The sequence below is a fragment of the Aspergillus costaricaensis genome (assembly GCF_003184835.1).
Source record: "Aspergillus costaricaensis CBS 115574 unplaced genomic scaffold BO79scaffold_19, whole genome shotgun sequence".
Classification (NCBI taxonomy): Eukaryota; Fungi; Ascomycota; class Eurotiomycetes; order Eurotiales; family Aspergillaceae; genus Aspergillus; species Aspergillus costaricensis.
The window spans coordinates 388-265013 of NW_020291819.1; the positions used below are offsets into that span (position 1 = coordinate 388).

Below are 264626 nucleotides of genomic sequence, written 5' to 3' on the forward strand. Positions count from 1 at the left end.
TTATTATTTATTATTCTGAAACAGATAGAGCAACAGAATACTAAATTATAATTATTAAAATCTTTCTATAATATTTTATAAATTAATAATAAATTAATTAGTAAAAATTATTATTCCTAATATAACTAGTTCTAAATAACTGGGACTTTATATTAATAAAAATAAGCCTCTTTTTCTTATAATATAGTTTCTATATAAAGTCCTTAGACTTAAATATTAAAATAAATTTTTTAAAATATAATTAAATCAGGAATCCCTGAGAGCAGGCTAAAGTTATTTTTAATAAATTCTAAAAAATCTAAGATATTATTAGTTTAATAATAGCAGCAGTATAAGAAATATAAAAATAATATATTAATTAATAATAAAATCTTGTTTTTTATTATAAAGAAAATAACAAAATCTGGTTAGATCTGAAAAATATTATAATTAATTAATTTAATAAGAAGTTAGACCAGTAGAATATAAAATTTATAATATTAAAATAGATTAGAATATATATATATAAATTAAATATACTATCTGGAATTTATCTAGTATTTTATATTAATTTATTTTAATCTGTTGCTACAGACCCTTTATCTATTTAAAAAATAATTAATTAATAATTAAATATTATTATTATAGAAAATAGTACTGAGAAATATATTATTAAAAAAATTATAAATAAAAAAATATGTCCCAAGGAAAATACAGTTATAAAAAAATATTTTTAATTAAATAAAAGAAATATATTAAATTTATATAAGAACTAGTAACTAAGCTTTATAATACTGAGATCTATAAATATTAATATAATTTTATTTATTTATTTTATTTAAAAAAAATTTATATCGGCCCAGCTGCATCACAGTAAAGAAAATAATAATTAAAAAGAACTAAATCTTATTAATTATCTAAAATTAAAATATTTATATTTTAATTTATCTGGTTCTGGATCTTAACCTAGAGATATTTATAAAAAAAATAGAAATCTCTAGAATAATAAAGAAATTTACTAAAGTTATAAAGAAAAACTCCTAGAAGAATTATTTATAAAAAAGATTAATCTGTCTATAGATTAGATAATTTTTTTTTTAATAAATTTAATTTTTTTATTAATTACTGTACCTTACATAGTCCTCCCGGCTTCTTAGCCCGTCATATTTCCCTACTAGAGTCCCTGCTGTATGAGGGCTCCCTGTAATACAGTAGCTATCACCCGCTCTATTATCCAGTGGGCAGTGACTCAACAGGATCACAGAGATTAAAATATAATAATAAATAGATTATCTTTCTTTTCTTTTATTTCTCTGATAATCTCTTTTTCTTTGTACCTCACTAGCTGCACAAAAGATAAGAGAGCTAGATATACTAAGAAAAATAGTATTACAGATAAATATAGTACTAGCTTATATAATATATATTAATTTCTATATTTTTTCTAGAAAGAATATTACCTGAGTGCAAGAGCTATAAGAAGATTATTAATTATTATATTATTCTTCTCTATTATTTACTAATTTAGCAGGATCGCGTAGATTTAGCTAAATTAATATAATATTATTTTTTAAACTTTTATTTTATTTTTATAATATTATTATCTTTACAGTCTGCAGGCTAGAATATAATCTTTACTTTCTTATAATTAGCTATAAGCATGTATATAAACTACTATATATTAATATTATAAAAAGAGATATCTTTTAAAAGTATATAACTAAAATATAGTAAATATTATTAAATAATAAGTATATTTGATTTAATCTTTCCACAGTTTCCAGGTAGATTAGGATTCTTAGAATTTATAGATATATTAATATATTAATTTATGTAATGCTTATTAGAGTAATACCTATTACTATAATATTTATTTTTATAATATTTAATAAATTTAATTAGACTTAGTATGTATGAAAAAGTGTACTAATCTAATTTAAATTTTTGTTATATATATTAACCTGATTAAATTTCTGCTACATATACTAATTAAATTCAGAAGTATATACTATTATTTTTAAATACTTATAACTTTACAGAATAATTAAATAAAGAAGTAGAAGTTATAATATTATATTTCTTATAGAAAGCCCTATTAAATAATATTATTTAGAAATTTATCAGATATCATTTGACCGTTATCCTGTTGTAATGATTTTCCTACTAGAATTACTGCAGGAGTACTGCCACCCGCTCCATGATCTGTTCTCTGCAGAAATCACAGAGATTAAAGATGATTATTATAATGCAAGCTCAGCAGCTGCATAGAGAGATAAGCTGATAAAGTATATTAAGAAGACAGAGGATTCCTGTTATATAAGGATGTTTTATAATACAGCAGCTATTATCTGCTTTATTATCTAGTAACTTAACAGGATTACAGAAATTAAAATATAATAATAAATAAATTATTTTTTTTTATTTCTTTAATAATTTTTTTTTATATCTTACCAGCTGTAGGAGGAACAAGAAGACTAGATATATTAAAAAAAATAGTATTATAGATAAATATAATATTAGTTTATATATTAATTTTTATATTTTCTTTAGAAAGAACACTATTTGAGTATAAGAGCTGTAAGAAGATTATTAATTATTATATTATTTTTCTTTACTATTTACTGGCTCAGCAGGATTGCGCAGATTTAATTATATTAATATAATATTATTTCTTAAATTTTTATTGTATTTTTATAGTATTATTATCTTTATAATCTACAGATTAGAATATAATCTCTGCTTTCTTATAACTGGCTGTAAATATATATATAGACTATTATATATTAATATTATAAAAAAAGATATCTCTTAAAAATGTGACAGTAAGTGACATCTCAGGGTCACATGACTTTTGTTTTATTTGTTTTATTTGTCTGCTTTACATGGCTTGCTTATCTTTATATAATTATATATTCTTTCTGAGCTTCTTTCTTTCTTTTCTCATACTAGAAATTCTTATTAAATAATACTAAATTTAACTATTTAATCAGCTTCTATATAATTTCTAATATTACTTTATTTTTTATTCTCTAAATTAATATTATATATTATTAGTTATCTAGCTCAGCAGCCAGTATCATTTTTTATATATACTTAATAATATTAAACACAGCCAAGACAGAATAATCTAACTAAGACCTGAACTAGAATAATTAGTAAAAATATTTATAATAATTAAAAAAAGTTATACCAAATCAGTATCAAGTATTATAAACTTTTAATAATATCTAATAACTCTGCTAGAAGAAAAATCTAATAATAAAAAAAATATTATTTATAACTAGTTTTATAAACTGTATACAAAGAATTCTAATAAAATCTTTAATATAATTCTCTATATTATAAAAAAAATAAAAATAAAAATATATAAGATTATCCACCAGCGGGATAAGCTTAATAATAATTATAATAAAATAATATATAAATATAATCTATATATTATCTAGTTTTTTTAATTTAATAACCAGAGTAGCTGAGCAGCTAAAATTTCTAAATTTAAAAAATTAATAAAGATTTCTGATTTATCTTTATTCAGTAATAATAAGATTATTAACTTTAAAAATTAGTTTTTTATAATATAATAAAAGTTAAAAATTAATATAGATTATCTGAGTATAATTACTATCTAATAAGCTTATATAACTAGCTGCTATAAAAATAATACTAAAAAATATCTAGTTTTTTAATTTTATTCTAATATTTTAAATCCTTATATAGACACAACTAATATACTTAAATATTTAAAAATTATTTATATTAATTTAAATAAGTCTTATAACACGCGCTGATAGTATCAGAAGCTTAAAATAATAATTAATAATAAATTTTATAATTTTATATTTATATTTTATTATCTCGCTGTAGAAGCAGGTATTATTAAAATTTATTAAAAAAAAATTTTTTATTAATATCTTTTATTTAAGTTATAGGAGCTGACAATATCCCACTTTAATAATAATAATATAATATTTAAGTAGTATATTAAAGAATATATCTAATTATTAAATTTAATTAATAATATAATAAAATATTATAATAAAATAAGTATTTTAAGTTACTAATTATCTATATTAATTATTATTATTACTATAACTATAACCTTCTTTATTTTAACTAAAATCTTTTATAATACCAGTTATGTTACCAGTATAAAGCCAGAAAAATATATTTATATAATAACTAAAAAATATTACTTTATTTACTAGGAACAGAAATACTTAGTCTAGAATTATTTAAAAAAGAAAATAGATTAAGTTAAGCTATTAAAAATAATAAAAAATAATAATTTAATAAAAAATAATATCTAGAAGAAGTCTTTTTTCTAAATAAAATAAATATTAATATTAATTTATTAGATTTACAAGATCTGCTAGACCAAGAGAATAAAAACTTTATTATTAAAATTTTAATATTAAATAATAAACTAATAATATCTATACATACTCTTACTAATACTAGAACTAATATTTATACTTATATAAATACTATCTTTATTATTCAGATAATCTACTAATTCTAAATTAATATTATTTTCTTTAAAATTAACTATACTATTATAAACTTTAATAATAAAATTATAATATCTTTAATTTATATTATCTAATTTATACTTACAGTCAACGGACGCTAGTTCTATAATATATTATTTCTAATATTTAAATTAGACTGCTATAATATTATTCTAGAATAAATATAATTTATAAAATAAGAAATCTTACTAGATTACTAGTAAGATAAATTAATATAATTTAACTATTTTTTTCTATAAAATAAAATTAAGATTAGATTATTATAATAAATTTCCTGGAATATTCTATTACAGTATTTAATTAATTAGAGTTACTAGTAAGATATTACCTAATAAAACTATAATTTTTAAAAAATAATTAATATTTTATTATAGATATTTTTTTTTAAAGTAAAGTTTAAAATACCCCATATTTACTAGAGTACTTTATAGAAAACTTTAATTAAAATATACTAGAATCTAATAAATTAGAATTTCTAATATTAAATTTCTAGAGCCTCCTGGAGCCTCCAGAAAAGAAATATTTTTAAAAAAATTAAAATAATTTTTATCAGAACTGCCGCCTTCTATAAATACTTTTAAAATTCTAAATCAGAAATATTTATTATATCTTTAAGTATAATTAAAAAGGCTATTACAGAGAAAACAGATTCTAATAATAAAATATTTAAATTAATTAAAAAAAAAAAGATAAAGCAGACTCTTTTTAAATATTATTATAATTTAATAAATATCTTTTTTAAAAAAAAGTTAAATATTTTGTCTGTCTTCTAATCCTATAATTATTATATTTAATTAAAAAAAAATAATTTATTAAGAACAGCTTTTCTTTATAAAATAATTCTAAAAAAACTTAAAGCTATCTATAATTATATTATTAAAAATTTAAAAAAAAAATTTATTATATTTAGTACAGCCCTGTTCATCTCTTTTATTCTAATAATAAAGAAATCTAGAGAAAAATTATATTTATATATTAATTACTAGAAATTTAATATTCTAATCTACAAGAATCTCTATTTTATTTTTTTAATTAATAAGATAATAGACTATTTTTAGAATATAAAAATATTTATAAAATTTAATATTTATTAAAATTTTTACTGCATTCGCATGGACCCCAAATCTGAAAACTTAATTATTTTCTAAATTTATTATAAAATCTTTAAATATTAAATATTATTATTTAAATTTATAAACAGACCAGCAGTCTTCTAATATCTTATTAATAAGATTTTTATAGATTTCCTGGATAAGTTTGTTACAGTATATATAAATAATATATTAATTTTTAATAAAAATAAAATAGAATATAAATTTTATATTTATCAGATCCTTGAGTGCCTTCAGATAGTTAAATTCTAAATAATAATTTATAAATATAAATTTCATATAATAAAAACTAGATTTCTAAAATTTATTATTACTACTACTAATATTTAAATTAATTTTATAAAAATTATTATAATTACAGAATAGCAGTATCTAATTATTATTAAAAAAATCTAATTATTTTTTAAATTCTATAATTTCTACTAGTATTTTATAAGAAACTATAGCTAGATTATTAAATTTATAAATTAGCTTATCTAGAAAAATATTTTATTTATCTAGAACTAGTTCTGTAAAACAGTCTTCCAAATTTTAAAATAAGTTTTAATATTAGCTTCTATATTAATCTACTATAATTTATCTAGATTTATATATATTAAAACTAATACAGTTAATAGAGTAATCACAGAAATCCTTTATTAATAGATTAAGAATATATAATACTTTATAATTTATTATTTAAAGATTATGTCTCCACCTGAGTATAATTATAATATTTATAATAAGAAAATACTGGTTATTATATATATTCTTATAAAATAAAAAGTAAAACTAGAGAGTCTATAATAATTAAAAAAATTTATAATTCTTACAGATTACTAAGTCTTAGAATATTTTATAATTATTAAAAAACTTAATATCCAGCAGGCCTACTAGATAAAGATATTATTTTAATATTATTTTATTATTAAATATTAATTAGAAAAAAATAATATACTAGCTGACTGCTTTATACAGAAAAAAATTAATTTAAAAATAATTAATAATTATTATTACCAAGTACTGCTAAAACCTAAGTCCCTAAAATCTAGTATAGTTTTTAATTTAATACTAGTAATTTCTATAAAATAAAATCTTTATATTATAAATTATATTCTAGAAATAAACTATATCTATCTCTTTTTAGAAAATCTCTAAAAATAAATTTATTAATAAAAAACTAACTACTTCCTGCAAGATAGACTGCTTTTATATTAAAATAAATTAGTAATTTTTAATAAAAATAATTTATAAATTTAATTATTAAATAAGATTTATTAATAGCTATTACTAGCTTATCTTAAATAAATAAAGATAATAATATTAATTAAATAATAATATTTCTAGAGCACTTAGAACAGAGATATCTAATATTATATAAATAATTATTTAATTTATAAAAGAAAGAATATATATCAAAACTTATTATTTAAATTATTTTAACTTTTTCTAATCCCTGATTAGCTATAATAATATATATTTATAAATTTCTATTTCTTTCTAAAAAATTATTACAGATTTAATATTATCTTTATAATAATAAATTATCTTAATAAATATATAATATCTATCTTCTGTACAAAACAGATCTCTATATAAAATATAATTTATTTATTTATTAATTAAATTTATATCTAGACAGGGCTTTTTAATATTATTATCTTTAATTAAGAAAATTAATTCATAACTAATTTTTAAAATAAATTATGCTAAATTCTATAGATTAAATTAAAATTTTTAATAATATATTATCCACAGATTAATAAATAAATAAAAATTATTAATTAATATATAATCTAATAATTTATTTTATTTATTAATTACTTCCAGAATAACTAATCAGAACTATTATTATTTATTAATTTTATTATTACAGCTCTACTTTATAAATCTACTAGATTATCTTTATTTATAATTAAGAAAAAATATAAATTTTAAATATTATTTAATTAGATTTTTCTAGTAGATTTATTATTTTATACTATTATCTGAGACTAAGCCTGTGAATTTACTTATTATATAAAATAAATCTAGATCTTTATATAAAATAAAATCTAGAAAATATAGAGCCAGTAAATATAATAAACTAATTAATTTTATTATTCTATTAATTTTAATATTAGTAATAAAATTTTTATTAATATTTATAATTAGAAATAAAACCAGCCCTTATAAAAGCTATTAGAAAACTAGTATAATTCTATATTTATTATTAATAAAATTAATAATATTTATAAGATTTACCTTCCTGAGAATATATATATATACTTTATTTTCTATTCTAAAAAACTCTACTTATATAATATATTTAATTTATTACTAAAACAGATTTAAGACGCTGCTATATTTATTAAAATTAATAATTAAATAAAATAAAAAATTAAAAATATTCTAACCAGCTGTTTATAATATAATTATCTTTAATATAAAATTAAATAACTAGTATTTAATACAGCTAATTATATTTAATATCTAGTAGGAAATTTCAAGAATATCTTCTTTTATCTTTAAAATTATTATATAAAATATTCTATTTATTCCGGATCTTCTAAGTATCTTTTATAATAGTTAATAATTATAAAGGCCAATAAATTTATACTAGATTATAAAGAAAATAATTTATCTCTGGCTGAGAATAGCCAGACTTAAATAAAAGAATAATATAATAGTAAGTAATATCTCAGAATTATATAACTTTTATTTTATTTATTTTATTTATCTGTCTTATATAACTTATTTATCTTTATATAATTATATATTCTTCCTGAGCTTCTTCCTTTCTTTCCTCATGCTAGAAATTCTCGTTAAATAGCACTAAATTTGACTATTTGATTAGCTTCCACAAAAAATATATAACTTAAGCATAATAAATATTATTAAATAATAAGTATATTTAATTTAATCTTTCCAGGTAGATTAGGATTCTTAAGATCTATAAATATATTAATATATTAATTTATATAATACTTATTAAAGTAATATTTATAATTATAATACTTATTAGAGTAACACTTATTATTATAATATTTATTTTTATAATATTTAATAAACTCAATTAGGCTTAGTACCTGTGAAAAAGTATATTAACCTGATTTAAATTTTTATTATATATACTAATCTAATTAAATTTCTATTATATATATTAAATAAATTCAGAAGTATATATTATTATTTTTAAATACTTATAACTCCACAGAGTAATTAAATAAAGAAATAAAAGTTATAATATTATATTTCTTATAGAAAGTCCTATTAAATAATATTATTTAAAAATTTATCAGATATCATTTAACTGTTGTCCCGTTGTGACGATTTCCCTACTAGAATTGATTATTTATAATACTTAATCTTATAATATTTAATAGTTCTAATATAATATAACTGAGCTGCTTAGTAGAGTTAACTATTTATAATATTTAATCATATAATACTTAATAGTTCTAATATAGTAGATCCAGCCTGCTCAGTAAGGGTGATTATCTATAATATACTAATTCTATATTAATATATTAATTAATAATAGACAGGTAAATCAGGTAAGTAATAAATCTAAATTAAAAAATATAGTTTAATACTTAATTAATATTATCTACAATACTATGACTTCTCTAAAACTAGAATAAATTATTTTAAATCTATTATACACAGTATGGTACAGATAATTATAAAATATAGAATTTTATTTATTATTTTTTTATTAAGATATATTTTTTATTTCTGCTTTAATCCTGGTCCCTTCTAGCTTTATAAATATTAAATATTTAAATATATTATTTTTTTTTATTTTATTTTATATTTATCTATTCTTTATTTTCTAATTTCTATCTTTCTTTTTTTAATCTTATCTATTTATCTCTTTTTCTCTGTTTTATAAAGCTCTCTTAATTATTATAAGGACACAAATCCTTATAACTGTCGCGATAACTTAATCGCGAGGAATATCCATACTGATAGCAGTCCTATCATGAGGCTCGGCTAGTGTTTATCACATGACCCACAAGCTACCCGCGAATACACTACTATTCGCGGATAGAGAAAGAAGGTAGTTAGCAATAATACTTTAAAAAAATCGACCCTACGTTTTGTGTTCACGAATAAGACATATTCTTCACACTATTTCATTATATTCACCCTTATAATTATAATATAATTATATATTGTTTATTATCTTTATACTTAATCTATTTTTTATTGCTTTTTTTTAATTTTTTATAGCCTTTTGGCCCTTTTCTCTTTTTTACCTTGCTAGCTGTATGGAGAGAAAAAAGAATAAAATAAATTAAAAAAATAGAAAATATATGTAATATATAATATAAGAATTTCTAATATTATAAGAATATTTTTATCTGCTTTATTATTTATATTATAAAAGTATTTTTATTTAATATACTATTTATTCCCTGCAAGAAATTACAGAGATTTAAGTAATAATAGAATTATTATTTTTTTCTTTTTTTATAATCTCTGTTTGTATAGAGAGACAAGCTGATAAAGTATATTAAGAAAATAAAAAGTTTTTGTAATAAAAGAAAGAACTTCTATTATTATAAAGATATTATTATCTGCTTTAAAATCTGTTTTTTACAGAATTATAAAGATAGAAAGAGATTTTTTAATATTATAAAAGTACTGCGACCTGCTTTATAATCTATTTCCTACAGAAATTATAAAAATTTAAATAATAATAAGATTATATTTTTTTTTATAATTTCTGCCCGCATGAAGAGACAAGCTGATAAAATATATTAAAAAAATAGAAAGTCTTTATAATAAAAGAAAGGATTTTTATTATTATAAAAATGCTGCTACCCGCTCTATAATTTATTTTTTATAGAAATTATTAAGATTAAGAATAATTATTATAATATAAACTCAGCAGTTGTATAGAAAGATAAACTAATAAAATATATTAAAAAAATAAAAAATCTTTATATAATAAAGATTTTTTATAATATAGCAGTTATTACCTGTTTTATTATCTAGTAATTTGACAAGATTATAAAAATTAAAATATAATAATAGATAAATTATCTTTCTTTTTTTTTATTTTTTTAATAATTTCTTTTTAACTTATTAGTTACAGGAAAGATAAGAGAGCTAGATATATTAAGAAAAACAGTATTATAAATAAATATAGTATTAGTTTATATACTAATCTTTATATTTTCTCTAAAAAAAATATTACCCGAGTGCAAGAACTGTAAAAAAATTATTAATAATTATATTATTTTTTTTATTATCTATTAGTTCAGCAGGATCATATAAATTTAATTATATTAATATAATATTATTTTTTAAATTTTTATTTTATTTTTATATTATTATTATCTTTATAGTCTGCAGGCTAGAATATAATCTTTATTTTTTTATAACTAGCTATAAGTATATATATAAATTATTATATATTAATATTATAAAAAGAAATATCTCTTAAAAATATATAACTTAGATATAATAATTATTATTAAATAATAAATATATTTAATTTAATCTTTCCAGGTGGGTTAAGGTTCTTAAAATTTATAAGTATATTAATATATTAATTTATATAATACTTATTAAAGTAATACTTATAATTATAATATTTATTAGAGTAATACTTATTATTGTCATATTTAATTTTATAATATTTAATAAATTTAATTAGACTTAGTACCTGTGGAAAAGTATACTAATCTAATCTAAATTTTTATTATATATATTAATCTAATTAAATTTCTATTATATATATTAACTGAATTTAGAAATATAAATTACTATTTTTAAATATTTATAATTCCACAGAATAATTAAATAAAGAAATAAAAATTATAGTACTATATTTCTTATAGAAAGCTTTATTAAATAATATTATTTAAAAACTTATCAGATATCATTTGACCATTGTCCCGTTGTGACGATTTCTCTACTAGAAAATCTATATCTTCATGAACTTCAATGTTTGTATTTGATCCATACCATCGCTTCATATCGTCGCGCGTTGATACAAGCCGAATGACTGGCTGGAAAAATTTGGGCTCGGTGAAGGCGATCTTTGCTCCACCATTCCAGCAGTGATGTTTCAAACTATTCGAATCCCAGTAAGCCATCTCAAATTTCGGACCGTGGAAGAACCTGAAGCTGCGGAGGAGTCAAAACTCAGGTAGTCTCTTCTGTTAAAGTTCGCACAGGGGGTTTTCCAGCCTAATCTTCTCATTAAACTCAACTTGGGTGCATGTATGCAGCTTGTGTTCATCTTGGAGGTGGTACGGGGATATAGTGCTTGCGACACATAGAATACTCAGGCTGGGATTATGGTTCACCAAGTAGATTGTAAAGAAAGACCTAATAAATATCGCAACCTCATATTATAGTCGAGAAATCAACTAAAGATATGCATTGTGAAAGTGTTTTGGGACTGTTTCAAATATATCAACATGAACGGACTGGAAAGGTCTCCCCTAATCGCTTCCACCTCGATAGCTAACTCACTTTTGAAGGAACCTGGCAGCTAAAGCAAACCAGAAAGCATGAATGTGAACCTTGGTACATTGCCTCCAATGGCTGGCAAAATCACGTTCAAGCGACTGACCTCCATAGCTAGACTCCGCTCGCCTAGAATTCAGTTCGCTGGGCAACGTCTTTCTGCGGCATAAGCCACGGCGCCCTCGTTGAAGTATAAAATTCTACATCGACCCCCTCATTCAATTTCGATGCGTCGGCCAACGTGCCCGCCTGCACCACTTTCAGCCCCTTGAAATTTTCGGCCGTAGCCTCCTTCCACAGCGTGCTTCCGCAATTGGGACAGAAGAATACTGTAAGTGTCATCCCAGACTCGTGGGTCGTAGAGAACGATTTTGGACTTCCTTTCGTAACGCTGAATGCCTTTTCTGGCACTGTATAGTTGAGTGTGTTACTACTGCCGGATATTTTGTGACAAGAGGCGCAGTGACATATAGCCTAAAGAATCAGCTAGCGACTCTAGATGGAGAAGAAGAACGCACTTTGAGCGTCGGCTCGCCCGTGTAGGAATAGGTACATGCGTTGCATAGGCAGCTTCCGGTAGTCGTAGTCATCTTTAAAGTACCTCAAGTGTAGTCTGAATTGAGACTTCTAAACCTGATAACATGAAATGTTGAATGGGGATTGATTTCGGTTCAGCCAGCTATTTATAAGACCTCATCATTAAAATAACGTTTTTGATACTGGGGAGCATGAGGGTGCCTCCACTTTGTTGGTCCTGGGCACTCGTCACTTTGTTGTCAATTTAGGCTAGCTTTCCGAGTTCGTTACATGGATCCTCAAAGCACCCACCAATCTACATCCTTAGCCAATATCGTTCAAGACTATGTCCAGTCACGAATACGAGTTTACCAGTGATTTGCTATACGAAGCCGTTCCGTCTCCAATTTTCTCACTCACACTGATTGTCACCCATGTTATCCTTCCTATTACTTTAACTATTTCACATGCTCTAAGATATCGTCTGCATGCTGCAATGTCACCTGATCTTTATAAGCCAAGTATGTCGGACTATACTACAAGATACTCCATCTCATAGCCAGGGTCACAGGCGAATTCGGTCAACGCCTCCCCAGCGAGGCGTTAGCTCGTGGAATGTTTTTTTGAGGATTAGAAAGCCGATACCCCGAATTCGGAGGCGCTTGAAACATTTCTCAAAGCACATCATATAATGACACCTCTGCACTACGTACTGCGGTCGTAAGGGTGCGATGCGATTGCATGCGCTTACACAAGCGATCCTGAGCTCTACCTCGAGGGTGGTCTCCGTTCAATTTTGCACAGCCGAGGCTGCGAAGGTCAAGGATTTTCTTGCTGCGTCTTGGACTCAGGACTGGACAAATATCTCTTACGGCGACTTTCAGCTTTACGACCCCAATATTGCGTTTGTGGACCAGGCGGCGATGACCAGCACGATAAGACCTCTGCATTTCATCAATGGCACGTTCGCGGAATGGACTATGCCTCTCGACGAGGGCAGACAGATTCGATGTTAGATTTGAGGTGGTATAGATGGTAGATAGATTTACTGGACTACAATGGCTGACGCTGCCGCATATACTGTTCAAACTTATGCAAGAATAAAGGTGTCCAGGCAGGTAATGGCGGCATCTTCCGCGTCCGGTCCGGCGAGCTTACGCTGCTGTGAGATGGCGGCCATTCATAAGAAGGTGACAAGATCCAAGGCGGAGATTGTTCGCAAATGTAGTTTGGAAGATGGAGAAAAGAAGTTTACTGCAGAAAGGAAGAAGGGGCGCCGGACGTTTTGGGAACATCTTCATCTGTCACCGCATGTAGCCGCAGCTCGAGGTTTATGGGAGCTTACCAAGCCGATCACAAACCTTTATTATGCCAAGATACCGACATTCTACGAGGAATACCTCAGTGGGCGATTGGGCATTCCTGAGGTAGTAGAAACAGAGTAGAAGAACACGAGCAGCGTTGTACGTCGGTGAAAATGGTGGTTTAGTTCCCGTGGTGCAAGCAAACAAATTGTCTCGGACTGATAGCTCGATATAATTAGTAACAGTCATAAATGGTCGATTAATGTTGAGAACTCGTCTATAAATCAGGAGCAAGTGACACTGGGGGCCAGAAGAATTGCTTCAATGGTCGGCCTTGAAACCAAGCTAGACCGGTAGGCAGAAAAAGAGATTTCTCTTTAGTCTACAGTACTGGTCATGATATCCAATGTCATTAGGTCAAACAAAGCCGTGCCGTTCATAAAGAATCGCAACTAGTTATCTTCAATGCCTTTCTCGGTGTCTACTTCAGTATCAGCTTACCAATGGGGTACATGTAACTGCCGCTTGAACAGGGATTACCAACTGAAACATGGAACGGCCAGCAGTAGGGGAATATACCAGGCTCGCTCATTAGTGGTTGCGCACTAGGCCGGGAAATGGAGAGTGGTACCCGTCACGATGTTTATAATTGCACTCACTCGATGATTATCATGCAATAAAGCAGTCCAAGGGTGAGGCGTTCAATACCTTGAGTTTTCCTGCTGCAAATGGCTTGCTTGCCACATTACCAACTATTCTATATCTGCTGTTACAATAGACACCACAATATGTGCGCATGTCCAGAAACCCTCACTCTCCTGATCTGCAGAGTCTCAGAAATGCTATTGGCTCCGTTACACCTCTTTGCTAGCTTACACATACTTCTTAGAACAGGTCAGATCAGATTATCAGGTTAAATTAGGATTTTAATCTAATAAACCTGATCCAAATCTGAATAAATCAGATTAAAAAATCTTAACCTGTTCTATGGATTAGATCAGCTAATTAGAATCCAATTTAAGTTCTTAATAGATCAGGTTAGCTAAATTAAAACCCAGCCCGTAGATCAGGTCAAAAACTTTCTTGAACACCTACCCAAGAACCTGACCCGACCCGACAACCCGACCCAACAACCCGACCTGAATCCAACACTACTACCTGCTCTACTACTTATTTCCTGCAGAAATCGCGGAGATTTAGAGAAAATAATAGGATCATTTTTTCTCTTTTTTCTTTCTTTTATAATCTCTGCTATACAGAGAGGCGAGAGGACAAAATATATTAAAAAACTAGAGAACTCCTGCAGTGTAAGGACTTCCAGTACTATAAAGATATTTCTACCTACTTTATTATCTGTACTGTGGGAGTGCTTCTATCTGCTATATTATTTATTTTCTATAGAAATTGTGGAGGTTCAAATATAATAATAAGATGATTTTTTCTTCTTTTATACATTATTTTCTTTTATATTCTACCTTACCAGCTGCACGGAGAGATAAGATGATAAAATATATTAAGAATTTAGAGAATCTTTGTCGTATGAAAGCTTTCTGTATTATGATGATTATTATCCATTTTATTATCTATTAACTCAGCAGAATGATATAAGTTAAAATATAATAATAAATCATTTTTTCTTCTTATTTTTTGTAATCTTTTCTTTTCTTTATTTTACTAGCTGTATAGAAAGGCGAGAGGACTAAATATATTAAAAAAATTAATTTAGATAAACATAGTATTAGCTTATATATTAGTCTTTATATTTTCTTATAGAAAAAATACCACCTGAGTAATAATCAAAGTCTAGAACCAGATATCGTGGTGTAACCAATACCTGCATTTTCCCTAATAGATTCCAATTTCAACTATTCTGGCTTGCCCTCCTCCACTTCTGCCCATAGATTAATATCACCCACACAATGGGGCTCAATATAGTTAGGAGGCCAGCTATCACTGTATAAGCCCACCCAACTCCAATCCTCTGTATTAGGGGTAGAATAAAAGCAGCACTTCCAGCCCCAAGTAAGCATCTCGTAAGGTTGTTTGCTGCGCCTGCTGCTCCGGGCTTGTCAGACAAAAGATCAATGAGAAGAGTACTGAGCACACTAAACGTCGCTGTCGCCGTGAAGCTCAGAAAGAAGAGGAACGTCAAAGTCGCTCCCAGGCTGTGGGCTTTCTGCAAGATCCACCCATAACAAACTAGCAAAGTACAATTAAGATATAGAACAGGCAATGCGACTTGCAATCTTGCAGCTTCTATTGGAAACCCATGCAGGTCAGTGTCGTTATGGCTGTCTGTGACGATTCCTTTCAGGCGCGCATGCCAATGGTAGTTAAAGTTGACCAGCTTTCCCATAACCGCCGCAGCGCCGCAGCTTCCGACTCCCATAGGAATACAGCAAAGGCCGATTTGAAGTTCATTCAATTTGAACTGCGCGGATAGTTGGGAGGGTAGAGCTGCGGCCACAGCTGCCAGGCTCGCAAAAATAAGTCCGCTGTAAAGAAGGATTGCTCCTTCCTCCTTTAATAAACAAATCTTCAGAGAAAGGAGCAGATTAGAGAAGTTGGCACCCCATCCTTTTCTGGTACCGTCTCTGGGGGTAAGTGGAGCGGAGCTGGTCCTAGAGGAAGAGAACACGGGCTGTGGGAAGATCCTTGATCGAGGCGGAGCGAACGACCCGTTTCCCACAATCTTCCTACATGTCTCAGGAATGAACAAAACAAAAACGATGAAGAGGAGGCCCGAAAAAAAGCTAAGAACCAGAATATCCACCGCCAGCTGACAGTGTATACCAGAATTCCTCCAAGGACAGGGCCGACCGATTGGCCGACAAATGCACCTACAAATGAACTTAGAGAGGAAACTAAGAGAAGACTTAAGTTTGTCGCTTACCGGAAAATGTATATCCAATATAGCTACCTCTTTCGGCCGAAGTTACAGTGTCTGCAATCACCGCGTTTGCTAATGCCCCTGTTGCTGAACTACCTGCGCTCTGGAGGCAACGGAGGAGTAAAAGCGCAACGTAATTGCTTTGCAGCGCGAGGCCAATATTGGCTGCTATGAATACTATAAAGCAAATAAAGTATGCAGGCCGTCGGCCAGTGACGTCAGAGAACGTTGCGATAATCGTGGGTGAGATAGCCTGAACAATCTAGATAATTCTAGTTTTGAGTTGCACTAATCGGTATTGCAATATACAGTTTCTCTTGTGTGGAGCTTACCTACCATATACGAGGTAAGGGTCAGATTCATCAACGACAAAGATGTATGGAGATCAGTTGCCAGGGTATTCAAAGCAGGATAATAAATATTGCTGGCGAGCGGAGAAAAGCACGCAATCACAGTAACTGCGGCAATGATCCATTTTTTCGTTCGCAAATTAAAGATGGTATAGGGCTGTTCAGCTATCTGAATCTCTTCGTGTGCCTCATCCATCTTGGGTAGGTGCGGTGATTCCTTATTGTCACTGTGGACTGACATGTCGGAGGAGTTTTTGTATATCTGTCTCTAATGATCGTACTGCATTCGTCGCAAACAGGACGGAAAGCTGGACCGTAAGGTAGGGATGACTCAGGTATTCGGTATAACTATTGGGAAGAACTCTTCCTGACTCATTCGAAGGTACTAATAGGACGCTGTCGGAACAAAGCTGTTCCGATCAGCATGAGACACGCGCCGTATTATTCGGAGGAAGGGTTGATACAGCGCAGTCGGTAGACAGGAGCAGGACTCGAGAGTGGGCGGTCTAGTGTATCGTTTGATGTAGTTGTCCCGGATACCATACAGATCTCTGCCGGCAAATCCAAATTGGGCCTACCGCCTGACATATCCATGATTGACACAAGCGTACTCTGTAACTAATAATTCAGGTTATTTTATCTATGCACTAGTCTTCCAGCTCTCTGGAAGTGCTTATGGGGTGCTAACAATTCCAAAAGTGAGGTACCCAAAGTTAGTATTTTGTTCATTTTTCAAGTATCCTTAGGACTCTTGGATATAGCGGCAAAGCATCAAAATTACCAGTGACATGGTCTGTACTGTAGGGCTTTAAGCACTCGACTATGCCGTTGCTCATTGGCCTCTCTGACAGCCCTGATATCGGGGTGGCTTGCAACTTTGAGGGAATTATATCCTTGTCAGGATAACACGTCAGCTCATTGGCCTCTCTGACAGCCCTGATATCGGGGTGGCTTGAAACTTTGAGGGAATTATATCCTTGTCAAGATAACACGTTAGCTCATGTGAGCTAAGAAAGCGGCACCACCACAAGGGAAGAGCTGACGTGCTATCTTGACAAGTGTCGTGCTATCTTGTCCAATTTTAAGTCCGTTCCGGGGAGCAACTGCTGGTTAGCCTTGTTTGTTTGGATGCTTCGCAGGTTCCGAAATGGGAAGATGCTTGTGGCTGGATGCCCACAAAAGGCCCAACTCGCATCCTTGTAGTTTTCCTCCTTTCTCTTCTCTCTCAAGACTTGATTCTTTCATTGGATAGCAGCGAGACATCTATCCTTATCTCAATTGGCTTGTAACAACAAGGATATAATCCCCTCAAAATTTGAAGCGTGCGGGGTAATGTCACCCCTGATAACGGGGCTGTCAGAGAGGCCAGTGAGCAACGGCATAGTTGGGTGTGTAAAGCCCCAAAGTACAGATCCTTGTGTCGCTGGTAATGTTAATACTATGCCGCGATATCCGAGAGTCCGAAGGGATACTGGGAAGTGAAGGGATAAATTTGTTCAACATCTCACTATTTTGGTGAGGGACTATAATCAAAGAAATTCAATCTAATCTATTGGATAATTTATCTATATTTTTCAGATCATAAACTATTTCTTCTTCCTGAACTATTCTAAAATTAATATGATGGAGTTTGACAAGTCTATATTTAATAAAGTCAAGCACAACACCAAGGTTATTATCAATGATGTCGAATACCAAGGTTTTGGAGTTGGAAAAGCTAATAATAGTCTTCTGATTTCTCAGCTCAACCATAATCTTAACTTTGACCCGGAAATATTAGCTGTATACCTTATCATGAATTATTTATTATACTCTAAGTATAAAGAGAGAGCCACAGACTTGTTTAAACTTTCTACTCTACTTAGTAAATTATCTGTATTCCAGACCTGTTCAGCTGCTATAAAAAAATTTAAAAAGAATATTAGCTGATAAAATGATAATAGATAGTTATAAATACCAACACAAATATCACTTCAGTAATGGTGCAACCTTTTCCAGTTTTTATAATATCAGCTTTAACAAGAAGAAAGGATTAAGTGGCTGCTTTATTACTTATAACTTTTCCATTGAAGCATTTGCTGGATAGAACTGGGATATACAGGATTTAGTTAAGACTTTTATTCTATCTGGACCAGGCTTGATCAAGTCTGTTATAGCAGTTAAGTGGAAGGGAGACCAGCACAACTTTTTTATTATTATTAAAAGTGAATATTATCTTAATCATAATCTTGAACTTCTAGAATTATATTAATATTATATTACTTTTCATACTGACAAGGCTGTTAAGGGTATTTATATTTAAAGTAAGAAGATTACTGTTTATCGTGACTTAAAGAAGGTTGGAGGTGAACTTGAAAATCTTCTTACAAGACAGCTATCTGTCGAGACCAAAGGTAGAGAAAAATCTTGCGAAGAAGCTGAAGTAATACAGTTAAATACTATTGTTGCTGTCTTTATATTTTAAGAATGATAATGGGAGGAAGTCTCTGAATTATTTTTCTTCTATGTTTTCTGCTAGTGATAGAGAATATCTTTGTCTGTATCTAACTCTTATACACTTACTCCGTAAATATATATGGAATCTTGTCGGATAATTAAAGATAGAGTGTTAATATATATTTTCTAAACATAAATTTACTACTAGTCAAGGAGATAATTAGGGACAATTAAGTTTATTTACTTAGAAATTAGTATAATAGTACTCAATCCTTAAGCCACTAATATATATTTTAAAATAGCTATTCTCGAAGATTTTCAACATAGGATGGAGAAGAGAAATAAGATAAAAAAAGAATTATTAAAAAATCTAAAGTGAATAGTTCATTATATCTTATTTTAATCTATACATGAGGTTTACCACTGTCATTATACCAGTTAAACAGCATCTTCTTAAGAATATCTTATTTTAACTAGTAAGTAGAAGTATGTTTAATTATCTTCCTGTAAATTAATTATCAGCCTGATTAGATTCCAAACCATAGGATGTCATGATGAGAAAATAATGAAATGGCCCGGATATAGAAATTAAATAAGAGCCGAGGCGCTTGGTCTACAGACTTCCAGATAATTATTATATAATTTAAAAATATATTACACCAGTGAGAGGTAGAGGCAAATAAAATAATTACTTATTAATATAGAGTAGCACAGAATAGACAGAAAATAATATAAAAAGATAACTTCTCTACTTAATCTGAATTATTAAACTATATATACAGAATAAAAAATACAGGATTCCAAGGTCTAATTTTTCCTGGAAAACCTAACTGTTAAGTCACAAGATCTATTTATAAAAGTAAAACTATAGTAAGTTAATAGAGCAGCTGAATTAGACCAAACTTTATAATTTATTTCTTAAAAAGACAACTGATAATAGCGACCTGAAGCTATATATCTATATTATGAATATCAGACTGGAGACAATCTTGTACCGCTATAATATAAATAGCATATATTATAATTTAATATATATTTCTAGATGTAGTTTTAGCAGCCATGATGTATAAAGATTGTATAATATATAAAAACTGTAAATAGTAAGATAATATTATTAATATTTTTCATATAGTTTCAGCCCTAATTAATCTGCTCGAAGAAATGCTAACTATCTTAATTAGATAAAATAGTAATGATTCATTACTAACCATTGAAACCTTTGTTCATCCACATCGTAAGGTACTACCAGTAATACTAGCTAAATTATTAAAGTGGGACTGATATTAGTACAGATATTTCTTGTGATTCGCTTATTGTAAGGGCTATAGGGATTTATATCTTGACAGTATTATATTTAGAATATAGAATTTAGTTTTTTTTACTTTGTTTACGTTAGTTACCTTATTTACTTTACCTTATTTATCTTTAATATTCATATATATCTTTCTATAATTCTTCCTTGCTCTTCATATAATTAGACTTTTAATATCGATGCACCAAATGAGATACATTTGATTAGCTCCCACCAAAGAAATAAGATTAAAAATTAAACTAAAGAAAAAAAATATATATATTAAAGCAAGTATTTAAAAGAATAGAAACAAAGATTGAAATAGAGGTAGAAGAGGCACACAAAAGCAAGTATTTCACTACCACCACTATAGGAATTAAGAATATTTTCTATATATAATACATATCTGTATCGTCTTTTTCAGAAGTGGGGTCTGGGCCTGATAAGTTGACTCAGTCCCAAAATGAGCTGCGTCCTCATTAGTGATGAGGAGATCACGTGAGAAGAGAGGGAAAGAGAGGCAGATAGCAGCAATAGGGATAATAGTAGGGCATTTCTAAATTCATATTAATCATCGACACCAACGGCGTGATGCGGTGTTTACACTCCAATTCCAGCTCTAGCAGCTCAGAATACATATTACTTATGGGCCTTCCTTCTATTGGCTACTGCACTTATTTTATCTGGAAATGCAAGTCTTAATACTCTTCATGTTATGATATAAATAGATTTAGGCTACGTGAGGAACCATACAGCAGGGCAGAAGGTGCCGAGATCTAATATATTTCTCCTTTCTTTCTTTGAGTCTCATTATGTTCCGGGGATCATCTTACCGGTGCATAAGCAATAAGAGAGTTAACAAGCGGTGACAGCCAGCCACAGGTATGGCCAGCCAGCCACAACGTGGATCTTGGTATATGCAGGATATTGGGTTTTTCATCTGCTTACATCAACTGCTATTCGCAATACTACCCCCCCACAGTTTTGAGAGGCCCCTTGCATGCTTACCCGTCATCAGCAGGTGTCCACTCAAAATGTGGGAACCACTGGGAGGCCATCATACTGAGCTTCTCTGTTGGGAGGTGAAGGTGAGCTGCAAGGAAACCTCAGCTCATGAAGTTCAAAGCAGGTAAATATCGGTCAGAGCGTCTTGCGCAATGGCTCCTCTCAAGATCAGCAATCCGTTATAATGGGACGTTGCGATGCAATAGTAGCTCACCGTGATTACCCGCAACGATGGAGTCCTCCGGAAGTGCCTCGGTTTGTTCTCCCATTTGTACCGGGTCAACTGACCACCACACTCACACCTCTCTTCATCTAGAGTCCCGCGTCGCTACAATTCTCAACTCATGATCCGGCTTGCGATCACTGTCGGTGGAAAAAAATTCGATGTGACCGGGCGCGGCCGCGTTGCGGAGCCTGCCGCCGGGCGTGCGTCGCCTGCGAATACACCTCCAGAGACCGAAAGGTCTTTGCCACTAGTTCGAGCAACTCTAGTGATGAAGGGACCATCAGCCCTTTTGGTAACCGACTGGCCCAGCTAGAGAGTTCCGTGGAACGCTTGACGCAGATAATCGAGCACCGGCTGGTCAACGAGCCACACTGCCACCAGCCAGACCGACCGGTGCCCCGTCGTACGTCGACGCCCCCCTTGATAGAAAACGATCCCCAAGGTCGCGTTCTCTTCACACTCGAAGATGGTCAACGGTTTCTCTACGGACCCTACTCAAATATGGCCAATTGCTTGGGGATTCTACGAATTTTGAGGTCCAGACGACATGACCGGAACGGTGATGTTGACCCCCTGTTGAAGCAGGTATCGGAGTTGTGCAACCTGCTTGGGCCCCAAACATTCAAGGTCTCGTCCTCCGCGGAACCGACCCGGCTCCTGCAGCTGTCACAGCAGGCCGTGATGCAAGCAACCGACAGGTACCTTTCCCAGGGAAGCTATATACAACACCTGTTTCACCCCAGTATCATGCGTTCCCGAATCCAAATGTATTACCTTCGTACCTTGGGGGTGTCTGAAAATGGTATGAAACTGTGCCTGCAGTACCTCATGCTACAAAGCCACCCGCAAAGTAAGGAAAATGGCTCCGATAGCCGTGATCACGGCCTAGTGCAGGCGAATTGCGACGAGTTCTGTGCCACCGCCAGGGCGGCGTTGGTGCAGGGTCAGCTGCAAGCAACCACGCTCGTCAATGTTCAAGCTTTGGCATGCATTGTGAGTGAAATCCGTCGGGGGAACGTAGCCTGAAGCCTGAACGACACGTCGTCGGGGCTGGTCGTGGAAGTTCGTAACAAACTAACTGGAGCGGACAGACAATCATCGCTTTACAGGCAGAAGATCTTCTACTGGCCGATGAAGCCTTTCATGGATGTTGTGCCATGGCGCAAAGAATGGGTTTGCACCGAGAGCGCCAGTCAAGCGATGAGCATGTTGAAGAAGCAGAAGAACGGAGACTGCTTTTCTGGACCATCTTCATATTGGACAAAGCCATCGCTTTCACCCTTGGCCGGGCCTACATGCTCCCAAGCTTTGATTGCAGCACCCCAACCCCAGATATGTCGCTCCACAGTGTCCCTGTGGAAGGGCTATCGGCGAGGATTGGCGTGGCGCTCATCCAAGAACGCGCGTATCAAATCCTGTTAGCCTCGGGGAACACCCACAATAATCGGACTCGTCAGGAAGCCATTACTGACGTGGTAGACCGATTAGAGTGTTGGATGGAAACCCATTTTTCCTCGTCCGAATTTTCTGGTAACGTCGTCCTGGGGGCATGGGACACTATGACCAAGCAGGCGCTACTATATGAATACTACACAACGCGTGCCGTCGTTCTCGCCCACGGCATGTTTCCCGATGCGCCCAACGAAGTCCTGGCCAGCGCGCGAAATGCCCTGTCCCAACTGTGCCCTCCCTCGCCCCAGGGGAGATCAATATTCTCCGATTCTCGGCGCTGTTGGTAAGTACCACCCTGTCCTCATTCATATCTTTGGTAGGTTAGTGACACGTTTAGGCCGAAGGGGAGTTATACTCTATTTCCTTTCTTTATCATCACCAAGCACATCCTGCTGGCGGCACAAGATGCGCCGGACCGCAGGGACTGGATCAGGTTTCTCTACGACACCATCTCCTGCTGGGAATCCAGTCACAGCCTTCGCATTAGTATCGCACTAATAAAACTCGTTTTGCCCCCGTCTAATCTGATCGGGTATCGCAGGGATCAGCTCTCAGGTGAAAATGTGTTCTGGAACGGTGCTGGGAAGTCACCCAGATTGGACTCTGGTCAACATTGGGCTTCTTCACTACCTTTGTCCTGTGTCGGACAAGAGCAGAGGGACCAGGACCAGTCAGTCATGGATCTATCTCTCGACACCATTCTATCTGTGACAGGTGCTCCGTTATGTCCCGAAATCATGGGTCAGGCTGGTGGCGACCCTTTTTCCTTCGTTGGCCTTGTGAGCCATCCCGAGACTATCGATTCCAACCTGGATGCAATAGACTCATGTTTAGTGGCGTCCTCCCCACATGATACATTGCGGCTACCGGGACTGACACGGTGATTAATGTACCTATGTTCTATCAGAACTGTTAAAGAGTTCAGTTGTTGTCATATTTCCTGGACCCAGATATGTGGAATAAAGGGCTAGAAGGCATGAATGTTCACCTTGTCTATTATATCATATCTAAATAAAGGAATTGAGAAACGAGAATCGTAATTATTGCATCGTAATTATTGCGTGCCATGCTGACCATATATGCCCGTGGTGTGCGCCGTACTACAAAGAGGCATCGTTTGCTGCAAGAAGAGCGTTTGAAAAGGCCGTATAAAGGGACCCGACGTGGGCTGCAGGTGCCCTGTAGACATGGTTGTGACGCGACGCGGGCCCGGTTCCGGATCTCAGCAGGGTGAAGGAATGAAATCCCTCAGCACCAGCTTCAAATGATGAACTGGCTAGCTGATTTGCTTCAACAGTCCATTGAGGACATTTTCAGCGCCGGGATTGAGGCGGTAGCACACCTCATATTCGTTGGGCTCTTTCATTATGCCTACCGGAACTTGTTGCCCGCCCGCCGGCGCCTGGAACTTCTGTTCTCGGGCCACCATGCCAGTGACCAGTTCATACGCCAGATTTGCCGCCTGCAAAGTGATAAACTCAGTTAGCAATGGCAGTTCATGTCTGGGGTCATTAAAGAATGACTGCTGCTTTCATTGGGAAAGTGACGTACCAAATATGCGGTTTCACCTCCTGGAGTGTCGTAGGCTGGGGCTACCTCGACGATATCAGCTCCGACAATGTTGAGATCCATGACACCCCGCAAGATTTTGATCATCTCGCGCGTGGTCCAACCACCCGGTTCAGGGGCTCCCGTTCCTATCGATATCGCGCAAATTAACAATCAACGACTCGGCATCGTCGGGATGGAAGGAGAGGGGGCCAGCTAAGGTAAACCTACCCGGAGCAAACGCGGGATCTAGTACATCGATGTCAATACTCATGTAGACTGGCTGATCTTTGGGGATATGCTGATGAATGCGATCGACGATGCCGGCCGCGCCAATGGTGTCCACCTCGTCGGCGGCAATGCGCAGAAAACCCTGCTTGTCGTCGTCCTCTAGGTCCTGGAAGGAATTCCCACTTAGACGGGTGTTGATACCGGCGTGTAGTGATGAGGAGTTTGAGATTAGGCCCTCCTTCATGGCATTCCAGAAGACAGAGCCGTGGTTGAATTGAGATTGCATGGAAGTCCAAGCCGAGGGGTACCGATCGGGATGCAGCGAGTCAAGGTGAGAATCGAAATGCAAGAGAGCCACGGGCTCACCGTACTGTTCACGAAGCGCTCGGAGGGCGGGAAGCGCCACGAGATGATCTCCACCGAGGGTGATGAGCTTGGGCTTGCCCGTCCCAGTGGTTGTCCTCCGAGAGCCCAGCTCCCGGTAGGCCTCGGTCATTTGATGGACGGCGACGGCGTTGTCAAATGGAGTGACGGGGATATCTCCACAGTCTAGCACACGTGCCCATGACTGATACGGATTGATTTGGGCTGCGGCATGAAAAGCGCGCGATGGGATATGGCGAGCAGAGGCGGTGCGAATGGCACGCGGGCCCATACGCGCACCTAACAAGGTAGGGAAAAAATCAATATCAGACGGTGTTCATCAATAATAGTGAATGCTACAACAAGGGCAAAATTTACCAGGTCGATAGCTCACGGCCGTGTCGAATGGCGTGCCAATGATCCCTATGTCAAATGGCGTGTCGGGATTGGTGAGACAATGGACATGCTCCAAGTGCCCGAAAGTAGTAATGCCAGAAAATGCCCACTAAACAAAGGTTTTATTAATAAACAAAATTAAGCTCATCTCCGTCGATCACAATTTTGCTTGGAATTGTGCCTCGATGGCCTTTAACTTACATCCTCACCCCAACGTTCCTTGAGCTCCTGCACGTGAGCCGGAGATGCTTGGGTGGCGGAGGCGCCTCCAACAAGACCCCCAAAAATGGAGCACCACAGAGAGTAACGCATTATTGGGACCAAAGTATTTTGGTGGGTGACAACAACAACAATGTGTAGGGTGGTAATTGGAGAACAGGTGGGGAGGGAGGGACGCGTAGGGTTTGGGTGGTTTGGCCAATCGATTTATAGCGACATACCTCGCCCTCCCCGAATGCGTCTCCAGCCTCGAGGGCCTCCATACCCGGCCCGCCCGATGACGCCCTTGCATGCACGGGGCCGTCATAGATCGCCCACCGACCAATTAATGGTCGGAGGCCCCCGGGGTGTGCATCTGCCTCCTGCACCTTTCGGAGACACTAGGAGGGTCCCGTTTACAAATCGACTCCGGGCACCCTCCCTTGCTTGCTAGCCTTCGTGAATGCGCTCTCCTCCTCCCGCCTCTTGCCCGTTCTCCATCCTTCCTCCATCTCCGGTTTGCTTTGGTTCTTTGGCTTTCTTCGATGCTTCGCAACTAGTCTTTCAAAAGTCCTTTTCGTCACGGTGGCTGTACAACCCGCCCTTTTCCCTATTGTTACGTCTTCACGGGATACCTCCCGTACCACCTAGCTAGGATGGGCGACATATACTCGGAAGCCGAGTTGGAGCGACTCGGTCGCATGAGGCCGACCATCTTTCCCAATTTCCTATCAGAACTTGGGTTTTGCTTTTCCCTCGTGCTCTCGCAAATTATGGCGGTAAGCTTCATTACAATATCCCCTGTTTAGTCGGTGTAGACAGCCGTCTTGGGCGGACCTCTGGGCTAACCTTCATCAGGAATACTTTATCTCCGGTTTCAATGTTCTGTTGCCCTCTTTGGCCGAGGGACTGGACATTCCGGAAGCCTCATCTAGCTGGCCGTCGAGTGCTTTTGCCCTGACGGCGGGTGGCTCGTTGCTCTTCTTCGGCCGTCTGGCCGATCGCTATGGAGGGTTTGTGGTCTTCGCAGGAGGCTTGGCCTGGCATCTGGTCTGGTCGCTTGTGGCCGGTTTTGCGAAGAACGCCCTTATGATGTATTTCTGTCGAGCGCTACAGGGCTTTGGCCCTGCTGCTTTTCTCTCAGCAGGGATCATGCTCTTGGGCACTACCTATCGACCGGGATGGCGGAAAAACTTAGTATTCAGCATCTACGGCGCCTGCGCTCCCATCGGCTTTGTTGCTGGGATTTTCGTGTCCGGAATGACCGGGCAATTTCTTGACTGGCGCTGGTACTTCTGGATCGGGACTATGCTGCTCTTCCTTGCCCTGATTGCAGCTGTCCTCTCTGTCCCAGCCAGCATCCGCCGCAAGCCTCCGCATCCTGACATGCCTATCGATTGGGCTGGCGCCGGTCTTTTCTTCTGCAGTCTTGTGCTGATCTTTTTTGCTATTAACGATTGCGGTCATGCACCCGACGGCTGGCGCACTCCCTACGTGTATGTCACGTTGATTGTGGGCTTTTTTCTGCTGCTGGCTGCACTGTATGTCGAAGGTTGGGTGGCCAAGGAGCCGCTGCTTCCTCTTAGCCTCTTCCGCATCCCCCAGTTATCGTCCCTCCTCCTCGGCCTGTTCTGTTTCTACGGCGTGTTTGGAATCTGGCTGCTGTACTGTGTGGAGTACATGGAGAACATCATGCATGCCTCGCCGCTGCTCGTGGTGGCGTACTTTGTACCTTTCGCGCTGGGTGGCATCTTCTTCAGTCTGATTGGGGGCTTATTCTTGCATGTTCTTCCGGGTACGGTTCTTCTGGTAATCTCCGGGATTGGATGGCTAATGGCACCACTGCTGTTCGCCATCATGCCGCTCGGGGCTAGCTACTGGCCGTATGTGTTCCCGGCTATGATCTGCGGCACCTTGGGCATGGATGTCACCTACAATGTCACCAATATCTTCGTGACCACCTCTCTTCCCGAGCGACAGCAAGGGCTGGCCGCCGCCGTCGCCAACAGCGTTCTATTCCTGGGCATCAGTTTCTGGCTGGGGTGGGGTGACTTTACCTCAGCGCAGGTCCATGGAGACTTGCGCGCGAGATACCAGGCCGCACTCTGGATGGCAGTGGGGCTGGCTGGGTTGGGACTGATAATCATGGTGCTCTTTGTGAAGATCAAGCCCGCCAAGAGTGAAGTGACTGTGGATGAGAAGGAAGGGGGCTCGGCAGGCTCGGGAGGCTCGGGGGACACGGAGTTAATGCCGAAGCAGGAAACAGACATTGGAGTAAATGGACGGGATGGGAATGACCTGCAATAACTGTGACAGGACTCATCCATTCTGACTATCAGCTGTGGTTGACTTGAATACGTCAATCATTATTTCACCATCAGAATATTTATTCCGGATATTAGGCCCCGATGGAAAGGTCTTGTATTGGAAGAGATATAGAACCCTCTTGGGATATTTACATAGATATTATCTACCTCCCACTCTTTGGAAGGTTTTACCGAACTTTAATACACCTTGGCATGTATTCTTGTACACTGCGTATGGGAATCTGGAAACATAAAACCATATACCACAGAAGGCTGTGTATTGATTAGATGAGCATTTGAGAAACTGAACAACAAGAAAGTATCTGTGATACGGATACATATATATTGTAGGAAAATACAAATCTAACTAAATGGCATTATCATCCATGTGAATTGATTAGGATGGTATTAATGTATCTATGGACACTCATCATTCTATATAATTCCACTACTGACATATGCTGACAGCAAATGTTTCCATGAATCATATTTAGATAACTACTCATTTGACAGAGCCTTAGAATTCATTATGCTCTGGGCAACTTATAAAGTTTGCATAGATCACTGCAGCCAGTCGGCATGCTTCTCTCAGTCATATGGAGTTCATGATATATATACGGGCAGGGTATTGGGAGCCTGCAGTAGCAATATCTGCTCGGTAGCGCCAACACTTCGTATCTTAGCCCCTTTAGATTCTCAAGGAGGTTTGGGGAATGATAATTCGACTAGGCATTCCAGGGATACATACAAGCTTATAATTCTTCTTTTTGAAGAAAAGCATAACCGCTAACATCATAAAAGCCTCGGCCACAATTTATATTCGATAGTTGAGATAATAAACTACTACATCGAAACTCAGGAAAAAAGTCTTCGGAATACAACAGTTTTACGTACTACAAGGAACTAGATATAAGCTGAGGTGAAATATGTTTTGGTCGCTCTCTAGGTGCGCTTTGAGAGATGGAGCGCTTGCCTTTCAGCCCATTCGGCAAGAAACCACATATACACTTAACTTGTACGCTTGCTCCTAGGGCCCTTTCCACCAGATGCTTAGGGCCCGTCAAGAAGTAGGGTAGATACATATACAGTTAGGGTTTTGTAATAACTGATATCTTGCAGCTCCACGAGTATGTCCACTCTATGGTACCTACTTACTACTCGGATGGGCGACCGGGCGGCTGAGTGGGCAATCGAGTCAGGCGGAACTACGTGGCGTTGCATTAGACGCGATTGCCGGCAGATATAAAAGACCATAACATTATGATATATTAAATCACAAGCGTCTATTTTATTGCCACTTGCTATTATTCCTATTACTAAAGAATACTACGAGTGCTGCTGCCAACATACCAGGGTCCGCAAGGGATTTCCCTGACTAAGAGACACGGTGAAGAATGCTGTGTCCGTGCTGCACATCTCGGTCTGACACGGATGGCGAAGATCATCCCCCCCACAATGAATTGCTTAGCATCTGCAGGGCTCGGAGTGGGGCCGGATTTGAACACAGTGCTCATCCTCTCATTAACCACTGCAAGGGAGTAAGAGAAAGGAGTTCGGTCTTTTCCGTAGGAGGGGAAGGTAGACCGCGGACGTACCGAATAACCAACACATAAAGTATTGTTTGAAATGTGGCAGGCATCATCTCAACACAATTCCCTCCCAAACAAACACTTCCATCTATCCATCCCTTGCAAACCCACCACCACCATGACCAACACTCAGTTCGGCGAAGAATGCGACATTGTCGCCGTCCTTACCCCTAAGCCGGGCAAGTTGGACCGAGTGCGTTACCCCTCATGGTGTCGGCAGGCATTTGGTCTGGTACCCTATGTCTTCTCAATTTACTGACCTAATCTTGAACGTAGGTGGCTGAGCTCCTTACCAAGCTCACCGCATGTGTCAAGAAGAATGAACCCGGGGTTTTGAGCTTCCACTTGTACAAGGACTTTGACCGGGAGACCGGTCAAGAGGAGCTGGTTTTGGTCGAGAAGTAGGATTCTCTCCATCTCTTCGCATTGAGTGACCCGGTCGCACCCATGCTGACTCTGCTAGATACGTCAACAAAGAGGCGTATGATCTCCACGCTGAACTACCCGACTTCCAAGCCATGCATGCTACCTTTCGCGCTGAGGAGCTCATGGCCAAACCCATCTTGATTAAGAGTGTGAAACCATTGGTGGGGTTTGAGCGGAGCTAGATAAATGGCTGCCGCTTATGCATAGTTCGGAGGGGGTCTCCGGCAGTAGTATGGAGGTAGATAGATATAAATACTATCACCCACTTCCCATAGATTTTGAATATCGTGTAGAAAAAGCTCCGGACACTAGCTACCCTCAATCCTCGTTCTGCATTTCTACATCATATTCCAATTTCAATACCGAATAGTGGACTTTCTGTGAAAAGCAGAGTCACAACCATGAACATCCGCACAGTCGTTGAAGCATTCTGCGCCGACTTCGCTAATGGAACCCACCCTACCACCATCCTCGACACGCGCTTCACTAGCAATCCTGAAATCTACGAGTACGGTCCCGACTGGGCGCGATCCCGACTTCCCTACCTGGGACGGTCATGGACTGGAAGACGATCTTCATCTACACCGTCGTCCGAGGAAGACACCACCTGTGACGCCTACTTCGACGTTCTTGGACAGACGCTCTTCTTCGAGCCAGACAACCGAGAGCCTACGTCGCCGCCCGATCAGTTCTTGGTCTCAGCATCAAATGGAAATGACGACGCTGTCATGGTCAAACTGACTTCCACGGTGGGAAGCGTCGCAACTGGGAAGAAGTGGGTGGAGACATTTGTATTCTTGTTTGGGAGGTTCGATGCGCAGGGTAAAATCGGCAAGTTGGAGATCTGGTCGGATTCGTTGAGCGCTTGGGTCAATTCTGAGTAAATGCCTTCCTTGTGCACTTCTTTGAGATATGTCACTATGGCTTCAATGGGCTTAATTTATGCAGTTCATAGGCACCGTCATCAACTCTAGAAACACATCATATTTTGAGATATTTACTCCAACTAGGGTCAGCTGATTCCTCGCCTCTTCTTACTGAGTGGTCTCCGACCACCAGCTCTTCCAACCACCAACGATCTTTATTGAGACCAGGTAGTTCGAATGCACATACGTTTTTCTCTACGTCTTGACATCATACTGGATCCGAACAGTTTGAGGCATCATGTTTGATAGAGGGTACAGGGTCACACTGCTCAGTTGAATTTTACGCCCTCGAACGCAACCGTTAACTGATTCCCCCTTGGTCCCGAAATGAAGCCGTCCTCCTGCTCAATTCCCTCGTCATTTACAATATGTGTGCGGAAGTTGGCGTAGATAGCTGCCACCACATATTTCAACACTGAAGCAGAAGAGTTAGCCAAGGGAACAGCGGTAGCGGCAGCGGTAACACTTACAGTACAATGCCAAATTACTGCCAATACACATGCGCGACCCACTGGAGAATGCCCAGAACCAGCGCTCCTTCTTATCAGCGCCTTCCAGAGTTTCTGACAGCCAACGCTCTGGATGCCATTCATCTGGGCGTGGGAATACTGCGGGATTGCGATGCAGGCTCCACGCAGCCGCACTTACGCGTACTCCTCCGGGTATGTTTTCATACGGACCCAGCGTGGTTTGGTTATTCGCCGGCGTAATCCGTGGCTGGCTGCCGGCCACCGGGGCGTGTAGTCGCAGGGTCTCCATAATAACTGCATTCAAGTAAGGCAGCTCGTCCACATCCTTTGCCTTGGGCAGCGTGTCATCCCCCGCCTTCGAGGCGGACCATGCAAATGCTTCGGGACCCAGCTTGCTGCGCAACTCGTCCTGAAGACGCGCCAGTGCCACTGAGTTCTGCGACAGCTGCCACGTCACATACAGCAGCGTCGTTGCCACGGTGCCATTGTTAGCAATAAGTTGATCTAGCAACTCGCTGGTAACCTGCAATTGCTGCGGGGACCGCGGTGTCCGGAGAGTCTGTGCTGCATTTACCTTCATGCCGGCAGAGACATCGTCACCGATCATGGGATTCTGGGTGATACTGGGTGTGGTAGACACGCCCTCTTTCTCGGTGCTCTGACGGAGTCTCTCGTATACTACCGGAAGGTGGCCCGGCTCCAAGGAGGACCCGCCTGCCTTTTTGGCTAGCATGATTTCTGCGCCATCACTCATGTTGAGACACCAAGCAGCGATCTGATCATGTGCAAGATGTCGTGCCTGGGGAACAGGGGAGATTCCAAGTTTCTCCAGCCATGCAGTGAGACCGGGCAACTCCTGCAGCCAGAATAGCGACACCGGGTGTTGGTCGTCCAAATACAGGTTTTGCCAACGGGCGGCAGCTGTCAGGTCAGCTACAAACTGGGTGCCGGCCGACAGACCGAAGAAGTATGAAGTAGTCAGATCCATGGCGGTTGCTTTGTAAATGGGATAAATATCCATTGGCTTCTTGGCGTTGGCATGGTTGGCGAACTGCGGGAGAAGTCGACGTTGCACTACCTCCTGGATTATGGCCGTCGCGTCGGGTGAGGCTTGTAAGAACGATTTGGAATAGATGTTCGAAATACGCTTCTTCCGCATCGCATGTTCAGGGGAGTGTAAGGAGGAGAACATATTCAGCGCTCTGCGGAGAAGAATAAGTTAGCAGCGCAACGATACTAGGACAGCAAATCAACGTACCCATAGTTGACGAAGACGGTATAGAATGGCGGCTTCTCGAAACCCTTCCCGTACACTGTCTTGATGCCATCGTTCACACAATTAATGCTGACCTCGTTCGGCGCCAAACGGACGACCTCGCCATGCTGCTGATGTGCTTTGAGAACCGTGTTATTTTCACGAATCCGATATCTCGCCCACAAGATCCACAGGGACGTGTAAGGAGCCAATGGGTGAGCGTTAGGGATCTTCGCCAGTGGAGAAAGAAAGCTAGGGTAGATAATGAAATGGTACAGGAACAAGGCCACCAGGGCGATGCCTGCACACGCAGGGACGCTGGGCAAGATACTGGCTTCCATCGGTATAATTGTGCGAACAGGTGTAGGATGTAGGGGAGAACTAGCTAGTTATGGTGAAACTGTACTGCCATATGCTGTGATCAGAATTAAGAAGTAAGTTGGCAAATGAATATGCAGACGACATCACGCAAGCTGCCGGACATCGATATTATAGCGGCAGCACCTCTCGGAGGCCTCCGAGAGGTGCAGATTCATACCAAGATCGTCGTACAACGTACTGTCGGCTATATGCCGCCCCCGAGCATTTTGCGGCTAGCTGAAGTAATGCTAATGCTTTGCTGATCATTTGGTACCCCCAGCGTATTGGGGGAGGAGGTGGCTGTGCCTTGACATATGCTTCTGGTCAGGAGGAGGTGCTTTGATCAGCCCTAGGGCATTAAGCAAGAACAACCAGCCCTGGTGAAGTCAGTGTTGCGCGTTCAAAACACCAGGAAAGGAAAGCCAAATGCCTATCCTGACTTCTTACATTCCATTGAGAAAAACAACGCATCTTCAGCCAGAGGATGACTGTCGGAAGCTTCCGCGGTATGCAGTTCCACTACGAAAGCCACGCACCCTACGTCGCTGAGTGTGTGGAGATCTAGGATGTCAGTTCAGCTCCCATAGTCAATGTGATTGTTGCGTTACACAGTCGATGCTTAAAATGCCCCGTGTTGTGGACCAAGTTCCAGTCTTCGAGGACATGTCCAACTCAACTTCCCACGATTTCTCCGAGACCATCAACATCAACCCATAACCGGACTAAATCATGGCTGCTGGAACTGTTGCTACGCTGGACATGGCAAAGTTCTTCCTCGGGAGTGAGGAAGAACGAGTCCAGTTTTCTCGCGACTTATTGCAATGCTTTGCGAGCCAGGGGTTTGTTAAGCTGATCAATCATGGCGTCCCTAATGCTGCCATCGACAAGGCATTCGAATGGGTAAGAAATCCCTTTGATAAATTTGGGTTACTCACTACTGGAGAAGGTGGACTGATAGAACCGTGAGCAAAAAAGAACCGTTCCTTTTTCGAACTGCCCCAGGACATCAAGAAGAAGTATCCTCATCCACCCTGTGCCAACCCCAACCGCGGATGGGTCAGCCTCGGTCAAGAAAAGAGCTCGGCGATCAAAGACTTTGAGAAAGGGGTCTGTAAGGAGCACAAGGAGGTCTTTGATGTTAAGGTAGGTAGTATTTGATCTCCATCAACAATTTCCATCCGTCTTGGTTTGCTGACCCGCCGATTCGGTAAAAGGAGTCGTTTGACATCGGAAATCCCGAAGACCCGATGTACGACAACATATGGCCGGATGAGAGTGAGGCACCAGGCTTCCGCTCTTTCTTCGAGATCTTCTACGAACTTCTTCACGTGGCGCATTTGAACATTCTGAAGGCGCTGGAGATGGCCCTGAGCACCAAAGACCAGCCATTCGAGGTTATCAAGCACTGTATGCCCAATGTCAGCGAAATGCGCTTGAATTATTATCCCGCGGTTGATATCCGTGATCTGCGATCCGGCCACATGAGTCGCATTTCTGAGCACACGGACTTTGGGACCGTCACCCTACTCTTCCAAGACTCCGTCGGAGGACTGGAAGTTGAGGACCAGTCCAACTTGGGCACCTACTTCCCCGTGGAGTGCGAAAACAAACATGTCATGCTCGTCAATATTGGGGATAGTCTGCAGCGGCTAACGAATGATTACCTCACGTCGGTCAGCCATCGCGTGACCCTGCCCATCTCCGCGCGGGAGCGAGAGGAAGGACAGCTGAAGGAACGCATGTCCGTTACATACTTTGCCAAGGTGGCTCGCGATAACTCCATCTACCCCTTCGGGCAGTTTGTGTCCGAGACCAATCCGGCCAAGTATCCCCACATGACGGCGTATGAGTGGAACCAGATCAAGTTGGAAAAGATCTACGGAGCCTGTTAGATGGAAATGCCCTTCTTGTGGCAAGAGAAAGAGCCAACAGACAGAGACCCCGAATGAAAGGGAGCGTGGCCCTAAACCGGAAAGGATAGATTGTGCAGGTCATTTGCATGTTTCAATTTTTTGCCATGTTTGTTTCAAGATGCGGGCGAACGTTTAAAAGTCGTAGGGCCAGAGTGTATAGTTTATTATCAAGTACCCAGTCCTAGCAGCATCTTCATCAACGATTTCGGTCATACTATGACAATCTCAACAACCATGTACTCATAAGGCTATCTTCCTTACTGTGCTGAACTATGGGATGTTCTTAGGAAGCCAACGCAACATAACTGATTTGGCGATGTAATTTTCATTAGTCTGCGCCCGCTTCGCTCACATGTAGAAAACGATGTGAAGATAAAAATATTACATCAACGTCTAAGTATTGGATGTTCTATACTGGGATTTATTTTCTAATCGAATGACCATGTGGCAGGCATGTACATACTAGTGGAAATTTCGTGTAGCGAAGCCAAAGATCCCACTTTACTTCTAGTCTTGATTAGCAGACTTTGTTCACGGATCCTTTCAGTTTGATAATGTAATTCTCTTCTGTATACTATTAGAACTCTAAGCACTGTTTCTATTTTCTTCTGTTCCAGGTAGAAAAAGTGACGCTACCAATTAAAAGTCATTTGCGTACATACATGATGTGCAGGATATATGTATAACTGAAAAAGTCAAACCTACACTACATTCTAAACTTTTTTTTCTCTGTTTCTATTTCTTCTTCCTAAATTTAAATCGAGTTCTCATTGAATTATATTCCTGGATATTAATGCTACAAACATCTAGGGAGGACTTCCCCTTCTTCTTACTGTTACCAATGGGTAAGAGTCATACTGAAGGAAAATATCAACAGTCAATCATGGGTGGTCTTTGGTCGGGGCGGGAACTATGCTAGTTATGCAGATGAATATTAGTAATAGATTATGCACTTGTTAGTACCTACCACTCCTTCGCCCACCGTCTAAGAAAGTCCAGTTGGGCATCAGGCTTGGCAATAACTCCTGGATCAAAGGAAGGCCTTTATCAACTGCAACGTCATTGGCGCCTCCAATGTCCACACCTCGACGTGCGAGCATTTCTGCAGATAAAGGTGCGTATGCATACCCCAACAAACCCTCCGTTTCTTCTCGGCCAATTCTTCAGGAAATTTAACCAGAACCAAGACTGTCCCAAGTGCCGTACCCGTCGCATCAAATGCGACAGATCGGTCCCAGCATGCCGGAAATGCACCACACGAGGATTTCCATGTCCGGGATACGGTCTCATCCTCCGATGGGGCCAAGGAGTGGCTAGCAGAGGTAGACTGGCGGGCAGGCAGCTACCTCTACCATGCTCCCCGACTATTGCCCACTACCCTGATGCTGTAACTTCCGAACTTATGTATCACTACCATCAGATTGTGTCTGCCAAGCTGGCTTGGGTGGATGGCCCGACGAACCCCTGGAGACAGGTCATCATTCCACTGGCGGGGGCATCATCGACTGTCCTTCATGCCATGCTTGCACTTTCGTCGGAAGATCTTGCTGCGCGTTACCCGAACGACCATCCGCGTCGCCAGCAGCTGCAGGTCGTCTCTGTATGCCGCCGGGATCAGGCCTTGGCTTCGGTGGCTCAGCTTCTTTGCCACATGAGGCAGGAAGGCTCTTCCTCCAATCAGGCCCAGTGCGCACTGGCCGCCACGCTCATCCTCTATAACGTCGAACTCCTCGGCGCTGCATCGGCTAAGTGGCGGATGCACTTGGAGGCCGCACGTGTAATCCGCCGATGGAAAGAACACACACTGATGGACGCCGGAGGCACGGACGAAATCGATGCCTTTTTAGTCTACGAGCAGTACTACGCCAGTGTTTTTGCTAGCCTCACCACTTTCGATGCCCTTGGGGAGTACGAGGCAATTCCGCTGACTGATTCGAATGCTATATTTAGCGACTTTGTCGACATAATCAGTCGAACGACACATGTGGAGTGCTTGCAATCTAGTGATGACTATGGGATGGATTTTTCATTGCTTGACACGATGATAGGAGATTTGGAAGCCGCCAAGGCCCGCATGCTGGAGTTCAGCCTTATACTTTGCTGGCAAACCGACCAGGCCTGTCTCAGTTTCCAGCACCTGGTGGGGATCTTTTACTACGCCGGTCTAATTTATGTCCACCACGTCCTCGCTAGGAATGGTTCTCTGTATATGATATGTCAGTCTTGGAGACATTCCATCTTTATCCATCTCGCCCTTCTCGTTGACAAGCACTCATTCGCTCATGACCTTGTGTGGCCGCTTTTCATTGCAAGCACTGAGTGCCGTGGGTGCCCGCGCAGAAACAGGAAGTGGTTGCACACGAGATTGAACTGGTTATGGAGGTCAGCGGCACATTGGACCGACGAAATGTCTTTTCCTTCTTGAAGTGGTTCTGGGCCTTGCCAGAAAGTGACCTCACGTGGATCCAGTTCATGAGGCTGGCACCGGAGCGACGTATGCTTATTCTTTAAGGTCGCCTACTACGCCGGGCTAGACATTCGGAGAACGTCCTCCACATTTCCCCCCGAAAGCTTGGCTTCCTTTCGGGCCTCACGGAACCGAATGCGCCAAATGATGTGGCTGAGGTAAATTCCCAGCTCGAGTACCACACTGGTCACTGGTCAGATACTCTGAGCATATACCGCGAGGCAAGCAACGGACTCACACGACGATATACATAACCCCGCCAAGGATATCGAATGACCCTTGTGCCACTGTTGGACTCCGTTAGCATGTCGCACAATGTAAGGTATAGTGGCCATACCAAGGGCGAAAATTGAAAAAAGCCCTCCCAGCGTGTCGATGCATAAGAAGACCCAATCTATGTCGATCAGAATTCGCGCCTTCGCCCCCGGGGAACATGAGTACCACGTACTTATTCCGATCACCCGTCCTTGCCTTTTCCCCAATTCAAAGTATATTGGTAGCATTCCGCCAGCGAGAAGTACCGTGGCTATCGCACCCACCAGGAGATCCGGCCAGGTGATGCCCTTGTTGTATGGGATCTGCGACCACGATCGAATTAGTTATCCAATATTTTCATGAGTAGGTAGACCAGCCATCATGCCCTTAGTGTCAAAATGAGTAGGGCTTCGACCCCACCCATGATCGCTAGGAGGCCAACACACGCGAATGTGGCTTTTTGGGAGGTGTAACTGCTGTTCTTCATGTCAGCATACAAACATAGATACCGCTTAAGCTTAAATATTTTGGGTCCTAGGGCCCAAGCATGGTTAGGTCTCACTGGTCATAATGTAGAATCTGGGCCCAAATAATGGCCGAAAAAGTCCCGAAAACCTGAGGCTGGATTTGCATCGGGAGATTGACTTCCTGGCGGTTATTGTTGTGAGCATCTCGTCTCAAGCCATTACCTGTACCTGAACGGCAAATTGAGGGATATTATTTACCTGTAGGATCAGATACACGCCCATGGGCACAGCACCTGACAGAGATCCAGTCAGTATTACTAAAATTGGCAGTCCCGTCTTCAACTGACGCTCCTAATGGCGGATATTACTACTACACTGATATGTATATATAAATAATCAGCACGGGGGAGGGGGAATTGATCCGTACAAATAGCCCACAAGAACCCCATTGCGGGAGGCAGCCCTTCTGTTTTCTTCCGTCGCCAGTTATACCATATCTGGGGGACGAGCTGGATACACCAGAAAACGGTGCCGATAGTGCCAAGAACATTGGATGCCGGGGTGGCGTCGGTTGATGCGGACATGAGCAGAGTGATGGGTGACCAACTTGGTTATAGGAGGCAGGCGACCTTGGGATGGCTGAACGGTCATTCGAAAGCTGAAATCAGCGTTGACCACCCTTTTCTACCCATCGCACGCAGAAACTCCATGTCCCTAAGGTAGATATCTAGTTTGTGTCTCCAAACTCTGGAGATCCGAATGAGTGGGGCACGGTAACCAAAGTAGGCAAGTCGGGTGAGAAAAAGTTCTAGAACCATATAACATATCAGAGATTGAGAGATAGCCCATAAGCCTTCCAGGAAACAGGAAAAGGGAACTGTAACATGAGATAACCCGCACCTGATCACATCAAACTCTATAGACGTATGCATTCTCTTGCAATCTGCATTATCCGGGCATTGCAGACCGTGTGCTGTCATTGATGGTGCGTGGGTCTGCGTCCCTGAACGATCCACGTGACCCCCCAAGTCCCTAGAAACAGGCCATTTACCAGCTGTACCGGGTTTGAGCATCTTATATTGTTAATTTATCTATAGTTAACATCATGCATTAAGAGGTTGAGAATACCAATGATGTAAACCGAATGTACTGCAAACGGCTCTATTGTCGCAATTCTGTTGTGGGGCCGTGCTCTGTTTCCTGCTACCATCAACCGACTTGGAGTGCTCTCCTGAGACACGAGATAGCGATTCCGAGACAGTATTTCCTATTCGAGTGTTGAATAGAACTGGAACACCCTCTACTAGTCATACAATCAATCTTCTATTAACATCAAAGGCTACGTAGGAAGGACCGCGCGAAGGTGGTACTACTGAATCGTGCACAGGCATGGTCCAGGTCGATGTTAGCTTAGGAAGGCGGACTAATAATTCAGCGTATTTGGGACCAGTCACATTTCTACCTGTAAAACAGTCAAGACCTTAGTTCCCTTATTGAGTATCAGTTATGGGGTGCTATTGTGACAGCATTTGAACCGTGTCTTCTGTCCCCATGTGATAAGTTATCAATGGTTAGATTTGTGGTCGTAACATCGTTGTACCTATACATTAGTGTTTGCCCTATAAAAAATCCCAACCGTTATCGACTGATGGCAAGTCCTTTCAGTGTAGTAAAATTCCTCGCTCGCTGAGTGTGGAGGCCGTGGTCGCTGTGGTTAGACGTGGAAAATGCAAAGACCGGCTTTCAACTGCTCAGTTGCGATACCCATATGTTACCGAACTTATTCTGGACTATATATGGGGCCTGGAGAAGCACAGTTGAGGAGATATAAAGCTTACAATTATGCACATATGCTGGAAATAGCTTATTGTTTTGTCACCTTCACACCTGCAACAGCACGATCCCTCGCCCCTCCCAAGTTAAGCCGAGATGTGTGCCTTCTTTACTTTCTCACCATCTACCCCCGGAACCACGCTTCACAATGAAGAAGGGGGTTCAGTTTCTTTCTTGGACTCTTCTGACCGATCATTTTGTCTGGAAGCTCGGTAGGGCTGTCAAGGCGGTTGTACTTTATTACGCCAGCGCTACGCTGCTTCTTTCTTGCGCTCCCCGGTCACATTCTGACGTTTCCATCGTCAGGGTCAAAACTCTGCTGTATCATGGTGCTCAAGAGTAGTCCCTTCCATACCCTCTAGATATTCCTATAAGCCTCTTAAACCTTGAATTGTACTCAAGGTGGGAATCCGGAGCTTTTGCCCCGGTGTTCGAAGCCCGCATCGTACACATTCGATCAACTCCCCTACCCAATACCTGGCTCCGGGGCTGGAAGGGGTTGGCTCATATGAATAATTAGATTGCATATGAGAAGCGACTCAACAATGGGCGGGTCACTGGATGATCTACAATCGGTCCCAATCGGTTTCCAAATCTTGACATGAACCATGGATACCGGAGTCCCAGTCGGAATATCCGGTGAATACCACGCAGTAGTGTAAATAGCGGCATCTTGTTCGGTGTAATAAGCCCCGGAATTCAGACGCGCACACTGCTCCAAACCGCCGAAAGCACTGGGAACTAGCAGCTTGCCATGCACAAAGTCGGCTCAAGCCGATCGCTGATCCCCAAGCATATCGCCAGTAAGCAACAGGCATCGGAGGTACGTAATGGGTGCTGAGCAAAGTAGCTGACAAATAGAATGTCGAGCTACGTTACTAGAATGCCGTAGGGACTTGCTCCGATCTGCACAGGTTCAGCCGCACGCCGGCCACAGTAGTCGGGCCCTAGCTCGCCAGCACTAGCCACACTATCTATCGCTGGTGTGGCCATTAGTTCCGACCCATGACCAGCCTAAAGCTCAAAATTGATCGATCGCGCTTTCGACTCGTGACTGAAGAGAGGCAAATGCAAGGATCTGCATGTCAATTCCCGATTTCCCAAGTTTAGTGGTATTCGAGGCTTGGAGATGGGCGCATTGCATCGCAAGAGGCGGTTGCGTTGGAGTCTCAAATTTGCGGTGCTCCCAAATTTGCACAGTATGATGCTGAACATCGAATCAATGTGGTCATCACAATGTGCGAGATTGCATGGCCGACCCGAGATCTATTCAGCTGCTCCCAAAGTGTAGAATCCACACTTGTTCAGAGCTCCGCCATGGTTCATGGCGCTAGTTGGCAGGAGAATGAAGCATGAGACCCCCGACTATATATAGTTGGAAAGGTATCCTTGCTGGCATCTTTCCTCTCAATCTTCACATATCTTTGATATCGCATAACAACAGCACGACTGCAGACCTTCCTCACCCAACAGCTCTTCAATATTACCACCAGTGCCCATCATGCATTTTCTGCTCCTCTTGTTCTTGGGGCTGCTGCAATTAGTCTCTGCAGCCAGATCCGGCACCTATTATGCCGGCTGGCCCGTCGGTGATAGCACATGGAAGACAACCGATACCGTCTTTCAGCGAGAGACGGGCATCTCCAGGTACCGCCTGTTCCAGGCTGACGGACTGATTTATAAGTATCAGCTCGACTTTGAAGTCACCGAAAGACAAGGCGAATACGCAAGTACCTACGTGTTTTTTGACTCAGAAGGGGACGAGTATTACAAGGTGGTCTTTGTCACCGGCACTCATACCCTCAACTTTAATAGTGGGGACCCTTATATTCAGCAGGTCAAGGTTATCGAGGATTAGTGAGTGCATGCTACCATATATACCCCAGTGATACCATGGCTGATATGGATCAGAATGACCTCCCCGTTCGTGCAGGATTGAATAAGCTGATTTCTTGCCTTATTGGGTACCCTCCAATTCTGGCACATATCACCAGACAGTGTGCTTTAGTTTGATACTAGTGGAACGAGAGGAATTTCTTTGGTATGTTCGAATGCCGAATGGTGGCCACAGTGGAAGATAGTCCAAGAGGAAGCGAGATCGAAGTTGTGGAGAGGGGTTGGGGGAATGGGTAGTGATTTACATTAAAAAATAGCGCAAGGTCATTGGGTCTCAGAATGTGGCGCTCGCAAAGACAGTCGTGATTCCATTGGCATTTTCAGTGACACTACGTACTAGACAGCCTTTCTCGTAGAACCTTGATCTTGCAGCAAACATCCCGCACGGGAATACTGGAAACAGCCTAGGTATCTCGCATTAGGAGGCTCTATATTGTAAAACAATGGCCCAATGGCAGAACATACAGGGAGCGCCCATAAATGCTTTCTCTTCAAGGCCACTGAGCGCCAATCCTGCGGCACCTACGTAAGCAACCAGCTTACGAACACTTTAGACTTGGTGCCTAAGCTTCGAGACCGGCCGTGTTGGCCATTCAATTAAGTACTCTTCTCAGCTCGACAACACACTCGCCATTTGGTGGGTAGGCCTCGAAAGTTATTTGCAACCCTGCAAAGGCTGAAAGATCCCTCCACTCCGCGCGGGTCCGTTCTCGGCCAGCATGCATCAAGATCATCGCGGCATGGGTGGTCGAACTAGCTGCATTCTTTGTAAACTCCTGAATGAGCAGACGTGAAGACGGGGCCATGACCCTGGCGACCTTGGCCAACAGCTTGATGGACTCAATATCCGACAAATTGTGGAGGACGTGAGCCATGGAATACAGCAAAGCTCCCTTGACAGGCTGCTCGCTGCCATCCTCTTTGTAATTCCAGGCCATCTCTGTGACCTCAGGAACCACACCAATGTCTGCATTGTACTCCTGCAGAATGAGGTTTTCCTTCTTTAGTAGGTGCGGGTATGCCGCTTGCATCTCCAAGAGCAGCTCACCCCGGCCACCACCGATGTCAACTACCTGGAGTTTCTTGGGAGCCGTTGATTGAAGCAAGCCATCCAGATCATACCCGAGCTTGCGGACGCGATCGGGCATGGTGCCCCAGCGGCCAAATTTGCCCGTCATGAAAGTGTTAAAGCTATCAAGACGGCCCGTGTGATGCATCACTGAATACACATGTTCCCGAGCAAGGAAGTCATTGCCCATGAGTTTGTGTGCATACTGGAACGGAGTGTCGCACTCCTGGAACGGATACTCAAACTTGGTATCCATCAGGCGCCGCATGAGAAATGCCGATGCCAAAAGTCCCTCAGATGTGCTGGATAGTGAGAGAGCCTTGCTGTCAGCTACCGACATCACAGCTTAAGGTATGTCGCAAGGGGTTCCTACAAATGCATGGCTCCATGCTGGGCAGAGGGCGTTTCCACCAAGAATCGGGTGACGTCGTTGGCCCGGTACACATCGTCTGGAAGAAGGTCTAAGAAGCCCAACCCTCCCATGAGGAAAAGAGTATCATCTGCGGCGTAGTCAAGCGTTGTGAGTATTGTTCGGTCATGGGGAGGTCTGCAAGAAACAACATACTGGCCAGAGGCACCGCTGCATTAGGATTGGTTCACATGGTTAGCTACACGAACATTCCACGAAAGAAACCATTGGATGACATACACAGGTCGGTGTCACCATATTTAGTGTGATGCAAACTGCAGACCTCCTCCGCGGTGGCTGGTTTACCGATGTCTTGCAGGCAGCCGAAGAGGTCGAAATGAACAGCGATGGGCACGAACCCCAGAGAAGGGGCCTAGCAGAGGGAGAATGTGAGCATGACCATGGAATAAAACCACCAAGGAAAATATAACCCTGAGTAAGAGGCAGGGAACCGACACACCATAGTGACAGTGCTCAGGACCTTCTTCCCAGCTTCGGGGATGGGGGCATTCTGCGGAGCGGCCATGCCGGTGGAGACCTTGGATTCCGATGTTTTGCTCAAAATACAGAATTGTGGAAGAACAACGTTCTAGGATATACCCTCTAGATATAGGGAAGCCCAGGTCATCTGCTTATCATTTGTGGTTCCACGGCTAGCCATCGTTCCCCCGCAGAATTTGATTTATCTCACGCCCTTGACGATCATCTTCCAGTGATACCCAGAGCGGTGCATGGGGGCTGCAAATCTAGCGCGAGGCTTATCGGACCCTAGCCACCACCAATAAATATAGGCAGGATACCTAGCGCATGCACAACCAAACTGCCCATACCAAGCCACGAAGATGTCCTGAGCCCCTGACAGGGGCGGTGGATAATGTTTACCTAGGGCCAGAACCGGTGTGCGGGAATATCGATGGCGGTCTACTGCTTACGCTGGCGATAAGAAACTCTGAACCTCCATTCCACATCATATGGAGAATTGCAAGCCATCATCATTGGCGGCACGTTCGGTGATACCCGGCCATACTACGGTCTATGTCGTGCAGTCAGTAGTCAGCTTACGCTTAATACAGCAAAGTCTCCATCGTGCAAACACTAGGTAGGAACATGATGGCTGATGACAGCGATGATAGGTTCTATAGAACTAGAACGTGGTGACACACCATGTTATGCGCAATCCGTAGATTGCCCCACTGGGCTGTGCGACGCAAGGGGCAATGACCGGCCAGTACACTTATCAGTCCAGAACGAATGTACTTTCTCCCCTTGGGACGCCTCTTTCTAAGGAGAATAGCATGCCCTGTGACCACCCCTTCCGCATTACCAAATGTTCGACCAAAATTCTATTCTCTATTGCCCTATTTTCAAACGGTTTTTAAGACTATAAGGGACAGGATACTACCGGGATCTCTATACACGTGTTGAATTCGTAGCCTGTCACTCACTTGACGGACGATGGCCAGCCAATCCTTCAGCGTTCTCTCCAGCGTGTTGGTAAATTGGTGAAGCAGTAGATCATTGCAGCGCATCACCCGTTCCTGAGTAGCCGGGATAGAGCCCGTTTCTGGCAGAACTATGTCAGCGATGAAGATCCTGCTCTTTGGTTCCAGAGCAGGCAAAATGTTGCGAAGAATCTGAACAGCTTCCTGATCCGGCCAGTCATGGAGAATTTGGCGCAGCAGATATACGGCAGCACCCTTAACTGGCTGCAAGTGGAAGAGGGAATGGCCCTGAAACCGGATGCGAGTAGTCACTGAGAGGGGCAGCTCGCGCTCTTCCAGTCGCTGGATGCTGTTAAGAACAACCTCTGGGCGGTCTTGCACCACAAAGCGTAGGCTCGGAAAGCTCTCTGCTAGGCTTACACTGACATGACCAGTAGAGCCGCCTATCTAGAGGTATTTGTTAAGTAGTGCATGGAAGGGAATCTGAGATATAGAGGCTCACATCGACTACGACCCCGTCATCGAGCGATGACCAGTCGAAACTTTTGCATAAATGCGAAGTGTCAAACAGATTGGTAGTGGACACCGCCATCATGGAATTGGCGAATTCAACCGTGCGGGCAGGATCCTGCGATATGTAGTCGAAGAAGGAGCCATGGTGGTCGAAGGCAAGATTATGCGCCGTTTCATTCAATTTATTGCTATCTGGCCAAGTAGCAGTCGCATCCACATTTTTGGCCGCAGTTGGGAAAACGGTCTTAGCAAAGTACTGGCCCCAATAGTCCAAGGTCGGGTCACCGGCTAGCTTGCGCGATACAGGGCTGTGGCCAACCTTTCCCGTTGTTCCGTACTCTTGGAACAAGTGACCGGTCATGACGAGTCGTAGGTAGCTGCGCAAGAGTTTCTCTGGAACGTTTGCCATGTGAGACAGCTCTTGGTATGAGATCGTGGCATCCTGTGGCACAAAAGTGTGAATCTTGAAGTGGAGTAACCATCGCACGGCACAGATAAATTGGAGCTGGAAAATGAAACCACACATTTACTGTATTATCAGCTAGCCGTCCATATGCATTTGCACAGTTTCAGAGAAAGGGGGCCAAAGTAGGAAAGGATATGCGAACATCAACCGTTAAATTTGTCAGCACATCACCTGGGTCCCGGATTAGATGGAGCAGCTGAATTGCGGCTTCCTCCAACTCAAGTTTGGCTGCGCCAATTGTTGTTGGTAGTGTGGTCTGGTTAGGCAGCATCGACGGGTTGTCTTTGAGTGACCTAAGGTGTTCGGCGATGAGGCCGGCACTAGAAGCTACCTGGCTGGCATAGCGTTCCAGTTGGGAAGAGAGACGTTCATCCATCACGGAGTGTAATCCAGCTGTTATGTCTTGCTTGTTCGAGGGCAGTGAGCGGTAACCATGCAAGTCTGTATCGAGCGGGAGCGATGAGGACACATAGAAACCCTTCCAAACGCTCTGAAAGTGACGGACAGTGTAACCGAAAGAAGATGGCATTGGTGAGCCATAGCTAGATTTAAAGGGTAGGCAAGGGACGAGTGAAGGCGGAGGGCCTAGACACTGACACGATACATCAACGCCTCGAATCTCTGAATCAACGACACTCGGCTTGCGGTCGTTGCGTACAGCCTAGAACTGGCCGAGCCGTGTCTGGCCCCAGATAGAGTCAGCTGCCAACATTCTCGGCCCTGGGTGAAACCATCAGGACAACATTCTACATTTGCAATCCCACGAAGCAGTCCCGTGGAACATGCACAACCGATCATATTTGCGCTGTCATAGGATAGTCTTGGTTTTGGCTTGCATTGCAGGCATGTCAGTCACCCCTGCTGATTCAGTTGGCTGTGACAGCTGACTGCTTTTCTCAGACACTAGTATCCGCGTTCTGGCTACCCAGCCGCCGGCTACGCTTACAGGTTTTCTGTCCCGGTGTTAGACGCTGCACATAGTTCAAGCGGAGCCACCGCATCTTTGTCACTGGGCGGAAGTGTGGAGTTAGACAACTGTCAAAAGGTCTCCCAGACGGACTTGGGATCCCCAACTGTGAGTGAGAGCAAAGACGGACCAGCAGATCACCGAGAACACCCTGAGCGGGAAGAGGACGCGGTTCTTGTGAATGGGTACAAACTGGTATTGATCACCATCGGGCTCTTCTTCTCCACGTCTTCTACATCACTCGAATAAACCATCATGTCCTCCACGCTGCCAAAAATCACCCGGCAGTTTCACTGGCCGGATGATGTGGGTGGTATGCAAGAGCCTACCTGCTCACTACCCACGCCGTGACACTCCCTTTCAGCCGTCTAAAAACCTTCTTCCCCATGAATTATATCAATATGGGTGACCTCTTGGTGTTGACCTCTTGGTGTTTGAACTTCGCTTTTCCCTCTGCGGCATCACCCCGTCTTTGTCGGGCCTCTTCCCGTCCCGCGCAGTGGCCGGCCTAGGGGGAGGGGGGCCATTCTTCGGTTCCCTTATCGTCATTACTCACAGTGGGCCACTTCGCCAACGGACAGCCTTCTCAGGGTACCTAGTGAGCGTACTTTCAGTGGCGAACTTAATCGTACCTCTGCAACCTTATAGGCCAGTAGGTCCTCCCGTCGCAAGTTCAAATGATTGGGAGTGCGAGGTCGCCTCATGACGCCGGTTCGTAGGATGGGCCGGGCCTTCAAAAACCACATCTCGTGCCGCTGGTGTTTCGATATCTATCTCCCATTTGGCTATTGGGTCCCGTCGTTATGTTATTTATCTTCCAAAAGACCGAACCTGTCGCACCGATAAGCCTAAGGGAAAACGTGGTTCGTCTTGATCCTTTGGGGACGGCCATCTTCCTACCAGCTATGGTGTGCCTGCTGCTAGGACTCCAGTGGGGAGGTACACAATGCCCCTGGCTCAATGCTCGCATGGTTACCCTGTTATCTCTTCTTTGTGGTCCTACTTGCTTGCTTTGTAGGGCCCACGAGCCACTGTTCCACCGCGCCTGCACCGCGACCGAAACATCCGGGTCTCAGCACTGTACGGCGTCTGTCGAATTGGTGTCATGTTCATCTTTTTCTACTATCTCCCCACCTTGCTCCAGGTGGTTCAGGGGGTCCCAGCCACCAAGCCCGGTTTTCAGAACCTGCCGCTCATCATATCCAACCTTATATTGGCTATCATTTGCGTCGTCCTGGTGAGGGTTACATAAAGCTTCGGGCCCCTTTATGCTCCTTGGGGTGGCCATGACTAGTATCGTCGCTGGGCGGCTCTCGACACCGCAGTGAGATTTCGGGGCAGGTCAGTGGATTGTATACCAGGTGGTTCTGAGGATGGCATCGGCATGGGCTTCCAGCTGCTTGTTTTCGTCGTGCAGACCATCCTATCATCCACGGATATCTCCACCCCCACGGCCCTGATGACTTGACTTTCATTCAGCTCCTTCACGGTTGCACCTTCGTTTTCGTTGCGCAAGATATCTTTCGCAATAGGTTATCGGCAGGCATCCACACAGCCTTGCCGATGCTGGACCCTCGCGCGGTAAATAATGTCGGTCCTACCAGTCTCCAGAGAGTGTATTCGAGTGATACTCCCTCGAGTGTAGATATTATGAATAATTATGTCGTGGTGCACACTTTCCATCCAGCCATTGGCTTATCTGATGCTTCATTCTTCGCTGCAACTGTCGTTTAGTGGCGATCCATCGAGCAAATCAATCAGCCAGTCGTATCGGGTCCACCTCATCAGGCGGGAGCCCCTGGATCCTTACGTGACCAAGGGGTTAACATTCATCCCTTGCCGCATGACGTTCTCGGATCGACCATGTCCCTACGGTCCCCGTGGTTTTCTATGTATCTGCCATCCTATGCTAGCCGTGCTCTTTGAGCAATTGGGTAGGTCTTCGTTGCCTTCCCCGCACAATATACTGCGTTGCTCATATGGATCCTAATACTTGCCCGCCAGAAAAGAAGTTGCAGCGTCTCCATGTAAGAACAGCATTCATGTATAACTCCATTGAAACTATCGTCAATTGTGATCTCCAAGTAGCTGGAATTATATATTATACACACTGAAATTTCCCCCCCCCCCCCCATATGGCATACGGAGGAGCCATCTCGCAGTATTCTAAGATGACATTCGGTCATTCGGCGAGGCCGGATGAGAAGGTGGGGGGGGGGTGTGTGACAACAATGGCGCCATGATGCGCCCGGAGTCAGCTTTTCCGTCAGTAGTGAGGACAGACAGTCAGCTATTGCACCACCTTTTTATAGTGGTAAACAGGTCGCTCGGCCTTCCTGGTGCTTGAGCAACATCCTCGTTTGCCGTCTTTAATCGGACTTTCTGGGCCTCGAAAGTGAATGATGGCTCGGCGCATACGCCAAAAATTTGTTTTCTGTAATAATCATGCATTAATTATTGTCTTACGTAGGTTACGGGCCAAGGTTTCGGGCTATAATATTATAAGATTCCGATCAGTTGTATTCTACTTCAATGGGGTGCATAAAGACTGTTGGTTAGATTTACTAGATCCTTTGTGGCAAATATGTTATAGGCACTACCGCCTCCTCATAGAGTAATCATATGAATTGTTCAGAAACTGAAACCCAATAGATATTAGTAACCTGCGATATTAGTGCACCGGTATCCAGAGGTTCACTGGTAATACTAATGGCCCCTCGCAGTCTGACAAAGTAGACAAATCCCGCGCTTCGTGATCTGTTCACGGCTGCCTCAACAAAGCAAGGGGCAACCCCCCCTTTCATGTCACTCAGCGAAGGAGGCTTACTGTTTCGACATATGAATGGTCTAGACCAACCCTTGCTACAGCCGATAGTAGTAATGGAAAGACACTACCACATGAATGAACAGCAGAGCTGGGACCAGAACTGGTGTCACCTCACCCCCGTCTCCTCCCTGCATCGAGGTCGTCACCACAAAAAATGTATTGAAAATGAAATTTCGAGTGCCTGAGGACCAATATCTGAAGAGGGGCCACTGGAAAATGGTGGACCGACGAGCATTGTATTTGAGCAACACCGAGGCCTAAGGCTATGATCTCACGGCCCTAGGGAGCATTCACTTCCCATCAACCACCATTTCCGCCGATGAGCCTAAGAGTACACGATGCTGATCCTCTATCTAGTGCGTGCCATACAGCACATAGTTCCCCGATCTTCATGTAGCTTGCACCCACAACTAACCGACAGTATTCGACATACAGCTAGCAGCGGTCATTGTGGGTTGGCTGATATACCGCCTCCATCTAGACCCTCTGTCGCGTATTCCAGGTCCCCTGTTGGCCAGATTTGTTCCGGTCGGGCAATCATTCTCGCCGCCACCCCGTACTCTTGCTCAGCTAGCTAATTGATTGTACCAGATCTGTAACATTCAAATGGTCCTGACCGGCCGACTGATGTTCACCTTCAAGAAGCTGCATGACACTTACGGTGGGCTTTCACCTCGTCTCTCCCCAATCTCCAGAAAGCTCACCCGATTTTCCTTCAGGCCCAGTAGTTCGCATCGGACCAAGTGAGCTATCATTCGCAACAAATAGCGCATTCGATACCATCTATGGACCCCATGGGGACAATAACTTCTCGCTCTACGGCAGTCGGAAAGGCCTGTTGGGAAGCCTGGGCGGCATGGCAGATTCGTTAGGCAACTCAACAGAAAAGGATAATCGCCGAAAGCTACGTCCCCTGGTTGCTACCTCGTTGAATGAGCTGCTGGCCGCCAAAGGCGAGGAGTATTGTCACTTAGCAATGGCCGAGCAATTAGCATTCCATCATGTAGGCCAGACGGAGGCCGCACCCGTCTCCCTATCCACGTTGAACAATCGGTACTTGTGGCAGTTCGCGAGCATGGCGGCCTTTGGAAACCGCGGCGACGAAGCGGAGCGAGGTAGGTTCCACAATTTACTAATGGGTCGAGCTTCTCGGCACTAATCGAAGTAATAGTAAGCTTTAATCCTCATGTTGACTGGCTGGACCCCTTCATGTGCTTCCTTGAGACACTCTTAGTCGTCTTCTCACGAGCTACCATTCACCGTCACATTTCAATTGCTCTAAGAGTGTGGCAGGCCATTTGCTTCATCTTCCGATGGCCCATCCATCCAGGCGAAGTCAACTACGACATGGATGAATCTGCATTCCCGGATAACCTTCACAGTCGGCTCCGGCAAGCAGCTTCGAGGACCATGCTCCAAGTTCCTGATTCCTTATTGCAGGTCAATTGTTTTGTTCTCCGGTGAGCATCGGTCCCAGGCCGGTAGGGAATAATGGCGCCCCTAGACTCTAGACTAAACCATCGGCGTAGATTCAGCATATACGGGACAGCAGACAACATGTTAAACGCTTTGTTTTATTTTCTGCTGAAGGACCCACAATGCTTAAGGAGACTGGAAGCAGAGGTCTTGTCTGTGGGGGCCGCTGTGGATGAGCTATCGGACGACTGTCTAGCCAGGTTGCCCTATCTCAACGCCTGCATCAACGAAACCTTCCGTATCACACCTGCCTTCAACGGGGGCATACTACAACGGGTGTCTTGCGGTGCCACAGTTGATGGGATCTACGTCCCACCGGGGGTAAGGTCTAACTTTTCTCTTCCTTTTAGTATGGATTTATGGACATACTTCGCTGATATCAATCTCCTGGCCAGATTGCGGTGTCGGTAGACCATTATACGCTGGGCCATGCCCCTCAGTATTGGGAGAAGCCTGATATCTTCAACCCGGACCGGTGGATCGATCAAAATTGCAAGGATAATTTCAAAGCCTCGCGGCCGTTTCTTATCGGCGCACGCCAGTGTCCAGGGCGACAGATGGCGTACCAGATGTTCCGGGTGTGTGTCGCCAAACTCGTATATCTCTACTCTTTGGAGTTGGTCAACAATGACTTTGATATTGAGCGGGACACCTTCTCATCATATCACTGGACCGGTGTCAAGCTTGATGTGACCATGAAGCCACGCACCCCGGGTGTTTTCGGCTACTAATTCGCATGGTCTTCTGCTTTGGCTGTGAAGCTTTATGGTCAACCTTCCTCCCCTCAGACTGATTATCGTTAATCATGTTAATTACTATTGCCTGTTCAGACCTTCGCAAACTCTATGCTCAATGTATTGTGATGTGATCCCGTGCTAGTAGCACATCGAATGACTCTAAATGTAGTAGATCGCAATAATAATAGATGTCTTATATTCTGTGTCCCCATCCCAAACCCACATTGCTACCTCAGTTGCTCTCTAGGCAATATAAGTGAAGTGTCGAGACTCCCATCATATAACGTCAGATAGCAATTTAGCCCAATACTATAATATTCCTCCAGTTATCTCCAAGGAAATTCACCCTTAAGGTCCGGGCAGCAGGGTATGAGGATGTCGGGAATCAGCTTAGAATAAGTAGGAGAGGTAAAGCTATAGCACGGGATTTCACATCTCACCTTAGCCTACTCCACACGTAGACCCCAAGGCCAGTTCAGGTGATGTTCTCGGCAGGCCAGAATATAATAGTAATGACCCTCGTGGCAAGCTAAGGAATCTGCAAACTGATACATCCAATGAAATCTCCAGATTGGCATGCCACGGCTGTTGTGGATGCAATTGAAGGTTCCTCATGATTGCTCAATCCGTTCTCATGATTGGCCTCTCTGCATACCAACCGGCATTCTTAGGTGTATGCCTGGTCTTGGCTCCACCTGACATTTTTTACCAGTCAATATTTAAATGCTCTTCCAGTGCAGAGGTTCAGGCAAGCTATTCTTGACTACTCGAAATTTCAGCAAAATCTGTATTCTACTCAGCATGCGTCTCTTGCTGGCTACTATATCAGCCGGGGTGTTGTGGCTTCCCCAGGTGTTGGGGAGGGCCAACACGACTGCGCCGAATTATACGGTCGATGAGCTGTGGAAGTTGGAAACTACCTTCTGGGACAACTTTCTATATCCTGCCAATGTTGAGCAGATGGAGGCCATTAATTCCACCTTGTTTACTCCGGATGTATGTGGAGGGTAGTTGCCCTTCTACATAGTCGCTGACATCTCCCTGCAGGTACAAGGTCGAGTAGACATCACCCGCGTGTTCAACGGCAGCGAATTGAACACGGAGTACATTTTCGGACTGTTTTCGGACCCTGACCATGTTAGTCTAGTTGGGGTTCCCGTTGACTACAGTATTACGCAGTTCATCGCCCAGGGGAATATCGCATCTGCGACCACTGTCGTCACCTTTAATGCCACCTCGTTCGGTAATCTGCTGGTACCGGTCACCATCGACACGTGGATCATGTGGGATTCCAACGGACGCATTGTGCAATATGATGCCACCTTTCGTTGGTTCGGGTTTCTGCTGGATACTCTGGTGGAGGCTTTGGCGGAGTCCATCAACGGCACGACCAGCCAGGCTACGGCATCACTGACGCAGATCCTCGCCACGACCATCTGCGCAACGCATGATCAGTACTGCACCGGGGCAAACCAACAATACGATAACAATACGGCTTGCCTCAACTTCCTGACCACGGCGATCCCGCTCGGCAAGGACTACGAGCTAGGTCGGAACACCCTGTTATGTCGGGAGGTTCATGAGCACATGGTGCAGTATGATCCGGCGCTTCACTGTCCACATATCGGGCCAACAGGGGGAGATTATTGTGTCAATGATCAGACCTATGCACAAAAGGTCCTTCAGAAGTACTTCAACCAGTCATGGATTGTGGGCGTGCCCTCAACCGGGGATATCTGGCTTGGGGACTGATGGTGACTGGGAAACCGCTTGCTGGGCCGATGTTTATTTAGGGATATAGAATACCCGAGAGAAGGATAGATAGGGGGAGAATTCATTTCACGAGCCATGAACCAGAGCACTATGGACTTTATAAATAATGGTATTAACTGTAAGAGTAAGGCTGTCTTAGTTTTTGCAAATTCGCTGAACGGTCCCACCTTCTCCCAGCCTGTCTCTCTAGAACTGCCGCGTCAGAGGCTGCTCTGGCCAGAGAGACTCGTACAGATTACGGGCCAACTTCCATTCCATCTCATCCCAGGACCCATCAGATCTAGCGCATATCAGAACCGAGACTCGTACTAGCCAGGGAAGTGCATCTCTTTACCTTAAATGAAAATGTTTCGGGGCCAAGACGTGTGCCCGCAGCAGGATGCAGCCCACCACCGCATCATACGGCCTGCCGGCCGTTTTCACGGATTCGAAACTACGAATATTCTTAGGATGGATTATTAGAGGCTCAAGCGACATCTTTGCAACACCGTTGATGTCAATGCCTTCGATCTCATCGACCAGGGGTACCGTGACATGGTCGTCCCGGGGGTCGTCGGTTGGACCGGACAAGGGAACATCAGTCGCGTCGACCACACGCTGAGCATCCCGCACCAGCTGGGGCCATGCGGTGACCCATTCTGTGCTGTGAGTGTCACGGACGCCGTAGTAGTGGGTGTATCTGTCCAATGTCAGACTCCGGCTGGGATCTATCGACACAGTGGACTTACCCCATCGTGAATCCGCTTTATATTATTATTGGCGAAAGGCTGTTTGGTTCAAGGTGATGACCATAAAGTCATTAGTAGTGCTATGTGTTGGTAATGGCAGGCATTTATTACAAGGGAAGACATGAGGCAGGCAATCATGATGGAGGCGTCTTAGGCAGCAGCCCCGACAATTACAGTGTATTCAACCGGTCTAGGTTCCTCCCAAAGTTCACTACCATGGATTCTGCGCCTTGGTCCTTAGAATGATTTGGCTTCGCGCATCTTAAACTCTGGCAAGGGGCTGCGTCCCCCACGATACCACAACCCTGTGTTCTTCGCGTCCTTGTTGTTTAACGTCTCCACTGCCCGTAAACCAAAGGCTACGTCCTTTCCAGGGTCCTCTTCCACCCACTGGCACCGACTGAAGGCCGTCTGCAGCTCCTGGTAATTGAATGCACCCCGTCCGTGGTAGTGCTGCCCCAGTAGCGGGATAATTGCCTTGCTAGCTACAGGGCTATAATAGTGCGGGATGCGTGAGAATAAGTGATGAGTGACGTGGTCGGTTGAGATATGATGGAAGAAATGCGTCCCAATGATGCCAAAGTCGCGGTCCATGGTCGCGGTTGCGCCACGCAGGAAGCTCCACGATTCAGGGGTGTATTTGGGCACCGATGGGTGGGTATGATGCAGATACGTGATCATCACTAAACACTCAGACAGATTTCGTCAGATATTCTCAAATTTGTCAGGGAAAGGGGAGGCTTGCACATACCGACCCAGTGGTTCACCCATGTCCACGGCACAATATAAACCCAAAACAGCGTCTCGAATGAACCAAACTGCTGATAAAGCTGATAAAGGCCGGCGATCACAGTGAAGCAGCCCAAATCCGACAGCACAATGGACAGCCACTCGGAGGGATAGAACAATGCCCCTTGGGGATCGAAATGGCTGTGACGCCACATCGACATACCTTTCTTGGGAACAGCTGTAGGAGGGCAGGTGATGTTGGTTAGGATATACCAGTTCCAGCCGATGGTCTGCTGCAGCAAAATGCGAAGGAAAAGGACGAAGGGCGCATCCTGTCCTATATTCTCGAGCACCTCGACCGCCTGGCCGATCTTGTCGGCGTAGGACTGGCGCAGAGGCGGCACATAGTTTAGGTCCTTTTCAATATGATTAGCATAGATATGGTGTCGCCGATGAGTTGATTTCCAGGAGAAGTAGGGGGCGAGGAGAAAGGAGTGCAGGACGAATCCGACGCTGTCATTCACCACACTCCAGCGTGAGAAGCCGCTGTGGCCACAGTCGTGTGCAATCACCCAGAGTCCCGTCCAAACAATGCCTTGACATACTCCATACACACTGACCGTGAGGTAGTAGAGCAGTGACGAATTTTGCACTGCGCTGGTTTGTAGCAGCTGGTACAGTGCGGTCAGTAGGATTCCTGCGTATGCCAGGTCTCGCAACAGGTAGAAGCAAGACCAGAACAGGGACGGCGTGAAGCAGTAGTCGGGCACTGCGCGACGAAGGTCATCCACAGTCACCTTCTTATTTAGATTCTGCAGTTCCACAATAATAGATCAGTCACTCTGGATTTGCACAATAGATGGATAGATAGACATACCCCTCCCTCGACTAGATGTGTTGGATGCGGTTCTGCGACCGTGCGAAACCCGGTCTTTCCTGGCTCCATGGTGCAGTGGCAGAATCTTCGAAGGACAATTATCGACGATGGGCTTCAGTTGATACCCAAATAGATCTAATTGACAGACCTGTGTAATGATCGAACAAGGATAATTCTGCGTTCTTTATATAGTTTGCCCTATATCATCATCAGCGGCCTCTATCATCAGGCTACGATTAGTACTTGACGAGACCTGGTGCCACAATCAAACAGCCCACCCCGAGCTAAGGGGTTTACAAATTAGCCTATAGAATCTATGGCAAGTAAGGAAAGAATGGGAGTGTCAGAGAGCTAAGGTGCAAGAGAGCCCTTCGGAATCTCACTTGCATAAACGAGGCTGAGAGGATCCGATCCCGCATTATCTAAAACCGTGAAGACCCCGAGAGTTTCGCGAATCATACCGATCAACTAAGGGTCTTCGCCCCCTCCAGGTCCGCGGACGATCATCGCGCTTTATATTCTGTCACGCCTGATCGTCTATTCTCTGTACTCCCCAGTGATTTGCCTCGCATGGGTTGTAAGCAGAACAACACACTAGTTGCCCAAATACCACCTAACCCCTCTATCTACACCCAAAGTAAGATCCCAGCTTACTACATTTCTAAGGCTTGGCGTATACCACTTATGCTTCATGCTTATTCCCTGGAACAAGATTACGGTCTAGATCAACAAATAAGAAATCTCTGGATAGTCTTCGCGTGGTGCATGTGATGAAGATGGAAGTAAATAGTAAAGATCCAAGCCAATCCCTTCTGTGGTTGGTAAAATGATGACATGAGACCCTCTCGTCGGTAGGTGGGCTACCATCTGTTTGTCCCACGGGATACCACAAGGCCGGGCCCTACCTGACCCCTTGCTCGACTCGAACAACCACCGGCAATGAACGTGAGATGCCCTACCGTATGCAAGGATCAGCCTTTGGCTCGTGTCACTTCGTCTTCGGATCCTTCGAACGCAATGCACCCTGCATGCCCGACGCCCTGAATACGAGGGGGCGAAGAGATAAGAGATCAAGTGTCGTCTTCGGTAAGATAGAGTTGTTTACGAGCTCTGGGGAAAATGCTTGGTGTCCTTTGCAAATATACATACAGTCACTTTCTATTGCAATCTATCATGACCATTACATGTGTTCATCATTATGTACAACATCCCCATTGATTCCTACGCATTCGTGCCCAAAGCAAAGACATCCGCAATCTCGGTGATATTCTTTCCCTGAGATAGCAGCAATCCCAGCAGAATGCGCGACTTCTGCGGGTTCAGATATCCACTGGCGATGTGGGTAGCCGTGTCGCTGCTCACGTCCGACAGTGGCACTTCCCCGTTGACAGTGCGCATACTCTGCACGACGGGGATATCCAGACGGTTGATGACGTCCTCGATGGCCTCGTTGAAGGGGGTCGTGACGCCTCCAGCACCGGCACCAGCAACCTAGTCTCATCAGCATCTAGTTCAAGCTACAAAGACAGATCGAAGCAAAATCACTTACCACAATACCCTGGGCACCACTGGAAATGGCATTGTACAGGGTGTCGTTGTGCATGTCCTCATAGGAGAACAGGATGTCCACGCGGGGGATCTCAGTCACGTTGGCAATATCAAAGGTCACCTTGCCGGTTGGCTTGACGGGCGGATAGAAGAAGAAAGGGGTGTTCGAGATCATCTCGCCGAGATAGCCCATCTCCATGGCCTTGAAGGTGTCCATGGTGTTAGCATTTGTCTTTGTCACGTAGTAGGCCGAGGCAATGCGATCGTTCATGACGACCATGGCACCGCGATCGCGCGCCGAAGCAGAGGCAGCCACCGTCACAGCTTCGAGGAGGTTGAAGGGTCCGTCCGCCGAAATGGCCGTGGACGGGCGCATAGCACCCACAATGACAATCGGCTTGCCGCAGTTGACGGTGGCGTCCAGAAAGAAGGCAGTTTCCTCGAGGGTGTCGGTGCCGTGGGTGATGACGGCGCCGGCCATGGTCGGGTCCTCACACACGACGCGGTTCAGCTTCTTGGACATGGAAATCAAGATGTCGGAGGTAATATCCTCGCTTCCTACGTTGGCCACCTGCACGCCGGCGACATTGGCCACATCCAGCATGGACGGAACTGCATCGATGAGGGACAGGACACCGACTGCTCCGGAGGTGTAGCCGGTCGTGGCTGTTGAGCTGGAGTCAGAGCCGGCAATGGTACCACCTGTGAGCTGAGGTTAGCTATCGGTCACAATCCCTGAATCGAACTCAGTGCACCTACCCGTTGCGAAAATGGTCACATTGGGCAGGGTGGTGTTCATCTGGGTGAAGTTGAGGCCATTGGCATTGGTGAAGACGAAAGTCTCATTGGTCGTCCGTGTATAGAGCAGCGGAGAGGCCGAGGCGAGAGTGGCCAGAGCGGAAAAGAGAAAGGGCTTGAGAGGCATGATGCAGACTGATGAGATGATGGTTTCTGGCTTCTTCTACAGTTCATCTTGCCTGGCTGCAGCATTTTATACCCCATCATGTTTGTGCTGGGACGCGGGTCTAATCGGATTCCAGCCGTGATTGCAGTTGAAGATGGTCTTGTTCTGTGGAGGCATGCTATCTCCTCCACATGGTCTTATCAAAGTTTCTCCACATGGAGTTGACATGGGAAGATTACTAGTCTATCCAGTTAGAAGGAATTCAGGGTCCATAGACTAGTGGACGGAAACTGATAGAATGATGATTGATAAAAGGCTTGGCCCCCGATATCGGTGTTGACTCCTCCCGATAAGCCCAACTGCCGGAGAAGGTCCACCCGAGGGTAGCATTCACCTTTGCGATAAGGCAGAGAATCCTTCTCGAAGCCGCTATCTGCATGACACCGAGGCAATATGTCATCTTATCTTGTTGTCTGTCATCAGAGACCTCTTTGCCGCACTCGGATTGACATTTGTTGCAATTTAATGGCAGTAGCATCGCATTTGACTAGTATTATCCGAAATCCCCAAACCAAAATATATATCGATGTCAGCGTGAAGGTGATACGTACATTATTTACTACTCGTAGTAGTAGTTTCTACTAGTAATATGTTTCTTCTATGTAGTACCTTCCAAGGCAATAGTAGGTATCCTTTTCCACGCTTTGAGGCTTTGTAGGTGGCCTTCCTTGACAGATCAATCCCTCATCGTCTGTACTAAAAGATGATTCCATGATATGCAACTTCCCTCCTACTAGTAACTATACCGAGCTGATCTGAAACTGGTGCGAGGTGTGCCCCGTCATCACGCCGGCAGTGTTTCGGATCTCGGGTTGATGAAATGCCTCCAGCGATTGCAGCTGCGCGGGAGTGCCGATCTGGAGTTGGTGCAAGATCTCGACCACGGCGGCATAAAGTATCCCACGGTTGCCATCCTCAATCTTAACCGCGATCCCCAGAGCCCCGCCAATCCCCAGTTGCCGCGTGTAGTCTGAAGCACGCACTCCAATAGCATAACAACCGTCCGCTCCCACCTTGCCAATCAACATCCCTTCAAAGGTCTGCATCAGCGCGGTGCAGAACCGACCATCACCCCCGACGAGTTCTGGATGGCCTGCCATCGCTCGAAAGATGCGAGCTAGCGCCTGTGTCCGTGGAGACGGGTAATCCGTAGAGGCTACGTCGGCTGAATTGGCGATGCGAGCGTAGATGCCGGCTAGATGCTGCAAGGGTAGCGCGGGGGCCGGCAGGTTACAGCCATCAATGGCCCATTGGACATGATCCGAGGGCAAGCCCGCCAACTCCTCGACAGCGTGCGTGACTTGCTGCTGGAGAGGATGAGTAATGCAGTGGTACTCTGTAGGAGAAGCTCCCAGGGCTTTCGCACCGGCGAGCATGCCGGCGTGTTTGCCTGAGCAGTTGTTGGCGATAGCCGTCGGGGTCCAGTCCCGCTTGATCCAGGCTCGATTGACAGACTCCGACAGGGCCGCATGACCTCCACAACGCAAGTCCTCTTCCGTCAGGTTGGCTTTGGCCAGCATGGCGCGGGCACGGGCAAGATGGCGATCTTCACTGCTATGGGAGGCGCACATCAACGCTAGATCTGCTTCATCGAAGTCAAACTGTTCGAGGGCGCCGGTTTCCAGAACTGCCAGGGCTTGGGCAGGTTTCGCAGCCGAGCGGGCCAGAGTGACACGCATGGGATTGCCCACAGCATAGATGATGCGGCCCGTGGCATCGGTGACGGCGGCATGAACTTGGTGTCGGTTTTCCACGACGCTGCCGCGATGGGTCACTACATAACCGGGAACGGGGTCGCGAGGGGATGGGTTGGGAGACACAGTCATGGTGGATGATACCAAATGAAGTGTTCACTTGCCAACTGCTGAAATGGTACCGTCGCCATGTCTGCGACTGCGCAATAATTTTATAAGGGCCCTCCTGTTGTCTGCGATATCAGGTGGATGGACAATCCGGGTGAGGGCACTATTCCCAATGCGGTGCGCGGATGCGATGAGGAAGGGACCAATTAAGGTAGAACGGGACAGAAAATGTTCATTTCGTGATGGAGGAGGGGGGTAAATGTGGATGACTAAATTGATGTGTGTTACTGAGGCAGCTGGAACGAGATTATCACATCACCATCACCATCAAAGAATCCGCATACAGTGAAAAGATGCCATCGAATTAAGATATCCCGAGGCAGTCAGGCAGTCAGGCATCATGTTATTTATGCCTTATCGCCTTATCGCCTTGCTGCCTTATGGCCTTGTGGCCTTGCCCCCTGGGGTGTCAATGCGAGGACCATCTCATCATCCGATATTATGTCATGGCTGTTCACTGTGACTTGACACTCAACTGGGAAATATATTGTTCTATAACCCTTACCATACTTCCTGTTTCTGTTCCTGTTCCTGTTCTGCTCTTTGTGTGTGTTGTATCGGAGCGGCCCGGAAGCTACCGATCGCCGGATTCCTCCTGCCTTTTTCTCATTCCACGGCTGTGCCCTTACTCTCTAAGCACCTTTCTGCTTTTCCAATCGATAGATTCCAGATACAAAGTAATCCCTTCTGGCATGATTGCTTGACATGTTGTCATTCAACACCACCACATCGTACGAAGTACTAGTACTAAGCCAACTAATTGTCCCGGCTGGCCGGTAGCAGCCAATCATGCGAAAGTGACCACGCACGGGGGCTGTCGATCCCCGATGATCGTGCATCGGCAAGCAATGAAGAAGGGACGGTAGGACAAGCCTCGGGCACACTCAACAGTCAGGTAGTACTTGGCTGTAGATAAACTGGGTTGTATTCCCGGATGTGCAGATGTGGGGAGACCCTTTCGAAATACCCTCCGACCCCGTGCCTCGTGCCCCTGCAGATCGATGCCATTGGAGATGCACCCGTGCTTCGTGTTCCTGCCGATGGGGAAGAGGGGTGGTGAATAATGGATAATGGAGTCCATGCAAATGGCTCGCTTAACTCATGAGATGGAGTCTTTTAATCAAAATAGATGGTTTCTCGACCACTTGACACCACCACGTGCAGACCCTGCAGGGGGAAGAGATGAGGAGAAAAGCTGTCCGAGTGACAGCTCCATATCCACCCTGACGATGATATAAGAAGGGCTCCCTTTCGGCCACCTTGCCAATAGCTTGTGTTATCACCAGGGTATTGCATTCTGCCTCTCCCTTCTGTACCTTCATCTCCAACTAGCTCACCATGCATCCCAGTGCGCTGGTCGGTCTGCTGGCCTTTGCTGCCGCTGCCTCGGCCATCCCAGCAAACCCCAGCCATCAGGCTCACTCCGACTCCGCCATCCAGAATCTCAAGTCCAAGATCAAGAACGTTGTCGTTCTGGTCATGGAAAACCGCTCCGTGGACAACCTGCTGGGAGGTCAGACCATCAAGGGCTTGGAGAACCCTATCAACAACGGCCCCTTCTGCAACCCCTACAACATCACCGATCTCTCCCAGGGCACCGTCTGCAGTGCAGCCAGAGACTATGACTCGGTCACAGATGATCCCGACCATGCGGTCTATGGCAACAACATCGAGTTCTATGGCACCTTCACTCCCGACAATGCGGCCATCGCCCAGGGCAAACTGACCCCCTCCCAGCAGGGGTTCGTCACCGAACAGCTGCGCCTGTACAGCGCCGATGCCAACCGCACCGAGCTGTCCGTGCAGGTCATGAACTATTACACTGAGCAGCAGGTGCCTGTGCTCACCGAGCTCGTCCAGAACTTTGTTGTCTTCAACCACTGGCACTCAGATGTCCCTGGCGTACGTATCTCCTGTTCATTTGTGAGCTGTAAATGGCAAGTTGCTAACCCCGATCCAGCCGACCAACCCCAACCGGGCTGCTCTCACCTCGGGTACCTCGTATGGTCATGGAACCAACGACGAGGCCTTTGATAACCACGCCTTTCCCCAGCGTTCCATCTTCCAGCAGCTGACTGAGACCGGCCACTCCTGGATCAACTACTGGGACACGGCTGGTGGCACGGGTCCCGATGCTGAGTTCTACAACTGGACCTACACCTCCAACAACACCAACAAGGTCAAGGCCCTGGAGAAGTTCTACACAGATGCCGCCGCTGGTGCCCTGCCGGAATTCAGCTACGTTAACCCCTCGTGCTGCGGTGTCGGCACCAACTCTATGCACCCCAGTGGTCTGATCTCCGACGGCGAGAAGCTGATCAAGAACGTCTACGACGCCCTGCGCGCCGGTCCCCAGTGGAACGAGACCCTCTTCATCCTGAGCTTCGACGAGACCGGTGGCTTCCATGATCATGTGCCTCCGCCCCTGGCTCCCCGGCCGGACAACCTCACCTACACGGCTACCACCCCGAATGGCAAGGACTATACCTTCAACTTCAACCGTCTGGGTGGTCGTATCCCCACTCTCCTGATCTCCCCCTGGGTGGGTAAGGGATATGTCGAGCAAAAGGGCACTAGCATCACCGGCGACTCCGTGTCCTACTCCGCCTCGTCAATCCTGCGCACCCTCGGCTACCTCTGGGACTTTGACCCATTCACCCCGCGGGTCGAGTATGCGCCATCTTTTGAGCATCTGGTGCAGACGCGATCCCGCGACAACACCCCGACTGCCCTGCCTAGTCCGGTTCCTTTTCGGAAGTAGACGGCAGACTGTTCTGCAGTGGTGGGGTGCAAGGAGATAATGTTCTGAGGAAAAGTAAATCTGAAAAGCTGAGCCTCGTCGGAGATGTGTACATTCTCGGATCTCTCCAGGCTTAGCATGGTACAGAATGAAGATAGATCCTGTATGATTGATGATAAAGACAATACATATATTCGTTATATACCCGTCTTCATGAGTGTCGTAGAACATTCCTTCGAATCTCTTCCAAGAGTTTTACTACTTGTAGTCCAAGGATGAGTTGTTGGCGAGTGATTTCAATTCACTGACATATCCTGCGATCGAAGATAGGAGTTGAATAAAATCCAGGCATTTCATTCCATCCTCTACATACAGAAGGTCTATATGACTCTTCAAGCGTCATTCATACTGGTCCACATCAACCCATCTTGATTGGATCCACTAGCCTCGGTCGCATCCTGGCTCTCGGAAACACGCTCACGCAGGAGCAGCTTGCACTCTAAATCCTACTTTATTTTCAGTTCATTCATGACCATCGTGTAAAAGGCAAAAAACTTACCATTGGCTGTGCTCATTACCTTGTCGAAGAAAGTCTGACTCGGTCGTTTCTTCAGCCCACCGACGCCTCCTGGCACCTCCAAGGTCGACTGACCTGCTGTCGAGGAAGATCTGCTGCCCTGGGTCGTCGACGAGGATCCAGCAAGAGAAGTAGTCCCTGCTGGAGGTTGAATAATAGGCGTGAGAACTGGACGAACCGCCGAAACCACCACAGGTGCATATTTCATCACCGCAGGCCCGATCTTCTGCACGATAAATTGGATCCGGGTGAAGAAGTCCTCTGTCTCGAGCTGCTCCGATGGCGTATTGCGGAGCACTTGCAGAGTCGCCCCGGCGAGCAGGGCACGACGGCCCAAGACCTTCAGGTACGGGTTCATTGGCTGTTCTTCAAAGGCAGTCCCAGTCGTCGGTACCATCTTACTAATGACAGATAGTCCAGTTTGAACGGCATTCGCCCCCTTGGAGGCAGCCGACAGCACTGAACCCAACATGCCCCAGAAGATCTCATCCTCCGTCTCGCGCTCCACCGACTTGAGCAGGTAGTGCGTGAACGAGTCATCTCGAAAATCCCTTGGGAGGCGGATTGGCTCCCGCCGACCGTACGATGTCGGATGGAATGTTTCCCTATCTGCCTCTGCACCCATTTGGGTGTAGATATCTTGCGAGAGATGCAACGCCGCCGGCAAAATGGCCGGCAAGATCGTAGGCGCCACGATATCAACATCTGCAGCTGCCTTCTTGTACTCCTCCATAATCCGCGTGCTGATACCGAGCTGTTTCATACGGTCGGCATCCGCCCGCAAGAAGGCCTGCAGCGCAGCCTCGGACAGAATGGCTTCTTCGGCCGTGCGAGACTGAGCGGATTCACCCGGATAGGCATCAGTAAACCCACTCTCGACACTCCGTTTGGCGGCCACGGAGATGGCAGTGCCAGCTAGAGCGGCAATCGGTCCTCCGATGGGACCCAAGAATGAACTGACCGTCTGCAGGGCGCCCGAGACCATTGGCGCGCCGACTTTGAGCACATCCTTCAGTTCGTCCCAGAAGTCGTCCTCCGCATCAGACTTCCTGTCCATGCTGTCCCCGCCCACACGGACGTACTTGACGCCGGCTTTAGTCGTCTGCACAGGATACTGTCTCTGGAGAACGGAGATGTATTCATGGTATGGATTCCCATACTCCCCTCCAATGGGGCTGGCCGAGTTGTTTCCAGCTCCCCCGTAGACATGAGCGCCGATGGAGGTCAGAGGCCGGTTCTGCACAAGGACTGGAGACCCTGATTGACCTAAGATGAGAGTTAGCAGGTAGAATGGATAAAATCCGCTTTGCATTGCACCTTTGTATGTATCGATGCGATACTCCAGCATCTGGTTCGCTGCCTTGCGCCGATCCCATTCGACAGTCTTGAATTCTTCATACATCTGTGCGCCAAACTCTCCATCCACCTGCATGTCACCGGGATATCCCACTACGCCAATGATATCCTTGCTGACCAAGGGGGTCTCAGTCGGCTTGAAAAGGGTGGTGACATTGGTGAACGGCCGATCGAGCTGGATAAAAGCGACGTCATGATGGCGGTTCACCCCAGATTGAAGCCATCCTTCGGTAGTCACGACCTGGACGCCGTGCCGGAACTGGACTTTGGGGCCTTTGATGGACCTTTTGCCATTGTAGCCAATGTACGCTTTAACCTCGATCACCCGACCGAATCCTTTGCCATTGTTCAGGCTCCAGTCAAAGGCACAATGACCAGCAGTCACAAGGGTGTCATCGCGAACAAGCCATCCCGTGCCCATGGCATGACGCTGGTCGTCGGGCTCTTGGCCTTCGTATCGCATGAATAGCTTAACGATGGCTAGTGTCTGTCAGTGGGATGAGAATCGTGTGCAGGGGTTTGGGATACTTACAGTGATACTTCCCCCCTGGGGCGAAGTGCTTGCGGTCCACCAGCTCACGGTAGTCTTCGAAGACGGCTTCATTACCTTCTTCATGTAGTCCGAAGAAGGACTGGACCGCTTCGCTGGTGGTTCTTGAGAGCGTCCACGTTCCAGCAGTGACAGACATGGCTGAAGATGTACGGCAGGGTGATGAATGTCAACAGATATTGTGTTGCCAATGTAGAAGGTAAGCTCTGCTGAGAACCAAAGACTTCATGGGATACAAGCTGCTATTTATATGCATGAATCCCTAGCGAGATGTATCTCGCTCATTTGTCAATGAAGACGGTAACCCCGAAGCACTGAGATATGAAAACGAGCGAGGCTGGCTGAATCCCACCTTTTGATGTGATTTCTGATGGAACTAGTGTTCTAAATATGCCATCGCGACCGAAATACAGGATACGAGTGGTTAGAGAGCTGCGCGAGGCAGTTACTGCCGAGGGTCATGTTGCCTTCGCTGTTAGCATCATTACTATCACATTGGTACTGTCATCGCGATTGGGAGACGATCCTTGCCCCGCGTCGTAATGGTCGTCCCTCGTGGCTCTGTCGTTCTCGATCAGGGCCGGATTGCCGAGGGAGTTTCCACCATCGATCACCAGCTGTGAGGATGTTCAGAAAAGGGATTGTGTTGAATTTTGCGGACGATATCAATAGTCTGAAGTATAATATTTTCTGTTATGTGCCTGCTAGAACACATCTGATTCAAGGCGTACACGTCCCTCGTCCTGTGGTCTTTTGAATGCGATGGAGTGTCCTGAGATGCTGGCGCACCGTCGGCTACTTTTACCGCACCCAATGACCCATATGGCCTGACCTGACCCAGTCAGTTCCTGCATGATGCTAAGTTCGAGTCTCTGGGTCTAGGACGGCCACACATGCCCTCGCGATTAAGGGCAGGCTTGTGGCACCCAATCGCACTCCCTTTAGACTGGATTTGAAATGTTTAAGCGACGGCAATGCCCTCCTTGGAGCTGAAGAATACGAGATTTCCCCGGATGCTTAAGACGCTAGAGAGTATACAATCATAATGGGCTACTTTCGAGTACTGCTCGGCAGCATACCGGCCAACCAATAACACTATAGTGGCGACAGAGTCGCCGAGACTACGTCTGCACTGCCTTCGGTTCTGGCTCATGCGCTGAGTTACTTGCAATGCCCCACTGCACATCCCCATAGCCATTAGCAGCGAGATAGTCCTTCCAAGCCTGGTCCTCATTGTCCAGTGCGTGATCCACATCCTGGAAAACAAACCAGGCCAAGAGCCCCCCAAGGACGGCGAACCCGGAGCCAATGAGAAACACGGCCTGCGTGCCGCGAAACTCATCGTCTCCCCAGCTAGCCAGGATAGGCTTGAAAACCGCCGTCCCAATGGCCGCCCCCGCCTTGCTCCATGCCGCTGCAAATCCCACGGCATGCCCGCGTATCGCGGTCGGGAAACTTTCACTGGCTGTCACAACAATCGTCGATCCGGGACCCACCTCTCCGAGCGTGAGGAAAACGCCATAGAGCACAATAAAGAGTGGCAGCGACTTTTCGATGGGTCCCAGCGCGCCACCTAGGATAAAGCCCAGGGCAGCCTGGAGAAAGTACCCGAGCGCCATGGTCCGCCGCCGCCCAATCCGGTCGGACAGAAAGCCCCCGATGAATGCCCCGGGGATGTAAAAACAGTTGATGAGCGTGCCCCAGGCCATTGTCAGTGCGAGAGAGGAGGTCGGGTTCACGCGACCGACAATTGTTGATGAAAATAGCCCAAACGGGTACGAGATGTAGTTATAACTGGCGATAGGATTAGAATCACAACGGACAATAGCGTATACTGCATTACTTACATGAACCAAGAGCCGCACGTGCCTAACAACGGACGCCAATAACGCTTTAGTGCCAGCCAGTAGGGCACTGTTTGCTTCTGCATCGCGCTCTTGCGATAAGCCGAGCTGACAGCCATTCGGTATCGAAACCAAAAGATGGAGAGCGGAGGAATTACCCCCAGCGCGAGTGAAATCCGCCAGACAGCTTCATAATGACGGACCTCCTGGTGAAAGCACAGAAGCAACAGCAGAGGGACTAGGGCACCAAAGGCGAACCCAAGGGAAGCCGACAGGTCAGCAATCATAGCAAAGATGAAGCCTCGTTTGTTTCGGACACCCAGATCTTCATCGGTGGCTTCTGCAGCACCCGCCCCGGCAACCGGATACTCCCTGGGGAACAAGTGAGTAACAGACCCATGATCGCTTGAGGTGATGATGGTCGAACTCACCCACCCGCGCCCACACCAGCGATTCCTCTTGTAATTATCAGCATCCAAAACATTCCATCTCGGTCAGTTCCGCTAGCACCAGCGCTCAAAGCGATCCCTAGGACGAGGATGACGGTGGTCAAGACCGCGCCGGTCTTGCGGCCCAATTTATCGGACAAGTATCCGAAGGACAACATGCCAATGATCATACCTACCATAAAGGCGTTGGACAAACGAGATGCGACAGCCGTGGTGAGAGCTTTTGGATAGATAACCTCCATGACCAATTCGAGGTTGCCGATGATGGATGCGTTGAAACCGTCAGAGCCAATGGCCAGACCGGAGAACACAATCATCAGTAAGACCGAGAGCTTGGAGGTCTTTGGACGGCCTTGATCTGGAGCGACATCTTCGGCGGCGTCCGGTGATATCTGCACCTGTGTCTGTTTGGCAGGCTGAGCTGCTTCCGTCGTCTGTACCGAGTCTTGATCCTCTTTGCGAGCCATCTCAGCGGTCAACCCTGCGTCTGCCTCAATGGCCTGGCAGTTTCCTAATCTCAACCCAATCGAACCATGACGAGGTGCGTGTATTTATCTCTGCTGGACCTTGCCTATCTGTCCCGTCTGTCGGCCGATCCGAGCCTCGTTTGTCCCGCAAGAGACTGGACTAACATTTCTGATAAGCCCAATGAAGAACAGCCTGGATGGCGGCGGACCAACCGCGACATTCGGCGATAAGCTGCGAGTCTCCAAGGAGATGCTAGAGAATCCAATCAAGGGAAATCCAACCGGGCGGGGATTCTCAGCGCATCTTCCCCTCTTTTTCAGACCTGCAGGCGCTCGGATCTCCCCCGACTCCTGCAGACGCATGGCGATAAATCCATTGTCTGGATTCCTTGAAACAATTTTCGTTATTCTTCCCCCTCTCGGCAGAATCATGCTGGACAAGCAGACCGAGTCTCTCCCACTGGCGGAGGAAAGACCGCTACTCCGTCAACCACCGCATCAATACCGGAGGTCTATTCTGCACCTTTTTACCAGCGCTGGTCTACTGTTGCTTAGCATCTACGCGCTCTTCCCAGTAAGTACGCGTCACCATTAGAATCGACGGCCGGGGTCTGACTCAAAGGCAGAGGCTGTCGCTCTTCAGCCCCTTCCAGCAACCGTCGTCGGTTACACCATATGAATCTTTCGAGCGATGTTCAATTGAGAATCTTCGAGAAACAGAGTACTATTTTCTGGATACCGCTGCGCCCATCTCAGTTGAGGAGTTCGATGAGCGCCGGAACCGCCTCGCGAGGGCTCTGATCGCCGATGGGGCAGACGCCTTTGTCGTGGAGCCGGGGTATACGTTCAAATACTATGCCAACGTGAGCCAGCCGGAATGGGAGGTCTGGGAGGTGGGCGCTCTTTCTCCCCAAGAACTCTTGTGTCTACTAATATCGCTCAGCCGGAGGAACGCCCTTTTCTTATGGTGGTGCAGCCTTATCGTCACTCGTCGGGCCTTGTTACCGCAAAGACAACATTCCTAGCCCCATCATTTGAGGCGGAGCGAGCCCGACTGCTAAACATGCCGTTTCTCGAGCCGATCGACATCATTCCTTGGGAGGAACACTGGAACCCATACGATACCTTGAAGGATTCTGTCATCTTCTCGGCACATGATCGAGCACCGCGACTCATGGTGGACGAGGAAATGAGGGACTTTATCCAACGGGGTCTCGGTCACTCAGGGTTCGAAATCGTCGGGCTGATGGGAGAAGTGGAGCGCGTCCGGCAGATCAAATCCAACACTGAGGTGGGGATTCTCCGCGCCGTGAATACCGGGACCGTGGAAGCCGTACGGCAGATGCGCAAATGTTCGTGATCCCCCACTCGGTCGCACTGTGGACGGACTGACACTAAGTAGGCCTCTACCCCGGTCTAACCGAGAGTGAGATCGCAAGGACCCTGGACAATACCCTTCGCTCGGCTGGGTTGGAGCCATTCTTTGATATTGTCTTGTTTGGTACGTGTCCGACCGCTGCAAAGGTGCAAGACTGACCGTGGAGGGTAGACGAGAATGCCGCCAACCCACATGGAGGCACCAACGGTTCGAAGGTGCTTGAGCCGGAAACTTTTGTTTTGATTGATGTAGGGTAAGTCGATACACAGGACAGTTGCCTGTCTCACTGTAGCTACTGCTGACCTCGGTCAGCGCCCATCTCCTTGGGTACTCATCGGATATCTGTCGAACCTTTTTCCCGCCGTTCCTTGAGCCACCGACACCGGATATGCCCGCCCCGACGCGTTTGAGAGACAAGCTGGAGGTATACCTGGATCCTCACCTGTACAAGCGAGATCAATTGGCTGACTGCTGTAGGTGTGGGACATTGTCTTTGAAGCTCAAACGCAATCCATCAGGCAGTTCCGGGTCGACGCCAGTGCTGCCAGCGTCGATATTGCTGCCCGGGAGGTGATCACGGATGCCGGGTACGGGGAGGCCTTCACCCATCGTGTTGGACACGGAATTGGAATCAAAGGTGAGTCGCCAGGGTCTGTGTGGAGGACCTGGAGGTTTGTCTGTGATATCGGGCTCATGCTGATGTTGCGAGATAGCCCACGAAAGCCCCTATCTGAACAAGGGCAACCATGCGACCCTCCTTCAAGCCGGCATGACGTTCACCTCGGAACCTGGGGTGTATCTGGTGGATCGATTCGGGGTACGGCACGAAGACATCTTTCTGGTGCGGGAGGGTGGGGAGGCAGAGCTGTTGACCGGTCGTCGAGCATCTGGGCCTTGGGACCCATAGGCATTCAGTGTATGTTGGTATATGCAATATATGAGCTCGCGGGTGGATTTTGATAAAGTAGATAGTAGGAAAAGGTTGTTGCCATTGGAGGAGAGGTAGTGGTGGTGGTGGTGATATTGCTGTGTTGGGGGTGTTGTGCTTCTCCAAAAGTGGAGGAGGCGGAGACCAATTGAGATCCAGGAAAGCCTCAGGCACCAGAGCACGGGACCCACGGCTTTCCCGGTCGGCATCTTCCCTTTCCCTCATCTACTACTGCTTTGCTTTCCTTCTGCTCTGCAGCACTTGAAAGATGAACCATTGTAAATATCCTGTTATTCGATACGCTACGAATGATATCTTCATAAAGCTCATTACTGTCCATCATTTGGATACTAGTCCGGATATTAAGACCGTCAGCCACTAGTACTACTTACTAACAGTACTATCATTACCACATCAGTTCTGGCCCCGCTGGACCTGAAATATATACAACAACCGCCTGAGTTCATGGAAGGCTAGTATTGAACCACTAGTACTCGACAGCACTACTTGCATTGAAAATACACATTGCTCGTGCTACTACAGAAGTCTTAACCCTTCAGTCACTTAATCCTCCTACTCCCAAGAATACTAATGCTATGGGCTGTTCATAGACACCGTTTCCTCAAATAACTACCACCATTTGGCTTGCATTACTCGGGATGAGTCAGCTGCCAGTCAGCTGAGAGCGGAAAATGGCGGCGGAAAAAGGAAACCAGCGACGGATTTGATCGGAAAACCGGGTTTTCCTCCCAGTAATAGCCGGTCAGTCTACCTGGACCATCCTGGACCATCCTACAGGCTAAGCAGATGAGCTGCAGCATCCGACTATCCGATTCGAAGGAGCATATGCGCGGGTTCTGAGATTGACTATCTACTTATATCCGCCCGTTAAAGCTGTGTGCGGAGCTTCCCCAACAGCAAGCGGAAATGACGGCCAGCGAGGAGGCATCCTCCCCCGCCACGCGCGCGAGAAAGATCCGAAAGGTGACCCGCGCCTGCGATGCCTGCAAGACCAAAAAGAAGGCTTGTACGGGCAATATCCCCTGTGGTCCCTGCTCCCGCCGTCACTTGGCGTGCACCTACGACTCCGCCTACAATCGGGGTGTGGCGCTCAGCCCTCCTCCCTCATCATCGCGTCCCAAGAACCATCGCCCTCTGCGGGAGCACGGCAGCTCACGCAGCAATCCAGATCCGGCTCCAGGTGTGATCCAGCCCCTGCAGTCTCCCTCTGTCCTTCGCTCAGTTACCGAGCATTCCCAGCCAGGCCTGCAGAGCAGCCCTGCATCGGGGCCAGGTACACTCCTCGAGTCTTCTATCCTCGATGCATCTGTTCGACGAGGCTCAGTAGACGGGACCGGTCAGTACTGGGGTCCGAGCTCAGCACACTCATTTCTGGGCAGGGTCGTGGAGGACTTGCATGCCAGTCCCTCCAAGCCTATTGCCCCGGCACAGGATCCCGATGCCTCAGCAACCGTTTCCATCTTCTCCTACGGTGATCGTGTAGTTCCCGAGGTTCAGTTATCAGATTTTGTCTGGCCAAGCCAGGCCAAAGCCAAAAGCTTGATCCGCCGATATTTCGAGTTTGCAGCACCGACATATCGCGTGCTTCATCAACCTACGCTTCGCACCCTGGTCCAGCGCTTGTACCAGGAGAATTCAGAGGGCAACCGGATCGGCAGCCAGCTCGATGTAGCATCCCAAGCCGTCTTGCTCTTACTCCTTAGTACTGCAGCCATGTTCCGCGTTGATGAGGACGGGCGAATGAGAGATGCCGACGAGGATGGCTGGCGCAGCAGCGAGCTTTACTACACGCAGGCAGAGCATCTGCTGTCGCTCGAGACGGGTGCCCCTACTCTGGCCTCTGTGCAAGCTCGTTTTTTGATGGTGCTTTATCTGCTGAGCTCCTCTCGAGCCCAGAAGGCGTGGTTCGTGTTTGGCACAACAGTCCAGCTGATGATGGCCCTTGGTTTGCACAATCGATGGGCGAGGAGGCACCATGAAGAAGAGGAGGATCTGGTGAAGCAGGAGTGTCAACGGCGCCTTGTATGGTGCTCTTACACTCTGGACAAGTATCTCAGTGTGATCCTTGGTCGACCGCGACTGTGGCATGATGAAGACTTGGACGAAGATCTTCCTACGCGCGTCAATGACGAAGACCTAACGACGCGGGAAAGGCGTTTGTCGAGACGTGACTGTGTGATGGATGCGCCAGTCTTTCATGCGACTTTGGCACAGATTCTCACCCAGGCGGCCAAGGAACCTTACGTTCTATCAGGCCTCTCCGATCGGACAGAGATTGAGACCATTCGAGGCCTGTGTGGCAAGGTCGCGGAATGGCAAGCGGAACTGCCTCCTTTTCTCTCAGGGGTCATCCAACCCAGTAGTTTGGTTCCGGTGTTTCGGCGCCAGTTGACAGTTCTGCAGCTGGCTCGTCATCATGCATTGATGTTCATCACGCGGCCTCTCCTATTATTGGATTATGGGCAAATGTGGCCTGAACACCGAAGCAGTTACCGATACCATCTGCATCTTTGTCTTACCGCAGCGCGAGAAGCCATAGAATTGATACTTAGCTTTGTGCGTGAGGATGAATTGTTCCCAGCATTTTGGTACTCACAGTACATTGCATTCAATGCTTTATCAATCATCTATCTATACCTGATCCAGGTCAGACGCAACCGTCTGCCTTCTGCTGGTCTCGACTTTGTCCGGAGCCCGGAACACACCTTGCATGCAGATTTGGATGAACCCACGCTCTACAGACTGTCCGAGACGGCAGTGACACACCTCGCCGACGCAACAGCTCGCAACGCCCCTTCTTGGAAATACAGTGTCATCTTGCAGGGTTTGCGACACGAGCTGGCCCGCCTCGTCTCCCCGATGGACACTGGCGACGCTCAAGCCACCGAGCCGAATGAGCTATCTCATCCAGTTTCCGAACGGAGCCCTCGTCCGACCGAACATAGAGCTGAGATGGGTCGCCGTGAGCAGCAGGCAGAAGGCACCGCGGTGAGGGATTATGACCCTGACCCTAATATGTTGCCGACCATATTCTCTGGACTGGACCCCGCTATTGATCCAGGGCTACTCGATCCCAGGACACAGTCCCTCTTGGACACTTTCATCATGGGCGAAAACGTGGTGCTTGATTTCTGGCCACAGCTAGAAAGCCTGCCTATCTGTAAGCATTCTTCTCGTAGTCGACAAGAACGCCTAGTAGGTGCTAATTAACCCAGCATACCCCGGCTGATGCGGAATTCGAATGTGACTGGGACGCGAGGACCTCAATTAGTAGATCTATTCACATATTTACTGGTAATCCGACCGGATTGTTGCTCTTGCACCATATATCCAGGTAGGGTGTCTACGACAGAGCTACAGCAGGACCGGCTTGCCCAGTCAGTAATCTTGGGAAGTCTCGCAAGTTGGTAAGTTTCCATTTATTCCACCCCGGCACTCAGCACCTGCTCAGCGCCCAATTACCAGATATACTTATAACGAATCTGCCCGTCCTCCTCCTCTGCCTTTTGTGCCTTCACATTGAGCGTATGGAGATACAATGCCAACAACCCAGTCAAGACGATTCCGGCAGCAGCAAACGCTGAAAGGGTGATACCACCAGGCCGGTACTGTGGCGAGTCGGATGTGGGAAAGAAGTACGAGCCGTATATATTGGACGAGTTACCGAAGAGGTTTACCAACGCGTACACAATGGCCCGCTTGGTGCGTGTCCGCGGGATCGTACTGGCAATCCAGGCTTGAACGACGTTGAAAGCGGAATATGAACCAGCGCACATTAAGAACATGCCGATGTACCTGACTGCAGTGGCTCGAGACGATATGACCATGACGTTTCCCACGATGTCTATGATTAGAGGCCACGCGATAAGAACTGCGCGCTGGCTCGTTCGGTTCGCAATGAAGGAATTACCAAGAGCGGTGATGAAGCCAAAGACGTACACCGGGGCCGTGATCAGCAGCGTGATGATGTTGCTAAATCCCAGTGTTTTGACGATGGTCTAATAGCACATGAGTCAGAACCAAAGTAGCGGAAAACATGATAATTGGTACTCACAGGGAAGAAGTAGGTCCAGCTTTGAGATGTGAGCTGGCAAACCTGGATCAGGATCAACATCCACGCCTTGGGATCTAATAATGCATCCCGCAAGCCCTCGCGGATGGAACCATTCTCATCGACCTCATCATTTGCGGCGCGGGCAAGACGCCATTCGGAAAAGCGCTGCTCCTGTTCCGATAGCCACTTCCGCTGCCCGGAACGAGGAAAGTCTGGGAGAAGCGCGACAGCGAGAAGGCCGGCCACCATTGTGCCAGCTCCTTCAATGATAAATAGCCATCTGTTCGCGCACTGGTTAGCTATACAATCCCAGAGTATGCCAGGATATCACCCACCTCCAGCCTTCCAGCCCGCCTTTGCCGTTTAATCCACTCATGACGCCCGCGGCAAACATGCTGCCAAACCCGTTGGCGATGGTGTTACCACAATACACCACGGCTACTCGCACCGCAATTTCGGACGGTTTGTACCAGGAACTTATCAGCAACCTGACGGTATCGCTCGTTAGAGTTCGTTCACAGACAAGATCATTCGGATTTGATAGTAGGTACTTACAAAGCCCCGGGAAAGAAAGGTGACTCGGCGAACCCGAGGAATATGCGCACGCATATAATGCCAGCGTAACCATGTACCGCAGCCATGCAGATCGAAATTCCTCCCCAGATGAATATGGCTGCTGGGATGTAGCGGGAGGGTTTCAAACGGGTCAACAGAATGTTACTCGGCACCTGGCCTACCAGGTAGCCGACAAACTGTGCACCAACATCGATCAGCACTGTTTCAGGTCTCAGGATAGGGCACTTTGCATACCATGATGGCTACCGCAGTTTGATATTGTGTGTCAGAAAGGCCCAGGTCTTCCTGTAGCCCTCCCAGACGGGCATTGGCGATGTTGGACCGGTCCAGGATATTGAAAATAAATAGTAGGAACAGCGAAGAAATCAGATGCAGATCGATCTTGCGCACCACTGCCGGCAGTCAGCATCACACGATTGCCCCAGTAGTATGGAACCACTGTGTAGTCTTACGGCGCTTTTCCAGGGCCCGTTCTTCCTCCGGAGTCAACCCCTCGAACGATTCATCCACCAAGTCCAATGGCTTCCCAGTGGACTCGACATGGCGAGATGATGCTTTGTTGTCAATCTCCGCCATGCTGTCAGATGATGTTGGTATGTACTGCCGGGGCTACAACAGCCGATATCGGAACAGTATCAAGGGCCAAGGCCACAAGGGGTGGCTAAGAACGAAGTTTGATTTGGGGGTAAAGATGGGCAGATTTCTACAAGAAGAAGACGAGAAGGAAAGAGGATTCAACGTCCTTCGAACATCAGAACATCATTGGTTTTATAATGCTCCCCGGCTGCATGTCGGGTTGCTGTACCCCAGATGCCATGACACTATCTCCCATCTGTCAGTGCGGGGTCCCCACGAGCGGGAAAGGAGCGGATATCCCCCAGTCTGGGGTTGGGGACTGGCACTGGCCAGACCGGACTTGTTCCGGGTTTCTCGTATTGGCATCAGCATCAGACCAGCGCTGGATCCACCCCGGAATTGTGTGGGTTGCCTGTCAACTTCCCCAGATCTGTTTCATATGCTTCGATCATGCTTAAACACTGTGCCGGTGCTTAGACAGATGATGTCCAGAATGTATCAGCTTTTGCATCTCCATCTCATCATCTCTCCATCCAGCACAGCACTTTATATGCATCCAAGTACCAGAGCTTTTTATCAATGGCCCAGTCGGACATTGTACTGTTGTATCATTGTAAACTCGGGCTGTTCATTTTCGCGCATCCGTTTTCACCCTAGCGGTCGCTAACCTAACTCGACTCGCCACCCGACTCGACGGCCACATGGAATCCAAAACTCTCCATGATATTGACACTGCTCGATCTCCATGTCTTTCCGACATTTCCGATATATATCCGCTTCCCGAAGCTGCGAGATCACCTTGGGGACATAAAACCCTTTCCCGACAAAGTCAGGTGGAGGGTACGTTTCTATGTCAGTAGCCTATCCCATACCCTCCACTTATGTCATGTGTGAGGACATTATTGACAAAGTTAAGTTTTAAGTATCATGACCCAAATCACTCACTCCATAATAGAGCTTGGGTTGATCTAGCGTCGTATAGCATGGTACCGTTTTCAAACCTCTAGTTGTGGGTAAGGTTTTGCAGATTCCCATGTAGAACAACATGCAGGTATAATCATCTTTACAAATTTGAATTTGAATATCTCCTAGTGGGATATTCTGTCTACTGGAGGCCATTCAACGTACCGTTGCTTGATTCGTCAGCTTCCAGGGCTGTCTTCCCCAACAATTCTTCATGCCCATCTACTTCCAACCTCCCGTCCCTGTGTGACATCGTGCAGGGCTACCATGAAAACCTGGGTGACGAGTAGTCTAGGTTGCAGTGTATTACGCCAGGCCAGCTGGCCACATATACATCTTTCAGCACTACAAAATGGCAACTCCATTGGGCGGGCTAGCCACTCCTCCGGGAACCTAGTCGAGGAGGCGGATTATCAATAAATTGGGAAACAACGGATCACAGTCGGCAGTATAACTCACCTTTAATGGAACGCTGGTGAAGAAAAATGACCAGCGCTGCCTCTTTCGACACTCCTCGCTCAGCTGCTCTAAATCGAACATTTCCCCGATCGGAAGTCCCCAACCGGCCAGCAGCCACTCATGTAGCCAGTACTTGAAGTCCTGGCACGGCCAGGCCTCGAAGCTCGGGGTGTCACTAGCGACAGCAGCGAATTCCTTCTCCCTGAGCCACCGGAGTGTGGCCTCTGACGACTCGATCCCGATCGCTGGGGGCGTGGAGATGATGGCCATCGCAGGGATTTCATCTTGAGATAGTTGGGCATAACCCCGTCCCCAGCCTGCCCGGATGAACAAGATATCACCCGGCTTCAACTCTGTGCCCTGGGCCTGGGCCACTTCCTCCAGGACGGCGACTGTGATTGACTGGCTTGTGAAAGGCTTCACAGGGACATGGTTTGCCTCCGCCCAAGCGACATAATCTAACAAGACTCCCCGTCCGATGATGCCTCCAGTTTCCACCCAAGCTGCAAGAACAATTAGAACAAACTCATCTAGGATGACGATCTTCCCGCTGTAATACGCACCATGAATACCGTTAACTTTGGTGGTTAGGATGTCGTCAAGGGTACGGCCGTTAAAGTATAGTCGCTGTTCCTGGTAGCCAAAATGCCGTAGGCCGTCCCACTGCGAGCTGGACTGGGTGTTGAAATGCAGGATGTCATCGTTGACAGATGTGGGGGCGATATTTGAGATGGTCTGGGCAAATGGGACCCGATTGAATGCGGGCGTGGTGATACGATCCAGTGGCCAGTCGGTGGAAATGCGAATTCCATCGCGGATTTCGCTGGCGGCGGCACGCGTTCGATCGGGGGTGAGAAGATTCAACATACCACACTGGTCGTCGGGTCCAAATAATCCCCATGCATTGCCGGGCGGACCCGACTTGTCCAGCGGCAAGTCATCGAAGGCGGGCTTCTTGCTGAACGGCATTGCGTTGCGGCTATTCTTTCGCCTAGGAGAGAGTTTGGCGGGGTAGTAAATGAAGAGTGGATCATGGGAATGGAGTCAAATTGTCATCTTGTTGGCCCTAGTGATCATCTTCTCCGAAGTCTTGATTTATCCGCCGTTTGGCTGTCGGATTTCCGACCCACTTGTGTTGTGCTGCTTGACTATATGAATCACCAGCACCATCCTAGGTCAATTTCTGTCTCTCTGTTAAAGACATAGAGAAATAGAAGTGGTGCCTAATATGTCCCTACCCTCGCACTTTACCCTCAACTCCGGCGCCAAAATCCCTGCCGTGGGATTTGGTACCTGGCAAGCCAAGCCCCTTGAGGTGGAAAACGCCGTCGAAGTGGCCCTCAAGGAGGGTTACCGCCACATTGATTGCGCCGCCATCTATCGCAACGAGACCGAAGTCGGCAATGGCATTCGCAAGTCCGGGGTGTCCCGTGAAGAGATCTTCGTTACTGGCAAGCTGTGGAACACCAAGCACGCCCCGGAGGACGTGGAGCCAGCCCTCGACAAGACCCTGCAAGATCTAGGCCTCGATTACTTGGATCTCTATCTCATGCACTGGCCCTGGTAAGTGACTGTCTACTTGATCGTCCAGGATCGTCCGGTGGAGACTAAGCATTAACCCCTTATACAGCGCCTTCAAGGGTGGCGACAAATGGTTTCCCCTCAACGACGATGGAGTGTTCGACTTGGCCGCCATTGACTACATCACCACCTACCGCGCCATGGAGAAATTGCTAGCGACGGGCAAGGTACGCGCCATTGGCGTGTCCAATTTCAATATCCGTCGTTTGGAGGAGCTGCTTGGCCAAGTCTCCGTCGTGCCCGCCGTCAACCAGATCGAAGCCCATCCGTACTTGCAACAGCCGGACCTGCTGCAATACTGCCAGAGCAAAGGTATTCTCATCGAAGCCTACTCTCCGCTGGGCAACAACCAGACTGGGGAGCCACGCACAGTTGACGACCCGTTGGTGCACCGCGTGGCGGGCGATCTTGGCTTGGACCGCGGACCACTGCTGGCCAGCTGGGGCGTGCAGCGTGGCACCGTCGTGCTATCCAAGAGTGTCACCCCGGCTCGCATTGCAGCTAACTTGCGAGTCCGGGCGTTGCCGGAGGGGGCCTTTGCACAGTTGAACTCGCTGGAACGCCACAAACGCTTCAATTTTCCGGGCCATTGGGGATACGACATTTTTGAGGAGGTCGGTGAGGAGGCGGTACGCCAGACTGCGCTGGCTGCGGGTCCTAGTAACAAGGTTAAGTTTACTCTATAGCCGATCGCAATGTATTTTAGAACAATAGAATTGAGTGGTTTTGGCAAGTTTGAAAAGCCAGATGCAATCCGGCCACTCACGCGTCAGCACCTTAAACAGACGGCCAGATCTCTGGAAGTGGTTGGCCTAAGCGTGCCCATCTAAAGTGACTGGCTAACGGTGCCAACCCCAGGTTTTAGTCCTGCGTTGAATTGGACTGGTTGGCCGCTCAGGCGAATGATCCGGGGTTCAACTTCAGACGATCCATGGATCGTAAGTCAGACGAGGTCAAGGTAGCCGAGCGCCGGAACATCCTCCACCCCCCGACTTCGTTCCTATGTCGATCAGCACATGGCATATATCCTTCAGGGGGAATCGCTTTTCAGCATGTGCCTGGATAATGGTGTTGCTCCCCAGGGAAGATGGCCAATTACTCGGCCCCTGTTGAGGGCATCGCCGGGGGTTATACGGGCAACAGCCTGGCTGTTCAGGCGGTGTTAGCCAGCTTACTAGCATGTGCGCTGTACAGCTCCATCGAACTCATTATCCTGGTTTTTCTCACTTTTCACGTCTATGGGGGACTGTACTTCTGGAGTCTACTTGTTTCAACCGGGCTCGGCATCATCCCGCAAGCGATCGGACTGCTGCTGAAGTACTTCCAGCTGGCGCCGCTATGGATTCCAGTAACTCTATCAACATTCGGCTGGGCTGTTATGGTGACAGGACAGTCTGTGGTGCTATATTCGCGACTTCATCTCATCTTGTCGAATCAAAAGATCCTCCGCTTCGTCCTCTACATGATCATCATCGACGCCATCATCCTGCAGATTCCGCAGATCACCCTGTCCTATGGTGCCGTCTACGGCGGGGCGCGATTCGCATATGTCTATAACATTTGGGCCAAGGTGCAGCTCACGGGGTTCTTCGTACAGGAGGTGATCATCTCGACGATCTTCATCGTGCAGACGTTTCGGCTGCTCTATCTCTACCCGCATCGGAGCAAGCGGAGGACCAATATCATGGAGCAGCTACTGGCTATCAACACGGCGATTATCTTGATGGATATCTCGCTGTTAACACTAGAATATCTGGACTTGTTTATCTTGCAGACCTCGTTGAAGACCTTCTTCTATACCGTCAAGTTGAAGCTGGAGTTTGCGGTGTTGTCGCGGCTAGTTTCGTTTGTACATTATGATCCGGAGCTAGAATCTTCGACGTTTACTGGCAGTAATTAGAGAACAAATTTTCTCATTACATGGGTGTCTACTGGTGTGACCGTTATTACTGAGCCTTCTACCTTGGCGTTGGTTATTGCTAGTAGGAATGACTCGAGTCACAGCCGGTGATGTAACTGTCACATGGAGTCTGTAGGTACCCTTCCATTAAAATGGGCATTTCCGCCAAACATAATCCGATGCATCGCATAATCGATGAAGAAAGCGTATCTATAGCGCAAATGATAAGAAGAGCAGGGCTTCCGGTGCCTCTAATTCTTTCCTTCCCCGCACGAGGCTTTTCCGCCGGTGGAGAAAACCATGGCGGAAAAGGGCGGGGATGCAGGCGGAAATGCGGCATGGAGGGCATCTGCATCATCTCCAGTCCATCTTCCAATGAGAAATCGAGTCAATACCCGTAGACTAATCCGTAGATGCGGAGTCCAGACACACGAGCAGGTTGCGATAAGACTTGCCTGTGAATGGCATTTCATAAACTTCAAGAAATCCCCCATGCCACTTGGGATTCTCAACATCCATCATCTCACTCTTCCTCCCTCTCCTACGCCACTGTGTGTTCAAGATGGCATCCGTGGCAGTCTCTCCCATTCCTTCGTCGCTCTCCTCCCCAAATAGACTGAGTGCTTCGTCACCCGCAACGTCGGTAGATGAGATTGAAGCGGAACCTGCGGAGGAAACCATTCACACAATCAACCACCTCATACAGGCTCGAGCCAAAGGGCTTCATGGAAACGAGCCTATTGTCGCTTACCCATCGTCGGGTACCGAGTACACATACTACACTCCCAAGCAGGTGAACATGCATTCGCATCTACTTTTGGAGTCACAAGGGATACTGACTACTTCTGCCACCAGTTGAACACCTTCGTCGAAGCCGCGTCGGCCCACTATGCAAAGGTCATCCCACAGCGACGGTCTTCAGACGATCCTGTACAGGTTGTAGGATTGCTGGGTCCCTCCGACTTTGAGTACATGATCACATTGCTGGCTATTTCCCGTCTCGGTCACACAGTCCTCTTGCTATCGACGCGCATTGCCGAAGATGCCTATGTCAGTCTGATCGAAAGCACCAAGACTGCCTTCCTCATCACATATCCCAGCTTCCAGGCGGTTGGGGAGAGGGTGGCTTCGCGGACGGCCATCGTACAGCAGCCGGTATTGACGAGTGAGAACTACAATTTCCCCGGCGCAGACACCGTATCCTTGTCGCCAGCGCAGTTGGATGGCAGCATAGAGGCAAAACATATCTGCTGGATCATCCACTCAAGTGGCTCCACTGGTCATCCGAAGCCCATCTATCAGACGCACTCCGGAGCCTTGAAGAACTACGCCAACAACTTCGGCCTCCGGGGATTCATTACCCTGCCGCTATTTCACGCGCACGGTATCAGCTGTCTCTTCCGAGCCATACACTCGCAGAAATTGATCTACCTCTACAATGCGAATCTGCCGCTGACAGCCCCACATCTACTGGCAACTCTCAAGGACCACCAAGAAATCGAGATCCTGTATGCAGTACCTTATGCACTGAAGCTATTGTCCGAATCCGACGAGGGCCTTCACATGATGGCCCATTTGGAGCTGGTCATGTTTGGGGGCTCGTCGTGTCCGAAGCCCATTGGAGATAAGCTGGTGCAAAACGGAGTGCGTCTGGTTTCCCACTACGGGACCACCGAGACCGGTCAACTGATGACTTCTTTCCGCGAGAGGGATGATCTGGACTGGGACTATGTTCGCCCGGGCCCATCTCTGCTGCCCTACCTCCGCTGGGAGGAACAGATGTCTGGCATTTACGAACTGTGCATCTTGGAAGGCTGGCCCTCCAAGGTCGCCAGCAACCGGCCCGACAACTCATATGCAACCAAGGATCTCTTCGAGAAGCACGCGACTAAGCCCAACGCGTGGCGCTACTATGCCCGCTTGGATGACACCCTGGTTCTGGAGAACGGCGAGAAGGCAAATCCACTCATCATTGAGGGCGTGGCGCGTAACGACCCCAACGTTGCCGAAGCGATCGCCTTTGGGGCCAACAAGCCGCGTCTCGGATTGTTTCTTATTCCAGCAACAAGTAGCAAGTGCCAGACAGATGACCAGCTAATTGAGGCAGTATTCCCAGCCATCGAGCGCTGCAATGCGGAATTGCCCGCTTATGCCTACCTCTCCCGCGATATGATCCATGTGCTGCCCGCGGATGCGCCCTATCGCAAAACGGACAAGGGCACTGTCATTCGCGCCGCCTTTTATCGCGATTATCAGGAACAAATTGACCAGATCTACGACGCCGAGGATGCCAACGGTGACCAAGTGCTTCACGGGGGCGAGCTGGAAGCATTCCTCCGTGAGCAGCTACTAGAGGTCGCACCAGGTATTGATCCTTCTACCTTGGGTGCGACAACCGACATCTTCAGTCTAGGCGTGGATAGTCTGCAGTCAATCCGTCTGCGTACGACACTACTCCGGACTCTAGACATAGGAGGTCATAAACTCTCCCAGAACTTTGTTTTCGAGCACCCTTCGGTGCAGGCCATGGCGGACGAGTTAACACGCCTGCGGCTGGGACAGGCGCCGAAAGAGCAGCGACCAGTCGAAGAGCGGATGGCGGATCTCATTGAAAAGTATGGCAACCAATTCAAGCGTCATATTGCAGTGCCTCGCGAAGAGTCTGGTGAGCATGTCGTCGTGACAGGTGCTACTGGATCTCTGGGTGCCCATATCGTTGCCCAGTTGGCCCAGATGGATCATGTCAAGACCATTTACTGCCTGGTCCGGGCAGAGTCCCGCGAAGCAGCCTTCCGTCGTGTTCGTCAATCACTGCGTGCTCGTGGCCTGTCGTCTGTTCTGTCACCAGCTACTGAGCACAAGATTATCTCTCTTCCCGCTGACCTCGCCAGTCCAGCACGCTTAGGCTTGGACGAAAGCGTGTATAACAGATTGTTGCAGTCCATTACAGCAGTGATGCATTGCGCCTGGTCAGTCAACTTCAACTGGGCACTGGAGAGCTTCGAGTCCAGCTGCATCGCTGGTACCCGCCATCTTCTCGACCTCTGCTTGGACGTTCATGGACCTCAACCAGCACGGTTTGCCTTCTGCTCGTCGGTAAGTACCGTCGCCCGGACGCCAGGCAATTGGGTCCCGGAGGCGCTGCCAGATAGTCTAGCCTGCGCCCAGGGCATGGGATACGCGCAATCCAAGCTGGTGACAGAGCACATTGTGAACCGCGCCGCTCATGAAGCAGGAATCACCGCTCGGGTGTTGCGTGTGGGCCAGATTATCGCCGACAGCGTCCATGGGATCTGGAACGCTACTGAGGCCATTCCTATGATGTTTCAGACAGCTGAAACCATCCACGCCCTGCCGCAGCTCGATGATCTCCTCTCCTGGACGCCTGTGGATGTCGTGGCGACCAGTGTGATTGACCTGACCATGGCATCCAGGGCAGGCGAAGTGGTCAATCTGACCAACCCACTGTTGAGCCACTGGACAAGAGACTTGCTTCCTCTACTCCGACAAGCTGGGCTAGAGTTTGAGGAGCTCCCTCGACGTGAATGGCTACAGCGGTTGCGCGAGTCTAACCAGGATCCCAATGTCAACCCGCCCATCAAGCTGCTCGAATTCTTCACCAGCAAGTACGACCATGACAAGCCTAGTCGTGTGCTGCTGTACGATACCAAGCAGGCCGTAGCTGCTGCGCCTGCTCTACGCGAGGCTGGCGGACTCACCCCCGAGTTGGTCAGCCGGTTCGTCCAATACTTCCGCACTCACTGCTGGTCCACGTCTACGGGCGCAACCACCACCGCAGCACCAGCACGCGAAGTCATCTTCCTCACCGGACCATGCGGATGCGGCAAAAGCACCGCTGCGCAAGCACTGGCACAGCGATTCGAGATCCCGGTGATCGAAGGCGACAACCTGCATTCGCCGGCCGCGCGGGAGAAGATGGCTAATGGGATTCCGCTGGAGGATCGCGACCGGTGGGACTGGTTGGCGCATATCCGAGGGGCAGTGATGGATCGACTACAGCAGACCACTGCACCGGCTGTTGCTGTTACCTGCTCCGCACTGCGTACTGTCTACCGTGATGAGCTGCGACGGCTGTCTCAGCTGTTGGACTTTCCTGTTACAGTCACCTTTCTGCTCCTGTCTGTTGACGACCGGGAGACATTGAAGGAGCGTATGGTTGCACGGCTGGCTAAGGAAGATCATTATATGCGCTCAACAATGGTGGATTCCCAGCTGGATATTCTAGAGCAGCCAACGCTGTCGGAGGGCGATGTGCTTACGGTAGACGCGAGTCAGGATAAGGCACAGATGCTGCAGCAGGTGGAGGAAACTGTAAGGGGATTGTTGAAGGCGTAGATTTGATTATACTTCTATATTGACTCTAGAGTTTGGGCAACATCAGTCGGCGTATTGGTCGGTTTCATTCCAGGTTGTTTTTGGTTTTTCGTTTTTTTTTTTTTTATTGTTGTGATTTTGTACGCTTCTACACCGATCATCGCTAGAGAGTTACAGAATAAGATCCTAGCATGCACTTCAACGTTGAAATTCCTTCACACACTCGTCCATCAATCGAACCGTCTCCCCAATCCGATCAATAAATGGAGCACAGTGACTGCTGTCAATTTCCCTGACGATCCACTGTTGCTGAGTCGCAGCCATCATGCCATACTGTGCTTCTTTCGGAACGGCAGGATCGCCCGTGGTGACAATGAAAGCCAAGCTTCCTTGGAATGCTTCCTCCGCCCATGCAGGAGCCGGCTGGGGCGAGGTAAATGCCAGAGTTGCATGCGGTTTGACCTTCGCATTGAGGTCCTTGAGAAGGGCCGGATCAACATCTCCCGCAAAGTTGGCGATAGCGTCAGCGGGTACGTTAAGGTTGGCAGTGGGCTGTATTAACGTCAGTCGTTGTGTATCTTCCGTGAGAAGATGTTCTTTGGAAGAGCTCACCTTGTCCAATAGAATCCACGGGGGAAGATTCCCTCCCTGTAATCCTGCACAGCTGACTCCCTCCGGCACCAGGAAGGCCGCGATGAACACCATTCCAATCACGCCGCCACGCTTGCCTTGTTGCACTCGCTGCGACTTGGCCAAACCGAGGGCGGCAGCTGCACCAGGCATTCCAGCATACGAGTGCATCATCAGGAAGATATCTTTACCCTCCTCTTCGACCAATTTGTGCAGTGTATCCCTGATCACATCCGTGTCTGTCTTGCAGTCTGCAACAGTGGGATCGGCCGGATCAATGGATGGATAAGCCGCATAGTGAACGGGGTACCCAGCATCAGAACAGGCATCGAGGAAGGGCTGGTACAGCTGGCGGGTGATCCATGCGCCGGGGATGAAGACAAGGGTTGCCATTAGGGAACGGAATGGGATACTCTGGCAGGAGGCGAGAAGTGAACGATGGACTATGAAGGAGGGAGAAACTGGCTTTGAATGTAATTTATATATGGCACAGTTACCTAGACCTGGACCCCTGGTGATTGTCATCCGAGAAGCTTGTCACCCAGCCTTGCGATAGGCAAGAAAGTGGTTAGTGCTGACATGTCCCCAAACCTTTCCCATTCCAGCTAGGCTTACTGAACTGGACAGCTGGCGATCTCACCATCCGCCAACTTTCTTTGTTTCCTTTCAGCTAGCTGGGTTGAGACCCTGTATTTCATGAGATTGAAAGATTTTCTTATTGAGTGTTTGGCGGGTACCAGCATCTCTACTTAGTAGCGCACTGTCAGACCCATGAGTCCCGTGCATTGGTGAATTCCAACCAACGCAAATAAGACGCTGATAAGGTCCAAGGCAACCAACAATCAGATATATGGCTGCATTATCGGGCAATAGTGAAGGTATCACTGGTAGATATGGTCATGTCCTGACATCTATTTCCTGCCACGCCTTCTTACTAGTACTTGGGAAGAACGATTCTATACATATTCTGCCCCTTGGTTTTAACGCCGAGTACTGAACTAAAGCTTTTAATTGCAGTTGAGTGATAGTAACTTAGTTAATGAATACCAACTGACATCATTGTCTACGCTGATCATGTAGATCATGCTGCAGCTACCCGACCTGTCGTAACTAGACAGATCTAAAGTTGTAGACAAGCGTTGCTGCGAAAGGGTTTGGCTACTGCCGGCGACGTGTTGTGGGTTGCTGCCTCACTCAACTCACCAATGCAGTTTCAAGACAGATGCTCCAGGCGAATGCTCCACGTCCCTCGCACTACCTTGTTCAATAGGCCGATATAAAGATCAATTGCTCTTCATATGCAAAATTAATTGTATAAGTATCATTCATTGTCTCTCGTACTCTATGAGATGGTCCGTAGCCCCTCTAGGCGGTCATTATCGCAACGGTCAAGGAGTCTTCCTTATTATACACACAACACCTATCGTTCATCATAAGAATGCTGGCGCTCTATGCCTGCTGCTGTTGGCGACCAGCCGTCGAAGCCGACCACGTCTTCTGAGCCGGGTTCATCATGTTCATAGCGACTTCATGTTCGCGCTGCACCCTCTTCTGCCAGTACCGACCGAGGAAAAATGCGGCTGCACCTATCAGCGCAGCGCCAGCCACTGTTCCTACCACGATTCCTGCAATGTCGCCTCCAGACAGTCCGCTCGAGTCTCCCGAGCTGCTGCTGCTGGAGCTGCTAGCCGATGTGGTTGACGAGGACGACGACGACGACGACGACGAAGACGAGCTGCTCGTGTCGGCCTCTGAGACATTGAAGCATGGGATGTCGGTGGTGAATGAGCTATACGGTACGTAGGTAATATCAGCACATGCATAGTAGGTCTCGTTACCGTCATTGTCGAAGTCGGAGATGTATTTCAACTGAAGAGTAGCGTTGGAGCCGGAAGTGATGTTGGATGGTGGGTTGGGCACTGAATAACATTCGTGACCAGGCTCGACGTCAGGAAAGCGGCTGCCAGCCACAACAGTGGTGAAATCGGCATTCTTGGTGGGGTCTACTGTATGTTAAGGATGTTTTAAACTAGGCGAACCCGGGAAACTTACCATTGTCAAAGGAGATAGCGAGGTTAACGGAGTATGATTCATCCTGAAGGACTATAGAAACTGCACCATTTGCTGAGGAAGAAGAACGACATCAGTCAATGTGTAAAGCGAACATACCCAGACAGTTCACAACTTACTGAGAGGAAACTCGGTTCGGTTTGTAACTCCCGCCGATGAACCGCAAGGGGCTGTGGTGTCCCAGGTGGCTCCCCAAGCTCTGTCTGGTGGCCACAAGAATGCCGCAGCACCCATATCGGTGGCTTCAGCAGCATACACGCCGGAAGCCATCAGGCTAGCCGCTGCTAGCAAGCTAGTGAACATATTCTTGGAAGGCATTTTGTTCCCGAGAAGACAGGCAGGTTCCAATAAAGGGGTTTTCCAGGCACTGATGGCTTTCTCATGAGTTTGAAGATGGATCGGCGTGGTTGAAAAGAGAAATTCGAAGGATGATCCGTTCGTTGCATCCCTTATATAACAGACATCACGCCCGAAAGCTCGCTATTTCGCCGGTTCGATCACCATGCAATTGCACCAATCCATTACTGATCCGGGTCATGGAGGTAGCCATCTCCAATGGAAAAAGTCCGGGAACGCCAATGGCATGTGATGGGCATCCACTCTCTTCTGCAGCGTGTCACCATGCATTCGGTTCCAAGTTCCGCCGTTAGGCGAGCTGGTCCGACAGGGTCGGGCTTCCAATGGTGGCAATCCACTAACGGTAAGTTAGGTTATCAATCAGTAAGAACTAGCCTGGATCTGGAAAGGAAGGAATGGCACTAATCGCAAATTCCCCTCCTTTGCGGTCACGATGCATCTGAATCACCAGTGAATTGACAGTCGGAAAGGGCAGCTCCCGGCATCGGATCATATCAGATCGATAAGGGCTCCACCGCGGCCCAATTGGACTTTCCGTCAGCTTGCTCCAGGTTGGAAGAGCAAACCTCTAGGAGCCCGTTACTTCTCGCTATTTTCTCCTGACAAAACAGTTTAACTACGTCGTACGTATTCCAGCAGACCCCAAGAGTCAACGATGGATATTAGGTAAAAAGGGCACAGTGGACCGTAGGTCCCGCTCCCTGGAAAGGGTACCCGGTGGGCCCCGAGCACTGGAGGGTCCCGAATCGCGCAAATATGCCTGTCTGCATCCTGAAAGCAGAATCTGTCTAGACGCCGTTTTCTTTCCTGCCAAGACGTCGGCCTGTTCGCCATGACACATGGAATAGTGGACCGAGTTCCTCCCTTTGTATAATACCTCCGAGCACCCATGCCAGCTAACGACGGATCCTTGGCGTTCCAAAAATTCCTTCCCCGAATGGGTATCCTGGGACCGGGATGACGGAAAGCATGTGGTTTAGCTCAATTCAAGGTCATTGCCTTCGGATCAGATAAGTATTTCATCGGGGTCCACACTCATTATATTGACAAGCTTTGACCAGGGGCGTACTCGAATAATTTACACGGGCTGACCAGCTCCACCAGAAATTCCCTACCTTGACTGGCATACCGAGCCGAAGGAGATGAACGTCCGAAAATCGGACCCTCGAATGTCCTGCTTGTAGACCCTATGATGTAACCTCGCGACATACTACTAAAAGCCCTGCACCGTTCAGACAGCTGACTGGTCCATGATTCAGTGTACTCTTGCGGGATTAATCTATTAGAGTCCAGGCGAGCGCCACCCTTAGCTCCTCCTTATTGTACTGCAGACTCCGTCTGCACTGCACTCAAGGCAGTCGCCAGCCCGGGAACTCGCATGAACCCGAGAAAAATCTACTAGTCTATAGACATTTTGAAAAGGAATACCATGGGTCACAAAAGCATATGGCGGGACATGGTCCGGTGGCCTGACAACTTTCTCAAGGTTACCGGCGTCGGCGCAATAATCGAGCGAATTATGACTCGATCTACTGCCTTACAGAATAGATGTCAGTGCAGCACACGGACTCTTGGGAGCATATAACCGTGCTGATCCCACTGAGCACACTTATTCCACGTCACAAGCTCATTGGACGCGAAGCATCTCTTCTCTCTATCACGTTACCCGATACAGACACGGCTGCAGATCTAGAGATGCAGTCACTTCTTTTCGTTCTCGCTGCTGTTGCAGCTCTTGTCACTCCCGGCTTTTCATGGAGCTTTCCTGGCACTTTCCCTATAGTGAGGAGGGAATCGATCGAACCCGGCAGTCCCTTGTATGAGTGTCACGCGAATTGCGGTATGTATGATGCAGCACCGATTGATGTGTTCTTTCATGGAATGACTCGATTACCCTCATGATGACTTTGCTCCTTTACTATGACCGTCCCCAGTCCAACCGCTTCATGCAGCTAACCCGAGAAATGTCACAGGTGGCGTCATTCTTATCTCCCAAGACAGCGATGATTACTGCTCCAATTCAACCTACAAGTCCGAGCTCAGTGCTTGCCTGAAGTGTGCTTTGACATACAACATCTGGCAGTACTACGGCGACGACGTAAAGTCTGCAGCCGAGGCTTGCGGAGACAGTGCCACTCCTAGTGCCTCTTCCGCTACCGGCGCTGCAGCCACTGCGACAGCTGCCTCCAATAGTGTATGTTAATTATCAAGTGTCTGGTAGCACACCCAGATCTGACTGACGTGGCCTTCTTCTAAGTCCGCTACAAACACTGCGAACATGGCAACCATCACTTCGACAGCTACTCGAAGTAACTCTGCTTCGTCGGCAACGTCTACTTCCGGTGCTAATACTTTGCTCGGTTCCAACGCATTGGTCTTGGTGTTAGCTGCTGCGGCCGGAGTAGGGGCTTTGATGTAGAAATCCTGTTGCAGGATACAAGATTCTAGTCGTTGGGGGTGGGGGTGGGGGTGGGGGTGGGGGCTCGTTACAAAGGGGCTGGAGTCCGAGTAATGTATATGGATCACCATAGAAATCTCTCTGTGTAGTATGACATCCTGAGAATGATACCTCAAAGCAAATAGATGTACATTCCCTCGTGATGACGGTGCGATTCTCCATGGCTCAAGGTTGGTAGGAAGGGGACTATAGCTAGTAATAAGGCAATAATGAATTTATCATCAATTAGTCTTCAGATGAACTATGTGCTTCACGAGGCTCTTTATGGCCGAAAATATGTTTTGTCTCCTGATCAGTGTTACTTGATTTACATGAAGATCCACAGATGCAAATAGAGGCACGCTAGTGGTAGCAAGTGATACGCTCAACGAATGTGATGCTATCGCAAATGGCCCATGGAGGCCGGCGTTGTAGATCCTAGGTATACACATAATAAAATGACACTAAGCTAATATACATGAATCGATATTATGCTTCAATAATGCGATGCGCAGCCTTATTTGGCTGTTTAGTAAAGGGGCACCTTGTAGGCGTCGAAGGTGTAGTCCCAGGTGTCAAGAGAGGCCTGGTCGTAGACACAGTTGAACTCGGTGCCGTTCTTGGTCCAGAGAGGACGAAGGGGCCAAGAGCAAAGCTGGGCGTTTTGGCCCTCCCACTCACCCGCCAGGTGGGTGGCGTTGAGGGTGTGAGGAACGATACCCTTCTCAACCCAGTTGATCATGACAGCCAGGTTGGTCTGGGGGAAGGGGCCGTTGGCCTGGACATCATTGGTTGCGCAGTGAGAGGCACCCGGGACCAGGAACAGGCGGTACCAGTCACCCATAGCCGCGACACTGGTGTTGTAGGACATGCCCGGGTACATGATATTGCGGACGGAGTTGTAAAAGTAGACCGAAGAGCCGGTAGGAATAGACTGATCAGATTCACCGTGGAAAGTGATGATCTTACCACCCGCCTTCTCAAACTCAGTCAGATCGGGCCAGGTAGTCTGCATGACATCCTCGTAGCGCTTCCAGCCCAACTCCATCCAGTCACGGAGGGTGTCGTAGGTGACATTGTCAAGGGTAGACAGGTTGTCGGCATCGCGGAGCTCTAGGAACTTTGCAACCCACTCACCACCGGTAGAGGCAATGCTCAGTTCATACTCGCCAGTCTCGGAGTTATAAGAGGTCTCGGCGTCACTGAAGGAGGCAGTAGGCTGGTAGGAGATGTAGGCACGGCGGCCCTTGGAGTCATGCAAACCCTTCAGGATTTCAGCAGCCACTGCGACACCCTCGGCAGAGACGGTGCCGTTGATGGCGGGGTCAGTGCCACGCTTGCCAAAGCCAAGACCGATTCCGCTACTGGAGCTGGCAGCGCAATGGTAGGGAAGGCCAATGGTGGAGTTGATGTTGAATTGGAGCTGGCAGAGATCGGTACGGGCAACAACACCGTCGACCTTGCCATCGAGAGAATCGCAAGCGTCGATGGTGGCATTGACGATCTTCTCCAGTTCACATGGAGGGGGGTAGTATCCGAGGGTCTTCTCAACAACGTTAGAGTAAAGATGGTTGGCCTGCTGCTGGCCGTAGCGAATGGCAGGGGCACCAGGGATGACACCGTCATAGACGCCAGGGTACTTCTGAACCTGACTCCAGCCTTCACGACCACCCTCGGAGCAACCCTGGTAGTAGGTGTACAGCTTCTCGTCTCCCATGCTATAGAAATTTTTGGTGAACTCCTTGCCGACGATGGTCAGCTCACCGATACCGTGATATCCCATGGAGTAGAGGGCCTCGTAGTTGATCGTGCCATTGGCCAGGAGGAAAGCAGTGTCCAATTCGCCGCCAAAACCACCGTCGGTGGTACCGGCAACAGCACCATACATGACACCACCGGGAAGATAGCTAGAGCCGCCGCTGATCATGTACGCCATGCCACCTGTGGCCAGGAAGCGGTTCTCGAAGCTCTCGGGGGCGGGGAGCCAGTACTGCAATTTCACGGTGTCGCCGCGACCATTGTGGGTGTAGTTGAAGGTGACGCCGCAGTAATCGTAGGTGGCATCGGGGAAGAAAACCTGGCCGCTGGTAGAGGCGTTGTAGACAGGGGAGGCGGTTACAGAGGAGGGAATCATGGTGAGCCCGTACACAGAGCTGGGCAGGGCAGCCTTGACGTTGGCAGTGGTACAGACATCAGCCAGAGAAGCTGCATGGGCAGCAGTGGCGGTCAAACCCGCCATCATCGCACCACGACGCATGATGGGCTTGCGACAAATGAGAGATGGAATTATGGTGTAAACGATGTCCAGGCCGATATATAATTAAGTAACCTCGTTAAAGCGGGTAGGAGGAAGAGTGGATGAACGAGTGATGTCTTCTGGGCAATAGATGTGGTCGGAGGGAGCCCTGGTCTTATATAACCAGCATCTAACCATGACAAGCTCTCTTTTGGTCTGCCGTGTAAAAGAGATCATCATTGTGGCGGAACAAGGCGAGAAGCTGGTCAGGAGACGCTCCCAGTGGATGCCGTTGACTATGGAATTCAAACGCCTCCCTCTCCCTGCCCCGAGTAGTGGTTGAGCCAAGAACGCGTGTCCTACGGGCCACAGAACAAATTAAGATGGTAGCCTAATAGATAGTGCCTACAATATAGACAGATCGGTTGAAAGCTCCGATTTGGAACAGGCTAGAACGCATCTTGGCAGATTCGTCACACCTGGAAGCTGGGTGGGCCCAGGGCGCCATTATCTGCAGATGCATCTGGAATGATGCTCGGAGCATTCCGAAAACGAGTTGATGATGCCTTGTAGCTTATTTTCACATTGATGCCGTCATTACACCCGTTCAAACGTCCCATAGAGAATTTAAGAGATTCTACGTTGTGGATCGAAGCCTTTATCTCGGGTAGATTTCCCCAGCGTTAGCAGTTTCTTATTCCCGACCAATGTAGGTGTACCTGCACTTGGGCCAGGCGAAGGCCATGTAGGAAGATGAAGCATCCTAGTCATATGACAGAGCAGCAGACCTGCGGCCGAGACATTGATAGTGAAGTATTGATGCTTCTTCTTGAGCAGGTTCTGAGATGCGGTCAATTTTTGCAGCGGCCGATATTGGGCAGGGTCTTACGGCTAGTCGCGGCATTGAGCTTAAAACCTAAAAGGTAAAAGGTTTATGTAAAGTAGGTCTACTGCAGGGTCTTCTCGGCTCCCTTTCCACGAGCATGATTCACTAGGCCTTCTCATTCACAAAGCGCAGCTTCCTTTGCACAAGGAACGTCTTCATTGTTTTTTTACATACTCCGTCATGGCATTGCTTTGTTACTCATGACGGCAGTCGGAGATCAGACACTATTTTTCAGGGTCTGAATTAGGCAGGGTTTGTTGTCGCCCCGTGCCATTAAAAACTTTATCCGCCCTGTACGTAAAAGCCTGTCGATTATGAAATCATTCATCACGCTTCCTTATATCTCGGGATAGTGAGAAGATCATTCTACCTTCTTTGGCCGCGTCATGTATCGTGCATACAAAATTTCTGTTCACGTCTAGGCACCAGCTTATGAGCCTCAGAGGCAGACATCGCTCCTGGCTAATGGGTCGGCTCTCGAATGAGCTGGATTATGCTTGATTGAAGAGTGGGACTTCTTTGTCGGCGAATATTCGGGGATTTATTCGTCAAAATTGGTCTTCATCAGTTTTTCGGTACGAAATCTTACGTGGCAACCCCGTATCTTGGTGGGACCCGGGGTAAGTTTTTATGCGGACCAGGAGAGAAGGCTAAACGGGTATAGAAAACTTTATCGTAAAATCCATCTTTGCAGAGCAATATAGAGGTGGTGATATCTATAGGACGTAGTAATCTGCCCCACTGGTCAACTAATGCAGGTACGCAATGCTTGAAGATCGCCCTAGACGTTACGGCACAAATTTAGTAGTCAATACACAGGTCTCGATCATTTACCCTAGCACTCTGAATTGTGGCTTTGCTGGTTTAAACCTTGGTTGGTATCTAACGCATGGGTATGTTTTAGTTGCTACGTGGGTAGAAGGATATCGAATGAACTAATTTTAGAGGCACTCCGGTCTTTGAAGAATCACGGAGTGTAGCAGAGCATCTTAGCAGGGGTCATTGTGCCGATATACATATCCGAGAATATTTCATGGCAGTTCAGGTGACCTGTGACAAATAAAAGCCTACTTGGTACACCCAAAATGCCCATATGCTCGCAGTTCCCACCTGAATGCCGGCTCTCTATCGCAAAATCATACTTCTTCTGCGTGCTGGGTAGAGACTTCCAATCTTAGTTAAACTTCTGTAGTAAACGTCTCTGCCCCGCTGCCAAAGTATTATCCCTTTTCTCCATGTGGGTTGGTTAGCTACAGTCTAGCTGTATATTACCAGCGCTTAACATAATCCGTGAGGAACCCCTGATTTGGAGCGGTTACCCTGGTCCCATCATACATCTTTTCTTCCACGGAGTCACATATCATGTTCAATCAGTATCCGTGAATCAAGTGTACGTCAGCGTAGCAATTCCCTCATGGGGTTGACGGCAGGAGAGATATTGATGGGTTCAGACAGCAGGATTTCTACTAACAAAAAGAACTCAACAGAACGCAGTGGGACTCCATGAAAGAGGGCCCTGTATTTCTTCGCAGTGATAAGGTCTTCATGGCTCCATTTGGCGTTAACTTTGACGATCACGTTGTAAGGGGTCAATAGGCAGGCAATAGGCATACCTGGTAAACAGGATAATATAGCTGTGGGCTCAGAGATGAAGTTGATATCTGATTGAATACCAGTGCGATGCGAACTTCTCTAGCAAGGCGGGGTGGTCCACCAGAGCGGACTCCAGGCCGCACGATGGGGTGGAATTTTACGTCAGACAAGCCACTGATATGGAACCAATGGAATATCTCTGGTGATGATAATCCTCAAGCTGGAGCTTGTTGAGCCTGCACACTAGGCGGCCATTACAAGAAATTTTCTGACTGGGAGAAACATTCTAGTTGAAACGCATGGTTATCACGCCGGTCCCCGACGCAATCCGCCCACACGGCAGATTACGGCCATCCTTTCACCCGTGGAAGGGGCTAGTACTATGTTCAGCCCTTCAAGATATGATGAGGCAGTCTTCCACTTCTTTCTTCAGCTACTTTCTTCATTTCATTTTCTTCTACCGCTTAGTATCACTTTCTACCCTCCCTTTCAAATGGATATGCCGGTCTACAAACTTCCATCCACCCCTTCAGAGACCTTTACTCATTACAATGATTTGATTTTATTGATTATAGACATGTAGCGCTGTTTGATATGTAGTGGACGGCGCGTTGGTATACCCAGCTTTGTTACGAATAATAAATTCCCTATTGTGTGAAATGCCCGCCATGTAGTTGTACGCGGGACAGACGGGTGTATGGCAGGTCATACACTATCAGAACGGGCCGGAGACGCGCACAAGACGTGGTTACATAGGAAACTATGATCACTGTGCTGTGAGTACATGATTGACAGATTTAGCCTCGTTTTAGTTATTTCGCCTCCTGGAACTATGCTAAAGATCAACTCCAATTCCCCATGCTTGTGGAATCAATCATGAGCCTGTTCATTGCTAGGCCAGTTTGTACTACATACATTCACCTTTTCTCAATCAGACCTGTTCAGAGATGTTCCTCCATTTGGCTAGGGTTCATCTTCTTCTAGCAGTGAGACATGCGGTTACTCCAGCAACGAATAAGGGTGGGTGCAGTCTAATCAGGATGCCCCGCACATCTTTTAGGTTTCCCCGCGGTTCCCGGAGCCCCAAGCGTCCATTAACATGAACTTTCTTCCACACAATCATCGCCATATACCCATCAGCCTCCTTCTACTTCTCTTCCTCTAGTACACCCCTACAATGTCTGTTGCTGCAACAGAGAAGCGACCGGAGATTATTGAGATTGCCCGGGGTCTGAATCATGTTCCCATTTGCGAGGAATACGAGCGCATGATCTCCGGCATGCTGTAGGAGACCTCATTCCATGTGCAATGCATGCACAACCTAACAGTCTCTCAGGTATAATCCCATCGTTCCCCGGTTGATGGAAGCTCGTCATCGGGCCCGCGGAGTCACTCAGGACTACAACAACCTGGATGCGAAGTCCGTGTCCTACGAGAAGATCGCAGACGTGCGATTTGAGCTGCTGCAACAGGTGGTAGGGAGAGTCGGCTCGGGAACCTTTGTGGAACCCCCATTCAATCCAGACTATGGCTGTAACATTGTCATTGGCCGTGATTGCTTCATCAACTTCAAGTGAGTTCACCCGTACATGCGGCAAGCTTTTGTCGCTAACAGTAAACAAGCTTCACTGCCCTCGACACCAGCTTGATCATCATCGGCGACCGCGTGCAGTTTGGCCCCAACGTCAACCTCTTCACGGCCGGACATGACGTTAGTGTACTTTCGCGCCGCAAGTTTGTCGAATTTGGCCATCCCATTCGTATCGGCGATGACTGCTGGATCGGCGGCAACGTTGTCATCTTGCCTGGGGTGACCATTGGCGAGGGCTCAACTATCGGCGCGGGTTCCGTCGTCACCAAGGATATTCCTCCTTTCTCTGTGGCCGTGGGAAATCCCTGTCGCGTGCGCAAGACCATCCCGTCTGCAGAGGAGGAGGAGCAGGACCCGAACAACCCTTACCGCAATATGGTGCGCGAAGATAGACGATAGACTGATACAGATTAGGTGATTGGGCTTCCATAACTGACCAGTCAACCCCATTTTTGAGATTCTGTTCATGTAGACCAACTATAGCAATGATTTTTTATTGTACACATAACATCTCATTTATTTACCGTCCACCATAACCCTGTGCTCAGCTCAAAATTCAATGCAAACCTTGCCAACATGCTGCCCACTGGCCAGGTAGTTATAGGCCTCGACCACCTGGTCACGACTGAACTTGAACGTCTTCTCAACCGGCACGGGAAGATCCCGGTTTCCAATGAAACGCGCCGCTTCTTCCAGCAGCTGCTTGGATCCCGTCATAATACCACGAACCACGGCGCCCTTGCCAAGAGCCAATGCAGCAACGTCCGGCATTTCCTCCTGGGCAGCCTGAGCCAGGAAACCAATCACTGCAATATTGCCACCGTACGCGACGGCGTCGAGGGACTGCTTGATGGTTCCCGCTCCTCCGTTCTCAAAAATGTAATCTGCACCCTGGCCGTTCGTAACCTTCTGCACCTCAGCAGCCCAGTCGGGCGTTTTCTTGTAGTTGATAGTATGGTCAACGCCATACTTCTCCTTGACATGCTGGAGTTTCTCGTCGGAGGATGAGGTGATGATAGTAGTCGCGCCGGCCGCCTTGGCCAGGACAAGACCTGTGATAGACACTCCACCGGTTCCTAAACAGATCAGATACTGCAATCCCCAACAAGAGGAATTATGCATGACAACATACCCAAGAAAAGCACCGATTGGCCCGGGCGCAGAGGTAGATTTCCGTACAAAGCATTCCACGCCGTAACTCCGGTGCACACGACACCCGCCCACTGGGCATAGCTCAACTTGGAAGACTCGGGGATCTTAACCACAGCGTGTGCAGGCACAGAGAAGTATTCCCGCATGACACCGTCAACAGGACCACCCAAGCCCCAATGCCAGCTCTTCAAGGGGCCGTACGTGGTAGCGAGGTCAAAATTGACGATAACCTTGTCTCCTTGCTGCAGTCCGGAGACGCCCTCACCGACCTCGACGATGTCACCGGCAGCATCAGAGCCCGGCACGACCTGATCCTTGACAGGAAAGGGATATTTGCCGGTGGAGATGGCAATGTCACGGAAGTTCAGGGCAACACTGCGGACTTTGATGAGAACTTCATGCTTGCCGGCGGAGGGGATGGCTTCTTGGTGTTGGGCCAGCTTGTCCCAGGAATCGCGGGCGGAGAGACGAAGAACTGTTTGGGACATGTTGAGATATGTTTCTAGGGTGTAGCAAGAGTTGAGTGTAGTCCTGAGTAACGGTACTATTGATGTGATAGCACGATTTTTCAGTATTATTTGTTTGTTTAGTTCGATTGTGATGTCTAGTTACTACTTGCAGGCGGCCAGTATATATAGTTATGCTGTCGCCGTATTTCTGCCCCAACTGGTATCGTCATAATGGTCGCGATGCGAGATAACGTTATTATAAATCAAGAATGAGTACTGAACACCATCATATAAAGCTTAATAATAATCTAGTGTGTACCCCTCTCTAAGACGTGGTTTTCAGGAGGGTTCTCGTTGGGGTCAAAATGATACCTTCAAAAGGCGGCGATTGGGGCAGAAATATAGGTCCCAGTTAGATTATAGGTTGGGAAAGTCATGATCTCATTGAGAACCAGTAGCCAATAAGCATCCGAATCAACCAAATAACTGGGGCCATCTGGCATGCTGACTCACCTCGTACACTGTCCTCCTTTTCTGCCCCGATTCTGCTCCAATTTCTGCCCCAATATGTGCCCCGAATAACCATCCCCAACCCTTCCCCATCATCAGTACCCGAGCATAATTTCCATACCACTCTGAATGGCGCCAGGAAGACCCAAACTTCATATCCCCCCGTGTACCTTCTGTGGCAAGACCTTCAATCGGTCGCACCACCTGCGGCGACATGAGCGGATTCGTAAGTGGCCCTTCACCGCATCACCCTCCAATCCGGTACGACACTGACCTTTTCGTAGATACCCAGGAAAAGCCGTTTCAATGTCACTGCGGCCATGCATTTGCCAGACAGTAAGCCATTATCATGTAACAGCACCTTTAATAATGTCCTGCCAACATATTGAAGGGACCTTCTGAGGCGCCATAACCGGGTATCCCACTCTTCCACGGGACTCCAGTCGCCCCCAGAGAAATCTCCCAATACTGGGTCTTCGAGCGCTGGTCCGGATCAATTCGATTCAAACAATTCGTCCCTAGCACGCACTGCATGCTTGGAAAATGTCGTCTCGGCGTCGAATCTGTCTGCTTCGACAGCCCCATTTCCGAGTATAACCACTCCGACCGCATGGGACGAGCCATCCCAGACACTTCCTGCTCTTTTTCAATGCTCCCTGGAAAGCTTCCCCGAAATGGAGTTGGGGCAGGACCCAATCTCCGATAACTTTGCCTTTGCATTTCCCAACTTTGTCCCCTCTCAGTTCCTCAACACTGAGATCTCTCTCTCAGATCTTCTCGAGCAGTTTCCCGCACAGGGGCAGGAGTCTCAGGGACCACGGCCGTCTTCAACGCCAGCTGGTCCGCCCGCTGCCTCTCCCGACGACACAACAGACTACTCTGGTGACCTGCCTGATCCTAAGTACCGGTTACAGCGACGATTGCCAACGCTAGATGACCAGCCGCACAAAAGTGGCCTGGAGGCGCAGCTCGACGCTGCAGGATGTCCGTGGGCAATCTCCGCTGTCGCTTACAAGATCATCATGGACAAATTGACCGCGAGGCGGACCACCTTGAGTGAATTGTCATTACCATCCAGGTGCGCTCTCGTACGGTATCTGGAAGGCTACTTCCGAGGATTTCATGATCACCTTCCGTTCCTGCATGTGCCGACCTTCCGCGCAGAGACTGTTGAACCGGAGCTCCTCCTTGCGATGGCGGCTGTCGGCGCTTTGCATCGCTTTGAGCATCACAAGGGTCACCAGTTGTACGTTGCAGCGCGGTCTCTGATCGACCAGAACACACAGGATCATCGTCGCAGACTGATTAGCCAGTTAGTCGGCCGTTCGCCAGGGTCTGCAGCATATGCTAGTCCTTTTTCGAACAGTCGCCGCAATTCGAGAAACCCAACCAGTGCAGATGAGATGGCTGAAGACAACACCAGTGAACTACAGCGAGCACAAGCCTTGATCGTTCTTACAGCCATGAGCTCTTGGGGTGAGGAAGTACTTGCGCAGGATAGCCTAGCGATGAGCAGCCAGTTGGCAGTGCTCGTGCGGAAACTGGGAATTCAAGAAACAGACAACTGTGCAGATGCGGAAATGAGCTGGCCGGCGTGGGTGGCACACCAACAGCGGCGACGCACCTTCTTGATCGCATACATCGTCTTTAACCTGCAGAGCATCATCTTCAACATTCCACCGCAGATTCTTACCAGCGAGGTGGCCGTGTGTCTGCCATCCTGCGAATCAGAATGGAGGGCCTCATCACCCGCTGCGTGGGAGCGACATCGCGCCGTGTCCCGGCTACATGAACGCGCATTCACCTCGACACTGAACGACCTTCTCAACGGAAATGATATTACCGACCATAGTCTCATATCTCCATTCTCCAATTATATCCTCATTCACGGCCTGGTGCAGCGCATCTACTTTGAGCGACAAGCCGCCGGTGGCAGTTTACGCGGCCCGCTCATAGAATCCCTCGAATCTGCACTGAAGCACTGGCAAGCCAGCTGGGAGAGCACCTGGGAGTCCAGTCTGGACCCATATTCTCCCAAGGGACCTTTGGGTTTCAACGCGACCGCACTGCTCCGACTGGCTTACATCCGCTTGAATTGCCGAACAGGGCTCTGCCATGAACTCCTCTCTAGCGATACGACTCGGCTTAAATCACTCATTTCTTCAACACCACCACCGAACCATATCAGTCGTTCTCCTTCCCTCGATCGCGCTATTCTCCAGTGCATTCACGCGCTGAGCATCCCTGTGCGGGTGGGAATTCCCTACGTCGCGCGTACACAGACCTTGGACTGGAGCGTGCAACACTCCATTTGTCACCTTGAGTGTGCGGTGCTATTGATACGGTGGATGCAGATACTGTCTATTGCGGTGACAGCAAGCGGGATGGGCAGTCTGCGGGAGGATGAACGGAAGCTGCTCCGCATGGTGGAGTACTTGATTCAGGAGACACATTACGTGGAGGAGGACGCCAAGGAGGGAGAGAGCGAAGCGCAGAAGATCCAGCGGCTGGCGAGGATGACCGCGCAGGTATGGGCGGAGATATCAAGCGGGATTCATGTCTTTGATCTGGTTCGGAGGATTGGGGAGGCGTTGGGGGGTATTGCGGACGTGCTAACGGGGGAAGGGGGTAGTGAGACATATTGTCTCTCCTCTAGCTCTGGAAATGTAAGCCGGTAAGGGAAAAGTATTGATCAACATCGGCTCATACTATTAGAATTATCATAGCACCACATGAGTTACTTCAACGCCGGCAGCGCCAACGCAAAGACATTTTCCGGGTCAAACCTCTCCTTCAGCTCGCGTACCACCTCCGCATTGGTACCAAACGCCTTTTTGACCGCCTCATCTGGCTTCATGCTCGCCAATCTCATCAAAGACACATACGCCGTGGACAAAACATTCCCCTCGTCGACCTGCGCAACCTCCTTTGCCGTCTTAACCGCCCACTCCTCAGACGTGCCCGCATTTTGCTCATCCGTAGCACATCCGAGAATCTCAAGCATATAATGAGGCTCCCTCGTTGCAAACACGGAATGCTCAAGCTTGCTTGCATCTTCACTAGCAGACTGTCCCCGCAGCTGATGGATTGAGAGCATCGTGCCTGGATCTGACGGCATCGATGCCACGTTCCGCCCAATCACCCCTGCAACAGCGGGGTTGATGCGCCGGATGTTATGCGTCTGGAGGGAGCCATATACAGCTTCAGGGACGAGGGCACCATTGCCTTTGAACCAGTCTGGAACGGTCGTGGGGGCGACGGTGTTTATAAGAAGAGGGGCGAGGGAGGAGATTTTCTCGACCCATCGTTGGCCCTCTTCCAGGTCGGGGTGGCTCCATGTGAAGAGCACAGCGAAAACGCGACCGTGAGGACTGTTGAGGGCGGCCTGCTGCAGGGTCACTGGGGGAGGAAGGCCCTCTGTGTTGAGGAGGTCCTCGTAGGCGGCATTGAAAGTGATGATGGTTTGGGCTATATCAGAGGAGTCGAAGATAATAGCGCCGGCGAGGAGCTATACTTCCAGTTTAGATTATGTATCATACGGGGAAAGAAGAGAAGATACCTTTGTAAGCGGATAGACCCTGATAGTAACATCGACAATGATGCCGTAGATGCCCCCTGCACCACGAATGCCACGTAGGAGGGACTCATCAGCGACAATAATCTCCCCGTTAGCATTCACCACTGTGGCCCCCAGTATATGATCAACACCTAGTCCCCAATGAGACGAAAATGGCCCATAGCCGCCATACATGGCCCAGCCGACATATCCGACGCTGGGTATAGAACCGGTCGGAGTGCCCAGCCCCTCCTCCCAGAGGATACTAGCAAGTTCACCCTGAAGTATTCCTCCCTGGACCGTAGCGGACTGACGATCCGGGCCGACTGTAACGGCCGTCAAGGCGCGTAGGTCGATGAGGAGAGCGCCGTCAACGACGGAGCGGCCCTCAAGATTGTGGCCGCCCGAGCGAACGCTGAATGGTACGGCTTGAGACTTGGCGAATTTGACGAGCGCTGCGACATCAGCGGGGGACTGGGGCTGCACGATGGCCAGCGGACGGGCGTTGATGCCGGCGATCCACCCCCGGCTGGCTGTGGGCACATACTCGGCGGAGGTGGGCGGGATGTAGCCAATGCTGGGGTGTGAGAGGAGAAAGGCCTCCAGGGCTGCAAGTGAGGTGGAACCGGTCATGACGCCAGCCTGTATGTTATAAAAGGGATGGATGAGGATTGAACGAGCGAGGAGTTCATGATCGATTTATAACAAGTAAAAGAGGGGTCGCATAAGGCTGTTCAGCATGCTGACAGCCATGCAGTCATCAATAAGTTTGTAAATTGTTTAAGGTTGGCTGGGACAGGCGGACCGTTGTTCCATATCTCACCTCATCATCCCCAACATCGTAGATGCTCGATTGTGTATTCACCCATATGAAAGTCATTGTGGTACCACCCTGAGGTCGCGGACAGCTGTTCCAAGTCCAAACCCAATCCCGCCGTCCAATAGCATGAGCCTTGAACGTTTCCTGATGCAGTTAATACTGGGTTGGCATCAGCACTACTGGGTAGTAGATTGCTCGGACCTCGTCCCTGTTGTCTATAATTGGTCGATCCGTCTGGCCCGAGGAACTTTGGTAGGGGTTTTGTGGGTCACTGAATTCGTTGAATCTTATGGGGCTGTTGCAGCCTTGTGAGTCGGTATGTAAATGGATGCCTGTCGGTATATTAGTGCATGATATACATTGATTTATTAATACCCTGATTTGTAATATACCTAGTTATTCAAGAACTATTTTTCAGCTGCTCGTGCTTTTAGAACCGCTATACGCGGAAATTTTCTGTTCTACCAAATGAGGTTCTCTGACTCCGCCCTTACCAATTTCGCCTTAGAAATTCACAGGATAGCTGGCGTGAAGCCGGCTATAATAAAACCTGTTGCACTATAAATGCGACAAACCCGAACCTAGGTGAATGATAACTTTGGACGCGGTACTTGGCAAATCCCGCGGGATGCGTTTCCGTTTATTGCGCATGACCTGAAGAATAGCTCATTAATGCTAATGACACATATCGCTCGGCTCTACATCTTGTGTTACTATCTTGCAATAGAGGACAAAACGTGTAAAGGAAGTGAAAACTGCATATACATGGACACTAAGCCATCCGCGTCAGCGTGAAGAAACATATCCGTCCAAAGAATAATCCTTTTGTCTGGAGAACGAAGCTCGGCTGGAGCTGGCTACTCTGACACGGTTGATCAACTGATATATGCTAATTAAAGGTTCTGGCATTCAACCACATATGTGCAAGTGGGCATATAACAGTCCCTGAAGCGGATTCAGGGCCGGTTGCCCTGAAATTGAGCATGGCCAAGACTTACCACGCAAATTAAAGGCAAATTCGGACCTGCACTACATACACTAGCTGTGATTGATGTCTCACCTTAGTTCCAACGACATGGGCGTATACTAATCTGCGGTGCAGGGATTTGTCGCCCTCCGTCGTAGAAGCTGCAGTTTTACGTTTTGGTCTACTAAGAAATCATACCTACTCTGCGAGATAGCCCTGCAATGTCGAGAGCATAAGAGCACAGGGAACCGACACTGCCCTACATGGTGTCACTTATTGTCGCAGCTTCCCCTTGTGCGGGACCGCGGCAGCCGAGCTAACCCTAGGCGCGAGCAATTGACTCGACAACTTACTCGGCTGGAGGATAGTCGCCTGTTCAGGACCGGGAAATGCCACGAGCCAAGGGCACTTAGTTCTTGATCCAGAGGCACGCTTTGCCTACTTTGAAGTACTTTAGTGGCATCGATTGTGGAGCAAAATGTAGTCAGCGGAAGTTCGGAAAATGACTAAACTGATAGGAGTAACTTGTAACGCCCCAAAACATGGATAAGCTCACAACCGTCATCAAGCCTGCATCGTACCTACGTCAGTAGCGTAGTCATTGCCGCTTTTATCATTCATTTTGCTCTGTGGACCCTCGTTGCCGGAGTGATACCGTGGAGGGTTAACTGGTGCGCAGATCTGTCAGTCTCAACCCTCGAGCCGAAGATGATCGGCAGGAGGCCACGCCAGCTTTCCCCATCAACAGTCAGAAGTGTATCGCTACCACAGCCGCCACCCCGACCTCCCAGAACAAGCTCCAATGAGGGCTCCTTGACCTCATGTGGCTGGGACCCTTTGACTTTGCATCATTCTGCGTTTCAGGGCAGGGCTGACTGCCTGGTCCTTAATTGCAACACCCTGGAGAGCGACAGGGTCCAGGCGCTTTGGGTAGGCACCACGGAGTCATGAGTTATTTTCGAATAATTGATCTGCTATTCAGAGTCATCAAAGCACATGGTATCTGCGTCGAAATTGAGTTAACAGGAGGCTTGCATTCGGGGAAAATCCATCGCGCAGCATCGCTACCACGCTGGCGACATGGTGAATGACAGTTCTCCTACTACTTTTGTACCGGCATTACCTAAACACAATAGAAATTCACGATTCCAGCCTTGCAGGTCGTCCGGTGGAATCAAAATTGTGGACACTGTTGAGTCAATGTGGCCAACACGGCCGAACAGTTAGCTTCAGCCCACGTCTGGCCCAGGCACAGGCGAAGAGCAGCAGCGTTTCGCTTCCATTGTCGACAGGATTGTCCCGAGATGTCTCTCTGATTGGACATAGATTATCGATCTGATATCCCACGACCAGTTTTCTCCAGGGATGGCTGGAGGGATGATCGACACAGCCTGTTCTGGTCCCACCTTCAAGTGCCGATCAGTCACAGACAACTCACCAGGGACCCAGATACAGCGGAAAACGTGCAGTGTGGCTGGTACAATGATACAACAAGACATCCTCTCAGGCAATACTGAAACTGTTGTGACTTCACTGAGATTTCCTGTTTCTCTGGATTGCCGCATTATCACCTCCACGTCACAACATGCTCTCAAACGCTGCCAGTGCCCCTTGCACTGGCTGCAAAGCTTAGACTATGGGCATTCAGCAACAATGTATTCCAATTGGTTTGGTCATGAGCCGTCCTCGCTGATCGCTCCACTCGGCAACTGAGGACCTGGAGTGGCCTAACCTCGCAAGCAAACCCCCATGGTACCTCGACGGTGCCGAACTCGGAGAGAACCATTCCAGGTGCTCTGTAACCTACTAACCTCCCACGTTGAACGATGATCCTTCCTCAGGAAGGTGTATGGCTAGGCGTTTCAGGGCAGCTGGGCACATTATTAAAGACTGTCTCTGTCCGCTCCTTGTGATAACATCCTCACAGCCCAATCACTCTGGAATCAACACTCAAAAGTCATTCTCTCTTCCATATCTTAATTTCAAAATGAAGCTTACCGGAGCTGTCTTGGCCAGCCTTGTCGGCTGCGTCGCTGCCCTGCCCCCGGCGCCTTTCTTCAACGGCCCTCCTCCTCCCTCTGGCTCCGTGGCTCCTGCTCCTGAGGAATCTTCTTTCCCTCCTCCGCCTCCTCCCAGCTCCGTCTCCGGTGCTCCTCCCTCCGCGACCCCCGAGCCCTACGAGAAGCGCCAGTTTGGTGGCCCCCAGCCTTCCGGTCCCCCCGCTGGTCCCTCCGGTTCTTTCGGCCCCGCCCCCTCCGGCTCTCCTGAAGGATTTGGTAGACGTCAGTTCGATGGCTTTGGCGGCTTCGGTGGTCCCTTCGACTCTGCTCCTTCCGCTACTCCCTCCGCCTTCCCCGGATCCAGCTTCGGCTTCGAGGAGCGTCAGTTCCCCGGTCCCGTTGAGTCCGCCCCCGCTGGGCCCCCTCCCTCCGGCACTCCTTCTCCCGTCCCATTCGGTGACTTCGGTGGCTTCGACAAGCGTCAGTTCGGTGGTGTCGTCCAGTCTGCCCCCGCGGGTGTTCCCTCTGGTGCCCCCGGCCCTGCCCCCTCTGAGGGCCCCGGAGGATTCGGTGGCTTCGGAGGCTTCAAGCGCCAGTTCGGATCTCCTGCAGAGGGACATGAACAGGGCCCTGATGGCCAGGCTCCCCCCTTCCCCAGTGGCGTCCCTTCCTTCGCTCCTTCCCCGGTGCCTACCCCGTCGGGTGCCATTGAGGAGCGCCAGTTCGGTGGATTCCCTACCCCGACTCCTGTCCCCAGCGGCCCCGCTGGTGGCTGGTAAGCAGCTCATATCATCGATATGGGACACGGTGATCCACGTGCAGCATAGCGCTTAGGTGTGCTGCAGGTATGGAACTATGTAGTCACAATGTCGAGAAATAGGCTCGCTGTGCTGCGAAATGTATATGGTGGACTTGAAGGCTTGAATATATGTGTTATGTGAATTAATTCTGCTTTATGTGTTGATGTCTTTCATTCATGGTACTTTTGGCCAAAAATGGTCCGTGCATGTTCCTAAAGATTCAACAATGTAGAACATATCTTTTTGCAAATATATAATGCGGCTACTGCAGTCACTCACACCAGAGACTGTAACGGAGATTGTAATGATCTTCTTGGCTGGGATTGGGGCACATGAACCAACCAATTCAAGTTAGAGTTTCCGAGCTTTTAAGATCCGTAGCTAAAATGTGTAAATCGGACTAACCTAGTGCTCATTGGTGCGGTCCTCTTTTGGGCCAGGAGCTGCTGCGCGAATGCCCAATGTTATCACCGAAAACCCCACATCCTAGATGATCATTTCAGCTTTCTGACCGAGACAAGCTTTCAGCAATCGATTACGAGAATTATTCTCCGCGGAGGTTGACTGTTTGACACGACAGACATTCATCTCCGCAAATGTTCGTCGCCGACGACACCAATTGAAGGTTGAAGATGGCAGTTGAGTGCGCCCGGGCGTTCCCAACACGAAACAGATGGTTTCCTTTGCCACGACTGTTTCAAATTGTCCATGGACGATCCGCTCTTGTATGTAGAGCGTAGTAGCGTTTTTCGCGAAGTGTTTGATGGAACATATGTCGGTAGTCGTGGTTCTATAACAGTTGCCTAAAATTGCACATTGTCGCAATACTAGCGGATGCCATTCGAGGCCGAACATATCTGGTCGAAAGCCGAGATTTAAATCTATCTTTCCAACCTTCGTGTTCTGCGCGTATCTAGTCCACCCTGAGAAACATCGGCTTAACCGATCCATATCAACGAATTTTGACTTACCCGACCGATATTCTGGACGCGTTTTCGGGTATTTCGTCCGTCATATCCCTTGAGTATGAGATGAACGGATATGGAGAACTCCTCGCCAGAGAAAGAACACTTTCCAAGCTGATCCTATGCGGGCTGATGCGGGCTGGATGTGTCCTATACATTATATGTCCATTGATACATCTGCCCTTGCACCACCTTGGCCGAAGGAGATGTTTACACCATTCAAAATAACATTCTTGGAGTCGAATGACAATGGAGTGACTGTCTATCAGCCTCTGAATCCTTTTCCTGTCGATTATTTCCGATGGGAGATACCTACTTTCTGACAGGGGCACATTCCTTCAAACTTGCCATGCGAAAAGAATGCTATGCTAATAGGGCGTAGCATTCTGCATTTTTATGCTCTGTATTTTCCGGCCACTAGATTTTCCTACGGACACCGCCCCGATAATCTAGACCATGGTGATTCAAGTCGTACGCCATTCTTTAACGCCCATGGCGTGCCGTGTGGTACCATTGTTAAATGCAGGTACGTGTTTTTGTGCTCTGCAAAGGTTTTACGCCGAAGCTCTGGGGTGGGAAACGATATAGTCGATTGGATCAAATTCGAGTTTGACGAGTTCACTCGCGTCCCCTTCTTCCTTCTTTTACATCCCCGTAATGGGCTCTGGGAAAGAGTTGCTCTGAGTATCATCACATGGGAAGCATTTGAGAGCGCGCGGCAAGAGTGGGAGTACATCCTCCTAGCGTAAGCTGATACTTATATGTTCAGAAGGAAGGAAAGCAACCTTAGGCTTTTCAGGCGGTCATATTCATCTGATTAATGAAGTCTCTATGGATCCATGTGACGAATAATGCTATCGAATTTGTATGGGCTCATGTGTGCGAATTATGTGATAGTAACTGCAATAAGCGAACGTCTATTCATGTAATCCTGTCTATGTAATCTATCCATTCTAGCCATTCTATCATAACCCCCTACCATCCGAAAAGGACTTCTAACATCCTCAGTTTAAGTATGTCCTCTGCCATCCCCATAATACCCCTCACTGCATAGAGGCGTAATCCGCCAAGACGGCATCCGCAATCTTCAAGGCCATGGCATAAAAGACCGTCATAACATGGGACGACATTTGCGTAGGGGGAATAGAACCATCGATGACTCGCAGCCCCTGCACACCATACACACGGGCAGCATTGTCGACAACACCGCCCATCTCCTTCGGCATCATGGAGCAAGTGCCCACACCATGGTAGTTAGGGCGGAAGTTGTACGGGATATACTCAACCCAGGCGCTCAAGTCGGCATCATACGCGAGGTTGTCACCGGGAATAGTCTCTCCAGCGAAATAAGTTTGCATGGCACCAGAGTTGGAGATGTTGCGAGCCAGCTGAGTGGCGGCAGCCTGGCCGAGCAGGTCAAGCTCGTTGAGGAAGTACTGAGGGTCGTAGGCGAAATGGCGGAGGTAGGGGTCCTTGTCGAGGATGTGGACGTATCCTCTAGTGAAAGGCAGAAGATCCCACACATCGAAACTGGCCACTCCGGCCGTGTCGAGGAAGAGTTCCGAGTATGCGACATTGTCCTTGACGATCCAGTCGCGGTAGTTCTCGTACTGGATGAGCAAAGCGGTGGTGTTGTGGAATCCGCCACGGGCGACGGCCTCTTCGGCCCACTGCTCTAGCTTGGTGTTGAGCAGCTCGTGGGCCTTTTCGGCGTAGTCGCCAAAGGTCTCGTTGAAGGTAGCGAACCAAGCGGCCTGTCCCTGTCCGGCACCGGCGGAGGTAATGCGTGAGCGGACGGTAGAGGTGGTCTGGTCCTGAAGGTTGAGACCAACGGGCAGGTCAACGACGGTGTCAATTCCAAGAGGCTCTAGAATGGACTTCATTCCGATACCGGAATATTCGAGGATGGTGGGAGAGACAGCGGACCCAGCGGCCAGGAGGACCTCGTGCTTAGCGTAGACGTTGTGGGTGTTGCCCTTGTGGGTGCCGAATTCCACGCCAACGGCACGAGGTGTGGTAGCGTTCTGGCTGAGCAGGACCTTTCCAACATACTGTCCAGTGAGGACTTGCAGGTTGGGACGCTGGTAGTTGGGGAGGAGCCATTCGCGAGCGGCATCAGAGCGCACTTGGTCTTCGTGCAAGGTGTTGGGGAACATGGACACACCATGGGGGTCACCGCATCCCAAGTCCTTCTTGGTGGGAACGCCCCTGTCTTCGACAGCGCTCATGAGAGCCTTGACGATGGGGGAGTAGTCATCACCGGTATCGCGGGGTCCGGCGTGGACAGTACCATTGATACCATGGCAGGATGCATTAAAGTAGTGGCCAGCAGCAATCTGTTTGGCATTTGGTGCGCGAGCACGCTCAGCCTGGAGGGAGTAGGCGGCCACGCTGTCCCAGTTCCAGCCCTCATTTCCGAAGACGGTCTCCCATGAGTCAACTTGTGCCTTGTGGGGGCGAGTCCAGGTGCCACCGTTGACGAGGGTAGAGCCACCGAGACCATTTCCGGAGCGGATCAGCGCAGTCTGATTGTTGGTGGCGAGCTCGACAGTCTCGTAGGCGTGGTCCACACTGCTGCCAAAAATGTCACCGTAAGCGTTCAGGTCCTCAATGATAGGACCTCTGTCAGACTCGTAGGAGCCACTTTCGATGACAAGCACAGTGATATTGGGGTTCTCCGTCAGACGGGCAGCAGTGGTGAGTCCAGTCAGACCTCCACCAGCGATGATGTAGTCGACAGTGCGGCCGGTAACATCCTTGGGGTCAGTCAGGAGGCTGGCTTCAATGCCATTGCTCCTGATGTAGTGTGGGAGGGCTGCAGCGAGGGAGACCACAAGCGAGCTCACAAAAAGAGTTTGCATGATGGGCAGATGAGGGGAGAATGAGAGAGGAAAGGCTGGTTGCTGCTCAGAAGGTGACAGGAGGACCGAACCAGGTTACTTATACGCTCGAGGCAACGGTCCAGAACCAAGTTGTTCGATAATCCGATTCCTCTGCTTTCCAACAAGCCATCCTCATATTGCATATTGATAGGGGCTGTGAGCTGAATCTCATCCTCCGTGTGCTCAGCCGTCGGCATCCCGAACACATTAATCCGAAGCCATTATCCTGGATAGTAAAGGAGCGAATCCTTAGGCAGGTGGGGCGCAGAATTGGCGTCCTGATCCTTTGCCTCTCTCATTCTATAGAGGCTGTGTCCTGCTCGTAGTGCCCAGTTGGCCCCATAATAGCTCACGGCCTAATGCTGACGATAGGCAGCCTCGTGGATGAGGAACTATACGAATCCTAGACGCAAATCATCGTGGCGCCAAGGGCTACCGACTTTCGGCATGCCGAGAACACCGAATTCTAAGTTCTGCCCTTCCCGATTCGTTCTCCGGTCAACCCTCGCCAAGTGCACAAACCATAGGGTCCTCGTCATGCTTTCAATGGAAAGCCTATAGTGTTTGGCATGTTCTCCACGGGGAGAGGGGCAATTGGAGAGTTTATTTGGACAGCCTGCCCACGTGCCAACTCACCACCAAGGTCAAGAAAGGCAGTATCGGTTTCAGGGTGATCAAACTAACCAGTCTTCAGGTACCTGCAGTGTCCCGTGCACAGTATGATCTACGGACCGTCAGCGGGAACCATGGATCGTACTCATAATGCCGGTAGGTGGGCCAAGATGATGTACACGAGAGCATAGCATCCGCGCCCAGAAACGCCGTCGGAAACTAGTAGCCAGCCGAGCGCCAATTAGAGGGTCAGTTGGGGCCATGAAGGAAGGGACTGTCTCAGCGTGGAGACTCTGCTATCCCTGCTTGGCGATAGTGCAAATATTCTTCACGAGGTCTGCAGCCAAGACATAGGCAGCCAGTTCTAGTTAAAACCGGCGCTTATCACTCAGACACTCCCTCGGGTTCTGGAACTCACCTGCTTGCAAATCACCTCGTTTACCAATCCCGCCGTGTCCAGACTCTCTCCTTCAACAAGGTCGTTGACAAATTCCACCACCCAATTCTTCAGCCAGATCAAGTGAACTCCGATCACTTATCAGTGGGCATTGTTCTTGCTGTAGAGATACGAGCTGAATATCCCTGTCACCATGAAATTCAGTGTTGTGCCCCTCCTTTTCGGAGCAACCTCCGCCGTTGCCTCCAGACTTTATGCTGCCTCGTATGCAGGCACCGTGACCACCTTGTCCTTGTCCCAATCATCCAAAGGACAGTATGAGTTGGAAACAGTGGCCCAGTCCACTGACTGTGGTACCAACCCGTCTTGGCTGATGCTGGACCACGACAACCGTGTCCTGTACTGCCTGGACGAAGCTGTTGACTTGGCCAACGGTACCCTGACCTCCTTTGCCATCCGACCTAATGGCACCCTATCCAAGGTGGTACAGCTGGAGACCATCGCCGGCCCGGTCATGTCGCAGTTCTATTCGGCACCGGGAGTGCCACACCGCAAGTTCTTCGCCGTGGCTCATTAGTAGGTCGATCCTCCCATCTCTACCACTACACTATTAACCTCTCATCACAGTGAGGGATCCGCTGTCACCAGCTACTCCCTTGACCCCGTCAGCGGTGTCTTCAACCGCTCCCAAACCTTCACCTACACCTTGCCCGCTCCCGGTCCCGTCGCAGACAGACAGGATGCACCCCACTCCCACGGCGTTGTCGTCGACCCGACAGGACGGTTCGTCCTCGTTCCGGATCTCGGTGCTGACCTGATTCGCATCTTCCTCATCAACCCTTCTACAGGCCTCCTTGAACCCCAAGCTCCCCTCGTAGCAGCACCTGGCTCCGGTCCTCGTCATGGTGTCTTCTGGACACCTGCGGGAACTACCGCCAAGCAGGCCAAGCACGAAGATGTCGTGTTCTACCTGACATCAGAACTGAACAACCACGTCACCGGCTACAAAGTGACGTATCCATCCAACGGAACCATCTCCTTCACGGAACTTTATACCGCCAACTCCTACGGCGGTGCTGTCCCCCCTAATGGGTCCAAGGTCGCTGAAATTGCCATCTCCGTAAGTCCAAACCACACCTACCCCTTACTTGGTTGCAAGGAGCAACTAGCTAACGACTGTCTTCCACATATAGCCCCAAAACAACCGCCTCGTCATCAGCAACCGCGACGACAACACCTTCGGCACCAACAACGATTCCATCGCCGTTTTCAACTGCGCTGACGAGACCGGCAGCCGTCCTACCAACGTCACCTTTGGTGGTCTGTACCCCGCTTACGGGTCGTCGCCGCGCCAGTTTGAGATGTCGGCGCGCAACGAGATGATTGCCGAGGCGTTGCAAAACTCCCATGCGGTGGGTGTGACGAGGTGGAATGGAAAGACTGGAAAGCCGGTGCCGCTTGTTGCCTATAAGTCTCTGGTTGGTGAGGTTGTCTCTGTTGTTTGGGATGAGTAGGCTATGCCATAGGTGGTTAGTAGTTTCGTGCCTGTGGGATAGCTCTTAGTCGGATGTAGTGTTTTGGGGGGTGCTGCGAAGGATCTACTCCTGTCGTTGATTGAATTTCTTTTTTGGTGAATGGGCCAGCAGTGGTCCTGTCGGACTGATTCGAGTAGTAGGAATAAACGACAAGTTAAAGTCATTAAGAGGTATTGTAGCAAAAGAAAGCTCGTTGGCAATCATAACCCATTTCGCGTAATCCTAATGAAATATCTGAACTTGGGGAGGCTGAATTGGAGCTGGTTAGATTATAAGGCAGGGGTATATACAGTAAGGGCATTCTGCCCACGGTCGCCACGAGGTGCGACCTTTATAAGCTTTATAATTTTTCTTCGCACACATTCCATGCGGTCATCGCCAGAATCCACCGGCCACAGCGCGAAATCTTTCTTCTCAAAAGTGTTGCTAGCAAGTCCGACTCCCTATTAATCACCTCAAAGGTGGATGCCACCGAGAATACCACGCTCACTCATCACTCTCCAAAATATCAGCATATCTGTTAAGAGAACTTCCAATCAGATTCACCAATTGCCAGATATAATCAGCCGTAAAAAGCCTGGCCCATAGCCTGGTGACAGTAGCACTGAGACGAGTATTATTCGCAAGTAGCCATTCCCGAGACACTCCATGCTGGGCTTCCATGACCATTTCCAGGACGAACTCAAGTAGTTTGTTTTCTTGTTCTGTCAAACTGGGCTCTGGATTCGGGATCGTGGCCACCTCAAGCCACTTGGCGAGTAGCACAGCACATTCCAGGGAGCATAATGCGTACTGGTTTGACCATGATACGACGAGGGTACGCGCGACGTAGTTGATGCCCAATTTAATGGGCGTACTGAGTGCATGGGCGCAGTGTAACGCAGCTCGAGTGAGACGGTCGCTCCTCTGTACGGATAGGTTATTCTTGAGAGATCGGGCAACCTCATCCGGGTTCCACGTTTCCAGTCGACGGGCGGAGCTGAAATCGGCGTTTAATCGGATATACGCCAGACGGAGGAGGGCAGTAGACGTGAAGGACACAGGACCGTGAGGGTTGAAAGGGTCGATTGAGGATTCTTGGTTGTGCTCCCAGCATTGACACCAGAGTTCCAGAGCTTGCTCTAAGGAAGTAATCACAGACGGGGACAGAAAGCTTCCGTTTGAGACAGGAAGCCTGCTAGCTTTTTGAATTAACCAGATATTCTGGATCATCGCATGGATGAGCACGTATCCCCCTAGGGAAGAGAAACTCTCCAAGTTGGTCTTGGCTGCCCCAGTGTGAGTGAACAACGAATTCATCGCATCTTGTAATTTCGGCTCCCCACGACTCTGACTGCGCTCTTCCAGCCACTGGCTCGCGCTTGTTGCTGTCCATTCTCGCTCAGTGCAGGGTAAGTCCAGCGTCAGCTCCTCGGTTAGTATCAGCGGCGGAATATCAAACACGATCGTGTGAACACTGAAGAAACAAAACACAATAAGCTTTGTCCGTTTGACCATCTCATAGCGGATCCAGCTTTCCCATGACCCATCTTGAGCCGGTAAATCATTGAGTCCTCCTTGTCGAAGAAGAGTCTCCATGAAACTTCGAATATACAACGCTTCGTGATGAGGCGGGTCACGCTCAAACCAACACGAAACAGATATAAGCAGCAATAGCGCCTGTACCGTCTCAATGATATCCTGGCCCCTGGACACCGGGTCCACCGGACCCTCGGTCTGCGGACTTAGACATCCCCATTGCAGGTCCCTTCGGACATGTTCGAGGGTCACAGCCTTGGCCACTTTATAAAGGCTCATGCTGGTTTCGGGTTCCCGGCAGTATTGGGCACCCACGGAAGCCATACCGAAAATTAAATGCAGAGGCAAGGAATCAACGTCGAGGGTGGGTGGATGCATGAATGGATAATGGCAGTGAAAGTTGGTCATATAAGCGCTGATGCATCTGGAAAGGGCATGTCGAGATGGTGTGTAGGGATCCGGGACCACATTTGAGTAACTTGATAATTCGGCGACGATGCGATCACGGCATTGCGCGGTAACAGAAATAGGTGCACTCGGGTCTCGGGTCTTGTAAGGCGTGTGAGCTCCTTCAGGCTGAAGCGACGGTAGTTGTGTTCCATGTCTAGGAAGGATGGAGCTGGAGGGGGTCGTAACCTCGTTACTTGTCTTCGCAACAGGTTGGCTATACTCTGATGCGGAGTCGAAGTGGAACGCGGGGAATAGTGGAAGGGGCTGATAGGTAGGTGAGAATGGATGGCTGGGAAGCGGGATACTGTCGAGGAAGGTCGTGAAATCATCACCGTCGTAAGAGGTTGCCGGTCCGTAACCGACGAACGGCTCACTGAAGCCAGCGGACCCTGGAGGTCCTTGTCCGGATGGATTAGCAGTGGCTATCGGATGGCCCTGCACTGAGGCAGCCAGGCCGGGAGTAAACTGCTCGTGAGGACCTGGGAGTATGGCCTGTGGGCCTGGTATGGTGGCAGGAGTAGGATGGTCAGTCACTGCTGAGGCTAGGACATTAAGGCCATCAAAGACTTGGGGAGATGCCACGGAAGGCGATGATGTTGTTCCTTGGCCAGGAGTGGCGTCACTGTGGGCCAGACGTTCATGGCGGGCCAGGAGGTCTCTGTGGGAGAGATTACTCAGTAAATGCGGGTGGAGAAGTTCAATAGGGGAAATTTGCCGTACTTTCGCGTGAACGACTTGGGGCATTGGGTGCAGAGATACGGCTTTTCCTTGGTGTCTGGGGGAATTGGGGTCAATAGGAATCTCCAAATATGGGCGGGGATCATACGCGACCGATCATGGCGTTGGAGATGTTCCAACCGAGCAAAGGTTCGGGAACATCGCTGGCATTGATATTGCTTGGAAGGCTTCACCATCACTGGGCCGGTGATTAGCCCGCTGAATAGTTGCACAACAGGCAGGTCAACTAGCTCGAGGTGATGGTGGTGATGATGCATTGCAGCTGAGAATCGCAAAGCAACCCAACCGAGTGCCAAGCCTCGGCAAGAATGCCGACACCCGGAGGCAGACTTGCCGTTTTGGGTTACTCGGGCGGCCTCGGGGAGGACGGGCGCCACTCCGGGTGGGTTTGATCTTATCGCATCTACTACAAGATAGGACTATAACAAACATCTATAGTGTAACCTGGTATATGTGTAACATTTATGGGCGTATAGGGTATCTGCTGCTTAATGTACAAAGCCTGTTCAGGAAAGCAAGTATATAACAGTGTAGTAATCATTATTTTTGTCGAGGGTGGTGTGCTACTGCCGAGATATATTCTTCCCGTTCCCATACATAGTGTTCGATCGTTCTCCTGCGCTTCCGAGTCATTGTTATGAAAGGTTGGCACGGACAATGATCTGAGAGCTCCCGATTCGAAATTGTATTTGAGATATGTGGCTCATCACAGGCACGTTAGGTACGCTCTTCTTTGTCTTGAGCAGGGTTTCGGGACCTGCTTGGTCTTTCTAGGAGCGCTCTCTTAGCGCCCTTGTGTCTGCATAAATCAAGACGAACACATCTGGACGTCATGAGGTATCTGATTTGTAAGTGGCACCTGCACGACTGTTACAATTTCGTGGAACAGTCCCCTGTCGGAGTGAGACTAAACACCAGAATCAACCGGAACCCCCCAAGAAATCATTCGATATTCCTAGCGCTTTTTGTTCCAAGATAGCTGTCTGAATGCCGTTTTGAAACTGTCCAGAGACAGTTCCTTATGTTGGACGCACTGAACCCTGATCTTGTGGGGATCCGCTGGAATCCGATTGCTTCCTGGTATATTGTATGATCTTGGACATTTTCTTCTCAGCGGAGATAGTGAAGTCGCGTCTCACTCTGCTGGCCACGCTAGCCCAAGCGCAATGCCTAGGATGAAGATGGCGGGCAGAAGTAGTATTGGGCTCAGTTTGTTGGTTCATATCCCAAAGATTCCTCGACGAACTGTCTACATCCAAGTTGCCCGAATTCGATGTGTGAGAGTGGTACACGAATGTGACCAGTTGGTTTAGGATGTCGAACTCGAGCTTCAGCTTGACACTGTAAATGAACCCCTTGACTGCCGTTTGCGCTGCATACCGACCAGCCCATTCAAGGACCAGAATCGCGATGTCCAAAAATATGACAATGATATTCATGAGAATCAGGTGTAGCATCAGCCTCCGCGCAGCCTCTCGGTGTGACCCTTCTAAGACCTCATCTTCCGAGCGAAGCAATCTGAACGTCTCGTATACGTAGACGCCGGATATGATGGATTCCTGAATGAAGAACACCGTCACTTGGATTCGTTCGTATATGGCGTATGGTAGTACGAATCTGTCAGAGGTCGAGGAATTCGCGCCGTAGCATAGAATAACAGTTGGTAGTTGTAATAAGATGACATCGCAGATGATCATTCCGAGGATGAACCGGAGCATGATATGATGCCGCACGACAAGATGAAGACGAGAGTACAACACCATCGACTGGCCGGTGACCATCGCACACCAGCCGACCACGATCAGCGTGACATAGAAGTAGGAGATGGCATTGTCGACAAGGTTAAAGTCTTTGAGGATAAATCCGATGGAGTAGATGGCGATGCCCCAAGTAGCCACAACGAAGCTCCAGAAGTAGAGCCCTTTGCGGCGCTTGAACGTCAGCAAGAGGATGAAGGTTAGCTCCACGACATTGTAGAGAGCGATGGAGAGGAAGGAGGTGATGACGTAGGTAACGGGACGTGACAGCTGGGAGCCCACTCTGCTCCCTATGTCATCAAGCCACATGTTGTTTGCAGAGAGCAACAAGCTGTTAGCTCTCTCGATTGCAAGATCTCTCCATCTGTGCCCGGTAGAAGGTTATCACGAAGAAATGTCTGCCATAGTATTTCCTGTATATCTAGGATGGACGGATCATAGATTTATTGCTTCTTGTCCTGTTCAAACCTGTCAGAAAATTTCAGAGGGCCTGATAGGCCATTTTGTGTCGTTGTTCCTTGGCTTCAGCGAAGCTTTGATATGGTTCCAGCCCAGGAAGGTTGAGCAGCAGTGCAGGAGTGGCAGAAGATCGGTGACAACTAGATTTACCAAAGTAACGTAGGCCCATTTCACAATGGGTTTTCTCGGTTTACCCAGGTCACTTAGAACTGGAAATCTCAATTACCATAGGTCTTTCAGTGCAGAGACATTTGTGTGATGGACAGCGCTTGGTTTGTGCATAATGCATACACTCAATCTACCTTCTCCTTTCTACCAGTCTCATCTACAATTCTCAAACATTCTTTTGGCACATATTCTCATGCAGAAAGAAACGCATAATGTATCCGTCAATTAATGCATCGCAATCTTCATCGTCACATACGATCTAAATCGCAGAATGACACTGCCACATTGCCTCAGGTGGGGGATGTCTCGTACCCATGGTGAGACTTTCGGAACCACAGGATTAACTTCTTAGCATGTCCTCATTTCGACCCCCCCAGATACTTTAATTCGCCCCATATTGAAAGGGGAGGTTTTCGGTCGGCCTTGAGGCCTACCAAAGACTTCATGACGGTAGAAAATGCATAATGGCTGTCGACTATTAACAATATTCCACATTCCAGATGAAGTTCTCGTTTATCGATTATCAAATCTGACTTGGCCAGGACGTGGAATTGGTGCTCGATATTGTCTACAGCATCCCGCGTGGGATCATGACAGCGCGGGATAGAATTCGCCACCATGAAGTCTATTCGTGATGTCAGTGAACCATAACATTTCACACCTAGTGAGAATTAGCCAATTATGTAGGTTGCTTTCTGTGTGCTGGCGACTCAGTACTCAAGTAGCTTTTCACTTAGTATGCTAATATTATACAGAACCATGGGCAGCCTGAGCAACGACCGATTTCCATTTGAGTAACATATAGGCAAAGCTGCTGCCAAGCAAGGCCGTAGCTAGTCGTCTTGCGGGGTTTTGTGCGAAGCATATATAGTGCAACATAATTTATAGCGTACGAACTGTTTAAGAAATACAAGGAATCGCCGTGTTGAAGCTATTGGTTGTCCTTACAGGCTATGGGTATGGATCACTCACCTGAGCACTCAGTTTGTCTTCGGATATTATGCGGGCATATTTACATGTCCATATTGCTTTTACAAAAGTTGAGCCAACCAAGAAGTGTAACGGGCTGGTACAGCCTGATTTACACTGACAGCAGAATATATTCACTAGTACTGCGTATGCTACTGTCCCTGAAGCATCACCAGGACAGACGCTTGAGTGAGTTACTTCACAAATGAATAATATATTACCGAACAAAATCTTAGAGTACCTCATGGCTGCGTTTGGGTGTCAGTAAATGATTGCTTTCCATGCTTCGCTCTTCTGATGGGTTGACTCTTGAGCAAGACGCAGTATGAGATAGCATCTGGTTCACGGAGATACTACAGGTCATGGAGTATGAAGACATCAACCGCAGCGGTTACTTTTTGTAACTTTCCAGTAGTTTCAGAAAAAGCATGTTGCACAGACAATTCGGACTTGGGATGCATTTCCGACAGCCTTTCCACATACCAAGGTCAGACACAATACAGCCAAGAATGTCCCGTCCCTTTTAGAGAGGTAGACACCCGCGAAAAGCGCCCTCCAAGTCAGATGCTCTGGACTCCTCTGGGCGCAAACAGTCGGTGGGAGGAGCTGCAGGATGTAAGCTAATTGACGCATCCACCGCATCCCCTCGGAGGTGAAGGGATGCACCATTGTCCTTGGCATTTCTCACAGCCAGGATGCAATGCATAGCTCATTCGTGCCCAAGGAAACGCAGACAGCTCTCGGTAGACCTGGCCAGTGAGCCGTAGAGGCTAGGAAGATATCATGTGTCGACACTTTACCCCGCAGTTGAATAGCAGGTGTGTACTGAGTAGACTTGTCTTATCCGAGGGGGTTAAGCGCTGGAGTGGTCGAACCGGTTATCCGAGACACTGCGGAGAACCTTCTGCGTAGTTGTTTCGAATCCTTATCAGCCACGAGACACGAAGTTCAAAATCGATCTATCAGTTGCAGGCTGCAGCTTTTAGAGCGAATGGTCCGGAGTTGTAACGCATCTCCCCGAACGGCACATGGCCCAAGATGGACCCATGAGCTAATAGAATCGGATCTCCATCAAGAAATCGGAGGAACATGTGGCCCTGTGCAGGGATGCGTCAACAATAGTAAACAAGACGAAGACCAGGGTAGGGCTCAGTTAAGATACGTAGAAATAGAACTGTCTCGGCCGATTCCCCAAACTTCCCCAACTTTCTGCATCGGCAAACGGCATATCGATGAGTCAGGAAAGGGAATGTTTATGTGATTTGGTCTCCAAATTGGAGAAGCGGAAGTGGGGAACGCCGGGTTTTTCACGCCAAAAGTTCAGGGCCCCGGTCGCAGTGCGTCAGCTTGCAGCCACTAAACGACTAGTTTCTGATTTCTCTGGCGTGGAAAAACACCAATAATTCAGAAAACTCCATGTCGATTCCTTGAAGCATAGTGCTCTGTCCTGCATGTAAACTCAACTTTAGCCTCGGGAGCCATTGCCGAGGGAATACTTTCAAGTGCGGTTATAGGGCGTGGCGACCCGTCGATCGCAGCGGTCTTAACAGCCTACCATCTTTCTAGTGGAATCAAAGTAATCAATCCTTCGACGTTGATAATCAACTTTCTCCAAATTGGTCCCATCGGCACTAAACTCCCGCGCTGGCTGGAACGCTGGATCGTCATCGTTTAAAAAGGGCCCTGTCCCGGCGCCAGTAATGGCACACACAATATTTGTATCGAGCAATAATAGCCTCACAGCCAGAGCAGCCTGTCGCGGGAATGCATACTCACGAGACCCCTTCTCCGAGTGAGTCGGGCTCCGCAGATACCGTCTACTCTCCCGAGTTGGATCGCCCTATCGACCCCATCTTCAGTCAGGAAAAAGATGCCGCCGCACAGGAGATCGAATACCTCTACCTCGAGCTGGAAACACCCTTACCGACACCGTTAATCACTGCACCCCCGGGTCCCGGTCAATCGCCCCCTCCCGAACCCCCGAGTCTCGAGAAATATACCTCCCCGTTCCTCTGGCCGAAATGGCGCAAGTGGATGATGACTTGGATTGCGTGCGCAGTGACCGCACTGGCTGGTTATTCGGCAGGCGAGGTCAACCCAGCATCGACGGAGCTGACGGCCGAGTGGGGGATTAGTGCGGTGGTATACAATTTGAGCATCACGATTTTCTGTGTCGGTTTTGCCCTGGCCCCGATGGTTCTGGCGCCCTTTTCGGAAATTAATGGTCGGCGACCCATTTTTGTCGCAAGTGGTGTGCTTTTTACTGGTATGCGATTCGCGCCCGTGGATCAACGATGGAGGCTGACAGGAATAGCGTGCATTATTGCTTGCGGAGGCACGCATGTTTTCGCAGGACTTATTATTGCGCGACTGTTTCAGGGTGTGGGTGCATGTATGTACAGACGGGGAAGATCATACCGTGGATGCGTAGCTAACTGGCGACAGCGACCTTTTCGACCATGGTTGGTGGTGTGATTAGCGACATTTTCCATGCCGAGGAACGCAATACCCCTATGGCTTTGTTCTCCGGTGCCGCGCTCTTTGGAACCGGACTGGCGCCCTTATGCTCCAGTGCGATCGTAGCGCACACTTCCTGGCGCTGGATTTACTGGTCGCATGCCATCGTGTCAGCTTTCTTCGTGGTGGTCATCTATTTCTTTTTTAAAGAGACACGCGGAAGTGTTCTCTTGAGCCGCAAAGCAAAGGCTGTGAACAACTACTATGAGCAGCTCGAGGCTGCTGGGCACTTCGGAGTCATCATGGGCGAGAAGAACGAGGCCAAACGGATCAGATGGAAAGTGAAGAGTGACGAGCAGCGCGAGTCTCTCTTGCAGATGATAAGCATTTCCTGCTATCGTCCATTTCGTAAGTACCATGTTCCACAGCTTAGGGATCAGGACTGATGTAAGTTTCAGACATGCTTTTCACAGAACCTGTGGTCTTCTTTTTCTCCCTCTGGGTGTCGTTCAGCTGGGCTGTTCTGTACCTGCAGTTCGGTTCCATTCCATTGGTTTTCAAGACCAATCACCATTTCACTACCGAGCAGACCGGAGCTGTCTTTGCCTGTATGATTGCCCTTCCTATCTTTAACCTACCAGTTGCTAACGTCACCAGCGATGTGTGTTGGTGCCATTATTATCACGATCGTCAGTATCCTGCAAGACAAGATCGCCAACAAGTACGGATTTCTCCCCAAGAAACCCGAGGCTCGACTGTACTTTGTCTGCATTGAATCCATCCTGATGCCCATCGGACTGTTTTGGTTTGGCTGGACTTCATACTCGTCTGTTCCATGGATTGTCCCGACTCTGGCAATTGCCTGCGCTACCATGGGAATCTTCGCGGTCTACCTGGCCGTGTTCAACTACCTGGCGGATACCTACCACCGGTATGCCAGTTCTGCGATTGCAGCTCAGTCGTGCTGTAAGTCTTACTCCTAATACAAGACCCCCGGATCAAAGGCAACATGCTGACTCGAACAGGCCGAAACCTGCTGGGTGGTGTTTTCCCTCTTGTCACCAATGCCATGTTCACCAACCTTGGATATCCTGGAGCATCGAGTCTCCTTGGTGGAATTGTAAGTTGTGTCTGAGATCCAGTAGTGTCCGTGTGTGATTCTAATTAGTATAGGGCCTTCTTCTGACCCTAGTACCGTGGGTCCTTGTCTTCTACGGCGGTCGGATCCGCGCGAAGAGCAAGCTCGCAAGTGTAAGTTCACATCCCTGGTAGGCTATTTACCAAGCTAACAATAATAGGAACTTGCGCGCTAGAAAAAAAAAGGATGGATGGATGAGCGATGATAGATGATAGACGATAGACGATGGATGTGCATAAAAGTAAAAGTGAACATACCTAATAGTAATTAGACAGGCAGTTATATACCCAATGCATGTATACCTTCACAACAGGTCTCTTTCGTGTTCTTCTCGATGGGTGGATCGATAACCGGAATACATGGGATGAGCTACTTGGTGGCAGGCGCGTTGAAGGACATTCGCCGTCGTATACCTGCCCAAAGAGAGCAACACCAAACCACCACCACAAGCATACGTATCAATTTCGAGAGTCATGAGATTAATATCATTGATTTATTTAAGTCTATTGATCATGCCTCGTACGCCTGTGGCGCCTCTCCCGCCGCCAGGTTGCATTGCCGGAACAGTCGCACTTCATCCTTGCCAAACGCTCCAACCACCGAATGGATGACTCCCCGATTGTTGAACAGCACCAGATCGCCCTCCTCCCAGTCATGCGGATACACATGAGGAGGGCTGATCGCTGGGCGCTGCAGTTTGTACACAATCTCTCGCACGCGAGTCAGATCATCAATCACGGTGCCATCCTTGCGGTGGATTTTGCGCACCGCAGACGGGTGGATTTGAAGGGCAGGCTTGCCCGTCAAGGGGTTCTTCCATACCATGGGCAAGACTTGGATTTTGGATTCATCGATAGGAGGTAGGTCAGACAAAGGCAGTTCCTTGTCCTCGGAGTAGAGACCGAGACCAGTGGGAAGAGCACGAGCGGAGCTCATCCAGATGTAACTGTTCATGTCAGTGGACTTCACAATCATGGCAGGACTAGCTAAACATACGGGTGGGGCGCATATTCCACGCGACTCGTAAGCGCAAACTGCTTGTCCTCGTCCGAGAGCATCTCAAACATTCTTTCGCCGCTGACAAATGCCGTCGTTCCCAAAGGCACGTCCAGCGTCTCGTTTGAACCGTCGTCATACCGCAATGTCTGTCTCCGGCCCTTGGGGACGCGCACTGCCAACAAAGTCGTGACATTAGGTGGGTAAAAATCATACAGGGCTGCATCGATGTGCCAGCGGTAGAAGCGGGTGAAATCATAGTCCTCCTCGTCGGGAATAGCGTCGCGGTGGAATGTGCGATGGTGGGGGTGTTTCAGCTGGATATTGGTGAGGCCCTCGTAAGCCTCCACGAAACCATGGCCGATCACCTGGACCTGAGGCTGATGAGGAACGGTCTTAAGGTCGGGATGCAGAATGCTCCGTTTCGCATCAAGGGTCTTTCCGTGGCCGTACTGCGAGGCGGCCGGGTCGAATCGACGGGTAAGCTCGTATTGTGCTTTCGGGGAGAGGTGGTGTTGGTTTTTCACCACCACCACGAGGTTCTCGTACAGCGCTCTGCGAATGACGCTGAAGTCGTCATCTAACAAGTATCAGCAGCGGTTCCAATGGCATCGCAATTAGCTGATCCTACCGGTCAAGTTCTCGAGGTCGATATTCTCGACAATAGCTCCGAAATCAATATCGGAGCCCGGAGGCGGAGGTAGTGAGTGAACTGTAGCAGCCATCGTGCAAATCTCTCAGAAGCGATCCGGATTCTAGCACAATTGCGAGCCATGGACAATGGTTAAATAGCTGTCGCATTCCCCACGCCTCCATCGGCATCGGGCAGTCCCGGTCGCGGAAGAGGCCGATCGTTCTATCTTATCGCTGTCTTATCGCGCCTTATCAATCAGTCTCTCTTGGGCCATCAGCAAGGGGGAATCAATCATTGATTGATTAACTGATTGATCGACGGAATGAGAATAGCTTGTTTTAGTCATGGCTCCATATGATGTCAGGAAACAGGCCAGGGAGGTCATGTGCTGTTAACGGGGCAACATTCGACAGTGATGGCCAACTAGGTCTGAAATTGCCATACGCGTCTGCTAAGGCGTGGTAATCATGAAGGAGTCAGATAATGTCTGTGAAACCCCTTTTTCTGAGACCAAATCACCATACAGGTCTTCATGTGTCCAGTATCTGAGGTTATATGGGATGTCTGGCTACCCCTGTGGTGTCTGTTCATCACGACCAGTGTTCTCCAAGATTGGATTGCCAAACACCATCTGCCTCTGGTCTAACTGCACCCCCATGGTCGCCTCCATAACAGGGAGATGTCAGCCATGTCACACATAGGCCCAGTCAGCCAATAATGCAGTTTGATACGGTCACAATTATGCTCCAAAGCTAAAATATGGCCAGTCTTGTATGAGACCGTGTGATGACACCCTTGGGCGCTACTCTTTCTGCAACAAGCCTACCACGATCATCATCGATTCTTCAGAGATAATCCCGGCGTCCGCCTGCCGACCCCATCGGAAAATAGACCCCTCACAAGCACTATGCTGCCATGATGGCTGCCTCAGGTACAGTGACCGATCAGAATTTCCCACCACTCATCGCTGCACGCCCCGGGTAACCGGATGAGGTTCACTGCAGGAATTGCGCGTCAGGCACGGGAAATATAGTGTGGCGCTCCGTGGGGAGAAGAAGCGTGCAGAAGTGCTGCAGGAACTATCACACTGTCCCGCGCGCTACGGCAGTTCTTCCGTCGGAGGTGCGAAGTGCCGTCCACAGGAACCAGGGAGATATTCCACCACAGAGATAGCAGAGATGCCCCGATGACAGATGCAAGGAGTATAAAATGAGCACCTAGTGCCAGCCAAGAAACTCCAAGAGGAACCAAGACATTAACTAAAAGCTTGTCTTAAACTTTGATCTGCGGCGTCTTCAGTATGGTGACTTCTAGTTCGGTGATCATCCTAACGCTCTGGGCGGCACTGGTCAGTGCGAGCCCCGTTGCCGATCCCCTGGTGACTCCCGCCCCTAAGCTCGAGGATCTGGAGAAGCGCGCAACCTCGTGCACATTCTCCGGGTCCGAGGGGGCCTCGTCGGCCAGCAAGTCGAAGACCTCATGCTCCACCATTGTGCTCTCCGATGTGGCAGTGCCCTCAGGTACCACTTTGGATTTGACCGATCTGAGTGATGGGACTCACGTAAGTTACTGTTCCTCGACGCGCGATTCTCACAATTAACGTGGACAGGTCATCTTCGAAGGCGAAACCACGTTTGGTTACGAGGAATGGAGTGGACCCCTTGTCTCCGTCTCCGGAACTGACATCACTGTCACCGGAGCCGACGGCGCCTATCTCAACGGTGACGGCAGTCGCTGGTGGGACGGCGAGGGCAGTAATGGTGGCAAGACGAAGCCCAAGTTCTTCTACGCCCACGATCTGACCTCGTCCACGATCAGCGGGATCTACATCCAGAACTCGCCCGTGCAGGTGTTCAGCATCGACGGGTCGACGTATCTCACGATGGAGGACATCACCATTGACAACTCGGATGGCGATGATGGCGAGGCAGCAAACACTGATGGGTTCGACATTGGCGACAGCACGTATATTACCATCACTGGCGCAAATGTATACAACCAAGACGACTGTGTGGCGGTGAACTCGGGCGAGGTGGGTATACTCTCCTTCAATCTATGGATGTGGCACTGATGGAACAGAACATTTACTTCTCGGGCGGCGTCTGCTCCGGTGGCCACGGGCTGTCGATCGGTTCCGTTGGTGGTCGCAGTGACAACACCGTGAAGAACGTGACCTTCTACGACTCGGAGATCAAGAGCTCTCAGAACGGTAGGTTTTGTATTAAGGTTGTTGTTCGGTGCGATCACATGCTAAGCAGGGTATAGGAGTGCGCATCAAGACCATCTACGGCGACACTGGGTCGGTAAGCGAGGTTACTTACAAGGAGATAACCCTGTCCGATATCACCGACTACGGTATTGTGGTGGAGCAGAACTATGACGATACGAGCGAATCCCCGACTGATGGCATTACCATTGAGGACTTTGTCCTTGACAATGTGCAGGGGAGTGTAGAGAGCTCGGGTACGAATATCTATATTGTATGCGGATCGGACAGCTGCACAGACTGGACTTGGACGGATGTAGATGTCAGTGGAGGGAAGACCAGCTCTGATTGTGAGAATGTGCCGGACGATATTAGCTGTTAGATGTCGATGGCCATTGAGCAGCGAAGCTGAACTGCTTGGGAGTATTAGCAGATTGTGATGTCACATACGACGATGCTGGACTTGAGCTGCAAACATAAACCCACGTTCGGGTCAATGGATGTTAGTCGATCATTGATAGATGCTGCTGTGACCCACACAGTTAGATCTTCTCATCTGCAATCCCTCTATCTACTTCTGACCACGGATTACCCACGCAGCCCCTCGTAGGCAGGGAACCATTTTCATTGTTTTCATTCTGATATAAGCTTCATTGATTGGTGGGAATATAAGCCTCGGAAGTTCCAGGCAGCGCCGCATGTCACTCTCAACGCAAGCTCCTTAACGATGCAACACAAAATACAGGATATCACAGCTTCAGTCTCTCATATGTTTCCTTCCACTCATAGCAGGTCCCTCATGTTCCCGAGACAGGCTGAAGTGCATAGTACTGATACCCGTCATACTCTCACGTTGCTTGATCCGAACAACCCAATTAGGCTTTACACTCCCAGATCTGCAAACCCTGTCTGGGCGGACTCTGACCAGGTTAAAATTCTCCAATTCCCTGTCATAGGATAGTGCTGCCAACAGCTGTTCAAAAGGCCAGCCACCACATGGAACCATATCCCCGATCCGAACTCTCACCTCCAATCTATATCCCAATCAGGCATCACCTTAGAGGATCACTGACCATGATGTCATGTGGGATATTCCTCATCAAGGAACAATTCATCCCCTCTACGTTGCCTCTGCATAATACTGACAATGAACCCCGACGGTGTTCATATATCATATCTTCCCGGGGATTAGATCCTGCTTTCGCCCCAGTTAGAAACCGGTCGTGGCTCGGGGTACGGCTTCATATATAGACAACTATACTAGCTAACCCCCCCCCTAAATATAGTATCTCTCCTCATTACATTGGAATATACATTAATATCTTCACATAATGTCCCTCACAAACCTAGACACAACCAACCCAGCCACGCCACCCACCGACCCCAACACCACAACTCTAACCCTACCAACCGACCACATCGACGACCTGCCAACCATCCCCTACTCCCCACCCACAATCTATACCCGCCCCCTAGCCATCCTCGGCGCCGGCAACCTGGGCCGCCGCATCGCCTGCATCTTCTCCGCAGCGGGTCACACCGTCCACCTCCACGACCCAAGCCAAGGAGCCCTGCACTCCGCCCAACACTACATAACCGAGAACCTCGCACACTACACGACTTTTCCCTTGATCTCCCGCCCAGCAGGCCAAATCCACCCCTTCTCCTCCTCCGACATAACTCCCGCAGTCAGCGATGCGTGGCTCGTGATCGAATGCGTACCGGAACACCTCCCGCTCAAGATCGACATCATGGGCGAGTTGGACGCCAAAACACCCCGCGATTGCATTTTGGTCTCGAACTCATCGGCGTTTCGGACGAGCTTCATGGTGGAGAAGGTGTGTTGGGAGAGACGGAAGTTGATGTGTAATATGTGCTTTGGGGCGTCGCCGTGGATTCGGGCGGTGGAGTTAGGGGTGAATGAGGGGGTTACGGAGGGGGAGGTGGTAAAGGTGTTGACGTGGGTGTTGGATGATTGTGGGATGATGCCGGTGCAGACTAGTAGGGTTGGAAGGGATGGGGAGGGAGGGTTGGTGCGGAGTCAGTGTTTGAACACGGTTAATTGAATTTGCTTTGGGGGTTAGAGGAGGAGGGTTGGGTGGTAATGTGGTGATAGATGTGATGGAAGCTTTTCTATAAGAGTGGTGTGATTAGCATAGAGGGAAAGTGTCTATGTTAGGGGTGGTTGATTGATTGAATTTCACTTCGTTATCATACTAATGTATATAATGTAATCTATGCTATATGGATTAAGCACTCCTCCACTTGCTGCCCCGCCACTGCAAGATCACTGTAGGGATAAAGCTCACGCCCATCAGCAACGCCGTCACCACCCCCGAACTCTTTGCTATGCCCACAGTATCGAACATATCGGGGAACCTAATAACTGTTAGTAGATAGTCACTTGCAATATATGTGGACGACATACCAGAATGGTCCAATGAACCCCCATGTTGACCGGATAAAGTTGATGAATACACCCACGCTCCCTGAATCAGCCGGGTACGAATCGACCGCGTATGTGATCAACACCGTAGTGACAACCTGGTTGCCGAACGCACCAATCCCTGTGCCGATAATCGGGCTGACACTCCATTTCCCGGTCTGTGCGTTCTCCGTGCAGACTAGGAACACCACCACACCCGCAATTGTAAGCAAGTATCCGATATAGCTGAGCCACAGACGGTACTCGGGATCGGGCTTGTGACCGGTCCGCTTTGCGCGGAGATTCATCCATGTGTCCGACAGAACACCACCGAGCTGTTCACCTAGGAGCGAACCGATAATGAGACCCAGGAATTGCAACCCAAGTTGTTCCGCGTTGAGCTCGAACTTCGACTGTAGCAGTTGGGGCACCTCGACGGAATTCATAACGGACGCGAAGAGGAAGACCATGGCGTAGGCGGCAGAGGCGATCAGGACGGGAATGTTGGTGATGAGGGTGAGGGGATGGTAGAACTCGGCAAGTTGGAAGGGAGTAGGGTCGATGCGTCGAATGGAGAGGTATTGGTGCTTGAAGGCCGAGGAGGCGTGCATGTCGGTGCCGATGTATCGTGTTTCGGGGCCGAAGAATATGTAAAGGATGAATTGGACGGCGTTGGTCTAGAAAATCCATTGTTAGTTGCAAACCCCCCACAGGTTGCGACATCGGTGCTTACAATAGCCAGAGTCCAATAAATCCATTGATATCCCACGCGTTGGGCGACAAATCCGAAAATCAGAGGGCCCACAGGCACTCCCAGAGTGACCATTACCGCCCAGATGCCCATATATTGTGCTCTCTCACGCTTGAAGAACGTCTCCGTCACAACAGCACTGCCAATCGCCATAGCCGGAGAGATGAAAAAGGCCACCAGGGCACGACATGCCGCCATAGACGCATAATCCGGGCTCTTAGCACAGCCAATGTTGCAGACGCAGCTGAGGATCAACGAGAGGAGGAATATAGGACGGCGTCCGTAGCGCTGGGAAAGTGGTTTCCAGAAAAGAGGAGCACCACCGAGAATGGCGATTTGGAGAGAGGTCAGATAGCTTGTTCGCTGCAAAGAGACACCCACGTCTTCGGCAATTTCTTCGTAGGCTGGGATGACGGCTGCGGCGGTAAAAGTGCCCATACAGGCGTGGAAAGCGACTAGAAGGAGGTTGATGGTTTTCTGATTCGTTAGTTGCCATTGTCGCTATCGACGGAAAAGGATCTCCTCACCTTCAGAAGGGGCCAATTGTACGGATCCGCAGGGTCCATACTAGGGACCGGATCCAGATCTAACGTGCCATGTCGCTGTAGCAGGTATGCCTTGTGCGGCTCCGAAAGGGAACTTCCAGGGAGTTCCGTGGTCAGATCGCCCAGTTCGGTCTTTTCAATGTAATCCGACCGGGACTTGGACGAGTTATCGAGCGACATTCTGGACATTGGATGGCTAGATGGGGTGCTGCAGGGTGTGGCACGATGCGTTCGAGAGAGGGTTCACGATCGTACGATAGCCACGAGGAGCAGCAGGCAACTGGGGATTTAACCCACCCCACCAGGGGGGCCCAAGTTGATCGGGGATGACTTGTCCGGTAGCACAAGTGGATTCATGGCCGCGTGTTTGCTGGCTGGCGAATTTGATGAGGATTAATGATAAGGGACCAGCCAAAGGCAGACTAGTCCGGGGAGAATGTTGGGGTAGCGCGGGGTCCCCGGAGTGTCAACCAATGTGAGGGCTCCATCTGGTGGATCGGCGGTAGTTGACTGCCATCCATTACTGCCGGTCTCCTGCGTCTGGCCCGTCTGTCAGGGTCGCTCCTGTCTATTATATAAGGGTCCAGCTGCTGCTATTGCTGCTACTCCTGCATCCTGAACCGAGGCCCCCAGCTGCCAATTGCCGATGCTCGTTCCGTGATTCGCTTGACCTGGGAGCTATCCTCTTTGCCAACGTCATGGCACCCAGCTTGACCAACGAGCTTCTCGGTATGAATTGAGAAGGATTGCCATGTGAAATTGATCTCCCCGCAGTAGTTATGGTCAGGCAGAAGAGTGACTCAGATACTGCAAATTGACTATCCCCTCACACAGAGTGCATCTCGCACTCACTCCGATGGCAACAATCCTCATCTTCACAACACACCCCACTATCTCCACTACAGTTGTTGTGCGTGGCACTGAGAAACTACAGTGTACCATAATTCGGATCTTTCTCTCTGTTTTACCGTATGCTCACCATGAATTTGGATACGACTGCTAGGAGTTGTCTACATGACATATTTGACAATTCTTGTCAAATTGGGGCTAAAAAAGTTAGGCTTTCACCGTTCTGGAACCCTAGTAATTGCCACGTGTTTTGTCCAGCCATAACGAAACTCATGTCTCCCCATAGCATTATTAGTGCACGTATAATGTGAAGCGAACGTGGCATCACTTGTCCATGGTAACATGGATTTGGGCTCGTCGATAAGGCATGTGCCTTCCGCCTGTGTGTGTACATCCGGGGCCATGCGTGCGCTATCTTAAATTTGTATTAGTCTGGTTCATAATAAAGTACCATAATAGGATAAAGCGACGAAGCTCAGCGAAAGTGCTCAAGCCTATAGTGTTCCTGTCTCAGGTATATCCGTTCGGTTTACGCCATCGCGTCCACATTTAATTGGTATGAGTCAACTCATTGACAATAAACCTTCTTTTCATTCAGATCCTGCAGGACCTTGCCCTTTGAAGACATTCGAAGATAGTCTCGACATGAACCAGTCAGATGATATGAATATCGACATACTTTAAAGATGTCATGACGAGCTTAAGCTGCTAATGCTGGAATCATGACTCAATGTCGACAAAACGATTTTTCTGGGCCATCGGGCATCTCCTTTGAAAGGTTGTGGCATTTACGACAGGCGTTGAAAAGCGTACGATGGGCGGGAAGGATGACTGTTGCAGGGTACAAAGAGTTCGAGTAATTCCCAGCGAGGTCTGGGTCGGACCCTCTATATTGGTCGGCGAGACCGGTACCTGCCACGTCTGGGAGAATGTTGAGTATAGAACTCACAAAGCATCACGGCCATGATGCATACCCCAAGAGAAAGCACAACTTGAAGAGGCATATCCCTATGACTTGACCATATTCTGCTCACAAACTAACGCTCCTTTCTTTCTTTGACACATTCTTTTCCTATACAGTAGTCGACCCTATTCAAGCAAGTGAAGTCTGAATATAATGATAATTCCTATGCCACCCGTTTCATTGTTCTTAAATAGTGCCTTAACAGCAACTCCAGGAACTCTGGCCATCCTACTCATCACACTCATCGCAGTCATTATAAACATAATCGGCCTACTTCACTAACTCACAGTCGACAAAAATTGCTCGCTATGGCCGGATCTACCTTCCCACCTTCACCCCCCTCATCTGCTACGGGCTTATCCAGGCTCGATGCTCGCGCCAGAGAACTGGTGGAGAAGACATTTGGTATCACCGTTGACGCAGTTGAGCGCGCTCCCATTCTTGACTACAACGCAAATACCATTTCGTATGAAGTCTATTTCCTCCATACTATGTGGAACATACGCGATACTCCTAGACAGCCTGGAGTGGCACGCATGCCATCAGGAACGAAACAAGTGATCATACAGTTCAAAATCCCTGAACAGAATATGGACAAGAGGCGCTGGGCGGAGAACAAAGTCGCTGCTATGTACACGGCGCGAACAATTCTTTACAACACCGTCTTTCTCCGCACTGTGCCAGAGGTATATGCATGGAGCGATGGAAGCGATGATGAACATAACAAGGCATGGATTATCCATAGCTCTCATCCACCCGGGGATGCCCCACTCAGTGAGTCGTTTTATCAAATGTCTTCGGAACACCAGGGCGAGATTTTGGGACAGATTGCCACATTACACAAGCTATTTCAGGACTATGATCACATGGCTATATGTCAGGGATATGGGGGTCTCAGGTTCTCAGACGAAGGATATGTTCGCTCTGGCGAGGCCCTTATGAACGGCGTCGGAGGTCCGTTTGGCAACTTAGGGAGTTATCTCACCGAGCTACTGCGGCGAGATTTGAGAAGGGCGGAAACGCGACCAGATATCGACGGCTGGAGAAAGAGCCCAGAATTGAGAAGGAAGCTTGAGGAGTTCGTCGAGAAGTCTGTTACTGATGTAGTGGCTGAGATACCCGAGTATCGCCCAACATTCACCCTGAACAGGATCGGTAAGCATCCCCTGAGCCATCATTTATCTGTGAACAATTAGCTAACCCAAAGCTCTAGAACTTGGGAATTTTCTAGTCTCAGAAAGACCAGATCAAACACCGATCATATCCTACATCCTCAACTGGAACTATGCTTCCCTCGGCCATCCCCTGGAGGAGTTCATCTACTCGTACAATAGCTTACACGGCGCGCTATTATTTCCCATGGATAAGGACAGCCGTGTTATGTCCCGATGCATCCTAGAAGGGTTTCCAGATGGAGACGTGGACGTCGACCTGAGAGATCTAGACAACTATGCATACTACAACGACGGCATGGGTGCACAATGCCACTATAACATAGCGAAGAATTTATACGAGGCCTTGCACATGGCAGAGGTAGACAGGCCTCAAGATATGGAGGGAGCAGAGACGTTGGTTGCATTTTTTGGCTTCTGTGCAGCTGTCGGCGGGCGAGGATTGTACCGTGATGATCCAGCAGCCGATGCCAAGCCGGAGGAGGTGTATAAGAGCAAAGCTAAGCTAGTCAAGGACTACTTGAAGCTCTTTGGTTACTGGTAGTTATATATCTTGGATGGCGTCAGCAATGTGGTATTACAAGACATATGAGTCGTGGCATTGGAGTGTCATGAGTCCGACACTTACAACCACTGAATAGTATAATCTAGTATCCTTTACGACAATTTCGTCCATTGTTTGATTTCCTCATTTATGTTGCGCTGAGCTGATCACGATCGTAAATCCATACACGAAGTCCATCAAAGACACACAACTCCTAGAACTAGTACATCGCACACCCAAGAAGCTCACCTTACGCAACATAATCACCCTCCAAATCCCGAAACCCACGAAAGAACGGCAAACTGGAAAACAGCGTCTCATCATAAAAATCGGAATCCCAAGAGCGGCCCAGATCCAGCGGTAAAGAACCCGAAAACACATCCATCAAATCAGTATCCACACTGGCTGGCTGAAGAAAACCGTCAGAATCCGCAGGTGCAGACGATGTATACTGCTGCAGCGTGGTATACTCGTCCTCTTGGATAGCACTACCCTGGTGCAACTCGGGAGTAACCTTCCCATGACACCATAGATGGCTTAGTAATTTTGCGTAACGATGGGCGATATGTGTTTGGCTTGTAGCAGCAGCTTTGAGCATGGAAATGAATTGTCGGGTTAAGTTAAAGTATGTTTGGGATTCTTCGGGAGGGATGGCTCCAACGGAGTAAGCTTTGAAGAGGAAGACGGAGGCATAGATTTCGTAGCTAGATTGTTAGTGGATTGTCATCTGGAGGAGTAAGGGGGAAGACTCACAGGTAATACCGGACAGGGAGGAACTTCACAATGTCGGATGGGGTTATCTCTTCCACGAATGTTTGAAGTAAATCTCTGGCTGCGTTGATGGCTGCGTAGATGTGGCGAGCATCGGCACTAGCCATGACGCCGTCTGGGAATAAAGTTGCGTTGTCTTCATGGCTCATGTTTGTGGTTTTAGAAGAGCGATATAGAACCGCCTGGAATGCGAATGCGTTGACGTATAGTTGTAAGTACTGGAATTGTAGGGTTAGGAGACAGCGCAGAGACGGGGGAATGTCGACATTTGACCAGGTTCCCTTCCACATCTCCATTGCTTTGGCGGAATCGTCGAGGTACTTGGGGTAGTCGCCAACGAGCATTATCTGTAGTGTGCGCGACTTTAATGCGTACAGAATGTCGTGGGTGTTTCCGAAGATAGTTGTTAGGTCTACTTGGGCCTGGACAAAGGAGGCGTAATCCGTTCCGCCAGTAATTTCCGGTTGGAGTGATGGGTAATCTTGGCTGCTGAATCGGGTCGACAGACTAGGTCCGCGGGACCAGAATGCTTGGCCCATTTGGATTGATATTTGCCGGTCGGCGAGATAGGTAACTAAAACAGTTAGTCGTGATGTTGAGTCGTGATACCTGAGGTCGGGATCGCATACATATCCACGCCAGTCGTCTCCGGCAGCGCATACTAAGTGGCTCGGATTCCACCTCAAAAGGAAAGGATTGTGTATCTAAATGTAATAGGTATGCCTGTCTGACTGCAAGTCCTATCAGATTCCATGCTACGCAGTCTTCATCATATGCATTGCTCTGCTCAGAGTTATTGCTGTAGGGCTGATCCTGGGAAAGCATTAGATGAGGCATCCACTCAGCTAAGAGTAGCAAGCCTTCAACAGTTCCAACATGTCGCACGCTCCGAGCCCCAAGGGTGACACGGAGGATTAGCTTATCAATATACCCCCTGATCCGGGTGTGAAGATGTTTCTGATCCGGCCTGTTCTGAGTGGCTATTGTAAGGACGGAGGCAAGGAGAAACGTCTCGGTAGCCCATTGATGCTCGGGGTCTTCTGTGTATAATAGACTGCTGGACACGATAGGAAAATAAGGATGGTAATTTATGCCATAGCTTGTTGTATCCTATGTGTTAGTGCAGGCACTATAGCCATGGAAGCGGGACATACTAGTGTACCAGGGGTTCAATGTCGAGTGCGTCGATTACTCCCTCCTTGACGATCTCTGTGGCCATTATAGATGCCCTGGGTTGATTGTGAATTTTACGAGGCACAGACTTCACCACCTCATGCCCTGTGTCATGGGATCTTGGAGAGGGCCTCTCGGGCGAAGGTACGCTGTCATCTCCCCCCGCAGTGGCGGCTGTCTGAGCAAGGATTTGAAGAGCTTCTAAGGGATTCCGGACACCCCCACTGAAAAGGGGGTTACTGTCCACGCCCACCGTTTCTGCCTGCAAGGTAATCGGCTGTAGTTCTGTCTTGGTTTCACCCTGCTCAGTGGACCTCGGGGTCTGCGTCTCAGTGTTTTCCCGACGACGACCCCGAAACTGAGAGTAGTCACCTCCTCTTCGGGAAGTGGCTGGTAGGCATTGATGGCCTTTCAGGTTGCACTTTGAGCATGGCGCATGGGTTCCTCCTCCCGTGTATTTTCTGGGATGGTGGATGTGAGACGCAATGAAAGGTGTGGGATATGGGCAGTACCTACAAATCACATTTTGTTTTCCGTTGCCGACAACGAAGACATGCCCGGTAGAGCCTTGCGCCTGTACTTCGAGTCATGACCGCTGGACAGATTGATTGAATTCAGATCAGAGACAAAATGGGGATGAGAGAGACGTCGGCTGTAGAAGTGCGGGACAGATGCGGGGTTCCCCAGGGTCGGCAATAGACGGCTGTAGGTCTGTTGGTCTGCCCTATATCAAGGAGAAGCCATCCACGCCATCGAGCCTGACATATTCTCTGATTCAATCTCCTCAGTTAATTTGTTCTGCCTGTTTGTAACGAAGTGCAACCATCATCAGTTATCCTTTTATCCCTACTACAAAATGTCAACAACGACTCTGTGTGAATCCGAGGTCTTTACCTCCGCTCGTCTCGTAGCAAGCAATTGCAAACTACCTCCAGATGATAAATACGGAGAATACTATCCCACAGATCCCAAAAACGTCAAGCTCGAATCCAACTTTGGGCCCATGTTGCCGGAGAAGATCGGATACCTCCAACCCACATCGAAAGACACACCGATTGAGGTCATGCGGGAGAGACTTATCCGTGATGGGTATCTATTCGTAAGTCCCTCCTTGTCATCGTTTGGCTCCCATACCAATCCAAATCAAGGTCAAGAATCTGCTCCCACGGGACCAAGTGCTGGAATGCCGCAGGAGCTATTTCTCCTACATGGCGCCCTCTGGTCTTCTCAGAGAAGGAACAGACCCCGTCGACGGAATCTTCAGTGACAAAGATAGTCGCAAGTACTTGCCCCCGGGAAACCTGCGGCGACTTTTCGGCCTGAAGAATGACTATGAGTCGGACAAGTATGTGGAGCTGATGATCAAGGCGCATGAAGAGAGATTTTATCTTCAATTGTGCGAGAGTACCGAGCTACGGGACTTCATCCGCAAACTCACGGAGTGGAAAGACATCACGATGCTTCAGCGGACAATGCTACGTGCCTTTGTGCCCGACAGTGAGCTGACTCCTGTTCACTTCGATCAAATGTACCTTCGCGCCGGTCCGCCCACCAGCCTTACAGCGTGGGTCCCGATAGGAGATGTTTCGCTTGAGGGTAGCGGGCTGATGTACCTTGAGAAATCGGTCGATATCGGTCGACAGACCGAAGAAGAATTCGCGCGGAATGCAGCAAATCTGACTGATGAGGAGCGTGTCTCGGCGTTCAATAAGAACATGAATGATGGGGGTTTTCTCAGTCGTGATACAGTCGCGTATGGTGAAAACGCCAAGCGTAAGTGGTTGATTACCGAATATGAAGCTGGGGATGTGATCTTCCACGACCCCTTCCTGGTGCATGCTAGCTGCAAGAACAAGGACCCTGGAAGGAGGATTCGGCTGGCTACTGATCTCAGATTCGTGAATTCCAATGAGCCGTATGACAAGGTATGATTCCCAAGCATAATTGCCACGGAATAAAGACTGATAGGACTGCAGCGCTGGATGAAGGTCTGGCGTCCGCTCGACGGGCTGTGATGGTTATCGGAAGCATTACGCTCGAGTAGTGAAGGCATGAGCCTTCCTGTACTTGGTGTGCCATAGTTATTGTTTTAAGACTAGCCGTAGCATCTGCATATCTCAGGATATTTACTTGCATCACCATTTCATTATAGAGACGGCATATCGTCGCGTAATCAAGTCCCGCCATAAGACGATTACTCGTACTCCCTCATCAGCGTATTCACCTCAATCTCCTTATCAAAGTCCACCAAATGGGTCGAATGACACCAAGGCTTGATCGCCTCTTCCTTCCTAATCACCCCTGAGAAAAATTCACACCACTTCAATCGCGGATACGCCTCATTGATCTGTCTGCGAGTTGTCCGATGAACCAAGCCCTCAAAACCCTCCACATGCGGATGAACTCCGGTATTATCATATGTAGTAGCCAACTGAATAAGCTGACCGAAATACGTAATAGTTCCATCGACGCCCATATCCTGATGTCGAATGATCGCCTCAGCAACGGCCTCGGCCTGGTCCGCAGTGGCACCAAACTCCTTCAGCACATGGACGGCCTTGATACCGCCGTAAATATCGAATGACATGCGCGTTGCAGTTAGGTTCTCCTCCGCAGTGCCGATGTCGTGGAGGAGGCAGGTTAGCGCCCAGGTGGCTGGGTTGACGGATGCTGCTTTTTCGGGGAATTGCTGGGTGGTGATTACCATTCCTGCGGTTATATGACGTAATGAGTATAGACACTTTGATGTGTTGACTATAGACGCACCGTAGAAGTAGACTCTCATGGAATGGTTCAATGTCTGGGGGTGAAGGACAGCCCTGGCGTATGCCAACGTCTTTGAAACGACAGGATCGTCGAAGGGGAATTTGATCGTATCGAGCTGCATGGCTTCTGCCCTTTCGATGAAGGATTGGTCCGCAAATATGGCACCGGCATTGGCGGGCATGCTGGACCAGCCGTTGGCCTTTATTTCGTCGTTGCACATTCGTTTAGTTATAGGAGATGATGATGGTTTAGTGATGGGTTGAGTAGAAGAGGAGTGGCTGTCCTGCTTGAAGGGCTGTTCATTTCAATGCCGGAATGTCGAAACAGCCCTTTATATATCCTACAGCGCGGGGCTGGATTATTGCATCTTGCTCAGACCCCGCTGATATTTTCGTCATCTTGTCGTCGCAATTTAAAACTCCTTTGGGTAGTATTTTGACGTGGCGTCCTGTTGGTTTATCTGGTTCACAATGTCGCAGGCCTGGGGCAGCGGAATCGGCGCGCCCTACTGATTTGGATTACTCGATTAGGCAGTCTTTTGGAGTGGGGCTTGCATAAAGTAACCAATGGCAAGATAAATACCCGTCAGCGGGTCATGTCGCGCTGATGTCCGATTATCTTTCCGTTATCACCATCACTGTGATCATCTTCTCGAAGGCACAAGGCGTTTTCTTTCAGCTTTTGTTGACCACCAATGGCCAAAATGGCACGTCTCATATTGTAAAACTGTAGTGCAGCTCGCGCATTTAGATTAGTAGCCAATCGCCTTCTACCTGGCCCATTCGAAAAATCCAGCTGCATGAGGCGTCTTCCACCTCCGATGGGTCAACCCAAAACCTCTCTAGGATTGTTACCGCATTTATCACATTGATGCATTTGGTTTCGAACCAAAAGCTGTCCAGAAATTCTCTGACTTGACTCCTTTGGGCTTGATCTTCAGACTCCAACCCTGCAATGAAAAGGGGCCATAGTATGCACTTAAAAATCGCTTCATCCTTCCTCAATATGTGAACCTCGTGGACCAGGCCTGTTACCAAGTCACTCAATGGAGTGTTGTTTCCAGTTAGCGCATCACAGATGCGCCACCCGTATATCAGTGTTGCAGATTTATAAGCCTGGGCTAAATGTTCCAGCGACTGTACATTCTGTGTTTTTGGAGTGAGGGATGAGACTCGTAGAGTCTGGTTCGCCCAACCGTAGCAATCGAAGAGGTTGGTAGAGTTAAGCACACTTGTGACTGACTGTAGCAAAGAGTATGTCTCAGGCGTATCTAGGTGTCTTGGGTCAGTTAAGCGATCCCTGGCTGCTGAGAAGAATCGAACAGCAGATAGCAGATACTCAGGGCAACCGATATAGGCCCTGTCGATACTCATTTGTAGCGGTGCAGCGAGGGACATATCCGCCCCGGACAATACTTTGCGACCGGAAAATGTAGCGCCAAGCGTTTCAATACTGGAACGGACAACATGTCAAAACGGCACATTCCATCCTATGGTTTGATACTGGAGCCTTACAGGTAGATTTGCCCCAGGATAAATTCCCGCATGCCTTCAATGGTTGCTTCTAGGTTCTGCGAAGTTCCCGCAGTATGCATGTCATGAACAAGTTGCTTGATGCCACCAAGATGGGATTTCCACTGGTCGCGCCCCGATTCCAAGAGATCGAGGAAGATCAATACGAACGCACTCAGAACCAGAACGTCTCGCGAGTTCGGTACTGGATCGTTGAGCGCCTGGATTAACCCGCGTATGGCCTTTTGTTTGTACATCAAACCATCAGGATGCGCCTGAAAGCGTGTCGCGTGGTCTCCATCTTGCCTTTCACAATATAGCTGCTGACCGTTTGCCATGTGGCGCGCTGATATAGCCATGACCGAAGCAGTCAAGACTGGATTAGCCAACGCTGCCGGAATGAGTTGCCTCAAAGGGTTTCGCTGACTGTCGAACATGACAAACAACTTGCACACACATCTGCTATCTGACTCTGTCATTAGGTGTGAATCACATCGCATTTGCTTGAGCATACTGACAGTAATTCAAGTAATACATGGAAGCTTCATCCAGGCTGTCAAAGGCGGGATCCTTCAAGCTGGGTGGAATGCTTAAGTGGATGCTGCTGTGACCTCTATTGTGCGAAACGGTTGACTGTCCGTTCCTTTCGCCAGGGGCTATGGCTTCGAAAGTTGGTGCTGCCAAGCCAGAATCACAAATAGAAGATACCTCGTCAGTAGCTTTGTTGAATGTGCTGGGTTGATATAAGCGATGGGTTTGTGAAGTTCGCAATTTATTCCGAAAAGCCGGCCCGTCGACCCAACGGAGGGGTCTTTTTTGAAGGCACTCTAGACCTGCCTTTATGCACTTCTTACACGGTGGTAGGGTCATTTGGCATTCGACATGCCTACGCCGGCAAGTATAACATGATGTGAGCATTATGGACGCCAACGAAGCTTACTTCAATGTATGTGGGTTGGAATGGGAAGATGTCCCGAGAGTTGGACATCGATTGCCTCTCAGCGGGCCAATATGTTACAAAGATAGGTCATGTGATAGCGCCAGAATAGTTTCTCCTTCCACTCCAACACATCCTCTTCCTTGAACACATCAACAGTGTTCCACTTTCAGCTATTCTTAGCTATAGTGTGCGCATTGGCGGGCAAGCAAGGTCATTTATCCAGGCGTATGTTGGACTTGACTCGTTGAGACCCATGTCTGCATTTATTGCGAAGTAGAAGTAGACGCAGGCTTGCACAGCTACTGAGTAGACAATTACTAGTCTCCTTGCAATTAGATCTGTTTTGACAAAATTAGTCACCTTCTGACATCAGTTCCAGATGCGCAAGTAGTACTCAGACGATGTCAGGCTCGAATCCTATCCTTTGTTGTCAACTAAAATATCTTCCACTTTCTTTGCTATTCTTCCCAGAGACCATAATACCATTGGTAACTATTTACAACTGTTAGGAACTTATCCCACGATGGCCTATCCATCCGTTGTGCTATCTATTGAGCAAAGACTATTCATCCATGGCACCATCTGTTTGTACAAAGCTATTTCAATCCCTTTGTTTTATTGGACTTCAGACTAAAAGATATATAGACCAGCTGTAACCCTTGCTGTTATGTCTTCACATGCAATCAAAGCCACATTATATACTCACTGTACTGTGTTCTATATACCATAACGCTCCATATTACTCGCCAAAATGAAGCTCTATATTATTTCCACTATCATGACTATCATGCTCGCAGCACGGGCTGCCCCTACCAGCGATGGCCAAGACACGCCAATAACTGGCCTCGGGACTCGTAGCGTTGCCAGCGGTTGCTATCCCTTGTATGATACTATCTCAAGGCCATGATGAGTGTCTGTTGCATTTTTGAGATACATTCGCTGACTGATAACATAGTGCTTCCCCTCGTTGCGGTCTCTCTGAAACATACTGCCAATGCGCTGACGGTATGTAAAAGCACCAGTACTCTAGCATTTCAGGTCTATCACTAATTCAGTATGTAGGGCGATTTTACGAATACAACGATAAAAAGGGATGTAACCCTCCCGGTGGAATTATCTCGGAGTCAGTGACTGGTATTCCGGGATACACCTGCACCTAGCCGGGAACCTTCCATCGTTTATGTTGAACATAAACCAATCAAATTATTTCTTTTTACTCTGGTATGCTTTGTTTCATCGTCTTGACTTTGTATCCTGAAATAAGGCCGTTCATTACAGTACTCTGTGCACCTTTTGTTCTATCTGAAGTGCTTTGTTCCTAATCAGGTCATTCCTTTCTCTCTCAATGTTTGGTTTGCAGTCCGGGTCTTTGTCTTTTTGTGGTTGTTCCGTAGTTTATGAGCCATTGTCCAAATCATCATAATATATCGTGAGCCTACCTAATCTTCGAATACTTGTTGTTCAAGTGCTTGGAGGGTCATCTCCAAGTACGTATGATGATCAAACTCTGCACAGCAACCTTGTTCATTACGAAAATTGCTTTCCTGTCTGAACAATCCTTGCTCCAATCAATAAAGCACATGTGGAGTTTCCTATATATCAAAATTTGCCTTGCTTCACATCTCGCTTGTCTGTGGCTTACAACATCATAAGAATCCATGCTCTTGCTTGGAACCGGTTAGGAACCCCGCTGGGCTGTGATGGGGTCGGAAAGTATAGTGAATCAAATTGGACATTGAAGTATAATCATACAAGCTAGGTATGAAGACACCTGTGAAGTAGAGAACAAAATCTGCCAATATAGATAGGAAATTAGCGCCCAGCTGTAAACTTCGTACATAAACCACCTTGTCTCCCCACTCCACCCCAGGTCACCTTTCACGTGACGCATTCATTAAACGCCCAGGCTGCCAACAAAGACAACGCAACTACTTAGGCAACCAGTATCTCAACTTCGTCCATCACAGACCCATACAGTCAACATCTACCACTCTATAACCTTATCTAAGACCAAAAATGAACCCCCCAAAACAACCACCCACCCACGCCATCTCTATCAACATCTACGGGCGCGGCGATGCCACCCTCGGCGACAGCCCTTCCCACATGGGCATAGCGGTATACGAGATCGGCGCGTCAAGCTGCCAAATGCACCACATCCGTAACCCCACCGACGAATATTTCATCTACGATCCACGTGTCCAACCTTTGCAAGATGACCCTGTCCTGAGAGGACGTTGTGAATTGATCACCTTCCGCCAGGAAGAAAGTGAACATGTGAACAACTTACTCTCCTCTTTTGGAAAGGACGCATCAAATATTCCCGAATTTGGTGTGGGTAATTGTCAGGATTGGGTAGCTGGTGCGGTGGCGATGCTTGAGGATGCTGGTGTGTTAGGGACTGGGGAGGGGGCATTCTGGAAGAGTATGATCAATGAGGGCGCAGAGAGTATTAAGCGTGCGTGTGGGGATTCGGGGAGGAAGTGGATTGATGGGCCGGAGGTGGTGTTTGAGGGGGAGCCGGATGCGAGGTTTAAGGATGAGGGGGGTAAGAAGGAAGTAGGGAAGTTGAAGGATAATGAGGCTTTTCGGGAGAGGATGCAGGCGTTGATGGGAAAGAGTGGGGGTAGTGGTAATGGGGAAGGAGGAAAGGGAGATGTCGCTGAGAGACCGTTTTATGTGTCGAGTCCATTTTTTAGTCAGACGAATAGACGTGGGTAGACTGATGTTGTTCGTTATTGTCATCGTCGTCCTTACGACTTTCGCTGATCGATCAGGAGGTAGGACATGTCTATTATATCCGAATCGCTGGTTGATAAAGCTTTGATATTTTTACCTTCCTGCGTGACCTGTGAAAGAGCTCTGGTGTACACCAAATTTGCACTCAACTCACTGCCTGCAAATAATCATAGCGATAGTTCACGTTGTATTTGTATCACTGCAACATTTATTCAGCAGAGAAATGCTATTCCGAACAACGTCCAATGCACGGCATCGGACAATATCATTCACTCTATATACATGCCACTCCAGTTTTTATAGTATGCACATTTACTCCTTCTTCTCCTCCATCTCCTCGAAGCGTCTGAGGTCCATGGGCTTCTCCAAGAGAGGGATGACGTAGGGGTCAAAGGTCTTCCAGTAGGGGTTCTCGAGGTGGTACTTCTGGGAGCCCTCGTTGAGGTAGCGCTCAACGATGCAGAAGTCCTGCTTGTCGTGGACACTCTGCATGACGAACCAGGACAGGGTCTCCTTGTCCTTGGAGTAGACGGCCGAGGCTTCGATGAGCTTGGCGTGGAGCTTGGAGATGCTCTCCTCGTCGGGCTTAGCGCGGAGGTCTATTGCATTGCTATGTCAGTATAATCGTGCCAATGGTGGATTCAGTAGAATAGAGTTAGGGGCTTGGAAAACGTACGGACGACGATAGTGTAAACCATTTTGACGGTGTGATGGGAGGATCAAATGGGGATGTTGTGGGCGAGAAGGAGGGGATGGAGGGGTAACGGGGTTCTTAAACGTGGGCGGGCAAGATTGAGTTATTTTTAAGAGTTGGGGTGGGGCGGATGAGTTACTGGTTAAGGTGTTCTCGGTGAGGATCCGAGGATGAAGCTTATGGGTTCCAGTTCCGCGAGATAAGCTTAAGCTTGGGTGTGATGGGTTGGGGTTGCACTTGGGTTCTAGCCCGGGCATAGGATTTGCGTACATTCGCTATAACACTCTCTGTAGCTTTACAGAAGAGTGACAACTTTGGAAATCTCATAGTCCCAATTGTTAACACATGGCATGGTGATGCTCGGGGATACTTCGGCGAGTCTGCATCGACCCATATATGACCCCACATTTCACTTTGTAGATGTGCAGCATGCGTCCCTTGCATAACTGATGATCAATGTAATGGAGAGCATTGGGTTCACTATCCTAGCGACATAAACTGAGTTGTTGAAGACTTCATCACCAGTACTTACTAAATACATACATTTGTCCAGCTGGTCGGGGCGCAGTGATTATGATGAGGGATATGGTCGACGTGTGTAAAATGTATGATTAATCCAGGGTCCCTTCCACTCTCATATGAGCTCCTCGTGCATCCGAAAGCACCATTTGGCTGAAAGACTTGGACATTAAGGCGCAAATTGTCCAAAGTCGAGTTCAGTGTTGAATCGGTCTGCCGAGCAATTTCGGCAGCTTAAGATCGGGTTCGGATGTGGTGACGTCATAGCAGACTGGCGGAGGACTTATGATAATTTCAACAGGTAATCTGTGCATAAGTTCATTGATAAAAGTATGCATGGTCGACTTTATAATCACTCTGAAATCTAGATGCTTCTTTCACTCAGCACTACACACGTAGATGGCCTATGCTAGGTTACTGGGGCCTGTCTTTCTTTCACGGCCGACTGTTCACTACTACTATCCAGGGAACATTGCTGTAACAGAATTATAAATGTCAGTTGTATCTACCTTGCATATCTATAATACTTGTGAGAAACATTTCTATTTGATTAACAGGCTTTTCAGTAATCTCTTCAAGTGGGGTACTATTCTGCAGAATAATAGGGTTTTACTTGTAAGTCAAAGTCACGTCAGCCATGATATATATAAGCGGGAGTGTGACCATCAACGCAACCCTTAGCAGACACTACTTTGATTACTACTTAGTAGTAGTATGAACAGAAGTTTTGCTCCCCATTCCTGCATATTCCAGTTCCGAAGTGAAGTACCGCGTCCTATAGGCAATTCACAACCCTCTACATTCAATGCGCCTTCATTGATCCTCTAAAGCGCTAGTCTCTGGGCCCCCCCGCAACCACCACGCTGAGTGCGGGACAGTCAAAAGCTCGTATTCACACAAAAATAAATCTCACGATGAGATATATCAGGTCGCCAACTCTACGGTGTTCCCGACATTATGACCTCTTTAGGAAAATCATGTTGAGACAGTACGCGGGAAGACCTGGGATCTCCGATGCCAAGGAGCCACCGCGACCATTTATAGCTTAGGCGAGGCAAATGTTTCAAACCCGTCGGTTCCCTCCGCTCTTCATTCGCGATGTCTCACCTCTACCAGCTGATGTGCATGGAGAGGACCCTGATTCCTCAAATCGAACAGCTCTCTTCGTTCATCTCTCTTCAAGATACGAGGTGGATAAAATTCTGTCGATGCCAGGGTGAAGAGATATAAAAGCCCCCTGGAGGGACAAGAAAAGCCCACTCTTTCCGGTCAGACTCATCAGCTTGCTTTTTTGAGAGCTACATTCTGGAATTCCCAACATGTTGGTCTTCCCCACAATTGCCACTCTCGTGGCTCTTGCAGCCTCGTCCACCGCCATTCTGCACCCCCGCTCTATCACTCCCCCAGAGGGATGTCCTATCCCCACCTGGGAAGTTACCACCTTCCGTTGGTATAACGGGTCAAAGAGCCTAGACTGCGTCCATAACCAGGCAGACATCAACTTCAAAGATTGTCTATGCGGCAATGGCTGGTGTGCCCCCGACCCTGCCACCTGCAACGGCAGCATGGTCAATGTTTGCTGGACCGGAATGCCCAATTACCAACCCTGGGGATATGGTCCGCCTGAAACCCTTGACATCGACTTTGCCGATGGGTTGACCTGCCACGACGAGTACATCGGGTATCGAGTTCATGACATCGGAAACGGAGCATCTAATTGTGGATACGCGGATCGGGGCGAGGGAAGGATCGTCTCTTTCTATGGCAGCTCCAATTATGCGACTTCCACGGGGCATATGGACTATGTCTTGGGAGATGGGCATGCGCTGGAATGTGCAAATGGTAGCTTGATTACCTATTCTGGCAGTACGGATTTTACTTTGACATGCACGCATGATCAGTATTTCAATGCGACATGTACGGCGCCAGATTTTGTTATTCCAGTGTTGAGTTATGAGTGGGTGTCCTAGCTTGGGCGTGATCAAGGGGGGGCTGGAAAAGTTGGTAGTGGCTCAGCTGAGTGTCAAGTCGATTAAACACGATACATGCATGAAGTATTGGATAGTCAAATATATGGGCAGGTTCGGACCCATCCCTCTGGCTTTGGGTCCGAGTACGGAAATTCTCACCAATGTGCGCTGTATTCAGTATGCTTTTGCACCGCTGTTAGATGGCCATGTTCCATGTTCTTTTTAACTAGTCACAGTAGCCCATTTTACCCAAACTCGAATATTTGGGAGCAACACAATGCCTTTGTTGTTGCTCAGGTACACAATAAACAATTACCGTATATGGAACATAAAAGCAATGTGCAGAATGAAACTTTTATCCAAGCCAGTCCCCTAAGAAAGCCTTATATTACCAGAAAATTCATATTCTGAGCATCGGCTGGGCAGTTATTTGATGCCCAACCCTCCGACAATATGCTGTGTATCCCAAGGGACGTGATACTTATGCGCTGGGTTCAAATCGTTCATCCCAGAAAACTTGACACATAATATCAGTATGGTTTCCAACTGTAGAAAGGCGCAAACTTAGGAAAGTCGGGCTTTAGTGTTGTGGCTCCCGGTAAGGCGCGGGGAAGTCCACTCGGAAGCAGCCGGGGTGTCGATCATGGCCTGGCAAAAGCAATCGGGACCTTCGTATCTGCAGCCATCCGATAGTTGTCTGCTTGTAGATGTCATGTCACTTTTCTATGAGCATTTGATCAAAACATATCCAATGGAATTCTATATTCCATGCAATTATTCTACACCTAGAGGACCTCCGGGGTTTCCGGATATTCTTGGCTCTGCAGGGTAGAATCAGCTGGATGGTAGGCCTAATGTCTTCTCCTCGGTAATGAAATCTATAACTCCGTTCAAGACTATATAATGGCTGAGATATCCCACCAGAAACAAAGTATCATCCATTGCAATCAACCTCACAATCACATACAACAAAGTCCTCAAAGACAACTACATATCCACAATGCAGTTCTCCAAGTCTATCGTGGCTACCGCCCTTGCTCTCTTCGCTTCCAGCGCTGTTGCAAGCACAGTCGATGTATGTGGAGAAACCAATCATTTTACACCTGCTCATTCGGCATCCATGTCTCGAGATCTCTTCTTTGTCCATCTGCTAACCAATATGGATTTAGATCGCCTACACCTCCAATGGCGCTTACTACAACCAGCAGGTCGAGCCTTACCAACGTACTCCGTTGACTCAGCCGTACGTTCCTCATCTCGTTAAAGACCTTCTACAAGTACGACGCTAACAACTCCACAGTGGATCCATTAGCACCTTCCAGAACACTGCCAACTGCTATCTCTTCAAGTAAATATCATCTTTCCCAATGGAGTGGTTATAACTGGACTTGTCACTAACATCCACCGCTATAGCTACTATGGCCAGGAGGTCTACTATGTTGCAGCGGGTGCGACGAACATCGACCCTCCAGTCAACGCTGCATCCGTCCAGTGCCAAGACCCCTCTTCCAACTAGATAAGTGCCGGCTTGACGTGATATGATTAATGCATTGGTTTCTTTGACGGTGCATTGTATCCACGCATCCGGGTACAGAATTCTGTACGCCATGTTGAAAGACTGCTGGGTATGCAAGGGTATGTGGGAAATTTGATGGAAGGCCAGATTGAAAGTCCTGTGAAGTAATGGTGGCCAGCTACAGAGAATGCCATAGTTTTAATCATAACATGCTTCAATGACACATGTATGGGCAACATATTCCGTATCTGTCTCTCGATTGGTGATAAGGAGAGAAGGTTCTTGGCAACTAGATGTATCCATTTCGATAAATTGTTCACTAAAACTTGGTCCAGATAAAGTAAGATAGATTCCAATTTTGCTGCATTTTCGGTGTTTTTGGAGTGCTACCGGCTAGCTTTGCGTGCGAGCTGAGGGTGCGTAGTAGGGATCAACTGCCTACGGAAAATCTTTGCTCATGTATAAAGTAGACAGACGGTTGCTAAGGTTTAATGACTTTTCTTCAAACCATTGCAAAACTCGACAATGTAAATCTGCATTCCGTGGGATCTATCAACATTGTAACTTTGACTGCAAAGCCACGATATGACATTGATCAAGCAACTCATACGAACGGATTTTCCAGTGAAGCAGCAAAGCATAGCACCATAATTGCTCACCTCTGGGTTTTATTGGGGCTGTCGGCCTTGATCACCAGTCATTTCCAGCTTGAAGGGATATACACATGTCGGGAATCACTTTAGATGTTCGCGTAGTTATGCTATATCTAATTGAGAAAATAAAAATCGTTCTGACGCAAAAAATTGTACCTCATTGCATTTAAATTTAATTCAGCCTTCTCATAATGTCCGCGAACGAATTAGACATGACATTGTTATGTATTGCACAGCCATCCTCAACTATGCTGTGTAGCCCTACAACATCCTTCTAAAGGTGCAATATAGATTACTTGATATAATAAAAAAGCGTGTGATAGACCCTTTTGCATATTGCGCTTTGATGTAACAATACGCTGCAGCAACTACACATGGTTTAATTGACTTGAGCCGGTTTAGATCCCTCTCAAGTAGGGGAATACTAACGGCCGGCGCGCTCTCAGTCACTAGTTTACATCAGATCTGCCGGCTACCCCCGTCGCAGCAGACCCGAGAAATACATCCGAATTCATTGACATTACGATGTCAGCGACTGATGCATGTGTTGCATTGTTTCTTATTTGAATGCGCTAGTACTATTCCCTGATCACTACTCCAGAAGGGGATATTAATTGCAATGTACCATTCCCTCCAGTGTCTACCATGCTCCGGTTGTCTCGTGCAACCCTTCCCGCGGAGAATGCAACTTGGGCATGTGAAGGGGTCCGGCTAATCCACAATATTCAGGGCATCAACATAAAACGTTAAACATGTTCGAAGTGTAGCCGAACTCTTTGATTATCAATTCATCTCAAATCAGGCGATCCACCTCACACCTACGCAATCACGACACGAACATTCACAATGCAACTCACCACATATATCCTAGCCACTGCAATGGCGCTCTCATCTGGCGTCTTTAGTGAGCCCCTAGACGTATGTCCACAGCGTACCATTCCTATGAACATGATACAGTCAAAGTTTATTCTTCCATTTATCTCTAGAATGTGTATATGAACATGTATAGATTGTCTATACCTCGGACGGCGTTGACCACACCCAAGAGGTACCGTGTGGTGAACTTGTTGACCTTGACTACCCATATGCGTTCTTCATTCAGGAATATACAATATGATATGTTGAGGAGCGCTCTACGGAAGCAACGAAATAAATAAAATGAACAAACAGAAGTAAAAGAGTAAGTTGAATTAAGCTATCTAGGAGAATGAAATAAAGTAATATATAAAAATACTTTGTATAGGAGATCTGAGTACAGTATATAACTAGTTTATATAAATATCTTAACACGGTCCTCTAGATAAAGAAGTATATAAAAAAATATTAAATAAAGTTATAGATATTTTTTAAATAAATAATCTTTTATATATTAAATATTATTTTCTGGATACTATATAAGTATAATTAATAAAATTATCTCTAGAAGAATCTGAAAATTATAGAATTTCTTTTAATTTAATATTTTAGTAAAACTGTATGCAGGGTTATAAATACCTATAATATATTAAATTAATATAATATTACCTATAATATATTAAATTAATATAATATTTATTTTAATAAAATCTATTATAAATAAATAATAATTATCTAGCTACTTAATAGACCGCGTATAAATACTATAATTAAGAATTTATAATAAATTAATAATATTATTAAATAAAGATATCTTACTGTCATCTAATATTTTAAGATTAAATATTTATATTAATTTTTTAATATATAAAATATTTTTAATAGTAGTATTATACACGCAGTATTCTATAATAATAAAAAAAAATATAATAATATTTTATTTATTAAATAATTAAATAATAGAACCATCTGTATAAAATATAATTTATTTTTTTATTAATTTATTATTCTTATAGTTAGTATAAGTAATATTTATATAAATTTTAATTTTTTTAATATAATCAGCTGCTAGAATAATTCTATAAGAAATAATATTATATAAATATTTATATATGTTTTTTAATATTTTTATATTTATTATAATAGAAACGTGCATGCACCTCTATAAGTAAAATATAATAAAATATAAATTAAGTTTTATTTTAATAATTAGCTAGTTTAATCTATCTATAAAACTTTAATATTTATTAATATTAATTTTTTTAATTAATATCTTAATATAATCTATTTTTATATAAATAAATATTATAAGAATAATAATACCTGAGTAGAATTATATTCTAATAATAATAAAATATTTTTTTATATAAATAAATTATTTAAGTAAGATACTATTTATTTTATAATTATAAAAAATATTATAATTAAGCAGAATTTTTAATTTATCTAATTCTTTGAATTTAAATATTTTATTTAAATAATATTTTATTAAAATTAGATTTATTTACTCAGGGCCAGTAATAATAGAATTATTTATATAAATAATAAATTATATATTATTATTTCTGTATATACACAGATTTTTTAACAGGGATTTAAAGCTGACTTTCTATAATTTTTTATTAAAAATATAATATTAAAAATATATTATTTATTATAATTTATAAAGTATTATTTTAAGTAAATATACATATTCAGAAGAATTCTTATAGAATCTAATTAATTATTTTATATAAATTTACTTATTTTTTATTTGCGCATGTAAATAAATAAAGATTTTTTAATATTATATTAATTATAAATATTTTAAAAACAATCTCACTTATTACTAAAATAAAGGATTTAGTATAATTAATATTAGATATTTAATAATTATTATAAACTATCTAATAAATATAAAATTATATAATAATATTTTCTATATTAATTTTTAAATTAAATATTTATTTATTTAAAATTACACAGGTGCCGGCAGGTTAGTTAATTATTTTATAAATATTTATTAATTTAATTTTATTAATCTATATAACTATGGCTTTCTTCTAGTATAAAATAAATAAAAATAAAATAACTTTTATATAAATATTTAATATATTAATTTTATATTATTTAAAAATAGATAGAAGAGGCAGATCAGATTTTTACTCTAATATAATTATTTATTTATTTTCTAGCTATAAAGAACTTTTTTTTAATAATTTATTAAAATTATTTTAATATAATAATTATAATAATAAAAGATTCAGATTTAATAAATTAAAAATCTTATTTTATATATTTAATAGATAATATCTTATAATTATAGAGATTTTTTATTAAATAAATCAGATTAATAGGCGCAGACAGGATAGAAAAAATAGATTTAATAAATTTAATTAATATAAATATAATCTTTATTTTTTTATATATAGAATCAGTATTATTATTCTATATAAAAAAAACCTGTATATTGTTAGTTATATACTTTATATTTTATAAAATTATTTTATTAAATATGATTAAGATATTCCTTGTAAATATAATTAAATTTTTAAAAATAAATATAATTATTTTACTAGAATCTTTATAATTATTCTTATATATATATTCTTTATAAAATATTATATTTCTTAATTTTTTGATTTTGTTTAAAGCAGGATATTAAATAAAATATATATAATTATAATCTTTATTAAATTTAATAAAATAATTAATATTAATATAAGAATTTATTTTCCTGGAGATAATATAATCTTTTAAAAATATATATTAATAATAATAATATTTAAATATATATAAGAATTTAAGCAAGATATCAGGATTCAGAAAATTATAAAATAATTTATATAAATAAATAAATATTTTTTTAATCTTATTTCCTGCAGGGACTAGATAATTAAAAATTTATATAATAAATCTTATAATAAATAATCAGAAAATTATAAGTAAATCTGAATTAAATATCATGATTTTATTTATTTAATTAAATAAATTATTATAATACTTAATAAGTTTATTAGCTTCAGATATTTTAGATACTAATATTATAATATAAATTTCTTAATTTTTATAGTATATTTATTATTTAAATCTATTAAACTTATGGTTTTTATTAAGATATTATAAAGTAATATATTTATTAATTATATTTTTATATTTATTATTTATCTGAATCAGTTCTATAGAGATATTATTTTTCTATTTTAATATAATTATTTTAATTAATTAAATAATATTATTTACTATTATTAAAAATAATTTAAATTTTTTATAATTAATTAAAATTATCTGCTGCATGTCCACGTGCTAGAATTATATAAAATTAAAGATTTTTAAAATAAGATTTTTTAATATTAAGTACTTTACTTTTTCTAGTAAATATATATTATAATAAAAATTCTTATAATATTTAAATTTAATTTATTAATTTTTTATAGCGGAGATAATCTTGTACAATTTTATATATTTATATTATTTATATAATAATAAAAAATTAATTATAATAAGAATTAATTTTATATTCTGAATATATATAAAAATATATTTTTATTTATTTATAAATATTTTATTATTTTATTATTCTTTTTCCTGTATAGGGTCAGATTCTTAATATTTATATATATTTTAAAATTCTTTTATAAAAGATCTGCAGAGAGAAGACTATAAATAAGATTTAATTAATAAAATATTTTAATCTGAATCTTAAGATATTTATTATTTATAGATAAAAATAGAATCTAGTAGCTAGCTGATTTAATAATATTAATTTTTTTATTAAAAATACTATATTTATAGAAATTAAAAATATCTAGATTATAATAATAATTTAGTAAGATATAATCAAGTATAAGATATTAAAAATTATTTATATTATAAATCTAATATAATAAATAATTAATAATACTTCTAACTATTATTCCAGAGAAATTCAAAATATTTAAATTTTTATTATCTGATTTTATATTATATAAAGTAATATATTAAATAAATATTTTTATAATTTATTTTATTAGTACTGCTGCTTCTTTAGAATTATTAATATTTAAATTTAAATTTAATTTTTTTTTATATTAATTATACTTTCTCCTGAAGAATTAAATATTTAAAATATATAATTTTTATTATCTTAGATATAAGATTATATTAATATATTAATATTTTATTTAATTATAATTAGTATATCTGTAGTAGCTATAAACTTTATTAATATATTTAAAAATTATTTTTTTTATTTTAATAATATATTTTTTATAAAATATATTTCTTATAAAATATATAGCCTTCTTCTACTCTTTCTTAGTAGTAGATAATTTATTAAATAAATCTTAATTTTTTTTTATAATAATTATTATTTCTATTTTATTAGATTAATTATACTGTTTCTTTGTATTTCTATAAATAATATAAAAATTATTATTATTATAAATTATATTTGAGTTCTCTGGTATCCTGCTCTTTATTAAAATAATTTATATAAATATATTAATTTATATTTTTTATAAAAATATAAATATTATTATAAAAATTAATATTTTATATTACAGGGTTCTACCAAGAATAAAATTAAATTAAAAGTTTTTAATAAATTCAACTGCTGTAATATATAAAGATTATTTTATATTAAAAAAAATTATATATAATATTCTAATATAGTATAATACTGTATTTAAAAATAATTTTCTAGAGTATTTAATATATATTATTAATATATTCTTTTATATTAATAAAATTTATAAATAAATTAAATATTTTATTTAATAGATTCTGAGTTAATCATAATTAGATAATCTTTAAATAAATTTATTATATTTTATATTTTATATACTTATTATTAGATTTAAATAGATTTTTATTAATTAAATTTAGTAATTTAATATTTTTAAGTATCTGCTTGACTTAGAAGTCTTATTTTAAAAAATTTTTATATTTTTTTAATAAAAGTAATAATTCTGGAATCTTATTAAATATTTATTTAAATAATTTATTTATTTATGATTTAGATATTATTACCTTTTTTTTTTAGAGAAAGATTTTTAAATAATATTTTATATTTAATTTTTTATATTATTCTGTCTGTTTAACATGCTTAATATAAGTAAATAAATAAATTATATAATATATTTTCTTAATATATATAAGTAATCTAATTAGATCTGTTAGACTTGCTAAGACTAATATTTTATAATATTAAAATATTTTATCTAGTAATAAATGGCTGGCTGTAGCAAGTCCTGAATAGTTTTATAATATAAAGACTGGGCTTATAACCTGTTAAGAAGTATTTTATAAAAGTAATAAAATAAATAAAATAAATGAATAAAAGTAAAAGAATAAGTTAAATTAAACTATCTAGGAGAATAAAATAAAGTAATGTGTAGAGATGCTTTGTGTGGGAGGTCTGAGTACAGCACGTGACTAGTCTACATGGATGCCTCAACATGATATATAAACCATGTTTGAAAAGCCGAGCTAATAACAATCACACGAGAGGCCTCATCACCACGTTCCAGAATATTGGCACCTGCGAGATCAACCCGTAAGTCTTGGCCGCGCCGTGGAAGTATGATTTCGGGTTCCATTTAACAGACTTCGTATAGTAAAAGCTCCATCGAACTGTATGCCCCTCCTGGTGCTCATTCGTATGATCCTGCATAACCGGCTCCAAAGGTTTTCTGTCTTGACGCAGGTGACTGGTGTGATGAGAAAGGTGCCACCATGCAATAACTCCTCACGAAAGCCACACTGTCACTGCTATAATTAGTTGGTCCCGGAGCTTCAGGATAATATGCATTTAAGGGTCTTGTGATATGACTTGTTCTTTGAGGCAAAAGCACAACTAGATTACTTTGAAGATAATGAAATCCAAGGCACCTTTTAGTAGCACATTCTGATCGCTATTCAATTACTCTGATATAAATCCTAACTAGATTGTTCTCCATCTTGGTGTAATTTGCCTTGAATTATGCGTTATTCACTATTTTCATTACGCGCAATAGCCATGGCTACGCCTGCCAACCCGCTCTATGGAGCCCAGGATCGGATCTATAGCCGATCAGCATATAGTCCCCTTAGAATAAACCAAGCTTCCCGTCCGTCCAGCCACCTTGGCTAGCTAGTAACCTTAACTTCAAGATAACAACAAGCTATTGTACACACCTCTCCATCCATCCTGCCGGTAAATGATGACAATAACTGCCGACCTTAGACAGGCAACGAGCCAGATATTCTCCGATCCTGGAATTGAATTAGCTGACCGACTCTTCTCATGCACGGACTGCCAAATGTCTGCCATCGCGAGGGACACAAACACGAGTATCTCAAATTGTTGGCAGCGCTGATCGTCGCGATGGACATATAGTGGCTGGCGAGATCGGCTACTATCGCACTAGTGCGGCGGATGCCTCTGGATGGCCCGCGTGCACGCGTCCACCGATTGTCCCCAGCGATGGCAGAAACTCCTGTTCACTGCGAATATGATACCATTGCAGTGAAATACTGTTGAGTAATGATATAATTGAATTTGTGTTAAGCTATGGCATCACAATTGACATGGTTACATGTCTTCAGAAATCCCCGATAGCATCATACCAAGCCTCCCAAACACTCGATCTAAATCTCAGCCCAGCTGTCGATCACCAACCTAAGCTAACCAAGAGCTACAAATATCAAGCTTCCGGCATCGAGTTCCCCCGACGGCTCCGAGCAATTATCCGGATCGACGAAACAGACAAGAAGAACCATCCGAAAAAGGCACTTCAGCTGACGAGACTATTGAAGCGTTATCATAGAGGGATACTAAACGTGCCGCCTCTTCAATAGTACTTAAACCCCCTCCATGTACACTCACCGAATGCAATAAACCATTCAATCAAAAAACAAACCATCTCTACCAATTCAAACCCCGACTCTTGTCTAACCCCCTACACAACCACAACAAAAACAAAATGTTCTTCAACAAGTCTGTCTTGGCCGCTACTCTGGCCGTTTTTGCCTCCGGCGTTGTCGGCCAGTTGATTAACGTACGTTATTGCTACCTCTGCATCTTGAAGTGACGGAGACAAAGACTAATATAATCCTAATGCATACAGATCGAATACGGCACCAGCGAATACGACGCCTACACGCAGGAGGTGCAATTGCAAGACTTTGAGAAGCTCGACTATCCGTACGACTTTCTCCCCATCCCATCCCCACTTCCAAATATCTCAACCGTCCAGACATATACTAATTATATTCATGCAGTGGTACTTACTCCTACTTTTCTACCCCCGATATCTGCGATCTATACAGCAACAGCGAGGACGATGCCACCCTCTCAAAGATCAGTGGCAGCAGCGAGATTCCTTCGACATACATTGAAGCTGTGTACTGCTACACCTATGAGCAGGAGGAAGAGCTGCTGTAAATGAGTTATGTCATGGGTTTGGATATATGATTGAGCATGTTGATCAATGAGTGTGTACGCTATATGCAGGGGATGGATTAATATAATAATATATATGCTTAGACGTGTTTATGTATATTCCTAAAGTGACTAACAAGATCGCCCACTATTATTCCTCTCTCCAAGAATTCCTCGAATTGCTAATTCATACAGAGAAAACTTCTCAAAAGTCACCCAGCTTAATCTCACCCTGACTGCTGATCACCGTCACCTTTTCAATACTATAGATTCCCCCTTTCCCTCCCCCCGCGCCCCCACCTTCTCCCAAGTCCACTCACCGGATGCAATAAACCCCTCGACTGAAAAAGCAGACTATTGTATTACCTCAAAACCCACTGCCGTTCTCTTATTCCCCAAAAAGAAACACAATCAAAAGCAATATGTTCTTCAACAAGTCCTCCATCCTGACCGTTACTCTGGCTTTTTTTCGCCTCCGGCGTGGTCAGCCAGATTATCGTGGTATGCCGATACCCCTTCTTCTTCACAAGATGAAAACCACAATGAAAAACCTACGTAGTTTAATAGCTAACATGAGATAACAAATACAAAATCAAACAGATCGAGTACGGATCCAGTGCATCCGAGACCAACCAACAGAGGGTTGAATTGAGGCAGCTTACTGGATTGGATCGCCCGTATGCACCCGCCCCCCCCTTTCAAATCATGTATCCCGAAATGTGCTAACATATCTGTGATCTGTGAAAGTGGCGATTACTCCTACGTCTCCTCTACTGCTACCTGTGATCTGTACGACAGTCCCGAAGACGACCCGGTTCTCAGGGGAGTTAGTGGTAGTCGTGAGATTCCTACGACGTATATCGATGGTGTGTATTGTTATACTGGACAGGAGCAGGAGCAGTAGCTGTTGCGAATGAGAATTGTTATGTGTGATGTGTACATGGTTGGTTTGGTCAATGATAGTCTAGATTATGCATGTATGTACGTATATTATAGATTGTTCCCGTCTGGATTGTTCTGGCTTTGCAGGAAAGGAACCAGATAGGAAAGTGCTGTTTCTAAATGATTTATAGACAGACGAGAGCAATGTTAAATGAATCGTTAGTAGTCTTTATAATTATAAGGAAGTTATTCCCTTTGATAATTCTGTAGCATATGATAAATTTTCATCATGCCAATGGTAAATCTTCATTATGTTCATATAAACCGTGAAAAATAAAAAGGAAATCTACTCCCTCTCCTCTGTTGCCCGCCCAACATCGATCCCAAATCTCGGGTCGTCTCCAGCCCACCAACCTAACCCGAATACCAAGCCGGAGAAATACCCCCTTCGAAGCATTTCTCTATCATTACACCATTCTGACCCAGCAGGTAAGGTATCACTCTTCAGCACGTCCGATCCAGCGATCAGTGCCCCCGCGCCAGCAATACTGCACGGGTTGAAAGGAAGGACTTCTTTGGTTTGCATGAAGTAGGATGCGACTAGGGTGGACACGACCATAGCAGCGAGAAAAGCTTCAAGGATGCGGGTAGATATGGCGCTTTGTGTAAGACGGGTACGATTCGGGTCTACGATTGTGCCAGGGAAGGTAGTTCGGTTGTCACTGGATGGGATTCGTGCGTTGCCATTCATAGACTGGGCCATCAGGGTGCGGTAGAGATGTTGTGTTGCGTTGATGACAGTGGAATAATGGGATGGGTCAGTGATGTCGGATAAGGAGAGGGATTTTTGGTCATTGAGCATGGCGGAGAAAAAGGCGTCAAACGCTTGGTCTTGCTTGTTGACAGGCTGGGAAAGGAAGCTTTCGAATTTGAGGGTGGTGGAGATGTTTGTTGAAAAGACTCGGCTGGTGGAGTCGTCCGCGGTCGCAGACTGGATGTCCAGACCGGGGAGTGACAACGAGGTTGTCGCATCGACTTCGTCGATTTGCGGGTTGCAGGTGAAGCCGCGGATCTGTGCTGTGGAATTGCCATCTATTACACCGTAGAATCCCATCAGTGCCGGGCAGTCGCCAAAATCGATTGCATCTTTGAGGTATTTGAAGGCACCGAATGTAGTGCGTGTTGCGTTGGGATAGTCGGTTGATATGGTGAAGTCTGTGGAGGTGTCGACACCTTGGCATTTCTTGTCGAGCTGCATGCGCAGATCGAACATGGAAAAGGAATCCTCGGCAGACCTGATGTAATAAACAATGTCTTGGGGGAGTGCTTCGCAGGTGAGGTTGGCACGGAGAGCTGGGAGGGTGACGTTAAGGAGGATCGGACTGTCGGAGGTGCTATTAAAAGAGGAGGAATTGGTTTGAACCACCCCGTCTTTATCGGTGAGGGATGCCTCGCTGAGCGTAGGGAGGACGAGCTCGTCATACGTCCAAGCGGGGTATGATAAATTAGCTCCCACTACAAGGGCTCCTGTGAGGCCGAGACCGGGGTCAGTGGTGGTGGAAGAAAGAGGGCTGATGGTGGTGTTGAAGGTGTCAGTTCGTGCAATTGAAGCAGAACGCGTGTATACAATGTCCTGTGTTGAATACAGCCCACTGACCGCCACTGTGAGCGCAGGAGCTAGAAGGACGGTAAATCCTGTTGCGCACACGGCCCACTGTCTGCGCTTGATTGCGGTAAAGAATGAGAACAAGGTCAGCTTAGACAGGTGGTTTTCCATAAGACTGCCCGGTGCGGTCACGCCACCCTGTCGGAGCTCCAGGTACGGCTGGAATACCATGGCAGAGAAGTGGATGCAGTCGAAGAAGATGCGGACGATAAGGAATATCAGTGCCGGCAAATAGGCCCAGACATAGTGGATGTAGCCACCAGAGGTGACAGTTCCGAGTCCATCCTGACGGGCGGAAACCTGATAGGATGCTTCTAACCCCGCAATAATGAGAAGGGGGAGTACTATAGATATGATCCACCACCAGACATTCACTGAAATTGGCCGCCACCAGGTCAGAGGGCCAGAGCTGGCTCCAGGACGAGTCGCTTCGGTTGCCTTCTGGTCTTCCTCGATGCCAAATGTTTTCCAGCCATCGCTGTCTGTGACACGGGTGTAGAACCTCCCATCTGATAGGCTTGTGGTGAGATCTTGGGCGTTTGTGCAGCCTGTGAGCCGTTCGGACACTTTCGGGCTGCGGCTCATCATGCTTGCTAGCCCAGCAATTGTGCCAGGATCACGCGACGTGCAGCGAACCGGTCTCCAGATCCATAGCGCTGCGGTCAGGATAATCAAGACTCCTAGGGTAGCTTCCATTATTCGGACTGAGAGTTCCCTGACAACAACTCTCTGGGTATGGGCGGAGTATGTCCCTGCAAGGTTCTCGTCTGCAGAAGACAGTAAATATTGCTTTGCTATCTGGGCAGCCATAGCACTGAATGTCGGACGGGAAACCTTTTCCAAGATTGAAGCATCAAGCAAGTCTTTCATCGTATGGGGAGAGGTCAAATTAGCGACCAAGTAAAATGCACTCGGATAGGTGCTGTTTGGGTCCGAAAGGTTGTATTGATAGGTTGTAAGGGCATGCGTTGACGTATCCACGTAGTTCAGCGTATCCAAGGTGTTCTCAGCCAACGATAGGGAGGAAATAAGTCCTGTTCCCAACTCCATACCCTCGAACCCTGTGATTGTTTTGTTGCTAGAATCATTATTGTATGGTTGGATGCTAATCACACTCTGATTGCCGTAGAGCAGCGAGACGGATCCTTGCGATATTGTGTAGGTAGGACTGCAAACGAGCGCTTGAACTCTGGTGATGTTCTCAGACCAGTGGGCGGCAGCGAAGATTAGGCGTTCGCCATTCCGACTATCCGCCGTATCCGTACATGTGGCGCTGAATACGTCGGCATAGTATCCCCCAACCGAAGAGGAGCTTCTTTCAAAGCTTGTGAACGGGTACTTCGAGCAGGAAGGGGTGCTGAGCGTCATATTGAGTTCATCGTACTCGCACATTTGTGTGCTACAACCCGAAGTCCAATTCGCGACCGTAGCTACGTCGCATTGAAGATCAGCAGAGAACATGTCGACTGTTCCTGAAATGACAGCATCGGCACCTGGAAAGAAGTCAGTGACTCGTCTAACTGGTAGTGGAGCAATTAGTCCCACCGAGTTTCTTGCCAGAGGTTGTGAACGGTTGAAAGGCGTATTTATCGGTTGATCCCAACGGGTATGACAGGTTAAGCCACCAAGCCCCAGCTACAACCATTGCAGCCGTTCCATCGACCTTGGAACCATTATACCCAGCACCGTTAAAGCTCGCTTGCGTCGTGAGTGTTGTTGGAACATCCTTCATGTAGACATTTTGTAACATGAACAGACCAGTCGAGACCACGGTGATTAGCTTGATGAGCAGTGTTCCGAGAACGGCAAGGACAACAGCCCAGGAGGATTGCTTCAGGGCGCGAAATAGGATGACCACGTTCCAGTCAGACACATAGTCCAGCAGCAAGGATCGTGTTGCAGGTTCTGGCTCGTGACTCATGAGCTTCCAAGGCATAAGCTGCTTCGTTCGATATTCGACCTGGCCCCAGAACCCCGCGACAATTGTAAGAACTACAGGATCAGCATGTTCCATCAGAAGGACAATAAGCAAAGAATGTCTTACCTGCGGTCGGGCCATAGGTCCACAGATAATGATATCTTTCCTCGCTCGTGCTCAAGCCTTCCTTCCGAGTAGATACCGAATACAACACCTCGATAACAATAATAAAGCATATGAATAGCACCACAAACACAGCCAGAGGCACGGAGCGTAATATCACAGGCGACCACATATGTTGCTGCCGTGCATACCAAGGTAGCGAGTCGCCATCATTCTCACTAGACGCGCTCCTCACATCTGTAGATGGCCGTTTCCCGGGTAGGCGCGCAAAGGCTTTTCCTTTCGGCAAGATATTGCCCAACATTTTGGACGAATATAGGCCGTGAACACCAGCAGCACCACCGTCTGTTAGTTGTTCCCTCAACGGTTCTTCACATCGTCAAAAATATCTGACGTGGGGGCGGTTCGAGCCTCAGGTATAAGTAAGGACATTTTGGGCAAGGGATTGGCGCAGCGGCACAGCCCACCGTCAATCCCTGCATAGCCTGATCCTTTGCGTGCTTGAGACGCTGACGGCAAGGTTGTATGACCGTGGTTGTTGATGGTGCCCTGGGTGGGTTATCCAATACGGTAAATTGACTTGTCCAAGGTTATCGGGGTGGCTGTAGCATGATTCAGGTGATTTAGAGTATTGTAAACACTCATGCCGTGAAAGCGATTCAAGCATTCCTACCATGGGTCTCTTGTGGATAAGTGTTGATACGAGGCTGATCCCTGCCGCCAACTCCACTTGGGCGCCACTTCATTTCAAGTAAGGGACTGCTGGTCCAACCAGCTGTTGACTTGGTGCGGAGATAATACGGGACGGGGCTTGGCGAAGCACGAGGCTGGAACTGTGAAGTACATAGATGATTGGATGGTGAGCCCGCCAAATTGTACGTACGCAGTATTCAAATACATACTTTAAATTTTTAACTCCTGGTAAGAATCTTAGTAACCATTATTATAAATTAGAAAGCCTAGGAAATAGCTGGAGTCACCCACCCTGTGGAATAATAAAACTGGGGAAGTAAAGTAAAGAACATAGAGCTACAAAACCCAGGCCAGAGTATCAAATTACAAGATACAACTGAGTTAAAAAATATTTTAATGAAGAAATAGCACAACTGCTGGTAGTACTTAATAAATAGAAAAAGCCGGTTATATAATAGATTATTTGTAATATCCAGCAGCTCTTAGACATTTGACTCCTGTTCTGAAAACTGTATAGAAATTTATAATAATTATATTATATCTTAATCTATAAAATCTACTAGCTAAGAAAATGGAATATATTATTTAGTAGCTATAATATAATAAGTCTTTATTTTATTAGATATTAAATATTTTATATTAAAATTCTTATTAAAAGATTTTTTATTTTTATGATTTCAATCTTGGTCCCTGTTAGAAAGAAAAGTTAATAATAATATATATAGAAGAATAAAATAAGAATACTTAATTTAATCTAAAAAAGATAGTATTATTGAATGATATTATAGAACAACTGATTAAAAATAATAATGCTGCCTTGTCTAGATTTCAAAGATCTGTAAATTAAAGTATGATAATGCTAATTATTAAGATAAGCTTTATTGAATTGTCAATACTCTGTACTTATTTATATTTAAATATTCTAGTAGCCTCAGAAATCTTACATTTCCAAGATATTTAAGAAGAAAGAAGATCATACCACAAATTAAAAAGCATGAAAATGTTTATATATAATATTAAAGGATGATGCCCAGGCTACTAAAAAATAAATGCTTTATATAAAGAATGAGGATATTGTTTTTGGAATAATCTTAAGAAAAGTCTAGATACAGTATTGGCTGCTGCTGCTAGAATGCTTGTTGATGGTGCCTAAATACCATGGTTCTTTCTGGTATTAATAGAATTGTTCTGTAGACTATCGGCTGATTATATTTATTGTGGAAGCCAATCAAATAGTCAAATTTAGTGCTATCTAACAAGAATTTCTAGCATGAGGAAAGAAAGGAAGAAGCTCAGAAAGAATATATAATTATATAAAGATAAATAAGCCACGCAAGGCAAGTAAACAAAGTAAATAAACAGAAATCATATAATTTTAAGATATTACTTGCTATTATATTACTTTTTTATTTAGATCTAGCTGCCCTCAGCCAGGGATAAATTATTATTTTTATAATTCAAAATAAATTTATCAGTCTCTGCAGCTGTTAACTATTATAAAAGATATTTAAAAAATCTAGAATAAATAAAATATTTTATATAATAATTCTAAAAGCAGAAAAAGATATTCTTAAAATTCTTTATTAAATACTAAATATAATTAGCTATATCAGATATCAGCTATTTAATTCTATACTAGAAATAATTATATTATAAATAATTAGCTAAAATATTCTTAATCTTTTATTTAATTTAATTATTAATTTTAATAAATATAACAGTGTCTTGGATCTGCTCTGGTAATAAATTAAATATATTATATAAATAAAACTTCTTAAAGTAGAAGACAGGGTATATATATATATTTTTAAAAAAATAAATCTTATATATATTATTAATTTTATTAATAATAGATACAGAATTATACTAGTTTTTTAATAACTTTTATAAGGGCTGGCTTTATCTCCAGTTATAAATATTAATAAAAACTTTATTATTAATATTAAAATTAATAAGACAGTAAAATTAATTAATTTATTATATTTACTAATCCTGTATTTTCTAGATTTTATTTTATATAAAAATCCAGATTTATTTTATACAGTAAATAAACTCTCGGGCTTAGTCTTAGATAATAATATATAATAATAATTTTATTAGAAAAATCTAGTTAAATAATATTTAAGATTTATATTTTTTTTTAATTATAAATAAAAATAATCTAGTAGATTTATAGGGCAGAGCTATAATAATAAAATTAATAAATAATAATAATTTTAATTAATTATTCTAGAAGTAATTAATAAATAAAATAAATTACTGGACTGTATATTAATTAATAATTTCTATTTATTTATTAGTCTGTAGATAATATACTGTTAAAAACTTTAATTTAATTTATAAAATTTAATATAATTTATTTTAAAAGTCAGCTATAAATTAATCTTCTTAATTAAAGATAATAATATTAGAAAATTCTATTTAAATATAAACTTAGTTAATAAACAGATTGTTAGGGATCGCCCCTTGGTTCCAAGAGTACATTGCCTGTTGGACAAGAAGGAATAGCTGCTGTTTAGAACAGGACCTTGAAGCTTCTGAGATTTTATATATTATATTTAATTAGTAAGCAGTAATAAGACTAATTAACTAAGTTTTTTAATAAAGATTTATTCTATAATATTACTCTTCTTCTTTAGTAAGATAATAATATAAAGACTAATATACTTATAAATTAAAGTATTCTAAATTTAGATTTTCTACTAATTTATTCTGCTGCAGTCTTATATTTTATCTTAATTTTTAATTTTTTTATCTGTACTTCTGTTTTTAATACTTAGTTTCTAAATTTTATATTATTTTTATTTTCTTTATTTCTAAGTCTTTCTTTTTTATACTCTGATCTTAATTATTTATTTAATATAATTTTTATTATTATTTTAAGCAGGAATTTCCTCTTTAATATAAACTTACTTAATTAGTTTATTAGTTAAATAATTAATTTAGATTTTTATAAAAGAAAGTCCTTTTCTTCTTTTTTCTTTTTTTTTTTTTTTTTTATTTATAAGTAAAAGCAGTCCATGCCTCCAGCTGGGTATTAGACTAGTCTAGATTAAAAATTAATATATATAAGAATATAGACTTACTATTTCCTGTATTTAATAAAAATAAAAAAATTTATTTTATTTATTTTTAGTTTTATATTATTATTTTCTTTATTCTAGTTTTATCTTGCTTTTTATTCCAGCTGTATTACTTATAAATTTCTTTATTTAGTTTTAGTAAATAAAAAATATATTTTCAATATTCTACTTAAAGCTGTAATCTTATTTTATTTTAAATCTGATAATAAAAAATAAATTTTTATTATTTTTCTTTTATTTTTTTTATTTTTTTTTCAGATTATATTCACTCTCTTTTATATTTTTTTTTTATATAAAATATATAAGAGTAATCTTTTTTTTTTTTCTTTTTTCTTTTTTTATATTTTTTCTTCTTATTTTTTTTTTTTTTATTTCTGGCTTTGTTCTGCTAGCTTTTATTTATATTTTAATTTTATTTTATTTATTCTTATTTATTTTTTATTTTATTCTATTTATTTTTATTTATATTCTAGTTTTATTTGCTATATCTATTATCAGGTTAAAAACTTTTTTTATTAATATTTATTATATTCTTTAATCTGCTAGCCTGTTCAGATATTTTTTATAAAATAAAATAAACTTACTTATATTTTAAGATTTTATTAAGCTCTGGGATAATTTATAATTTAAATATAATATTTAATAAATTTATATAACTCTCTATCCTTTGTTATCATAATTTAAAAAATTATTTTATTATTTTTTTAAGATAATTAAGATTATATTAAAAGATAATAATAGATAAATATACTTATAATTCTTATAATATTTATTATTTATATTATTTATTTTAATTATAGTCTAACTAATCCTGCTCCTGCTTTAGTACTTAATAATTATACTAGTAATTTATAAATTATCTTTAATAATAAATATTCTTAACTTTAGATTTACTGGACTATACTGATTTCTAATTATATAAATAATTAAGACTATTATTATTACTCTTTAAAGTATTAGTAATTAATTCTTTAAAATATTAATAATTAATTTTTCAGAATATTAATAACTGGTTAAATAATTTTTTTTTTTTTTTTTTATTATTTAATTTAATAAAACCTTCTCTGGCCCTGGTAGGGGTGTATTAAATTTAATTATAATTTCTTTTAAAAATTTTTTTATATATAAATAACAGTAGTATCTTAGAAAATCTTAATTAATTTCTATATATTTTATATATAATCTATTTATTTAATCTAATAATAAAATTTTTAATTTTATTTTCTTGATTACCAGGCCTTTTCTAAGATAATTTTTATTAAATATTTTTCTTTTTTATTAATATAAATAGCTGGGAGCTATTAATTATTTCTTTATTAAAATAATAATTAATTTATAATTACTGGATATAATAAATCTATATAAAATATATTATAAACTCCAGTAGATATATTTAAATAAATAAAATAAATATTTAATATCTTAATAACTTAATATTTAGTATTTTTCTAGTCTAGTTTCTTACTTAGCTGGTTAATATTAATATTTTTTAGATTTAATTAGACTATATCTCTAATTTAATATATTAAAATAAATAATTATATCCAGTTTACTTATTATTTTATTTTTTATTAAATATATACTAGTAATACTCTAGCCCAATTACTAGTTTCTTTAATAATATAAATAATATACTTTTCTACTTATACTAGATTTTAAAAGATTTTATTATATAAGATAAGTTAATTTTCAGTAAAATTAAAAAGAGACAGCTTATATCTATAATTTAAAAAAAATAAAAATATATTAATAGATATTAAAGTTCAGATATTAATAACTAGTTTAATAAGAAGAAAAAGCTGGCTCTAATTATTTTAATTATATTAAATATAAATTTAAAAATAGATTTTTATAATATTATTTACTTATTTAGTAGTTTTATCTATTTAAAAATAATATATTATAAACAGCTGTCTTTTAATATCTATTAATAAATATAATTATTTTCAGATCTTATTTATAAATTGTATCTTATAATTAAAGATAATTATTTATAATAAATTATATTAATATATATAACTATTTAAAACTATTTAAATTAAATTTTTAGTTATTATCTTTTTCATAGCTACTAATACTATTTCTTTTATAAATTAATTTATAATAACTAGAATATTTATATAGCTGCTGCTTTCTAATAATCTAATAATAAAATTTATATTAATATTTTATTATAGATACTCAAAAACTGGAAAAAATTTTAATAATTTATATTTTTTTTATATTAAGCTTTTATCCTCCTGCAGGTATTATAGTTTTATATAAATATTTATATATTTTATATTATATTAAACTAGAAATATTTTTAATTTATTATTAAATATATCTACTTCTGGCCTGGATATCCAGTTATTAATAAATTATAGATTTTTTATATTAATTCTATCTGTAAAAGTTTATAATTAAAAATTTATTTTTATTTTTTAAAGATTAGATTTTTTTATAAATTAATTATATATTTTAAAATAGAAACTTTTAGTTCTAGACTAGATAAGAATCTCTAGATATTTTTTTAGACTATTTATTTAATTTCTTAATATTAATTATCTTATTTTTTAGTTTTTTTTTACAGAGATATTATACTAGCAGGTATAAAGATTATTTTTAAAAATTTAATTTAAATAATTTTATAATATTTTTCTGGCTAGAGAAATTAGAAGATTTATATAATAATTTATTTATTTTAATAATTAAATATATTTTAATTTTTTTAGAAGAGTATATCAGCTCAGTTATTCTCTATATTTTTTTAATAAGTAAAAAAGAAATTAAATTTACTAAGAAAAAAACTTTATTAAATATATTTTTTAAATAATTTTTTTAAAGTATAAAAGTACTCTAGGTTCTTATAATTTATAATTATTTTAAATTTAAAAATAAAGTATAATTTAATATTCTAAGCTTTTATATATCTAATAACAGCTAGTAATTTCTTATTATAAATCTTATAATTATATTTTATAAATATTAATTATTTTAAGAAGTAAGTACATGGATATAATTTCTTTTTTTTATTATATTAAAATAAGTATTTTTCTAGATTATAATCTAAAAAATCAGTTTTAAGAATAGTCTGTTTATCAGAATTAAAAAAAATAAATATTAATTCTATATAAAATATTCTTTTTAAATATAAAAAGTTTTTTTAATATTTCTGAGTTTACTAGAACTATATATTCTTTTTAATAAAATTATAAAGAAACTTGAGTAATCCTAAGAAATTTAATATAAATTAATAATAAAAGTTAATAAATCTAATAAATCTATATACTTTTTTAATTGTTGTGGGTGGTTTTTATTCTTAAATTATATAAATTTTTTTTAGATCTATATTTACTTCTTATCTAATTTTAATAATAAATTTAAAATATCTTATTTTCTTCTGCTTAAATTTATATTTATTAATATTTAAATATAATTTAATATTTTATAATTTAGTCAGGACTTTTCAGATCTATTTTTAATATTATTATAAAATTTTAATTAAAAAAATAAATATATTATCTAGATAAGCAGAGTAGAATTTATTTAAATATTTTTATAAAATCTAATTAATATATTTTTAAAAGATACTGGAAATATTTATAAGCTTAAATAAAATAATTAATTATTTATAAAATTTATACTAGATATAGAAAACTGTTATCTATTCTTATTCTTTAATAATATATATTTTATAAAATACTATAGAAATATTAAGCTTAATAAATTATTATATTTTCTTAATCTAATTTAATATTTTATAAATTAAGAATAATAGATATCAGTTCTTTTTTATAATAATATTTAATTTATAATAATTAATACAGAAATAGAGATCTTTTCTTAATTTTTAAATAAAAAATACAGGAGCTGCAGCTGATAAGCTACTTATTTAAATAAATTTTTTATTTAGTAATTTTATAAATTCTTTTTTAAATATAATAAATTTCTCCTGAGATATATTATATAAAAGATTTTATAAAAACTAAAATATTTTTTTATTTTTTTTTTTTAATTTAATAAAGTAATTAATATCAGGTTTATAATATAGAAGTAAGATTCTTATATTTCTTAATTTAAATAAATTTAAGAATTATTAGTATTATTTTAATAGCTTATCCTTTAAATTTAATTTAGATTTAATATATAAAATCTTTTTTATATTTTTTAAAGATATAGTAAATATCTTTATTCTTAATTATAGTATTCTTTTCTTTTTTTTAATTTATATTTAGAAGGTAGTAGCTAATACTTAAATAAAAATATATATAAATTAAGATATTTATATAGTTTTAATCTGAGTCTAGATTATTTAAAGATAAACTTAGTTTTAATTTAATTTAATTTTTTTATTATAATACTCCAGCTAAGGAAGACCTAGGATAATATTATATTTTAAATTATAATTAAATATATATATATAAAATCTAGATTCAGTATATATCCTGATGTCTAGATATATTTAAATAATATAATTAATAATTTTTTTTTCTTTAATCTCAGATACTAAAATTAGAGTAATAGAAACTAGATCCAGTTTATTCTTTTTTATATATTTTAAATTAATAATATTATAAATAAGATATCTAATATTAATTATAATATAAATATTTATTACTTGATTAATAATAGTCTCTAAAAATAATAATTTAAAATTTATATACTTCTTTTTAAAAGTCTTTTATTAAAAGTAATTTTTTTTATTTAAAAGCTTCTGTTTATAACTTTATACAGAAATTATTTTTTTCTTTAATTTTTATTTTATTTATTATTTATAGCTTTTTCTTTTAAATATTTTCTATACTTTGTAGCTGCTGCTCAGACTAGAAATTAAAATATAAATTTTTAATAATAGTCTTTAATTAAATACTTATTCTTTTTATACTGGAGATAGAAGCTTATTTTTTTTTATTATAATTTTCTAGTTAAGATTTATTTAATAAAATAAAAATTATATTAATTTAAGCTTTTAGACTAGACTGTATACTTCTATCTTCTATTATCTATTATTAAAATAATATATTTTTAATTTATAATATTTCTTATATTATTTATTAAGATTATATAGAGACTATAGACTTATATATATTATTAATAATTTTAATATTTTTTTTTAAATGCTATTTATTTTATATTATAATTATATTATTAAAACTGATTATAATATTCTTTATAAAAAGAACTTTTTTCCAGGCTAATAATAGCTTATAATAATATATAATTAATTAAGTTTTCTAATATTATAATTTTAAAAATATTTTTTTATATTGTGCTATCTATCTAGATTAAAATAATATTAAAATTTTCTAGAAAATCTTCAAAGTTTTTATTATTTTATTAGAAAAAGTATAACTTCTTTAAAATTCTTATTTTTTAATTCTTATTTTTATAGACTTTATTTAGTTTTTTTATTATTTTTTTATAAATAGCTGTGCTGTCTATACTTTAATATTATAATAAAATTCTTTTTTTTATATTTTTTTCTAATTATTTAAATATATAAACCACCCGGGATATATTATCTAGATATATAACTAAATTTATAAGAAATTTAAATTACAGATATATTTTAAATTTAAAATAATTCTTTTTATCTTGTTTATTAAAAAGTTTAATTTTTAAATATATAAATCTTAATTACTGGGCTATATACTAAAAAAAAAGAATAATAATATTATAAGATATATTATTTATAACTTAAATATTAATAATATTTTATAATTTAATAATATATTAGTTTAATTATTTACATTTATTTTGTTAAGCTTATTAGTAGTAATTTTATTAATTTATTATTTATTATTTAATTTTCTCTAGTCTATTGATAAGGTCGGTAAAGAATTATAATTATATTATATTATTTATTATTTTTTTATTCTGTTTTATTCTATTCTATTATATTCTATTAGTTATACAGTTAGATTCTGTACTGTGGGATTATCTAAAAAACTATTTCTAATATTAGAAGTTATCTCTTAATTCTAAGAATATATTATCTATTAGATAAAAAGAAATAGCTGCTATTCAGAACAGGGCCTCAGAGCTCCTAAGATTTTATATATTATATTTAGTCAGCAGGCGGTAACTGTGACGGGCTAAGAAGCTGGAAGGACTATGTAAGGTACAGTAGTTGGTAAAGAAGTTAAATTTATTAGAAAAAGAATTATCTAATTTATAAATAGATTAGTCTTTCTTATAAATAATTCTTCTAGAAGTTTTTCTTTATAACTCTAGTAAACTTTTTTATTTATTCTAGAGATTTCTATTTTTTTTATAAATATCTCCGGGTTAAGGTCCAGAACTAGATAAATTAGAATATAAATATTCTGATTCTAGATAACTGATAGAATCTAATTTTTTTTAATTATTATTTTTCCTACCGTGATATAACTAAGTTGATATAAATTTTTTTAAATAAGATAAATAAATAAAATTATACTAATATTTATAAATCTTAGTATTATAAAGCTTAGTTACTGGTTTTTATATAAATTTAATATATTTCTTTTATTTAACTAGAAATATTTTTTTATAACTGTATTTTTCTTGAAATATATTTTTCTTATTTATAATTTTTTTAATAATATATTTCTCAGTACTGTCTCCTGTAATAATAATATTTAATTACTAATTAATTATCTTTTAGATAGATAGAGAGTCTGTAATAATAAATTAAAATAAATTAATATAAAATATTAGATAGATTCTAGATAGTATATTTAATCTATATATATATATTCTAATTTATTTTAATATTATAAATTTTGTATTTTACTAGTCTAACTTTTTATTAAATTAATTAATTATAATATTTTTCAGATTTAATTAAATCTTATCATTTTCTTTATAACAGAAAGTAGGATTTTATTATTAATTAATATATTATTTCTATATTTCTTATGCTGTTATTATTATTAAATTAATAATATTTTAAATTTCTTAAAATTTATTAAGAATAGCTTTAGTCTATTTTTAGAAATTTCTAGTCTGATTATATTCTGGAAAGTCTACTTTAATATTTAAATTTAAAAATTTTATATAGAAGCTGTGCTGTAAGAAGAAGAGATTTATTTTTATTAATATAAAATTCTAATTATTTAAAACTAGTTATATTAAAAGCAGTAATTCTTACTAGTTAATTTATTATTAATTTATAAAATATTATAGAAAAGTCTTAATAATTATAATTTAATATTTTATTATTTTATTTATTTTAAAATAATAAATAATAAAAAAATATTATTTAATATCCAGGACCTTATACAGAGTTATTTATAATTTATTTATAAATTAAAAATTATAGTCTAAAACCACTAACTGAAATATTCTATAATAATTATAAAATATTTAAATAAATATATCTATAAAGTTCTTTGTATCTATGCTTAAAATAATTTTAATAATAATATTTTTAATTAATTAATTAGTAATAACTATAATATTTTTATAATTTTAAAACTCCGGGAAGTTTACCAGAAAATTAATAATAATATTTTATTAAAATTAATTAAAAATTAATAATAATTTTAAAAGATCTTACTTACAGTCTCTCCAGATATGATTAATTTTATAATTATTATAATTATAATAGAACTAGTAGATATTTTCACTTATATCTGGCTAATAATAATAATAAATAATTATTTTATAAGTCTAGTCCTGTCCGGGATATCCAGTAATTATATTATTATAAATTTCTTAAATAATTTAAGTTTATAAAGACTCTAAATTAAAGATCTAAACTTACTTTTAAAAAAATAAATATTAGTTTATATTTAGTTAATACTTTATAATAGAAATTTTTAATTTTAATTATTTAAAAAGTTTAGGCCTGCTTTCAGCTACTATTTTATAATATTTTTTTAGATTTTTATTAGTTTATTCTGCTTACTTCTACAGGTTATTTAATATTAATTTTTTAGATTTTAAACTGGTAGAGATTTTTTTATTAAAAGTTTTATTAATAAATATTATATAAATAAACTCTTCCTCAGATACAGGATAAAATAATTAAATTTTTTAATTTATAATATATTTATTTTTCTTCTTAGGCATGTTCTAGAATCTTTAAAATAAGATATTTAATTAAGTATTTATTATTTCTAGATAATAATTAATTATAAAATTAAAATAGTTTAAAAACTGGGCCTAATATATTTATTACTTAGTAAACTACTATTAAATTATAAAGTATTCTAGATTCTGATAATTACTGAGAATTTTAAAATAAAAAAATATAATAAATTCTAGTTTTTATTTTTATAAGACTTAAATAATTGTCAGCAGTTTCTTATTATAAATCTGGTAATTATATTTTATAGACAGATTTTTTTTAAAAAGTATATTATTAAATAGAGAATTTTTTAATTATTTTATTAAAATAATATCTTTTCTATATACTATTTAAAAAAGTTGATTTCTACTAGTATTTCTTATTTAAAATCTTAATATGTAAGAATAGAAATAATAATAAAGATTTTTTTAAGAATTTTAAATATTTTTTAGGTCTCTGGTATCCAGCTGAATTTAATATTTTTTTTAATAAATTATATTAAAGATTTTAAGTAGATTCTTCAGTTCTTGAAAAACTACTAATAAAAATTAATAAATTCTAGAAAGATCTTAATATTATAAATAGTTTTTAGTATTTTCCAGTTCTATATAATTTAAATTTTAATAAGATTTATATAAATTTCTTTCTTTATCTTAATAATAAATTCCAGGTATTTTATAATAATTATCTTAAATTTATATTTATTAATATTTATTTAGAGGCCTGTATTTTATAAATATTCTAATATTTATTATATCTAGATATAATATATAGCCAGACTTTTATTTATAAAAATAAAAATATTATTAATATAAATAGAGTAGAATTTATCAAGAAATTCTTATAAGATTTAGTTAATATATTACTAAAATATATTTAAATAATTAATAAGCCCGAACAGGGCTATCAGCTATTTAAATAATTTAAAATAAATATAAAATATAGTTTTTTATTTATTTTTTTTTTAATTTAAATATAGTAAAAAGTCTGGATAATATCCAGTTTAATATAATAATAAATCTTTAAAATATATTAAAAGATTTTTTAAATAAGTAGTAAGAGATACTGTTTTTTATAATTATTTAATTAAATATTTAATAATCTGTATAGAAATATAGATTATTACTAGATTTTAAAATAAATAATATAGATATAGTTACCAGAGAATTACTAATTTTTATAAATCTTTTTTCTAGAAGATTAATCAAGATTTTCTATAATATTAAAAGTTCTAGTTAATTTATTTAATAGAAAAAATTCTAAGAAATCTTCTTTTTTTTTTTTTAATATTTCTAATTATTTTAATAGCATGGTTTATTTCTGGATAATAAAATAATAAAATATCTATTATTATTTTACTAAAAATATTTAAATACTTATAATAGAGATCTGGTAGCTTGTTTTCTATTTTTATAAAATTTTTTAACTAGTTAAATTTATAAAAGATTTTATTAATATCTGCTAGACTTACTATAAATAATTTTATTAAATCTTTTTTTTTTTAATTCTTTTAAGTATATCATGTGTTAACAGAGATTATAAATAATATTAAAAAATAATTTTATTTTTATTTATATTATATTTTTATTTTTATACTCTGGATATAGAGTATAAAGTCCTTAATTTAAAATATTATATTTTAATATTTTATTTATAGAAGTCTTAATATAATATTATATTTATATATATATAGTAAAATATAAAGATATATATACTTTTATAAATTTTTATTTATATTTAATAATATTTTTATTAATTTAGTTATACAGGCTTCCTCTTTCTTAAATTCTTTAATATTTTGGAATTTGATAGAGATATACTCTAATTTATTTTTATTTATAAAATTTTAATTAATTATTCTGTAAGATATATAGCTGGTATTAATTAAGATATTTATAAAATAAATTTTATTAATTAATTCTAATATAAAGAAGATGTGGTAGCCTTTAAATTCTTAAATTTTTTTTTTAAATTTTTTATAATTATAATTAATTAATATATATTTTTTTAGATAATAATCCAGGGAAGCTAAGCTTTTTCTAGAATTAAAAATTATTAAATAACTAGATTTTTTAATATCTGATTAACTTTATTAGCTAGGTTATTTTTAAGTAAAGCTTAATAGATTTTATTTTTTAAATTTTAAAAATACTGTAGTGGCAGATAAAAATATTTAATAATATAATATTTTAAAAATCTGTAATATAAGTAGAGTTTTATTTTATAATATTTAATTAATATTTTTTTTAATATTTATTAGATTTATTAAGCAGGTTTTATACTTACTACTATAAATTTTTAATTTATAATATTATTTATAATTATTTTTTTAAAGATACTATTTATCCAGATATTTAAATATTCTGATTATTTTTCTGAAAGTTAATTTATTTTTATAAATTTATTAGTTATTTATTTAATTTGTCAGCAAAAGTTTTTAAAATCTAATTTTTATTTAATATTTATTATTTATTAATAAATATTATTATTTAAAGCTTAGTACAGAAGATTCTTTTTATTTAAGTTTTTTTAATTATATTTTCTAGTCTTGATTAACAGGCTATTAATTTTTATTAAAAAATTATTAATTATTTAATTTTTCTGCTTGAGAATAGACAGCTTATTAATAATTTTTTTTTATTAAACTAGATTTTTATAGATTAGTTTAAGATAATTAATTAAAATTATAACTAAAAAGAATAGAGTCTTATAGTTAATTTTTATTTATAAATTAATCTTTATTTTAATTTTTTTATCTAGAAGCATGAATATATACCAGATTTATTTAATTAATATATTAATAAATTATTAATTAATCCTGATCTTTACCTGTATATTATTAAATTAATTTAAAAATTTACTTTTATTCTTTTTATTAAAATTTATAAATATTAATAACTTTAATTTCTTTATATCAGCCAGATCTTAAGCTGGTATTAATATTAATATTAATATTAATATAAACAGAAGTACTGTAGTAAATATCTAAAAAAATAAAAATTAAATATTAATAAATTATTTAATTTATTTAAGACTGGCCTTAATCTTATTATTTATTATTATATTTTATTAAAAAATAATATATTATATTTCTATACTCTGAATTATTAATTCTTTAATATATTTAATTAACTAGTTAATAATATTAATTTAAATAATATTTTTATAATAGCTGGAGATATTTATTAATTTATTATAATTATTATATATTACTAGTCTGTTATCTGATAGATACTTTAAAAGAAAATAAATTTAAAATTATAATAGACTAAGAAACTGGAAGAACTATATAAGATATAATAATTAATAAAAAAATTAAATTTATTAAAAAAAGAATTATCTAATCTATAGATAGATTAATTCTTCTTATAAATAACTCTTCTGGAAGTTTTTTTTTATAACTCTAGTAAATTTCTTTATTTATTTTAGAGATTTCTATTTTTTTTATAGGTATTTCCAGGTTAAGATCCAGAACCAGACAGGTCAGAACATAGATGTTCCGATTCCAGATGGCTGACAGGGCCTAGCCCTTTTCAGTAACAAGGCTGGTTAGCCAAGTCCTCTAGTAGGGGCTTGTCCCATAACACAGATAAATTATATCTTATATAAAAATCTACTTTATACAAGAGATAAATACTGTATATTTACTAAAATAATTTATTATTATAAAAATAATATTAAATCTGTAATAATCCTTCAGAAAAAAATAAAAATTTATAAATATATATTATTACAGCTGATCAGGGATTAGAAGAGATTAAAATAATTTAAATAATAAATCTTAATATATATATTTTTTTTTATAAATTAAATAATTATTTATATAATATCAGATATCTCTGTTCCAAGTGCTTTAGAAATATTAATATTTAATTAATATTATTATTTTTATTTATCTAGAATAAGCTAGTAATAATTATTAATAAATCTTATTTAATAGCTAAACTTATAAATTATTTTTATTAAAAATAATTAATTTATTTTAATATAAGAGCAGCTTATCTTACAGAAAATAATTAATTTTTTATTAATAAGCTTACTTCTAGAGATTTTCTAAGAAAAAATAAATATAATTTATTTTTAAAATATAATTTATAATATAAAGATTTTATTTTACAGGAACTACTAGTACTAGATTAAAAATTATATTAAATTTTAAAGACTTAGGCTTTAGCAGTATTTAATAATAATAATTATTAATTATTTCTAAGTCAGTTTTCTTCTGTATAAAATAATCTGCTAGTATATTATTTTTTTCTAATTAATATTTAATAATAAAATAATATTAAAATAATATTTCTGCCCAGTGGGCCTGCTGAATATTAAATTTTTTAATAATTATAAAATATTCTAGAATTTAGTAGTTTATAAAAATTATAAATTTTTTAAATTATTATAGATTCTCCAGTTCTGCTTTCTATTCTGTAAGAATATATATAATAATTAATATTTTCTTATTATAAATATTATAATTATACTTAGATAAAAATATAATCTTTAAATAATAAATTATAAGATATTATATATTCTTAATCTATTAATAAAAAACTTTTATAATTACTCTGTTAGCTGTATCAGTTTTAATATATATAAATCTAAATAAATTATAATAAACTAATATAGAAGCTGATATCAGGATTTATTTTAAAATTTAAAAAATTATTTTATAAAACTAGTTCTAGATAAATAAGATATTCTTTTAAATAAACTAATTTATAAACTTAGTAATCTAGCTATAATTTTTTATAAAATATTAATAAAAATTATAAAATCTGAAAAATGATTAGATTTCTTTAATAATAATTAAATATTATTATTTTATAATTATAATAATTTTTACAGAATCAACTTGAATATCTATAATAATAATAATAAATTCTAGAAATCTAGTTTTTATTATATAGAACTTATATTTATAGATTACTACTTAAAATCTAACTATCTGAAGATATTCAAGAATCTAATAGATATAAAGCTTATACTTTATCTTATTTTTACTAAAGATTAATATATTATCTATATATATTATAATAAACTTATCCAGAAAATCTATAAAGACCTTATTAATGAGATACTAGAAAATTATTAATTTATTTATAAATTTAAATAATAATATTTAATATTTAAAGATATTATAATAAATTCAGAAAATAATTAAATCTTTAGATTTAAAATTTATATAAATACAGTAGAAGTCTTAACAAATATTAAATTTTATAAATATTTTTATATTCCAGAGATAATTTATTATCTTATTAATTAAAGAAATAAAATAAGGATTCTTATGAATTAAAATATTAAATTTTTAATAATTAATATAAAAGTATAATTCTTCTTTAAATTTTTTTATTATTAAAATAAAAGAAGCAAACAAGACTATATTAAATATAATAAATTCTTTTTTTAAATTCTTAATAATATAATCACGGGTAGCTTTAAATTCTTTTAAAATTATTTTATAAAAGAGGACTGTTTTTAACAGATTACTTTTTTCTAATTAAATATAATAATTATAGGATTAGAAAGTAGATAAAATATTTAACTTCTTTTTAAAAAAGATATTTATTAAATTATAATAATATTTAAAAAAAATCTATTTTATCTTCTCTTTGTCAGTTAGTTTAAATATTTTATTATTAAAATTTATTTTTTTTATAATAATCTTCTTAATCATACTCAGGGATGTGATAAATATTTTTAATTTAAAATTTTAAAAATATTTATAGAAAATAATAATTTTAATAAAAATTATTTTAATTTTTTTAAGAATATTTCTTTTTTAGAGACTTCAAAGAGTCCTAGAAATTTAATATTAAAAATTCTAATTTATTAAATTTTAATATATCTTAGTTAAGACCTCCTGTAGAGTACTCTAATAGATTTAAAATATTTTAAATTTTATTTTAAAAGAGAATATTTATAATAAAATATTAATTATTCTCTAGAAGTTATAATCTTATTAAGTAATATCTTATTAATAACTCTGATTAATTAAATACTGTAATAAAATATTTTAAAAGATTTATTATAAAAATTTAATCTTAATTTTATTTTATAAAAAAGACTATTAAATTATATTAATTTATTTTATTAATAATTTAATAAGATTTTTTATTTTATAAATTATATTTATTCCAGAATAATATTATAGCAGCTTAATTTAAATATTAAAAATAATATATTACAGAACTAGCGTCCATTAACTATAAGTATAAATTAAATAATATAAGTTAAAAATACTATGGTCTTACTATTAAAATCTATAATAATATAATTAATTTTAAAAAAAATAATATTAATTTGAAATTAGTAGATTATTTAAATAATAAAAATAATATTTATATAAATATAAGTATTAGCTCTAATATTAGTAAAAATATATATAAATATTACTAGTCTATTATTTAATATTAAAGTTTTAATAATAAAATTTTTATTTTTTTAGCCTAGCAGATCTCATAAATCTAATAAATTAATATTAATATTTATTTTATTTAGAAAGAAGACTTTTTTTAAATATTATTTTTTATTAAATTATTATCTTTTATTATTTTTAATAACTTAACTTAATCTATTTTCTTCTTTAAATAATTTTAAATTAAATATTTTTATTTCTAGTAGATAAAGCAGTATCCTTTAATTATTATATAAATATATTTTTTTAGCTTTATACTAGTAGTGTAACTAATATTATAAAAAATTTTAACTAAAATAAAAAAAATTATAATTATAATAATAATAATAATTAATATAAATAGCTAATAACTTAAAATACTTATCTTACTATAATACTTTATTATATTATTAATTAAATCTAATAATTAGATATACTTCTTAATATATTACTTAAATATTATATTATTATTATTAAAATAAGACATGGTCAGTTCCTGTAATTTAAATAGAAAATATTAATAAAAATCTTTTTTTTAATAAATTTTAATAATATTTACCTCTACAGCGAGATAGCAGAATATAAATATAAAATTATAAAATTTATTATTAATTATTATCTTAAATTTTTAATATTATCAGTATATATTATAAGACTTATTTAAATTAATATAAATAACTTTTAAATATTTAAATATATTGGTTGTGTCTGCATAGAAATTTAAAATATTAAAATAAAATTAAAAAATTAAATATTTTCTAGTATTATCTTTACAGCAGCTGATTATATAAGTTTATTAAATAATAATTATATTTAAATAATTTATATTAACTTCCAGCTTTTATTATATTATAAAAAGCTAATCTTTAAAACTAATAATCTTACTATTACTAAATAAAAATAAATTAAAGATTTTTATTAATTTTTTAGATTTAGAGATCTCAGCTACTCGGCTACTCTAATTATTAAATTAAAAAAACTAAATAATATATAAATTATATTTATATATTAATTTATTATAATTATTATTAAGCTTATTTTATTAATAAATAATTTTATATATCTTTATTTCTATTTCTTTTATAATACAGAGGATTATATTAAAGATTTTATTAGAATTCTTTATATATAATTTATAAAATTAATTATAAATAATATTTTTTTTATTATCAGGCTCTCTTCTTAGTAAAGTTATTAGATATTATCAAGAATTTACAGTACTTAATATTAATTTAATATAATTTTTTTTAGTTATTATAAATATTCTTACTAATTATTTTAGTTTAAGTTTTAATTAGATTATTCTATCTTAACTATATTTAATATTACTAAATATATATAAAAAATAATACTAGCTGTTAAATTAAATAGCTAGTAATATATAATATTAATTTAAAGAATAAATAATAAAATAATACTAGAAATTATATAAAAGCTGATTAAATAATTAAATTTAGTATTATTTAACAAGAATTTCTAGTATAAAGAAAGAAAGGAAGAAGCTCAGGAAGAATATATAATTATATAAAGATAAGCAAGCCATGTAAGGCAGGCAAACAAAGCAAACAAACAGAAGTCACGTGACCCTGAGACGCCACTCGCCGTCACATTTATAATATCTTGAAAGACCTTCCCTTTCTGATGGATATTCCTTTTTTTATCTTCCAATTCCTCTCCATGCTCTCAAACTTAACCTCAGGCAGATCTCTGAACCTTTACCGTCTCCGTCTGAATCGAACTTCAGTAACCCCGACCACCCTCTCACTCCAAACTTCCATCCTTTGTTCCTTAATTTACATGCTTCCTTGCTTGACTTACTACCATCCCCTTTGCTATGAGGGATTAATTTCTTTACATATGCCAAAGCCATTGGACGTTCCATTTGGTGTGGAACACCTACCGAAAGCTAACGCTTAGCGCTGTACCGTTTTGGCTGAGTACTGCCCTCGCCAATAGCTATACTCCATTGACCCGTGAGACATCAGCCCTTGATGGGCTCTGCGGTAATATGAGATGGTTTGCCAGAACATGCCCGAGGGGATTAGATCCAGACCTTCGTGCATCCAATTATCAGGCCGGATCCTGGGAATAGGCGCCATTATATCCTCATTACGTACATTGGCGAAGGGACTAGTCGAGAGGCGCCCACAGGATCTGAATCCTCCAGGAGCTGCGGCTACAGCCAAGAGGATATTGGCCATTCATCCAAAATTCTCCAGTGTTGACGTTTCATTTGACCTCATTTACGTGATAATGCATGCTAGTCACCCTCTCCTGGGGCTTCACACGAAACACCACTACGCGCCAGGAATACTGCGGACGCCAAAATTATGCAATTCCAATTTCTCCTAGAGACAGGAAGGACATAAATATGACCATCGCCCGCGAGGAGTCTACATCCAAATCCCAAACACCAGTATTTTCATTCTTTGAGACTTTTCCTCACTTGCTAAAAACTCTGACCAGCTAGCACCTTCTATCACTATCCAAAGCCCAGCCTTTTCCATACTTATTACTATCATCCGATATATCCCAGATTTTCAACCAGTTCTGCCCTTGATGTCTCGCACTGTTTAGTTGGCGGTATTCTCGAATACAGGCAAGCCAGCTCACTATGCTGTCTTCATCCCCACCGGTGAAACAAGCGAAAAGGGAAAGCTTATCCATGTGACCGGAACTACCGCCACAGGATTCTTCCTTGAGTTCAAGCGGAATTACAACGTCGGTGCCACTAAGCGGAGTCACCAAATCATTCCGCTGGCCAAAGTCAATGCCAAATATATCACCGATACTGTTGGCAACGGACACGAGTCTGCTGATACAACGGCTCGTGATCGACTGGAGTCAGTCGCGACAATTGTGCCGCCTCCGGGGCGAAGCCCTAATCCCTTTGATCCATCGGTAAGCGAGCGTCACCATTGTAAAGGCCTTGCATACTGATAAACAGCTATAGGCACCCAATTGCCAGAATTGGATAGCAAACTATGTCGAGAGACTCATTGCCGAAGGCTTGCTTGAGAGCAGCGCCGCTTCCGTTCTTCAAAGCGCCCCGCGACGGCTGTGATCACAGCCTCGCATTGAGCTTCCGTGTTACTTGGATCGTTTGAGTGGTGCTGATGACAACTGTTGACAGAAGGACTTGGTGGGGCGTACCTGTTCCGTATGCGGGAGATTACTTTATGTTATGTAACAGATCAATTTGACTTGACTTCTTCGGATGTTATCGAATAATCTTCCATTTTCTAGCGGCAGACTAAAAGCCTCTCAAGTAGCCATCAGAGACGACCAGCCGAAGGAACATCCGAGTATCAGTGTAACGACTCAACAGCCCATTGCGGAAGTGTAGTAGTCCCATGTCTCCCAAGTACTAGCAAACTGGTCCAAAATCATGGGCAGGTAGGTGGTGGACCACGGTTCAGCCCTATCAGCGGTATATTGTGCTTTGCGAGCCTCCCAGTACTCAGGAAGCCAACCAGACTGCTCCCAGTCGACGATCGCCAGAAGACGGTATGGAGGCGTGGATGTAATAATAATATTACTGCGATGGAGATCACCATGAGTAAATTTGATTGCACAGTCGTCTGGGAGGTCATGGCGGAATGGTTCAACAGGAACCGAGTATGGATCTGGCATGGGCCTTCGGTAGAGAAATGTGAACCAGTCATGAAAGTCGCGAACTGTAGCGAAAGGGCCTGCTTCATGCATATAATTCACGTGAAATGCCCTGTCGTAAAGCGGACCTTTGGTAATGTTGCCTATGGAAGAATTAGCCAACACGAATCAGTTAGCCAGAGTGTACATGGTATGTCCATACATACCTACGAAGGAGTCATCTGGATCCTGTTCAACCTGTCGCAAGGCGTGAAGACTTCTCCTGATCTCGCAACATATGCCAGATTTGTCCTCGTCTCCCATCATCGGCCAGGCTTTCTCAAGGGATAGTCCATTTACATACTCCATATAAATGTATTTCAGATCCCCTTCGGTGAGCCAACCATACACTTCAGGGACAGGAAGATCGTCCCCGGGTAGCTGACGGATAGCATATAGGCACCGAGCTTCGGATAGTTGGACAGAGCTTCCCCATTTAACGTATAGGCCCATCTCTTCGAAAATTACGGATGGCGGTCGCGCATAAGGGGCCTCTATCGAATGGGTTTCCTTAGCGCGTGCCTGCACTTCGTCTGGTGAAGGTAATCGATCCCATTTTCGGAAAAACGATGATTCTTTGTCAACAAAGCTAGGAGAGGTAGGAATCTTTGATTGCATGAGCCGCACCCGTTCTCCTTGACTGGTCATGATGGCTTCAAAACTCGACAGATGAAGACCCCTGAGCTTCTGCGGGTGTGCCGTTTATTGATCGTGGAGTCAGCTGATCACATGACCATTTTTCTTGGGTACCCATGGGTTTACCCGCCCCCCCCCCCGCCACCAAGCACCCCGAGCTTCGCATTCTCCGGTAATATCCAGAGAAGATGGGGCATCCTAACACGTGCAGGTGTGCTATGCTTTGTTCCTGAGGCATTAACTGAATGTAACCAGACACCACGAAGATTCCCCGCTACCTGAGTTGTCTATGTGACCTTCCCTTATTTTCCTACATACTATCACATCGTCTCTGTCCCTGTTCCTCCGGTTTTTGGAGGCTTTTACCCTTACTACTTACTAGATCTTTTGGTGGATTTTCCAATCCCGAATAACAGCCGGCCTATTTTACATCCCATTTTGTGACATTAACGATTTTCTCCCACCATTTCAGAAGTACATGCCACGGGAAGTTGTGAATACGCTGGCCCAGGTACCTCAAACTTTGTGAAAAGAGCGTGGTTTTCAAGGTATGTAACTATTTCACCGAAAATAGCTCATGAATTTCCGCCAGTGTGGCTTTTGGTTCAGGATGTATTAGGCAACTCACCTGCCCATGTTCGAATGGGTGTTGGCCACTGACTAACTAGAGTACTATAACTACTACCGTACTAGAGGGCCGTCACTTATTCGAGGCCTGGGCCAAATTAAAATTAGCCACCTGCTGATAATAAGTACTAGTCATCAATCATATCCTCCAATCAACCCTCACAAAGACCTTCCTTTCCAACAACCCCCTTGTCTTGTGAAAAACCGTTGTGAATCTCAGTGCCCCCTGTATATTGAATGTCGCTCCAACCAGCAGATTCCCGCTCACATGTCCCAGTGTAATCCCCACCTCATCCATGCGCTTTTCGCTCACAACCTGCTAAGCTGCACCGCCCATGGCGGAATCGAGATGGGTGAATAAGTTAAAAGTGCTCTGATGGGGTCGTCCGATAGAACCGATCCCCTTGTTTGGGGTCCGCTGCTATAAAATTGAGAAAGCAGATGCATCCCTATCTCAGTATATAGGATATATTGCTCGGTTTTATTCAGGGATCGGAGAACGATAGTCATCACTGCAACATGTACGATCGGGTTGAGCCAGATTATGAAACTTATCGGAGTGGATGTTAGCGTGTACATTCTCACTATCGAATGAAATTTTTACGAACTATTGATTATCTGATAGCATAACATGTTCCCTGAGGGGCATTATTGAAAAGGAGCTAATATCAATCGCCGTACAACCGGATTTGTTTAAAGCGCCTCTAAATTCTTTTCTCTAACGATTCCAGTGCGAACCCGCCACCCGCCTCACTTTTGAGAAAGGGAAATGGACATGCATCGCAAGCTACCAAGCTGGGTAACCTTGACAAATACCAAGATTCTGCCCTTGAAACAGTGTGAATAAACATAATGGGACGCTTCTGCCAATACGCCGCTTGCTCTGTCGCGCGATGAGCAGTCATATATGATCGCAATTACTCTTACTTGACTTACCACATCGAAATCCACTAATGGTAAGTCAATGGTTATGTACTGACACTGCACAACTAGCAAGGGTGGAGATACAGTCCAGTCCCTTCAAGACGCTTAGACCACAAAAGGGCTTCTATGACCAGCATATGTTACATATTTGGTAGGGCTGAATTATACTTTCTTCTTCTTCCACTGCTTTCCAGGTGCAGGTCTCATCACACGTCGGACAAAGTACAACTAGTGGATCGTATAGTATGCAGCTGCGATGCACTATTAAGAACGCATCCTCCCGCGAGATCCGTGCCGACTCCGCAGTTCAAAGTGTACCCTGCTTTCCCAGCCGAGCGAGAACGCAGTCCATTGTTGCACAGAGGCGCCAACTATTAGAAATCAGTAGACACGATCAGCGAATCATCTTCTGTGGGGCGTCCACGGCCTGATCAAAGCGATAGCTACTACAGTCCCTTGATCCTTCAACTTCGTAGTAGGTAGTTTACAATATCTTAAGCAATTTCCTCTCGCTTCCCATCCAGCCCAGGCATTACCCTTCAGTAACCAACGATTAGATTTAATTAATCTTCGCAGCAAACACCACCAACCAAAACAATCTACCCCAACGGACTCCCCCCACCCATCCAAACCACGACCTTCTCAATCCTCCCCTCATCGTCCACATCAAAGAAATTACAATTAAGCATATCTCTCTGCATCCCATCCTCCGGAATCCCAATATACCGCTGCTGCGTGGCGACTTTCCCCGCCTTCTCATCAACAATCATGCTCATCACCCGGTGCTCCATTGAGGTAGACTGGGTGATGAAGTCATCCAGCATGGCCTGGATAGCATCCCGGCCTGTGAAGGTTACGTTGCCTGCCGTGACCACGGTGAAGGTTGCGGTGGGGGAGAAGAGCGACATGGTGGTCGGGAGGTCGCCGGCGTCGATGGAGGTGAAGTAGGTTGTTATTGTTTCTGATAGGGTGGTATATCCGTCTGTGGTCATTTTGGTGGTTTTTCTTGAGACTAAGAGGTTGCTTTGAGGTGATGGATGTAGTTGGTTGGAAGAGGGATGTGATGTGGTGATGATGGTGTGTGGTGAGGGGAATGAGGGGGGTGGGGATGAAGAAAGGAGAATATTCCCGAGGAATATTGGCTCTTAGTGGGGTACGGTTAGTAGGTTGCTTACTTTACTATATCGGGTGTGCGGGGCAGGAATCGACGGGTTTGGTATTGCGAAGCTTTGCATAGTTGAATTAAAGTATATGGCTATATGGCTATGTCTATGTACTATCCAGTGATTATCATAAGGTGTAGGCGAGCCTATGTGTGGGCCTCAACCTGGTTAATCATCGCATGCATACGCGCCGCTCCATCCTCCGCAAACATCATATCCTCGACCTCTATCGAGTCCACAATATGCGCTCGTCCGCGGGCACGCATGTCCGCTTCGTAGGTAGCAATAGCGCGTTCTATAGCTTCTGCGTCTTCATGTTCCTGTTGAGCATTGCTCTTTTTCTTCTTCAGCTCAGCCACGAGGGCGTCGAACAATACCAACGCATCATACATGGCAATATTGACCCCGTCGCCATTCGGCGTCGCCAGGTGCGCTGCGTCTCCGAGCAGCGTGACTCCAGGGACTCGCGTCCAGTTCGGACTTCCGTCGAGGAGAATGTCCGGGTCAACTCGGTGCAGTGGCCACGGACGCCAGGGACCCTCTGCTGCTTCGGCGAAGGCACGGAGGTGCGGCGCCCAGTCAGCGTAATACTTCAGTACTGCGGCGCGCGCTTTCTCGGGGTTGGTTATGTCGGCTTCGCCTCCAGGTTTAGTAAATGTAGACGGGACTTCAAGACCCATGTAGACGCGGTAGGAGCGGTCGGACATCTGTTGTATGCACAGGGTGCAACTCCGGGTCATGGAGAGAGAGTTGCCAGCGCCTACCATTTCATGTGCTGCTGCGTACTGTGGGTTGCCTGGTGATATGCGACCTTCGATGAACATCCTTCCAGTGTATTGTGGTTGTGCGGGAGTTATCTAGTATGATATGTCAGTTGATGTGATGAAGACAGGGGATGGAAGGCTACATACCAGTGGACGGACCCTACTCCACGCACCGTCAGCGCCAACAACTAGTCTGAAGCCACTTTCCGTTGAACCGTCGGCAAATTGCAGTGTGCAGTCTGCGCCATGCCCATGACCGATCTTACCGGTCCGTTCCACCCCCTGGAGTGCACTGGCCCAGCGGATGCGATGCGCCGGTAACGATTTCAGCAGCAACTGTCGCAGCTGCAAGCGGTCAATTTCAGGGGCATCGCGACCTTCACCAAATCTCTTGCGCAAATTGCCACGGAAATCTTGCACTATCACAGTCGTTGCATCTCGACGGGCCAGCTTCTCGAACTCTTCAATTAGGCCTGCGCGCCGCAGTGCTTCTTGGCCTGTGTCCCCGTGGAGGTCGAGTGTGCCACCCTGGAATTGCAGGGCGTTTTCTGGCGAGGTATCGCGTTCGAATACGACGTAGTCGATACCAGCTGTCTCGAGGAGGCGTGCGAATGTTAGTCCGCATGGGCCACCGCCGACTATTGCTATCGGGGCGGGCTTTCTTATGGTGGAGATAGTGCGGGATGAAGGGGAGTGGCGTGGTTTGAGGAAAGTGAGTGGGGAGAAGGGTTTTCGTATGCTTGTAGCATGTACGAGTAATCGGGACATGGTGAGAAGTATAGTCTGTACTGACTTTGACCATGAGTCGATATACGGCAGAGCTGAGACTGTATATAAGAACCTTCGGGTTGTAGTAAAACCCGAGATTGACCAACAGCGGGTGCCAGATCTCGGACATTACAAAGTCCCGAGGCCAGAACAATACCCTTCCAAGTTGTAACCACTTTCAAAGGCTGGAACCACGGGCGATTAGAAACTCTATATTACATGCAAATAGAATGTATAGCTCCACCAGAACTTTTGTTTTTTCTCAAGGACCTGCGATCGTTAATAGCACAAGAGCTGTTTCGCCGAAGCTGCACCACAGAGTTGACAAATATCACCCTCAAGATAGTAGGGTTCTGTAGGAGATTTATACTCACATTAAGTAATTGACAGAGCCTGCATATGCCTGCAAACGTTGTTTCGATAACAGGGGTGATCCAAATTCGACGTCTACGAGAAACGGAGATTCTTTCGAGATCGTTGTTAGGTATCAGGGAATCTACTAGGATGCAGGGTCCAATCTGTAGAACCACGAGGAATATATTAGTCTGATGCTTGAGCAGGAGTACGCTAAGGACAGAGGATAGTGGTAGACAGCCGACACATGGCTTTCCCCTGGTTGACTAGGCCATGGTACGCTAATGAATAACTAAAGATCCAGCCCAGGAACAGCTTTCTAGTCTCTTCCTGAGACTAACTAGCGGCGGCAACAGCCTACCTCTATTTATACAATCGACATCTGCTCGTCGGCCGAGATAGCATCAAGCCTATCGCCGATCGCGTGCTAGCGGGGTAACCTGCCTTTAGTCGAATCCTTTCCCCAGCATAGCATAGACAACCTCCCCTCGTTAACCAACAGTTACTTAACAAGGATGTTTTCTGATGAGTCACATCAAGGTCTAGCTGCCGATAAGGCACTCGGACTGATGCTGCCTGATAAGCTCGGCTTATCTGTTCCATTTCTTTACTTCTTCTCATCCCACTTCAATTGTTCGTCTGGTCTACGTCCAATTCACTGTTGACATTTATGGCTTCTGATGAGACTACTCGGTTACTTCCACGTCCCGAAGACGGGAATTTATCCGATCGGGAGAATAATGAGACAACTGGGAGCATTTCTCGGGGTACCGGACTGGCCATCTTCATCGCATACCTAGGTATTCCTGCCCACTGCCTGGATTAAGCAATCGCTGACACAAATAGGTGCCTTCCTGGCCAGCACAGATGAATCTCTCGTCATTGCGACTTACGATATCATTGCGTCCGAGTTCCATGAGCTATCGAAAGCATCATGGCTGGTGACGGGATACAATTTGGGCTATTGCATTGCCTTGCCGGTGGTAAGTACGATAAGTCGGCAATGAAAGTGTCCGGTTCTGACGGATGCAGTACGGCACCCTCGCAGATACCTTGGGGCGCCAGAGATCGATGCTTCTCGGATACCTTGTCTTCGCTCTTGGCTGCCTGATCAGGTCGGTGGACTCTAACTGACTCGATCGTTATGTCGCTGACTCGAGCAGCTCTCTCAGCAATTCAATGAACCAATTGATAGCTGGACGGATTATCAGCGGTGTGGGATCGTCTGGCATGGTGGTCATGATTTCCATCATTATAACTGGTGCGACGCTGTGCCGCCATCATTTCACGAGGAAGCTAATGTGTATAGATCTGGCGGCGCCCAGTGAGGTCGCATTACTGCGCAGCTACACCAACGTCGTGAACATGCTCGGGAGGGGTGTCGGAGCTCCGCTGGGGCGTGTTATAGTGAACTCACTAGGTTGGAGATGGTAAGGAAATCCGTCAAATTCATTGGATACGGCTAATAGCACAGGGCTTTCACCGGTCGGCTACCTCTTATTGTTCTGTGTCTGTTTCTATCGCGGGTGCAGTTCCCTACAAAGTCTCGGGCAGCCACTCCCGCCGCGGAGACATCCAAGATGGAAAAGCTGAGAAGTCTGGATTATTTTGGCATTTTCAGTTTCGCAGCCGCGGTTTTTACCCTACTATTAGCTTTGACGACAGCTGGAACACTTGACGGAAAGCTCTCCACAGTGTACGCTCTGCTTGGGGTGTGCGCATTAGCTACCGTGGCTTTTGTCTGCCATGAATGTCTATGGGCAACAAAGCCCCTGGTACCGTTGCGACTGGTCACCAAGGGCGTCGGACAGTATTGGTTGGTGCAAGTAGTGTTGTTTAGCGGACGATGCGGAGTAGGTTGCAACAATGCTGTTGCTGCACAATATACTGACAAGCCAAGGTCACTACCACCATCACGCAATACCTGACACAAGTGAGGCAAATGCAGGAGGAAGGGGCAACCTTCTTCCTCGTTCTGAGCACCATGGCTCTGGCGATGGGCTCGATCATTTCAGGGTTCTCCATCAAACGGTCAGTCACAGTATACTTCTCCGGGTGCTTATGCTGATTCTTTAGAACGAAACGGTATAAGAATATGAGCCTCGGTTCCGCCGCGATCAGCTTAGTTGCATCCACGCTGCTATTCTTCTCGTGGCATTTCGACCGCCCCGTTTGGGAAACGCTCCTTGTAATTCCGATGAGTACACCCATCGGCATAATAATATCAGGCGAATTTATTGGCATGACCGGCCGTGCTCCAGCGGAAGACATGGCCTCGTGTGTAGGGGCATACTATCTCAGCCAACAGTTGGGGGTAATTCTTGGCGGATCCATCGCACCGTTGCTGGTGCGGATGGGATTTATGCGGGATATTGCCGGAAAGTTTGGGCAGAGGACTCCGGAAGTATGTTGTGCAGTGTAGTGATTTGTCGCAGTCTAACAGAAGTAGATTGCCCGCCAGGTTCTGAGTGACGCACGCTATGTCGATACGCTGCCGGAGGGTATGCAGGCGGTTGTCCGATCGAGTCTGCAGTACGGATATCAGTTCATTCCAGGTGAGTATATCTCTCCCTGTGCGGACATTCGCTAATGATCTAGTTTTTGCCACGGTGACTGCGGCTTTGTGTTTGCCTAGCTGGATCCTTACGCCGGAGGAGAGGCTGGATTAGAGATATCCATATCGGCAATGCTGGCGGCGACGCGACGGTCGGAAAATCGAACAGATTCAGGACACCCCTAAAAGTTGATTTCTTCGCTTGCTGAATCATATGTACATTCAAGTATTCGTCTCTATTCTTGCGTATTCATACCGGTTTAGTATATTTGAGGGCTTCATGTCCGCGGAAGGGTTAGAAGACCCCTTCAGTGAAGTCGACCACCTGGGACTTTTCGATCAGACCGTCCAGGGTCTTGATGAAGCCTAGATGCGCAGGGTCTTTGGTGAGATAATACTCTCTGTCCTGATCGGACTCAAACTCCATGACGAAGACATGGGTGATTCCATTCTACTCCGTTTATTAGGGTCGATCTCATGCAATGCAACGACTTCGGCAGAGATGACCTACATGGTTACCCTCCGGCGAATCCTGCTTTCCCGCCTTGAATGACTTGATGTATGGCTGCTCAGTGGTAGGATGTAGACACTTGTCTTTCAGGGAAACGAGATGAGCGCATGTCTAGCCAGAAACCAGTCAGTCCATTGGTGACGGTGATGTGGATTGAAGATGACGTAAGGGATGCTGACTCACCTCCTGGACCTTTTCGGGGGCGAGAGAGGCTTTGAACTGAAATTGGACGATGTGAGTGATCATATTGGAGTACGAAGGGTGTGACCAACAATAGTGAGGCGGACTTCGGGGAAGACGTTCCTTGTTGGGATAGGAAGGTGGTGGTGATGCAGTGAAGCTGCAGTAGTGCTGCGGAGGAGGAAAGGACTGAGCAGCAACCCTGACTGACACACCAAGACGTCAGTGCCAGTGGAGATGGGATCAGTCAGCAAGAGGGTCAGTCAGGTCACAGGGATTCATCATTATTCTTCACCCTAATACTATACAAACTATACAGTAAACACATATTGAATGCCGAGTGTACTCCATACAATGTACTTCAATCCCAGCCAGACGGGGATCCCGGGCGGGCTCTTCCGATGATGAAGCTGCGACCGGCGACTGGGATCACATTTCCACATTTCCATTCCCCGCCAGTCAGCCACCCCCTCGTACTAATGATGATTAGATTGCAGAGGACTACTGCAGATACTTCCGGGCATCAAGGCATTGCGCTGTGACCGTGACATTGTCACACCAGTCATGATTGGCAACGGCCACGCGGCGTCGGGGACCATTTCAATGCCAGTCGGGGATTGTCCAGGGACCCGGATTCGGGATCCTCATTTAAACAGACGGGGACCCGGAGCCACTCCCCCACATGATTCCAAGGGGGGAGAAGAAGGAGTCTAGAATAGACGCCGTCGATAGTCGCCGACCGGGTAGGAAGTTAATTTGCTTGTGTCACTGTGGCACCGGACCACCTCGCCGACAATTAATTGTGGAGGAAATGCATTGATTAGATGTGCCTGTCGAGGGTTAGTCAAGTGAAGCCCGAGAACATGCATATCGGGAACCACCCAGCGAACATCTCCGCCAGTGCCTGCAGCCAACCAACACCCCAAACACTATGTCGATCGACAAGGTGATGGTGTGATGAGTGACATCCCAACACACCGGGTTTAGGCGGCTGATCCGGTTTCTCGGGTCCTTTCCTTCAGTCGGGGAACACCTGCATCAAATAAATACACCTCTGTTCCACTAAACGTACACCGGCGACCCGCCGTATCTTGCAGCGGCCTCTCCACACTAGGCCTTGCTCGGGCGAACCCCTCGAGTTCTGTATGGTTTGTCCCTGGCAGTGGCTAGCTGGTACGATGTAGCCGTGTTCACATCATGCAGATTCACTGGGGATTATCGAATAATATCACTGACTACATGCTGAGTCGATCGAAATGTCACTGCCAGCATACATACTCCTAGGCGAAGTCTGCAAATGATCAGGGCTGGTGATGGTCCCCGAACCTCGGGGATCTCGGCATGCAGGCCTGATTCCAGAACTCGGGAATCAGCCTCGATGGAGTCCGATCATTCCATGCCACCAATCCTCCATACATTGTAAATAGTATATCCTTCAATGGCCTCCCTTTACCCTGCACTTGGCTCGTGCATACACAATCACCATCATGGCCGACCACCGACCCTCTCCCCTCGCTTGTATACCTTGTCGTCGTCGCCATGTCAAATGCGACGCTCGCATGCCCATCTGCACTCGCTGCCACAATAGTAACAGTGACTGTCGCTATGTTCGTTCACGGCGCGGCTTGCGGAATAGATCTAGTCCTGATCCACCCCCGGGCGATGTCGATCTCCTACCAGACTTTACCACTTGGCTCAACAACACCATTGACCTAGATGTATGCCTCTCAATCCACTAACACGAACGTCATACTAACCAACCCAGCCAGAGTTCCTCAGCCTGGACCCCAACATCGACCTCAACGATGTACACTCCGATCCTATCCAGGACCTGCCTCCATCGCCACCAGCATACACACCCGCAGTGGCCGAGTCTGAACCTCTCGCCCACGATGCCATGATCCAGCTCTACTACCACCACTTTCATCGCTCGCATCCCATCCTCCTGCCGAGGCGCAGTCTTGCTTCGTCACTCTGCCAGCACATCCCAGCATACATCACGCATATCATGCGCTACATCGGCAGCCACTACTATCCCCAGCCTGGATTCAGCGACGCCTTCCGAGCACCCGCCTACACGGCCCTTTCCGCCCCAAACGACGGATTCAGAGTCCAGGGACTACTCCTCCTCGCCATCCTCGAGCACTCTTACGGACATGAAGAGACCGCCCGGAAACTCCTCAAAGAGGCGATCCAATTAGCATGCCACCTCGACATGACCAGTCCCTCGTTCGCACGTAGCCACTCCCGCGGCAGTCCCATCCTCGAAGAAAGCTGGCGACGCACCTACTGGGAACTCGTCGTCGTGGAAGGGCTCATATCCGCATTTGGCGGCGGGCCCATCCTGCCCAGCTACAAATGGATCAACGACGAAATGCAGCTACCTTGCGACGAGAAGGCGTACAATTTCGAGGTAAAGCCATCCCCACATAACCAGTGAACCAACCAACGATTGTATTCAAACTAACATTCCACCAGCAACTCAAACCCCCCAAACCATCCGCCACCCTCACCACTCTCCCCAATTTTGACCTCCACCACATCTCCCCCTTCACCCACCGCATCCTCGCAACGCAAGACCTCCGCGCCGTCCTGCAAGTCACACAATCCCTCGACCCAGACACCGAACTCCAAACGGAGACATTAGACGCCCGTCTCGCCACCTCCCTAATGCGCCTCCCCTCATCCCTCCCAGAACATGACACCGCCACCGTCGACGAAATGGTCTTTCAAACACTAATGATAACATACCTGTATGTCATCCCCATCTCCCCACCCAATCCAACACACTAAAAGACGAGGCTAAACAGCAAAAATAGAAGCCTAATCTACCTCCACCACCCACACTCCACCATCCGCCTCTCCTCCTACCACCCAACAACCACTACCAGCACCCTCGCCTCCTCCTCATCCTCAACGACAACATCATCATCCTGCACCCGTCTCCGCACCCTACAATCCCTCCCCCTATCCACAACAACAGCCCACATCCCCCACCACGACTCCCCCGCCTCCAACACCCACTCCCAGAAACTTCTCCGCGCCGCAGACCTCCTCTCGAACCTAGCCACACTGCCTAGTACCGTCCTCTCCCGAACGCCGTTCTTCACCTGTGGTCTCGCCATCGCGGCCGTGGTCCATGTCGCTGCGTTAGCGGGTGGACCTCCCTCATCGCTAGCGATAAAGCATGAGGATGAGACGGGGGTAGGGAGGGAACAGTCGCTCAAAGCGAGGATTGAGTTGGGTGTTGGGGCGTTGCAGGTGTTGGGTAGGGCGTGGCCATTGGCGAGGAGGGTGAGGGGGGAGATGGTGGATGTTTATCGGGGGAGGTGTTGATCTTATCCCATTACTACATACTACTTACAACTTGTGTATTTTTGGTTGAGGGGGCAAGTTGGGTGGTGAAGATTCTATATAGAAAGTATGATTGGTAGCTATGATGATCGAGTACACGATAGGTATATACATAGATGAACCATTGAAATATTCTGTTATTTCCTTTATTCCAAATATGTGTGAGTGCGATGAATGTACGTCAGGATAAGATGGATTACAGCTGTCATGATCCGTCCCTGTAAGGGGAATAGATATGGTCATAATAAGCCAGACCGCCACTGAAGTGCAGTGAGTATCCCTGATCGATAGTTCAACCCATCGCACCGACCATCTTATTCACAACCAAGTCCATAGTCTCTTCTAACACCGTACTCCCAGACCAATAATAAAGTGACCACATAGTCCGAAAGATATCTCCTCAATCCCATCCTCGCCACAGCCAGAAATTTAATGCAAACGAGTCGCTAGCCCAAAATCTCAGCGATGTAAGTAGCCATGGCTACAAATGAAATATCCCTCCGGCTCATTACCCCAGCGAGCCGACCAGGATGCAGCAGACTGACCTTTATCTGGGTATAGCAAAGGTAACATTAACCTGCCCGATCCATCTCTTTCTTCGGCACAGGTCAAGGACCTTGTAGCCTGGTACTCGAGCATCTGACCCTATCCAATGAATCACATTTAGGTACACCTGAATGTCGATTCCGCAAGGATACCAGATTGAGGACACATTAACAACAGAGAGGATAGACTCGCGCGTGTGGAGGACATCACTGCTGTGAATGGGACCGTGACGTTGTGATCGGTGTAAATAGACGTTTCCGGCTGCTGATTCGCACTGCCGCAGGCTTTCTGCCGAATCTCTCGGATCTCGTACGCTGGTACTTTTCCCTTACCGATAGCGCGGAACTGAGCGTTCAGCGCCGCCCGTACTTCGTTGTCCGTGACCTTACCTATCGCTCCTCCGTCGAAGGCATAGTTGTGGGGGTCTTTGCCGCCCGTGTCTCCGACTTTGTCCACGGTCCCTGGGAGGATGTTTGTATTTTCGATTGGGGCCCAGTGTCACGAACAGGACAGTCTTACTTGCTGTATGCGCCTGTTGATAGACCGATACTTGCAAAATGTCTAAAGTCGTAGGCCCAGATGAGAAATTTGTTTGCAGTAAAGCCATATTCACCACGATTCAAGAGAGGAGAATCCAGAGCATCTGCTGGTCATCGTCATGATGCTAGGTATCATCTCTTCTTTTTGCTGGTTGGAGTATAAGTTGATGGTTGAGGCTGGTGTCCCTTTCGCAGTTTCTTCTGAAGACCCTTATTTTGCAGACCGTGAAGGGCTGTTTCTTCTCCTCATGACTGTTGTCACTCTCTCATTGTTGCCAATCTTGAAGCTGATCTCGCTTGGCTTTCGCAACATTCCTCATCCACATTCTTCATTCCTTTAATCCTCCTTTCCATCAGTATCGATTTCGCCTACCATGGAGAAAAAGTAGGCACGCAGTCTATGTTGCTTCCTGACTCTCGCATTCCCCATTCTGTGGGGCATTATCAAGCAGGGAAGACAAACATCGCCATCATCTCATAATCCTTTAGAAAGAACCCATGTTCGGTGTGGAAGACATGTCTGGGATGAGATGTTATGTGTATCAGAAACACCTGTCACTTTCTCCCCATTTGAATTCCTGTCATGACTGTGTCGGTGCTTTTCATCTCCATCCCCCCTCCATCCTAAAGATGTTTTCCCAGCACCTTTTAATGCAGGCGCTCCCATTCTCGATGTCCTTGATGATCTTTATCCCATGGAGTTGAAATTGAACCGACATATCAGGATAGCAGTGTGTCGGAGGCCGATCGGCAGTTTGAATCACATGGCCGACATGGTTCGATTGATGGCAGTTATGAGTCGAAGATGTCCACTAGGGAGTTTTGGTCGTCAGGTTCAACCTCCCTTGGCGGTCTTTCTCCTATATTTAGCCTTTTTCAACAACCATCACCTGACGAATGACCCCAATCAACCGCAGTGATTCGAAACAAATTAATGAGCGTCTGGATATCTATCTGGGGTTGTCGCCTGTTATGAATGAAGGATAGACCACCACATGATTTTTGGTCAACGGGTTGCACCTCCCTTTGCTGATTTTTCTCTTTTCATTCAGTGCCGTCCATATCAGTCTCATCTTGTAATCAACCTTGAGACGTCCCACTGTGTGCAGTTTCTTCCGATTTGATATCAATCAATCAGTCTCCAATAAATCTCTCGGTTTCGATTGGGTGTCTGACTGAAGACACTGTTCATTTTCTTCTCATCACGTTCTCTATCAAGTTCTGGAAAGAGATGGAACATCTGTCAAATTCCACGGCTTTTCTGTCAACCTTTCGCCTCTCCACTCGGCATCTTCCATGTCGCTGTCCATTTGGGACAAAGCCGAGACCATTATGGTCGGCTGCAATTTCTTTTTCCTCTTTTTGAGATTATCCAATGAGTCCTCATGGAAGATCGTGACTGACCGACCGAGTTGATGCTTAGATCATATTTTCTGTTCCTTCTCCGTCGCTTCGTTTTTCAAGGCTCCCGAGAGAGACGAATATTTCTAAGCCTGTGAGCTCCAGCATCCCTTGGCTGGTCTTTCTCCTTCTGTTCAGCTTCGTTATATATTCGAATAGGTGTAAATTTATCGCACCACCGATATTTTCCCAGCATCGCCGAGTCTGAGGGCATTTGTAATATCGGTCTCATTATGGGAGATGAAACTGAAAGCCCTTCAAACTTCTCTTCACGTCTGAGGCGAGGTAAATGAAGAGTAAATTCACACTGCATTCCACACTAGCAGCTTGTCCACTGACAAGAGGTGATTCGATGATATCCGGATATGTGCGAACAATCATGGTCGCCTTCTGCTTTTTAGGACCCGTCAATCGCGAATAGAGAACCCGATTGATTGGAGTAATCCTTTGTGGATCTTCGTCCCAGTCCTTTGTCGTCAAGTCCGGCTTCGGTTCCTGGAGAGGGGCAGAAAATGAACTGTCTGTATGCTTCATCCAGTGCAACGTGCAAGCAAAGCTATCTGCAGTAGGTTTGCAACCGTCATATTGGGTAGCGCAGCCCAACAGATCAACCATACCGGAAGGCATAGCGAGTTTGCATCTTCCTAATAAGTTATGTCTTCTGCATATGTAACACAATTTGGAGATGGTGAAAATAGGGACCGTGTCTCTTGCTTCTTTCAGGGTTATCAGTTATGCTTTTGAAATCGTCACATAGTTCCAACGGCAATCAGCCGGCGCAGCCGACGCAAAAGCCACCACAAATTTGATGCTTGTGACTAGCGAATTTCAGAGATTCGAAGTACCCTTCGGACTTGTCACGATCATTTGGAGAAATAGAGGTGCTGTACCACTCGAGTATATTCTCTATTCGCGAGCGTTTCCGGACATACCCACGTGAGTCTGGCGTTTAGCATTGATGACACAAAGCAGATGCTCCGCCATCCATGGAGCCATCTATATGACACTTGAACTATTTCAGGTCATCGTTCGCTCATTCCGCTCAGTAGACGCCGAGATTAAGCGGGACGAGCAATGGAACGAGGTGGGAAGTACCCTTCCCAGAGCATCTTGCTCATCTTGCTCTATCGGTGAGAACAACACTATGGCAAGAATGATCACGTAGTTCGATTCATCTCATCTGTTGGTGTTTCATGTTGTCCCGCGTGGATGTTGATGAATACCAGAAACAGAGATCGCCACTCCACGGATATGTTCTCTGAGAGTCAAAGGACAGAACGGGAGGAACGACAACACGACAGTAAGCGCCTGGTATTGTGCTCGACGCTTCCGACGGCTGAGTGACGTTGATTAGGATCAACGTAACCAAGCGATGAATTTCCCAGCGAGCTCTCGGTTAATTGGCAGCTGCATGAACACGATTCAACTCCTTGGTGTGCCCGTATATATGCCCACTGGCTATCATTGCCTTCGGTCGCTGCGTCGATTGAAGGAAGAACAATAGCAAGGATACTGCCGCGATTACTTCCGTGCTCCATTGGTAAAAGTCCAAGTAGGAAGCAGTTAAGCGAAACAGCTAACTCGTACTTCTCCTCTTCGTTTCCCGGTTCCCACCCGGTATGGATCTGACCAGGGGGTTTTCTTGGGCGGTATATTCAAGGAGCAAAACTGAAGCATAGAAAAATGCGCCATTTCGTTGCATCTCGGAGAAGCTCTCCTAATATCGTTATTGTGTAATGTTCCTCGTTAGTTCTTCGTTCTTTCTCTGTTCGTAACCCGGCATTACAGCCCTCTTCGAGATGCACTGTGCACACCATGCCTCTTGTGTTCTGTTCACTGCTCGGGCTGACAGGACGTCGAACATCTTCCACATCGGTAAATGCCGTTGAAGCTTCAGGCACAGTGATATAACCACGACGTCCACATGGCTCTTGCGAAAATAGCCACCGCCACTTCTATTTGTGTCACGAGGGAAAACCCGAGAGTCACGGCCAGGTTCACCCGCCGTAGCATCAGCGCGGCCCGCATCGTGCAAGGGTCAACTTTTGATCGGTTGTCTTCACCCAAATGCCGCTAATGACTCCTAATACCACCCTTCAGTAGGCAGCAAAGACGTCATATGATGTCTAGCTGACACCCAGATCTATCCTGAGCTTTTTGAGTTCCTTCCCGTTGAATTAGGTCTTTTGACACCTTTGGTCTTCCACCATATCCAAGGAAACCACACTGAAGTTGTCATTGTTCTCCTCTCAACCATGCATGTTTCGGGGTATAGATCCAGTACCTGTTCAGGGCCCGTTGCATTGTTATTGATTTGGTGTTACCATTCCACCGCATCAATGGTTTCATGGCTTGAGCTTTCGGTATCAGTTCTGAGACTAACATAGCGGACATAAAAGGACCCACAACCAGACCACACTGAGTAGCTTTCATATTGCTCTTGTGCGACAGATGGTGGCTTCTGCTGGACGGAGCAATTCTTCCCGTCGAGTAGCATCTCCCTCTGAACACGACGAGTCTCTTCTTCTCGGCTTTCTGGTGTCTCTCCATGTAGAGTTTCTTTCTCGAGTGCGCTGTGCCGGTGTTAGCTTGCTGGCGCCGCAGCACACCCAGTATCATGCTGGGTGACTTCTTGTTGGCCTTCGGTCCCCGTCAACGGCATTTTGTAGACATATTATTCATTTATAGTGGATTTCCGCATTTCTCTTCCCACGATTGAATACACTGCATGCGGTGTCATTTCCATACTCTCACATACGGCAGCGCAATAGTCGCCAAGATTATAATATGGCCTCATCATCAACAGGCACGGCCTGCGCCATCTCCCCTCCGAGGAAAACAGCCCGACACAGCAACCCATTCGTTGGTGATGGAAGAGTAGACTACCCAATCAGGCAGCTTCATGTCCGGAATCTCAGAGCAGAACACAGGAGCTTAGGATGATAATTTGTTACCATGCCTCTCGCAGCAGCCAAACAGCTCAATTGAGTAGACGGTTGCTTACATGCGGGCGGCTGTTGAAGAAGATCTGAGTATAGAGACCATTTTGCTGTGCACATACATCGTCTGTTTGTGTTAAGAGCCATTTGGTCGCGATGGTGCTATGCCACACATCGTCTTGTGCTTGAATCGTGTGGTTGAATGTCTCTGGAGCCACAGTAACTCCCTGGCTATTCTCTCTGCGACTCGGACATGGAGTCAGTATATAGTATCGTTCTAGCCAAGTATAGCCCTGATTCGGCGTGCATTTCTGGCATAGCGTTCTGGGCCCATGATCATATATTCAGACGAACAGTGCCAGACCGGACCAGGCTCGGGCAGACCATTCCTCGTATGATGGGCGCTCTGGAGACGGAGATGTTCCATTCCTGTGATGTCCTGCTGGGCACGATCTCACTAATAGCCGTAACATTATGAATATAAGTGGGATCCCTTTTCTGGCACAGACACTGATTCAGGTATCACACGATAAGGGGCCACCATGGTGTCAACCTGTTCTCCAGAGCATAATGTTTTGAATATAGACAATTTCAACGCAAACATAATATGACAAGTATCTCAGATTCGACGGCGTATTCACACACAAACCCGTTAGATATGCGGATGATAAGGCTTCATAAGGACGAAGTATTAGGGATAGGCATCGTAATCAGTTGAATACCACTGCTTTTCCGCCCTTTGAGTGCTAGAACGTCCATTTGTAGTGAGTTGGGACCTCGGACTCCGGCCCTGGCCCATCGGCAGATGTTGCTGAATGTGTCAATGAACCGAGAATGTCGTACAATTGTAGATGTCTCTTTCATTATCATCCGTGAGTCTTTTGCAGAGCCCCAAAGCCGGGAGCCTGCGGTAAGACGACGATCAGATGGTTGAAAGCCAAGCTGTCCAGTCCGAACCGGAAACTGTGCTGAGCTTTAGCGCCAGCTCCGCATTTTCTGGAGGCGGTATTCTTTCCGTCTCAACGCTAGGTCTCACGGGTGGTAGGATTGGTTCTGTTCAGTCTACGGTAGTTGTCAATAATCTTCGTCTTGGAAATGGAGTTAAGTGAGTTCATACCTGGCAGTGATGTTCCCTGGACTGTAGCGTCTGAATCATCCTGATCTCCTCGCTTGGAGTTGAGGATCCGGCATATTGCGAAACAATGATGACCAAGCAGGTTTCTGTTGCGGTGCAACTGGACGTTTTGTTGTCATCGTCGTTGTACTGCAAGGAGCTGGACACATATCGATTTAACTGAAATCTCGTCCGACGAGATATACTCAATGGAGGATGAATCCAGCGAGTGCAGAATGCACTCTCCATCGTACTTTCTGTTGACCGGGTAGTCTGACTGTAAATATGACGTGTTGAGTGTAATTGGAACAAATGTTGTGAAGATGCTGCAAGGCAATTTTCAGACAGCGGCCTTATTTTCCGCTGCTTCGGTCCGAGCAGACTGGAGAACGCTCTGGAGCTCAAATAAGCTGAGGCCGAAGTGCGCAGGCGACTATCACATAAGCCCCGTCGCGATCTTCCTTCTGCTGACCTGATCGTGCCTGTATGAGTTCAAGGGCAGGACATGATTATAAAGCGCGTCATCTATATTGAGGTCGCGTGAAACAGTCTTAATCTCCTCATTCCTCGCCGTAAATTGATGTATAGTGAGTTTGAGGTGTACTGATGATCGGGCCAGGTAAACGGTAGCACCATGGCCGTCCGCGTCGACGTTCGGGAGCGCGATCGAATGGCAGCAGATGCTTTGTCGAATCATTCTGCCCGGAGAATCAGCGTCGACAAGTTCTCGCGCGCGTCACGTAACTCCTCACAATCAATTGTTATAGCGACCCGATGAGCCAAATTAACAGGAAATCCAGCCATGCAGCTAGCAACTCCGTCCTCGCCAGTACGGTAGCGGTGGAATAGTGAAATGCGCGTTGCAAGATATCCGCGATGCCTGTCCTTGTCCATATCCATGACGGATGCAATAGCATCCCATCTCATCCATCCTGCCTGCCCCGTACCTCCCAGCCCTCTGAGGCGGATCGATCTATCGCTGTGCCACGGGATAATGGTTCTTGTGACTGGACATGCACGTTTCAAAGGCCACAGAATCCATGGCTTCTTCGCACACAAGGTGGTGTCAGCACATCTTCAGGTCAGAGAATGCCTCCTTAGTTGTTGTGTGAGAGCTGAAGACATAGTTTTCTCCTGGAAGATTCACCTTCTTGCGCGCCCTTGCTTCGAAGCTTCCGGTACCATACTGACGCATCCTTCCCACACCTTACGGGAATTTTCTCTGCATCTGGATGATCCCTTGAACTTACTGAAGACCGAGCACCACAATGCCTTGAACTGGTACACCAGACTCTGCTTCTTCAATTTGAATCGTAACCATTCCTTGAACTGCTGACAATTTTAAACGAGAGTCTAAGAGGGGAGTCTTCAATCACTCCACGCATTGCATCCGTTGGTAGGTATTGCCTAAAAGCGTATGACAAAACCAAGCACCGGTGGACACTTCGACATGCTCGTGATAATTGAGGGAGTCAACGGCAATATGCCGTGTATGGCAGATTCGAAATTCAGTCACTTTCTGCGCCCCCTCCGTAGCACTTTCGGCGACTGTCTGCGAAATAGCAGGGACTCCCAACAACCCGACGGATCCGCCCACAATTTTCCGGTTGCAATGATCTTGCACACATGTTCAGCATTACTCGTAGTTGTGTCACGACCTCATTCGTCACCTGGTGCTTTCAAGAACATTCAGAGCGAGACCTTGACGAACGCAGTAGTGCAGCTTCATACTACTGAACAGCAAGCCGGACTAGTATAAATACACAATTGATCTCTCGCTGAGGTGTAGTCCGTTACATCCTTCAGACTGTATTGGAAACTTCAGCGGCACTGGAAAGGCCGATTGATCGGATTGGGCTTGGAGACATTTCTTCCTGCTTCCAATTCCCTTTGACATCCGGACCATTGTTGGTACTTGCTTCTCCATCCGAGGTCTTGGCTTTGGATAGTGCTTGTCATTTTGGAGATGCACGTCATCGGACCTACTTCCATATTCTTGCGTTTCCGCGGGACTAAATTGTGTTTGGCTCTCAAATCGCTGGGCTGGGCTTTTAGTTCCATGTTCTACAAGCCCCTGTATATAGATCTTCATAGATCCCAGCAGCCAACGCAATTCCAATTCGGTTTCAACTCTGGAATTTGGAAATAGAGCTAGGACGGCCCCGTTGGCTCTGTTGCTCGACCAGCTACCCCTGAATAGCCAGCTGGTAGATCATCATCTATTCCTGTCGATAGAAAGTACAGCAATCGGGCAGAGCTTGTTGATCCAACCCTCCCCCCTTGCTTTGAGAGAGGAGTTCAACCAGAATTCCAAGTGTGCAAGTAGATGGGTTCGCAAGCTGAACTGCAACATGTACAGCCTCTCTACTCATGGCCAGAGTGAAGACGTCGATTTTGAGACACATATATGAAGATCGTGTGTGTGCGTTTCAATGTTAGATGCCATGGCGCTCTTCAGGGCCGATGTATTTGGGATTCGTCGTTAGGTGCGATAAACGAGACCGAAGTAGACTGCTAGCCCAAGTTAGCAGAGACAGTCTTCTTGTGTGCGCTACATTCGGCGTTGAAGTGGAACTGCTCCATCTGGCCGGGTTTGTTCGTACATCTTGGCTGCAGTGATACTGGGCAATAGAGTGTGGCGCGGGCCGAATGCTGGAGAACTTCTATGACCCTGGACGGCTGGGCAAAGTATTGGTCCTGATCATTGGTATCTTGCAATCATGCTTCTTCAGTTGTAGTCATGGGCGCATTCCGCAGACACTTCTCCATTTTGGCCAAAGACTTAGCAAAACGGTCTATCTGACCATCTTCGTTGACTGAAGTGTCATAAAGGTTACCTTTCCTCGAAGCGGCTTCAAAACACACAACCCTTTTAGAGATTATTTTGTTTGAACCGGGATTTAGAAGATTTGGGTCAAGTACCTCAGTCTTTGCTGTCGTACAAAAGCCCATATTGAGAGATGAGCTATGAGTTCACGCTTTCTTGTCCTTCCTTAAAAGATACTTCGTCGGTGATTTCCCGACGCATATCAGCCGTTTGATTGATTGACAGTAAAGACCGCAGATCCTCAAAAGTCAACAGCACAGTAGATCCAGACACCATCCCGGCAGCGAGGGGTTCCCTCAGGCGCGGAGTGCTCTTGTCGTCAAGACAATATGCAGATAATTTCGTGCGGGCGCATGAGAGAGTTGAACTCTAGTGACCGGCAGTCCTTACAGCCACCGACCACCCCGCAAAAGCCCGCAGGGGCCATTGCCATGGCGCTGATATTTCCCCCAATACCTGGATGGGAATAGTGTGATCCCATTCAGAGAAGATAGGGTAAATGTAACTCCACAGTGGACTTCTGCTTCGCCGTGTGCATGTCTATTGTACTTTTCTTGGAACGCCAAAGATCTTCTGGCTTACCAGTCTTTTCTTCGATTGGAACTCAACTCCACTCAGTCGAAGGCGTAGCTTTCATTCTCCCATCTGGAAATAATCGTACCAAGTGATTCGGCCAGCGCGGTCGGTCGATTGGCAACTTGTACACCTTGGCTTGCTACCAGCTTCTCGAGGCGATGCCACGTTTCGTGGAATCATCAAGGAAATCAAAGTCCTGAAACTGGCAGCTCGGTCGTATCGTTCTCCGTATTATCATCTTATATATCTTGGTCATTGGGTAGACATTTGTCCAGAGAAATGAGCTGTCAGTGGTAATAGTAAGAACCCACTTCCATTGCCATTGCGTTCTTCTCAGCCTCCGTCTTCGGGTTTGTAAGTCCTGCGACATTTGGCTTTTTTGGGATTGACGGCTTTTGACTGTATCCAAGTCTCCCTGAATTATGGGATTTCAGCTGGAGTTTTTGGTCATTCTGTGCAGGTGAAGATTGACTGCGGATGCAATTATACATCAGTGGGTTCAGTTTGAGTTAGTGGAACGAACGATCCGTTCATTCAACGTAAGGTCATGATGTCCAGAAAGCAAATTCCCGGGTTGTCCAGCAGCAGCCAAACCAGTCAACGAATGGCCACATGAAGTGGCCAACCCCATGGCTTTGAATGATTGCATAGGATTTTATCTCATGGAGATACCAAAGGGAGCCAACAACATGAGGTGAACGGATTTCAGGAGCAGACACCTCTGGACGATCACAGTACGGAGCCCAGTGCCTTGGGAGCATGTCGGTTCAGGAGACAGTTCTGTGATCAGAGACATGTGACTTGGCTTGAAGCAAGCAGCCCTGCATTTGACCAATATCACTTTCGTCCCACACACACCGTGAAGCCGGTGATGTCTACACTTCATCATCTAGTGCAGTCGGATATCATTAGAAGCCCATGGTGTGCCTCACGCCGGCTGTTATGGGATGCTTTCTTTCCATTGAGACAACCTGGAGATCCTCTTACCCAGGTTGTGGAGGCGTGTTGAAATTAACGCGACGTTGGAATCACTCCACCAGGTTTCTGTTTCAGTGAGGGTCATGAGCTCTGCATTTTTGTCTTGGAAGGCGGGGTAGGGCGTGGCCGACATGAACCAGACCGCGTAGTTGCTGTTGTGTCCAGACAGACAATCACTCCTTGCGATCGTTCCCAGCTGTTCAGGTTATCGGAACGCACTGGTGCCATGAAGGCTTGGGTCGTCTAATGGGTTTGCGAAAGAGGAAGAGCCCAAAGAGATACCGTGATCACGAGCAAGTATACTAGTTGGATCAAGTAGCTTTCTCCGCGATCTGGAGCTTCGTAACATGTTTCCTGAGCGATCGGGAAAGTATCGTATGGCTTGTTTCAGCACTGGATAAGTCCGATATGAAGAGACATGTGGCATGGTGCCTCTTCTCGATAGTTATCCTGTCTGTTTCTTCAACCTTCCTGCTCTCATAGGATAATCATCGGCCAACTGACAATCGTCCATAACCGGGACAAGCTGCTTGGCAAGATCGGAAAGGTATTACTGACGACGAAGTGCTGCTATATAACTAGTCAGCCAGATCCACTGTGTCCATGGGGCTTCTGTGTACTCACCTGAGACTGTTCTACGTCTTGAACTGTGTAGGCCATTCCCTTCGTTTCTGATGTGGAAGTGTTCATCATGTGCCACACGGTAACATCAAAGGTTACCAATCTAAAAAAGATATATACTTAGTGCTGCGCTTCCTCATCCGAGTCAAGTATGGCGTGCACATCATCGCTATTGTAGTCTGTGGATAGACAGCTTCGTCAATGTAACCAAAGAACGCATGTATAAGTCCAGGTTGCCTTCTGTTTTGTCTTCCTTCTTGTCTTGTGGCTTGCCTTAAGGGTCGACGCGTCACGCAAGAGTAAAAGCATGTCCGCCAACATGCTGGAGACAGTGATACCATAGGACCTGCTGGGACTGCAAGGCTAGAAATAATATATGGCACGTTCGGTCATGGGTCAAACGATGAGCTCAACGACAGAGACTCCAAGAACATAAGACATAATAGCGGTAAGTTGTTATAACGTTCGGAACCATTGGTGGCTCGGTCCATAGAAAGAAAGCCATCACTGGTATATGAGGCACTAATCAGCACCTCAACCACGCGTCGGTCCGCTGAGCAATATATTAGAGAGCATGTAGGATATAATGTTTTACCGTAACGATTCTAGGGGATCATCAGATCCGCCCTTTTATCTCGGAAGGAAAACCAGCGTGCTTTAAGCTGGTTATCTCGCCAGTCTGCGCTCTTCTCTAATAAAAAGAGGTTATTAGCTGTCACCGAAAACCATATCAGAAGGCATACGTGAGGCGACATGTCCATTACAGTGAAGTTCTGACTGGGCTATAGCGTCGCATGCGATATTTATCCTGCATGCACTGTCAAGCCCTTATGTACGGCTTGCTCAGGTCACGAGAGGAAGGACACGGTTCCACCAAGTACAGTGCAGCTAGAGGAGCGCGACTGACAATCTTCCGTCGAGAAGCAGACAATCGTCCTCGAGTATGAGATCTCTGTATCATGCAGTGATAGTATGACACGTTTGGAACTGCTCAGGTCGACATCTCGAAATGCTCGACGAAAGGCCTCTCTATCAATTTTATTATGAGTCCCAAAGTCCCAAGGGTATGTGTCATTAGATCTTGTTACCTTTTCTCAGTAATGAGCGCAAGCTTAGCAGTAAGCTGTAGGCTCTATGGCCCCATTTGACGAGTCTCCGTATGAGAATGCCACTGTGCCCATACGTTCGACTATGTTGCTTTACTTTTCAGTCCCCGGTGAGCGTATATATCACCACTGAGGACTCTGGGATGACTCGTGCAATGACAGGTCCTCATGCTATGTCAGAAAAGTTTCGCCTTTCGACATGAAGAAGAGAGTACCGCAAGGAAGAGATAAAGTCGATTAATAGCAAAGTATGCTTGAGGCATGTTAGCCATCTTATGTTTAAGACGAATACATATATAAGGTAGGAATGAGCTTGACTGATGATGTACTGAGAGAGAAGAGAAGTGATGCAGAGAAGAGGTAGAGGAGATAAGGAACCCGGCTAGGAATTTATAGCCAATTCTAAAATCAGTTTCCGTGGGAGTCACCGTTTGGATGACACGCCGTGTGAATTTTTTCATTCCTTAGAGACGGGAAGTTCCCATTACACGAGTCAGCGTGAATTGTAGAATGCTGTGTGCGTCACTTAGGAGGTCTCTATCACGGGTGGTTTTAGCGCCGTATGGATACCAATTCACGAATCCTAGCCGCCTAGATGCACCACAGAGAATGCTGTCAGTGAAAACATTGTTAAAAGACTCAGAAGACTTCCCAGAACTGAACATTGTCAGGACTTTTGGTATCAAATTCTAACAGTACGCTAATGCTTCTTGTATGATAGTAGTTGGGTATGCGCATAGATTTAGGCACTTCACTGCATCGATGCAGCGCCATCACAGGATCCCAGGATCCCTGAGATTGAAGAAATCCATATAAACAGGACTTCAGTATATCTGTGTGAATCCATACCATGCACTCAACAATAACCATCTGCAATAACCCGAGGACGTGAAGTGATGGCTTTCACATAAGACATCAATCTTGTCAAGGCTTGCTGAATTCACGTTCTATTGCTTCCACCATCTCGTCTACTAGGGTCAGCTTCACTCAATCACACGGTGGAGTACGCATACGTACCTCGCATTCCTTGGATTGCCTCAAAGGCAATTGCATGATTCGCCAGGAACTTCGCTACTACTCGCAGGCTCTGTTCCAACTCATTCCTCAGTCCTGCCAAGGGAAAATCACCTGCGTTCGAATCCGGCACCTTTGTAACGAAAGGCCTTGTTTTGCAACTCAGAGTCAGCATCGTATAGCCCGCCTGCATGGCGCAACTGATCAAAGTGGGCATGGCCCGGGGAACCTCATAGTTCTGGAATATGTACGGTAAATTGGTCGGAGAATCATCATTGGTTGGGTTAGGAAATGGAAGACTGTCCATTAAAGTTACAACGTTTATGGCTGCATGGACACAGATCACTGAGGATGTGTGCGATGAGAAGGGGAACTGGATGCCAAATTGTTGCATCGAAGCAGGACGCTGCAGGAAGGTCGTATCACTGGATGCTCGACCTCCATTGATGCTTTCGTTGGCACACGAGACTGGATGCAGACCAGGCTGTTCAGAGAACATGGGCACATCTTGAAAGGCACAGTAGCGGTGCAATTTGATCCGAGCGCTACACAGTCAGTCCGCCAGTGCAGACAATAACAAACCTGGATACTCACCTGTGCAATTTAATCTCAGCATACGATCTCAAAGCGCTTGCGGCCACCGATTCGACACAGTTTGGCTGGGGGCCCTGGGATGCCGACAGTTTATCTCGGCACTCGAATAGCAGTGAGGTAATCTGAGTATCAAGCTCGGACATCCGCTTTGGAATCCATGACACATCCTCTCGGCGCCGTATAGTCTCGTCAAGCTCAATGGCAAAAATACCAGCTTCATATAAAGCTTGTTGGGCTTCAACACGGAGCCTCCAGTCCTAAAAGGCATAAGCGTGGGTTCCTCGAATTAGGGGGGAACACACCTTTGGATATGGAGTCACAAATGAAGGATCGTATACGTCAAACGAAGCCGGCTGTACAAGATTAGTCAGATATCCTCCTTGCTGCCAGATGTAGCACTCACCATGCCAGTCACCGTTGCCATATGACTTGCGGCCATATACTACGAAATTAGCACTGTGTGGTTGAAACAGGGCTAACAAAACCAACCACAAACCACCATGACCTGCGCCGGGCCAAGGCATATTCATTCTCCTCCAGGGACTCATGCAGTCCTAGCATGAAGGCCATTTCCAAAGCCTCATTCGCTAACCTTGCCGTGTTATCCAGATTCCCTTGCTGGCCATACTCATAGAAGCACAGGATAGATAGTGCAATAACTCCTTCCAGGCACACAGGGAGTTTGGAGTGAAACGGTGGCCGACCGATGGAATCCCGCAAAGAGCCTTCAAACCCACCGGGGGCCCGTAGCGGCTGGTAATCCCGAGCAATCACCGCATATGCAGCTTCGGCAAATCGCAGCGAAACCTCTCTTCGGAGGGTGACATATTCTGGTCTGGCAGGATATTTCACATCTTTATGGGGGACCAGCGCCACCATCGCTGAGATGGCTAGAGCGAGTGGACTTGCCGGCTTGAACCCATCGGGGTGGTCCACCTTGGCTGGATTGTGGGTGACGGGTAAACGATCAGGCGGGGGCAGGATGGGATAGTATGGATGTATGAAAATGTAGTATGCATCCAATCTGCAACGTGTCAGCGGGATTCGATGCCGTATTATTATGGCCTCCCCGCTTACATGTCCTCATTGCTGCCGTATAGCTGGACCGTGTTGACGGACTGGGCGGACTGCAAATCCCGAATGGTTTCGACTGGGTTTCGCGGGAAAACAGAGTCAAACATGGACTCTATTTCAGCCATTGGAGTTCCAACATTGCGCAGGGTAGCGCTGGGGCCACACAGTTTAGCCAGTTTCTGCATCCATTCTAGACTCGGCAGTTAGCAACCGTTGATCAGCAGGACTCGTGAGTAAGGGGGGGGGAAGAGGTGAAAGGCGGCAGGAAGTAAGTATACCATTCCCATCGAGAGTTGATGCTGTCCCGGCAGAGGGGGATCCTTTGGTTGAGGGCCCATCCTGAGCCGAGTGCGGATCTGACATGGCCTTGGCATCTAGTATGCGCGGGCCGGGAGTGACTGGGGTTGATGCTGTCGTCTTAGCACGGAATATATAGATACTGGAGGGATTCCTGACGAAGGGGCCAAAACACCGTTTGAGACCCGAGCCATAGGAACGGAAGCGCCCCCCACGGCTGTCAAAGCAAAGATCAGTCAGGTTTTCCGTCCGAACTACTGCAGCACCTCCCCGGATAATCCATGAACCCGATCGGTCCGTCCAGTCGTTGGACAGGGGGGGGGGAGGGTGAGCAGTAGCACCAAGAGTTACTGACAGGACGACTAGTATTCCCTAGTCTCTCCATCCATCTTCCAGCACCTACCCAGCATTGTGGCCCGATTGGGTCGAGGTTTCCATCAGATCCCGTTCCAGACGCCGTCGTCGCCCGGCTTCTGCTGGTTTTGTCGTGACTGTCATCGCTCCCCCATTGTCAAGATAGTATTCCACGGAATAATTAGGAGATGCGGAAAGGAAAGAAGACACATGCCCCGGCCAGCAGTTCGAAAAATCTTTATATGGTGGTCATCAGGCGGTTCAAATCCCGACAAAGTGGGCTAACGCCGCGGAGAAGGGCAAGATTCGGGGATAGACAGTTGGGAGGTGGGATTTGCTTTGCTTCATGACACGAACGAGAGCTGCGCCCTTGCAACAATCATCTTGGCAATAACCGGTACAGCCAGACCCGTGGTTGCTTACTGGGTAACCGGGAATGGCTCACACTCCGTTGACGCTACAAGTAATAGTAGTAATACTTAGTACTGGCAGTAGATACAAACAGCTGATAGATGGAAGGACATTCCAGAGTTCTCGGGGGGGGGAAAGAGTGGAGGGAACGGAGACAGCAGCCGGTGATTGAACCAAAGGTTGTACCTGATCAGGCCTGGCGGTGGGGAACAAACAGCCCGGCCAGACCCCGGGCGGCTGGCTCATTCTGCCTTCTTCTGCCTCTTCTTTGGGGGTTTTTCCATGTCGCTTCGGCCGAAGCTGCAGGTTGGGACCCACAATTATGGAACACGGACAGCCCCTCTCTTACTATCTCTTCCCTCTCTTCTGCCACTACGAAGCCCTACTAGATTATTCTAGTCTCTAATCTCATCACCATTCGGGTCAATTTCCTCCATTCTCCTGCATCCTTTGACTTCCTCACTCCTTCGGCTCTGCAATACATAATCCTTCTGCACGTCCATTCGGCATTGAATCCATCCCCCTGTCCTATCCTGTCCTGTCCTATCCACCTTCTCGAACTGGATCGTCATCCATCTCGATCACACACCACCTTGTCCTTCCCCACACACGCGCTTGCTGCCGCTAGACGAGCCGCCTGCAGACCATTCTTCCAAGCGAGCGACACCTCATGCAGCTGAATGGAGATCATTCGTCTATTGACGTTGAATGTCACAGCGATGTCCAGACGGAGCGATCAGAAAATAGTTTTCCGGCTTCATACTTTCCCGCGTCGTGCCCGACGCCAGTCGCACCCCTCGACACTCACGGAACAACTCGGTTGCTGCTAAGCGAAGTTCCATCCAGGCTAGATGCACCCCCAGGCAGATTCGCGTGCCGTACCCAAAGGGGGAGAGACCCTGCCTGGCTGCATCGGATCCATGTCCATCCCCTCCTAACCAGCGACTGACATTAAAGGTTTCGGGATCTGGGTAAAGTTCCTCATCACGGTGCATGGTGTAACTCTGCGTGCTGACCGTCGTTCCTTGAGGAATCTGGTATCCGCAAAAGGTCGCTCCGCCATTCGGCACGCCCCGCGGCAAGGAGCCTGGGGCTGCTCCATAGAGCCTTAGGGTCTCCGTGATGACGGCATTGAGGAGCGGCAGTTCCTCCAACGCAGCTTCGTTATAATTCGGATCCAGCGCACTGACCTCTTCTTCCAGATCGTGCTGGAGCTTCGGCTGCGACAGCACAGCCCATACCAGGTAAGTCAGCGTGACAGCAGTAGTATCGGAGCCAGCCACGATCAGATTACCCGCTTCAATCACCACGTCCTCCTCAGAAAGCGTGCTGCTCGTCTTCTCCGATTCATTGACTATTCCGGTGAAAATATTCCGCGTGGAGTTGCTATTCGCTCGACTATTTGACACCGCTCGCCTTCCATATTCAGTAAGATAGTCGCTGGGGCGAAACATCGCCTGGAAGGATGCAAGTGGGACATATCGGCCAATGAGTGCCACAAGGGGAAGCTCAACGTTGATTCCCGAACCCATCATGGTGGACTCCAAAATATTGATATATTTGTTTTTCTTCTGACCATTAGCCGAGTCTGTCATGCAGCAATGGGCACTGTAATAACTCACCTTTCCATACTGCAACATTTCAAATGATTCACCGAACATCAAATGTCCGCTGACATCAGTGGCGAGAAACGTCCACCACTTCAGAACATCGGAAGTCCCATCCCGCAGCAATTCACCGCGAATCCGAGACACTGCTAACTGGACTTTTTCCTTTACTACGGGCTCCCATGTTTGTCTTAATTCGGATTTTGAGAATGCACGCGCAAACAACTTCCTCCGCGCAGCATGTTCCTTGGGATCCCGCATAGTAAAGACTCCCGGATTTCGCTCCCAGGAGAACTTTTGATACCATGGGGTCTTCAGGAAGGCCGACCCGACACGATGGATCTCTTTGAACTCGGGCTGTGAGGAAATGGAAACCTCGTCCGGAGCAATACGCACTACAGGGCCATATTTCTGGTGCAGATCGTGGATGAAGTAGATGCGCTTTCCCGTTACGATCGATAACTTTAGCGGCAACCTCGTTACTCTTGTGTACAGAGGTCCCGGTATGTGACGCAGGGGAGATCTGAGGAACTTGTAAGTAATCTATACCATTGGTCAGTAACTGCCTCATCCTGCAGAGGATGCTAGTATGCTGCGGTGAAGACATGCATACCTGCAAAACCCAGATCGCCACCACAGTCACAACGCACAATGCAACATGTTGCTCCATGTCAGAATTGAGTCAGTACAACAGTTGTTCGGAGCAATGGAATGGAATTATTGCCATAAACAACAAAGAAAAGAAGAGAAAATCATCAAGAATCTACCATTTTTATATGTACTTCATCCCGGTCACGCCTTTGAGTCATGAACGCAGGCTCCTCATTTGCTGTTCGGAGCCCGGCTCCACCCCCGCTCTCCGCACGCGGCTATTCTGCTCGAAATACCATCCAGTCCCCCCCGGTTTCGAAAGTCCAAAAGTACGATCAAGAGACTTTACTCACCCCTGTCCTTTTTCACAAGTTCTATGACATAATATCTCACCAACTATAACTTTGCCACCTCCATCTCTATAGCGATAAGATGAGGCGTGTACGGCAAGACAAGCAATCTCGAATCCCATGCCAAGCTTCAGGCAATGTCGTACACAACCGTCCAGACTAATAGTATATTATAACTTATAGTCTCGAGTGATCTTGTTCAGAGAAGTATGATTAAGGCATAACTGGGTTTCAATTTCCGGTAATGCGTCATACCATGTAGCAGCTTAAATGCTCCAATTAACATATCGCTCGCACCGCAGCCATCCAGATCGCCATCACATCCAGGCAGTTACCTCAAAACAAAAGGGAATCTCATAGAATCATTCTTCATTCGCATGTAATTTTATTCCCCGAACAATATTTACATGAATGAGCTTGAGAGCAATCTGGAAACCACTCACAGGCCAAGGAAAGCATGGCAACCGACCAGCGAGCGACTTCCTAACAGTCCCAAAAACCAATCCTAATTAACCACTTCTTTACATTTACCGCATGATCCCGGTTAACCCATCATGGATGTGTCTTCGTAACTACCCCATTTCCTTTTCTCATTACAAGTGAATATAAATGGGTTTCACCCTCTCTGCATATACGCGTCATAGACCAACCCGAAACGATCAAACTTTCTGTTTCTGTACTTCGATAATTACTTACGTACTTATTTTTTATATAACCATTCATAGATATCACACTGACTGACTAGTCATAGTTTTCTATTCTCATCGTAGTATAAAGTATTATTTTGATTGTATTTTTGGGTCAAGGACTAATCTAGAAATACCGGTGCTTTTTGAATAGGACTGGAGTAGAGTACGACTACATCATATGTATAGCAAAGGAGGCAAGAGAATGGAAAGATCACAATTCTCCGAAAAGGATATTACCATTAGAACAGAAAGAACTTTTATTGATTCCGCAGTGCACCACTTCTGCTAATTTGAACCCAAGACGAAAGGAGGAAGAAAAAGTCTGGTATCATTCCTAGAGGTATTCAGAGAAAAGACGAAAGAGAGAAAGGAAAAGATCTGGTGCAAGGTATATACATGTGCATAGAGATTTATGCAAGATGAAAGGTAAGGATTCCCATGCTCCTCCGCGGCCCTCCGCGGAGAGTAATAGAGGTAGATCTTCTGATCGAAGGATAGATGTCGGGAGTCATCAGAGAATGAAGGTGAATCTGGAATAGCCGCCACCTCAAGTTTAAAATAAACCGTATATAGTAGTACAAATATAGGCGTGAGAAGTAGTATAACATAGAAAATAAGGAAGGGCATTATTTGGAAGATATGCGGTGGGCGACTATCTCCCCCACATCCGTGCTGATGGGTCATTGATTCTCCCATGGTGACGGTCTGAATCCTTGCTCGAGCGATCGCTGCTCTCTTCGACTCCATTGTCGAAGGCAGGTTCAGAGGTAATCTCGATCGTCGTGTGTTGGTACACCTTACCCATGGGAGTCAATTCAACGCCGGCAGTCTGCACGATGTTGTCGGTGGAGCCGTCGCGCACAGTTTGCTCGAGATCATCATCTTCATGATGTATACCCTTGCGCAGAGCGCTAATGTCCGTCCGGTTCATCTTGGGATCCGCGGTGATGGTGGTCAGATGGTTTTCTGTGGTCTTTCGGCCCTTGCTGCTGGCGAAGCGATTGTAACTGCGATCGTGGCTGGGTTCCGATTCCAAGATCAGGTTTCGACGGGTCAGGGTGTACAGCAGGGCGTCAACCAGTCCGGAGCTAGTGATCAATGCACCGGCAACACAGAAGTAGGCTACACTTGGGGAGTTGCCTTGCGCGGTCGCCATTCGACCTGCAGCCAGAGGGAGCGAAAGGACAATGTAGGCGATCGGATAGATAACCATGTATCCGATGACGCGGCGAAGGCGCTTCAGACTTTCGATGTGACTGCTGCCCAGAATGGCGGATTGCTTGATCCGGATCCGCAGCTGGAACCACATCACAGCATACAGACAGACCGTGCCGAATTCGGCCAAGAAAATCCAGATATAGTGAGTCCAGAGACGGATGGATTCGTAGTCTTCGCTGATCCAGCACTAGAAGCGCGAAAGTTTAGTTCTGGGCCCATTCGATGTAGGAGGATGACTTACCCAGGCACCTGATGGGATAAAGACGTAGCGGCCATGAGCAGCAAGGGGGATAATGACTAGGACGGCGACGAAGATCCAAACTCCAATGACGAAGCTGACGAAGACCCGATGGCTCATTTTCCGCCCAAGAGCGACGAGAAGGAAAGTATGAAAAGCAATCGCCATGACGAAAAGTCCACTTCCTGGGTCTCCTACCTGCAGCCAGAATCCCTGGAGGAAGCAACCTGCCGAGTCCGCGGATATCTTATCCTCTGCGATCCATTTGATGCATATCAGGAAGGCGAGCGCTTGCTGGAGATCGGCCAAAACGAGGTTGTAGATGAGAATGACATATTGATTATAACCGATGTACCGGGCATAGGAACCGCGCCAAAAGATGAGTCGATAGCTGATGAAACAGATCAAGGCTAGTGTCGCTATGAAGGATAGAACTGCCATGACAGAGACTGCAATAAGACCTTTGCGCTGCGTGCTTGGGAGGGGATCAATGTCCAGAGTGACGCCACCCGGGCCATAGATCGTTCGGCGGAATAGGTCGCGTCCCCCTTCATCGAATGCCCCCAGGGCACTCAACACATGTACAAGACTCATTGTTGATCGGGTGTTGTAAATCGGATGCCGGGGTAGGCTGCGGTCATTATTCTCTTCCTCAATCGGCGGAGACAGCTGCAGCTCGGCCCGGGAGATAGGACGGGGATTTTTGTAGAAGCCCCGGAAGAAAGATAGTGGGTTGGGGCGATCTAGATAATTCCTGGAGTGTCGACAAGAATGGGCAAAGTAGTGCAAGGCCGATATGTGTTCGAGTCAGGGGTCAAGCCTTCGCACTTACTTGCCAGGACTACCCAAGAAACAGTCGAAAGGTAAAAGAAGAGGGGAAAGGGGACATTGCGCGATGGAAAGTAGGAAATGAACGAGCCACACACGCACATGGAAGGCTAAACTACCGGCAACGGGGAGTGGATATGCTGTGGAGGGCCAGCCCTTTACCACGCAAAGCTTTTCGCCAGATTAGTTTTAGATTCTGCTGCTCATGAGCCTACGAAAGTAGAAAGTGAAAACTAGGAAGTCAATCAGTGAGTCGAAGCTAGTCTACCCCATATCACGGTCTGGGCCGACGTATCCCGTGCTGGCCTATGGAAGGGAAAGCCCCCAGGGTTGCCCCTCACGGAAGTCAAAACCAGGGGGCTCTGAAGTCTGAACAGGGAAGGTCGACAAGGTCAGCAAGTACACTGACCTATAGCGGCCTAGCAGTAGATTCAAGTGGTTCCTGAAACCTTGAAGTTTGGATGGCAGACCCGGCGCCAAGCGTAGGGGACGAACGTGGTTTTTTGGTTCGGTATGTTTACTAGCGCGCTGGTACGGACTGGTTCCGGTAGCCTAAATTCGACTGTCTACACTGGGAGGTAGATAGGAGCATGGAGCATTGAGTTAGGGAGGATATGATCATCTTGCTTCTTGCCACAGTCTGGCAAGTTGGCAACCGGCGTAGGTGGCACAATTCGAGGATGAAACTTCAAACCACCATCGTTAGGCCGTGTAAGATTGGCCTATCAAAGGTGCAGGGTGTCAGGGGAAGAAGCATTTTAACGGGACCTCGGGTCTGCGAGAGGAGGAGCATGGAAATTGTGGGTTCGACTTGTGCCGCGGCCAAAGGAAAGCGGTCCGCGAGTCAAACTTGGACCAAACAGGAGTGGCCACTCCCCATGCAGTACCGTGGCCGCGGGTACAATAATTTCTGTCACCAGGACTCCAGTCTTTTTCGTTGTAAGCGATGTTGCACAGTGGACAAGCGACATTCAACAGCTTCGAGCAACACACCAACAGACACCAATAGAATTTTTTCGAACTCTTTGGCCACTATGGAGCGCAAATTTTCTTTCTCACTGCCATAGCGGGAAACGCCCCAGTCGGTATCGCGTTAGCATCGCCGAGAGACATTGAGCGTGCCATGCCATTGATTCCAGAAGCCTGAAGGTCCCGCTTCGCGGATCGGCTTAGAAATTGATTTAGAGGATCCACCGGGTTACTACAAGTGTAAATCATGACGCTAGATGGCTTTCTGTTTGGGTAATCGATTACCTTGAAGATAAGCAAGAGGAAATAATCACGCAGCCGAGTAATAGCAGGATCGTGACGATCGCGGACTTGGACAGAACGATTGGGTCAAGCAAGCACCCGCCTCCAGCTGCACTGGGCCTCGATCGTCCCTGAGCGGCAGTATCGGAATGCCAGATACTACAAAGTATGTATTCTGGGTCTCGCGGCTGCGATGCGGTATCTGAGTGAGGAACCATGGAATGGCAGGAGTACACGGCAAGGACCCTCTCAGTCACTGATGATACGTGTAAGGTGTAATGGCACCATGCAAATATAGAAGTGTCTCCGACTCCTTCTGAGGATGTGTGTAATTTTATCAATCGTTGTCGGTGCGGTGTTCTGCATGTGTATTCTGTTGCGGCTAACCAGCAACTTAGGGTGGAACACTTTAATAAGCGGGAGGCACTAGTGTATCCGAATGGGTTTCAACTTTTCAAGAGCCGTCAACACCAAACAGGCATTCTTGTCGAATTCTGCAAAAGCGCCCTAGAGGTGACGCGGCTCACTCGGTGACTGCATTGTAGTGTCTCCATGAGAGGATCTGATACCATTGTTGCTGCAATGGCACCAATATCGGTCGGTTTAGTGTCGAGTATCAATGGATCCCTGGCCGCCGCAGTCCTATCATGGCCTTCAGGAGGAGTTGATAAGAGCCTTTTCATTAGTACACCGCACTACTGCCTACTGGTCCTATACATTATCTTATCATCCCTATTAATCGTCTCTCATTGTTCCTCCCTTGTAGGAAGAATAGAGAAGAACAGCTGGCATGGGTCGAAGCGGTCGTTTCACTTCCCACGAGATGTACCATGATGGATCTGGTTGGCGTCAAGAGAACAACAGTAAAGGAGACAGAGTGCCTTTGGAACACTGTTCACGCACCAGGACAAAATTCACCCCTCATTTGGGTGATTCTTCGACTATCAACTTTGTAGTAATGCAGCGGTGTCCACAGAAACAGTATAGCCAGACCGAGTGGAGATGTGTACCACCAACGGTTTTAATCAACCCAATACCGGCAGTGAAGTTGACCGGCGCTATTGCCCAAAACAGGAAGGTGTCGACGAATCACACCCTTCCAATGATTCCCACTGGCCTGACAAAAGTACTACTAGTAAGTACTTACTAACTCCATCCATTCGACGGCCACGTCGGGACTGTATTGCTCTTCTTGTCGAGCCAGCTAACTCTCCGCCTCTGCCAAAGGTCGTGTCTTTGAGCTTCATCGCTATGTTCGCGATGCGGCACGTTTTATTTTCCAAGTGTACCGCTCTGGTGACGCTGCTTCTTAGGTCGCGTCATCTGCATCTGCCTTCGTACTACCAAGATTACCGACAGCTTCTCCGTTGGATATTAGTGTATAGGATTATACTGCATCTCCATACTAGATGCAGTGGCCTAGCAGAGTCTTCGGACTAGCCTACATAAGGTTCCTTGGTACACACCTACGCTCCTTGGCTAATGAGCTTCTTTCATTGGTACTTTACAGCAGGAAAACACGCCCCGCTGAGAGATCCCTAAATGCTGTCCTGGTGATACCAAGCATACTCTGATCTCTTCTGTTGGTCCTGTTTATTATGGCCTCACATATAAACACTCGGCGCAAAGCCTCGGACGTTTCGTGAACCCTTGACAATCCCGGCCTATTTCATGCGCATGGAATTGTGCTCACAACTGGGATCTATCAACAGGCTGATTGTCAGGTGTATCTCCATCTTCACATGCCTGGCAGACCAGTGTAGACTGGATTGACAACCTCCAGAGGCAGTCAACTTGCCGCTGCCAGAATGGGAAGACCCCTTTCCAATAATGAGACCCTCTCAAGCCACTTCCTGAATCGTACGACTTTCAACGTGGATGGTCTCAGGAAGATCACAGCACATGCTCTGAAGGCCTTTGGCGCCAAAGGTCATACCAAAATAGCAAGATGTACCTTGCCAAGATTGGCTATCTTATGCTATCATATGTAAGCTGACATGTCATTGTGAAGATCATGACTCCATGCATGAACGTGCACCCAACTTGGAAGTTAAATGGTCCTCGCAAAGTGGCCCGTTTACAAGGGGAACCGCATTGATTGTGAACATTGCCGCGAGGCAGTCTATCACAAGCTGCACATGCCAAAAGGCATATAATCCAATAAGGACTACATCCAAACAATGCATCTATAGTACTGAAAGGCTCCAGCTCAAGCAGTTCTGAGCTGATATATTACAGCGCAATCGTGTAAAATGGATATTGCCTGTGTCTCGATTATATGCCTTTCCTATGCCAAGTAGAACATGTGGACTCAAGCACATGCAGATTATTCTCACGGTCGGTTCGTCCAGTTACGGCATAGTTTGCTGATCTCTCAGAGTCAGCGCAGGATAGATCTACTCCATGATAGATCTTTGTCGATCCAGCACACGGCTGTTCTCACGAGAACAGTGAGTTCACTTAGGTTGTCGTCAACGAGTTTCCTCTTAGAGTACACCCGACTTGAGACATTGTCCATAACCACCGGATTGTTACCGTCACGCCGGAACGAAGGTGTCATGGCCGTTAAGGGGGTCCACAATTCGTGGCGATCACTATTATTGCTACCATGAAGAGTAGGGTTCTTGGCGCCTTCGCATCCAGCGTCGGCAGCCCGGCAGAACTAGGCATCACTCTCCGCTACTGCCAAGCGATCGACATTTCTGGCCGCCCCTACGGTAATTGTCTATGGTCTAACTACGTACCCGTCTTTCAGAATCCTCTCGAACTAAAGAATCCGTCACAACTTAGATTCGCATTATCTCATGACAATAACTTTATGCATGCCTTGTCTCTGCTTTGGTGGCTGCTTTCATGCATGAAAGTCATTGCCTCATGGGCTCAAACTACGAAACTTTGACAGCTCGGAAAGGGGTGAGATAAAAACTCTTCACCTCTTGGCAGTCTCCAGTAAAATTACTTGGCTGCCCCTCAAGGCCAGCGTCCTGACTCGGCCCAATCCCGTCTTAGGGCGCCGACGGAAGGCTCCAAGCGTCCAAGGAGCCATTCACGCCGTGTGGGACGCTTCATCTTCAACAACCGAAGTCCCGAGAAATCGGTAAATCCAGCCCGGCGTCAATCACCAGGAGGGTTCTCCAGTGTGGTGTATAACTGCCTTATGTTCCAACACCCGAGCATTGTTATCCGTTGATGTCAAATTACCTTCTGATAGGGAGGCTAAGCAGCAGATGCTCTTGTTTTCTTTTTGTTGGCTTGAAAGCCCGACTAAAAGGCAGCTTGTTCCCGCCTGGACAGTCGCGTGGGAAGACATAGTCTAGATACCCTTCCCTGTTCCCCAACATGCTCTTTACCTCCTGTCTCACATGGTTTGGTGATGTGGAGAATAAGTTTACAATTGCGCAGAGTCTGTTGGTCCCTTCGCGCACATTCCTGTCCTGGTGGCTTTCGCTTTCCGGAATCAGTTCCACGAATGCCGAGACCTTACTATCTCGCGATAATGTTTCCACCATGGACTATGGTAGCTTTCGGAACTCTCGTCTCCAGCAAACGACACCAATGACAGCCCTTCACAAACTCTCCGGCCGGCCACCGAAAGCCAACTGCGGGTTTAGCTTGAAAAAGAAAGACCAAGGCGGGGTTTAACTTCGATAAAACCGCAGGGCTATCGCAACTAGTGTTGCCCTGTTGGTGGGCAAATTTGACCTCCCCTTTTTGCCCCTCTTCACATTCCATAGTCTATCAAACCCAAGAAACCCAAGATCAAGTCAAGTCGAGCCGTGCTTACTCGGAAGGGTTGCTGCCGAAATTCTAAATTTGTTTTCCCCCTCCCGGGTGCGGAACCAAAGAACCTTGTGGCTACAGGATCCATTTTCTGGATGAACCATGGATACTCACCAGCTGATCTTGAACCAGATGCAGTAAATAGCACGAGGATCAAGCACTTGAATATGATAAGGTAATGAGAATGCACGGATATCGAAGCTGATCCGGAAGGTCGAACTCGTCCAAGCTATGGAGCTGCGAATCTGGGGTGGATTGCCCCGACTCAGGTCAGGATGAGGAATAACTGAGTTGGGCTTAGCTCGAAGCACATTTTATGCCCTGAACCTTGTGATGATGAGTGAGAAATTAGTGTCTACGAAGAAAGGGGGAGACAAGACCCCATGAACAGTACTGGGCTTGCTTGATTTCCTCTGCAGAAGGAATCGATTCACTGATCTAGAGAGAGAGCACTACACAGGACTGAGACAGTCCCTAAGCAGTACCATCGCGCTACACTTGGCTACATACAACGCGATGGTCACCCTTGACTTACTTACTAGCTCACTCTCCGTGCAAAGTCTGTTATCGTCAAGGAGTACCATATCTCAGTATGGAACTGAACTAAAACGCCTCAAGAATAATGTGCAAAGCCATCACCAACACACGTGCGGGGTACAGATGACAACAATGGAATACAACCAACAGGGTCAATCAATCACATTGATTTAATCTTTCCCCGCTTCGTATTCACTTGATTCTATCCTTCGTTGGTCTGTGGATGAAGGAAGACGCACCATCGGATTCCCCCACCTCGTATTCAACAGCCTCCCGTCTTGCTTCTTCCCCGCAGAATAGGCAGACATTTCTGGAATAGTGCAGATCGAGACAGAGTTCCTTGCCTTGCTGTTGCACCTCATCAAATTCACTGTGTGATTATTGAGAGAAGTGGTGACGAACTCAGTACTGTACTGAAATGGAAAAGGATCGTATAGTCGGTTCCAGATCATCAAAACTGTATTAAAGCAAAGTAAGAGAGGTATGTATTACTGACGTCAGTAGTATATATACTCTTCAGTTGGAATTGTACAACTACTCATCTGTAGATTCTCACTGCTTAATAAGGGACGACTATATTGTAGGATTTATATAAAAAGCCAATATGAACTAGAAGCGCGTTCGAAGAATGTAGTAATAGACAGATACAGATAATCATGAATAAAGTCTGATGAGTCAAGTATGAAACAATAACTAGTTAATGATGTAGTTATCAATTGACGTCCACTTAGATGTCGCTGACGATGACTTCCCGCAGGATTGAAGATCAGTATATATATTACTACCGTCCGTCCTTCAACCAGAACACCCAATCTTATTAATTAGAAGTTGTAACTACAGTTACCGAGTAGTATATATATATCTGCACAGATCTGCACATCTAATCTATCAATGTGTTATCGAAACCAAAGATCTCTGTGCACGAAATACATCCCCAGTGGCGAGATATATATATACATATACCATAAAAAGTACGGAACTAAAGGCTAGCCACCAAAGTAGTACCAACTACTAAATAAAGAAACCAAAACTAGCAAAGTAGTGATAGAAGTAGTAATTTCTGTATTGTTATCATGGTAGTAATTGACCAGACTGCATTTAAATAGCATTCAAGCGCCGGGTAACCAATTACCAGTGGATGTTAATTATATGATACTACTTTGAGGTGCTAATATTTTCTGGACTTACTCCCTCTTTTCTCAATCAGTGTGAGTCAAAATGGAGATCTACACTGGCCTCTTGGCTGCTTTCTATGTCCGTGATTAATTTGTAGTGTTTTGGAGTGTTGTTGGTATGGGGGACTTAGCGGGCTTCGGAAGCCAATCCAATTCATTTTTAAGGACATTTAATTAGGTGCTGTCCGATGTCACTATCAACTACAGAGCGAGTGGGAGAGCGAGTGGGAGAGAGTAGACATGACTCAATGCTAAATTCGATAGTATAGACAAATATACTATTCAAGCATAATATCTAAATATAAAAGACACCTATATGCAGCTGGTATTCACCGATTCATAAAGTCATAACATCAGAGGGGGCGTATGTACAACGAAATCATTATCGTTGTCAGCAGTTGATGGGTGGGAATCGAGAAACAAGAAAGCCGGACGAACAGAACAACAGAAAAGAAAGAAAACTTCGTTAAAATACATAAACATTAGGTGTCGTGCATGTCATTTACATACACACCCGCCATCTCGACTTCCTCGAGTCTTCAATGCGTTGATACATTTCATCTCATCTCGTCTCGTCTCGTCGCAATTCATGCATTCGTGGTTCCGTGCGCTCGTTTAGGTGTCGTGTCATGACGCTGAATGAAATGAAACTATAATAAAGAGAACCAGGCGGATGCGGTTGCGTTATTGGTATTTTGTATATGGGTTGAAAGGAGTTGGTCGCCATCAAGGACTATTGCCATGGATCATCTTCTCCGGGAGCCTCGTCGGCTGTCGTATACTTCTTCTTCGTCCTCCTCTTCGACAGGAGCAGGTGTCCGTCGTTCAGTGCGACGCTTTGGACGGCGCCGGCGGTTGGAGCTGATGTTGCTGGCCGAGTCATCTGGAGCCAACGACACGGCGTCATCTAAGAAGTCGTCGTCTGCCCCATCATCCCATACGCCTAAGCCAGAGGCTGGAGTCCCCAGGCGAGCCTCCACATAGGAACCGCGACGGTTCTGGTTTGCAATCGACAGCCCTGCGCCACGTTCGCGGAGCGCGCGCCGCACCACCTCTGCCTTGCAGTGAAGGGCCTCAAAAGCATCTTCAAGTGCCTCCATACCGAGGTAGATGTCCCGTTCTATCTCCGCCAGAGCCGCGATTTCCATTTCCTCGTCCAGGGCGATCGGGCCACCAAATGAAGCTGGGGCGGGCGAGGGAGACGGACCATATGGCTGACTAGCGGGTCGAATCCCTCCGTCGATTGGGTTTGGTGTCGGGCCACGCGAGATTCCGCCGGTGGTGAACGGTGTGTTGGATCGACTGTAGCTATAACGTGGTGGGGTCGAGCCTGGTGCGCCGGGGAAGGTGTCTTCAGCGCCACTCCGCAGAAAACCATCAAACCGACCCGAGATCAAGATGTCCCACTCGTCGTCACTGATTGCTGCCAGGGTGGCAAGAACATGGTGCATGCCGGGATTGTTCAGCATGTAGATGGCAGCTTCTGGATCGCGCGGTGCGGAGGTCAATCGGTACAGTCGCTGGATGGCGAGCGACGATGACACCAATGGTGCGGGTCGGGGCCGCGGTGGTCCCTCAGGTCGCGGTGTAGGCACTGTAGAGCCGAGGCCGAGAAGAGCAGAGAATAGTTGACGCTCGTGAGGTCCGAGATGGGTCAAGATGGCAAAGGTCAGGGTTTCGTCATCTACCTCCTCAGGCGCGCTCGTAGCCTGACCGGACTGCTCGTTGAGCCACTTGTCCACAGCAACTTTCGTCTTGCGCGATTGACGAATAAAGTGGTCACGATACTCCTCCGGCACATCAATGTCCAGCTTCTGCATGGGAATATGTTCCTCCCCAGACCAGTTCGCGTCAACCACAGCTGGGTTCAATATGAAAGCCGGCCAGCTGGGAAGTTCACGACGACCCGAGACAAGCTCCAATACCTCACCCCAGCTGACGCCTGACGGACGTTCTTCCATTGTCTCATGCTCACACATCAGACAACTGCAGTACTCGCATGAAATGTCACGGGCAAACACCGCTTCCAAGCGATCGAGCAGGCGGCGCGCGACAGACCGATACCCCGTGGCAACCGCTAGCGACCCGTTCTTGGCCATTACATTGTTGTAATCCTCGAGAAGTCTGTTGAACGGTTCAAAAATCTTGGTTGCCGCGGATTGAGAAGGTGATGGCGCATACGGCGAACCCTCGGGAACAGAAGGGCCGAGCATAGACTTCGGAACACGATGGTCTAGCCCACCATTCTGTAGAAGATAGTCCACTTTTGGAATCGAGACAGGAACTTCGGGAGGAGGAGGTGGCGGTGGTGGAGCACCGTAGGCAGAGCTCGCTGTGGGTGGTCGTCCATAATCATACGCAGCGTCGACCGGTGTACGAGCCCCAAAGCTCGGGCGAGATGAGGCCGACGATCGCGTCTGGTTGCGCGATGGCGGCTTCTCTGGACTCTTCGGCTTGCGAGAGGTTGTAGACTGATGAGGCGGCGCAATGGTTGCGTCCGATCCATTTGCTGAGTCCGGACCAATGTCGCGCACTGTCGCGGGTGAGCGAGGGGGAGTGGCATGGCTGGATGGCCGCTTGGGGGAAGCTGTTTCCTCGACGATCTTTGACCGGGTCGAATTGCGACTGGCCGTCCGTGAGGGCAAATCAGACTCATAGCTGGAGCGCTTCGGTTTTACCGTCTCCGACCGTGTTGGCTTGCTCGTTTTGGAACCGTCATCCTTCTTCGACCGCAGACTCGAGGATGACCGCGTGGACTCTGCTCGGATCCGAATCTTGGTTTTTGGCTTCTCTGGCTTCTCCTCCGCTCCTTTCTCTTCTTTACTACCAACTGTGCTTGCCTTGTGTGATTGCTGGTCAACGCTCGTCAGCGGCGGGCTGGGGGGCGCTTGGTTGTTATTCTCGGCACGGGTCTTCGCATCTCCATTGCTACCTTCTTTACCTCCCTCGGTCAGGTCGGTCGGATCTGGTGTAGGGATGCTCGGTTTGCTGATGACTTCTTTGCTGTGGGCTTTGGAGAAGGTCGGATATGGGAGGCTGGTCCTCGACTCGAGGAACGAGGCTGTGCCCGAGTGGCTGGCGCTGTCGACCCCAGGCATGGAGGAGCGGCGCTTTTTGCGGGAATTGGAAGTAGATGTGGAAGGGGTTGAGGCGCGGCCCGTGGGAGTATCGGGGTCGCGTTCCTTGGTTGAAGTGCGGGAGGTCTGTCCGTGGGACGAGCGATTCTTGCGTGGTCTGGATTTGGATGAAAGGGTCGAAGATGAAGAAGTCTTTCTCTCCCGGTCCCTATCGCGATCTCGGTCATTTAGTCTCAGCGGTAGAAACATTATGTGGAAGAAGGTGGAAAGGTTTCGAAAAAGAGGGTGAAAGGAAGGGTAGAAGACGGCAATAGAGCGTTGTCGTTCTTCCTTTCCACCCCTTGTTTCCTGCTCTCGTCCCCACTGTCCGATCGGTTGATATTTTTCGTCTAGTTACCTCGTTTCAAGTAATGATCAAAAAAAGTAAAGAGCAGTGACGGAGGAGTAGTCGTCAGCTTCCCCAAGAGAATGTCACGAAAGGAAGGGTGTAGTCGGATGACCCGAGACCCGATTGATGTTCGTCTGGCGCTTAAGAGATATCGAGGAATGCAACTCTCACTGGTCGAATGCCTGACTAGGCGCTTGTGCCAAACCACCAAAGGCGCTGCTGAAGGGCATGCAACATCCCGTGGGCGGCGGGCGGGCGGGGGGATAAGACGAAAAGAGGAAAGTGAAGAAGATCACGACGATTAGCTAAGGTGACAGAAGCGAAGAAGAAGGGGGGTGGGAATGGGAATAAAACAATCAAATAGCGAGTAGTTCAGGGACGATGCATAAGGGAAAGATGGCGAGCCAAATGGATGGATGGGGGATTTTGCGGTGAGAGACGGGCTGGCGGAGAGGATGGATCCCCGCAGCGATTCGGTGGTGGTGGGATTTTCCCAAATTTAGTATAGCAGCAACTACTAGAAGCTCGGAGACCACCAGTGACGTGGTGCTGCATAGAAACCCAAATGGGGTGCACAAAAAGGCAGTGAATACAAATAAATAGCAGCAAGGACCACGCCACTGCGATGGGCTGGTCTGGATGCTGCTGTCTTGGAGGGATAATGCTGGGAGTGGTTCACTTTCTTGCATCCAATGGGGGTTGTTGTTCCCAGCAATAAGAAAGAAAGAAGATCCAAGTTCACGATTAAATTAATTAATTAATTCATCGCGAGGGGCGTGATCCCGCTGGCCTCAGGCATTGTGCTCGGCTTGTGCCTGAGGCAAGGATAGATGGCTACCCAATGACTCACTCACTCACTCACTCACTCTTCAAGTGGATCAGCACAAGCGAACTGGAAGCTGGTAGATCGCATCCAAATAGGATGAAGCCTATCTTGATGTTTACTGAATTGATCAGAATTATGCCGGATTAGCTGAGTGACCATCTACAGTATACCCTAAGTTTGTGGTCGTTTGATAGATGGATTACGATGTCGAAAGACGTTTATCCGTAGTATAATATGAATATCTACGGTATCAACCGAATTTAATCATTCGAAAAAGGTAGTCTGTTATCAACCAGGGTATCAAAACGCTACCACACCCATATAAGCGTAGCAATAACTCCTCTTCCCTAGATGCCAAGGCCTAACTCCATACTGTCAATCCATTCGACGCCTTCTTCACAGGCGACATCTCCAGAACCCAATTCCCATCCTCTTCATGAGCCACCCCTCCTCGACGTGCTGCTCGCATCACTCGTTCACTCGCCAGTGTTCTCTCCCCAGTGTGTCTATCCCACACCCAACCCTCCTTCAACCACATCCATGTCAAGTATGCCCGTAGCTCTTTATCTTGCGGCAACACTGATTTCCACTCAGGACTGAAAGACGTCTTGGAAGCTCCCTGGCCTCTCCAATCCGAGGCAAGTCCCCGGAGTTCGTCACGGCAGAAGATCCTCCAGCTGTCCAAAGAATAGGGCCCGACACCAGGAAGGTGAGCAATCTCCCAACCCACGCGAGCGTCATCATCTGCAATGGTCTCATCGGCGCCGATATCACGTCCGTCTCCCTTGCAGGGATAGTGAAGTTTGCGGTAGCGCTTTCCTTGCGTAGGTGGAAAGGCCAACCAGGTCTGGGCTAGTGTAACGCACTTTTTCGCTCGCTGGTTCTGAAATCCGAGGCAGTGTATCATAGATGCCAGGGTGGATGGGTCCGTCGATGCCATCGCCTCCACCGTTGGGAACCGATCAAACACTTTGAAAAGCACTGGAAGCGCAACGCCCCCGCGAGTACGGTTCAAGAAAATGGTGGCAATCAATAGACGGAAAGGATCATGGGCAAGTTGCTCTTGTACCAAGCCGAATGATGGAGCATCGATGGGCGGAAACGGAAGACATGAATCAGGGTCGACCAGAGGTTTGGGAAAGTATGGGGATATCTTCTGAGGCCTCAGACGCGGTGTTCTAGGCAGCACAGGAGCAGCCCCTATTAATGTTGCTTTAGTCGGCGTGCTTGGCTCTACAGCCTCTGTTGCACGCTGTGTTTGACTAGGTGAGACATCGAGAGAGTAATCAAGTGAAATATTATCGAAACCGCTAGGTACATCACTCAAGTCTGAATCAGTAGAAAGGAAATCCGATGAAAGATTCAGCTTGGATAGGAGAATTCGGGTTTCTTCGGGTATCCGACCAAGAACATTCTCTGAGTGGGTATTTCTTCTCTCTTCGCAATGTACATTCCCTTCCTTCAATTTCTGGGGGGCGATGAAATACTTCGACCTCACCTCATCGCTGGTGGTTGAACTTTGCGAATCATTGGTATCTAAAAATCCTCCAGATTCCAGAATGCCTCGTCCAAGATAGAAAGATCATCGACCTCTATGGTATTGGGATTTGCTGCTTGATTTGCTTTAGAATCACGGCCTTGTTGAATGTCATCTGCACTCGTCGTCAATGCGACATGTTCAGTGTTCGTAAGGCTTGCGCGAAAATGTTTCTTCTTTCGCTGTTTGCGATTATCACGCTTCCTTCTATTCTTTTCTTTTTTGGACAGCACACGATCGGGATGCTGCGTTATATCGCTCTGCAGGGATTCAGGCTGCTTGGCTTGCGTAGCCGAGGGGATTTCGTCTTTCGTTGAAACAGTCTGAGATGACCCAGTCTTATTTTCCTCATCCTCGTCATCCTCGTCTTCCGAATCACGAACGGTGTGCTGGCCTGGGAATTTCGGTGAGAAGTGAAGTGTCATGGACCTTTTGATCGATGCTTTCTGCGATGGGAGCAATTCAGGATTCGCCTCCTCGGATTGAGTGGTCTTTTTCTCAACGGAGCTTTGTTTGTATCCTTCCTCAGAATGTGGCGGTGATGGAAGTCTGTGATTCCCATCATTATGTCTATCTTCGGCCTGTCCAGCAATTGGGTTTTTGACGGGGACATTCTGCGTGGTGACTGGCTCGGGACTTTTGTTACCACCCGGGCATAGATCAATAATAATTGCCGGCATGCCCTTAGCGGCATCTGTGGTCCTTTCCCGGCTGACCTTGGAATGAGACGCGGGAGGCTTCGAGGTCGAATGGTTCGCGTCCGGTCCATCAGCTTCACGCTTTTTACGGTGTCCATTGGTGATGGGCTCGAGCGACTTTCTTTTCTTCGATGTAGTCTTCTTCTCCTCCTGTTTCGATGTTGCCCCCTGGTCATTGCCGGCGCCTCGCTTCCTCTTGTTGTCCTTATTAAAAGACTTCGGTGGGCTTGTTTGCTCATCCTTGATCTCCTCGCCGAATCCAGAACCATCCAGACTCATCTGGCCATTGCCATAGAGCTCAAGGTAGATCTTTCTGACATATGCAACGAGCTTTCCAAGATCAGCCTCTTCCATACCAAGCGATCGACTCTTTCGACGTAATTCACGAACGAAGCTTCGTCGCGCAGATCGTAGCACAGGATATTCGCCTTTCTTCATGAACGGGTGTGAGCTGATGAAGGTAAGCAGTTCCATCCTCTTATCTAGGTCCACAGACGCGAAGACGATGTCCTCCTCGGAGGCGTCATCCAGAGTTTCGCCATCATCGACGATCGTGTGTCCATTAGGCCCAACTACACTCGTACTAGACTCGGTATCGTTTTCTTCGTCATTCGAATCCATACGACTGATGTGTCTCTGTGCCGCCTTCTGGGTCTTCGAGCGCTTCTTGCTTGGAAAGTAAGGCGAGTCCACGTTTGCAGATTGCGTAGCAGCGGTAAATGCCGAGGTGTGGTGACCCCCGCTTTGTGTCATGTCATCCTCTCCGTTTATACCATCGCTTCCGCTATAATCGTCAAAGCTGTTCTCAAAGCTTGCCTCGTCTGAAAGTATCTGATCCACCGTGCGTTGGGTCACTTCATCGAATGAATTGTGGAGGTCGACGTTGATATGCGGAGGCGAGATCCGGACCAAAGGGAACGTGGAGACTCCTTTGCCACCTGCCATGGCTGCGTTGTATATTATTGACGGTCTATCTGCTAAGCTCCGTTTGGTAGATGCCGACTGAGTGTGTATAACAAGAGTGCAGCGGTTTGTTGAAATAGATTGTAGGAATAGAGGCGCATGGTCAGGAAATCGAGAAGGAAGAGTCAAAAGACTAACACAGGGAGTGAATTGATTAGTGAATGAGTAGGCCATACCTCTCTCCATCTATCTGCAGGAGATCCACTCACAGGAGTAACACCAATCCACCATATCCAAAACCTCGCAACTCCAATAGCCATATGCGCAAGCTAGAGCAGCCACATCGACCGCGAAAGAGTGAGCGAATCCAACACGACGAAAGCCTTTCTGGGGATTTCTTAATGATAAGGCTTTAAGCCATTTATCCAATCGGCGAAGACGATAGAATCTCCAGTCATTCACAACCGACGACCACAAGGTGAGGGTGAACTGGAAGCCAGTGGAACAGAGCACACATTCCTCATTCTGCTGGCGCGCGCCGACGCGGAACCCGGGCAGCGCACGGGCCACCTCTGATAGATCACGCCCGCCATCTGATGTGTCCCGCCCCTTCCATGTCAGGTCCTTGCATCTGTTACAGACTCGCATCAGACCGATCGACTCGAGGAGTGAAAGGGGGTGGTGGGCTGCAGGGACTGTAGTCGGCGTACGAAGTACTGCTCTACTTCTTTGAAGTATTCACACGTCGTGATGTGTCTGGGTAGGGTTGTCCATACCGCAACAAAGTGCGGAGATACCATGCGGGGCAGTCAAGTAGACGTTTCTTTGCGTCGTATATAATATTAGCAGTACATACCTGCCTCGGATATTGTCATAATTCGTTTCGATATTCAAGTCTAATGCTATATGTATACTTTATCTCTCGCTGCAACTCAAGTCCAAAACTGTAAATGCAAGACAGAAGGTATCGCTCATAAAACCCTCATATATGTGTAGTCAGGATGGACATATGCATTATAGATCCCTCAAACAGCAAACCCTCCAGAATCAGCCTGTCTAGGCTCCCCTGCAGCATCGAAGGTTCCATTCGGTAGAACTCGAATCGCCTGCGCCGTGCTCTCCCCTGGACCTACCCAGGTCACATTGTGACCTCTTGCCTCCATGAAGGACACGGTCTCATTGTCATAATCGTACTCGAAGGTGACACGATTCGGGACCAGTTGATCGTGAAGGCGCGGCTGGGCCAAGGCTTCTGCCGCTGAAAGACCTTCGTCGACGGTGTGTATAATGTTCTGGATGGTGGCAGTGATAATCCGACTACCTCCTGCCGAGCCGGCGACGAAGAACACTGTTCCGTTAGGATGGGTAACAATGGCCGGAGTGCAAGAGGACAGTGGTCGTTTCCCGGGTCGTATGAAGTTTGCCTCGGAAGGAACATAGCCAAAGGAGTTGGACGAATTAGGAATAGAAAAGTCTCAATAAATAAGTCAGTAACTGGGGTGAGCGGGAGCAAATATGAAGCATACCATCCATCTCATTATTCATTATGATACCAGTCTCAGGAACCATGACTTTGGAGCCAAAAAGCAGATTGATGGTCGTGATCGCGGAAATGGCAAGCCCACTGTGATCAATGGCAGCAATATGCGAGGTACCCGGTCTACTTAGGTCAGTTGTCTGATAATACCATGGTACCATCAAGATTCACCCACGTTTCAAGACTCTCATATCCCTGCGGATTGTAGGCAGACACGGCTTGGGTATGCTGGTCGGAAATGTTCTTTCGAATCTCTTCAATGGTGGAATCCGCTAGCATCATTTCCTGATACGTGTCCATGCCATCGAGGAAGAACGGGTCTCCTAGATTAGTCCTCTATATCACAAATTAGCATCGCCTCCATTGATTCAGCTGGCTACTAGCTAACTAGAGGGGATAAGCGTACCAATCCATATCCAAACCGTATAGCCTCGTCCAATCGATGAGTGCTCAGGTTCAGAGTATCCGGACTAAAAAGGTTATCGTAAGTACCCAGAACTTTGAGAACGTTCAGAGCTACGATACCACTGGAAGGGGCTGGGGTGCTAGTAATCCGATAGCCGCGGTAATCAATTTCTGAGATGTTGCGGATAGCGACCGTATAATTGGCCAAGTCCTCAAGCGTCATTGTACCGTTAGCTTTCTGTACCGCATCTATCATGGTCTTTGCAATCGATCCAGAGTAGAAGGCATCGGGGCCCTCGTTTGCGATGGTCTCCAGTGTGGCCGCATAACGTTTTCGCGTAATGGTATCACCCAGACCGAGCCTGGTTCCATTGGGAGCAAAGTCGAGCGCCCAGGTAGAGTCCTGAGATAGGAAGTCTTCGTCGTCCCCAACAGCAGCTTTCATATAGCGGACCAGGTCATGCCCGACTGACCACCCCTCCCGTGCGGTTTGAATGGCGGGCTGCACAACAGTTGACCAGGGGAGCGAGCCATACTTGTTGTGGAGATACCCGAGACCACGCAGTTCCCCAGGAACGGCACTTCGATTATATTAATTATTGCAACATCCAAGAGCGTAAGAGGGCTCACCTTGCAAGGCCCCCGCTGACGGAAGCCTTCGTATTATTCTCAAACATATCCTGGAAAGCGGCCGCCGGGGCAGTTTCGCGGAAATCGATGGCCTCGAAAGAGCCTTCAGGGGTCTTGACCAGCATGAACCCACCTCCTCCGATTCCACTATGGTACATGCCTTCCAGCTAACATCAGGTCCAAGCACTTCTCCAGTTATTGTAGGCCAACTCACCAACAGTTCCAACGCAGAGCATTGTTGCAACCATCTGAGACTGAAGTCAGCAGGGCGCCAAATGACGACAGATCGGCTGGATCGTTCTCACCGCGTCAGCTGCATTTCCCCCCATGTTTATAATATCTGTTCCATGGCGACTGCAGATAGCACTTTCGCTCGCCACTGCACCGCGCTTCCCATCCTCCAATTTACTCGCTCGGTCAAGCCGGCTAGTCGCAAATTCAAGAGGCGAGGTGAGCACACTTGGCAGATGTATCGTTATTATGGTTAGGAGTAGCGTCGACAATATCGTGAATTTCGCAAGGCGGAACATAGTTGAAGCGCTGGGTCGCTTGTCATGTAACAAGGTCCACTGCGATCGCTCAGCCGGGGTCTCCCAGGTTTCGAGAAGTGGCTGTAGGAACAGAGCGGGTTAGAAACACAATTCAATAATCGCGCAAGGTTGCACGAAAGAGGGTCGACAGAGCGACTCGGTCTAAATACCTGCTTCTCCGCATCTTGGCTCGAACTTTTCTTTGGCTGATAGGTCTCCATGTTGCAAAGAAGTACAAAGTCGGATGGGGAGGGTCAAAGCGACAGGGTAGATACGTCCGCGAGACTTAGCAGGTCGGAGGATCAGCATGGGAGAGCCCTTGTGAGCCTTTCCGCCAGAGTTAAGAGGACGCCCTATTAGCAGATACACTACCCTAAGAAAGTACAAGGGAGGGGGAAGAACCAGCCCCAGCGAACGCAGGGAAATAAGAAATGAGGAAAGCCTTCACCCCAGCCATATCTGGGACAGCCCTGGCCGAGATAAGCAGCGAGGGATTGTGGATGCCCGCCTGCAATCAAGAGTCATGACTGGGACTCCGCATTCTTGGGTCGTGCTTATCGAGGGCGGTTCCGCCAACGGGAAGTCAGCCGCCACCCGCGGGCCCAAGTCACGCGATAACGCTGGCCGGGTTCGGCCTGCTCACCGTAATGAGCCGAACCGTGACCTCTCCAATTGAAGTGCAGGGATCACGCCAAGCTCGTTGAGGTTCCCCGGATTGTCGAGTCATGGTATGTAATCGCCCATAGACTTGACAGAAACCCTTACCTCACATCTTTGCTTTGACTTTTGACTACTTGATAGTGTCACATCATTGTCGCTATCTGCGCTTTCCTCCCGTATATAGCAGAGCCCATCCGCAACAGATTTCCGTGTGCCTCTGTCACCTTTAGAGCTCCACGGCCTCCTTTGTCCATGTAATGGTTTCCGTCCAAATGGGGGGGATATCTTCCTCCAATTGCAGGACTGTTTCAATAAGACGCCGGCCCCAGTCGCGGACAAACCACTTGTCAGAGAGAAGGTGCAATCCTACCCCGTAGTGTAGAAATAGCACGCGGCCCACCCAGTCTCCACTTTTCAGCAGAGCAATGTAGTCTTCGCTGATGTTTATGGGCCACGCAATGATGCCACCGTTTGGGCCACCGAACGGCCATCGTTTGATGGCTTCATGAAGAATATCCCACGTATTTTGGTATGTAGTCTGGTTCGGCCCACCAAGGCTGGTGAATTTGTCTTGCACCCGCTGCAAAGACTCCATGATGGCACTTGTATTTGTTAGCATTACTTGACTAAGTTCCCGCGGAGATTCTAGAGACATACCTGCGTAGTTTGATTTGAGATTCCTGTACACTAGGGATATATTAGCATCCTGTCGTCATCGAAAGAAAGAGGGCAGGCAAGTACTGGTAGGGATTTCCATCTTGGTCGACCTCGTCATCCTTATACTTCAGCCACCCCTGGAGGTCGCCCCGATACTCCATGCCGCTAAGCTGCTCGAAAAGAAACGCACAGCCCGCTATGAGCTGTCGAATCTCCAAAACATGGGATAGAGGCTCGAATGTATGTTTGTCCTGGGTAACACACGGATAGGCTGTTGCGCAGAGCATAATGAAGATGGAGCACAGGAAGGCTGGTGCGCAATTTTCAGGTGTCATTTCTGCAAGTACACGGGTGAATGCTGAACATGCTCGGTTCTGATACTTGAGTGCGATTTCTAGCCATGAACGGTTATCGTGAGTGTTCAGGTACGCTAGATGAAGAGCAGACAATCCTAGTAGGCTGTCCAGCAAGAAGGCATGAGAGACCGCGATCCGTGGGACAACCACTTGGAAGTGGTGAGCATCTAGACGGCCTTGACAGAGTGTGATGTATGTCTCTGTTACATAGTGGTGGAATAGTTTCATCTCAAGCATTCTGTCTGATTGCGGTTCTCCTTCGGGACCAGTAAATACATCAGGCATATCCTGGGGTGTGGATGCATGCTGGCTATCCGCTTCACTTGACGGTGGGTATGTGCAATCCAGTCTTCGTTTCTTGCACAGGCCACATCGTGGTGTCTCTTCGTCGCACTACTCCGTGGGTCAGCATGAGACCAATAGCATGCATGATACTGCTGGAAGGAATGGAAACAGCATGTATAGTGTAATTATACCGACGACTGTGATGGTGTGTAAACTGCCGATCCGGGGAGCGGGAAGAGGTAGCGAACCAGGGAGAAGAGAATGGAGATAAAAGAGAGGAAGTCAGACCTTCACATGCCGTTTCTTACATTGGAGACAACCCTTCCGGGACTTGGTATGACTGCGGCGGGAGGGCATTCGGAAGAGTGCCAGGCACGGAAGAGGAATGACGTAGTTCGTCAAGGGCAAGACTTATCTAGTTCCGGTTAAGGTAGAAGCTGCGCGACGATAGTACTGGTAGTCTTTGGTTGTAATGAATGGGTTAAGCAGTACTAGTAGTGCGTGGGGTGAGAATAATCACAATGACCACAGCACACAATCCGATAACAAGAGGATCAGTGCAGCGGATAGACCAAGCCTAAATGACAGAAGTATGATAGAAAATGGCTGCTGGAGATGGAACGATGGAAATAAGAGAAACATAAGCTGCGGGTAACCCGACTGTCTATCCACCATCCATCGGGATCGGGTCTCGCCGTTTGGGGAATGGAAGCTGGTGCCGGGCCTGTGGCCTTTGTGGCAGGTTCTGCCGGTGTCAGCTTATCTAACAAGGCTGCCGATTGGTGGTAAACTGCTTACTCAGCTATGTACCTGACATGGGCGGATCCTGTGGAACTTTAGTTGTACAAATTATGTTATTCTTAGATGGAACTGGTCCACAAGGACCATTCATTTGCAATGCGGATGGTCTTCTTCTATCCGCGTGGATGCCTGTTTCATAAGTGATTAAGAGTCCTGTTACTGAACCGTCAGGTCAGCTCGAGAATCTTAAACTAGGCTCCTATACAGTCCAAGGCAGCAGCAACTTATCGACCCCACTCAGGACCCCGAGTCGCTTCACGAGGGAAGGAAGATCTTCCAGCCTTGACCGTCCTACACCGTACCCTTCTATCTGGCACTTATAGTCTTACTTGTATACTATGATTAACAGACTTTCTCTTTCATACGTCCTGCTTCCATCTCCAATGGGTGTTCTCGAAACAACTCGAGGCTGTTATACATCAATTTATATCGAGGTGGTACCACCTGCTGCTTTACATCTTCACAGCATCCCTACGTGCAAGATGACCGTTCATCACTAGTCGCAAAGCATTTTTAGCAGGAATTCATTGGGCATATCCTCATTTTGAACGAGTAGTGGGGCTCAGATGCCCGGTCTTCCACTACGGGTGACTAGCAGCCCATTCATCCAGTCAACGTCCGAAATGCGGCCAGATCCCTGTCAAGACCACGTGACGGCAGTTTATGGGGGCCATTGAGCAGGTTGAGCATTGCAGAACACAAATCAGCCAGAAGGAAATCCAAGGTGCATGGTACCAGTGGTCCTCTAATCTGAACGTGACTGCTCAGATCTTCCAGCTCTTCCACAAGAATGAATGCGGAGGACTCCTCCCCGCACCAGCGGCAACGGTTTGGATCTACCAGGTCGCGGAAGGGCTGCATTACATGTCGGTGAGCGAGAAACCTTCTGTCTACCTGCTCTTCTGGGTCAGTCTGCTAACCCTTCACTTGGCGGCCACGGCAGGATCCGTCGCGTCAAATGTGATGAGCGCAAGCCGGCTTGTCTTCGGTATGCAAACATTGGGATGACGCCTTTGCTGTGGAAACCCCACACTAACCTCCCGGATAGATGTACAAGTACGAACCGGAAATGTGATGGCTATATGCCCATGCCTTATTCGATACGCATCGCGAAGCAGTTGGCGCAAGTAACTGCGTTTGTCAGTCCGGCTGAGTCCCGAGCCCTCGAGTTCTTCTTTCGCAAGTCTGCAGCGCATCTAGCTGGTTACTTCACTGCTTCGTTCTGGACCCGCACGGTTTTACAGCTCAGCCTGACCGAACCTACGATCCGCCAAGCTATTGCTGCGATTGGGTTTCTGTATGAAGCAGAGGGGATGTCTACGACTCCGGCAATGGCACACCGTTGGCAATCTTCCAAGTCCGACTTGGCACTACATCTTTACAACCGGGCCATTCGCACTACCATTGATAAGGTTTCATCAGGCATAGACGCGGTGCCTCTAGTCATAGCAGCCAGCATTTTGTTCGCGTCCCTCGAGTTTCTCCGAGGAAATGCTACTGGGGTTACATCGCATATTACAAGCGGGCTGAATCTGGTGCGGTCCTGGCGGGCGCATCGAGAGCGATCCTGCTGCACCAAGAGTTCTCAGACACATTGGGTGGATGCTGAATTGGCCCCTATATTGAACTTTTTTTCTTTGAATACGTACGAAATGTCGGCACTCAAACACCTCGTCAGTGCGCCACAAGAAAAAGTACATGTCAATCCCGTGGATGCTCAAGGCAAGCTCTTATTGAACTGGCGGTTCCGAACATTCCATCAGGCACGCATCGCCCTTCTCGACTTGATGCTTTACTACATCGGAGAATTCCCCAACCGGCAAGAGTTGGCCAGACTGACGAACCTCCCGCACTCACCCGTGCAGCAATGGACCGAAACTTTTGAGCATGCCATCCATCGCTGGGCGGCAAGCTTTGAATTGCTAGTGCAAGAGAAGCAGTCGGAATGCGGACCGGCCATAAAAAACGAGATTGATGCTACTCGCATGTTATGGTATTGTTACCGTCTAGGACTTGATCGGTATCGTGTGGCCAATGAATCCGGCTGGGATGACTTCCGCGCTGCCTACGAGGATATTGTCTCAATTGCCGAACGTCTGCTCAGTGACTCAGACCACTACCCGGATGATGTCTCCAAAACGATAAATCTGGACGTACAGCTGTTGTATCCGTTGCAGGCCGTCGCCTGGAAATGCCGCTGGCCGGACCTTCGCCGTCGAGCCCTGGATCTTCTACAACGGATTCCGAAGCAAGAACTGATCTTTTATACCCCGAACTATCACGCCGTCTGCACACGGATCATGGAGCTTGAGGAGGGTGCAATATATAAAGAAATGCTTCCCCCAGATCACGCCCGCATCTACACTTTTGTTATCAGCCCAACTCCGGCAACGACGGCTGACCACCCCGTATACTCCATCACGTTTACCACCTTCCCACAGGGCCGAAGTAGCGAGCCGCACTTTCACACAGAATCGCTATGGCTTCATCCTTCGCAAGCGGGGGTCACGACAACCGTGCCACCTGTTGATATGATGAAACACCGTGACTGGCCACCGGTCGCCCGAACGGATGCTCACCTGCAACATGTTTAGTGTGGATAACACAGCCTGATGCCGTCCCCGCCAGATTAGAGGCACATAGAATGAGTTTAGCCAGATAAGAACAGCATGTGCTCTACCCTCCTAACTGACATTAACATCGAAAAAGTCAATACTTATAGTATTTTCTCGTTATCTTCCTATCAAGTGACGTCGCGTTGGCGGTCATCCCAACCGAACGGTATAACATACAGGTAGCAGTCCAAATATAGTCAACTTGAAGCAAGGCACTAAGAAGACTACCAACTGAAGGAAATGTTCCAACCAAATTGGACATCCCACAACCTTAATTAATTAGGGAGTGATCTTATTAGACACTAATAGCTTCAAGCTTACATCTTGTTTCAACTGCATACAGTTCATTTGTTGACCCTTGACTGTTACTGCATTACCCTGGGCTCCTATTATATTATCTCATTTGGCAAATAGGTGCTGAGTCCGGGTGGGTTTCAGTATTCTTCTTGAGTGGAATTATTGATCCGCGTCCACTCCGCTGACCCACCCCAAGCAGACTCAAAGTATGCCTTTGAACTTCACACAGCAAGCACACAATGGATATATACTAAATATAGGAAATCACTAGATGTGATAAAAAAACAAATCACTGGCGACAATTATGCTAACTGGGCGAAGATTCGGACTTGTTCAAAACTGTCTAGCGCTCGCTACTCGACCCACTTCAGCCCCGTCGAGCAAGAACTGCTGTAATACCCGCAGTCATAGCTCGAGCTACTACATGCTAAGCATGTTTCTAGCTCCTGTATACGCGTCTTCAGGCCGCAGCACCAATCGGAACGCCGGGCCGACCAATACTAGCACTGTTGGGCTTGGTCAATGTGCACCAAATTTAAGCCAGGAGGCGTTTTCTCGGACAAGTCGAGAAATGATAAAATTATTAAAAACATAAATACATATGCAAAGATAGCGTGGCTAAAGTACCGAAAAATGAAAGGGCTATCTGACTTGTGCTCTTGTATTCTCCTGGCTCATTATGAGGATCAAAACGTTATGGAACGGACACGAGCCACCAAGCAATGATGCTGAATCATCCGAAGCCTGGAAATGGCCAGTCCGTGCCAAATATGCAACGCTCCTTTCATCCCGAACTTCATCGTCTGCTGCACATCCCGACGAGGAGTGGATTCATGGTGTCCTCCTCGGTACATGGGCCGCCGGAGGCATCTGGGTTCTGAACATCCTGCTAGCGCTCATTGCCATTGGCATCAGCTACTCCCAAAGCGCCAACTCGCATAGTTTCCTTAGCACTGAACTGTACAATGGGAATTGCACTTTGTCCAGTAGATGGGCAACGGGCATCCATGTTGTCATTAACCTCTTGTCCACCACCCTCCTCGAAGCCAGCAACTACGCCATGCAATGCGTGTCGGGACCATCCCGTACAGATGTCGACAAAGCTCATCGAAAACGCCGTTGGCTGGATATTGGGGTGATGAGCTTTCGAAACTTTCGAGCCATGAGTATCAAGCGGAAAATTATTTGGCTGGTTTTACTTCTCAGCTCAGTTCCTATTCACATGATGTTAGTCATAGTGACGCCTACCCTGCCATCACTAACTTGCGTACCAGATATAACTCGGTGGTATTTTCTTCTATCTCTGCGCTCGATTATGGCACAATGCTCATTCCTGATGATCTAACGCCGACTGAGTCCTTGGTCGGCGCGGGTGGGAGGAGCGCCTTCGTGAAAGCCATTGGCAGCACGCCGGAGCTGATTCAGACTGAAATCTTCAACGGTACCTTTCAGAATCTGAGTAACGCTGAGTGCGTGAAGAAGTATGATGTGGAATACAATACGCATCTCGGAACCCTGATCTTAGTGGCTGAGCGACAGTACTTTGGCAACTCAAGCAGTCTCCAATGGGACTATTCATCAGTATATGACTACGTCAAGGATGTGGGAAAAAGCAACGTCGAGAAGTTAGTTGATGAAGGGAAGTGGACGACCAAGGGGCTGGAATGGACTAAACGAACAATTGCTGTTGATACCTCGGAAATCCCCATCTCCTACTGTATGGAAAAAACCATGACCCAGCGGTGTCGGCTTCTATTCAGTCCCTCGATTGCGCTGGCCGTGATTCTGTTCAACCTCACCAAGGTAGTCTGCATGTACTTGACTGCCAAAACGGACCGCTCTGAGATCTTCTTGCGAGTAGGAGATGCCATATCGTCCTTCCTCGCCCATCCAGATCCCACGACTAAGGGCCGTTGTCTGATGTCCCGGGCTGATATGGCTCGAGGACCGCATCGATGGGAGCCATTCCCCCGATGGAAGGAGTTCATACGAAAGAGGATCCGCCGTGACCCAGAAAACCAGACAGACATTCCTATGGAAAACCGTCGCATTTTGGAGCAGGCAGAGTCTTCAGAAACCGCCCCGAGGATGCTACCACGTCGAAAACGATGGTTTCGAGCGGCCAGTCTGTGCCGCTGGGCGAGTATAGTATTCATGTCCGTGCCCCATGCCTCGCATATCCTCACAAACTAACCCAAACGTACAGGTTCGCCGTCTGCTTCCTCATCTCCTACTTGATATACTTCGACCTAATCATCGAGGGAGACGGCTGGTCCCTCTCCGAGCAATGGAGCCTGGGATTCGGCTCCGCCAGCTCCCAAACCAGTATCCGCTTTTCAGGAGACAACATGATCGCCCTCGTCCTCCTAAGCAACACCCCCCAACTAGTCTTCTCCATCATCTACTTCACCACCAACAGTCTCCTCTCCTGCATGCTCGTCACGGCCGAATACAATGACTATGCCATCGACCGCAAACCCCTCCGGGTCTCCTGGCCTCGCGGCCAACAACGCTCAACGTACTACCTCGCCCTGCCTTACCGCTACAGCATCCCGCTTTTCATCATGTCTGTTGCCCTGCACTGGCTGCTTTCTGAAAGCTTCTTCTACGTCAACATCACTGTGTATGATGTTTTCGGCCATGAGGATACGAACAGCTCTATCAAGGGTTGCGGCTTCTCTCCTATCGCTATTTTTATCATTACTATCTTGGAGGGTGTGTCATTTTTCTCGCTGTTGGCACTGGGAATGAAGAAGTTTCGCTCCCGGATGCCGATCGCGGCGCATTGTAGTGCGGCGATCAGTGCTGCGTGTCATCCTCCTCATGGTGATGATGATGCGGGGCTTAAGGCCGTTGCGTGGGGCGAGGTTGGTGGGATAGATCAGTTTGTACAGGTGGATTTGGATACGGGTGTAGAGACGAGGTCTATGATTGAAGCTGGAGGTGGAGGTGGAGGTGGTCAGGAAGATTATGGTCATTGCACGTTCACCTCGTTTGATGTTACGATGCCAGTGAAGGGGAGGCTATATAGTTGATATCATACCACTAGTCCTATAAATTGATGCTGTTGTTGACTACTATCCTCTTATAAACCTACTATACTTATATAGAATCCAAAAATTACCATTCATTGTAACCTCTGGACTAGTGCTTCACTCCAACAGAGTGGTTACTCAACACTCCACAACATCACCATCACCATCTATACCCTCCAAGTCCCAACCTCATTCACCAACGCATCTACAACAACTACAACTACACCTCCAACCCACCCCCCCAACTCGGCGGTCCCTCACCCACCCCCGTCCCCCACTCACTTTCCTCCTCATCCTCCCCTCCACTCCCCAACTCCACCTCCAACACACCCCCCTTAACAAAAAACTCATGCCCAATCCAACACCTCGTATACACCTCCCCATCCAACCACGCCCTCTTCACCACCTTCCCCCCAACACCCACCCCAACATCCCCTCTCACCCTCACCACCGCCACACCCCCCGTAACCCCATTCCTAACCCTAACCTCCTGCACAAACGGCGCCGAAATCAAATACACATTCTGTCCCGGGTTCGGAAACAATCCCATGAGTCCAAACACCGTGAACGCCGCCATTGCCCCGGAGTCGTCGTTGCCGGGGATACCGGACGAGGAGGTATTGAATACCGATGGGATGAGGGTGTGGATGAGACGCGAGGATAAGGCGGGGCGCGAGGCGTAGTGATATTGGTAGACGGTTAGGAAGACGGGTTCGTTGCTGTAGTCTGCTAGCGCTGTGGAATGGAAGGTAGATAGACGGGATGTGAAGGAGGTTGGGCCCGAGAGGTAGGTGGTTATTAGAGTGGGGAGGTCGTGGGGGACGTAGCTATTCCAGTTGTTTATATCGTTAGTTGGGGATATGTGAAGGGGAGGGTTAGGGTATGGGGTATGGGGTATGATACAATTGATATTCCCAAATACTCGACTCGAACGTCTCCGACGGATTACTCGTCAACGAGCACCACGTCGGCCCCGTAGCGAGAGGACTACAATCCATCGGATCCTGATGTGCCCACGTTCCATTACGGTACTTGGGTTGGAAGAAGCCGACGAACCCCGTATCAGTTCCATTCGGGAAGAAGGAGCGTTGGTCAGGTTTGAACAGGTTCTTCCAGTTGGTCGATCTGGCAAGATACTTCAGGTAATCGTCTGTCTTGTTCAGCCCGTGGGCGACAGTCGCGACGCAAAAGTCGTTGTATGCGTATTCCAATGTCCGGGAGATACTGCGCGAGTTGGTGCCGAAACCCAGGTAGTCGAAGTCGTGGTAGGGGATGTAGTTTAGGGTCTTCCAGCTTTGGAGCCCGCCTCGGCCTTGGTAGGACCATTCTAGGGGCTCGTTCTCGGCATCGTTGACCATTGCTTCGTAGGCGAGGTCCCAGTCGATGTCTGTAAGGTTCTTGACGAAGGCGTCGGCGAGGACGACGTCTGCGTTGGAGCCGCCTTGTGTCCAGCCCTTGCAGAGACTCATGCGGCAGTCTGGGAGCCAGCCTTCGTGGCGGTAGGTGTCGAGGAGACTGCGGACGATGCGGGATTGAGTGGTCGGGTCGATGATGGTGAGGAGAGGGTGTTGGGCGCGGAAGGCGTCCCAGATGCTGGATACATCAGTAAGTATATATATCACTTGCAGATGTGATGATTGGGGATAGGGGTACCAATAGAACGAATCAAAGTACGGCTCATCGCTCTCCCAAAGGGGATTCTCCCCGGTCAGATCCTGCGGATCCAACATGGTTCTATAAATTCCCGTCCAGAACATAGTCTGCAGGGCAGTACTCGCACTCGTATTCCCAGGCGTCATCTCAACAGGACTCAGCTTCTCTCTCCACGCATCCTCCGCAGCTGCCCGTATGGCATCAAAGTCCTCCAACGGACTCGGAATCTCCACTCTTGCATTCTCACACGCCTTCTCCGTACTCACATAACTGACCCCAACCCTAACACTCACCGTCCCATTGTCAGGTCTCTCAAACCTCACGAACCCACCCGCCTGGAGATAGAAATTGTTAAACCCCCGAGTGACAAACAACTCCTTCCTCTCCACACCCCCAGCATCATTCACCCAAACCCCCGTATCTTTCACCTCCGCCCCCGCGAAATCCACACACACATACGAAGCATACTCACCAGCCCCAAAACTAGGTAAAAACGTCCCATTGGCCTTGATCTGCCCCGTACTCTCATCCACACTAATCGACGCATTCTGCCTACTCTCCCATAAATCCGTCAAATCCAACAGTATCATCGGACTCAACTTCTGCTCCGCTGTATCCGGAAAATTAAATCGAAACAGCGCCGCATGCTGCGTCGTCGTCATCTCCGCATGTATACCATTCGTCATGGTTAGGGCAAAGTACCCCGGCCTTGCCACGACCGAGTCATTCTGGTAATGTACGGCGCGGGCGGACTTGGGAAAAGGACAGTTGTCGAGGACATCGTCGACGCAGTATTGAGGGAATAAGGGGAAGTTGCCTAGGGAAGGATTCCCGCCGGTGCCGGAGTCGTGCAGGGCCGAGAAGCCTGTGATGTTGCTGTTGTCTGGGGAGAAGCCTGCGGTGTTTTGGCCGTCCACGTCGGCGACGGCTTTGGCCATGCCGTAGGGGAGGGTCGCGCCGGCGAAGACATTGCCGCCGTTTGTGGTGCCGATTAGGGGGTTGATGTGGGTGAGGATGTCGGTGGTGTTGGTGTTGGTGCTGTGGGTGAGTGGGAGGAGAGGGAGGATGTGGAGGAGGTAGGGCTGGAGGGGGCGCATGGTGGGGGGTGAGTGTGTTGATGGGAGTGTTGGAACTTCCCTAGGAAATATGTGACACCAGATACGGGGAATAGAGGAGACATCATTGTTGTGGAGGGGGAGATCGACAGACAGCAATGCAGGGAGACATTCAAGCGGGGTTATGCAGGGATGGCAGGGATAGATGCATAAGAGGATCAATAGATTAAACCTTGAGTAATAATACAGGGATATTAAGGTAGAACAATAAGATTGTGAGAAAGTTGACACACCCAATACCAACACCCCCTCTCACTACCCATGAACAGGTACATATCCAACTAAATCATCGTACCCTTATTCTGCTTCTTATCAGTCCGGTAATTCTTCCAAACCGCAATCGCCGGGAACCCCAACGCCAAAATCGCCGTGCCAGCAACAGACCCATACATCTGACTTCTTCCCCACGCATAATCCACCGCAGTCCGGGTCGGCGAGCCCACCGGATAGGTCATCTGCGTCGTATACCCTCCCAGGTAAATGTCCGTCGCATTCGACTTCAACTCCGCAGGAAGACGACTCTCCAACGCCTGCGGGAAGATATTGGTATACACCGCCGCCGCAACAGCATACCCAATAGCGCCGCCCAGACTGGAAAACAGCCCTAACAGCGATAACATCATGGGCACACCCTCGCGATCCGCAGCAGCCATCACCGCCATATCATCACCGATGACGATCGTGCCGCCGCCGAAGGCAATGAAGATCTGCGACATGATCACGTAGTTGATGTCGTTTCCGCCTTCGCCGCGGAAATGGATCATCAGTCCGGCACCCAGACAGAGCAGCGGCAGTCCGAAGAACAGACAAGTGTACTTGAAGTGTTTAGTGTAGCGAATCCAGAGACCAAAGACGACGCCCCAGAAACATGATCCGACGTTGTAGATCTGCGTCATGTAGCCGGTCATCGAGACGCTGAGGTTGAACACCACGATGCAAAAGTCGTAGAAGTACAGGTCCCAGCAGTAGAAGCTGAAATACGACACCGCAGACATGATGCACGCTCCTAGCACAGTGCGCTGTCGCAGCAATTCATACCGCACGAAGTGCTTCCGCGTGAACCATTTCTCCCACACGGCAAACGCAACCAGCAGCTTGAAGCCGACGATGATCATGGCGATGAACTTGGCGCTCTTGTATTGCGCGCGTCCGTACTGTTGCAGACTGAAGGGGAGGAGGAGCAGGACCCATGCGGCCATGAGCAGAAAGGCGCCGATCACTTTGCTTGTTAGTATAACAGGGAAGTAGCGGGGGAATAGGGCACGACATACAGTCAAACTCATGAATGTAGTGAACAATGGACTGCATCGTCGTCCTTCCACTGTCCTCCTTCTTCAACAATCCCATACTCTCCGCCTTGCGCTGATAATACTTCAACACCACCACCAACGGCGCAAACGCCACCGGCATAACGATAGCAAACACGCCATACGCCCAGCGCCACGTCGCCACCTTAAGGAATGACTCACCCGCCAGAGGGCCCGTAAACGCGGTACAGATGAACGGGGTACTAGCGAAGGCGAACGTAAACGCCCGGTTCTGCAAGCCGGACGTATCGGCGATATAAACGTCCAGTACGAGATAGATACCCGAGTAGCCCACGTAGAAGAGCACATAGCCCGCAGCATAAGAATCCGGTCCATCGCACGCAGCCAGCACAATCAGTCCAATGGTGTAGATGACCACCCACACGATTAAACCCTCGGCACGGCCCCAGATGTTCAACGTCTTCGCGATCGGCAGCTTCAGCACGCCACCGATAATGCTGTAGAGGATACTGGCTGTGCTGACTTGGGGGGCGGCTTTGAAGTCGGCGTAGGCGCGGTTGATGACGGTGCCGCTGATGGAGTTGTTGAGGGCGAGGAGGAAGAAGCATACCCAGATCCTATACCAATTAGATGGATCGTACGTTACATTGAAGGAAGGGTATATACCAAGCATAAGTAGCATAAACAGCCTTCTTACTCCAGACTAGGGCCGCGGCTTCAGCTTTCTGCACACCCAGCTGGGCATCCTTGGTGACTTGGTCCGGGTGGGCCTCGATCTCTTTTTCGTTTTGCGCTTCCAGACTCAGTCGTGACTGGTCTGAGCTGTAGAAGACGCCATCGTCATGGCCAGAGACGACCTCTTTGGTCTGGGACTCAGCGGACACAGAGACCTCATGGTTGGTCCCGGTGGTCGTCTTTTCCTCCTTGAAGAAGCGCATGGTTGAGACGAATAGAAGTGAAGCCTTATGCTTCTTAGAGTCGTATATGACCCCTAGTAACCCCAATCGCCAAGCAACCTAGAAGGAAAGAAAGAAAGGGAAGGAATGGAAGGGATGGAGATCAAATCTAGGGATGAGCAGGAATCATCAGACACAGTCAGACAGACGTATTTGTATCTACCCAACAAGCCAACCAAAAGGATAATAATTAATCACTACCCGCACGAGACGCGCTGCAAAGCAGAAAAAGATGGAACTAAGTTAAGAAATGAACGAACGGCGGGGGGAGGGGGGAGCCGATCACTTAAACCCCTAGCCAGACTCTAGTCTAGAAAGTCAGAGCCAGTGTCAACAGCACATGCCGAAGAAAAGAAAAGAAATAAAAATATCCCACTGGCCCCGATCTGATAACCCAGGACGGATCAGATAAACTGCCCCATCGACACCAATCAAGGACTGCGAGTGACAAGTGCGTGCAACTCCGGTTCGTGAAAAAGTTTACTGGGTTTGTTGACGGCTTTGATTTGTTCGGCGATCGCCAGTCCGGATGGTTGTCTCAGTCAGTCTTGGTGTATTCCCGGATTATGACTTCCTATGGTGTGATGAAGATGAATATCTCACCTCTAGATTGATAAATAATGATTGATTGATACATTCCCATATCAATCTGATAACATCCTACAAAAAACCACCCTTCCCTCCAAGTGAATAAGTCACCCGTGAATGTGAGTGACCAACACCAACCCAACACCCGATCGTCATCACCGGGAACTCCGGGTGGAGTACAGAGTAACAAGACAGCAAACAGAATCTCAGCTGGGGCACAGAAATGCAAATCAGACCCAGTTCAGTCCAGTCCAATCCAATCAATCGATCCATCCATCGGCATGCCCGGCTCATCACCCCTTCGTCGTATCATCATGGGGATCATCCCACGTTGTCGTACACACGACGACCACGAAAATCCTCCGCTCCTTTTCTCATTGCATATTTCCTTCCGATGGAACACAGCCCTCCATCACAGTAAACATAATTCAATTGATTGTTGCACTCAGTACAAAACAACCAGGGTATGTACTCAGTACAAAGTAACAGTAGTAGAATCTGCACCAGCCACCAGGGTCCAAACCCCAAACACTCATTCTAACTTCCAAGGGTCTATTCCTTCCCACCCACCCGGCGCAAAGCCCGCAAATCGACTGGACGTCTACTCCAGTGTGGGCCCACACGATCACTCCAGTAAATTAAATCTCTCAGCCACTCACTCACTCACCCACCGAAACAGCCATGGGGCGAGACGGACGCTAAACAAGACTCACACACGCAGCACATCGTATCGCATACAGACTAACTACTAGCACTACTACAGTAGACTAAATCTCACGGAGAATACGATCAACGCAATCGTGCCTGACGGGAAAAGCTGAAACAAAAACTCAGCATAGCACGTATCTCTAGTGTGTTTTGGCACGTCCAGTCACAATTGATCTAATCTTATCATTTATCATATCTGATGAGTGTGATTCGTTTTTGGGGGAGGGGATTTGTCTTCCGATCACGAGGATGTTCATAGTCTGTACTCCGCACATGCACATGGGGTTTGATTACGAGGTGCGGCGGTGGGAAGCTTAATTCTTTGGTAATGGATTGTTCGAGGAAGAAGTAAGCATTAGATGGGGTGGTTTTATTGGTGTGGATGTATAGCGGCTGGCTGGCTGGCTGGGTGGTTCATGATGATCTTGGTGAGTGTTAGTCAATGGGATTGAATCTATTTCTAAAGCTGGGATATGGGCAATGGGGGTGATTTTATTTCTAATTATATTTCTACTTCATTGTCTACCAGATTGGTAATTAGTATACTAAGGAGGGTATAAGATTTTTCTGCCTCTTTCCTATTTGTTATTGCTTTTATCAATTACAACATCCTTTTTGATTTTTGCGTAGCTTGAAACTACCCAGCCGCCATATATGCACGCTAAACTTTGCAACAATGGCATTCGTCATGAAAAAGAAACCACAATACCATAAACATTCCCACACTAGACCCATAGAAGGGTTTAGCCTTGGAAGAATCACTCATCAACTCATTCAGAACTAAGCATCACCCCCACTAGCAGTCGAGCCCTCCTTCTCTCGCTCTACCGACGACCCCTGACTCCTCGAACCCTTCACTCCCGACCGAAGCACCAACTTCTCCTTCTTTGGCTGTGCCGCATCGCCAACATCCCGATCCAGCGCAGCATACATAGTAGAACTAGACCACGGCGCCACAGCAGCCGGAGTAGCCGTTCCCGACGTAGACGCAGAAGAAGGAGCTGAAGTCCGTCCCGCACCAAGAACCAAATTGCTTCTCTTCGAAGCAGCCACCTGTGCCCAACCGCCCTCACCGGATCCATTGGTATGTGCGCGTGCCGCTTCGCGTTGGGCTTTGGCCTCCGCGGCGGCGAGACGCTGCGCTTCTTGTTCCTTTAGGCGCTGACGATCACGTAGCTTGACGCAGTCGCCCACGCTCATGCCGCCGATACCAATGGCCGTGCCGTTGCCGGTGCCGAACACGGGCGGGGTCCAGAGAGTGGATTTCAATACGAAGACGTGGCGGTGGGGTTCCGGGTCAAAGCTTTCGCTGGCGAAGCCCCAGTCCGCTGCGAGGGAGTGGGTGAAGGCGCGGAGGGAGGATTTAGCGGGTTGGAAGCGCGTGGATCGCTCGGTTGGTGTGGTAGCTAGGGTGTGGAGGGTGGATTCGATGGTCTGTAGGGTGGACAAGGGGTGGGAGGAGGAAAGTTGGATGTAGATGTCGAGGGTTTCAGCGGAGTAGGGGAGGTTGGTGGAGGTGAGGGACTGCGAGACGGTGGTTGTTGGATTAATGTCAACCCCCAGGGCGGAAGCAAGAGACCGGTTCCGTTCGAGGCGAGCGCATTCATCGTCGCATGATAACGGTGTCACCGCTGGCCCGCGCTGCGCTTGCTGGAGCTGGCCCTTGGAAACAACGGCCTTGGCTGCGTTGCAGCGACGCTCCTGGCGGAGTCGTCCACAATCACATGTTACCGTGATCATGGACTTGCAGGGCGTCGTCTCCGGGCATGGATAGGGGGCATGACATGGGTCGGTGCAGGGGTGGCCACACATTGTCTTTGTCTTGCCGCATGCCTGCTGGCAGGGCTTCGTAGCATCCTCGCACTCGCCGGGCCGGTGACAGTGTTTCTGGCAGGTGTGGGAGCCGCATTTGAGCAGCTGGCCGCAGACCTGGCCGCAGCGGGCGTCTGCAAGCCAGCAGGGCTGATTCTTCAGAACTTTTTTGCCGCAGAGGCAGGTCTTCTCTGTCAGGTATGGACACTTGGGGCAACTTTCGTCGTCGGTATGGCAGTTATGGGACGTCTGAGGATGGCCACACGGCTTCGGGCGCTCACAAGGAAATGAGCATGCCGGGGGCTGTGTCCCGCAGGGCAGAGGCGGATGCAAGATAGATCGACCGCAGTTACACGGAATCTCCTCGAAGATAGCCTCTCTGCAGGTGTTGCAGGGTCCCTTGTGACAGATTTCCGGGCATGTGTGCCGTCCGCATTTCAGCATACGGCCACAGACCCGGGTACAGATATGCTCAGCCTCAAAGTCCTCATCACTTGGCCGCAGATGGGATTTGAGCTTCCGGCGGATAGCCTGACGCTCGATGGCCTTTTGCTCGCCGGGACAGCATCGCTCAGTGCAGGCATGACGGCCACAGTGCAAGCCGGCCTTGCAGATGCGGAAACACTGCGGCGGTTCCATCTTGCCCTGAGGACACATTGTTGTGAATGTGTTGCGTCCACAGCGGCACTCGATGGGCACGTTCTGGAAGCAGGGCCCACAAGACCCGGTATGGCAGACCTTGGTGCACGGATGTCCACAGGCCAGCGGCTTTCCACAAGGCTTGGTGCAATTCGGGATCGGGTCCTCGCAAGACGTCCGAGGTGAATAGCCAGCGATCTGGTCCAGAGGTGTCTTTCCGCAAGGGCAGTCGAAGACCACATCCGGAGACCGCGGGCAGTGAGCAGGATGTGCATCTTGCGCATGGCAGCTCTTCTGGCAGAAGTGAACGCCACAGTCAAAGGGGCGACTGCATTCATCTCCACAGCTAAAGCAGCCAGTCCACTCCTCAATGTCGTCCTCCCGCATCAATTCACTATCCAACTCTTCATCCTTCGAGCTGCACAGCATCTCGGTCTGTACCTTTCCACAGTAGCACCGCGCTTCAATCCTCTCTTCACAAGAGCCACACAAGCCTTCATGACACGGCCGGGGACAGGTATGCTCTCCACAAGGTAGCAAATCACCACAGATCTCACCACAGCTCCAGCCGTTCTCATAATCCGTATCCTGGCAACGCTTCGTCGACGAGTTCCTTCCACAAAAGCAATCCTGCGTCGGCCCCATAGCCGTACAAGGCGCACAAGGCCCAGCATGACAAGTCGCATCACACGGATGGGGACAACCTTTGCGCGTCCTTGCACAAGTCTGTCCACACGAGTGCGGCGGCAGGCCAGGAAACGAGCGCGGATCAACCTCCTTCTCACACCAGCAAGTATAAGTCGACGGAAACACTTCCTGAGGCAGATTGCAACCAGGACAGCGCCACGCGCGAGGCGCACTACTCTCCCCATTCTCTCCGTCCTGTCGCTGAGCAGCCGCCGCCCCCTCGTTCCTCGACCACTTCTTCACGCAGCTCAAATGGAAGACCGTCCAGCAGAGCCCGCAAGACCAAACACGAGATCTCTTTCCCAGTTCGCTCGTGCAAATCGGACATTCGTACAGATTATGCGCAATATCTTCGTGAATCCGCGTGGCGATATCGGAAGCCGTTGACTTTGTCGTAACTTTCGCCGGAGGCGGCGGTGGCTGAGACCGAGGCTGTTTCTGATTACCACCGCTGTTGCTGCCGTTGTTCTTCGCCTTCGATTTTCCCTTTCCTCTCCCAGTACCAGACGCAGACGCTGCACCATTGGGAACTTCTTCCCTTGGTTGCTGCGGTACAACACCAGGCACAAACACAGGCGCATCGGCCCTCAACCCAGCCTCATCCACCCCATCACCGCCCGGTATCGCTTGACCATCCTGCTCCTGCTCCGGCCTCGTCAATCTTCCTCCAAAGGTCCGTCCAGCGGGAAGTGTAGGCTGATCGCCACCGCGTGGCCGACGACTCGCGCCTGCCCCTCTTCCTCCCCTCTTGTTGCCTCCCCTCGGTCCTCGTGGCGGACGCGGTGCATCTCCGTTCGGTGTGGTCTCCGTAGGCGGTTGGCGTTGAGTGTGAGGCTGTGCGTCTGGTGCTGCCTGAGTCTGGGTTTGCGTCTGAGCCTGCGCTGAATTCGCTGTCTGTCGACCGCGGCCACCACGGCCTCTACCGCGTCTCGGGCGCGGGGTACTAGAATTAGAATTGGAGGCTCCAACAGCCGCGGGAGCTGGAGCTGGAGCTGCAGAAGTAGCGGACATGGTCTGCGTCTCCAGGGTCCTTGAGAGTGGGTGGGAGGTTTGCGGTGGCGGTGGTGGGAGGACAATCATGCACCAACGCTAATGAGCGATAACCGCCGATCCAGATATTAAGTGAGTAGTAGTAGTGTGAACGGGGAAAAAATAAAATAAAACAACGAGGGAATATAACAACTCTTCCTCAACAGTAGACACACTACCCGGGCAGACAAAGGAAATGAAAGAAAGAAGAAGAAGAAGAAATGCCTTGCAGGCTGAAAAAGCAGATAGTTGTAAGCGAAGAGAAAGCGATCGAAGGGATGGAATTTGATGGTGGTTCGGATGGTTCCTGAGCTCGGAGGTGGTTCGGGTGGCGACAGTTGAAGATTTGATGGAGAGTGGCAGCTGGCAACGGGTCATGTGCCACCCAATGATGGCTTGTGGGTTAACACTGCTAATAAACTACAGTGCATTCATTGCAGGATTTTAGGGAATTAACCTAATAGGGTTGTGCCAGGGGCTTATCGGCCAGTGACTCATGCTGAAAGAGGTACTGCGCCTTCGACTCATCCTGTATCGCATATTACTCATAGTGGGACCGCATGTTCTACAGATTCTAGATCCGAGGAATACATTGCAGGGGGAATAACCAATGATTGCCAGCGAAACCATTAGCTGCAATCAATAAAGCCAATATACATATTGAAAATGAATCTTCAAAAAGCCATCCACAGATCACAATCGCTATGCACAACACAAATAGTGCAGTCAAAAGATATCAGAAGAGAAGAAAGGAAAACATTTGCCTCCATGCCATGCTCGTATTACCCATCAAAATCAGAAGAAAAGCACCACTTCACCCCGTTCATTCTGCTTCAACCGCAGTGTCCGCCACAACTCCTTCTCGTCATCGGCTCTGCGCTCCCGATCGGCACGGCTGCGGCCTTGATCGCGTCCACGGTCGCTGTCGTCAAATTCGTCCGTGAAATCGCGGTGGAATCGCTTTAGAACCTTGTTCACAGAGAACCCGCGCGTGCTTTCGGGGCCCTTGGTCACCAATGAGAGAAAGTGAGTAGCCATCTGGCGCTGCAGGCCATCAGGGACGCCGCTCTGCTGGTAGACCACCACTTCACGGCCGTCATCGTCGTGGCGAGAGTCGGTGTGCTCGATCTGCTTTTGACGGCGCGACGGCCGATCACCGTCCGTCTGAGCGCTGCTCTTACGCTTGCTCTTGCTAACATCAGACTCGGCCTGGCCGTTCGAGGCGTTGCGGACCTTGGGCAACTTCTTGGAACGACCCTCGTCCGGAGACCCGCGTCGACTGGCCCGGGCAGCCTTGCCGGTTTCGCGGCTGTTCACGCTACTTCCTGAGACCGACGATCCACCAAACATCGACGACACAAGACGTTCAGCGCGGTTCTTCATCGAAATTCCGAGACCATCACCATTGGCGTCCTTGTTGTCCCGGCGAGAACGCTTGATGGGTGACGAGGGGTCCTGGTAACGCCGACGAGGGTGATCTTCTCCGTCCTGAGACGGCGAGCGGAGCATCCGGTCCAGACCACCAGTCAGACCAGAGTGCTTCAACATGGGTGTGCCCGGGTTGTTCAGCACGCTGGATGGCGCATCCAACATGGGGGTGTCGGCTTCTTCCATGTCGTGATCGTCGGTGCGGCGCTTGCGCTTCTTCTCACTGGTCGTGCCGCTGACCTTGTCCTCGCCGCGCAAACGATCCTTCTTCTTCTTCGGTGCCGGAGTCATGAATTCCATGGAGGCATTCGGGGCTTTACCGTCATACACCGACTGGTTGATGGGGCCAGCTCCGTAGGAGTAACCATTCTCCTCATATGCGACGTCATAGTTCTTGTTCTCTTCCTCCGCATCGGTGTCGGCGCGGGTCAGAGATTTGCTGGGCTCGAAGACCGAGGGAGCATTGGCGACCATCTTCATCTGCTCTTTAGAGCCGCCCAGAGAGACCTTGGACGCGTTGGGGGTCTTTTCTGCCACCAAGTAGTCAAAGACATTAACTTGCTTGTCTCCGTTCGTAGAAGCCTCCTGGGACTTGTCGTTTCCAGTCACCGGGGGAGTAGGAGCCGCAGGCGGGTTATCGGTGTCGTTCGCATCTTCGACATACGGGGCGCGGTGACCATGAGCGTTGTTTTGCTTCTGATTCTGCTTGCCATTGTTCTGTTGTGCCTTGCGTTGGTTCTTCGTAGGCTTCTCCCGGTAGAGCGCGCCCTGGTACTTTTGCGCCTCGGTCATACACGACTAAGAAGACAAGTCAGTCACTCATTCTTGTTCACAAAGTGCGCTTGCACTGTTCCAACAAGAGCAGAGCCCTCATATCCACCAATCAAACAAGCAGATATAGCGCAGAGAGTTCCGACCCGTTGGACGAAGCGCAAAGTATATAGTCCGCGGCAAAGCACAAGCGGAGGGGTAGAAGAGCCATACCGTATGCGACCGATAGTCAGTTCCGTAAAAGTGCACCATGCAGTCGATGCAGGTGAAGGTGGCGCCGCGACATTGGTTGCGATGGGGATCGAGCTTCTTCTTGGTGAGGATATCACCGCAAGCCTAGAGATCAAGAAGGCAGCCAGTTAGCACGATTTCCAGCAGAGTTCCGCGCAGGACGCTGCTCGTGACAAGCGAGAGACAAGGACAACTCACCTCGCAGGAGAAGGAAACCATATTGAATGACCCGGCGATGTGGTGCGCGTACTATTCAAGTGTCTGCACGAGTCGGGACTTTCCCAGTGATATATTGAGAACTCAAAGTCGCAAGACAAGAAAAAGAAGAAAAGACGGCGATTGAGAAGGGCGCTAGTTTGTCGGGACCCGCACTGAACCTGTCGGGGAATAAGCCGACCAAGCGATGGAGTCTTTTCTGGGACGAATGGATCCCTGCGCGACGACGAAGTCCAATCCAATTCAATCCAACTTAAACAAACGGGTGATGGTGGTAGTCGTGGAAGTGGTGGTGATTGTTATTGTTGTTGACGGCGCAAAACAAATACGAGGGATGGTCGGACAAGCCGAGCAGAATAAGCAAAGCAGGTCAGATAAATAAATGCGGACTGGATCCCAAGCACTCGGCGCCTTCAAGAAAAAGCTTCCCTGCTCTCGCCTCTGCGTCTCACTGCTGTGCTTTTGCTTCTTGTTCCCTCGCCCAGAAGAAAAAGGGCAAAAAAGGGCCAAAAAGTCAAAAAGTCCAGAATTAACTCTGGGTGGCGCTTATCTGCTTTGGGATTGTTCCAAACCCTGTGCCAGGGCATTTGGTACCTGACGAATCAGGCCATGACCCTCCAACCCCGCAATCAAATCCAAGAAAACAAAGATAATTAGATAGAATTCATGCGCCTCCTTCTTACCGATGAGAATACGACCTGCTCAAAGAACAGCTCCACTGAAAACATCGAATACAGCATATCTCCTCTTCATACTCATCTTCCACCATGACCTTCAGGAGTCAGATTGACCTGGACTCCCAGACCTGAAACGCGCCCTTCGGTCGACAAGGCCCAGGATTCCCATGCACACGCCGACATGATGACCTGTGGATCAAGTAGACCACGGGTGTAGCGCTTGCACATCCGGACATCAGCACGGACTTATCAGGAGACCTGACGCCGTGCAGCAAGATGGGCGGATCAACCAGTCACCAGCCAGCTTCACCCGCCTTCACCGGGTCGATTAGTGTGGCGCTGGGTGCGAAAGAAAGACGATCCTACAGATGATGCGGGAGAATTCCGATACGAGCCCATCGCCAGCTATCTAGGCATAGTGATACCTCCCTGTTCCATAGGCTTGAGGTGGGTGAGATCGTCAGTCTACAGTTGATTAGACTTTCGGTGCGAGCCACCCTCTGGTTGACAGCCAGGCTCGGTTCAGCGATGCCGCTGGCGCTGGCTTAACGACATCTATTTCTATTTTTGTGGCCCGGGCCGCGCGCGAATCGGGCATCCTCATGGCGGAGTGTTTCATCTATTTGAAGTCAGGTTTCAGCCTTGTCGCTGACACTTCCAGCGTGGTGTCGGTAATACTAGTGGACTAGTTGACTATATCGTAAACTGGGTATTTGTTCATAGAGGTTTGCTGTAGCGGAGCGAGGCAATACACCTTGCCTTGTTGTGTTCAGCAACAGGCTACGTTAGTCTTGGTCAGCCGCGCCAGTCAGATGCATCTCTGCAGTCATGCGCGCGATGCCGCATACTTTCGCAACCTTACCGGCCGCCCCGGCCATCGCTTGCTCGCATCTGCTGAGAACTTGCCAGAAGCTTCGTTTACAGCTGTGTGACTGCAGAATTCCTGTTACCCTCCCACGATTGCTGTGTGAGAAGCGAAGCCCTTTCCGGGAAGTCCGGGTGCTTACAGGGCAGATGAAATTCACATGCAAAGTACAAAGTCTGGACGATAATGCGGAATTTGAATGAGTGTGGCTGTAGAAATCATACGCTAATGTACTGCTCCTGGCCCCATGCACCCAGCGATCCTGCGTTGGTAGAGCATGCAAGAACAATTACTGGGTATAAACGCAACCAGGTGCACGGATTAGATACCAAAGTTCTGCGGTCCTGTTCAACCCCGCGTAGTCCTAGATCGTCTGATCAGTATCTTCGCTCCCGTGGTAATCAAAGGACGTAACTAACGGCTCCCTGGATATCTCAACGGGCGAAACGGCATCATCGCTATCAACCTCGTCTCGAGCAGCGCTCTGACTCTTCTTATCTTTCGAAGTTTCATCACCCTCGCCCTCCTCATCCTCGGCGCAGCCGCAGTCGTAAAAGTCCCCAATATTATTGCAGTCGAAGATCGGCTTTTCGAGCATGGTGTTCACTTCGTTGTGGATAAAGCAGCCCCATCCTGCAGCCGCGTTGCGCGACGAAACTTGCGGCGGGTACTTTTTCAGATGACCCTGGAAGTGAGAAGCGCACTCCCCACTGATAAATAGTCAGCAGCCACGATCAGCGCAGAGAGAAAGGCGTGTGGGTAGGTACCATGGATAGAGTCGCGCAAAAAGGTAGATGAAGGAGCGAAGAGTTTCCTGCTGCTCCTCCGTCGGGTCCTCGGGGTATCGAGCTAGCATGGTGTGGAAGTACTTCCATGTCGCACGACCCAATTCGGCTCTGCAATTGGTGGTGAATAATCAGTAAATGTCAAGAATGCGAAATAGCATTTGGCTTTAGCCTACTTCGCGGTTGCATTCCCCAGCCGGGGCATTACAACATCGCCCTTGGTGAGGTCATCTTTGGAGACCACGGCCTGCGTAGACTTCTCCAGGTGACCGGGGGCACGGATCGCGGGACTCGGCGGTCCTTCAGGTCGGATAAAGAAAACAAAGAGCAGGAAGACGGCAATCGCGGTACTGATGAGAATGCGTCGAGTAATCTGACGGTTCGCCATGGTGGGTACGAAAGAGGTGGGTTTCAAGGATATCGCAAATCAATGCCGTCAATGGCGGGCCAGATCGCCAAGTGGCCCGTCTAGGGTATGCTTGGTACGGGGGTAGAGGACTCGTGTCCTGTTTAATAAGAGAAGGAACGACAAGCGAAAGAACGTGGAACAAAAGAAATATACAGCGAAACAATGGCGGCGAGTATGTAGAAGGAAGGAATTAGGGAGCTGGAGGTTGCCAGCAACGAACGGGTGGGATGACTATTGAACTTTGCATGATGGCATGAGCCATTAATTGATGGCTTGACTTGGACGTTTCCGCTCGCCGATTATCCACGTGGGGCCGTGCTTTGTGCAGCGCCACTATGTTGCTGAGTCATTATGTTCTTTAGCGGTGCATGGCATGCCTACTACTACGAAGCTATAACTTAGTACACAGTACGATCGACCCTAGGAGTCGCAAGATTCTGTTTTGACATAACTAATCCATTGGACTAGATAGAATCTTCATTAGATAAGACGATCTTGGCTGCTAGGTCTTTCCTAATTCTAGTGCGAACGCGTAGATTCAACTCATAAATCCATGAGTGTCAGCTAATGCAGCCAGATGAGACAAGCCAAACACCGCCTGGGTTTAGAAGCAGTGCGGAAATAATGAGAAAATAGCCGGAGTCAATAACGCCATGAGCATGAATATCATGAGACAAAAAGGTAGACTCCACGCAGGGAGCAATGACAAAGAACAGGCGAGCAAGTTGCTGTCGAAACATATTTGATATGGGTACAGTGTTCGAACCGATGCTGCGGGGATTAAGGGGTGTGAATTAGAAACCGCAGCAGATAGACTGTTCGGGAACAAGTCGTAAGGAGAATTAAACTGGGTGTATAAGGAGCAGCTCTTCATGCAACGACAGCCACATGTGAAGGGCACTGTAAAAGAACCTTGCCCTAGACATGACTGCGGACGAGTGGTCTTCGCAGAAAGGGATATTGTGAGAGCAAAGGGTCGAAAGTGGTCATGAGTTCGTTGGCAGTTGGTAAAGGAACAGCACCAAGGAAAGCATCAGTGTCATCAGAGCGATCCGAGATATAAAAGCGACCGATTCACGTCAATGGCCGAAGTTCGTGGTGCTGCCCCAATGCCATCTGGGCGGCCGGTTTATTGACCGTCCGCGAGGACTTCCTCCCTCACAAAAGAGAGAATATGCTCGAAGTAGCCGGGCTCAGCAACACTGTCATTGTGTCCTCCATTTGGAAGTGTACGCCAAACCTTGCGGTCGGATTTGCAGATAGCGAAGAGCTGAGTCATGTTGGATGGTCTGGTCATAAGCTGCATGTTAGTGACGTGCTGGGACTCAGCTTGTACAACAATTCCTGAGGGCACTCACGGGACAATCTCGTCCTTCAGCCCACTCAGGAAGAGAACGGGGACCTGTGTGATCTTAGGTAGGATATCCTCGCTGGTCCAATACTGGTGGCAGAAACGGGCAAGGTAACGAGCAGGAGGGAAGACCCTATAAGAGGAATCAGCATTGCCTGGCCTAGGACGTGGGTAACAGCGCCTGGGTCGGCAACCAGTCATAGAGCAGGACTTACGTGGGAATCAGTTTGCGAATACTCAGGAATGTGTTTTCAAGGATTAGTCCAGCGATCGCACCATTGCCTTGATTGTTGGCAACCAAGTTGATCGCCACGGCTCCACCCAAGCTCTGTCCATATACCACAATCTTGCTGTCTCGGGTTTCCGGTCGCTGTTGGATATATTCTAGCCCCGTCTGAGCATCGATTTTCAAGCCCGCCTCGTCCGGTGTACCTGTCGACAAACCGTAACCACGGTACTCCACCATCAAGACATTACAACCCAAGACATCTTGTAGAACCTTTGCGATGGGGATGCGATGCCCGATGTTTCCGGCATTTCCATGGAACATCAACACGGTGATACTCGGGCCTATACGTTTGCGCGAAGGGCGGATGAACAGGGCATTTAACGACTCTCCATCGGGGGTCGGAATTTGTAGATCTTCGTAGTCTGTGATTCCAAACTGTTGGGGCTTGGGGACATTTGTCCGCGCATCCACGGGCACGTTGCGAGGATAAATGAGCTCACTGCAAAAGGGGTCAGCGTCTAACGACACGCCACTGAGATGTTGTCCATGGACGTCTGATGACGGGGTACGAACTTCTGCTTAAAGTACAAAAGACCGCTGGCTACCACAGCCAACCCGGAAGACGCCAGAACTGGCAATCGCAAGAATTGTACGGCACTGTTGGCCATACCGGCGATACTCCATGACGGTGGGGGCGGCGACTCCGACATGGTAGTAGACTGGCTAACCAGGCAGTGTCGCGGAGAGATAAGAGTGGTGCGGCTGGAACGGAGAGGGTGGAAATGCTTGAATTGACGGTCGGAGCGCTGGAGAATTCAGGAAGGGGAAACTAAAGTGGTGAGGGTCACGATCCGGCGAGATACCCTGCAGCCTGGAGCGGGAGATAATGCGTCGGTTTGTTTCATCGGGGGCTGCTTTCTATGGCTGGGGGAAGTCGTTCAGGAGGCTTGCGGGGGAAGAGGAACCACCCAGTAGGAACGTGGCTGTCTCTCACCGCCCGGCGGAATCAGCTCCAGCTGCCAACGTAACGCGTTCACCTGCCTGGAGAGCTCCGTCAGAGCTCATAACCACCTCTGACCATCGCTGCACTAACGTTTGCTTTCCATCCACGCTTCATCACCATCACACCCTGTTTCTTTCGGTGGGATATATTTTCATAGATAGGAACTAATCACCCCTTTTTGTCAATTTTCAAACAGCCATCATGGTCGGTCACGGTATGACGGGGATGCTCGGCGAGGGTTAGTGGTCTCGTGCTATGAATTGATAATGTGTCGAGCAGGAGTTGATGAGTTATTGCAGATGGCATCCATGTTGATATGAACCACTTGAAGAGCGGAGAAGTAAAGTATGTCCCCCAACCATTTGCTCAATGAGACTTGGGAACGGTCACTAACTCATCGGTACAGCCTAGGAACATCGATGTGAGTTTCAGTCAGCCCCGAGGCAATGTCCGATATGTTGACGAAATACAGCATGGCGATCAACTTCAAGGATGGTGTTATATTGGGTGCAGACAGTCGGACGACAACCGGAGCTTACATCGCCAACCGAGTCACCGACAAGTTGACGCAGGTCCATGACACAATCTGGTGCTGTCGATCAGGTTCCGCCGCGGACACCCAGGCTGTGGCAGACATTGTGTCCTACCACCTCAACATGTACGCAATCACCAACAACGAGGCGCCGAGTACTCAGGTCGCCGCATCGCTGTTCCAAGAGCTATGTTACGAGAACAAGGACATGCTAAGGTAGGCATACCACCGGGTCAGCCTGGAATGAGCAAGCTTTGTTGACCAACAAATCATAGTGCCGGTATCATCATTGCCGGATACGATCCGAAGCACGGAGGTCAGGTGTATTCGATACCCTTGGGCGGATCTCTTCACAAGCAACCGTACTCCATTGGCGGATCCGGATCGACCTATATCTATGGGTACTGTGATACTCACTGGAGGGAGAACATGACAGAGGAGGAAGGCATCAACTTCGTCCGCGGAGCACTGCAAGAAGCGATCAAGTGGGATGGCAGTTCGGGTGGTGTCATCCGACTGGTGGTGCTGACGTCTCGGGGCGCCCAGCGACACCTCTACCTGCCGGACACGGGCTACACTGGACCGGGCGTTACCAATTAACGAATGTATCTATACGGGACGATGATTTTAATTGTTGTTAGCTGCTAAACGAGCTATTCATTTGTTCTACAGAGTAGTGCTGTAACCCAAGATTAAGACAGGAAATTTCCAGATCTGAGACTGCTAGATAATGATCAAGATGGGGAGTATCTTCACCGAATGGGATATTAGATTAGGGGAGGGGATGTGATAGCGTGGGTTGATAGCGCTCTTCAGGAGACGCTTCCCGTCATCTTATAGTTTGCTTGTTCGAGGCACTATCACTTGACCAGTATGCCAGTGACCATTAGACTGTCCCCAATAATGGATCCGCCCTTATCTAGGGGAGCCAGGGTCACTAGACGGGGTCGACTAATTCCGGATATCCCAGGCTACGGGACAGTAATCCTGATCATCCATGGATCCCACGCGCGGAGTATGGCACGATCACATCATCTAGACTAAATACCACTACGGAGCAGCGTTAGATTAATAGCTTCCCCGCTGCTTACCCACAGATCGAACTTGAGAGCCATCAACTAATTACTTGTAATACTTACTGTCTAAGGAACTGCTAGCTTGGAATTAAGGGGGCCAGGCCAAGATAGATGGTAGGTCAATGACGGCTGCCATTGCCTCCAGAGCGTCTGGAGCCGCCACCAATCAGTCGGCGCTG

General features: G+C 45.7%; 84 protein-coding genes across 84 annotated transcripts; 36 read left to right on the forward strand and 48 right to left on the reverse strand.

Annotated features, from left to right (window-relative positions):
• Positions 1–12193: 12193 nt before the first annotated feature.
• On the reverse strand, positions 12194–12654 carry BO79DRAFT_150263 (GFA family protein; the record flags this gene model as incomplete). Its single annotated transcript, XM_025678619.1, has 2 exons — positions 12194–12538; positions 12583–12654. The coding sequence occupies 2 exons, from the start codon at positions 12652–12654 to the stop codon at positions 12194–12196; spliced, it is 417 nt and encodes a 138-aa protein (XP_025538562.1).
• A 3091-nt stretch (positions 12655–15745) lies between these two features.
• Positions 15746–17450, reverse strand: BO79DRAFT_238214 (MFS transporter; the record flags this gene model as incomplete). Its single annotated transcript, XM_025684788.1, has 4 exons — positions 17111–17450; positions 16778–17036; positions 16613–16724; positions 15746–16580 (listed from the first exon to the last, which is right to left on the reverse strand). Exons 1-4 carry the CDS (start codon positions 17363–17365, stop codon positions 15746–15748), a joined length of 1461 nt encoding a protein of 486 aa, XP_025538563.1. The 5' UTR covers positions 17366–17450.
• A 4637-nt stretch (positions 17451–22087) lies between these two features.
• On the forward strand, positions 22088–24418 carry BO79DRAFT_255891 (uncharacterized protein; the record flags this gene model as incomplete). Its single annotated transcript, XM_025686152.1, has 4 exons — positions 22088–22111; positions 22173–23075; positions 23174–23817; positions 23872–24418. 4 exons carry the CDS (start codon positions 22088–22090, stop codon positions 24416–24418), a joined length of 2118 nt encoding a protein of 705 aa, XP_025538564.1.
• A 190-nt stretch (positions 24419–24608) lies between these two features.
• On the reverse strand, positions 24609–26427 carry BO79DRAFT_238215 (agmatinase). The gene is made up of 5 exons (XM_025684789.1): positions 26274–26427; positions 26055–26181; positions 25314–25976; positions 25086–25231; positions 24609–24996 (listed from the first exon to the last, which is right to left on the reverse strand). Exons 1-5 carry the CDS (start codon positions 26382–26384, stop codon positions 24811–24813), a joined length of 1233 nt encoding a protein of 410 aa, XP_025538565.1. The 5' UTR covers positions 26385–26427; the 3' UTR covers positions 24609–24810.
• A 499-nt stretch (positions 26428–26926) lies between these two features.
• BO79DRAFT_196348 (drug resistance protein) lies at positions 26927–28577 on the forward strand (the record flags this gene model as incomplete). The annotated part of the gene is made up of 2 exons (XM_025681197.1): positions 26927–27049; positions 27129–28577. The coding sequence occupies 2 exons, from the start codon at positions 26927–26929 to the stop codon at positions 28575–28577; spliced, it is 1572 nt and encodes a 523-aa protein (XP_025538566.1).
• A 1706-nt stretch (positions 28578–30283) lies between these two features.
• BO79DRAFT_218523 (putative quinol monooxygenase) lies at positions 30284–31475 on the forward strand (the record flags this gene model as incomplete). Its single annotated transcript, XM_025683419.1, has 4 exons — positions 30284–30358; positions 30442–30566; positions 30629–30752; positions 30885–31475. The coding sequence occupies 4 exons, from the start codon at positions 30284–30286 to the stop codon at positions 31473–31475; spliced, it is 915 nt and encodes a 304-aa protein (XP_025538567.1).
• A 311-nt stretch (positions 31476–31786) lies between these two features.
• BO79DRAFT_255896 (cytochrome P450) lies at positions 31787–33583 on the reverse strand (the record flags this gene model as incomplete). Its single annotated transcript, XM_025686153.1, has 3 exons — positions 31787–31932; positions 31988–33189; positions 33246–33583. The coding sequence occupies 3 exons, from the start codon at positions 33581–33583 to the stop codon at positions 31787–31789; spliced, it is 1686 nt and encodes a 561-aa protein (XP_025538568.1).
• A 748-nt stretch (positions 33584–34331) lies between these two features.
• BO79DRAFT_255897 (gibberellin 20-oxidase) lies at positions 34332–35494 on the forward strand (the record flags this gene model as incomplete). The annotated part of the gene is made up of 3 exons (XM_025686154.1): positions 34332–34502; positions 34578–34745; positions 34817–35494. The coding sequence occupies 3 exons, from the start codon at positions 34332–34334 to the stop codon at positions 35492–35494; spliced, it is 1017 nt and encodes a 338-aa protein (XP_025538569.1).
• A 1057-nt stretch (positions 35495–36551) lies between these two features.
• BO79DRAFT_267097 (Zn(II)2Cys6 transcription factor) lies at positions 36552–38026 on the forward strand (the record flags this gene model as incomplete). The annotated part of the gene is made up of 4 exons (XM_025687020.1): positions 36552–36629; positions 36703–37697; positions 37737–37805; positions 37856–38026. Exons 1-4 carry the CDS (start codon positions 36590–36592, stop codon positions 38024–38026), a joined length of 1275 nt encoding a protein of 424 aa, XP_025538570.1. The 5' UTR covers positions 36552–36589.
• A 9-nt stretch (positions 38027–38035) lies between these two features.
• BO79DRAFT_229236 (PQ-loop repeat-containing protein) lies at positions 38036–39288 on the reverse strand (the record flags this gene model as incomplete). Its single annotated transcript, XM_025684024.1, has 6 exons — positions 38036–38172; positions 38320–38560; positions 38682–38718; positions 38800–38885; positions 38963–38997; positions 39132–39288. The coding sequence occupies 6 exons, from the start codon at positions 39286–39288 to the stop codon at positions 38036–38038; spliced, it is 693 nt and encodes a 230-aa protein (XP_025538571.1).
• Positions 39289–42038: 2750 nt separating this feature from the next.
• On the forward strand, positions 42039–42395 carry BO79DRAFT_255900 (uncharacterized protein; the record flags this gene model as incomplete). Its single annotated transcript, XM_025686155.1, has 1 exon — positions 42039–42395. One exon carries the CDS (start codon positions 42039–42041, stop codon positions 42393–42395), a length of 357 nt encoding a protein of 118 aa, XP_025538572.1.
• Positions 42396–43026: 631 nt separating this feature from the next.
• On the reverse strand, positions 43027–44437 carry BO79DRAFT_255901 (O-methyltransferase; the record flags this gene model as incomplete). The annotated part of the gene is made up of 5 exons (XM_025686156.1): positions 43027–43804; positions 43876–44002; positions 44068–44082; positions 44152–44284; positions 44372–44437. The coding sequence occupies 5 exons, from the start codon at positions 44435–44437 to the stop codon at positions 43027–43029; spliced, it is 1119 nt and encodes a 372-aa protein (XP_025538573.1).
• A 441-nt stretch (positions 44438–44878) lies between these two features.
• Positions 44879–46708, reverse strand: BO79DRAFT_267104 (O-methyltransferase; the record flags this gene model as incomplete). Its single annotated transcript, XM_025687021.1, has 4 exons — positions 44879–44944; positions 45357–45800; positions 45856–46329; positions 46481–46708. The coding sequence occupies 4 exons, from the start codon at positions 46706–46708 to the stop codon at positions 44879–44881; spliced, it is 1212 nt and encodes a 403-aa protein (XP_025538574.1).
• Positions 46709–47114: 406 nt separating this feature from the next.
• Positions 47115–49033, forward strand: BO79DRAFT_229239 (uncharacterized protein; the record flags this gene model as incomplete). Its single annotated transcript, XM_025684025.1, has 8 exons — positions 47115–47179; positions 47314–47526; positions 47622–47704; positions 47800–47927; positions 48124–48270; positions 48318–48536; positions 48594–48710; positions 48779–49033. The coding sequence occupies 8 exons, from the start codon at positions 47115–47117 to the stop codon at positions 49031–49033; spliced, it is 1227 nt and encodes a 408-aa protein (XP_025538575.1).
• Positions 49034–50732: 1699 nt separating this feature from the next.
• On the forward strand, positions 50733–52333 carry BO79DRAFT_229240 (cytochrome P450 monooxygenase; the record flags this gene model as incomplete). The annotated part of the gene is made up of 5 exons (XM_025684026.1): positions 50733–50787; positions 50846–51241; positions 51298–51586; positions 51656–51923; positions 51998–52333. The coding sequence occupies 5 exons, from the start codon at positions 50733–50735 to the stop codon at positions 52331–52333; spliced, it is 1344 nt and encodes a 447-aa protein (XP_025538576.1).
• Positions 52334–53124: 791 nt separating this feature from the next.
• On the forward strand, positions 53125–54165 carry BO79DRAFT_267108 (uncharacterized protein). The gene is made up of 2 exons (XM_025687022.1): positions 53125–53335; positions 53387–54165. Exons 1-2 carry the CDS (start codon positions 53141–53143, stop codon positions 54089–54091), a joined length of 900 nt encoding a protein of 299 aa, XP_025538577.1. The 5' UTR covers positions 53125–53140; the 3' UTR covers positions 54092–54165.
• Positions 54166–54282: 117 nt separating this feature from the next.
• BO79DRAFT_21903 (uncharacterized protein) lies at positions 54283–54885 on the reverse strand. Its single transcript, XM_025683442.1, has 3 exons — positions 54841–54885; positions 54447–54791; positions 54283–54392 (listed from the first exon to the last, which is right to left on the reverse strand). Exons 1-3 carry the CDS (start codon positions 54843–54845, stop codon positions 54299–54301), a joined length of 444 nt encoding a protein of 147 aa, XP_025538578.1. The 5' UTR covers positions 54846–54885; the 3' UTR covers positions 54283–54298.
• Positions 54886–55040: 155 nt separating this feature from the next.
• On the reverse strand, positions 55041–56586 carry BO79DRAFT_267119 (delta-12 fatty acid desaturas-like protein). The gene is made up of 3 exons (XM_025687023.1): positions 56447–56586; positions 55592–56381; positions 55041–55523 (listed from the first exon to the last, which is right to left on the reverse strand). Exons 1-3 carry the CDS (start codon positions 56513–56515, stop codon positions 55078–55080), a joined length of 1305 nt encoding a protein of 434 aa, XP_025538579.1. The 5' UTR covers positions 56516–56586; the 3' UTR covers positions 55041–55077.
• Positions 56587–57667: 1081 nt separating this feature from the next.
• On the reverse strand, positions 57668–58919 carry BO79DRAFT_245922 (asparaginase ahrA; the record flags this gene model as incomplete). The annotated part of the gene is made up of 3 exons (XM_025685508.1): positions 57668–57937; positions 57996–58696; positions 58754–58919. The coding sequence occupies 3 exons, from the start codon at positions 58917–58919 to the stop codon at positions 57668–57670; spliced, it is 1137 nt and encodes a 378-aa protein (XP_025538580.1).
• Positions 58920–59698: 779 nt separating this feature from the next.
• On the reverse strand, positions 59699–60850 carry BO79DRAFT_267122 (asparaginase; the record flags this gene model as incomplete). The annotated part of the gene is made up of 1 exon (XM_025687024.1): positions 59699–60850. The coding sequence occupies exon 1, from the start codon at positions 60782–60784 to the stop codon at positions 59699–59701; it is 1086 nt and encodes a 361-aa protein (XP_025538581.1). The 5' UTR covers positions 60785–60850.
• A 1308-nt stretch (positions 60851–62158) lies between these two features.
• Positions 62159–63741, forward strand: BO79DRAFT_174613 (phosphoesterase superfamily protein; the record flags this gene model as incomplete). Its single annotated transcript, XM_025679752.1, has 2 exons — positions 62159–62722; positions 62781–63741. 2 exons carry the CDS (start codon positions 62159–62161, stop codon positions 63579–63581), a joined length of 1365 nt encoding a protein of 454 aa, XP_025538582.1. The 3' UTR covers positions 63582–63741.
• Positions 63742–63829: 88 nt separating this feature from the next.
• BO79DRAFT_288092 (trypsin-like serine peptidase) lies at positions 63830–66220 on the reverse strand. The gene is made up of 4 exons (XM_025688650.1): positions 66026–66220; positions 65455–65973; positions 64120–65403; positions 63830–64066 (listed from the first exon to the last, which is right to left on the reverse strand). The coding sequence occupies exons 1-4, from the start codon at positions 66180–66182 to the stop codon at positions 64038–64040; spliced, it is 1989 nt and encodes a 662-aa protein (XP_025538583.1). The 5' UTR covers positions 66183–66220; the 3' UTR covers positions 63830–64037.
• A 944-nt stretch (positions 66221–67164) lies between these two features.
• BO79DRAFT_196355 (major facilitator superfamily transporter) lies at positions 67165–68803 on the reverse strand (the record flags this gene model as incomplete). Its single annotated transcript, XM_025681198.1, has 3 exons — positions 67165–67837; positions 67891–68259; positions 68319–68803. The coding sequence occupies 3 exons, from the start codon at positions 68801–68803 to the stop codon at positions 67165–67167; spliced, it is 1527 nt and encodes a 508-aa protein (XP_025538584.1).
• Positions 68804–69233: 430 nt separating this feature from the next.
• BO79DRAFT_245926 (M24 family metallopeptidase) lies at positions 69234–71210 on the forward strand (the record flags this gene model as incomplete). The annotated part of the gene is made up of 8 exons (XM_025685509.1): positions 69234–69377; positions 69430–69696; positions 69747–70155; positions 70206–70304; positions 70353–70434; positions 70494–70605; positions 70659–70818; positions 70895–71210. 8 exons carry the CDS (start codon positions 69234–69236, stop codon positions 71086–71088), a joined length of 1467 nt encoding a protein of 488 aa, XP_025538585.1. The 3' UTR covers positions 71089–71210.
• Positions 71211–72036: 826 nt separating this feature from the next.
• BO79DRAFT_267135 (C6 transcription factor) lies at positions 72037–74359 on the forward strand (the record flags this gene model as incomplete). The annotated part of the gene is made up of 2 exons (XM_025687025.1): positions 72037–74290; positions 74346–74359. The coding sequence occupies 2 exons, from the start codon at positions 72037–72039 to the stop codon at positions 74357–74359; spliced, it is 2268 nt and encodes a 755-aa protein (XP_025538586.1).
• A 229-nt stretch (positions 74360–74588) lies between these two features.
• BO79DRAFT_255914 (pantothenate transporter) lies at positions 74589–76336 on the reverse strand (the record flags this gene model as incomplete). Its single annotated transcript, XM_025686157.1, has 6 exons — positions 74589–75128; positions 75185–75464; positions 75520–75672; positions 75740–75936; positions 75995–76152; positions 76213–76336. 6 exons carry the CDS (start codon positions 76334–76336, stop codon positions 74589–74591), a joined length of 1452 nt encoding a protein of 483 aa, XP_025538587.1.
• A 1356-nt stretch (positions 76337–77692) lies between these two features.
• Positions 77693–78727, reverse strand: BO79DRAFT_267139 (uncharacterized protein; the record flags this gene model as incomplete). The annotated part of the gene is made up of 2 exons (XM_025687026.1): positions 77693–78261; positions 78322–78727. 2 exons carry the CDS (start codon positions 78725–78727, stop codon positions 77693–77695), a joined length of 975 nt encoding a protein of 324 aa, XP_025538588.1.
• A 191-nt stretch (positions 78728–78918) lies between these two features.
• Positions 78919–80025, forward strand: BO79DRAFT_267140 (Aldo/keto reductase; the record flags this gene model as incomplete). The annotated part of the gene is made up of 2 exons (XM_025687027.1): positions 78919–79321; positions 79389–80025. Exons 1-2 carry the CDS (start codon positions 78987–78989, stop codon positions 80023–80025), a joined length of 972 nt encoding a protein of 323 aa, XP_025538589.1. The 5' UTR covers positions 78919–78986.
• A 401-nt stretch (positions 80026–80426) lies between these two features.
• BO79DRAFT_255917 (uncharacterized protein) lies at positions 80427–81239 on the forward strand (the record flags this gene model as incomplete). The annotated part of the gene is made up of 1 exon (XM_025686158.1): positions 80427–81239. The coding sequence occupies one exon, from the start codon at positions 80427–80429 to the stop codon at positions 81237–81239; it is 813 nt and encodes a 270-aa protein (XP_025538590.1).
• Positions 81240–81801: 562 nt separating this feature from the next.
• Positions 81802–85595, forward strand: BO79DRAFT_255918 (NRPS-like enzyme; the record flags this gene model as incomplete). Its single annotated transcript, XM_025686159.1, has 2 exons — positions 81802–82032; positions 82095–85595. The coding sequence occupies 2 exons, from the start codon at positions 81802–81804 to the stop codon at positions 85593–85595; spliced, it is 3732 nt and encodes a 1243-aa protein (XP_025538591.1).
• A 56-nt stretch (positions 85596–85651) lies between these two features.
• BO79DRAFT_288095 (alpha/beta hydrolase) lies at positions 85652–86641 on the reverse strand. Its single transcript, XM_025688651.1, has 2 exons — positions 86187–86641; positions 85652–86126 (listed from the first exon to the last, which is right to left on the reverse strand). Exons 1-2 carry the CDS (start codon positions 86595–86597, stop codon positions 85773–85775), a joined length of 765 nt encoding a protein of 254 aa, XP_025538592.1. The 5' UTR covers positions 86598–86641; the 3' UTR covers positions 85652–85772.
• Positions 86642–87653: 1012 nt separating this feature from the next.
• BO79DRAFT_255920 (copper acquisition factor BIM1-like domain-containing protein) lies at positions 87654–88592 on the reverse strand (the record flags this gene model as incomplete). The annotated part of the gene is made up of 3 exons (XM_025686160.1): positions 87654–88207; positions 88257–88328; positions 88394–88592. The coding sequence occupies 3 exons, from the start codon at positions 88590–88592 to the stop codon at positions 87654–87656; spliced, it is 825 nt and encodes a 274-aa protein (XP_025538593.1).
• A 1523-nt stretch (positions 88593–90115) lies between these two features.
• On the forward strand, positions 90116–91424 carry BO79DRAFT_245928 (uncharacterized protein; the record flags this gene model as incomplete). Its single annotated transcript, XM_025685510.1, has 5 exons — positions 90116–90471; positions 90566–90825; positions 91080–91144; positions 91215–91259; positions 91319–91424. The coding sequence occupies exons 1-5, from the start codon at positions 90180–90182 to the stop codon at positions 91422–91424; spliced, it is 768 nt and encodes a 255-aa protein (XP_025538594.1). The 5' UTR covers positions 90116–90179.
• A 173-nt stretch (positions 91425–91597) lies between these two features.
• Positions 91598–93325, reverse strand: BO79DRAFT_288097 (tannase; the record flags this gene model as incomplete). Its single annotated transcript, XM_025688652.1, has 1 exon — positions 91598–93325. The coding sequence occupies one exon, from the start codon at positions 93323–93325 to the stop codon at positions 91598–91600; it is 1728 nt and encodes a 575-aa protein (XP_025538595.1).
• Positions 93326–97923: 4598 nt separating this feature from the next.
• Positions 97924–99014, reverse strand: BO79DRAFT_267152 (zinc-dependent alcohol dehydrogenase family protein; the record flags this gene model as incomplete). The annotated part of the gene is made up of 2 exons (XM_025687028.1): positions 97924–98450; positions 98507–99014. 2 exons carry the CDS (start codon positions 99012–99014, stop codon positions 97924–97926), a joined length of 1035 nt encoding a protein of 344 aa, XP_025538596.1.
• Positions 99015–99614: 600 nt separating this feature from the next.
• On the forward strand, positions 99615–102163 carry BO79DRAFT_267153 (FTFMHR domain-containing protein; the record flags this gene model as incomplete). The annotated part of the gene is made up of 3 exons (XM_025687029.1): positions 99615–99711; positions 99770–99821; positions 99877–102163. 3 exons carry the CDS (start codon positions 99615–99617, stop codon positions 102161–102163), a joined length of 2436 nt encoding a protein of 811 aa, XP_025538597.1.
• A 22-nt stretch (positions 102164–102185) lies between these two features.
• BO79DRAFT_174632 (FAD-binding domain-containing protein) lies at positions 102186–103710 on the reverse strand. The gene is made up of 2 exons (XM_025679753.1): positions 103045–103710; positions 102186–102993 (listed from the first exon to the last, which is right to left on the reverse strand). Exons 1-2 carry the CDS (start codon positions 103672–103674, stop codon positions 102223–102225), a joined length of 1401 nt encoding a protein of 466 aa, XP_025538598.1. The 5' UTR covers positions 103675–103710; the 3' UTR covers positions 102186–102222.
• A 3105-nt stretch (positions 103711–106815) lies between these two features.
• Positions 106816–107607, forward strand: BO79DRAFT_255927 (uncharacterized protein; the record flags this gene model as incomplete). The annotated part of the gene is made up of 1 exon (XM_025686161.1): positions 106816–107607. One exon carries the CDS (start codon positions 106816–106818, stop codon positions 107605–107607), a length of 792 nt encoding a protein of 263 aa, XP_025538599.1.
• Positions 107608–109636: 2029 nt separating this feature from the next.
• BO79DRAFT_267156 (GMC family oxidoreductase) lies at positions 109637–111454 on the reverse strand (the record flags this gene model as incomplete). The annotated part of the gene is made up of 1 exon (XM_025687030.1): positions 109637–111454. One exon carries the CDS (start codon positions 111452–111454, stop codon positions 109637–109639), a length of 1818 nt encoding a protein of 605 aa, XP_025538600.1.
• A 1061-nt stretch (positions 111455–112515) lies between these two features.
• On the forward strand, positions 112516–114189 carry BO79DRAFT_238226 (putative isomerase YbhE). Its single transcript, XM_025684790.1, has 3 exons — positions 112516–113060; positions 113112–113604; positions 113678–114189. Exons 1-3 carry the CDS (start codon positions 112678–112680, stop codon positions 113996–113998), a joined length of 1197 nt encoding a protein of 398 aa, XP_025538601.1. The 5' UTR covers positions 112516–112677; the 3' UTR covers positions 113999–114189.
• A 265-nt stretch (positions 114190–114454) lies between these two features.
• Positions 114455–116917, reverse strand: BO79DRAFT_196376 (transcription factor domain-containing protein). The gene is made up of 3 exons (XM_025681199.1): positions 116814–116917; positions 116708–116762; positions 114455–116645 (listed from the first exon to the last, which is right to left on the reverse strand). Exons 1-3 carry the CDS (start codon positions 116899–116901, stop codon positions 114506–114508), a joined length of 2283 nt encoding a protein of 760 aa, XP_025538602.1. The 5' UTR covers positions 116902–116917; the 3' UTR covers positions 114455–114505.
• Positions 116918–117744: 827 nt separating this feature from the next.
• Positions 117745–118791, reverse strand: BO79DRAFT_255931 (uncharacterized protein; the record flags this gene model as incomplete). The annotated part of the gene is made up of 1 exon (XM_025686162.1): positions 117745–118791. One exon carries the CDS (start codon positions 118789–118791, stop codon positions 117745–117747), a length of 1047 nt encoding a protein of 348 aa, XP_025538603.1.
• A 2990-nt stretch (positions 118792–121781) lies between these two features.
• Positions 121782–123888, forward strand: BO79DRAFT_174640 (MFS transporter). The gene is made up of 8 exons (XM_025679754.1): positions 121782–122344; positions 122393–122470; positions 122524–122943; positions 122994–123143; positions 123193–123501; positions 123561–123655; positions 123709–123786; positions 123834–123888. Exons 1-8 carry the CDS (start codon positions 121843–121845, stop codon positions 123846–123848), a joined length of 1647 nt encoding a protein of 548 aa, XP_025538604.1. The 5' UTR covers positions 121782–121842; the 3' UTR covers positions 123849–123888.
• A 295-nt stretch (positions 123889–124183) lies between these two features.
• Positions 124184–125394, reverse strand: BO79DRAFT_196382 (TauD/TfdA family dioxygenase; the record flags this gene model as incomplete). Its single annotated transcript, XM_025681200.1, has 3 exons — positions 124184–124619; positions 124670–125249; positions 125301–125394. 3 exons carry the CDS (start codon positions 125392–125394, stop codon positions 124184–124186), a joined length of 1110 nt encoding a protein of 369 aa, XP_025538605.1.
• Positions 125395–126603: 1209 nt separating this feature from the next.
• Positions 126604–127891, forward strand: BO79DRAFT_150037 (glycoside hydrolase family 28 protein; the record flags this gene model as incomplete). The annotated part of the gene is made up of 4 exons (XM_025678608.1): positions 126604–126864; positions 126913–127335; positions 127383–127512; positions 127569–127891. The coding sequence occupies 4 exons, from the start codon at positions 126604–126606 to the stop codon at positions 127889–127891; spliced, it is 1137 nt and encodes a 378-aa protein (XP_025538606.1).
• A 949-nt stretch (positions 127892–128840) lies between these two features.
• Positions 128841–129575, forward strand: BO79DRAFT_218561 (NAD(P)-binding protein; the record flags this gene model as incomplete). The annotated part of the gene is made up of 1 exon (XM_025683420.1): positions 128841–129575. One exon carries the CDS (start codon positions 128841–128843, stop codon positions 129573–129575), a length of 735 nt encoding a protein of 244 aa, XP_025538607.1.
• Positions 129576–129701: 126 nt separating this feature from the next.
• On the reverse strand, positions 129702–131757 carry BO79DRAFT_245936 (MFS multidrug transporter). Its single transcript, XM_025685511.1, has 4 exons — positions 131213–131757; positions 130668–131162; positions 129938–130611; positions 129702–129888 (listed from the first exon to the last, which is right to left on the reverse strand). Exons 1-4 carry the CDS (start codon positions 131417–131419, stop codon positions 129759–129761), a joined length of 1506 nt encoding a protein of 501 aa, XP_025538608.1. The 5' UTR covers positions 131420–131757; the 3' UTR covers positions 129702–129758.
• A 1594-nt stretch (positions 131758–133351) lies between these two features.
• Positions 133352–134759, forward strand: BO79DRAFT_255937 (uncharacterized protein; the record flags this gene model as incomplete). Its single annotated transcript, XM_025686163.1, has 2 exons — positions 133352–134198; positions 134257–134759. The coding sequence occupies 2 exons, from the start codon at positions 133352–133354 to the stop codon at positions 134757–134759; spliced, it is 1350 nt and encodes a 449-aa protein (XP_025538609.1).
• A 250-nt stretch (positions 134760–135009) lies between these two features.
• BO79DRAFT_288105 (Zn(II)2Cys6 transcription factor) lies at positions 135010–137293 on the reverse strand (the record flags this gene model as incomplete). The annotated part of the gene is made up of 5 exons (XM_025688653.1): positions 135010–135463; positions 135513–136104; positions 136160–136640; positions 136693–137164; positions 137220–137293. 5 exons carry the CDS (start codon positions 137291–137293, stop codon positions 135010–135012), a joined length of 2073 nt encoding a protein of 690 aa, XP_025538610.1.
• A 192-nt stretch (positions 137294–137485) lies between these two features.
• BO79DRAFT_288106 (phytanoyl-CoA dioxygenase family protein) lies at positions 137486–138726 on the forward strand. The gene is made up of 3 exons (XM_025688654.1): positions 137486–137802; positions 137852–138628; positions 138680–138726. The coding sequence occupies exons 1-3, from the start codon at positions 137560–137562 to the stop codon at positions 138716–138718; spliced, it is 1059 nt and encodes a 352-aa protein (XP_025538611.1). The 5' UTR covers positions 137486–137559; the 3' UTR covers positions 138719–138726.
• A 113-nt stretch (positions 138727–138839) lies between these two features.
• On the reverse strand, positions 138840–139689 carry BO79DRAFT_196393 (putative cyanamide hydratase; the record flags this gene model as incomplete). Its single annotated transcript, XM_025681201.1, has 2 exons — positions 138840–139412; positions 139470–139689. 2 exons carry the CDS (start codon positions 139687–139689, stop codon positions 138898–138900), a joined length of 735 nt encoding a protein of 244 aa, XP_025538612.1. The 3' UTR covers positions 138840–138897.
• A 526-nt stretch (positions 139690–140215) lies between these two features.
• BO79DRAFT_196397 (Zn(II)2Cys6 transcription factor) lies at positions 140216–141898 on the reverse strand (the record flags this gene model as incomplete). Its single annotated transcript, XM_025681202.1, has 3 exons — positions 140216–140921; positions 140984–141446; positions 141499–141898. The coding sequence occupies 3 exons, from the start codon at positions 141896–141898 to the stop codon at positions 140216–140218; spliced, it is 1569 nt and encodes a 522-aa protein (XP_025538613.1).
• An 800-nt stretch (positions 141899–142698) lies between these two features.
• BO79DRAFT_255942 (uncharacterized protein) lies at positions 142699–143080 on the forward strand (the record flags this gene model as incomplete). The annotated part of the gene is made up of 3 exons (XM_025686164.1): positions 142699–142802; positions 142876–142925; positions 142983–143080. The coding sequence occupies 3 exons, from the start codon at positions 142699–142701 to the stop codon at positions 143078–143080; spliced, it is 252 nt and encodes an 83-aa protein (XP_025538614.1).
• Positions 143081–143865: 785 nt separating this feature from the next.
• On the forward strand, positions 143866–144895 carry BO79DRAFT_209516 (uncharacterized protein). Its single transcript, XM_025682613.1, has one exon. It carries the CDS (start codon positions 143937–143939, stop codon positions 144639–144641), a length of 705 nt encoding a protein of 234 aa, XP_025538615.1. The 5' UTR covers positions 143866–143936; the 3' UTR covers positions 144642–144895.
• BO79DRAFT_245941 (putative quinol monooxygenase) lies at positions 144847–145409 on the reverse strand. The gene is made up of 2 exons (XM_025685512.1): positions 145336–145409; positions 144847–145258 (listed from the first exon to the last, which is right to left on the reverse strand). Exons 1-2 carry the CDS (start codon positions 145355–145357, stop codon positions 144972–144974), a joined length of 309 nt encoding a protein of 102 aa, XP_025538616.1. The 5' UTR covers positions 145358–145409; the 3' UTR covers positions 144847–144971.
• Positions 145410–147048: 1639 nt separating this feature from the next.
• BO79DRAFT_209518 (uncharacterized protein) lies at positions 147049–148153 on the forward strand. Its single transcript, XM_025682614.1, has one exon. It carries the CDS (start codon positions 147192–147194, stop codon positions 147840–147842), a length of 651 nt encoding a protein of 216 aa, XP_025538617.1. The 5' UTR covers positions 147049–147191; the 3' UTR covers positions 147843–148153.
• Positions 148154–148790: 637 nt separating this feature from the next.
• BO79DRAFT_22042 (uncharacterized protein) lies at positions 148791–149550 on the forward strand. Its single transcript, XM_025683489.1, has 4 exons — positions 148791–148917; positions 149012–149085; positions 149143–149190; positions 149256–149550. Exons 1-4 carry the CDS (start codon positions 148843–148845, stop codon positions 149356–149358), a joined length of 300 nt encoding a protein of 99 aa, XP_025538618.1. The 5' UTR covers positions 148791–148842; the 3' UTR covers positions 149359–149550.
• An 8239-nt stretch (positions 149551–157789) lies between these two features.
• Positions 157790–158255, forward strand: BO79DRAFT_267193 (uncharacterized protein; the record flags this gene model as incomplete). Its single annotated transcript, XM_025687031.1, has 3 exons — positions 157790–157864; positions 157934–158010; positions 158088–158255. 3 exons carry the CDS (start codon positions 157790–157792, stop codon positions 158248–158250), a joined length of 315 nt encoding a protein of 104 aa, XP_025538619.1. The 3' UTR covers positions 158251–158255.
• Positions 158256–158669: 414 nt separating this feature from the next.
• On the forward strand, positions 158670–159151 carry BO79DRAFT_255948 (uncharacterized protein; the record flags this gene model as incomplete). Its single annotated transcript, XM_025686165.1, has 3 exons — positions 158670–158699; positions 158848–158924; positions 158995–159151. 3 exons carry the CDS (start codon positions 158670–158672, stop codon positions 159149–159151), a joined length of 264 nt encoding a protein of 87 aa, XP_025538620.1.
• A 324-nt stretch (positions 159152–159475) lies between these two features.
• On the reverse strand, positions 159476–163201 carry BO79DRAFT_267196 (DUF3433 domain-containing protein; the record flags this gene model as incomplete). The annotated part of the gene is made up of 3 exons (XM_025687032.1): positions 162840–163201; positions 162341–162787; positions 159476–162225 (listed from the first exon to the last, which is right to left on the reverse strand). Exons 1-3 carry the CDS (start codon positions 163138–163140, stop codon positions 159476–159478), a joined length of 3498 nt encoding a protein of 1165 aa, XP_025538621.1. The 5' UTR covers positions 163141–163201.
• A 20211-nt stretch (positions 163202–183412) lies between these two features.
• On the forward strand, positions 183413–184105 carry BO79DRAFT_255951 (uncharacterized protein; the record flags this gene model as incomplete). The annotated part of the gene is made up of 3 exons (XM_025686166.1): positions 183413–183457; positions 183619–183942; positions 183995–184105. The coding sequence occupies 3 exons, from the start codon at positions 183413–183415 to the stop codon at positions 184103–184105; spliced, it is 480 nt and encodes a 159-aa protein (XP_025538622.1).
• A 257-nt stretch (positions 184106–184362) lies between these two features.
• Positions 184363–185340, reverse strand: BO79DRAFT_255952 (phosphotransferase enzyme family protein; the record flags this gene model as incomplete). Its single annotated transcript, XM_025686167.1, has 2 exons — positions 184363–184796; positions 184860–185340. The coding sequence occupies 2 exons, from the start codon at positions 185338–185340 to the stop codon at positions 184363–184365; spliced, it is 915 nt and encodes a 304-aa protein (XP_025538623.1).
• Positions 185341–187427: 2087 nt separating this feature from the next.
• BO79DRAFT_209520 (nuclear transport factor 2 family protein) lies at positions 187428–187963 on the reverse strand. The gene has a single exon (XM_025682615.1). The coding sequence runs from the start codon at positions 187869–187871 to the stop codon at positions 187479–187481; it is 393 nt and encodes a 130-aa protein (XP_025538624.1). The 5' UTR covers positions 187872–187963; the 3' UTR covers positions 187428–187478.
• Positions 187964–188188: 225 nt separating this feature from the next.
• BO79DRAFT_267218 (FAD-dependent oxidoreductase) lies at positions 188189–189574 on the reverse strand (the record flags this gene model as incomplete). Its single annotated transcript, XM_025687033.1, has 2 exons — positions 188189–188899; positions 188954–189574. 2 exons carry the CDS (start codon positions 189572–189574, stop codon positions 188189–188191), a joined length of 1332 nt encoding a protein of 443 aa, XP_025538625.1.
• Positions 189575–190598: 1024 nt separating this feature from the next.
• Positions 190599–192597, forward strand: BO79DRAFT_196415 (MFS transporter; the record flags this gene model as incomplete). Its single annotated transcript, XM_025681203.1, has 10 exons — positions 190599–190728; positions 190775–190911; positions 190961–191043; positions 191092–191189; positions 191238–191358; positions 191403–191781; positions 191829–191959; positions 192005–192332; positions 192378–192483; positions 192527–192597. The coding sequence occupies 10 exons, from the start codon at positions 190599–190601 to the stop codon at positions 192595–192597; spliced, it is 1584 nt and encodes a 527-aa protein (XP_025538626.1).
• Positions 192598–192777: 180 nt separating this feature from the next.
• On the reverse strand, positions 192778–193239 carry BO79DRAFT_229284 (Dabb family protein; the record flags this gene model as incomplete). Its single annotated transcript, XM_025684027.1, has 3 exons — positions 192778–192933; positions 192994–193104; positions 193177–193239. The coding sequence occupies 3 exons, from the start codon at positions 193237–193239 to the stop codon at positions 192778–192780; spliced, it is 330 nt and encodes a 109-aa protein (XP_025538627.1).
• Positions 193240–194660: 1421 nt separating this feature from the next.
• BO79DRAFT_174683 (Zn(II)2Cys6 transcription factor) lies at positions 194661–196509 on the forward strand (the record flags this gene model as incomplete). The annotated part of the gene is made up of 4 exons (XM_025679755.1): positions 194661–194891; positions 194939–195586; positions 195652–195926; positions 195993–196509. The coding sequence occupies 4 exons, from the start codon at positions 194661–194663 to the stop codon at positions 196507–196509; spliced, it is 1671 nt and encodes a 556-aa protein (XP_025538628.1).
• A 2735-nt stretch (positions 196510–199244) lies between these two features.
• On the reverse strand, positions 199245–200009 carry BO79DRAFT_218580 (uncharacterized protein; the record flags this gene model as incomplete). Its single annotated transcript, XM_025683421.1, has 2 exons — positions 199245–199657; positions 199946–200009. The coding sequence occupies 2 exons, from the start codon at positions 200007–200009 to the stop codon at positions 199245–199247; spliced, it is 477 nt and encodes a 158-aa protein (XP_025538629.1).
• A 2809-nt stretch (positions 200010–202818) lies between these two features.
• Positions 202819–203315, reverse strand: BO79DRAFT_255961 (uncharacterized protein; the record flags this gene model as incomplete). Its single annotated transcript, XM_025686168.1, has 3 exons — positions 202819–202915; positions 202989–203014; positions 203070–203315. 3 exons carry the CDS (start codon positions 203313–203315, stop codon positions 202819–202821), a joined length of 369 nt encoding a protein of 122 aa, XP_025538630.1.
• Positions 203316–210098: 6783 nt separating this feature from the next.
• BO79DRAFT_196422 (transcription factor domain-containing protein) lies at positions 210099–212301 on the reverse strand (the record flags this gene model as incomplete). The annotated part of the gene is made up of 8 exons (XM_025681204.1): positions 212135–212301; positions 211860–212046; positions 211272–211806; positions 211186–211224; positions 211085–211135; positions 210783–211039; positions 210192–210733; positions 210099–210145 (listed from the first exon to the last, which is right to left on the reverse strand). The coding sequence occupies exons 1-8, from the start codon at positions 212217–212219 to the stop codon at positions 210099–210101; spliced, it is 1743 nt and encodes a 580-aa protein (XP_025538631.1). The 5' UTR covers positions 212220–212301.
• A 1312-nt stretch (positions 212302–213613) lies between these two features.
• Positions 213614–215784, reverse strand: BO79DRAFT_229288 (cytochrome P450; the record flags this gene model as incomplete). The annotated part of the gene is made up of 3 exons (XM_025684028.1): positions 213614–214486; positions 214541–215068; positions 215764–215784. The coding sequence occupies 3 exons, from the start codon at positions 215782–215784 to the stop codon at positions 213614–213616; spliced, it is 1422 nt and encodes a 473-aa protein (XP_025538632.1).
• A 1001-nt stretch (positions 215785–216785) lies between these two features.
• Positions 216786–218205, reverse strand: gprC (the record flags this gene model as incomplete). Its single annotated transcript, XM_025687034.1, has 2 exons — positions 216786–217560; positions 217615–218205. The coding sequence occupies 2 exons, from the start codon at positions 218203–218205 to the stop codon at positions 216808–216810; spliced, it is 1344 nt and encodes a 447-aa protein (XP_025538633.1). The 3' UTR covers positions 216786–216807.
• A 7723-nt stretch (positions 218206–225928) lies between these two features.
• On the reverse strand, positions 225929–228508 carry BO79DRAFT_149872 (uncharacterized protein; the record flags this gene model as incomplete). The annotated part of the gene is made up of 1 exon (XM_025678602.1): positions 225929–228508. One exon carries the CDS (start codon positions 228506–228508, stop codon positions 225929–225931), a length of 2580 nt encoding a protein of 859 aa, XP_025538634.1.
• Positions 228509–229834: 1326 nt separating this feature from the next.
• BO79DRAFT_238249 (putative pre-mRNA splicing factor) lies at positions 229835–233065 on the reverse strand (the record flags this gene model as incomplete). Its single annotated transcript, XM_025684791.1, has 3 exons — positions 232881–233065; positions 231064–232804; positions 229835–230971 (listed from the first exon to the last, which is right to left on the reverse strand). Exons 2-3 carry the CDS (start codon positions 232651–232653, stop codon positions 229835–229837), a joined length of 2727 nt encoding a protein of 908 aa, XP_025538635.1. The 5' UTR covers positions 232654–232804; positions 232881–233065.
• A 430-nt stretch (positions 233066–233495) lies between these two features.
• BO79DRAFT_238250 (uncharacterized protein) lies at positions 233496–238266 on the reverse strand. The gene is made up of 12 exons (XM_025684792.1): positions 237960–238266; positions 237115–237779; positions 237031–237060; positions 236612–236975; positions 235884–235928; positions 235489–235794; positions 235398–235431; positions 235184–235343; positions 234555–235134; positions 234324–234484; positions 234138–234271; positions 233496–234085 (listed from the first exon to the last, which is right to left on the reverse strand). Exons 1-12 carry the CDS (start codon positions 238026–238028, stop codon positions 233637–233639), a joined length of 2997 nt encoding a protein of 998 aa, XP_025538636.1. The 5' UTR covers positions 238029–238266; the 3' UTR covers positions 233496–233636.
• Positions 238267–239200: 934 nt separating this feature from the next.
• Positions 239201–241066, forward strand: BO79DRAFT_229294 (uncharacterized protein; the record flags this gene model as incomplete). The annotated part of the gene is made up of 4 exons (XM_025684029.1): positions 239201–239203; positions 239250–239378; positions 239441–239460; positions 239521–241066. 4 exons carry the CDS (start codon positions 239201–239203, stop codon positions 241064–241066), a joined length of 1698 nt encoding a protein of 565 aa, XP_025538637.1.
• A 997-nt stretch (positions 241067–242063) lies between these two features.
• On the forward strand, positions 242064–244607 carry BO79DRAFT_267258 (uncharacterized protein; the record flags this gene model as incomplete). Its single annotated transcript, XM_025687035.1, has 3 exons — positions 242064–242611; positions 242659–243540; positions 243591–244607. The coding sequence occupies 3 exons, from the start codon at positions 242064–242066 to the stop codon at positions 244417–244419; spliced, it is 2259 nt and encodes a 752-aa protein (XP_025538638.1). The 3' UTR covers positions 244420–244607.
• BO79DRAFT_245956 (GH92 family glycosyl hydrolase) lies at positions 244558–247241 on the reverse strand (the record flags this gene model as incomplete). The annotated part of the gene is made up of 4 exons (XM_025685513.1): positions 246073–247241; positions 245323–246012; positions 244702–245246; positions 244558–244586 (listed from the first exon to the last, which is right to left on the reverse strand). Exons 1-4 carry the CDS (start codon positions 247167–247169, stop codon positions 244558–244560), a joined length of 2361 nt encoding a protein of 786 aa, XP_025538639.1. The 5' UTR covers positions 247170–247241.
• Positions 247242–247420: 179 nt separating this feature from the next.
• On the reverse strand, positions 247421–249627 carry sit2 (putative siderochrome-iron transporter). Its single transcript, XM_025685514.1, has 3 exons — positions 249122–249627; positions 248459–249072; positions 247421–248406 (listed from the first exon to the last, which is right to left on the reverse strand). Exons 1-3 carry the CDS (start codon positions 249391–249393, stop codon positions 247469–247471), a joined length of 1824 nt encoding a protein of 607 aa, XP_025538640.1. The 5' UTR covers positions 249394–249627; the 3' UTR covers positions 247421–247468.
• A 1860-nt stretch (positions 249628–251487) lies between these two features.
• BO79DRAFT_150196 (putative NF-X1 finger transcription factor) lies at positions 251488–254856 on the reverse strand (the record flags this gene model as incomplete). Its single annotated transcript, XM_025678616.1, has 1 exon — positions 251488–254856. One exon carries the CDS (start codon positions 254854–254856, stop codon positions 251488–251490), a length of 3369 nt encoding a protein of 1122 aa, XP_025538641.1.
• A 730-nt stretch (positions 254857–255586) lies between these two features.
• BO79DRAFT_22230 (LYAR-type C2HC zinc finger protein) lies at positions 255587–257712 on the reverse strand. Its single transcript, XM_025683552.1, has 3 exons — positions 257503–257712; positions 257287–257409; positions 255587–257100 (listed from the first exon to the last, which is right to left on the reverse strand). Exons 1-3 carry the CDS (start codon positions 257521–257523, stop codon positions 255670–255672), a joined length of 1575 nt encoding a protein of 524 aa, XP_025538642.1. The 5' UTR covers positions 257524–257712; the 3' UTR covers positions 255587–255669.
• Positions 257713–259311: 1599 nt separating this feature from the next.
• Positions 259312–260476, reverse strand: BO79DRAFT_174710 (flavin-linked sulfhydryl oxidase ERV2). Its single transcript, XM_025679756.1, has 3 exons — positions 260024–260476; positions 259830–259958; positions 259312–259772 (listed from the first exon to the last, which is right to left on the reverse strand). Exons 1-3 carry the CDS (start codon positions 260233–260235, stop codon positions 259427–259429), a joined length of 687 nt encoding a protein of 228 aa, XP_025538643.1. The 5' UTR covers positions 260236–260476; the 3' UTR covers positions 259312–259426.
• Positions 260477–261257: 781 nt separating this feature from the next.
• On the reverse strand, positions 261258–262737 carry BO79DRAFT_22239 (alpha/beta hydrolase). The gene is made up of 4 exons (XM_025683559.1): positions 262410–262737; positions 261823–262335; positions 261615–261740; positions 261258–261545 (listed from the first exon to the last, which is right to left on the reverse strand). Exons 1-4 carry the CDS (start codon positions 262544–262546, stop codon positions 261386–261388), a joined length of 936 nt encoding a protein of 311 aa, XP_025538644.1. The 5' UTR covers positions 262547–262737; the 3' UTR covers positions 261258–261385.
• A 166-nt stretch (positions 262738–262903) lies between these two features.
• pre3 (proteasome core particle subunit beta 1) lies at positions 262904–264017 on the forward strand. Its single transcript, XM_025682616.1, has 5 exons — positions 262904–263077; positions 263139–263184; positions 263246–263260; positions 263312–263587; positions 263647–264017. The coding sequence occupies exons 1-5, from the start codon at positions 263041–263043 to the stop codon at positions 263969–263971; spliced, it is 699 nt and encodes a 232-aa protein (XP_025538645.1). The 5' UTR covers positions 262904–263040; the 3' UTR covers positions 263972–264017.
• The last annotated feature ends 609 nt before the right edge of the window (positions 264018–264626 follow it).

Excerpts from the sequence above, each read along its gene's own strand:
- BO79DRAFT_209516 (XM_025682613.1), top strand. The coding sequence starts at position 143,937 with ATGAACCCCCCAAAACAACCACCCACCCACGCCATCTCTATCAACATC.
- BO79DRAFT_174632 (XM_025679753.1), bottom strand. The coding sequence starts at position 103,674 with ATGACCGGTTCCACCTCACTTGCAGCCCTGGAGGCCTTTCTCCTCTCA. Across the intron at positions 102,994-103,044 it reads GGGTCTATCCGCTTACAAAG|CTCCTCGCCGGCGCTATTAT; the intron begins GTATCTTCTCTT and ends CTGGAAGTATAG.
- BO79DRAFT_21903 (XM_025683442.1), bottom strand. Across the intron at positions 54,393-54,446 it reads CCGAAACATTTTCATTTAAG|ATCTGATGGGTCCTGGGATG; the intron begins GTAAAGAGATGC and ends GATATGCGCTAG.
- BO79DRAFT_209520 (XM_025682615.1), bottom strand. The coding sequence starts at position 187,871 with ATGACCACAGACGGATATACCACCCTATCAGAAACAATAACAACCTAC.
- BO79DRAFT_209518 (XM_025682614.1), top strand. The coding sequence starts at position 147,192 with ATGTTGGTCTTCCCCACAATTGCCACTCTCGTGGCTCTTGCAGCCTCG.
- BO79DRAFT_174710 (XM_025679756.1), bottom strand. The coding sequence starts at position 260,235 with ATGGCGAACCGTCAGATTACTCGACGCATTCTCATCAGTACCGCGATT. Across the intron at positions 259,959-260,023 it reads CTGGGGAATGCAACCGCGAA|AGCCGAATTGGGTCGTGCGA; the intron begins GTAGGCTAAAGC and ends CACCAATTGCAG. Across the intron at positions 259,773-259,829 it reads TTTGCGCGACTCTATCCATG|TGGGGAGTGCGCTTCTCACT; the intron begins GTACCTACCCAC and ends ACTATTTATCAG.
- BO79DRAFT_22230 (XM_025683552.1), bottom strand. The coding sequence starts at position 257,523 with ATGGTTTCCTTCTCCTGCGAG. Across the intron at positions 257,410-257,502 it reads TGGTTTCCTTCTCCTGCGAG|GCTTGCGGTGATATCCTCAC; the intron begins GTGAGTTGTCCT and ends CTTGATCTCTAG. Across the intron at positions 257,101-257,286 it reads CTGACTATCGGTCGCATACG|TCGTGTATGACCGAGGCGCA; the intron begins GTATGGCTCTTC and ends TTGTCTTCTTAG.
- BO79DRAFT_245941 (XM_025685512.1), bottom strand. The coding sequence starts at position 145,357 with ATGGTTTACACTATCGTCGTCC. Across the intron at positions 145,259-145,335 it reads GGTTTACACTATCGTCGTCC|ACCTCCGCGCTAAGCCCGAC; the intron begins GTACGTTTTCCA and ends GCAATGCAATAG.
- BO79DRAFT_238226 (XM_025684790.1), top strand. The coding sequence starts at position 112,678 with ATGAAATTCAGTGTTGTGCCCCTCCTTTTCGGAGCAACCTCCGCCGTT. Across the intron at positions 113,061-113,111 it reads TTCTTCGCCGTGGCTCATTA|TGAGGGATCCGCTGTCACCA; the intron begins GTAGGTCGATCC and ends CTCTCATCACAG. Across the intron at positions 113,605-113,677 it reads TCGCTGAAATTGCCATCTCC|CCCCAAAACAACCGCCTCGT; the intron begins GTAAGTCCAAAC and ends TTCCACATATAG.
- BO79DRAFT_238215 (XM_025684789.1), bottom strand. The coding sequence starts at position 26,384 with ATGCGTTACTCTCTGTGGTGCTCCATTTTTGGGGGTCTTGTTGGAGGC. Across the intron at positions 26,182-26,273 it reads AGGAACGTTGGGGTGAGGAT|TGGGCATTTTCTGGCATTAC; the intron begins GTAAGTTAAAGG and ends ACCTTTGTTTAG. Across the intron at positions 24,997-25,085 it reads GAGGTGAAACCGCATATTTG|GCGGCAAATCTGGCGTATGA; the intron begins GTACGTCACTTT and ends ATCACTTTGCAG.
- BO79DRAFT_22042 (XM_025683489.1), top strand. The coding sequence starts at position 148,843 with ATGCAGTTCTCCAAGTCTATCGTGGCTACCGCCCTTGCTCTCTTCGCT. Across the intron at positions 149,086-149,142 it reads CGTACTCCGTTGACTCAGCC|TGGATCCATTAGCACCTTCC; the intron begins GTACGTTCCTCA and ends ACAACTCCACAG. Across the intron at positions 149,191-149,255 it reads GCCAACTGCTATCTCTTCAA|CTACTATGGCCAGGAGGTCT; the intron begins GTAAATATCATC and ends CCACCGCTATAG.
- BO79DRAFT_288106 (XM_025688654.1), top strand. The coding sequence starts at position 137,560 with ATGTCAACAACGACTCTGTGTGAATCCGAGGTCTTTACCTCCGCTCGT. Across the intron at positions 137,803-137,851 it reads TCCGTGATGGGTATCTATTC|GTCAAGAATCTGCTCCCACG; the intron begins GTAAGTCCCTCC and ends ATCCAAATCAAG. Across the intron at positions 138,629-138,679 it reads CCAATGAGCCGTATGACAAG|CGCTGGATGAAGGTCTGGCG; the intron begins GTATGATTCCCA and ends ATAGGACTGCAG.
- BO79DRAFT_238250 (XM_025684792.1), bottom strand. The coding sequence starts at position 238,028 with ATGCCCTCCCGCCGCAGTCATACCAAGTCCCGGAAGGGTTGTCTCCAA. Across the intron at positions 235,432-235,488 it reads GGGGAAATGCAGCTGACGCG|ATGGTTGCAACAATGCTCTG; the intron begins GTGAGAACGATC and ends CTTCAGTCTCAG. Across the intron at positions 234,086-234,137 it reads AATGAATAATGAGATGGATG|ACTTTTCTATTCCTAATTCG; the intron begins GTATGCTTCATA and ends TTATTTATTGAG.
- BO79DRAFT_196376 (XM_025681199.1), bottom strand. The coding sequence starts at position 116,901 with ATGGTGAAGCCTTCCAAGCAATATCAATGCCAGCGATGTTCCCGAACC. Across the intron at positions 116,763-116,813 it reads CCAACGCCATGATCGGTCGC|ACACCAAGGAAAAGCCGTAT; the intron begins GTATGATCCCCG and ends CAATTCCCCCAG. Across the intron at positions 116,646-116,707 it reads CCCAAGTCGTTCACGCGAAA|AGACCTCCTGGCCCGCCATG; the intron begins GTACGGCAAATT and ends TCTCTCCCACAG.
- BO79DRAFT_267119 (XM_025687023.1), bottom strand. The coding sequence starts at position 56,515 with ATGGAGCCAGGAAAGACCGGGTTTCGCACGGTCGCAGAACCGCATCCA. Across the intron at positions 56,382-56,446 it reads CACATCTAGTCGAGGGAGGG|AATCTAAATAAGAAGGTGAC; the intron begins GTATGTCTATCT and ends GTGGAACTGCAG. Across the intron at positions 55,524-55,591 it reads ATGGGTGAACCACTGGGTCG|TGATGATCACGTATCTGCAT; the intron begins GTATGTGCAAGC and ends CTGAGTGTTTAG.
- BO79DRAFT_174640 (XM_025679754.1), top strand. The coding sequence starts at position 121,843 with ATGCATACTCACGAGACCCCTTCTCCGAGTGAGTCGGGCTCCGCAGAT. Across the intron at positions 122,471-122,523 it reads GTTTCAGGGTGTGGGTGCAT|CGACCTTTTCGACCATGGTT; the intron begins GTATGTACAGAC and ends AACTGGCGACAG. Across the intron at positions 122,944-122,993 it reads TTCCTGCTATCGTCCATTTC|ACATGCTTTTCACAGAACCT; the intron begins GTAAGTACCATG and ends TGTAAGTTTCAG.
- sit2 (XM_025685514.1), bottom strand. The coding sequence starts at position 249,393 with ATGCGCTTCTTCAAGGAGGAAAAGACGACCACCGGGACCAACCATGAG. Across the intron at positions 249,073-249,121 it reads GTTTATGCTACTTATGCTTG|GATCTGGGTATGCTTCTTCC; the intron begins GTATATACCCTT and ends TAATTGGTATAG. Across the intron at positions 248,407-248,458 it reads CTACATTCATGAGTTTGACT|TGATCGGCGCCTTTCTGCTC; the intron begins GTATGTCGTGCC and ends TAACAAGCAAAG.
- BO79DRAFT_22239 (XM_025683559.1), bottom strand. The coding sequence starts at position 262,546 with ATGTCGGAGTCGCCGCCCCCACCGTCATGGAGTATCGCCGGTATGGCC. Across the intron at positions 262,336-262,409 it reads CTTTTGTACTTTAAGCAGAA|TGAGCTCATTTATCCTCGCA; the intron begins GTTCGTACCCCG and ends CCCCTTTTGCAG. Across the intron at positions 261,741-261,822 it reads ATTCGCAAACTGATTCCCAC|GGTCTTCCCTCCTGCTCGTT; the intron begins GTAAGTCCTGCT and ends TTCCTCTTATAG.
- BO79DRAFT_245936 (XM_025685511.1), bottom strand. The coding sequence starts at position 131,419 with ATGTCCAGAATGTCGCTCGATAACTCGTCCAAGTCCCGGTCGGATTAC. Across the intron at positions 131,163-131,212 it reads ACAATTGGCCCCTTCTGAAG|AAAACCATCAACCTCCTTCT; the intron begins GTGAGGAGATCC and ends CTAACGAATCAG. Across the intron at positions 129,889-129,937 it reads GGGTTCATTGGACCATTCTG|GTTCCCCGATATGTTCGATA; the intron begins GTATGTCGTCCA and ends AACAGTTATTAG.
- pre3 (XM_025682616.1), top strand. The coding sequence starts at position 263,041 with ATGGTCGGTCACGGTATGACGGGGATGCTCGGCGAGG. Across the intron at positions 263,078-263,138 it reads GACGGGGATGCTCGGCGAGG|ATGGCATCCATGTTGATATG; the intron begins GTTAGTGGTCTC and ends GAGTTATTGCAG. Across the intron at positions 263,588-263,646 it reads GAGAACAAGGACATGCTAAG|TGCCGGTATCATCATTGCCG; the intron begins GTAGGCATACCA and ends AACAAATCATAG.
- BO79DRAFT_288095 (XM_025688651.1), bottom strand. The coding sequence starts at position 86,597 with ATGGCAACCCTTGTCTTCATCCCCGGCGCATGGATCACCCGCCAGCTG. Across the intron at positions 86,127-86,186 it reads CGTGGATTCTATTGGACAAG|CCCACTGCCAACCTTAACGT; the intron begins GTGAGCTCTTCC and ends ACGTTAATACAG.
- BO79DRAFT_288092 (XM_025688650.1), bottom strand. The coding sequence starts at position 66,182 with ATGTCTGTCACTGCTGGAACGTGGACGCTCTCAAGAACCACCAGCGAA. Across the intron at positions 65,974-66,025 it reads CCCAGGGGGGAAGTATCACT|CCATCGTTAAGCTATTCATG; the intron begins GTAAGTATCCCA and ends GACAGACACTAG. Across the intron at positions 65,404-65,454 it reads TCGCATCGATACATACAAAG|GTCAATCAGGGTCTCCAGTC; the intron begins GTGCAATGCAAA and ends CTCTCATCTTAG.
- BO79DRAFT_267108 (XM_025687022.1), top strand. The coding sequence starts at position 53,141 with ATGCGTCTCTTGCTGGCTACTATATCAGCCGGGGTGTTGTGGCTTCCC. Across the intron at positions 53,336-53,386 it reads CCACCTTGTTTACTCCGGAT|GTACAAGGTCGAGTAGACAT; the intron begins GTATGTGGAGGG and ends ATCTCCCTGCAG.